Source organism: Mobula birostris, chromosome 22, assembly GCF_030028105.1.
Source record: "Mobula birostris isolate sMobBir1 chromosome 22, sMobBir1.hap1, whole genome shotgun sequence".
Lineage (NCBI taxonomy): Eukaryota > Metazoa > Chordata > Chondrichthyes > Myliobatiformes > Myliobatidae > Mobula > Mobula birostris.
Genome location: NC_092391.1, coordinates 47443542 through 47697006, shown reverse-complemented (window position 1 = coordinate 47697006; position 253465 = coordinate 47443542). Strand labels below are relative to the sequence as shown.

The 253465-nt window shown below is 42.8% G+C and overlaps 1 protein-coding gene across 13 annotated transcripts; it reads right to left on the bottom strand.

Annotated features, from left to right (window-relative positions):
• Positions 1 to 85982: 85982 nt before the first annotated feature.
• Positions 85983 to 237594, bottom strand: tncb (tenascin Cb). Of its 13 annotated transcripts, none has more exons than XM_072240651.1 (31): positions 237258 to 237594; positions 196019 to 196591; positions 194236 to 195645; positions 185482 to 185745; positions 182068 to 182183; positions 178291 to 178444; positions 163169 to 163432; positions 160084 to 160269; positions 158030 to 158119; positions 154061 to 154324; positions 149017 to 149283; positions 146429 to 146797; positions 145032 to 145418; positions 135343 to 135651; positions 132815 to 133078; positions 129135 to 129404; positions 123711 to 123983; positions 118200 to 118472; positions 114226 to 114498; positions 112163 to 112435; positions 109519 to 109641; positions 109241 to 109384; positions 107981 to 108100; positions 105308 to 105451; positions 104008 to 104138; positions 95520 to 95655; positions 94817 to 94968; positions 93098 to 93194; positions 89114 to 89275; positions 88830 to 88993; positions 85983 to 87171 (listed from the first exon to the last, which is right to left on the bottom strand). In XM_072240651.1, exons 2-31 carry the CDS (start codon positions 196485 to 196487, stop codon positions 87052 to 87054), a joined length of 7668 nt encoding a protein of 2555 aa, XP_072096752.1. In that variant the 5' UTR covers positions 196488 to 196591; positions 237258 to 237594; the 3' UTR covers positions 85983 to 87051. The 13 variants fall into 13 exon arrangements, with proteins under 13 accessions (XP_072096752.1, XP_072096753.1, XP_072096754.1 ...); XM_072240652.1 differs by having other exon boundaries at positions 112163 to 112327; XM_072240653.1 differs by lacking the exon at positions 149017 to 149283 and having other exon boundaries at positions 237258 to 237593.
• Between the last annotated feature and the right edge of the window lie 15871 nt (positions 237595 to 253465).

The window sequence follows — 253465 nt, the reverse complement described above, 5'->3', positions numbered from 1 at the left end:
AGAGAGACAGCTATCTGCATCTTCTCTGCCTTCTTCTGCAAAGCCAATGCTGAATCCAATTTACTACTTCATCTTAAATGACAAATGACTTAACTATCTGGACCAGCCTCTCATGCGTGACTTTGTCAAAAGCCTTGCTAAATTCCACATAGACAACGTCCACTGCCTTCCCTTCATCATTAGTAATCTGCGAAAAGTCTATTGGTTAGATATGAGCTACCATACACAAAGGCATGTTGATTATCCCTAATCAGGCCCCCTCTATCCAAATACATATATATACATTCACTTGGAACACCTTTCAATAATTTAACCACAACTGACGTCAGGCTCACTGGCCTGTAATTTCCTGGTTTAATCATAGCCATAGACGGCAATGGAGCCCAAGTCATTGTGTATCCTTAAAGCAGAGGTTGGTAGACTGGGCATCAAAGGTTATGGGGAGAAGGCAGGAGATTGGGGGTTGAGAAGGTTAATAAATCAGGCATGATGGCTGAGCAGACTCGATGGGCTGAATGGCCTAGTTCTGTTCCTATAACTCAGGTCCTAACCAATTCAATCTTTCCCTATAACTCAGGTCCTCAAGTCCCAGCAAAGTTCTTGTGAACTTTCTCTGTGCTCTTTCAATATCTTGTCAATATTTTCACGAACAACAGAAGAACATAATGAAGTAGATGGTGAGGTCATTAGGAAGACATTTAATAGTCTTACAATATTTTAAGACTGCAAATAAAAATATATTTAGAATTTTTAACAGATATTTAAATCATATTGCCTTTATCAAGGATTGAAATTGGAGGCAGTGTATGCAAAAACATTAGCGTTTTCTGGACAGCATTGTCACAGCAGGTGCGGTAGGGTGATACACTCTGGGAAATGTTGAATTTCCAGAATGATTCAAAACTAGCCCAGAAGTTGTGTTCATATTGCAAAGCACTGAAAGAAAGAGTAAGGTGATTGCATTCCAACATGACCACCTTGCTTTAACTCTCTCTCCAAAGGTCCCACTTCAACAGCAGCCTGTTGTCACTTGTGATACTCCTGAGAAAGAAGACAAACTTATCAGGAGGATAAGTTAGAGCATGGTGATTTTATTTGTAGATTGTTTTTACTCAGTGACCCAAGCGTGCATGCGGAGTCACATTGATGTTTCTGCTTGACTTCCGCTCTCAGTTTTCGGTTTCTTCTACGTTCTGGCAGATTTTACAAATAATCAACTTTATCTTACATCTCAATCCGCTCGACGCTTCTTTTGCCACAGAGGTGTGGTTTTGATCCTCAGCTTCCAAAACACAAAATGAAATTGTGCTCCTTCAGCATTTGTGGAGTCATACTTTGACATCTCTGTTCTTTCAAAGCTGCACTGATGGCGGAGACCCACTGTCACACAAGGATAAATGTAATCAGGGAACGGCATTTGATAAATGATTAGAGCACGACTGTTAATGCCTTTTCTTTCTGATAAACAAATTAAGTAGATGTTAAGTCCGCACATTGTTTTGTATAATTGAGCAGTATTTTGGGAAGATCAGCATCACATATCTAAGACAGAAGTGTGTGGTTATTGCCGAAGTGCGGAGGGGGAAATCCTGAAATAGATGAACAGTTCACTGACTTTTAGTAAGAACTGTGCAGAATTGAAGGAAATACTATTAACGCTTGACCAATAAGGTCATTAACTAAAGCTCTCAAACTGAAAGCTAACACTGACTTGATGGCTCAGAATCAGTAAAGTAATACTAAATAAATACTGCTGTCTTACAGTGTCAATCTGAATAGTAGTCTTCTTTCCCAGAAGAAGGATAAATTTAGCAAGTAGTGTTGACTTTTCTGTGCTTTTGCTGAGGATTTGACAAGACTGAAATGAGAATCACAATGGCACACCAGTTGGCTGGAACATGCTTCCTCAAGAGCATGGTTGCTGACTCCGTTCCACAACCCACCTGCGAGGGTGCTCAGACTCTGGGGCAGAGCCTGTGATTGTGGTGGGCCCTGACCCCCCTCGCCCCAGACCCAACTCCTGAGGCACCAGAGACCTGTGGCCACTGGAAGTCCTGGCTGAGAGACTCGTTCAGGATATCATGGGTTGGAACCCAAGAATGTTCCTCAGGGCCATATCCAACCTAATCCATGAGGTACTGGGCCCTGCCCCACACCGGGCAAGATGCCAGGGGATGCTGCACAGAATAGACCAGGGACACATTCATCGTGGGGTGGTAATTGGAGCCAGGGAGGAGGAAGTCAGCCACTTCAGCTGGGAAACATGGAACACTGGATGTATCTTCATCGATGATGATGATATAGTGCAGTCTATATTAGACTCTGTCGACAGTCTTCTCCACTACGAAGGGTATCATGTTAGCGCCTGGCCAACTTGTGGCTCTCAACCTTCAAAGGAAGATCTCTAGATGCCAGCCGGACTTTCTTCCTTGGCTTGGAAGGCTTCGTATTTTGGCAGAGCCAAACAGCGTGCCGGGCATATTGCCTCTGAGCGCACAGCAGAGAAGCCCTGGCCCATCTCCACATGGGCTTGTAGTGTAGAACCAACTGTTCAGCAGAAGGCACTCCCTCATCAGTCTCCTGGTCAGGGAAGAGTGGTGGCTGGAATCCCTTCTGGCATTGAAAGGGGGAGGATGACTGGACGTTATTGTGAGCAGTTGCTGCCCAAACCAACTGTGAGCTCCAGGTCATGGAGTTGGAAGAGACAGCTGGAACACCAGGCAGGCCTACACTAGCAGTTGCAACAAGAGGGGATACCCTGAGGGGCTTGAGCTGGACCCAGACATGCCGATCCCCTCTCAAATTGTTGGAAGGACGGGGCTGCAGGAAAACCTTGTTCTTGTAGAGCGTATAACAGGCTGAACGGGAGCCCATCTAAGAAATTTACCATGTAAGCATGTCATCAGTGAACTGACCAGGCTGGGCTTGGAAAGTCAGCTCACACTGCGTAATGAAGTTCCTGACCCATCGGGGTCACCAGAGCATCTGCCTGGTGAAGGGATACTCTGTTCTGATCTAGAAATTGCTGTGGGAATTGGGGCATTAGAGACTGAGGCTGATGAGACTGTTACGGAGGAGGATATGGGAGATGCTGGCAGTGGGACTATCTGGGCTGAAGACCGCTGTTACTGAACAGCGACAGCGAGAACAGTAATGGCTGCCACCAGATTCTGGCTGTCTGTGGTGAGTTGCTGAGCCCTCACTGTGAGTGCTGACTCTCTTCCTTTGTGTTTGAACTGGGCGTGATGCTCCGAAAGTAATCCTTGCACCGTGTGAGCCATTTCTGCCGACCCAGACTCCACTGACTTTAACTTCTCCTCCTTCTCATCCCTAAGCTTCTAACCCTGACACGGAAGCAGTGAATTAATACTGAATAAATGCCGGTCCTTTACGATCTAAATGGTGGTCTTCTTTCCCAGAACAATAGCCAAGGTAAGTAGGGAGAGTTGACATTGTTGCGCTTTTGGTGAAGATTCAGCAGGACTGAAATGAGAGGAAGGGAGTTGTTACCTAAAATCACAATGACAGACTAATTGGCTGGAACACGTAGACTCATGAGTACGTTTGTCGACCCCGTTCTACAGCCCACCTTACGAGGGCACCCAGACTCTGCGGCAGAGTCCGTGGTTGTGACAATCTAAAGGGTGTAAACTCACACTGGAGCTTTAGCACAGGAGTGAGATACAACCTTTTCAACGGGATCATTTCAATCTCATCGAGGTGCTCTCAAGACTGAAACATCCCAGAAGATGACCTCGCTAAAAATGATTAGAATTAAAATACGAGAGTGATTTCTGGTGTCTGGACAAACATAACTTCACTCAAAAGAGATTGTACCAATTTTTGCCAACATTCTGCCATTTAAACTGCCCCTTGCCTTGGTATCCATGTGTTATGTGGGAATCAATGACAAGGCCCAGTCTTGCTGGAATTCCACAAAGTACACTGGGGAATTCATCATATAGTCTTGCTAGAGACAGGGCCTTTTGAATGCTGGGCTCATAGGGAGTACAGAGGTCTGAGGATCCCTGATTGAGGCAACACAGGTAGACAAGGTGGTGAGGAAAACATCGTGACAGTTTTCATTACCTGGGGCACAGAATGCAAGAGTGGGGAGGATAAGGTACTACGTTATAAAACTTTGTTTACACCACAGCTAGAGTGCTACATGCAGTTCTGGTCAGCACTGTGGGATTTCACAGGGGAGGGTGCAAAGGTAACTCACCAAAACATTACCTGGGATCAACACAACACAATGTAAAAATACTTCATGTCATTAAGCAGCTGTTCTATGGGTAACTTATACGTGGTTTCAGTATGAAACTTGCTAGAAGCTACCTCTGCAGAATAGATTCATCATAGTGAAAGGCTACTATCTGTAAACATAAAGTCAAAGAAAAGCACAGAAGCAGGCCATTCAGCCCATCTAGCCTATTTAAACTGCCTACTCCCATTGACTGCACCAGGACAATAGCCCTCCATACCCCTACCATCCATGTACCTATCCAAACCTCTTAAATATTGAAATAGAGCTTTCATGCACCACTTGCACTGGCAGCTTAGTCCACACTCTCATGATCTTCTGAGTGAAGAAATTGCCTCTCATGTTCCCCTTAAACATTTTACCTTTTACCTTTAACCCATGACTTCTGATTGTAGTCTCACCTAACCTCAATGGAAAAAGCCTGCTTCCATTTGCACTTATACCTCTCATAATGTTGTATACCTTGTTACGTACCCCGTAACTGCGTTGCCAAACCAGCAGAAATGGATCACTCAGTTGGAGTCTGGATTACTAGAACTAAGAAAGTTTTATTAAAGAATCAAGCAACACAGTACTCTAATCAAAAGGATAATGAATGCAACAGTTCAGCAATGATAAACATACATGTACACAGAATTAAGATAACAGGATCAATCAAGCTCTATCATTGTCTACGGGTAAATGACCAGTTTCAAAGTGACGCAAAGTTCAGTTCAATTTAGTTCAGTTCAGTTCGCAGTAATCGCTGCCGTGGCGATGGACAGTGGGGAGGAGGAGGGAGAGAGCAAAATGAATGAATATTCAAGGTTTCCACACAGACCTTCGCAGTCAGCTTTCGGGTGAGTCCTTTGTGATGTCATCTGAGGTCACCGACCTTGACCCCTCCGTTTCCAGATACGATTGTTTCCCTGCGCTGAACCTGGCACCCAGGCAAGGGTGGACACACACCAGGTTCCCGCCGATCGTGCCTTTCCACCCTGTGCGTCTATGGCCCGGTACTTCCCACCGATTTGTGAGAGACGCACCGCTTCCAGGGTCTTGTTACCTCGAGTGTCGTGTGTGTCCTGCCTTAGCGAACCTGTCCCTTTTTATCCCCCTGCTGGGGTATCGCCTGTCCATCACTTCAAACAGTGTTCAAAGTTCAAAGGGGGAGCCGCTCTTGACAGCTCTCCTTCCTTCATTAACATCTCCACATGCTGCTCTATTGTTTTCCTTATCTCTCTCTCTCCTGAAGACAGGTGGCAGACCAACTGCTGATCCCACTGGTGCCAGCACAGGACAGCTACATCTTAATCTATGTGTATTCTTGTCACAACCTCTATCAAATCTCATCTCAGTCTTCTGCACTCCAAGGAATAAAATGCTAACCCATTCAATCTTTCCTTATAACTCAGGTCCTCCAGTCCCAGCAACATCCTTGTAAATTTTCTCTGTACTTTTTCAACCTTATTTATATCTTTCCAGTAGGTAGGTGACCAAAACTGCAAAAAACTGCTCCAAATTAGGCCTCACCAAATTTTATACAACTTGAACATAACATCCCATCTCCTGTACTCAATACATTGATTTATGAAGATCAATGTGCCAAAAGCTTTCTTTATGACCCTATCTACCTGTGATGCCACTTTCAGGGAATTATGATCCTGTATTTCCAGATCCCTTTGTTCTTCTGCACTTCTCAACTTCCTACAGTTCACTGTGTAAGACCTACCTTGGTTGGTCCTTCCAAAATGCAACACCTCACACTTGTCTACATTAAATTCTGTCTGTCATTTTTCGGCCAATTTCACCAGCTGTTCCAGGTCCTGCTACAAGCTTTCATAGTCTCCCTTGCTGTCCATTACACCCCCAAAGTCAGTGTCATCTGCAAATTTTCAATACACAATACTCCAAACTGGGCCTTACCAACGCCTTGTACAACTTCAGCATAATACAATTTCAACATAACATCCAGTCTCCTGTATTCTATATTTTGATTTATGAAGTCCAAGGTGTCAAAAGCATTTTTATGACTCTATCTACCTGTGATACCACTTCCAATGAATCATGGACCTATATCCCCAGATCCCTTTTTTCCATAGCACTCCTCAGTGCTCTACCATCCCACTTGTCTGCATTACATTCCATCTGCCTTTTCGCAGTCCATTTTTTCAGCTGGTCCAGATCCTGCTGCAAGCACTGAGGGTCTTCATCGCTGTTCATTACACACTCATTCTTGGTGCCACCTGCAAGTTTGCTGATCCAGTTAACCACATTATCATCCAGATCAAACAACAATGGAGCCAGCACCTGTCCCTGTGGCACAGCACTAGTCACAGGCCTCCAGTTAAAGAGGCAACTATCCACTACTACTCTCTGACTTCGCTCGCAAGGACAATATCTAATCCAGTTTACCACCTCATCTTGAATACTGAGCAACTGAACCTTCTTGACCAACCTCCTATGTGGGTCCTTGTCAAATGCCTTGCTAAAGTCCATGTAGACAATATCCACTGCCTTCCCTTCATCAATGCTCCGGGTGACTTCCTCAAAAAACTGTATAAGTTTGGTTAAACATGATCTACCGTGCACGAAGCAATGCTGTCTACCTCTAATCAGTCCATGTCTATCCAATTACTCATATATCTGGTCCCTTAGAGTACCCTCCAATTTCTGTTTAATAAAGCACCAACAGACCTTTGTTTGTGGTTTAATAACATCTGGCAGAGGAAGGGGTCAAAGCAGATAGAATAACGACACTTAAAAGACACCTGGACAGGGGCAGGGTCAGGAATAGGAAAGAGATGGGCCAGATGCAGGCAAATTGGATGAGATCAGACGGGCATCTCTGTCAGCATGGAACTGTGAACTGAAGGACGGGTATTGCTCTTTGACTCTAATAACTGGGTACTAGCCAGTACCTTAGAGAGTGCATCTTGAATCCTGTTACTTGGATCCTGCTCAGGGATACAAATTTTCATGAGAAGCCTTCACATTTTTTAATGGATAAATACGGATATGAGACTCTGCTTCAAATGGTACTTCAGGAACGTTCCTTGGGCAATGTGATGCAGTAGCACAGAGTCCATTGATTGGAAAAGGGAAGAGCGCTGTGTGTGAGAAGAACATGTTTAATATGCCTTGCATTTTAATATTAATTATATTAGCTTTATTACTTTAATTATTTAAAAGGCCTTCATGAGATTGATTTTTAAGTGGCTGATTATCTCAATTGAGTTTTGTAACTGTCAGAAACACTGAGAAACTTTACAAACCCTTGACAACTGACACAGCTGGCGGTGTGGCGTGCTGTCTATCAATGTGTCTCCCATGGTTATGTGGCGTGAGAGGGGAATTATTCTCTCCCAGATCATGTACAGATCCATGTCACGCACAGGTTTTGTTTCTGGATATTATTCGCAGCAGGCTGACCCAATGGATCTGGGAAACTGAAGTATCGAACTTGTCCATGTGACAGGAATGAGACAGCCAGGCCAACACTGTCAGCAGATTCTGGCCCATCACCACAAGCTGCATAATGCCACACGCAGAGGTTGCCATGGAGCTGTGGGTCAGGAGCATTCAGCCCACTGACGCTGAGGATTCCAGTGGCAAGTCTGTGGGAGAGCTGTACAGTCAGGAATGCCTCCTTGACGTGAATCTTCACACAGTACTGACCACAGATTTTCCAGGCAGCTGGGCTGCAGGGTGTATGCAGTTGTCTGTCATGTCCTACCCAATATTCAGCTTCCCATCAGTATCACCAAAACAGATATTTGATCACTCTACTCAGACCCCAGACCACAATGGTGGTTATGCTTCCAGAACAGTTTAATGGCTGTGCAACTGCAAATATATCCTGAGATTTAAAATGTATTATCTAAATGTAACATACGAAGTTGTGTTTTTTTGCATCAGTTGAGGAGTGTTGGGAGATGGTTTATCATGGACCATCTGGGATGAAAGGCCACTCTGTGAAAGAGTGTTGGGAGATGGTTAATAATGGACCATCTGGGATGTTAGCCACTCTGCTGAGGAATGTTGGGAGAAGGTGTCATAGGGGCAGCTGGGAGCAGACCCAAATGCAAGACACAGATACTGAAGTACTAGGAACAGGACAGGACTAGAGTTAGGGATGTGACTGGATGCAGACTAGGAGCTGGGAGAAGAACACAGACTTGGGCTAGGAATGCAAACAACAGGAATTCTGCAGATGCTGGAAATTCAAGCAACACACATAAAAGTTGCTGGTGAATGCAGCAGGCCAGGCAGCATCTCTAGGAAGAGGTGCAGTCGACGTTTCAGGCCGAGACCCTTTGTCAGGACCAACTGAAGGAAGAGTGAGTAAGGGATCTGAAAGTTGGAGGGGGAGGGGGAGATCCAAAATGAGCCTAACTGAAGGAAGAGTGAGTAAGGAGGGGGAGATCCAACATGGATTCAAATCCCTTACTCACTCTTCCTTCAGTTAGTCCTTGGGCTAGGACATTGGTTAGGCAAGCGGGACCAGGACTAGGAACAGGGAACTAGGAGCCTGGGCTTGGTCTCTGAGCTGGAGACTGGACAAGGACCCAGAACCTGGGTCTTGACTCGGGCTCAGACCCCGGAACTAGGCAAGGACATGACGTGGCTACAGGACTGGACATGGCTTGGGTACCTCGAGGCTTGGGTTCAAACTCCGAGCCAGGGACTGGACAAGGACCCAGAACCTGGATCTTGACTCGGACTCGGACTCCGGAACTAGGCGAGGACATGATGTGGTCTTGAGAGACAGGACTAGGCGAGGCTACAGGACAGGACATGGGAACTCCTGGACAGGATGAGAACATGAAGCCTTGACTTGGTACTCAGGAACAGCCAAGCCTTGGGCTTGGGATGACAGGAACCTCAGAACCTTGGACTTGGGACGACAGGAACGCAGAACACAGAGCCTTGGGGAGGACAAGAACACAGAGCCTTGGTCTCGATCACAGGAACACAGAGCCTTGGACTTGAGAGATAGGAACATGGAACACAGAACCAGGACCTCTCCTTGGGAACAGGACATAGGGCTGGGACTCATACACAGAATGCTGAACACAACGAGACCGTTCCCAACACTAGGTAGCAGCAAACAGCCGAACCTACCTGGCAAAGGCATGGACACAGAGACAGTTCCAACTCAAGAATAGACAGCTCCTTATCTAGACACAGCAAGGCTCTGGTCTCACTCCAGTGGTTGAACTTGACAAGGTTGCAAGCAAGGCTCCAGACACAGGTTGCAGGCAAGGCTTCAGAAGGAAGGGGAAGGGAACAGTCCAGCTTCAGGGTAACAGCAAAGACAGCATGGCTCACCTAACAGAGGCAAGGACAGGAAGGGACAGATCCAACCACAGGGTAATGGCAAAGGCAGCCTGACTTACCCCACAGAGGCAAGGATGGGATATTGACAAGACAAACCAGCATCCACACTGGAACCCAGAGTCACTTATATTCCCAGCCCCGAGACGAGCATCAGGCGCCTATGATTAAGCCCAACTGAAACAAGGGACAGCCAGAAGACCTGGAGTCCGGAGTCCACGGACCGGACCATGAATCGGACCACGGACTTCATGGACCGGACCAGGACAGAAGGTTATTAATAGACCACCTGGGATGTTAGCCACTCTGTTGAAGAGTATTGGGAGATGGTTAATAATGTACCATCTGGGATGAAAGGCCACTCTGATGAAAAGTGTGGGGAGAGAAGGTTTATTATAGACCATCTGGGATGAAAGGCCACTCTGATGAAAAGTGTGGGGAGAAGGTTTATTATAGACCATATGGGATGAAAAGCCCTCTGTGCTGAAAAATGTTAGGAAAAGACTTATAATGGACCATCTGGGATGAAAGGCTGTGGAAGAGTGTTGGGAGATGTTTAATAATAGACCATCTGGGATGTTAGCCACTCTGTGGAAGAGTGTTGGGAGATGGTTAATAATGGACCATCTGGGATGAAAGGCCACTCTGTGGAAGAGTGTTGGGAGAAGGTGTATCATGGACCACTCTGTTGAACAGTGTTAGGAAAAGACTTATAATGGACAAATGGGATGAAAGGCTGGAAGAGTGTTGGGAGAGGGTTAATAATGGTCCACCTGGGATGAAAGGCCACTCTGTGGAAGAGTGTTGGGAGATGGTTAATAATGGACCATCTGGGATGAAAGGCCACCCTATTGATGAGTGTTGGGAGAAGGTGTATCATGGAGTATCTGAGATGAAAGGCCCACTCTGTTGAACAGTGTTGGGAGAAGGTTAATAATTGACCACCACGGATGAAAGCTCCACTGTTGCTGGGCTTTCCATGTCCATTGAGAACCTGTGGGACTGTCCTGGGGAGAAGGGAAGGATGAAGTAGCTAAGAAACTCAGTGAGAACAGGCACACACGGCAGCTGAGTAAGTGGGTGAGGTGGAAACAGGAGGGATGTTACCCAGATGGTAGGAAGGAATGAGGTGAGGCATAAGATGAGGATGAAACCCCACCAGCTGAACACCCTGGTTCTCCCTGTAGCCATAACACTTCCTTCTGGTTCCCAGCATCTGAGAACTTCCAGGCACGGTGACCATTGGTACCTTCAGCAGCACTGAAAATAGTCACCTGCGTTAGGCAGAACATATATTATTCCTGATCTAATTGCTTTTTTCAGCTTTTATTTTTATCAAACAGAGTATAATCACTGTCATTAACATTCATGAAAATAAGACTTCAAAGATTCACTGTTTTAGTACCCTCCAAATTTATATGAATAGACTATAAAAACTGAAGAAAATAATAGTTTAAAAGATGTCTTTCAATGAATGTATTATGTTAATCATAGCCTAATTTATTTATAAAATGCATATGAGCCTTGTTAAACACAGCAGCCGGGTAAGTGATCAAAGGCTCTCTGAGGGCCCTATCCTTTCAATGATTTTGCTTCTGATTATGAACATAAAATGTTCATGTGAAGGTGCGACTGAAGTGTTAAACACAACTAGATTCAGTGCTAGAGATTCACAAGGACACTGCCCGGACCTGAGGGACTGAGTTATGGAGAGAGGCTGATCAGGTTGGAACTTTTCATCATTGTGGTGGTGAAGAATGAGGGGTGAACTTCAAGGTGAATAAAATCACAAGGGGTTTAGAAAGCATGGATGTGCAGTCTTTCCCAGGGTTGGAGAATCAAGAACTAGAGGGCATAGGTTTAAGGTGAGAAGGGAGAGATTTAATTGGGACCTGAGGGGCCACTTTTGCATCCAGATGGTGGCCAGTGTATGGCATGAGCTGCTAGATAAAGTGCCTGAGGCAGGTTCAGAAACATCTAGAAGGTACTTGGATGGCTAGAGGGATTGCAAAGGGGTACAGGATGTGGGGCAAAAGTCGTCAAATAGGACTAGCTTAGATGGGAATCTTGGTTAGTGTGGACCAGTTGGGTTGAAGGGCCTTTTTACATGTTATATGACTCTATGAAAATGAAAAAGAGCCCTTCTACACTTGCCTGGATGTGGCATTGTGGAGCATCCGAAAGGAGGATAAAGTAATTCTCTTGGGGGACTTCAAAGCCAGGATCGGTTGGAAAGTCAACCATTGGAAGGGTACCATGGGAAAGTAAGCCATTGGCAGCATCTAGTCAATTGGAATACAGGTTTTCCCCGCCATCTGAAGGTAGAGCGTTCCTATGAAATGTTTCATAAGTTGGAACGTTGTAAAATGAAGAAGCAATTACCATTTATTTATATGGGAAACATTTGTGAGCATTCGCAGACCCAAAAAAAACCTAGCAAATCATGCCAAGTAACACATAAAACCTAAAATAATAGTAAAATATACAAAGTAGTAAAAACAGGAATGATATGATAAATACACAGTCTACGTAAAGTAGAAATACTTTTCTACAATCATTGCCGCACTGTTCTTCGTAGCGAAAATCTCATGCAAGCGCTCTCGGCAGAAACACTTGGCATAAGTACTCTTGGCAGAAACACTCTCTCCAATAACGCTTAAGCTATGAAGCTGCCAAATCATACCAAATAACGCATAAAAATACACAGCCTATATAAAGTAGAAATAATGTATGTACAGTGTAGTATCACTTACTGGAATGGGGAAGACAGCGCCGAGCACACTGATGATGGTGTGTTAGGCTGAGTCGTCGGAAGTTGGGGTGGTGTAGTGGACCTCCAGGCCACCGACCGATACCAATCCACGAAGCATGCAGGGGTCCAGGTCAGAGGCAACGCAATCAGCAAACACCTCTGATCTGGACTGACATTTACGTGCTGGGCAGCACCTAATTAATTTGCTTGTTTATTTCGGCTTTTTTCTTAAAGATGTGCTGGGTGTGTCCCGGCTACCGCTGCATGCTTCACAGCAATGTATCGGTCCGCGGCCCGGAGGTTGGGACCACTGGGGTGGTGGGACACTGGGGTGTTGTCTCATCGTTGTCTGTTTCCAGCAGGGCAGGCAGGTCATCTTCTTCTAAGTCTGTCTGCCTCGATGTCGAAGGTCAAGGTTTGTCGTCTGCTGTGGCTGATGTGGAAGGTTTGAAAAACAACAGTATGCTTGTCTGCTTAGCCTCACGCATTTTTCTATCATACAGTTCTTTGTAAGCACTCAAACCATCTTGCAAATATTCCCTAAACTGACGTACCCTTTCAAAATTAAAGCCGTACTTTTCTGCAATTATTGCAGTGAAAATCTCATGCAGTTGCTGCATGTTCAGTTCCTGGACGACTTCACTTTCGGTCCGTTAGCTACTGCATTCGGTTTCGATTGTTATCCTTTCCTCTTCTAATTGTATCAGCTCTTCATCGATCAGTTCTTGGTCATGGGATGCCAAAACCTCTTCAATGTCATCTTTGTCAGCTTCCACAAGCCAAACTTACTTTGTCCTTACTTCATTCACCACGATCGAAACGCTTAATTATGTCTAGTTTTACGCTAAGTGTAACACCCTTACATGCTCTTTTAGGCTTTTCAGATACCTTAGAACTCATCTTGCTAACGGCTGCTCACTGGCACGTGTTTAAGCAATGCCAGCTAGAATGCAGTTCTGAGGAAGAGCTTGGATGCTCGGGGCGCAAACTGCCTTTTATCGCGCACTGCCTTTTTTCGTATCAGTGAAAACACCTTCTGTTAGCGAAAACAGGTAACTAATGTAGGTCTTTCGTAACAGTGAGGTTTTGTAAAGCGAATTTTCGAAAAGCGGGGGACACCTGTACTACTTCTCACTATACTTTTACCGCTGTACCATTGAGAGAACACTCATCAACTGTATCTCAGTGTGGTATGGCAATTGTCTCGTATCGGACTGCAAAGCACTCCAGCGTGTGGTGAAAACTGCCCAGTGGATTATGGGCACTCAATTGCCCACCATTGAGAACATCTACCATAAACGCTGCCTGGGCAGGGCGAAAAGCATTATCAGGGATGCATCTCACTCTAACCATGGACTTTTTACTCTCCTCCCATCCGGTAGGCGCTACAGGAGCCTCCGCTCCCGCACCAGCAGGCACAGGAAGAGCTTCTTCCCTGAGGCTGTGACACTGCTGAACTTCACATCACAGCACTAAGCAGTATTGCATCCGTATTGTACTGTCTCAGTACTTTTATGTTTGTGTGCTGTAGCACTTTTTTTATTCGCAGTTATTTTGTAAGTAACACTATTCTTTGCATTTCTGGTCAGATGCTAAATGCATTTCATTGGCTTTGTACCTGTACTCGGAACAATGACAATAAAGTTGAATCTAATCTAATTTATGCTGAGCATAATCTTATCATCATGAACACACTCAGCCATTTGAAAACAAGAAAGCCACTGGTCCTGTCAGGAAACCAGTGGAGATACTAAAGGAAGATGAACCTGCGATCCGGCACCACATACACACACTCCTCCCGAAGGTCTGGGGAAAGAAACAACTGCCCTCGGAGCTCTAATAGTGATTGTATTCAAGAAGGGAGGTGAGGCAGATTGTGGCAATTACAGAGGCATCTCCCGCCTGTCAACAACAGGCAGAGGGCTTGCACATATTCTTGTCAACCAACTCCTTCCACTATCTGAATAAGTGCTCCCTAAATCGCAGAGTAGTTTCTGCCTGACTAGAAGTACTGCAGACGTGATTGTCACAGCATGCCAATTACAAGAAAAATGCTGTGAACAAAGGTAACCCTTGTACTTGGCTTTCTTAGGTTTGACGAAGACATTTGATATAGTAGACCACCAAGCTCTCTGGTATATACTATCAAAACATGGCTGCTCTGACAAGTACTACTAATACTGAGGCTATTGCATAATGGCAGGTCAGCAAGAGTGGTGCTGAATCAGAACCCTTCACTGTGAAGACAGGAGTCAGACAGGTCTGTATCATTGCACCCACCCTATTTGCCATCTTTATTGCTGTCATCCTTCACCTCATTGGCCAAGACCTGTCACAGGGAATCCCAATTGTGTACAGAATGGACAGCAGGCTTTTCATCCTCAACCGGTTCAAGGCCGAGAACCACCACCACTAACATAGAGCATCAGTATGTAGATGACAATGCCTTTGCAGTGCACTCTGAAGAACTCCGATGTATCCTGAAGGTCTTTGCCAAGGGATGTAGGGCCCTGGATCTTCCTTAAATTATAAAATAGACACAGATCTTATTTCAGCCACCGTCCAACCACTATTTATCCAGCCCTCCGTAAAAGTTGACAGTATCACTCTTGAAAATGTCAACCACTTTCCCTACCTTTGGGGCATTGTCTCTTGAAAAGCAGACACTGATTCAGAGCTCAGCCACTGCCTGAGTAGTGTTAGTGGAGCTTAAGCAAGATTATGGAAAAGAGTCTTTGAAGAGCACAGCCTACAGGATCAAACAAAGCTTTTGGTCTATAGAGCGGTTGTCCTTCCCATGTCATTGTATGGAGCTAAATCATGGACCACCTACTGCAGACACCTGAAGGCCTTGGAGCAATACCAGCAAAGAACCTTACGATCGATTTTGAGGATCATCCAGAAGGACATACACAGTAACACAAGCGTACTGGAACAGGCCATTGTGAACAGCATCTCCACCATGATAAATCAACACCAGCTCCGAAGGATAGGTCATGACATTCGGATAGCTAGCTCACGTCTCTCCAAACAGATCCTTTACTTCGAGTTGATGGAAGGTTGGTGAGCCCCTGGGGTGCAAAGGAAATGCTTCAAAGTCAGCATCAAAATCAGTCTGAAGAAATTCAACATTACATCTAAAAGCTGGGAAGGCATTGCACTCAATAGGTACACACGGAGGAAATCTGTTCATGAGGGAGCCGTGCTACATCACAGCAGTCTGCAGTGCCCCAGAGAACAAGCAGTAGGTGCGAAAGGAGAGACCGAACACCCAAAAGACCCAACCGCGAACCACAGCCGCCACTTCCTCGTGCCTACACTGCACCACCATATATGGATCCCAGAATGGTCTCTACGCCACCAGTAGACACCCTCTTAGGAGAACACCTTAGCTGACTCAAGCGATCTCGCTCCTATGATTCAGTGATTCTAATAACAGTCAGCAAGATAAACAGTGCACATTAATTAAAAGTACACCACCAGTTATTTTATTCATGATAAAGCTGCCAGTGCCAAGCCAAATCACCGCAACTGTGAAGAGCTTCAGTGCCTAGTGATACAGTGGTAGGGATCTCCAGAGACCCAGGCTCAATCCTGACCTCCAGTGATGTCCATGTGGTTCCACGTGGGGTCCCCCAGGTGCTCCAGTTCCCCTACCCACCTTTCAGGTTGGTAGGTTAATTGCGCCTTCTGTGTGGTTAAGTGGTTGAAGCTGGGGAGAATTGATGGAAAGGTGGGGAGAATAAAATGGGTCAGGGTATGATTAGTGTAAACATTGGCACTTGATAGTTTACATAGACCAGTGGTGTGAAGAGCCTGTTTCTATGGCTCTAAACAATCAGTCTTCTAAGTGAAAAGACAAGGAACAGAAATTCTCAAACAACAGGAATTCTGCAGATGCTGGAAATTCAAGCAACACACATAAAAGTTGCTGGTGAACGCAGCAGGCCAGGCAGCAATTCCAAATGCCTTACTCACTCTTCCTTCAGTTAGTCCTGACGAAGGGTCTCGGCCTGAAACGTCGACTGCACCTCTTCCTAGAGATGCTGCCTGGCCTGCTGCGTTCACCAGCAACTTTTATGTGTGAACAGAAATTCTCAACAGGAGAGGCAGCATCTGCAGAGACAGGAACTATTTTCATCATTCAGCTTGATGATCTTTCATCACATTGAGGGAAAGTTAAAAATCTAACGTGTTTTAAGTTGCAAAGAAGAGGGAAGGTCAGAGGATACAGAGGGCAGAGAGCCAAGGAGAAGGAATATTGCACGTAGTGGTGGCGCTGGCTGAGAGAGGGTGGGGAAAGCTTGTTCACCACTCTGCGAGCGGAGGCCATTCACCAGAATTAAAGAGGTTCTGAGCAGGATGGAAGACAGCTACTGCAAATGGGATGAGGGATAAACCCCCATTGTTAGTTCTATCAGGTACTGGGAAGATGCATACATCAGGATGCTCTTCATTGACTACAGAACAGCATGCAGAGTTATCATCCCCTCAAAACTAATCCATAAGCTTCAAGATTTTGGCCTCAACACCTCCTTGTGCAACTTGATCCTCAAATTCCTCACTTGTCGACCCAGTCTGTTCAGATTGGCAACAACATCTTCCTCACAAGCAAGATTTTGGTGAGTGATGTTTGCCACTTGATTGTGCCTGATTAAGTAATCCGATTGAGTTAAACTGCTACAAGATCCTGTACTGTATTGGATTGCTTCTGGTTTTTCTCAGCATTTTCTACATTTATCATCTTGAAATTTTGGTCTTTTATTATATATTTTTGATAATTGTTTTTTGTGTTAACCACCTGGGCCTGTATTGCCACAAGGAATCCTTCTGTTTCGGGGAAGAGGACCCCAACTATGAGCCAGGCATTTGACATCTAGTCTGCTCAGGTCATGGGGATGTCATCCATGGAGGGTCATGCTCTTCCACTGGTTAACTTTTTCTTCAACAGTGACAATGCCTTTATTTTTATTGGGTTGTGTGTTCTCATTTAAGTTTAGTGGTGTATTCTTCTTATCGGAATTGCATATGCTTGTGTGGAGTACTGATTCCTGTTTTCATTAATGAAAGTATATCCTTACAGGTTTTATCTGACTCGTTGTGCAGATTTTTAATATATGTTATTCCTCTGCCCCCTTCGGTCCTAGGTGGTGTTAACCTAAGTACATTTGAATATGTTATGACATGCAACCATTGCGCCAGCTTCTGAAGTTTAGGCGCTCTAATTCCCTGGAGTATGGATAGCTGGTGAGGCTCCTTTAAAGATTCAGAACAGTCCTGCTAATTGGCAATCATGTTTTGGCCGCCAAGGATTGAACACTTAAAGATCACCCAAACTGAGGTTTGATGTTCAATCGTAATCTTACTTGTGATTTCATCCAGTGTTTGATTTGTGCTCAGATTTTTAATCCTTGCTGCAAGTTCTCCAGAATTTGGGTCCAAGCCATTCTTGTCAAGGACTCTCATCACAGTACGATTGAGACTGTATAGACCCAGCAAGGTATTAGAGTCTTTTGTCTGATGTGACCAGCCACAGCGAAGACATTTCCCAACAGAGCCTGGAGATACATGACCTTCAGGTAACTATGGGTCAACTTTTGTAAGGAGGAGGCCAGAGCTGCCTGGGAGAACCAGTGAGTCCTGCTCTGAGGCCAATACATCTTCCAACTGCGGAGAGAGTCGATTGTGATGTGAGTTCTTGCTGGGGCTTCCTTTTCCGGTGCTTATTAGTGGTTGAACTCCAGCCATCCTGGTTAGATAACCTTCATTATCTCTCTTCTGACTGGGAGAGCCCTGTCCTGGGCCACCGTGCACTAGGAATGCAGGTTGGAGGTTCGTTTGGACTCAGAGGAATTCATGGCCACCATGAGGGAAGCGTTTCATCACCCCACTGGAGCCTGCCGAGCCTCAGACCGCCTGATGAAGGTTTGACAGAGGGGTGGTCAGTGGCCGACTATGCTATCGAATTTCGGACTGTGGATCAGGAGAGTGGTTTGAATGGTAAGACCTTGGCCACACTATACCACCATGGACTCCAAGAGCTAGCAGAGAACTTAGAGGGTCTCAGCGACCTGTCCATCTGTCTCAATAATCGTCTGGCAGAGTATAAGTGGGACTACATCATGAGGTCAAGGAGGGCTAACCTGAGCCTGGACTCAACACATCGCTGTTCCACTCCTCAACCTCAGACCATGACCAGCCCGTCTCCTGCTCAAGATCCAGCTGAGCCCATGCAGATCAGTTGTACAAGACTCTCTGCCAATGAGAGGTCCCAGCGCCGGAGTCAAGATTGCTGATTTTGCTGCAGGGAAAGGACAAATGTCTGAAGCTGCAGCCACCTGGGGAACTGCTAAGACCATCCAGTGTTGGGAGGACTGTGACAGTAGCAGCCATTATGTCCAGCCCCATGGTCTCTGGTTTCATGCTGAAGGCAGAGTTTACCTGCGTAAGAACCTGAGGCAGATAAAGGGGCTTTTGTGGACTCGGGGGCAGCGGGTAATTTTCTGGATTTAGAAACTGCCCATCTGCCGTGATAGTTGAGTCAGTTTTTAGCTGTAACTGTCTTGGACAGCCGCCCACTAATTTCTGGCAGATCCAGCAACAGACTGTGGTGTTGCAAATGAGGTTAGGGAATCATGCGGAAGGCATTAATTTTTGCATCATTGACTCTCCACTCCACCCTGATTCTTGGATACCCTTGTCTATCTCAGCATAACCCATCGGTGGACTGGAAGGAGGAGAGAATTACTGCTTGGTCCAGCCTTTGTATGAGGGTTTATTTTCAGCTTGGTGTTCCGACCCCCAGACTCTCCCGAGACCAGGAGCCAATGAAGGGACAGACTTGCTCAGGGTAACCTGGAGCATTCAGAAACCGAATCCTACCTTCAGGGGAAGACAAGTCAGCTCCAGCCAGTAGAGCCATGCGAGTCCTGATCCAGTCCAGTCAGGGCTGTGCTGGATGAGATCCCTAGTTCACTGGCAAACCAAGGAGTTGCCCGAGCAGTATGAAACTCTAGCAGCTAAGCCAAGGGGCTCCAGTTGCCTGGTCCCACCTAAGGGTAAGGCTCTATGGAGGTTTTTGGAACCTAGTCCCTGGAGCACAAGGACAATTTGTCGCACCTTGCTGCCAATATCTGAGAAGACAGAGGAGAATTTGGACTGTGATTTGGCTTCTATTACCACGAAAAACTCTTGTAAACTTGTGGAGGAAACCCTGGGGTGTGCCAAATCACCCTGCTACCTAAGGAGCCTCAGGAGTCATCCTCTGAGGAAGGTTTGGAAGACATTGCAGCACCCAAGCCAGTAGAAGTTCCTTCCATTTACAAGGATTTGGAAGAGATCTTCAGTAAGGGAAAGGGCTCAAGTCTTTCACCATATCAACTGTATGACTGTGCAATAGGTCTACTGCCAGGTACACATCCTCTGTGGGGTCGATTATACGTGCTCTCGGGCCCAGAGAGAAGCGCTGCGGAGGAGTATATTAAGGAGACTCTTGCCCTGGGATTTTTTCAGCCCTCCACCTCACCAGCCAGAGCTGGTTTCTTCTTCGTACAGAAGAAGGACGGGAGTCTGCGGCCTTGCATTGATTAATGAGGCTGAATCGCATAATGATCAAGAATTGTTACCATCTTCCACTCAAGAACACTGCTTCTGAGATTCTCCAAGGGGCAAGAGTATTCTCGAAGCTGGACTTGCGGAGTGCATACAGTCTGATTCACATAAAGGAGGGTGACGAGTGGAAAATGGCATTCAAGACACTGACAGAGCACTGAGTACCTGGTCATGCCCTTTGGCCTTGTGAATGCACCAGCTCTTTTCCAGGCCTTTATAAATGACGTGCTCCCAGATGCTCTCCATAAGTATGCCTTTGTCTACTTGGATGACATCCTAATTTTCTTGAAGTCCATGGAGGAGCGCGATGCTCATGTCAGAGATATCCTAAAGCGGCTTCTTGATCATGGACTTTACGTCAAGCTGGAGAAATCCAAATTTCTTGTAACCACCACCATTTCATTTTTGAGCTCCACCATCACTTATGGCATTCTCAAGATGGACCCTAGTAAGATGCAGGCAGTAGGAGATTGGCCACCACCATCCAGGGTGAAACAGGTCCAATGATTCCTGGTCTCCTCAAGGGCTATGTGGTAGGGAAATTCTAGGCAGTTTCTAGAGTAGGTTACATGGTCGGCACAACATTGTGGGCTGAAGGGCCTGTAATGTGCTGTAGATTTCTATGTTTTTTTTTTTCCCTGGGATTTTCCAACTTTTATTGAAAGTTTATCAGAAACTTCAGCTCTGGGGCAGATGGCACTAACCAAGAGATTCATGGGTCTTTAGTTTGGACTACCAAGGCGGACGCTGCTTTCACAGGGCTCATGCATGGCTCACGGCAGCTCTAATTTTGATCGCACCCAACATGGAAATGGACATCGGAGTGGGTGCAGTGTTGTCTCAACAGGCACCTTCAGACAAGGTGACTATTCCTGGCAGAGGTGAATTATGGCATTGGGAATAGAGGGCTGCTCACAGTGAAGTTGGACCTGGAGGAATGGCTTCATTGGCTCAAGGAAGCCAAAAACCATTTTATCATATGGAAAGACCACAAGAACCTGACATATATTCAGGAGGCCATGAGACTGAATTCCAGGCAGGCCAGCTGGTCTCTTTTCTTTAACCTTCTTAATTTCATCCTGATCTATCGACCAGGATCTAAGGACCAGAAGCCAGATGCCTTGTCCTGTCAGTTCAATGACTCCGAACGAGAAAAGCAGCCAACTACCATTTTGCCCCGAGCCGAGGTGATAACGCCAATGCGTATGAGGAATCGACTCACTCGCTTGCAAGGCCCAAGTGAAAGGGGAGATTCCTCAGAATGGTCCTCCGGGTCGGCTGTTTGTTCCTAGTCCTGTCCAGTTCCTTCAATGAGGACACACGCTGAGAATGACCGCTCACCCAGGGATTGCCAAGACCCTCGAGTTCATTAGCAGAAGATATTGGTGGCCTGGAATGGCGAGAGAGGTCTGTCAATATGTACAGACATGCGAGGTATGTGTTCAGAACAAGGAGCCCCATGCCTAACCTCAAAGGCTCCTTCAACCTCTGCCTGTTCTGGAAGACCATGGGCTCATATCCCTTTGGATTTTGTCACGGGTCCTCCTCTTTCCAAGAGGAAGACTGTTATCATGGCAATTGTTGATATCTTTTCGAAGGCTTGCAAATTCATCACCTTGCTCAGACTTCCATCTGTGGTGGAGACAGCCAAGATTGCCCCACAGCTGGCCTTCAGTATCCATGGTTTTCCAGTGGGCATTGTGTCAGATCGCGGTCCGCAATTTGCATCACGATTCTGGAGGGTGCTGTGCAAACTGATTGAGGCAACACAGAGTCTTTCCTCTGGATTTCATCCACAGTCCAACAGCCAGACGGAGTGGGTGAACCAGGATATGGGATGTACCCTAAGAGGCCTGGCCTCTGAAAGACCCAATGAATGGAGCAACTGTCTGACTTTGGCAGAGGTCGCCTACCACATTTTATGGCATTCAGCGCATGGGATATCTCCTTTAGAATGCTAATTTGGGTATTATCTGCCACTTTTCCCTGAGCAGGAGGCAGAAGTTGGGGTTCCTACAGCTGAGAGATGGACGAGGGCAAGGGAGATTTTTGTTAGCTTCTACCCAGAAGGCTGAAGTAAAGACTAACTGCAAGAAAAGACAGGGACCAGTTTTGCAGCCTGGGCAACAGGTCTGGCTGTCAAATCAGGACTTACCTCTGTGAGTGGAGTCTTGGGAAGCTAAACCTGGTGGCCTATACCTTGCCGCTCCCTAAGACCAGCAAGATCAACCCCACTTTCCACGTTTCCAAGTTAAAGCCTCTGAACACCAACCTGTCAGCCCCGCCACCACCAGCCCCACCAGGTTTGTTGACGGGAAGCAGGTCTTCACCATGAGAAGAATTTTGGGCTCGCATACTGTTTGAGGTTTGAAGGGTTTTATAGGTACAATTTAATGTCAGAGAAATGTATACAGTATACATCCTGAAATACTTTTTCTTCACAACCATCCACAAAAACAGAGGAGTGCCCCCAAAGAATGAACAATAGTCAAATGTTAGGACCTCAAGTTCCCCCTCAGCTCCTGCCACCCACGTGTAAGCGGCAGCAAGCAACGATCCCCCCCGCCCCCCCACCAGCAAAAAAACCGTATCGGCACCCGCCACCGAGCACTCAAGTGTGAGCAAAGCAACAGTAAAGACACAGATTTGCAGTTACCCCAAAGACTATGTTTTTCACTCTGCATTCGACATACCACAGGTTCTCTCTCTTCCTAATCAGGGAGAAAGATGAGTCTCTGTTTTCACTGCAAGTGGGGAGACATAACAACCAACTTGCTGGTTTACGATGTTAAAAGTCCGCCATGTCGCTCCTTTCGAGCTCTGTGCCCAAAGATCTGGGCACACAGCCATAGATATTCCAACTCCCCCGCCAACACATAGGTCTCCTGTCGTGATGCCAGCCCTGGATCCACCTGTCTCCAGAGGCCCGAGATCCTAGGCTTCCAAAGCAGAGCCGAATACTTAGGCCGAGCCCTCGGCACGCTGAACAACAGCCAGTACTGAAACCTCGAGAACGGGTTCCATTTCCGCAAAGAACTGTAGTCAGCCTGTAACTCTAGGTTAGGGTCTTTAAAAGAACCCTGAAAGGGAAAAATAAAGATGTTACAGATGGAAATAGAGCTGTTTCCGAAGTTGCAAGCAAATGAGTCGTCATTTAGCGCTATCATCACTCTGTTCCACCTTCTTACAATATGTTCGACAATATCTTGTGGACTGGAAGTATTCAGATCGGAGGAGAGACATTGTAGTCCAGCTCTCATCCGTGACTACAATCATCGTCTCTCTGCGAATCATAGCCAACACAGGAGTCAGCTGTAGGGGAGGGGGTCCCTGTTATGACATGCACCCATCTGTGTCAGCTTCCAAGGTTTAGATACTCTAACCCTGGAGTATGGATAGCTGGTGTGGCCCTTTTAAAGATTTAGGGCAGTCCTGCTAATTGGCAATCATGTTTTGGGCACCAAGGATTGAGCATTTAATGAGCACCTGAACTGAGGTCCGCTGTTCAATAGTCAGCCAACTCAACACTTCATCTAGTGTTTGTTTTGTGTTCTGATTCTTGATCCAGTTTGAAACCGTGTCTTGATCCTTGCTGTTGGTACTCCAGCATTTGGGTCCAAGTCGTTTTCATCCAGGACTCTCATCACAGAATGTACATAATGCTTTCTGAAATTTGTCATTTCAGTTCTTACTTTTCTTTGCAAATTTCTAGAACAGTTTTGGACCAAGATACATCTTGTCAAAAGAATACATTAATATGGATATAGCCAAAGTGTTTATTGCCTATGTTTTATTTTTTTTTTGTTGAGCTCTGTATGGCAGATTTTCTTAAGCCTTGAAATAAATTCGGTCAAAAGTTTTTCCTTTATCACACTATGATCTATTTTCTTTCCTCGTTGATATCCCATATACTTATATGTTTCATATTCATCCATCAGTTGTACTGTATCCTGCTGCTCTGCTTTGTATTCTACTAGCTCTGTGGCACCTTTCTATTTACTGAATGTTTTGCACTTATCTAGTCCAAAGTTCATGCTTATATCTTTTGAAAATAGTTCCTCTATTTGAATTCATTGCTTTAGTTTAACTGATGAAGGAGCATATAATTTCAGATCATCCATGTGTAGAAGGTGTGTTAAGGTATAGCTCATTTCGTTGTGTCTGATTGGATACCCAAATTTTATATTATTATTTCTATTTTCTCATTTTGGATCTGCATGGTTTGTTGTCTCTTGCACATCGGTTGTGTGTCCATCCTGTTGGGTGCGGTTTTCCGTTGATTCCGTTGTCTTTCTTGTATTTATCGTGAATGCCCACAAGAAAATGAATCTCAGGGTTGTATATGATGAGATATATATACTTTGATAGTAACTTTGAACTGATCTGCCTACAGCACATGTGAACCAAAGAAAATACATTGAACATCAAGAAGGGTTAAATGTTATGGGTATTTTCAATACTTCATGATTTTATTTTTGGATTCCAGGTTCTGTGCTTTTTTTTTTGCTTTTTGATCCTTTTAAACTGTCAGCATGATATGTCCTGACAGTCACTATTTATTTATTCAGGAAAATGTTTGGATTGAATTGTTCAGTTAACAGTCACCATAATGACGGGGACAAAAGTTAGAGGTGGTCCCTGTCTACAGATCTAAACTCCTTTCTATGTTGGCATGTCAGGGAGATTTACTCCCCATCTGCTCAGCTGAAACACCGAATGAATCTGATGCCAGCATCCTTGGCTGGAGTCGTAAGTGATTTTTTTGCAGAGGGTAACATTTCAAACAGTTCCCTTTGAGATTGGAAGTTGCAACCAGATTCTGAAATATCAGCTACAGCTGGAGGAACTCACTGTCAGGCAGCATCTATGCAGTGGAATAAACAGTCTATGTTTCGGGCCGAGACCTTGATCAGGACTCTCAGCCCGAAGCAAAAACTATTTACTTCCCTCCATAAACGCTACTTGACCTTTTGAGTTCCTCCACATTTTGTGTATGTTGTACAAGATTTCCTGCATCTGTAGAATCTCGCGTTTCTGAAATATCAGGGTGTTTATCAGTGTACGATGTGTTTTTTTTTTGACTTCCTATCTAAATGCATCAAATTCAATGGATCTAGTTGTAACCTATTGTTTCAAGGCGTAGCAATCTGTGTTTTATCTGATGATGCCTTCCTTGCATGGGACACAGTACAAAACTGGCCACATTTATCTGCCTGATCTGAAAATCCTGATATCAACATGTACGTTCTTGGAAAATATGACATGACTTTACCACAATGAAGGACTTGTGTAGCTAAACAAAATAAAAGATCCTAATCAGTTAGAACTGTAACACATTTTCAAAATGTTTCCCACACCCATTCCGTGCCCAATGGAAAACAGATCGAGCAGTAAACCACACTTTGTTTTCACTATTCAATATTAAAGTTGCAAGCAAAGTGTAACAAATATTAGTTGTATTTGACCTTTTTGAGTAAGAAGGTTAACATCCCAAAGCCAGACCTAGTCTGGGCACAGCCTTTAGGCAGTGCTGATAAAGTTTGTATACTTCAGAAAAAATGCTGCATTTATTGAGACTAGGTCTGCTTCTTTGAGTAATGTTCAAGGCAGTAAATAAAGAAATTGTCCAATATTAAACTGGGAGAGTTGTAGAGTTATACAACATAGAAAAAGGACCTTTGGCCCAACTTGCCCATGTCAACCAAACTGCCCACTTCAGCTAATTGTGTTTCGCTCATCCCTCCAAATCCTTCCTATCCATGAACCTGTCCGGAAAGTTTTTTAAATGTTGTAATTGTACCTTCCTCTGCAACTTTTTCTGACAATTCATTTCATGTACTCCCCACTATCTGTGTAAAAACCTTTCCCAGAAGTCTCCTTTAAACCTTACGTCCACCCACACTACCCCTCAATGAGGCTGTAAGGTCCAGCTGAGGCCAGAGTAGTCCCCTTGATACCTGTGCAGTCCTATTGATGCTGTAAGGCCTAATCGAGGCTGCGGGGCCCCATCGAGGCTGGGAGGCCGTTTTGAGGTTGCTGGGCCTCATTGAGGCTGTAGAGTCCCATCAAGGCCCATGTGCACAATTTTCTGTTGTCTCATTGAATGCTGGGAAGGAGGTCAGACCTTGCTCCTTATCAGGCACAGACCTGCAATAGAAAAGACTGCCATGGAGATGAGGGAATTTTGGGGGTGTCAAGTGGCAAAAACACCCGGGCTAATGAGATGTAAAGACTGGTCAGTCTGACTGATATTGCTGTATTGGGTGCTGAACTAATCACACTGAGATGGGCTCAGTGGCAATTTTAACACTTAATGTGGCAGCAACTCAATTCCTTAAAGCATGCAGACACAGTCAAGATTCCAGTTATTGTTCAGACCAAACATCAGATTGGGGAAGAAATGTGATCTAAATGACTTTGACTGTGGAACGATAGTTGGTGCCAGACAGGGTGGTTTGAGATCTCCTAGGGTTCTCATGCACAACAGTCTCTAGAGTTTACAAAGAGTGGTGTGAAAAACAATAAAAAAATCTAGTGAGTGACATTTCTGTTGGGGAAAATGATTTATTACTGAAATATGTAAGTCAGAGTAAAATGACCAGACTGGTTCAAGCTGACAGAAAGAGGACAGTAACTATGTGTTACAACAGTTCTGTGCAGAAGAGCATCACTGAACGCACATCACATTGAACATTGAAGTGGATGGATTACAGCAGCAGAAGACTACGGACATACACGCAGTGGCCATTTTATTAGGCACTGGAGGCAGCTGATAAAGTGGCCATTGGGTGTGATGCGATTATTGGGGAAGAGTACAGTGAAGCCCATGCTTGTGATTGAATGGCAGTCTGACTCCAGTGGTAGAGCTGTTGTCCCGCAGCCGTAGTGACCTCATCTTGGTTGCTGTCCATGTGGAGTCTGCACGTTCTCCTTGTCACTCCGTAGGCTTCGTCTAGGATGCTCCGGTTTCCTCCCACATCCCAGCAATGAGTCGGGTGGCTGGGTTACTTAGCCCCTGTAAAGTGTTCAGGCGAGTGATCGAATCTGGGGCAGGGCGCGGGGGAAAGGTGAGTGGAGAACGGGATTGCTGTGTGAGATGGCATCCACTGATGGGCTGAGATGATTTAAAGATTGAGCTTGGCAGAGGTGTTCAGGGGGACGGGGATGCCATATCGGGTTGTCCTTATCTGCTGTAGGGTATCTTGTGGCGAATAATTGAAGAATTTGGTTTTCTAATTGCAGAAATAGTTACAATTAGCTGTGTGACAGATACCCGCCCAAATCCCAGCTGTGCTGGACCATGCCTGGAATGCCCAGACCAAGTTCCTAATGGATGATGACAGCCAGAAATAATTGTCCGCTAAATGTCCTCAGTGAAAGGCTAATAGGGTGCCTGTTGAGATAGGGATGGAGTCAACCCAATGCAAATATCTGCGTTACTTGCAAAGGACAAGAAACTGAACAAGAATAAAAAGAAGCGCCCATTGCTGGGATTCTAACCCAACCAAAAGAAGTTCTGAGATTCCATTAGACCAGTGGTCCCCAACATCCGGGCTGCGGACCGATACCGATCTGCAAAGCATGCAGGGGTGCAGTGGTAGCCAGAACGCACCCAGAACATCTTTACAAAAAATGCCGAAATAAACAAGCTAATTAATTAGGTGCCGCCCGGCACGTAAATATCGGCCCAGATCAAAGGCGATGCAATCGGCAATCCCCTCTGATCTGGGCCGACATTTGCCGGGCAGCACCTAATTAATTAGCTTGTTTATTTCGGCTTTTTTCTTGAAGTTGTGCTGGGCGCGCTCCGGATACCGCTGCACCGCTGCATGCTTCGCGGATCAGTATTGGTCCGCGGTCCGGAGTTTGGGGACCACTGCAGGGATCCTAAACCACTAATGAAGATTCTGACCAAAAAAAAATCATCAACCTGAAGCATGAATTCTGATGCTCTCCCCACAGATGCTGCCTGAGCTGCTGAGTGTTTCCAGCATTTTCTGTTTTTATTTCAGATTTCCAGCATCTTCGGTACATTTTTTTCTACCGCAGATCATTGGTTTGGGCCTCACGCTTCCCAGCAGTCTGAATATTTATGGATGGGACAATGGCTGAATCAAGTTTGCTGCTGGCATCTTTTCATTTTGTGTTTACTTTCATTCTAAGGAGGAAAACGTATGAACAAGGATTGATTTAATTCTGTACCTACAGTGTGGCCCGATGTTTATTCTAAAAATATAAATACAATGAGAACAATTTCTTCCACTCCGCCAGCAGTGATCTGAACGGTCCATGAACCCATGAACACTACCTCACTATTTGTTTTATTTTGCATAATTATTTATTTTTGTAACTTATTGTCATTTAAATGTCTTGCAGTAAAGCAACAAATTTCACGACTTATCGGTGGTAATAAATCTGATTCTGGTTCTGACTGGAAAATCAATTTCAAAGAAAGAATACTTAAAAACTAAAGCTTCGAACTCAGCTTCTGCTGAGCATTCCCAATGTCACTTTGAACAGTCAGACATGGAGTGAACGTTCTTCCTTGCTGCAGTTTATGTCAACTTGTTCTCTATTTGCCCCCTGAATGATAGATGATATGACCTATAAATATCTAGAGGAAGCAAGCCAATGAGGAAGTCTCAATAACACCCAACGAGACCAAAAGTGATTTGTTTGCCATTCAAGTTAGCAAAAGGCTAAGTTCTTAAGTGCTCTTATTAGCTCTTTTTGTGTAGGAAGTGCCTCATAGACATACAGAAGCTAAACATTTGATAGGCTACTTGTGATAAATCATATTCCTCTTCCTGTGCTTGCATATTGAATTGTAGACCCTACCATGAATTGATATTGAACTTGTTTTCCCAAATAGGAACTGCAGTTCAAATTCCAGACATTAAGGTTTAAATTTAATGCTATCTTTATACTGACACTAATGAGCTGAGCACTATGGATTAATATCTTTGATTTTATGTTCGATTAGCAGTACAAATGAGATATTATCTTACACATATCAATCTAGACATATTGACCCCTAGTGCATCTACTATTTAATCTACCTTTACGTTTCCAACATCGGGGTTTTGGCTGAACAGAACCTTTCTGCCTTCACTTCCTGTATCTCAGGAGTACATTGAGGGACACTTGTAGGATATGCTAGAAATTCTTCCTGCTCTGCATCTCTTTCAGAAGTTACGCTTGCTGAGAGCAGCTTTGGATTTCTTTGTGGGTTGACAAGGGTCAAGGGCTAAAACCTGTAAAGGTCGTGGACCACTTGAGAAACAGCAGCTGCCCAGGGGTATTCAGCTGCGTGAGAAACAATCTCTAGTCGAGCACGAGATCGAAGAGTGGCTGGAAACTGACCTGATTTCCGAGCAGAATAGGAAGCCCCAAAGGTGTGGTTTTCCAAACTTGGTTATAGTAATGGGTCTTGCCCAAAGCCCCAGTAAAATTCTCTATACATCTCAATTCTCCACACCCTTGGGGAGATCCAGACTGACAGCTGGAGCCAAATGTGGGTTTAGATCCAATGGTCAAGCAAGTACCTCAACCAACCATTTGAGATCCTGTCTCTGAAGACAAATATTGGGTATTTTCTGAAGTAAGCTGTGGGCCTCATCATTAGGGAATGTGTTAGGCTGTTGAGGTATGTTCCTCTGGTGAGTACACCATAGTTAGAGGAAAGAGTGAAAGTGGAAAGGTGTATCTCTGTGTAATGCTTCGTCATAGAAGCCTTTTCCAACACTGATGTGTGATTGTGTGCATCATCCAGCCTCCAGGGGGCAGCACCAATCTGATGGAACAACTAAGCAAAACCAAGTCTGTTATACTTCAGTACTTCATTTTATGCAGATTCCACATAACAGCTCTCTACCATTATGTGGGGTAGCCAATATCTTCTTAACATAGAACATAGAACAGTACAGTGCAGAAACAGGCCCTGTAGCACACAGTATCTGTGCAAACCATGATGCTAATTTAAACTGTACATCTGTCTACACTGGTCTGAATCCCTCCATTCCCTGCCTGCCCATCTCCCTGTGTAAACTGCCTCATAAACAAAGCTAAATTAACTGTTTCCACCACCTCCCTTGGCTGTACTTTCCAGGCACCTATTATTCTGTGTAAAAAAAAATGTCATGTAAATCTCTTTTGAACTTACCCTCCCTGTCACATTAAAATCTATGTCCTCCAGTAACTGCATCTCTACCCCAGGAAAAAGACTCCAACCAACTACCCTATCTATAATGCTCATAATTTCCTAAACTCCTATCAGTTCTCTCGTAGGCCTCTAACACTCCAGACAAAACAATCCAAGTTTGTCCTACTCCTCCTTATAACTAATACTCTTCAATCTGGGCAACAACCTGGTGAACCTCCTCTGCAGCCTCTCCAAAGTCTCCACATCCATTCCTAACATGAGGAGCGGAGACAGGCTAGCCCCTATTGACATCAATGGGACTGTAGTTGTGAAGGTGAGTAGTTTCAAGTTCCTCGGTGTACACTTCACTGAGGATCTCACCTGGATCTCACCGAGGATCTCACATATTGGCTGTGTGGTTTAAAAAAAGCACCACAACGCCTCTTTCAGCTCAGACAGTTAAGGAAGCTCGGCATGAGTCCCCAGATCCTCAGGACTTTCTACAGGGGCACCATCGAGAGCATCCTGATTGGTTGTGTCACCGCCTGGTACGGGAACTGCACTACTGAATCGCAGGGCACCACAGGGTGTGGTGCAGACAGCTCAGTACATCTGTGGATGGGTACTTTCTTCTATTTAAGACATTTACAGTAGCAGGTGTGTAAAAAGGGCCAGGAGATCATCAGGGACTCCAACCACCCCAACTACAAACTGTTTCAGCTGCTACCATCTGACAAGCAGTACTGCAGCATTAAGGCCTGGACTAACAGGCTCCAGGACAGCTTCTTTCACCAGGCCATCTGATTTACCAATACACATTGATCTGATTGCATATCTGACTATACATACATGTATACAAAACAATTATACATGCAATCTTAGTATTTGGGCAATGTCTTCCCACATTTCCTCTCTTTATTGCTTGTACATAGCAACGGAGACGCAACATGAAGATTTTTATACCCTTGGATGTAAGAAATAAAATTATCTTATCTGTAATACAACAACTGTACAGAAAACTCCAAATGTGGCTTGTACTCCAAACGTCATGTACAACTGCAACATGACATCCCAATTTTTAAAATTAACAGTGTGACCAATGAAAGTGAACTTGTCAGTGGATTACGACTTACTTTTGCTTCTGTAGGTAACTAATACAAGAGAGAATCATTTGTGTATCCATTGGGTTTGTGTTGCGTGATGACAGAAGGAAGGGAATGTCAATTTAACTCTCCTTGAATCCTGCTCTCTGTCCACCTGGGTCTCCCCCCATGACAGTATGATTGTGTCAGGAAGCTGTTGTCAAGCATGCTGCTGAAGGAAGGTTGCCAAACATGGCTGACCAGGGCCCCCGTACTGGGAACGCTGGACTGGGAGAGGATGTCGCAGCCATTTTTCATGCTGTTCAGGGGAATTTGGAGGATTTGACTGAGGCAGTGTTGATGGTACTCTTCTGATAGATGAGACTGGATATAGGACCGCTAGAAAATGATGTTGGAGAAATAATAACGGGGGCCAAGGAAATGGCTGAGGAACTAAATGAGTATTTTACATCAATCTTCACTGTGGAAGACACTAGCAGTGTGCCAGGTGTTGAAGGGTGTGAGGGAAGAGATATGAGTGCAGATTCTAATAAAGGGGAGAAGGTGATCAAAAATCTGAAAGATATAAAGATGTATAAGTCACCGGACCAGATGAACTGGACCCTAGGGTTCTAAAAGAGGTAGTGGTGGAGATTGTAGAAGCATTAGTAATGATCCTTCAAGAATCATTGGACTCTGGCATGGTTTCAGAGGATTGGAAAAGTGCAAATGTCACTCAGAAAGCAGGGAGGCAGCAGAAAGTAAATTATAGACCAGCTAGCCTGACCTCAGTGGTTGAGAAGGTGTTAGAGTCAATTGTTAAGGGTAAGGTTCTGGAGTACTTGGTGACACAGGACAAGATAGGACAAGGTCAGCATGGCTTCCTTAAGGGAAAATCATACCTGAAAAACCTGTTGGAATTCTTTGAGGAGATTGCAAGTAGGATAGATAAAGGGGATGTAGTGGATGTTGTATATTTGGATTTTCAGAAGGCCTTTGACAAGGTGCAACACATGAGGCTGCTTACCAAGTTAAGAGCCCATATTACAGGAAAGTTAGAGAACTGGCTGATTGGTAGTTGGCAGTGAGTGGGAATAAAAGGATCCTTTTTGGTTGGCTGCCAGTGACTAATGGTATTCCACAGGAGTCAGTGTTGAGACTGCTTCTTTTTGCGCTGTATATCAATGATTTAGATCATGGAATAGATAGCTTTGTTGTCAAGCTTGCAGTTGATATAAAGATTGGCAGAGAGACAGTTAGTGTTGAGGAAACAGGTAGGCTGCAGAAGGACTTAGGCAGATTAGGAGAATGGGCAAGAGAGTGGCAAATGAAATACAATGTTGGAAAATGTCTTGGTCATGCACTTTAGTAGAAGAAATAAAGTCCAGACTGTTTTCTAAACAGGGAGAAAATCCAAAAATCTGAGATGCAAAGGAACTTGGGAGTCATTGTGCAGAACACCTTAAATGTTAACTTGCAGGTTAATTTGGTGGTGAAGGAAAGCAAATACAATGTTAGCATTCATTTCAAGAGGTCTAGAATATCAGAGCAGGGATGTAATGCTGAGGATTTGTAAGGCACCGGTGAAGCCTCACCTTGAGCATTGTGAACAGTTTTGGGCTCTTATCTACGAAAAGATGTGCTGGCATTGGAGAGGGTTCAGAGGATTTTCACAAGGATAATTCTGGGAATGAAAGGGTTATCATATGAGGAATGATTGATAGCTCTGGGCCTGTGCTCGCCCGAATTTAGAAGGAAGAGGGGGGATCTCATTGAACCTTTCAAATGTTGAAAGACTGAGACAGAGTAGATGTGAAGATGACGGGGAAGTCTCGGACAAGAGGGTACAGTCTCAGAATAGAGGGGCATTCATTTAAAGCAGAAATGCGGAGAAATTTCTTTAGCTAGAGCAGTGGTCCCCAAACACCGGGCCGCAAAACATGCGCTACCGGGCCATGAGGAAGCGATATGATTTGGCGATAGGAGTCAGCTGCACCTTTCCTCATTCGTTGTCACGCCCACTGTTGAGCCATTACGCATGCGAGGTCATTCCTCGCGCGTCATCCATGTCAGCACGGGAAGGAGATCAGCTCCTCGAGCTTGCAAATGATGGCGGGCTGAAAAGTATGTTTGACATAACATCTCTGCCGGCATTCTGGATCAAAGTCAAGGTTAAATATCCTGAGATAGCCACGAAGGCACTGAAAACGTTGCTTCCATTTCCAACATATCTCTGCAATGAATGCAACGAAAACTAAATTGCGGAATAGACTGGACATAAGGAACCCCCTTCGAGTATCGCTGTCTCTCATCACCCCTCGATGGCACCGTCTTGTTGCAGGAAAACAAGCCCAGGGCTCCCACTGATTCAGCGATATTGGTGTATTGCAATGATTTTATATGTTCATACGGCGAAAATATGCGCTGCGTGTTTAATATCCAAATGTTACTTAAAATATTACGATGCTATTGACTTATATAACCACTTAACAATTACAGCATGGAAACAGGCCATCTTGGCCCTTCTAGTCCATGCCGAACGCTACTCTCACGTAGTCCCACCGACCTGCACTCAGCCCATAACCCTCCATTTCTTTCCTGTCCATATAGCTATCTAATTTTTCTTTAAATGATAATATCGAATGGCCTCTACCACTTCTACTGGAAGTTCGTTCAAAACTTACTTCAAGCTCCCCTGACAATTGACTTATCACTATATTCATGCGAGGAAAATATGCGGTGTGTTTAATATTAAATTCGTTAGATAAACCCTTTTGGAAAGGAAATTGAGTGTATTAGCCACTTATCACCGAAATTCCGGTCGTGATTAAGACCCCCCCTCCCCACCCGATCAGAATCGCCAAAAACGATTTGTAGAAAAAAACCGTACACGCATGCGCGCTGGTGCCCACGCAAGGCTTCATGGTCATTGTAGTCTTTCTCGGGGTAAACCCAGAGTATTTGACTGCTACTCTCGTCTGTTGGCAATCCTACCCCCCCCACCCCACCCTCCGGTCGGCCGGTCCGCAAGAATATTGTCAATATGAAACCGGTCCGCAGTGCGAGAAAGGTTGGGGACCCGTGAGCTAGAGGGTGGTGAATTTGTACAATTTGTTACCACAGGCAGCTGTGGAGGCCAGGTTATTGGGTATATTTAAGGTGGCGACTGATAGGTTCTTGATTGGCCACAGCATCAAAGGTTATAGGGAAATGGCGGAGCAGACTTGATGGGCCAAATGGCGGAATTCTGCTCCTTTGTCTTTTGGTCTTACAGTCTTATGATAATTGGCTATAGAGCATCTGCTTTGGGTGTCTGAAATCCACCAGTTTTATAACCTGTCTGCTCCAACGAAGTTATGTTTTCGGGATGATGGCTACAATACTGGTAGTCTTTGCCCTATTGAGGAATTCCAGGTTTGTGATACGGTCATGCCAGTGGATACCCATAATGGATCTCACGTGGAAGTGCTCCAGCAGTTTGAGTTGCTTTTGTATACGGTCCACGTTTCACAACCACACAGGAGGCTGGTGAGGAGAACAGCCTTGTACAAGTGGATCTTCTTGGACATCTGGATATTATGCTGCTTAGCACACGTGATATCAGGCAGTCCAGGCTCTGACCAGCCTTGCAAATCCTGGCATTGATTTCTTTATCCAAGGAACCATCACTGGAAGTGACACTGCCGAGGCGTTTAAATTCCTTTACTGCCCTCAGTGTTTTGCCTTCGATAGTGATGGAAGGCAGCACAGCACTGCATCCAGGAGCAGGCTGAAATAAGGCCTCTGTTTTGTCCAGACTGACGGTGAGGCCAAACAGACGTGAGGCTTCTGCAGACCTGTCAATGACCAGTTGTGGATCAGACTCCATGTGGGACATTGGAACACAGCTGTCCACATCGAATGCTTCAAGGATGGCCCTTTTAATTGTCTTAGATTTGGATTTTAGGTGACACAGATGAAACAATGATCCAACTAGTCCTGACGAAGGGTCTCGGCCTGAAACGTCGACTGCACCTCTTTCTAGAGATGCTGCCTGGCCTGCTGCGTTCACCAGCAACTTTGATGTGTGTTGATCCAACAAGTCTGTACAGTCAATACACCCCGCATTCAAGGTCCCTGACTATGTGGTTGAGTACCCATGTTGAAAAGGGGTTTAACAGCACAGGGGCCAGCACACACCCTTGCTTCACACCATTTGGGATATTGAACAGCTCTGAGGCCTCCCCATTTAGAAACATAGAAACATAGAAAATAGGTGCAGGAGTAGGCCATTCGGCCCTTCGAGCCTGCACCGCCATTCAGTATGATCATGGCTGATCATCCAACTCAGAACCCTGTTCCTGCCTTCCCTCCATATCCCCTGATCCCTTTAGCCACAAGGGCCATATCTAACTCCCTCTTCAATATAGCCAATGAACTGGCCTCAACTGTTTCCTGTGGCAGAGAATTCCACAGATTCACCACTCTCTGTGTGAAGAAGTTTTTCCTAATCTCAGTCCTAAAAGGCTTCCCCTTTATCCTCAAACTGTGACCCCTCGTTCTGGACTTCCCCAACATCGGGAACGATCTTCCTGCATCTAGCCTGTCCAATCCCTTTAGGATTTTATTTGAGAGGACAAGGCCAGTCATATCATCGTGGAAGAGCTGAGTAAGACTGATGAACTTGCGTGACCATCCCAACTTTGACAAGATTGTCCAGAGCAGTTCTCTGTTAACTGTATCAAAAGCTTCAGTCAGATCGATGAGGAGAATGTACAGATCTAGGTTCCGCTCGATACATTTTTCTTGAACCTGATGGATGGCGAACATCATATCGATGGTGTTTCTTCCAGGATGGAACCCACACTGTATCTTTGGCAGGTTCTTCTCTGATATGGTGGTGATTAGGCGCTTGAGAGTGACAGGGGTTAGAAATAACGATCGACAGTATGAGTTTCCACTGTAGTTACCAGAGTCAGCTTTGCTGCCTTTGTTCTTGAAAAGTGGTACAATCAAAGCATCCCTGAATTCATTGGACATGTCTTTATCTTCCCGGATACTCATCAGAATGTCATGGGAGACCCTTAGTGCAATTGCACCCATGGACGTGAAGATCTTGGCAGGGATTCTGTCCTTCCCAGAGGCTTTTCCGGAATTTAAGTGAGCAATGGCAATGGCCTTCTGCTCCGGAGATTCCGGTTATCACACAGTAGCAGCGGCAGCGAAGCGGGCATTTTGGAAGTTTTCCAGATGTTCCTCCGTACTCTCACGTCTGTCTCCATCAAATCAGAACTGTGCACGGTCCCCTACTTGACAGATAACAGACATCACCAGCGAAGTGGCCGCGTGTGCTGCCGTCACGTCGCCATCTTCTCCTCCCTTGATACGTTTGTATGGATTTATTCTTATTTTGCTTTTTGAAAACGTTTTGGTAACCTTGGAAAAATAAGAATTAATGTCTGGTTTGGGTTGTTATTCAGTGGAATAGCATGAGACTATAGTATTCTATGTTAGGTTCCACAGGCTGTATCTATTATTATGATGTACTTTATACAGGAACAAATACCTGGACACAACCTCCACTCTGTGCACTGTTAATACTTTCTAATCAGCTTCTGAAACTAAGTTGTATTCAATTCAATGGAACTGATGTTTAGATTCAGATTCACAATCATTTATCAGATGTACATGGAAACATGCAGGGAAATGCATTGTGTGTGTTCATAACCAACTCCAAGGGTGTGCTGCAAACAGCGTGCAAGTGTTGCTGCACATTCTGCTGCCAACATTTTGCTGTTCAACACGGCAAAAACACACACAGCACAGAACGACACAACCAGCAACAATGACAGCAGCAGAACAGGACAACAGCAAGCCCCTTTCCTTCCCTCCCTCCCACCTTCTCACCCACACAGGTCTCCAACCCCAGTACAGGCCTCAGTCCTTGGCCGCAGGCTCTCAGACTCGCAGATCTTGGGTCTCCAATCATCATTCTCTGGCTCAGACCTCAGACTTGCAGACATTGACCCTCCAATCTCCATTCTCTAGCTCAGACCCCCAGACTTTCAGACATTGGCCCTCCAACCTCCATTCTCTGTCCAGATTCCCAGACTTGTAGACATTGGCCCTCCAACCTCCTGTCTCCGACCCAGACTTGCCCCTTACCTCCATTCTCACCAAGCTCTGGACTTCAACCTTTGGCCCTGCCCTCTGGACTTCACCGATCTCTGACTGTCAACCCCAAAACTCACCAATCACAGGCTTTACCTTCGGGCCTGGTCCCAAGGACTTGCCAATCATGGGTTTTACCTTCAGATCTTGACCAAACCGACCACCAGAATCATTGACCTTCGAGTGCAGAGTGTCTCGGGCCTTGACGTCTGGACTCGCACGGATTTCTGATTCCAGTGGCCTGGGGGGCAGGGGAGATGCTCTATGGCCCTTGTGACTCCCACTTGTACGGACCTCCGACTCGGGAGTCAGTGATCTGGGAATGCAATATTTGCGCTCAATCCACATAGAACCATCTGCAGCATTGTCAGGGATATCATATAATATTGCTCTGAGATACACTCATTGTTAAGTGTTCCCTGAACCAGTTTTTAATAAAGTCCTAACTATTTATAAGGGTCTCCTTGAGCAGGGCCGGTTCAATGCTGGGAACCCAACTTCCAGCTTAGTTGCGTGAAGTGAGATGCGGAAAGTTTAAGGGAAATCTATTAGACATTTTCACGCTTTGCACAGAGAATGATAGCGCCTGGATCTAGCTGCCAAGAGTGGTGGTCAAGGTAGGTATGCTAGCAATCTTTACGTGGTACTTAGGCAGACACATGAACAGGCGAGGAATGGTAGGACATCGGCCATGTGTAGGCAGAGGGGTTTGGTTTTGATTGGTATCATGGCTGGCATAGACCTGGCGAGCCAAAATGCCTGATCCTGTGCTGAACTCTTCTATGTCCCATGTGCAACTCTTCCTGTTTGATCCCGCAGCCTTCACCCAAACCCCCACATGAAAGACGGCAATACTTGGCTTATAATCCCCACCACTGATCACTGGCAAAGATTGCCTTATTTTTCGCATGTACATCAAAACATGCAGTGAAATGCATCATTTGTGTTAACGACCAACATCGCGTGCTGTGGGCAGCCGCAAGTACCACCATGCTTCTGGCACCAACATAGCACGCCCACAACTTACTATTTATTGTCAGAATGGAGGAGTGTTATGTTTTGGAATTCCAGAAACTAATTGAAAGAAAATTCATGGGAGCTTGGGATTAATGTGTGTCTATTTCGTTTTACTTTAATAAAGTGCACAGCTATGACATGGTGGTGTGCGTAATGACGTATGTGGTTCACGTACTTCTTACTTTTTTTTATAGGTATCCGTTAGTCTTGTGAGACCATGGATTTGCACCTTGGAAGGTTTCCAGGGCGCAGGTGTGGGCAAGGTTGTATGGAAGACTGGCAGTTACCCATGCTGCAAGTCTCCCCTCTCCACACCGCCGATGTTGTCCAAGGAAAGGGCATTAAGACCCATACAGCTTGGCACCAGTGTCGTCGCAGAGCAATGTGTGGTTAAGTGCCTTGCTCAAGGACACAACACGCTGCCTCAGCCAAGGCTCGAACTAGCGACCTTCAGATCACTAGACGAACGCCTTAACCACTTGGCCATGCGCCAATGCTTCTTACATATAACTAGTAATGAGTTATGTAAACAAACAAAGAATGCTTAATCAAAGAATATACTTACAATATTATTCAAATATTACTGAAATATTTAATCCACAACAGAGAGTGAACTGGAGCACCTGAAGGAAACCAGGCAGTCCCAGGGAGAATATTCAAAGTCATTACAGGCAGTGGTGGCAATTGAAATCTGATCTTTGAATTGATTGCTGGGGCTGTAAAGTGTTACGTTAAATGCTATGCTACAGTCCACCCTAGTTGGACCTATGACTGGTCTTCTACATTGCATGCCATGGTTTGACCTGACCCATCCATCTCGGACTTGATTGGACATCCAACACTGGATCTCCAGCCTGTCTCATCTGCACCAACTTGGATTTAGCTACGACTCCTCTATCTGAGCTCGGAATGGCAGAGTAAAGAAAGGTAGGTGTAAAAGGCCCTCATAGCAAAACTGCCACTGAATTCTGCTGCACCCATAACAACAGTGCATCAACCCTCTCCCAGGGTGACAATCTTGCCCTAAGCAATGAATAAATGGGAATCATTTACATTTTAAACGTATTTTTTCCCATTTGCAGAAAAGTCAATACCACTGTTGAGATTATGAATCTGAAATATCATCTCTTCCGTCCTCCACAGACATTAGGAAGGCAGAAGAGACCATGAAATATCCTTGCAACACACATAAAAGTTGCTGGTGAATGCAGCAGGCCAGGCAGCATCTCTAGGAAGAGGTGCAGTCGACGTTTCAGGCCGAGACCCTTCGTCAGGACTAACTGAAGGAAGAGTGAGTAAGGGATATTGTTTGCGTTATGAAATATCCTTGGCAGTAAGATTAGACCATAAGACTGTAAGACATAGGAACAGAATTAGGCCATTCAGCCCATCGAGTCTGCTCTGCCATTCAACCATGGCTGATTTATTTTCCCTTTCGGCCCCATTTGCCTGCTTTATCCCCATAACCTGATCAAAAACCTATGAGCTTCAACTTAATATTTACTGCCATTTCTTCCTTACTGTTTTAAAGATTAATCCCAAAATATTTAATATATTTTGGGGCAAGACAGTGTCGTGAGAATGAGTTGATTCCACTAAGTATCAAAGGGGTAATTTATGTGCACAGGTGAGTGATGTGGATGAGGTTCTACATGATCAATCCTCATCTGTGCTCACCAAGAAGAAGGACATGGAAGATCAAGGGTTCAAAGGTTCAAATGTTCATTTATTATCAAAGCATGTACTCGTATACAACTCTGAAATTCGTCTTCTCCAGATAGCCACGAAACAAAGAAAGAATATGAAAGTCATTCAGAGAGAAACGTCAAACCCCGCCTCCACCCGTACAGAAAAGAATGCTATCCCGATAATGAACCCCTCTTTCCACACACAACATGGAACAGGAACATTGACCCCCAAAGAGCAAACCCCCTCACTGCACAAAAAACTCACAGAACATCAACGCCAAACATCCTCCCCTCTAACAACAAAATGGAAAAGGAACGGGTGATAAAAAGGAACAGAGTATAAAAACCATAAGTCTGTAAAAGTCCACACTCTATAAATGCAATAGTCCAATCCATAAAAATAGAACTGCAATACCATCCTACGATATCAAAGGTTTCAAAGGTACGTTTAATGTCAGAGAAATGTATACAATATACATTCTGAAATGCTTTTCTCCTTGCAAACATCCACGAAAACTGAGGAACGCCCCCAAAAGAATGAATGACATTTAAATGTTAGAACACCAATGTCTCCCCAGATCCCCTCCCTCCCGTGTGTAAGTGGCAGCAAGCAACAATCCCCCCTCCTCCCACTAGCAAAAAAAAGCATTGGCACCCACTACCGAGTACTCAAGTGTGCAGCAAAGATACAGACTTGCAGTACCCCAAAGTACCCCTTACTCGTTCACCCGGTATTCGACATACCACAGGCTCTCTCTCTCCCTAAAAAGGGAGAAAGGGATGTCTCCGTTTCACAGCGAGAAGAGAGACATAACAAAAAACTCACTGGTTTATGGTGTTAAAAGTCCGTTGCTTCATCTTTTCCGAGCTCCATGCCCAAAAGATCTCATGTCTCTGGGCACGCAACCATAGATCTTCCGACTCCCACGATAAACTGATCTCCTGCCGTGACACCGACCTTCGATCCGCCTGTCTCCACAGCCATGAAATCTCGGACTTCCGAAGGCAAGCAAAGCTCTTAGGCTGTGCCCTTGGCATGTTGAATAAAAACCAGTCGTGAAACCCTGAGAGTGGGTCCCATTCCCGCAAAGAACCGTAGTCAGCGTGTAACGCTAGGTCAGGGTCTTCAAAAGAACCCTGAAAGGGAAAAATAGAGATATTAAAGATGGAAATAGAGCTGTTTCCGAAGATCCAAGCAAAGGAGTCACCGTTAGCTGCTGTTGACTCTCCTAAGCTCCTCTCCTCAGTTCATCGAAAGAGAGGGAAAGCATGTGAGGCACAGAGGCCTACCCACCTGCCACAGTGAGCCACACAGAGATAGGCTGCTCTCAGAATCCTTCTCCAGCAGTAATCAAAGGGAGGGCAGTCAGCACAGAAATTCTCACATGCCTTCTGCGTTCGCTTTGATGTCTCAATCTTCCTCGATGCTTTAATTAGCAATTAATGGACTCTTTAAGAGGTGAAACGGAGTCGAAGATTGGCTTGCACGCCGTTTCGAAGTTCTTTCACATCAAGACCGTCCGGGTACACACTCGCTTCCCGAAATTTTCTCGGAGCCAGCAAAGCACTGGATCACCCAAATGATCTCCAATCTGTAAAATCGCAGGCTCTAACAGTCCAGGGACACAGTTAAGGTGAGAAACAGATGTAAAAGAAGTGAAAAGGCTATTTTTGTGAGCTATCTGGAAGATGTTGACCGAGGGTGTGTTGCAGGCTGGTGCCATCTTGACCGAAGGTACAGAGTTAAGGGAAGGAAACATGGATAATCTAGGGTAGATCAGTATTAAGAAGAAACATGTGTTAGACGTCAGGCGATGTGTAAGGGTTGATAAATCCCAGGACCATGTGAGATCTGTCCCGAGGAAACCAAGGAAGAAGTAGCTGGAACTCTGAGCGGGAATTTTGTATCTTCCTTGGTCACAGGGGAGGTACCAGAAGGCTGAGAGATAGCTAGTGTTTTTCCTTTATTTAAGAGGAGATGCGATGATAAACCTGGTAACTACAGGCCAGTGTGTGTTGCATTATTGGTAGGGGAATGAATGAAGAAAATCCTAATCCTTAAGTTTTGGATTTCTCTGTATTTGGAAAAGCAGAGACTGATCAGGGATAATCAGCATGCTTTCAGGCAGTGGTAGTCCTGCCTCATTAGTTTTCTTGATCTTTTTTTCACTTGGGGCAACTATAAAGATTGATGAAGACAGCTTGGTAGATGTTGTTTATGGACTTGAGTAAGGAATTTGACAAGGTCCCGCATGTTAGGCTGACCCAGAAGGTTAAGGCACATGGGATTCAAGGCAAGCTGGCTAATTTAATCCAAAATTGACTTGGTGACAGGAGGCAGAGTGTAATGGATGATGAAAGCCTTTCTGATTAGAAGTCTGTTACCAGCGATGTACCACAGGGATTGGTGCTGGGTCATTTGCTATTTGTTAATGACCTGGACATGAACATAAGATAAATGATAGGTTTGCAGATGCATCCGAAACTGTTTGTGCTGTAGAGAGAGAGAGGAAGGTTGCTCAAGGCTGCAGCAGCATATTGATCAGATGGAAATTTGGTTGGATGTTAATCCCTACAAGTACAAGGTGGTGCATTCTGGAGGCAAATAGGGATAGGGCATTTACAGTAAATGGTAGGTCACTAAGGAATGTGACAAACAGAGAGCCCACGGACTTTAAGTCTATAGTTCAAAGGTCAAAGAGTACATTTATCATCGAAGTATACGTACATTATAAGGATTTACATTGTACATTTATATATACATTGTAAGGATTTGTCTCTTTACAAGCAGCCACAGAACAAGAAACCTAAAAGAACCCATGAAAAAAAAGACCAACAAACACCCGATGACCAGAGAGAGAGAGAGAAATAAAAAACAAATTGTGCAAACAATAACAATAAGCAAGTAGCATTTAGAATGACAACGAGTCTGTAGACAGGAAGCCTGGAGCAGGACGAGCAGGACACACCCTCAGTGCAGCGCAGAGTGAAGTAATCATCACGGAGCAGCAAGCAGAACTGGCCCAACGCCCTGCCGTTTCAATCCAGCTGGACCGGCGTTTAAATCATCCTAACTTTGTGTTGTTCCTCACTCTAGAACCCAACCCTGTCGCTTTGATACACTCTGGGCGTGGACCCTGCCGCCATATTTCCACCCATACCTGGCCTTTCTGAATCGGCCTGGCGTTCAGGTTGATCAAACGTTGCTCTTGGTTTCGGTGGATCTTCCTCTCCTCTGCTCCCACTTTGCTCCACTCGCCCTGACTTCGTTTCGTACCTGCATGCTCCAAACCTCAACTCAGCCTCGCCTTCACTTGTTTCTTCATTGTTTGCCGTGATCACTTACCATGACGTTTTACAAAAAGAGGTGTTATTACTGAAGCACTTAGTTGTAGTTCTTGCTTTGTTAACCGTCAATAAGCTGTTGCCTTCCTTCAGCAGTGACATCTTAAACTGGGGGGAAAAAACCATATGCAGTAGTTCCCTAAAAGTTGCAAGGTAGGTTGATAGAGAGATGAGGGAGGAATATGGCTGCTGAAATCAGTCACAATCACAATATTTACGACACTGACAGGGAAGGCAATGAAGGATGTAGATCTACCCTTGGTAAAAAGGATTAGTACACGTTGGTACGGACATGGTGGCCTGTTTCTGTGCTGTACAACTCTGCAATTCTACTGCATAACCAACGTCTAAGACCCCACTGACCCCGGGCACTCTCTCTTCTCCCACCTCCCACTGGGCAGAAGGTACAGAAACCTGAGGCAAGCACTGGCAGGATTAATGACAGCTCCTCCTACACTGTTATAAGACAACTGAGGTGCTCCCTAGTACGAGAAGATAGACTCTTGACATCACCATGTACCTCGTTGTGATCTTGTACCTTGTTGTCTGCCTGTACAGTGCTTTCACAGAAGCTGTTGCACTTTATTCTGCGTCTGTTATTGTTTTTCCTTCTTCTGCCTCAGTGCACTGTGTAATGATTTGATGTGCATCAAACAGTGTGCAGGGCAAGTTTTTCACTGCACCTTGGTACAGGTGACAATAATAAACAGATTCCAGTTCCAGTATTTGCCATCCATGTCTTGATCATAAAATCAAAGTCGAATTTGTTGTCATCTGCACAAGAACGTGTATGTGGAGGAGCAATGAAAAACTTTCTGTGTATACAGCAATATCATAGGCACATCGCAATGTATAGCCAACGTTCACAAAAAAAACATCAAATAAGCATAAATTGTGTCCATGTGCCGGGCCCAGGACAGAACATGCAAAATGTCAATGATATGTTAATACTGCAACAGGTCTGCAGCAGATATGATCTAACTGGGTCTCCACTCTGCTCTGGAGCACAGAGACAAGAGCAAAATATACTTCAGGTTGCTGTTTATCAATTACTGCTTTGCATTTAACACCATCATTCCCTCAGTAATAATCAACGTTTCAAAACCTGTACCTCTGTACCTCTCTCTGCAGCTAGATCCTTGACTTCCTTGTTGGGAGACCACAGTGAGCACAAATTGAAAATAATAGCTCATCCTGGCTGAGTATCAACACGAGTGCACCTTAAGACCAACTCTATATCTCTACTCCTTCTATACTCATGACTGCGTGACTAAGCACAGTTCAAACACCAACTATAAATTCACCGATGGCGCCACTGTTGGTAGAATCTCAGATGGCGATGAGGAGGCATACAGGAGTGAAATACAGTCGACCAGCTGTTGGAGTGGTGCTGCAACAACAACCTTGCAATCAATGTCAGCAAGACCAAGGAACTGATTATGGACTTCAGGGAGGGGAAGGCAGGAGAACACAAAATCCTCACATGAGCCATCTGTTGTCGGCCCCTAACCAACACATATTCCACTCTCCCCTCCTACCCCTCCTCACAGTCCCCCACCCTGCTCTCATGACTATACCCCTTCCCCACACGAAACCACCACGGTGGCCTTCACAGCTGAACAGGTGAGAAGACAGCTGAAACGTCTCAACCCAAGCAAGACTGCAGGACCGGATGGTGTCAGTACCAAGGTGCTCAAAGCCTGTGCCCCTCAGCTATGTGGAGTACTTCGCCATGTCTTCAACCTGAGCCTGAGGCTCCAGAGGGTTCCTGTACTGTGGAAGACTTCCTGCCTCGTCCCTGTGCCGAAGACGCCGTGCCCCAGCGGCCTCAATGACTACAGACTGGTGGCATTGACCCCCCCCCCCCCCCACATCATGAAGACCCTGGAGAGACTTGTTCTGGAGCTGCTCCGGCCTATGGTCAGGCCACACTTAGATACCCTCCAGTTCGCCTACCAGCCCCGACTAGGAGTTAAGGATGTCATCGTCTTCCTGCTGAACCGTGTCTACGTCCACCTGGACAAGCCAGCGAGCACTGTGAGGGTCATGTTTTTTGACTTCTCCAGTGTGTTCAACACCATCCACCCTGCTCTGCTGGGGGAGAAGCTGACAGCGATGCAGGTGGATGCTTCCCTGGTGTCATGGATTCTTGATTACCTGACTGGCAGACCGCAGTACATGTGCTTGCAACACTGTGTCTGACAGTGTGATCAGCAGCACTGGGGCTCCACAGGGGACTGTCTTGTCTCCCTTTCTCTTCACCATTTACACCTCGGACTTCAACTACAGCACAGGGTCTTGTCATCTTCAGAAGTTTTCAGATGACTCTGCCATAGTTGGATGCATCAGCAAGGGAGATGAGGCTGAGTACAGGGCTACGGTAGGAAACTTTGTCACATGGTGTAAGCAGAATTATCTGCAGCTTAATGTGAAAAAGACTAAGGAGCTGGTGGTAGACCTGAGGAGAGCTAAGGTACCGGTGACCCCTGTTTCCATCCAGGGGGTCAGCGTGGACATAGTGGAGGATTACAAATACCTGGGGATATGAATTGACAATAAACTGGACTGGTCAAAGAACACTGCGGCTGTCTACAAGAAGAGTCAGAGACGTCTCTATTTCCTGAGGAGACTGAGGTCCTTTAACATCTGCCAGACGATGCTGAGGATGCTCTACGAGTCTGTGGTGGCCAGTGCTATCATGTTTGCTGTTGTGTGCTGGGGCAACAGGCTGAGGGTGACAAACACCAACAGTATCAGCAAACTCATTCGTAAGGCCAGTGATGTTGTGGGGATGGAATTGGACTCTCTGACAGTGGTGTCTGAAAAGAGGATGCTGTCTAAGTTGCATGCCATCTTGGTCAATGTCTCCCATCCACTACATAATGTACTGGGTGGGCACAGGAGTACATTCAGCCAGAGACTCATCCCACCGAGATGCAGCACTGAGCATCATAGGAAGTCATTCCTGCCTGTGGCCATCAAACTTTACAACTCCTCCCTTGGAGGGCCAGACATCCTGAGCCAATAGGCTGGTCCTGGACTTATTTCATAATTTACTAGCATAATTTACATATTACTATTTAACTATTTATGGTACTATTACTATTTATTATTTATGGAGCAACTGTAACGAAAACCAGTTTCCCCCGGGATTAATAAAGTATGACTATGACTATGATGGAAAGCATGAGCAGCTTTAGGTTCTTGGCTATCAGCATCTCAGAGGATCTCTCCTGGGCCCAACACATTGATGCAATCACAAAGAAGGCATGCCAGCAGCTCTACTTCAGTAGGAGCCTGAGGAGATTGGGTGTGTCACTAAACTTCTACAGATGTGTGGTGTAGAGCCTCCTGACTGCTTGCATCATAAGTGGGTATGGAGCCTCCAATGCACAGGAACGCATAAGGCTGCAGAGGGTTGTGGACTTGACCAACTCAGGCTTCCCTGTCATCAAGGATATCTTCAAGAGGTGGGGCCTCAGGAAAGTGTTATCTTTTATTAAGGACCCTCACCATCGGGACATGCCCTCTTTATGTTACTGCAATCGGGGAGGGAGTACAGAAACTCCAAGGTCCCATTGTAAATGCTTCAGGAACAGCTCCTTCCCTCCTGTCATCAGATTTCTGAATGGTTCATGGCCCCAGGAACACTACCTCATTATTTATTTTTTGCATTTTTTAAATTTTGTAACTTATATTTATGTCTTGCACTCAATTGCTGCTGCAAAAGAACACATTTCATGACGCATGTCGGTAATATAAACCTGATTCTGAACCTGACATACCACAAGAGATAGTCAGTATGAATTCTGTGTTGGGTAACTCACGTCCTAATTCCCCAAGGCCTGTTTGCCATCTGTACAGCTCCAGTCAGGAGTGTGGTGGAATCCTCTCTGCTTGCCTGGATGGCAAACGCTGCAGCTTCAACAACATGTAAGAAGCTCAACATTATCCTGGACATAGCAACCCACCCTCCTGTCACCCTTCCCACAACCATTCATTCACTGCACCATTGACACACAGTAGCAGCAGTTTGTACTGTCTACAGAATGGACTGCAAGAACTCACCAAGACTCCTCAGACAGCACCTTCCAAACCCACCACATCTCCCAGCTAGAAAGACAAGGTAAAGCATTGAAGACCACCACATGAAGTTGCCCTCCAAGCCACACACAATCATACCAGTGCTCAAGAAACCAGAGTAAGCTGTCTTAATGACTTTCACTAGGTTGCGCTCATATGTATGATGATGAAATGCTTTGAGAGGTTGGTCATAGCTAGAATCAACGTCTGTCTCAGCAAGGGCCTGGATCCACTGCAGTTCCCCTATTGTCACAATAGGTCTACAACAGATGCAATCTCATTGGCTCTTCATGTGGCCTTAGGTCCCTGGAGAATACTAATACTGGTGTCTATTGACTACAGCTCAGCGTTTAACACAATCATTCTGACAGGTTGATCAAAAAGCATCAGAACCTGGGCCTCTGTACCTCCCTCTGCAATTGGATCCTTGGCTTCCTCACCATAAGACCACAGTCTGAGCGGATTGGAAATAACATCTCTGCTTTGCCGATAATCAACACTGGCACACCTCAAGGATGTGTGCTTCGCCCACTGCCTCACTCTCTCTACACCCATGACTGTGTGGCTAGCCACAGTTCAAAGGTCATCTATAAATTTGCTGTTGACACAAATATTGTTGGCAGAATTTCAGATGGTGATGAGAGGCGTACAGGAGCAAGATAGATCAGCTGGTTGAGTGGTGTTGCAACAACAACCCTGCACTCAACGTAGTAACCCCAAAGATATGATTGTAGACTTCAGAAATGGTAAGACGAAGGAACACGCACCAGTCCTCATAAATAAATCAAAAGTGAAAAGAGTGAGCAAAATCAAATTCCAGGGTGTCAATATATTATATCTGAGGATCAATCCTGGGCCCAACAGGGCTCAGCTATGTTTCATTAGGTGCTTGAGGAGATTTGGTATGTCACCAAAGACACTCACAAATTTCTACAGATGTACTGTGGAGAGCATTCTAAATGGCTGCATCACTGCTCTGGTATGGTGGGGGGCAGAGCATTGCACAGGACTGGAATAAGCTGCAGAAAATTGTGAACTCAGTCAGCTCCATCATGGGCACTAGCCTCCCCAGCATCCAGGACATCTTCAAGGAGCGATGCCTCAAAAAGGCGGCATCCATCATTAAGGATGCCCATCACCCAGGACATGCCCTTTTCTCATTGCTACCGTCAGGGAAGAGGTACAGGAGCCTAAAGGCACACGCTCAGTGATTCAGGAATAGCTTCTTCCCCTCTGCCGTCAGATCTGTGAATGGACATTAAACCCATGAACACTACCTCACTACTTTTCTTTAACCATGTCATTATCTCCAGATTTGTATGTTTCCCCCCAGCTGCCAGTCTGTGGTTTTGTATTGCCATGTGCTCCTGTCCCCGTTCCTGCTCTACTCCGGCCCCTGTAATACTGAGTACTCCGTCTCTCACCTGTTTCTCATTATTACCTGTGTCTCACTGTGCTCCACCTATCATCTGCCTCTCTGTTTATTGCTCAGTGTATTTCAGTCCTGTGTTTTCACCTGTTCGTTGCCAGATTGTGCTAGTGAATTTTCCTGAGCCTTTCCAGCATTTGTATCTGTACTCTGTCCGTCTGAATATTGACTCTGCCTGTTTCCCGATTCTGGTTTTTGGATTTCTCTAGATATTTTAATCTCTGTTTGAACTTTGATGCCAACTTTGTTGCCCCCCCCCCGACCCCGGGGATTTGCTACTCAGTAAATATCACAGTGTGCATAGTACTTAGTCTGCAATTGGGTCCCTGATTCACCGTCCTGACAAACTATTATTTTTATATATATACTGCATAACATTAAGCTTCACAACATATGCTGGTGATATTAAACTAGATTCTGATTTGGATTCTAGTGTGTAGGTGAGTGGTAGAATGAGAACGTTGATTGTAATTAGAGAGAATGAAAAATGAGATTAATGTAGGGTTAGTGTAAGTGAATCAGTGTGGACTTGATGGACTGAGCAGTCTCTTTCTGTGTGGTATGTCTTTGTGACTTGATGACCCTACGACAAAACTGCAACTGGTCTAGAGTCCTAGCTGATGAGGGTACCAAGAGCCAGTGAATAAATCTTCACCTCTTCCTGCTCTGGCCTCCTTGGAGAAGGCTTTGTGCTCTCTGTCTGGTAGAGGGCAGTTCAACATGATACTCTGATGATATTCCGTCCATCTGCACACTTTTAAGCTCCTTTGTATTTAAACTCAAAATGTATTTGAATATCTAAGAAAAACAACCTCAGGAGCAGATTGTGAGATTTTCCTTGATCCAAAAATACAGGCGTTTTGAAGGCCTCTGTACCTTGTGTTGTTACAAGGATTAGCTCTGTGAGCAGTGATATGCTGTGTCCTACAATTAATTTTGATGTTATCACCTCAGGTAGTCAGCATTTATTTGAAGCTGGTTGAATTGACACCAACTGGAACCAAACCAAGTTATTAATAACCACATGCTGTGCTGAAAGGAAAGATCTGTTCTTGCAGAAACTAACTACACCTCTCCGAGCTCCCATCAAAATGCAGCAGCACAGTTTGGCCTTTGAATCAGTTCCCTGCGGTGATGTTGACATTACTTTACCTAAATCGTCAGAAAAAGCAATCACTGACTTCACAGGTTCCCAGCCTCACTCTCGCTGAGGGGTTGACTGTTTCCTTTCAGCTTGTTGAGACTATTGCAAAGTCAGTTTGTCTCTGACCTGGGCTCTTTCAGCAGTCTTGAGTTAAAGTATTATTAGTATGTCTCGGTGCAGTATTTGACTTAAAACTTGGCTTTTGACTCAATACTTTTCCCCATCAACAAGCTCAGTTCTTCCACCAATATGCATCTGAAAGCCTCACCCATGCCCTTTATCACCAAGTTCCCTGCCAGCCTATCAGAACATAGAGGCTGTCATATTATTGAGTTCATTGTTATATGTAGAATGAGGGTTGTTTTATCCGGAAAGTATACCTGATGGAAGTTTATAAAATTATGGGAAACATTGACAGAGCGTTCTACTGTGAATGCCGTAAGCAAATGAATCTTATGGTGACATATACAATACATAAGGCCGGCTGGTGTCGCAGTGACATCAGCGCTGGACTCCGGAGCGAAGGTTCCTGAGTTCGAACCCAGTCGGGCCACTCCCAGGTGCGCTTTCCATCCGTGCCAGTTTCAGCGTTGAGCTCGCAGCTAGTCCTCGTTTTTTAAAAAAAAAACGTGCTGTGAGAAGGATGTGGGGAACCACTCAGAGAATCTTTCCTCCAAGACAACCACTTGAAAAAGTGGACACCAAGGCTCTGTCAGAGTATGGCACACAAAAAAAAATACATAATGTAATGCCCTTGACAAGATTTCCATTGCAATGCTCTAGGAATTTCATTTTAACAGTGTGAACTGCTGGTGGAATGTTTTGGTTTCAGCTGAAGATAAGAAGCCCAGCTGTTCAACTTAGGAAGGTTGTGTCAGCCGATCAGGATGGTGGAATCGGGAAAGAGCAGGGCGAAGAGAGATTTGTGATGGACAGAGTTGGGTTTGAGGCTTTTGGCGGGAATTGTGGAGAAGGGAAGATGCCACTGAATGCCGTTGGAAGGCAAGTCCCCATTGCATGAAGTGCTTCGTACAGATGAAGGGCTCTAAGGAGGAAGGGTCAATACGCCTGAGAGAGAGCCCGTTTGTTCGAGATGGATTTTGAGCAAAGTTTGGAATGTGATGTGTGTCTAGCATGTGAATAAAGACAATGCCAGGGTAACCTCCAACTTTATGTGCACTTTGGACTGGTCTAACTGTAATGGGTCCTTTTATTTTATTTCTCTTTTCTCTCTCCTATTTACTGTTTGATAAAGCTGAAATTTGTAAATATGCTTTCTTTATAATTTTATGCGGTGTACGATTTTAAGCCGAAGGACAATTGTGTATGGGCAGAATTTAGGCAGTGTTCATTCAGATTGAAGTTTCTTTAATGGGAGCTTCTCAGCAATTCCATTTGGTGACGCCCCAAATCATACTGACCCTAGACATATATTGTTTATGAAAGGTGCCTTCTCACTGCGGAGTCCCATGGCTGTGAGCAGAGTCGGCTAATGGGCCAAGTTTGCATATGAGCCCGGTGACGGGGTTACATACCTTGATAACAATTTACTTTGAACTTCAGATAGAGTAGGCAGCCTATATCTTTTTCCAAGGGTTGAATGGTGTAATGCTAGAGAGCTTGCTTTTAATGTGAGAGTGGTTAAGTTCAGAGGAGGTGTGTGGGGTAGAGATATTACATAGAGAGTAGTGAGTGCCTCGAATATGTTGCCGGGGCAGTAGGTGGAGGCAGATATTATAGAGGTGTTTAAGAACTCTTAGACCGACACATGAATATGCAGAGAATGGAGTGATAGGGACGTTGTGTAGGTAGAAGGGATTATTGAATTGGTTTGACTTTATTTCTTACATCTTTCACATACGTGAGGAGTAACAATCAAGTTATGTCCCTGTCTAAATGTGCAATGTGCAATCATAGTAATTTATAATAAATAGAACAGTCAATGTAACATAGAAATACACTCAAATCAGCATGGGTTAATCAGTCTGATGTCCTGGTGGAAGAAGCTGTCCCGGCGCCTTTAGGTCCTGGTTTTTATGCAGTGGTACCATTTTCCAGATGGTAGCAGCTGGAATCGATTGTGGTTAGGGTGACTCGGGTCCCCAGTGATCCTTCGGGCCCTTTTTTCACACATGGCTTTGTAAACGTCCTGAATCATGGGAAGTTCACAACTACAGATGTGTGGGGTTGTCCACACCACTCTCTACAGAGTCCTGCGATTAAGGGAGGTACAGTTCCCATATCAGGCAGTGACGCAGCCAGTCAGGATACTCTCAGTTGTGCCCCTGTAGAAAGTTCTTAGGATTTGGAGCCCATACCAAACTTCCTCAACTGCTGAGGTGAAAGAGGCACTGTTGTGCTTCTTTCACCACACAGCTAGTGTGTATAGACCACGTGAGGTCTGCAGTGATGCGGATGCCAAAGAACTGTTTACCCTCTCAACCCCAGATCCATTGAGGCCAATAGGGATTAGCCCATCTCTATTCCTTCTGTAATCCACAACCAGCTCCTTTGTTTTTGCGACATTGAGGGAGAGGTTGTTTTCTTGACACCAGTGTATCAGAGAGATGACTTCTTTCCTGTAGGCCACCTCATTATTGTTTCAGATTAGGTCAATCAATGTAGTGTCATCGGCAAATTTAAGTAGCAGATTGGAGCTGTGGGTGGCAACACAGTCATGAGTATACAGGGAGTAAAGGAGGTCATTATCTGAATTTGTGTAGCACTACATCAAAGGCTGGTGGGCCTGTTTCTATGCGGTTCTGTTCGATGTTCTCACACTATAAATGCAGGAATGCATTTCCTCTCTAACTGTAACACTATATTCTGCAGGGAAATATACTCAAAATGCTGGAGGAACTCAGCAGGTCTGCAGCATCTATGGAAAAGTATAAACGTTCTCTGTTTCTGGCCAAGACAAAGGTCAATACTTACCCCATCACCAAGGTCAGTTCTTCCACCAAAATGCATCTGAAAGCCTTGCCCATACCCTTTATCACCAAGTTCCCAGCCAGCCTACCTCAACCTGGAAGTTGTCTTATTGTTACATACACATACTTGTGCAGCTAGGGTTGCTCCCTCTGGAGACAAGGATCTTGGCCAGAAATGTCGACTGTTTACTCTTTTCCATAGATGCTGCCTGACCTGCTGAGCTCCTCCAGTATTTTGTGTGTGTTGCTCTGGATTTCCAGCATCAGCAGAATTCCTTGTGTTTACTATATCCTGCATTCAGTTATGACTTTTCTCTTATATTTCCTCAATGTAACAATGCAAAAATAAGTTTTTCACCTCTTCCTGGTACCTGTGACAGTAAAAAACTAATTCCAGTGTCAATTCCAAAAACATCCATCTCAGCTACACCCTACCCCTTTGCCAACTGAGTTTTTTCAAGCCATCATCAGTTCCCTCCATGATCTCTCTTCTCTCTACCCCTAATTTTTTTACCACTTGTGAACTCCCTCCCTTCCTCGGACATTGATGTTTTCCAATCGCTTTATTATCAAGGGCAATGTCTTCTGCCTCTGGGGTCTCAAGCTTTTCTCCCTCCTCTTACCTCTTTCTTAATATTCTCTCTGGGCTCCGTGGAAATTTGTGCTTGGATGTTCATATTATTGGAATTTACAGAGTTTCTACCGATAGAAATTGCTAACTTTATTATTCACCCATTGCGGGTGACCATATCAAGTTTGAGCTTAATATTCAAGGATACACATTGTATCGCAAGGACAGAGGTAGGCAAAGAGGGAGGGGTGGCTCTGTTAGTGAAAATGAAATTGAATCCTTTGAAAGAGGTGACATAGATTTGAAAGACATAAATTCCTTGTGGGTAGAGTTAAGAAACTACAAGGGTAAAAAGATCCTGATGTGAGTTGCATACAGGACTCTGAACAGTTGCTGGGATGTGGGCTACAAATTACAATGGTAGATTCAAAAGGCATAGAAAAAGGGGAATGCTGTGGGAATCATGGAGGATTTCAATATGCAGGTAAATTGGGAAAATCAGGCTAGTTCTAGATCTCAAGAAAGGGAATTGGCAGAATGCCTATGAGATGGCTTTTTAGAGCAGCTTGTAATTAAGCCCACTAAGGGCACAGCAGTTCTGCATCGGGTATGATATAATGACCCAGATTTGATTAGGGAGCTCAACGTAAAGGAACCCTTGGGAGACAGTGATCATATGATAAAATTCACCCTGCAGTTTGAGAGGGAGAAGCTAAAATCAGATGCATCAGTATTGCAATGAAGTAAATTACAGAGGAATAATAGAAGAGCTGGCCATAGCTGACTGGAAGAGGAAACTGTCAGTGATGATGACAGAACAGCAATGGCTGGTGCTTCTGGGGGAAATTCAAAAAGTGCAGGAAAGATACATCCCAAAGATGAAGAAATATACTAAAGGGAAGATGAGACAACCATGGCTGACAAAGAAAGTGAAAGACAGTGTAAAAGCAAAAGAGAGGGTATATCGTTTAGAAAAATTAATGGGAAATTAGAGGATTGAGAAGTTTTTAAGAACAAACAGAAGGCAACAAAAAAGCCATAAAGAGAGAAAAGATAAAATATGAAGGTATGTAAAGTGAAAGAGAGATGAGGATAGACATTGGACTGCTGGAGAGGTGTAATAGGGTACAAAAAATGGTGAACAAACTTAATGAGTATTTATGTCAGTCTTCACTGTGGAAGACACTAGCAGAACGCCAGAAATGCGAGAGTGTCAGAGGGCAGAAGTGTTATTATTAAGGAAAACATGCTTGGGAAGCTGTAAGGACTAAAGGTAGATGAGTCATCTGGACCAGATGGGCTATACTCCAGGGTTATGAAAGATGTAACTGAAGAAATTGTAGTGGCATTATTAATGATATTTCAAGAATCACTAGATTCTGGAATGGTTCTGGAGGACTGGAAAATTGTAAATGTCACTCCATTCATTAAAAAGGGAGGGAGGCAGAAGAAAGGAAATTGTAGGTCAGTTAGCCTGACTTCAGGGTTGGGAAAATGTTGGAGTCTACTATTAAGGATAAAGTTTTGGGTGTACTCGAAGGCACATGATAAAATAAGCCAAAATCAGCATGTTTCCTAATGGAAAGATCTTGCCTGACAAAACTGCTAAGAACTTGTTGAGGAAATAGCAGGCTGGATAGCTAAAGGAGAGTCAGTGGATGTTGCTTATGTGGATTTTCAGAAGGCTTTTGACACAGTGGTGCCCATGAGGCTGCTAAACAAGATAAAAACCCATGATATTACAGGAAAGGTACTAGCATAGATATAAGATTGGCTGACTGGCAGGAAGCAAAGAGTAGGAATAAAGAGGGCCTCTTGTGCTTGGCTGCCAGTGACTGGTGGTGTTCTGCAGGGGTCAGTATTGGGACAGCTTCTTTTCATGTTATGTGTCAATGATTTGGATGAAGAAATTGATGGCTTTATGGCCAAGTATGCGGACGATACAAAGATAGATGGAGGGGTAGGTAGTGTCGAGGAAACAGGGTGCCTGCAGAAGGATTGAGACAGATTGAGTTTCCTCCATGTGCTCCTGTTTCTTCCCACTGTCCAAAGATATACTGGTTGGTGGGTTAATTGGTCATAGTAAATTGTCCCATGATTAGGTTCAGGTTAAAATTGGCCAAGTATGTGGTATGACTCGAAAGGCTGGAAAGGCCTATTCCATGTTGTATCTCAGTACATAAATAAATAAGCAAATACTGTTACTGTATTCTTCTGCCTTCTCTCCATAAGCTTTCACATCTTCACTAATCAGGAACCTATCAACCTCCACCTTCAGCATACCCAGTGACTGGCTTTCACAGCCATCTGTGGCAAAGAAGTTCCAGATTTACCATCCTCCAGTAAAGAAATTCCTCTTCATCCCTATTCTAAATGGATGTCCCTCTATTCTGAAGGCTGTGTCCTCTGGTCCTAAAGTCCCCCACCAAAGGAAACATCATCTTCACAGCCACTGTGTCTAGGCCTCATGAACCTGTTCTGCACCGTCACCAATGTCACCACATTCTTTCCTAAATATGTGGCCCAAAACTGCTCGCAATAGTCCAAGTGAGGCCTCATCAGTTCCTTATACAGTCTCAGCATTACATTCTTACTTTTAAGTTGTGGCCCTCTTGAAATGAATGCTAATATTACATTTGCGTCCTTCACCACCAATTCAACCCACAAATGAATCTTCATTAATTCCTCAATCGCTTTTCACCTCAAATTTTTGAATTTTCTCCCCGTTTAGAAAATATGCTATGTTTTTGTTCCTTCTACCAACACTGTATTCCATTTGCCACTTCTTTGTCCATTCTCCGAGTCTTTCTGTAGCCTCTCTACTTCCTCAACACTACCTGCCCCTTCACTGTTCTTCATAGCATCTGCAAGCTTGGCTACAAAGCCATCAATTTCATCATCCAAATCGCTGACACATAATGTAAAAAGAATCGGTCCCAACACAGGCCCCTGTGGAACACCGCTAGTCACCGGCAACTAATCCGAAAAGGACCCCTTTATTCCCACTCTTTGCCTCCTGCCGATCAGCCAATGTTCTATCCATGCTATTACCTTTCTTGTAATACCATGCTGGCTTTGGCCCATTTCATCATGTGCCTCCCAGTACCCCAAAATCACGTCCTTAACAATCGACTCCAACATCCTCCCAATGCTGAGGTCAGATGAACTGGCCTATAATTTATTTTCTTCTGCCTCCCTCCCTTCTTGAAGAGTGGAGTGATATGTGCTATTTTCCAGTCCCCTGGACCCGCGCAAGACTCTACTAATTCTTGAATGATCATCACTGATGCCTCTACAATCTCTTCAGCCACCTCTTTCAGAACTCTGGGGAGTATTTCATCATCAGGTCCAGGTGACTTATCTACATTCAGACCTTTCAATTTCTCAAGCACCGTCTTCCTAGTAATAGCAACCGCCATTTCCGCCCCTGTTGCTGATCCCCTCGTGGGCTCAACCACAAGCTACTCTGTAACGCTAACTCAGAGATATTCCACAACTTTTCTCACTTGGGATCCAGCATTAACTTGATTTTCCCAATTTAACTGCATATTGGAATCCCCCAAACTATCTTTTAGCCAGAGGGTGGGGAATCTATGGAATTCATTGCCACAGACGGCTATGCAGGTCGAGTCACTGGGTATATTTAAGATGGATTTTGATAGGCTCTTGTTAATCAGGGCATCAAAGGTTACAGGGAGTTAGCAGGAGAATGGGGTTGAGAGGGATAATAAATCAGCTATGGTGGAATGCTGGAGCAGATTTGATGGGATGATTGGTCTAATTCTGCTCCTATGTCTTATGGTCTCTTGGTAAAGTCACCTAGTGATGTTCATGTACCTGTACATCACTGAGGCTAATCCCAAGGTCCTCAGCTCCCTCTGGTGGCAACCGCCGGTTTTGTCTTTAGCAACATTCATTTTCAGTCTCCTACATCTGCATAGGTTCTCTGTCTTTGCTTGCCCTCAATCCAACAAGTGAACAATCATGTTCAATTTTAGATCTAATAATGATGAAGCACATAGTGTGTGGCCCCAATTAACTGAATATTGTAGAAAAAATGTTAACATAAAATGTAAGCATTAAAAATCATGAATTACTCAAGTCTTAAGCCTTTGGGAGATAGCAGGAATCTTTATTTTATTCAGAACAGGACCTTCTGGATCACCCAGCAACCCTTCTATTTAACCCTAGCCTAGCCTATTCGCAGAACAATCTACATTGGCCAATTATTTCCCAACCGGTAAGCACCCAGAGGAAACCCATGCGTTCACGGGGAGAACGTACAAACTTTTTACTGGCGGCACCAAAATTGAACTCTGAACCCCGATGCCCTGAGCTGCAATAGGGTTGTGCTAACCGCTACGGTACCGTGGCAACCCGATCTTGCTGAAAATAAACACGTAGTGAAGATCCCTCAGCTGTTTAGCGAAAAGCTTTGATGATGCAGTTCCAAAGGCAGAGATCAATGAAAGAAACACAAAATACTCTGCAGACGCTGGGGTCAAAGCAACACTCACAACACGCTGGAGGAACTCAGCAGGTCGGGCAGCATCCGTGGAAACGATCAGTCAACATTTCGGGCCGGAACCCTTCGTCAGGACTGAAGAGGGAAGGGGCAGAGGCCCAATAAAGAAGGTTTTATTCACCTGGAACCTACCAGCCTTCTCCTTCCCACCCTCCCCCCACCTTCTTTATAGGGTCTGTGCCCCTTCCCTCTTCAGTCCTGATGATGGGTTCTGGTCCGAAACGTTGACTGATCGTTTCCACGGATGCTGCCCAACCTGCAGAGTTCCTCCAGCGTGTTGTGAGTGATCAATGAAAGAAATGGGCATTTTTATTGACGCACAATAGACGGCAGCCTATTCAAGATGCACCACAGTTAGATGTTGATAAGGTAACTGTGCTGCCCGAGACCACGAGAACCTGCAGAGAATTGTGGACAGAGCCCAGCACTGGGATGTCCACTCCCCTCCATGGACTCTCCCTACACTTCTCCTTGCCTTTGCAAAGCATCCAGTATAATCAAAAACCCCACCCACCCTGGACGTTCTATTGTCTCCACTCTCTCATCGGGCAGAAGACACAAAAGCCTGAAAGCACACATCCCTAGTTTTAAGGACAGCTTCTACCCCACTGTTATAAGACTTTTGAATAGTTCCCTCGTATGATAGGATGGACTTGACCTCATTGTGATCTTGCTCCTTACATCTAACTGCAGTGCACTCTCTCCGTACTGTTAAGACTTTATTCTGCACACGGTGCTTGTTTTCCCTTGTACTATTTCTTAGCTGTACCTCGATACGTGTGACAATAATAAACTGATTTACCACTTGAATTTACTTGAGCCAAGACTTTTTGCTTACTGTAAGACTTAGGTCTTGCTTACATGATAAATTGAGGTGTGGTGTCACAGTTGGTTGTGCCGCAGCCTTGGGATCTAGGTTCCATCCTGACCTCAGCTGTTGTCTGTGTGGAGTTTCCATATTCTCCCTGTTACCTCATGAGTTTCTACCGGATGCCCTGGTTTCCTGCCTCATCCCACAGACGTGCTAGTTGACCGGTGACTCTTAATTACCGCTTAGAGCACAAAAATTAATGGGAAGTTGATGGGCACGTGTGTGGGGATGAAGCTGCAGGAAATGAGAGGAGAATGTGACTCTTCGTGTCTCTCTACTGAAAGCTAGTATTGGCTTGAATGGCCTCCTGTGTCATAGTAAGCAAGATCAAACATGCAGGGAAAACTTTTGCATTAAATAAGAATTGTGGGCTACTTGTCATGTGCTGTTGAACTTGATATTCTGGATAGATGCAAATATATTTTAAAACTTCCAGAGGCATAGATGGGTTAGACAGTGAAGGTCTGCTTCCCAGGGTGATAAACAGAGCGGTATGTCTATGCATGAGAAACATGCTGCCAGGTGAGCTGGTGGAAGTCAATATAATAGCAACGGTTAAAGTCCAAAGTAAATGTAGGTCACCATATGTCATGATGAGATTCCTTTTCTTGCAGGCATTCACAGTAGAACAAACAAACAGAATAGAATCAATGTAAAACTACACACAAAGATGGACAAACAACCAATTGTGCAAAGGAAGACAAACTGAGCAAATAATAGTAACAGTAAATAAACAATACTAAGTCCATGATTTGTAGTGAGTCCACAAGTCTATCTTAAGTAAATCCATAGTTCGGAGTTGAGGAGAGTGAAGTTATCCTCACTGGTTCAGAAGCCCAGTGGTTGAAAGGTAATAACTGTTCCTGAACCTGCTTTCTTGTGTCAGTGTTCCTTGTAGATGTGCTAAATGTTGGGGAGGACTTTGCTGGTGATGGACTGACCTGATTCCATCACTTTTTGTAGCCCTTTCCATTCCTGGGCATTGGTGTGTCCATACCAGGCCATGATGCAACCAGTCAGGATGCTCTCTACTATGCATCTATAGAAGTTTCTCAAGTTTTAGTTGATGTGCTGAATCTGCACGAACATCGAAGAAGGTGGAGGCACTGCCATGCCTTCGTTATTATGGTGCCTGCTTGCTGGTCCCAGGACAGATCCTCAGAAATGATAACGCCAAGGAATTTAAAGTTACTGACTCTCTCCAGCTCCTATGCCCTGATGAGGACTGGCTCATGGACCTCCAGTTTCTTCCTCCTGTAGTCCATAACCAATTCTTTGGCTTTGCTCTTTGAGTGAGAAGTTGTTGCCTTGGCACTATTCAACCGGATTTTCAATTTGTCATCATCTCTGACTCAGCCAGCGACAGTGGTGTCATCAGCACACTTAAATATGGCATTGGAGCTGTAATTAGCCCCACAGTCATAGGTTTAAAGTCAGCAGAGCAGGGAGCGAAGCACACAGCCTTTTGGTGCACCTCTGGTGACGGAGGTTGTGGAGACTTTCAGATAGCACATGAATATGCAGGGAGTAGAGGGATGCAGACCATGTGCTGGCAGCTGAGGTCATTTAGAATGGCATCCTGTTTGGCACTACAATTACAAAGTTTAAAAGACATTTAGACAGGAGAATGGACAGGAAAGGTTCAGAGGGGTGTAGACCAAACGTGGGCAAAGTGGGTCCAGCTCAAGTAGGTGCATGGGTGAGTTGGGGCTGAAGGTCCTGTTTATGTTCTGTATAAATCTACAATTCTTTTACTCTATTACTCAACATGTCTATTGATTATTTGATTTACATTGAAACTTCTGGCATAGTTTTTGTTGTGAACTAGATAATTCTTTGGATTACAGATTTACAATACTACATTTCTTGTTCACTCAACTGAATTACTTCTTTTGTCCTCAAATGCTGCCTCTTCTTAGGTCTTCCTGCACCAAACTCCCTGCAAAAATATCATCTCCACCATTTATGGAGTTGTATGTCACTTAAACAAGAAGTTAGCCAAACCTTGATTCTTTGTGAAGCTGGAGTAATATTGGGGCATTTGTGTCTTTGAAGAGTCTCTAAGTATTTGTACAGGTTTTTCTGGATGCAGAGAAATTAGTAAGCTTGAATCTGTTATAAACTATAAATATATGAAATAGCTGTGAAACAAATTATGGCTGCCCATTATCCAATCTAGCAGTGTTTCATACACCCTGTATAGGGCTTTCCTTGCAGTTAGCAAAGATCCATTACAATTCTAAAAGTTCATTCCACTTTTACGTCTGACTTGGTGCTGAACATAAAGATATGCCACAAATCAGGAGGGATCTGTCAAAAGGGTCAAGTTGGCCATTGCATGGTTCTAGTAGTGTCCTGGGTGAAATCGCTCTTGCCTTCCTGAGAAATTGTGAGCATGGAATCAATTTTTTCTCATTTGTTTTAATGTTTTGCTTAATACACAAATCTCCAGGCAACAGCTTTCGCATTGACAATTCCACTGCATTTGGAAAGCAGTCATTTCTTTCCAGGGAGTGGTTGTAGTGATTTCTTGTCCTTGTGAGAACTTAAACCTGCTATTACAGACTGTTAATTAACCTTCATTTGAACATATTGGTTCATTCTGTCAAAGCCCATTCATCGAGGGCTACACTTTGCTGTGTCACCCAGGTAAAATCAATGGATGTCACCAGTTTAAAAATTGCAGCGCAAAGATCAAACTTTCCCTTCAAGACGGGATGTGTGGAGCCTGGGAAGAACATGAGTTGAAGTTGTAAACATCTGCTTAGTCCCTAGGAGGGAAACAGGTTCTTCTGCGCAAAAAGGCTGCAAAAACCTTCAACCACTCATTTGCACTCATTCCATTTTATTCCCTGCCGATCTGCATTACTGTTGGAATTGGAATTGATTTATTACTATTGCATGTACCGAGATACAGTGAAAAGATTGATTGCATACTGTTCATACAGATCAGACTATTACACAGTGCATTCAGGCAGTACAAGGTAAAGTAATAACAATGCAGAATGAACAACAACTACCGAGAAGTCGCTGGGCAGGTAGACAATAAGGTGTAACGAGGTAGGTAGATTGTGAGGTCAGGAGTTCAATTTATCATATTAAGGAACCATATTGTAGTCCTACAGCAGGGTAGCAGCTGTCCCTGAGCCTGATGCTACAAGCTTTCATGCTTTTGTATCTTCTGCCTGATGGAAGGGGGTGGTGGAGAGCTACTCTTTCTGCATTCCTTGGTGCCTTGGTAAAGGAGACAATGTAATCAAAGATCTAAGACAACCTAGACATTCTCTCTTCTACACCCTACCACTCTGCAGAAGGTAAAAATGTCTGAAAGCACCAGGCCCAAGGATAGCTTCTGTACCACCATTATAAGCCAATGTATGATGAAATGGACTCTTGGCCTCACAGTCTACCTTGTTTTGGCCCAAGCATGAGAGATTCTGCAGATGCTGCAAATCCAGAGTAACAAACACAAAGTGCTGGGGGAACTCAGCAGGTCAGGCATCACCTATGGAAAGGAATAAAGAGTGGACGTTTCAGGCAAAGACCCTGGTGTCACCTGAACTGCAGGTTTCCGTCAGCATTTTGTGTGTATTATTTTGGACTTTCTCTGTAATCATAATATTTTATTCTGCACTCTGTTATTGTTTTACCTTGCACTACCTCAGGGCATTGATGGAGGAAATGACATGTATGGACGGATTGCAAAACAACCTTTTTCTCTGCGCCTCAGTACATGTGACAATAATAAATTAATTTACCTGCTTTATATTCTGTTTCTCACCAAAAATAGGAAGACATTCCAAATACTTTTGCAATCACATTATAGGCCTGTTCTTCTACTTTCAAAAAATCATGGGCACTTGTCCCAAAGTTCTGCAGTTTCTTCTCAAATTCTTCCCCTTACATGGTTATATACAAATACAGCATCATAATAAACCATGGCACGTAAGTCAGAGATTTGGAAAGCATAAGCACCATTATATAAGACTTTATCAAAGTTTCCCCCTGCCTATTGCCCCATATTGCCACTGGTTATCAATGATCTCAGTCCGGGATAAGTCAGCCTCTCCATTTCGTGTGTCCACTCACTACATCACTTGTGCAACATGGTTGCAAGGCTTTCCATTTGCAAAATGCACTCTGATAAGTGACTAGCCAAAGCCAGAATGTCTAACTCCTGGAATTTTGATGGGGAAGCAAACCTGCAGGTTCCTTCTCAGATCAGGAACTATCCTAGCTTGAGACTCGTAATCCATATCCCGACATTGTTGCCAGGCGTAAATCCTGGAACCTCCTAAGTGAGCCACACTGTGGTAGTCACTTCACCACATCACCTGCAACTGGCCAAGAAGATAACGGACGATCAGCTTTGCAGAGCCATTTGAGAATGATCAATCAAGGTTTGTCTTGCTTGTTATGTCTATGAAACCAGGTGACCGTCAAATATCATCTTTTATTGTTAAAGTGCACTTATGTGTTCACCCTGGTAATGCTAAAATAGCTGCCTGTGCTTTTAAGAGAAAACGGTGATGTCATTGTTCACACGCAGAATAGAAAGTAGAGTTGCAAGGTTCAAGAAAGGGTGTTGCATGCTAGTAGTATGGTAAAGAAAGGTATTTAATAATAATCATGTAAATTTGTTTACACTTGTTGTAAATCTAGAATATGGGTAATTTGACATGTTTTACCTGTGGATACTTTAGATTTTTGCAAGTAAGGTATCGGTGCTGGATAGCGAGGTTGTGCAAAGTTCTTTATTGGCTTAGTAGGTTAGTCTTTTTAGCAATTTAAACTCCAAGGCAATATATTGTAAAAGTTTATTTTTGTCTTTCTTTATTGTTTCATGACTGAATGTGAATGTAACAAAGTAATGTGAATGTGTTAATCTCTGTGCAGTGTGAGCGAGGAGAACTCGTTTCAGGGTCGAGCCTATAAAAGCATGTGTGTGTCAGAAGTTAAGATGAGATGTATTTATTCATATTTTTAATGTGATTCTAATATTGTTGCTATTGTTTTTTTCTAGAATTGCCACTACTATATTGGTTTTGTATATTTTGTTTTATTTATTTTCATACTGCATACGTAACAAGGGTGTGGACTGAAATTAAGCTGAAATCGTAACTGCAGGAATTGTGTTTTTTTAAGCAACACACATCAAAGTTGCTGGTGAATGCAGCAGGCCAGGCAACATCTCTAGGAAGAGGTACAGTCGACGTTTCGGGCCGAGACCCTTTGTCAGGAACCCTGCTGCGTTCACCAGCAATTTTGATGTGTATTGCTTGAATTTCCAGCTTCCTTGTGTTGTGTTTTTTTAAAATTCATTTTGTCGTTTTTATTTTGATGCTCTCTTCTCCACTAAAACATCTGGAACAGATAAAGGAATTAAAGACCTGAAAAGGTATTTTGTTGTCCTATGTGTGTATTTTTCCCCAGGCTACACATATATCAGAGTCACAGAGTTACACCATATGGAAATAGGCCATTCGGCCCAGCATGGTCATACTGACCTCTGTTTACCCATCAACACATCCACTGTAAGCACCTTGTCCCTTTATGCAAAATAGCAAACCTTTTCCTAGTGGGAAGCTTTGCTGGTGATTCACGGGATGGGGGTGGGGGGTGCGGGTGGTTGGTGGTTTGAACTAGAGTTGCAGGGGTATGGGAACTAGAGTGCCAGAACAGATAGTGGAGAGGCTGTGGAGACAGATTTTATTAAGGCCAAGTGCAAAGTCAGGAATCGAAAGGTCGAGCACAGTAGGACTAATGTTCTGAGCTGCATATATTTCAATGCAGTGAGTATTGTAGTAAAGGTGGATGAGCTCAGAGCATGGATCAGGATGTGGAATCGTAGACACTGGTGAGACCTAAGGCTGATTTATACTTGTGCATACGGGCTACGCTGTGGGCCTGATTTATACTTTTGCGTAGCTCTACGCCATAGTGAGCATGCGTAGTTGTGTCTGCGTCGCTCTGCAGTTCACTGCCAAAACGCTAGTTGGAGGTGTGGTTTCAATGCCACTGTGTTGAGTTTCTTCGTGACAGACATGGACGAGGAAATGCACTTCAAATATTGTCGGATGTCGGCAGGTAGATTTGACGATTTGGTTCATTGTCTCCAACCATTTATTTCGCATCAGTGTACAGACATGGCGGAGAAAAGCAACCGGAAATGCGTAGGAGGAAATGCGATGCTACCAAGCGGACCAATCACAGTTGCGGTCTGCGTCGCTGTGACGTGCGAGTTACATTTTTGGGGAGGTGCACGTCACCCTACGGCATAGGGTGCATGGTACCTACAGCGTACATTTGACGCACAAGTATAAATCAGCCTTTAGTTGCAGAAGGGGCAGGACTGGCAGCTCAGTGTTCCAGGATTCCATTGCTTTAGATGTGATAAAACAGTAGAGATTAAAGGGGGTGTGGCATTACTAGTCAGGGGGAATGTTATGGGCAGTGCTCAGTCTGGACTGAGTGCAGAGTTTGTCCAGTGAGAACTGAGGAACAAGAAAGGTATGACCTTGTTATTGGGATTATATTACAGACCAGCCAACAGTTCATGGGATTTAAAGGAGCAAATTTGTTGAGAGATTGCAGACTGTCGCAAGAAACATAAGGTTATTATAGTAGGTGATTTTAACTTTCCACATATTGACTGGGACTCTCATAGGAAGGGCTGAATAGGAAAGAGTTTGTCAAATGTGTACAGGAATGTTTCCTTCATCAGTCCATAGGAGTCCCAATGAGAGAATGCTATACTAAATCTCCTATTAGGGAATGTGACAGGACAGGTGACAGACGTTTGAGTAGGAGAACATTTTGCATCTAGTGACCACACTGCATTAGTTTCAAGGTAATTATTGAAAAGGGTAAATCTGGTCCTTGGGTTGAAGTTCTAAATTGGAGAAAGGCCAATTTTTATTGTATCAGGAAGGATCTGGCAAGTGTGGATTGGGACAGGCTGTTGGGATAGTCATGTCCTAATGACTTTGGAACTTATTAAACCATTATTAATGGCACAGTATTCAAATGAATCTTGTGATTTCGGGTCCCCCAATCCATTCATAAATGGTGTTAAATCTATATACTACTAAAACCCTCATGCTCTGTCTGTCTGTTTGTCTGTTCGTGACCTCCAATTAGCGCAAACGGTGCATTACAGCGGCACTTTTATTGGCTAAATCGGATTAAAATGCTCTAACTTACAGAATGTAGGCAAAATTCAGGGTTATATATTCGTATAAAATTGCTCATTCGCCAAAAATCAACAGGCTGGCTTTCACCCGAGACCCGATCGGCCATCATGGAAATCGGGACGCGACAGCCCGACCCATGCGCATGGCCAGCCTCAGCAGCGACACCTACTGGAGCAAAAGGGCAGGGCAGCTCTATTTCGAGGGGTCACGTTCTGCTAATCACCATCAGCATGTGCAGGATTGGGACGTATCTAACTGCCACCCATCAATAAGAGATAATTAAATCTTATTGTAATGACATACTTCGAGACACCCATAAAACCCTTTGCTGTAGTCAAAGGACAGCGGTGACTATATCACGTCCATTTAGGAGAGTGCCAACCACATCATCAAGAATAATCAGCATCCTTTGGTGTTAGTGCTTCGTATCTTCTATCCAGCATTAGGTTTAAAAAAAATGGTCAGCCTAATTATGCCGTGTGGAAAGGGAAGGGGGACATTATGGTCAAGAGATGACGCCAAACGTCGCCGGGAAGCCACAAGGAGAAGAAGAGAACAAGAATCGGATGAGGCCAAGGCCGCATTACTCCAGGATCAAAGAATCAGGACAAAAAAAGATGAGAGAAGAAGAGACAGAGGAGGAGAGGCACGCATATCTCCAGGATTAGAGACAAACAACAAACAGCAAAAGAGATGAAGAAACAGGGGATGAAAGGGCTGCACATCTCCAGAATGACAACGAGAGGCACGAGGATGGCAGATAAACCAGAAATGATCCATCACAAGTGTCCTTCGTTAAATGAGGAGCAGCTATATTTGCTTTGCTATGTGTCGTTCTTCTTTAATAAACTGAGGTTTACTACTTCAGTTTCCAAAGCAAAGCGACACCAATAGCATTCAGGAAAATTTAATGTTCATTCTGGTCACATCAGACTGCACTACCCTTCTCTCAAAAGGTGCCCCAACGGGTCACCCCGTTGGCTAGTATCTCATTATTGGGATGGACGGAACACTCTGTTTCCCCAATGCATCGTATGCCAGCCTGTCTAGGGGTATCTTGACTCTCTGAGACTTTCTTATCTCATCATCAGCTCCTTCAGCCTCAGATACATCTTGTGAATCTTCCTGTTTACTAGAGGACGCCTCCTCCATCACTCACTCATACCTCCTGGTGGCTCTGGTCCTCCATGACTGAACTTAGCTTCCTTCAATTTTAGCAGGTGCTGCCGAACATCTTCAAACTCTGCCAGTGCTAACTGGCAATTTCTCTCTGAAAGACATGTCCTTTGTCGCTAATAGTGTGGCAAGTACTCTTGGAGCCACCACAGTCAAACTTGCTAGTAGAAAACGAATCTTCACATTCCAACATCTTCTTAGTTAATCTTCTTTTCCATTCCTTGGGTATCAGTGAGTAACCAAAGTTGAATGACTTCAATGTCAGCTTCCTCGAATCAGGAGACTGTTTCACTTCTGTTTACCCTGGAAAATTAGACACTACTGCACAGGAAAAAGATGGGCAATCAGCTTTCCACGTCTGCGGGTAACATCTCTTCCTGAGTAGACCTGGTTGAAATAGTCTCAGTTACTCCAACATCTGCTTCTGAAAACTCCAGTTTCAATGACAAGTAACCATTGTACTCATCCGTACTAAATCTCATGGGCACTGAGTGGTGTCAATTGTAAATGCATCCAGCACTGGTTATAAAAGGACCTATAAAGCAAAGTAACTTGAGAACCTGTGTCAAGTATGGCTCTAGCATAACCACCTTCAATCTGTATGGATACATCAGAGCTTGGTCCCACTAAACCTTCAGGAATAGTGTTTTTCCCTTGATGCACTGACTTGAACATATCCTCTCCGAGACACCAGCCCGTTCCTTTACTGGGTCCCTCCATAGTTTTACTCTTTTCTTCTGTTTGATTAACTGCTGACTTACGTTTTGAAGATTTTCCTGCCGCTCGCAGTCTCACTTGAAATGTCCACCTTCTCCACGTTTGTAACAGAAAATATCCGCCGCCTCTCTAGGCAGGAGATCCTTTTCAGCAGCGCTCCTCTGTGTTGTGAGTCCTACAGCTGGGTTGGGTTTCCCAACGGACGTGTCAAGTTGAGCTGAAACATTAACAGACATCCACTGAGGCAGCTCAGGTCTGCAGGTTTAGCTCTGTGGTACTCATCTCATCACATGGGTGAGTGAGACTGGGATTATTCTTGTTTAATTACTTTACTAGCGACTGTGTTGAAGTGGCTTTTAGGAAAATGTAAGCAGGGCACTTGTACAAGTAAGTAATTGAAGATTTCACAATCGCACTCTAACAGAGTTTGACTTTGGTTTTGTTTTCCCTCAGACATACCCCCACCCCACAATACTGCCATTGACCTCCCAGTGATGTCCACTATATTAAAGGAGAAACTCTTTATTAAAAATAATCAAAGTTAGCCTTCACCAGGAGAAAATTCATGCATCTGGCAAGAGTTTGTTTTACATTATGGATTATGGATTTATATTATATTATGGCAGAGGGAGTTCAACCTGGAGAAGTGTGACGTGATTCACTTTGGAAGGTCAAATTTGAAGGCAGAATACAGGGTTAATGACATGATTATTAGCAATGTGGGGGAACAAAGCGATCCCTCGAAGTTGCCACACAAGTTGATAGAGTGGTTAATAATGTGTGCTGGCCTTCATAAGTCAGGGGATTAAGTTCAAGAGCCACGAGGTAACGTTGCGGCTTTATAAAACGCTGTTGAGATCACACTTAGAGTACTGTGTTTGGTTCTGGTGGCTTCATTATAGGAAGAATGTGGAAGATTTAGAGAGGGTGCAGAGGAGATTCACCAGGATGCTGTCTGGGTTACACGGCATGTCTTAGAGAGAGAGAGATAGGTTGAGCTTTTCTCGAGAGAGGGATATAGCTAGTGCTTTTCTCCTTAGAGTGAAGGAGGATGAGCGGTGACTTGATAGAAGTGTACAAGATGATAAGGGGCATAGATAGAGTGGATAGCCAGATTATTTCGCAGGATAGAAATGGATAGAGTAAGAGGGCATAATTTTAAGGTGATTGGGGGAGAGGATAGGGGCTGTCAGAGGTAAGTTATTTTTTAACAGGGTATGGTGAGTGTTCGGAGCGTCCTGCCAGGGGTGGTTGGTGGTCGAGGCAGATACATTAAAGACATTTAAGAAACTCTTAATTAGGCACATAGATGATAGAAAAATGGAGGTCTATGTGGAAGGAAAAGGTTAGATTGATTTTAGAGAAGGTTAAAAAGTCGGCACAACATCATGGGTCGAAGAGCCTGTATTGTGCTGTAGGATTCTGTCTCGACTTGAATTGTCGACTGTTTATTCCTCTCCATAGATGCTGCCTGACCTGTTGAGTTCCTCCAATATTTTGTGTGTTGCTCTGGATTTCCTGCACCTGCAGAATCTCCTGTGTTTATTGTTTACTTAGTACTCAGTTGGTCATGGTCTAATCAGATAAATGGAACATTCAGACCTGTTATTTAATGTAATTGTTGATTTGTTCAAAGTTTAAAATTGAAAGTAAAATTTATTATCCAATTCGGTATATGATACCATATACTACCTTGAGTTTCATTTCCTTGCAGGCATTTATATGAAAAAGAAATACAATAGAATTTTATGGAAAACTCTGCATAAACAAAGACTGATAAACTGCCGATGTATAAAAGGCAAACTGTGCAAATAAAATAGTACTGAGAACATAAGTTGTAAAGAGTCCTTGAAGTCTGTGGGTCATAGAACCAGTTCAGAGTAGTGGTAAGTGAAGTTATTTACACTGGTTTAGAGCCTGCTAATTGTAGGGGAATAATTGTTCCTGGACCTGTTATTGAGGTACCTAAGGTCTCTGTCCCTCATGCTCAATGGCAGTAGTGAGATTAGAGCATGGCCTGGATGGTGTGGGTCAATGATGATGGAAGAGAGCATGGCCTGGATGGTGTGGGTCATTGATGATGGTTGAGAGCATGGCCTGGATGGTGTGGGTCATTGATGATGGTTGAAAGCATGGCCTGGATGGTGTGGGTCATTGATGATGGTTGAGAGCATGGCCTGGATGGTGTGGGTCATTGATGATGGTTGAGAGCATGGCCTGGATGGTGTGGGTCATTGATGATGGTTGAGAGCATGGCCTGGATGGTGTGGGTCATTGATGATGGTTGAGAGCATGGCCTGGATGGTGTGGGACATTGATGATGGTTGAGAGCATGGCCCGGATAGTGTGAGTCATTGATGATGGTTGAGAGCATGGCCCGGATGGTGGTGAGTCATTGATGATGGTTGAGAGCATGGCCTGGATGGTGTGGGTCATTGATGATGGTTGAGAGCATGGCCTGGATGGTGTGGGACATTGATGATGGTTGAGAGCATGGCCTGGATGGTGTGGGACATTGATGATGGTTGAGAGCATGGCCCGGGTAGTGTGAGTCATTGATGATGGTTGAGAGCATGGCCCGGATAGTGTGGGTCATTGATGATGGTTGAGAGCATGGCCCGGATGGTGGTGGGTCATTGATGATGGTTGCTGCTTTCTTGTGCAGCACTCAGTTTAAAAGTCCTCAGTGGTGTGGGGGGTCTTGCTTATGAAGAGCTGGCTATAACCAACATTTTCTGTAGCCTCTTCCATTCCTGGCTGTTGGTGTTTCCATACCAAAGCATGATACAAGTTAGGATTCATTGTCAGTTGGTTGTTGTTCAGTCTCTAGTGTTAACTTCTCAAACATAACGTTCAAGGGGGAACAGGATTTTATGTCATTGAGTTTACCGTAGGTGGGAGTACTGGGATTTTCTGATACAAGCCCAGGGAATTCCCACTGCTGCACTACTTGTCCTTCATGAGGAGGTTCATCCAGACCAACACCTTTGACCACAAGTCCATCAGACAGTGGTCAGCATGGAATGTCCTGCAGGCACAGTGTGATGATTCCCTGAACAGACTGTGCAGGTCATCTAGCAGATTGCCTCATCACCAGATCTCACCAACAGACACCAAGACCTTGCCTGGCTGGCGGTGAGAGGGGTACTCCCAGTCAACTCCTTACTGTACGCCTAGGACATCACTGCCACTATATGCTGCCTGTGAGATGAAAATAGTAGGGATGAGACTCTACACACCTCTTTGCAGACTGTAACTTTGTGAAGGGGGTGTGGAGAAAGATGCAAGGACCTGTATTAGATTAGATTAGAATTTGAGGACTGAGGACACGCAGTCCTCTTTTATTGTCATTTAGTAATGCATGCATTAAGAAATGATACAATATTCCTCCGGTGTGATATCACAGAAACACAGGACAGACCAAGACTGAAAAACTAACAAAAACCACATAATTATAACATATAGTTACAACAGTGCAACATACCATAACTTGATTAAGAAGAGACCATACACAGTAAAAAAGTTCAAAGTCTCTCAAAAGTCCCACATCTCACGCAGACGGGAGAAGGAAGAAAACTCTCCCTGCCATGCCCGACCACAGTCCGACTCTGAGTCGCCCGAAAACTTCAAGTTCTGATCAGCCCTCCAACACCAAGTACCAAGCACCATCTCTGCCGAACGTTTCGACCTCAGCCTCGGTCGCCAGCAGCAGGCAAAGCCAGGGATTTTGGGGCCTTCCCTCTGGAGATTCTCGATCACACAGTAGCAGCGGCAGCAAACTGGGCATTTCAGAAATTTCTCCAGACGTTCCTCTGCTTCTCACGTCTGTCTTCATCAAATCAGAATTGTGCACGGCGTCCTACTTACAAATACGATATCATTTCACTGGAGAGGCTACGCACGCTGCGTCGCGTCGCCGTCTTCTCCTCCCATCCTGAGCTGCCGCGCGACAGAGCTCTGATCTACGAGGGACGTAGTGATGGACGTCAAGTGCTGCTGGAAGATAACCAACTCTGTGAAAAGTGCCCTTTGGTCTGTCTGAAAGCTGTTGGTCTGCCAACACATCGATACATGCGCAGTGAAATACGGCTGACTCCCTCAATCCAGGCTACAGGAGTAGGTGCTGAGGGACACACTGAAAATTGGTGCAGCCACAGCAAGGGCTCAGTGAGGGATGACGGCATAGGGTTTTTCCGCTACTGGACAGGGAGAGGCCGGGTCGGGTGAGGAAGCCCCCCAGTTATAATAGTAGTGCACTACACTAGTAGTGTAGAATAGTAGTGTACCAAGGGTCCACATGGCAACAGTGCAACAATCTAATTTAACACTAAATGCATGGTCTACAAATGTAAGAATGAAAAGGCATGGCACATTTATTATTGTAAATATTATTTTATTATGAATGAAGTTTATTTTGGTTTAAAAAAATTGGAGCTATGCTGCTGCCACTTATGTGGCCTGCAGCAAACTTTTTAATCATGTGCTCATTGACCCAAAGCTGCCTCTGTTCGATGCCATCTTCAGTCCAGTGCCTGCTTCACGAGCATCTGTCCTTGGCTGCTGATCCTCGCTGTGGATCCTGGTGCTCATCTGCCTCCATTTGACCTGCAAGGATGTCCTCATTTGACAAAGCTTTCGTACCAAAACTTAAAGCTGTTGCAATCCCTTGTACTAATTTACTAATTGGCTTTGGAAACTGCTTGTACATCATTCCTGAGAAGGTACTAAACTGTAAGAGCACAAGACATAGGAGAAGATTTAGGCCATGTGCTCCGTTGAGTCTGCTCCACCATTCATTTACGGCTAATTTATTTTCCCTCTCAACAATATTATCCTGTCTTCTCCCTGTAACTTCTATCACCCTGACTAATCAAGAATCTTAAATGTACACAATGACTTTGCTTCCACAGCTTCCTGTGGCAATGAATTTCACAGATTCACCCACCTCTAGCAAAAAAAATCCTCTTTATCTTTGTTCTAAAGGAATGTCCTCTATTCTGAGCCTGTGCTCTCTAGTCCTAGATTGTCCCATCTCTGGAAACATCCTCTCCACATCCACTCTGTCTAGGCCTTTCAATATTCAGTAGGATTCAACGAGATTCTTCTTCATTCTTCAACACTAACAGTCTTCGAGTCATCAAATGCTCCTCATATTCTTTAATTCCCTGAATCATTCTTGTAAACCTCTGGACCCTCTCCAAGACCAGCACATCCTTTCTTTGATACGGGGCTCAAAATAATTTGCTAAGATTCTAAATAATGCCACTAAATGTAGTTGTAAAATATTACTAGTGAGAGGTTACATCACCTCAAATATTTCATTAAACTTTAATAATTTAATCATTTACTGCTTAAACAAAAACAATGAATTGTTATGAAGTCAACATTCTGAAGCTTTCCTTCACTAATAATTCTGCAATTTGTTTAGCAACATCCACAAAATGCTGATAAAAATCAGCAATTCAGGCAGCATCTATGGAGGAGAATAAATCTTTGATGTTTTGGGCCCAAACCCTTCATCAGGACTGGAAAGGAAGGGGGCAGAATCCAGAATAAGGTGAGGGGAGTGGAACGAGTACAAACTGGCAGGTGATAGGTGAAGCCAGGGGAGGGTGGAGGTGGGTGGATGAATGAGGGTGGATGAAGTAAGAAGCTGGGAGGTGAGAGGTGGAAGAGGTAAAGGACTGAAGAAGAAGGAATCTGATATGACTCGGTCCAAAACTTTGACTGTTTATTCCGTCCATTGATGCTGCCTGACTTGCTGAGTTCACCCAGTATTCAAAGATTTCAAAGTACATTTATTATCAAAGAATTTGTAAATTATACACCTTGAGATTTGTTTGCTTATAGGCAGCCACAAAGAAAGAAACCTGAAAGAAGCCAATTAATAAAAAAAAGACCAACACTTTATGTGCAGAGAAAGGGAAATAAAAACACAAATCATGTAAAAAATGGAAGCCAACAACAACATTCTGAACCAAAAAGAATCCTTAGATCTGAAACGCGAAGCAGCCCAGAGTAGGCCCAAAGACTCGGTCTCAGTTAATCAAATTAGCAGGCACGAAGCACAGCAGCCGGGGCGGTTTTCATAGCCTCAGCGCCATCGAAAGAGGAGTGAACATCATAGGAGAGTGAACGAAATCGGTTCTCGCTGTTTGTGATGCCTGTCTTTCCAGTATATAATTTAAATTATCCAAACAGCGTATGGTACCTTCACCAGGACCTGGGCTCCTCTGCAGTGAAAGGTTCCGGGCCTACAGCACGCCACCCAGCAATACGCTCTGTGCCCAGATTTTCACCGCCCAGCTCAAAGCTGCTCTCAATCTCTTCAAATCAGTTCATCACTCAGCGCAATCTAGCCTCAGACCTGGGCCGGTTGTATGGATATTGGAACTCCTCTGCCTTGACCTCTCCTCTCCGAATGGCTCGCTCCATCTGAGTTGATTCTGCAACATACCAGCACGACACATCTCTTGAATTTGCTTCACCTTCGCTCGCCTCCTTATTGTTTCTGGTGATAATTTACTATAATTTACTTCAGAAAAGGTGTTATTAGCAATGTTTTGAGTTCCTTCCTTTTGAGCAACCAGTGAGCCATTACACGCATTCAGTAGCACCCATCTTAAACCGGAAGTAGGATTGTGTGTGCAGTATTTTATGTGTTACCAAAGATTTCTAGCTTCTACAGTTTATTGGGGATGCCAAAAAATAAAATAAAATTCATAGAGTGGTGAAAAATTGCATAGTATTTACAGCAATAGGCCCTCTTATGTCAGCAGTCAAGGGGCTTTTGCAGCTTTGTTTCAGGTGGTCCAGGCATGGATACCATTACAGAGCCCTTTCCATGAATTGTTCCTTTCAGCAAATATTTGTGACACTTGTTTGCAGGAGTTGGTGTGCCTATAAGCATTGAAAGCCTGGTTGGTTGAGACTTCGCTCTTTGGATGCTGAGAAGTTGTTTTCCCACCTGAATGCTTGCTGAGGATTTGCCTGCAGCTTGTCTGGTATCTGCAAGAGTTGCTCAGTATGTCCTGGAAGAAGTGCTCAGCAGGTCCAGTCACCTCTGTAGGGAGAGAACGAGAGCCGATGTTTCAGGTTAACAAACTATCTACTGCAGTGACTCAGCGAGATGAGCATCATCTGTGTGTGTGTGTGTGTGTGTGTTGGGATAGAAAATATAAACATTGAGGAGTGTTTACGACCCGAGATATCGACAATTCCTTCCACAGATGCTGCTTGACTCGCTGACCTCCTCCAGCAATTGGTTTATTGACCCATATTCCAGCATCTGCAGTTACTGAGTCTCGATGTTGCAGGTCTCTGACCCTTCATTAATGAGGAGTATGTTGTTCTTTTGTTTTCTATCTCTATCTGCTGTTTTTTTTTAAAGTATTTGTTACCTTGACAACCTTAGTGTGTGCCCCATCGCAAACTCTGAAAGTACCCTTTGCCTTGTGGTCTGGTGTGGTAACTCGATTGTACAGGAACGTAAGAAGCTGTAGAAAGTGGTGGACTCTGCCCAATACATCACGGGCACTTCCCTCCCCACATCGCTGGTATCCACAGGAAGCCGTGTGTAACCCAGGCTTACGGTCCAGTATGCTATAAAAGAGAAATTAAACTTTAATGAGAATAAAATATATCTTAATGATACAAAAGTAAAGTTTTCTAATAATGCAGTCACATGATAACTGATAAAGTAACGAGAATAGCACTGCAGATATAAAATGACTAATTAAACACCAAGATATAATATTAGAGAGCTCCACCTAGTGGAGGGATGAAAACAAGACCTAGAGAATTTCAAAAAAAGAACTTGTGAGAATGAGATGTAATGCCAGAGAAGAAAGGACATAAAATCTGGCAAGAAACACAGCAAGCTATCATCATCATCATCATCAGGTGCCGTGCCCAGTTTGAGCTTTGACTGCCATGGCCCACACGCTCCTGTTTCGGGTCAAGTGGATCAATTCACTGGTATTCATTTCCAATTCTCTGGCTGCTGTCTCCATCATCATTTGTCTTTGTCTTTCTCTTGCTTTCTTCCTTCCAATCTTTCCCATAATTACTGTGTATTCTAACTCCTCTTTCCTAATCATATGTCCAATGAAGTTATCAACAAGAATTCTGCAGATGCTGGAAATTCAAGCAACACACTTAAAAGCTGCTGGTGAACGCAGCAGGCCAGGCAGCATCTCTAGGAAGAGGTACAGTCGATGTTTCAGGCTGAGACCCTTCATCAGGACTAACTGAAGGAAGAGTTAGTAAGAGATTTGAAAGTGGGAGGGGGAGGGGGAGACCCACAATGATAGGAGAAGACAGGAGGGGGAGGGATGGAGCCAAGAGATGGACAGGTGATTGGCAAAGGGGATATGAGAGGATCATGGGACAGGAGGCCCAGGGAGAAAGACAAGGCGGGTGGGAACCCAGAGGATGGGCAAGGGGTATAGTCAGAGGGACAGAGGGAGAAAAAGGAGAGTGAGAGAAAGAATGTGTGTATAAAAATAAATAACGGATGGGGTACGAGGGGGAGGTTGGGCATTAGCGGAAGTTAGAGAAATCAATGTTCATGCCATCAAGTTGGAGGCTACCCTAATGGAATATAAGGTGTTGTTCCTCCAACCTGAGTGTGGCTTCACCTTTACAGTAGAGGAGGCCATGGATAGACATGTCAGAATGGGAATGGGACGTGGAATTAAAATGTGCGGCCACTGGGAGATCCTGCTTTTTCTGGCGGACAGAGCGTAGGTGTTCAGCAAAGTGGTCTCCCAGTCTGCGTTGGGTCTCGCCAATGTATAGAAGGCCACATCAGGAGCACCGGACGCAGTATATCACCCCAGCCGACTCACAGATGAAGTGTTGCCTCACCAGGAAGGACTGTTTGGGGCCCTGAAGGGTGGTATGGGAGGAAGTGTAAGGGCATGTGTAGCACTTGTTCCGCTTACAAGGATAAGTGCCAGGAGGGAGATCAGTGGGGAGGGATGGGGGGGGGACACAAATGGTCAAGGGAGTCGCATAGGGAGCGATCCCTGTGGAAAGCGGGGGGGGGGGAGGGAAAGATGTGCTTAGTGGTGGGATCTCGTTGGATGTGGCGGAAGTTACGGAGAATAATATGTTGGACCCGGAGGCTGGTGGGATGGTAGGTGAGGACCAGGGGAACCCTATTCCTAGTGGGGTGGCGGGAGGATGGAGTGAGTGCAGATGTGCATGAAACGGGGGAGATGCGTTTGAGAGCAGAGTTGATGGTAGTGGAAGGGAAGCCCCTTTCTTTAAAAAAGGAGGACATCTCCCCCGTCCTGGAATGAAAAGCCTCATCCTGAGAGCAGATGCGGCGGAGACGGAGGAATTGCGAGAAGGGGATGGCATTTTTGTAAGAGATAGGGTGAGAAGAGGAATAGTCCAGATAGCTGTGAGAGTCAGTAGGCTTATAGTAGACATCAGTGGATAAGCTGTCTCCAGAGATAGAGACAGAAAGATCTAGAAAGGGGAGGGAGGTGTCGGAAATGGACCAGGTAAACTTGAGGCCACTTTTCCTTCGCTACATCGACGACTGCATTGGCGTTGCTTCCTGCACGCATGCTGAGCTCCTTGACTTTATTAACTTTGCCTCCAACTTTCACCCTGCCATCAGTTATTTATTTTTATACACACATTCTTTCTCTTACTCTCCTTTTTCTCCCTCTGTCCCTCTGACTATACCCCTTGCCCACCCTCTGGGTTCCCCCCGCCTTGTCTTTCTCCCCGGGCCTCCTGTCCCATGATCCTCTCATATCTCCTTTTCCAATCACCTGTCCAGCTCTTGGCTCCATCCTTCCCCCTCCTGTCTTCTCCTATCATTTTGGATTTGGATCTCCCCCTCCCCCTCCCACTTTCAAATCTCTTACTAATTCTTCCTTCAGTTAGTCCTGACAAAGGGTCTCGGCCTGAAACGTTGACTGTACCTCTTCCTAGAGATGCTGCCTGGCCTGCTGCGTTCACCAACAACTTTGATGTGTGTTGTTCCAATGAAGTTATGTTGCCTTTTCATGATCTCATACGTTATTTCTCTTTTTGTGTTTGCTCTGTTCATGCCATCCTCGTTGGATATTCATTTTGTCCATGATATTCTTTGCATCCTCCTCAAAAACCACATCTCTGCTGCTACAATTTGTTTCCTCATGTTACTAGATGTTGTCCAACATTCTGAGCTGTATAACATAACTGGATAAACATAACATTTCAGTACTCTGACGCGGGTTGTCATGCCTAGTTTAGTACTGGTCAGTATACTTTTCATTCTTGCAAAGGTGTCTTTTGCCATCCCTATTCTTCTTTTGATGTCCATGTCACACCTGCCATCTGATGTCACCCAGCTTCCTAAGTAGCAGAAGTTCTGTACTTGTTTTATGTCTTCCCCATTTATTCTCAGCCTGCAGATAGGATTCTCCTTCTTTTTGGATATCACCATACAGTCTGTCTTTTTGCGATTGATAGATAGACCCATTTTTGCACTTTCTTCAACAATTATATCAATTAAATTTTGTCGTTCTTCCTCTGTACTTGCAATTAACACAGTGTCATCTGCATATCTGAAATTATTGATGTTTTCACCACCAACTTTGATTCCCAAGATGTCTCTTATTTTTTGTAATATAGTTTCACTGTACTCGTTAAATAAATCAGGGGAGAAAACACACCCTTGTCTAACACCTCTCTTGATTTTCGTAAACTGACTCACTTCTCCATCTATTCTTACAGCGGCAGTTTGTTCCCAGTACAGATTTCTGATTAGGTGGAGATCTTTTGAATCTAGATCTGGAGATTTCTGTAATATTTCAAATAGCTTATTGTGCTTCACTTTATCAAATGCTTTTGTGTAGTCGATAAAACAAACAAACAAATCTTTTTGCACTTGAATAGCTCGTTCTGATAGTATCCTTAACATAAATATTGCGTTTCTTGTACCTTTGTCTTTCACAAAACCACATTGATTTTCACCTATTTCAGCTTGTATCTTACTTTTAGCTCTTGTCATCAAAATTCTAAATTATAGGAACTAGTAAAAGATATAAACTGTTAAAGATGCAATTAGTAGTTGGTATGTTTGCCCTACTTGCTGGTATTCCTCAGGGTGAAACCCAAGAAGAGAGACTATATCGATAAAAGAGTTATTGAAGCTATGGATTTATCACCAGTTATAACGAGACAATATCGGCAGAGATGGAAGTCCAACACCTCTACCATGTAACCACAAATCAGTTTTGTTTAATCATACCAAGGGATCTGGTCAGCTTTTTTTGTGTATGCATTATCTGAATTGACTTTCCGTAGATGACCCACCATTTCATCCAACGAACCAAGAAACAAGATGGTGAGCCACCCAAGACGAAACAACCAGTGTGGGAGCAGACTGTCTCACAACATGGAGGATTTAACATGGTTGGATGCATAATTTTATTTCTCATTCAAAGGATTTGAATTCGAATATCTGGAAGAACTGATTATTTTTGCAAGGATTCTGATAAGTGACTGAATGAGGTTTCCTTTGTATAAACGCGTGATGTTGGAGAACTTGTTGTGAAAGAAGTTAGGCTTTTTTTTGGGGGGGGGGGTTGTATTTGAACTTGTAGACCTACTTATCTGAAATGGAAACTGAAGTTAACCAAAATACTTAAAAATAGGAATTAACCATCATAATTAGACTTAATACTTAAAAAAAGAAGAATTCAATTAACTTCCTTACTAAGTAGGGATAAATTAAAAGGCTAATGTTAAACTGTAAAACTTAAAATAGGGAATAAAACTAGATCTAATAAGTTAAAGAAATTAGAGTAATAAAAGTAATTTTAATAAATCCCACTGATTCTAACTAAAAAGGAATTTCATTTTCTTTTGATATCTGAGATTTGGAAACTTAGCAGAATGTTGAATTTTGAATTATCCTTACTCATGTAAATATTTAGTTCATAGTTCCACTTTCTCTTGTCCTATAAGCAAAACACCTTCAGAAATGTGTGTGTTTTCTATTCGCTGCCTCCTTCTGATACCTAAAGCTTTTGGTGGCCCACTAGCACCTGGTGGAGTACTATGTAATTTGATTTTCTCATAAAGAGTGCGGCGACCTGTCACACAAGATCAGATCAGCACTACACAGGGTTACATCTGCCTGAAGAGGGGGATATTTATAAGACCATAAGACATAGGAGCAGAATTAGGCCATTTGGCCCTTTGAGTTATCTGCGCCATTCTATTATGGCTGATTTATTACCCTATTCTCTGGCTTCCTCCTCTTAACCTTTGACGATCTAATCAAGCGGTGCAAACACTAATCCCCATGGCACACCACTAGTCACTCTTTGCTTCTTTCCAGTCAGCCAACTTTCTGTCCATGCTAGTATCTTTCCTGTTATACCATGGGCCCTTATCTTGTTAAGCAGCCTCATGTGTAGCACCTTGTCAAAGGCCTTCTGAAAATCCAAATAAACAACACTCACTGACTCTCCTTTGTCTATCCTACCTGTTATTTCTCCAAAGAATTCCAACAGATTTGTCAGGCAAGATTCTCCCTTTAGAAATCCATGCTGACTTTGGCTGATTTTATCATGACCCTCCATGCACTCCAAAACCTCATTCTTCATAATAGACTCCAACATCCTTCCAACTGCTGAGGACAGGCTAACTGGCCTATAATTTCCTTTCTTCTGCCTCCCTCCCATCTTAAAGAGTGGAGTGACATTTGCAATTTACCAGTCCTCAGGAATCATTCTAGACTCTAGTGATTCTTGAAAGATCATTACTAATGCCTCCACGATCTCTTCAGCCACCTCTTTCAGAACCCTGGGGTTTAGACTATCTGGTCTAGAGTGGTAAAGAGAGAGTAGTGAATCAGAGGAATGCTCGGCTACAGAGAGCAGTGGAGGCCAAGTCTGTGCATATTTTTAAGGTGGAAATTGATCATTTCCTGATTGGTCAGGGCATCAAAGAATATGGCGAGAAGGCAGGTGTATGGGGTTGAGTGGGATCCGGGATCAGCCTTGATGTCTATGGAGCAGACTTGATGGGCTGAATGGCCTAATTCTGCTCCAATGTCATATGGTCTCATGGCCTTATGGTCCAGGTAACTTAGCTACCTTCAGACCTTTCCATTTCCCAAGCACTTCCTTTGCAATAGCAAATTCACTCACTTCTACCCCCGACACTCTTGCATTTCTGTCATATTGCTAGAGCCTTCCACAGTGAAGACTGACACAAAATACTTATTAAGTTCATCCATATTTTCTTGCTCCTTATTACTTCCTCTCCAGCATCATTTTCCAGCATTCCAATATCCACTCTCATCTCTCCTCTACTCTTAAATATATCTGAAAAAAACATTTGGTATCCTCTTTTATATATTGTCTAGCTTACCTTCATATTTCATCTTTTCTCTCTTCATGACTTTTTCATTGCCTTCTGTTTGTTTTTAAAAACTTGCCAATCCTCTACCTCCTCACTAATTTGTGTTTTATTATATGCCCTCTCTTTTGCTTTTATGCTGTCTTTGACTTCTCGTGTCAGCCACAGTTGCCTCATCCTCCTGACAGAATACTTCTTCTTCTTTGGGATGTATTTATCTTGCACCTTCCGAATTTCCCCCAGGAACATTAGCCATTGCTGTTCTGCCATCATCCCTGCTAGTGTCCCTTCCCATCAAATAATCATCGAAGATCCCCACCATCTGGGCCATAGCATCTTCTTGCTGTTGCCATTGGGCAGAAGTGTAAAGTTCCGCCACAACTGATTCACACCAGCTGCTTCATTCAACCAGTTAGTTCTTGAAATACTTGGCAAAACCATAATTACTTTAATCTTCAACTTACTTGACCACTTAACACTAAAATGGACATTGTCTTCTTTGTTATAATTTTGCTTTCCTGTTTAAAAAAGCATATAATTTATGTTTAGTTCATGTTGATTTTGTGAAAGCTGCTTATATGATGCCATGTCCCTGAGAAGCTGCTGCAAATATGTTTGTTGTTGCACCTGTGCTTAGATGTGTAATGCCCCAGTTAAGATTTGTACTGCTATGCTGAAGGTATTTCATTTTAGTAGTTTTGTTAGAGCAGTCTTTGCTGCCTTCAGCTTGCTTGGGTTTGAGCTAAGATAAGGGGCTTTGTTGTTCAACTTACGAATGTGGTGTCAGCCAATCAGGATGGTGGAATTGGGAGAAGGTTCGAGAGAACGCTGGTCAGAGAGGTTCCTGTGACGGACACTGGTATGGGTTGAGGTCTTTTAGGCAGGAGCTGGGAGAAGACAGGAGGGAAGATGGCTGAGGACCCCATCCCTGTTGCACAAGGTGCTTTGTGCAGATGAATGTCTTCAAGGAGGAAGGACCAATACTCCCTTGGGGAGAACATTTGTTCCAGATGGATTTCGAACAACGTTCTTCCACGCAGTGTGTGCTTTCACGCAGACTGTGGGTTCAGCCTGTGAGTTAAAGACAATGTCAAGATGAGCTCCATCTTGTGTGCACATTTGATTGTTTAATTATAATGGGCCCTTCTTGTTTTGTCTTTCTTTTCCTTAATAACGATTTGGTTTAGCTAACATTCATAAATATGCTTTCTTTATAATTGTATGCAGTGAAAGATCTTTTATTTCTTACCAATGGATGATTGCAGGGCGCAGTAAATCACACAGCATTCACACAACTGGGGTTCAGGTGGGTGAGGCATCCAAACCTCATGGGTTTGGTGGGACCAAAGTTGTATAAACTCTAGATATACAGAGCCTGAGAAAGGTGGGTTTCTTGCCGCGGAGTCCAGTGGCTGTTAGCGAGGGGCTAACAAGCTGCATTTCCAGGGACACCCAGTAAAAAGGGGTTTCATATAACATTGTACGTTTGGCAATAAACTTGAGTTTGTACTATGTTCTCTCTCTTCCTCCCACTCCTAGACCTCATCACTGCAATATCTCTGTTTCCTTGTTATTCCAGTACTGACGTAGGACCTTTGACCCAAAGCATCACCTCTGTTTCTCTCCACCCCAATGTCACATAGAACATAGAACAGTACAGCACAGTAACAGGCCCTTCGGCCCACAATGTTGTCCCCTCTGCCTACACAATGTCCATATCCTTTCATTTCCCTCACTTTCATTTGTCTATATAAGGTATCTAATATATCTGCCACCACCCCAGGCAGCATATTCCAGACACCCATCACTCCCTGTGTAAAAAAACTTGCCCCCCACACCTCCATTAAAGGTACCCCCCTCACCTTAAATACATGACCTTTGGTATTAGACATTTCAACCCTTGCAGAAAGCTATTGTCTATCTCTGCCTCTCATAATCTTATAAACCTCCATCAGATCTCCCCTCAGTCTCCACCGCTCCAGAGAAAACAACCCAAGTTTGCCCAACCTCTCGTTACAGCATCTGCCCTCTAATCCAAGCAATGTCCTGGTAAACCTCTTCTTCGCCCGCTCCAATGCCTCGACATCCTTCCTATGATGGGGCGACCAGTACTATATGTAATACTCCAAACGCAGCCTAACATGGGTTTTATAAAGCTGCAACATAACTTACTGACTTTTCAACTCAATGCCTCGACTAATAAAGGCAAGTATACATCTGCCTTCTTAACTATCCTATCAACTCGTGTAGCCACTTTCAACGAGCTATGAACTTGGACCCCAAGATCCCTCTGCTCCTCATCACTGTTAAGGATTTTGCATTTAACAGTGTACTGTCTCTTTGCATTTGACCTACTAAGGTGCAACACTTCATATTTGGTCAGGTTAAGTTCCATTTGCCATTTCTCCAATCATATCTGCAATTGATCTATATCCTGTTGTATTCTTCGCCAGTCTTCTAAGCTATGCACAACACCGCTAATCTTCATATCATCTGCAAACTTAGTAACCCACCCATCTACATTTACATCCAAGTCAAATGCATCACAGACAGCAGAGGTCCCAGTACAGATCCCTGCAGAATACCACTAGAAAATGCCCCTTTGATTACACTCTCTATCTTCTGTGGGCAAGCCAGTTCTGAATTCAAACGGCCAATTCACCATCGATCCCATGCATCTTAATTTTCTGGATGAGCCTCTCATGAGGGAGCTTGTCAAACACCTTATTAAAATCAATGTAACAACATGCACAGTTCTACCTTCATCAATCACCCTCATCACCACTTGAAGAAACTCAATCAAGTTAGAAGGACACGACTTGCCCAGCACAAAGCCATGCTGGTTCTCCCTAATTAGGCCATAGTTTTCCAAATGCTCATAAATCACATCCCTAAGAATTCACTCCAGTGACTTCGTTACCACTGACATACTTACTGTTCTATAGTTTCCAGGACTATCCCTGGTTCCCTTTTTGAATAATGGAACAACATTAGCTGCTTGCCAGTTCTTTGGACCTCGCCTGTGGCTAGAGAGGACATGAAGATATTGGTCAAGGCCCCAGCAATCTCTCAGTAACCTGGGGAATATCCCATCAGGCCCTGGGGACTTATCCACCCTAATGTTTCTTTAAGAGATCCAGCACTACCTTCTCCTTTACGTTGAATTGCCCTAGCATAACAGTATGCTCAGCACAGATCTCCCCATTTACTGAGTGGTGTTGTTCACTCTACCCAAAGCAGATTTTCACTCATGTAATGCAGAAACTAGTAGCCTGATGTACTCTACAAATATTAGTCTACCAGCAATGGTAAATAGTATCTCAAATCTAAGTGTAATATTAAGGCGATTAGTGTGACCAACTGCCTCTTAAAGTACCACCCAACATCCCTATTGTGAGAGGTGGAAACAGGTAAGGCTGGCCAACAGGGCTGTAGTGAAGCTGTAAAAGCTAATCCCCTGAACAGAGGATACAATGGATTACAGAAACATTGATGAATCCCAACCATACCAACGACTTTGGCAGAGCAGGCGACAAAGGAGAAGGGAGGTCATCGATGGCCTATGCATCACTGGGAGCTAAGGGCCCAACAAGAAGAAGTGGTATAAGACTCTTGATCAATATGATAGAATCTTGACCTCACAATCCAGATAGTCATGGTCTTATGCCTGCATTGAACTTCTCTGTAACTACGTATAACACTTTATTTTGAATTCTGTTACTGTTTATCCCTTGTACTACCTCAAAGCACTGATGTGATGAAATGATCCGTATGGAAGGCATGTAGAACAACATTTTTACATTGCACCTTGGTCCATGAGGCAATAATAGACTAATTGCCAATTACCAATGTTAGTTGCTGTTTTCACATGGCCAGTCAGTGATTGATTTACCACAGGCAAAATTACGTTCTTCAACAAGAATTTAAAATTGATCTGTGTAATCATTGGTCTGATTTGTGGTCTCATTCTTCATGTTGCCTGGTGGAATCAGTTGGGGTTGTGAAACATTTCCAGCACTTAAGTGGGATCTTCCTGAGGAAACTGTGGGAAGAGCTGATTTAGAGCCACATTTCATTCTCCCTTGGTTGCCCTGACTCAGACACATAATATGATAATACTGTTTTCCCTTGCCTTGTAAATAATCCTTGAAAGATGGAGAGTATCACCAGATTATTCATCGATGAATTGAATTGGCCTGTGAAGAATCTCCACAGTTGAAATGATGTACTAGCTCTCAGTGATGGAAGTTCATATTTCCTTTTAATGCAGGAGTCCATTTGGGCATATTGTCCATGCTGGCTTACTGAATGGATGATGCTCTGCCGGATCTCACCTATTTTCTTCGGCCAAGAAGTCTTGGCACGTGTTGCTAATCAATTCTGACACAAAAGCATAAGTAACAGCTGCTGAAGTTGGCCAACTATCTCCTTGACATGCTTTCACAATGAGTAAGATCAAAGCTGGTCTGATCTTAGCAAAGGTAAAAACCTGAAGAAGAATGGAGAATAGTGGCCTAATTTCTCTCAGGAAACTGCAAGTGATGACAGTCTATTTGGTATTTGGCTCTCTCTTTCCCTTAAAGGTACTGAAATACAAGTATCATTCATTAAAACACCATTACTTTATTTTAATTAAGGGTACACAAAAACAGACATTGCAATTATCCCTGTGAAAAACAATTGTTATTTTACAAATGTATACCATGGTCATGTATTGTGTAACCTGGGTTTAGTGATCATGTCTCTCCACAGTTAGGGCTGCCTATAATCAGGAGAAAAGGAAATGCTTTGTTTTGGTTGTGAATACTTGAAAGAGTAAAAATATCACATTTTACATTTGTTTTGAAAATAGAATTTCCTGAAAAGTATGTCACTATTTTTCCCTTTTCCTTTCAGCACAGTAGCCATGGTATTTAAATAAATGGAAGATGATTATTTAAACAATCCAAATGTAATCTTTGAGGAGATTGCATTTAAAGTTGCATTTAATTCTTTGTGTGTGATTCACAGGCAATTTGCTGAGATTTGTTTCTATTCAAAAGGGACAATTTATAAGAGGAAGGGCTCCTAACTTTCCTTTGTATTTACATGACTGTGTTCTATTCTAAACAGAACCAACATGTGGTTGACTTTTAAAATACAACACCCTGAAATTGCTAATCAATGACAAAAAAAAACAATTAATGCTTTCTCAAGTTACACCTCCCTTTCTGTAAAAGGTCACAAACGTCAAGCTCCATGTTCCCAAAGTAAAACTTCCACACTCACATTGAGACATTCAGCTTATACATCTGATAGTTAAACATGAAGCTTCTGTACATTAAACCTTTAAGGACAACTGGTCCGTTTGCTGCCATGGCAACACATCTCCAACATGATGAACGGAATATAGACAATACACTCTGATGACTGTGCAGGCGTAATGATGTACATACAAGGCCACCCCTGCCCTCTGAGCAATATATATAAAGCTATGACCCTAAAAGCAATAGCAACCTATGTTAATTATTGTCAAAATTATCTTTGGTGTTTAAACTGAGTGGAGCTAAACCCATGTAAGGTGAGACAGCTTTTCTAGCGAGGCTCATACAGCCCATTAACTCGAATGCGAGCTAAATTATTGGTGTTTCTGTACACTATGAACCTTTAATGTTTTCGGCTAGTTTGGTTATTTAGTGTTGTCGCTGTGCTCTCTTCTTTCTCTGAAGGCCTCTGAAGGTATGTGGTCTCAGTTTCATTTCAACAAATTCAATTGAATACTCATGTCCCTTCCAGTGGTACCAGTTGACACCCTGTTGAAAAACGAATATGAAATTTAGTGCCAAAGTAACACATCTTTAATATAACAACCAATCCAACATGTAGGCAAATATTTCACAATTAGGATAGGAAATATTGATAAAGTTAGGCCTAGGTTCGATTAATTCTCCCTTTTTTATATTGGTGGCCATGAAGAAGGCAAGTGGAATGTTGACCTTCATTGCTAGAGGGATTGAATTTAAGAGCAGGGAGGTTATCCTGCAACTGTACAGGGTTCTGGTGAGGCCACACTTGGAGTACTGTGTGCTGTACTGGTCTCCTTACTTGAGGAAGGATATACTGGCCTTGGAGGTGGTGCAGAGGAGGTTCGCCAGGTTGATTCCAGCGATGAGGGGGTTAGACTATGAAGGAGGGATTGAGTCGCCTGGGACTGTACTCGCTGGAATTCAGAAGACTGAGAGGAGATCTTATAGAAACATATAAAATTATGAAAGGGATAGACAAGATAGAGGCAAGATAGGTAAGATAAGGTAGGTGGGACTAGAACTAGGGGACATAGCCCCAAGATTCGGGGGAGTTTTAGGATGAAGATGAGGAGGAACTGCTTTTCCCAGAGGTTGGTGAATCTGTGAAGTTCTCTGCCCAATGAAGGCTATCTCAGTAAATATATTAAGACAAGGTTGGATAGATTTTTGCACAGTAGGGGAATTAAGGGTTATGGGGAAAAGGCAGGTAGGTGGAGATAAGTCCATCAGGTAAGCCATGATCTTATTGAATAGCAGAGCAGGCTCGGCAGGCCAGATGACCTACTCCTGCTCCTATTGTTTATATTCTTATGAAGTACTGAAGAAGGGTTTCAGCCCAAAACGTTGACTATCTATTCATCTTTATAGATGCAGCCTGACCTGCTGAGGTCCTTCAGATTTGGATTTCCAGCATCTGCAGATGTTTGCATGTTTATTATTCAGTAAAATGATAGTTGTGCTGTGGACTGATGACACCAATCAATTAGATTAAAATTGGACTTGGCTTGGGAGAGCTTTGGGAATTGCAGCCTAGAAAGTCATCTCCTGTGGTTTTACTTTTCCTCTGAAATCCATTCCATTGAAACTAATGCTGGTGCTAACATACAGCATATATCTTACTCGCCACCTTTAAAGTTTACCTGCTGTTCCTCTGTACGCTCTAAGAGAATTTGTCATAGGTTGCACTAGCAGTGTCCCCCTTGACCCTGGAGATCTACACAGACTGTTACCAACGGGCAATGGTGGTGGGGATGCCTCACTTGTGCAGAGTAGAAGGGGGAGCTGATGCCTCCTGGGTGAAGTGCAACAGGAGGCTTCTGATTCAATTCTGCAGCAGGAGGCAAGTCCTCAAAATCATGTTCAGGTTGATTTTTGAAAGGTCTACATACAAAAAAAAACTGATGGAAAGCTCTTCTTTCTGCATTAGCCAATTTTTAGGCTTTGGTATCAAAGAGTGAAAGAGAGGTGCCCAAACGGTACACTGTTCTAGCTTGGCTCTGTATCTCACATCTGCTTTGGCTTTGACCTGGTAAGGAGCTGGATCAAATTGTAGCTACCCTTGATTTCACAGTTATCAGTGCCCTGTTACTAGGCTCCGTAATGACTCTGGGAATGACAGCATCAGCCCATGCACACTCACTTGCCCATAATTAACTCATATGTACCTGGCTGTGGTTTGCAACTCCATATTTCCCATTCAGGTTTACCCTGTGGCAGTTCTTGTACCACCAGGCTCCCTTGTAGGACAGAGCACAGTTGGTCACAGCTACGTCATTGTCTCTATCCCTCGTAGAGAATGGCCGACCTTGGTGGTAGGACAGAGAGTCACCTGAGCAGCAAAATGGAGAAACAGTCATTGAATGTGCATGGATTACTCGTTCTTGACCAAAATGAACACTGATACTCATTTAGTTCAATATCTATCTTCTTCACCACCTTTAAAGTTTACCTGCTGTTCCTCTGTATTCTCCAATATGCAACTTGTATCGACTTTTAGCGTCTGATATAGAGAATTTGTCATAGGTTGCATAAGCAGTGTCCCCTTGATCCTGGAGATCTACCCGGAGCTCATAATATCCTTCTGATGTAATCTTGTGAAGGTTCTCAAGGCCTGGGAAACAGAAATTACATCTATTTTATATTTAACCAAGATAAATTTCATTCCTCTGTCCACCAAAAGCTAATGGGATGGTTGTCAATGAAATTCTATGATTTATCAGAACTGTAACACCTGATAGTTGTCCAGTTTACTTTTCTTGCCATGACCCACTGTTTGATCACAGGAGTCATGTGAGGGAGGCTCTCTGTTTTGTGGCCAGAAGTGAACAACGCACTGGTTAGAATTCAAACCATTTACAAAAGGGTTTAATATTCAGAAGGAGGCTATTCAGCCCACTAAGTCTGTTCCAGTTCTCAGAACAAACCGACTAATCCTATTAATCACAGTATTTTGTTACATCCTCTTCTTTCATACAATATACCTACCCAGACCCTGCCCTCCCATGCATTGGGCTCAATTTATACTGGCTAATTAATCTACCATCCTCAATATCTTTGGGAATTGGGAGTAATCCAGACCGACTGGAGGAAGTCCATGCTGTCACAGGGGAGAAGATACAAATTCCATGCAACACAGGATCCAAGGTCAAAATGGACCTGGGCTACTGGTGCTGTGACTGGCAACACATGCATCTGTGCAAACATGCTGCCCAAGAGGTGGACCTAACCTCTGGAGATAAAGTGTGTAAGCAGTCTGACATCCATCATAACAGAAACATTGGCAGCTGGGAAGAAAGGGAGAAGCCAAATGCCCAAAGGATAGTAGCCGGTCATTTTTTTGACAGCTGGAGCAGATCGTGGGGCTGGTTACTGAATAATTTGCCATTCAGTAAGATCATGACTATTCTGATGTTTGTCTAATCCCTTTATTCCCTTGGAGTCTAAAAATATTCCATCTCATGCTTGACTCAATCTCTCAACTTCTTCTGACAGAGAGTTTGAACAGCTCCCAATCCCCTGGAGAAAAAAGTTCTTCCTCATTGGCCTCTTATTTAGGTGATCTGTTATTCTGAAAGTAGGTCCCCTAACTCTAGACTTGCCAATTAGGAGAAACCTTCCTAAGGGCATCTGCCTTTGTGAACCCCCTTAGAATCACTGAATCGTGGAGTTATACAGCAGTGAAACAGGCCTTTCTGCCCAGCGTTCCCTGCCATCCAAGGAGCCTATCTATGCTAATACATACATTTGGCCTGTATCCCTCCTTTATGCTTTAATAAGGTTTCTCATTCTGCTCTGCATAAACCTCCATAAATGCCAGTAGATGCATTTTTATCATGTTATTCTATTTCATGTTATTCTATTTCATGTTCTCCTGCTCTTTCCCGGTTAATTTTTTTTTTGTTATATGCTAACAAGAGGATAATCAGACACATTGAAGAAGAGTCTTTGGTTGCTCGTACCATATGCTAATATGGAAACCAGCGTTTGGAGGCTGTGCATAACAGCGGCCATTTGGCCCTCTCCCACTTGGCATCAACAATCAAATGCAGAATTCTCCTCCAGTAATCTGAAGCGGTGCCCATATCCTATCAACAGTCCGAACAGTATGAGCTGGAAGGCTGGGTTGTTCAGTGATCTGCACATGGTATTAACTTCTTTCAAAGAGGAATACAATAGCAATGTGTTAGGTCTCCTGCGTTTAATTTACTTGTACTGGTCTTTTCAATGCCAGCCTCACTAATATCTTAACTTCACTTCTGGAAGGTCACAATGGTCAGGCAAAAGGCCTCCCAGGCCCTCAATCTCCAGCATCAGCACCACTATGCCCCAATGCAGACCTCTCTTACCCTTCTCCTTCTCTTCCCAGGCCTGATCCAGTCCTTAGGCATCTCCTCCTGATAACAGAGAAGATCTGTACTGGATGTGCTGTTTTCATTTGGTGTGGAGCAATAGTTTCACAATGGGCTTTACCCATGTGGAAGTCCCAGTCAGATGCTCCCAAACCCTTTAACCTTCAGTGTTACCGAATTTCCCAGCAGCAGTCCATGGCAATTTGCCATCCCCCGTTCATGCGAATAAATCTTTCCGGGCATGTTTTTGCCAAGGGGCTTGGAGACTGCAAAGGTTTCCCCACATATTCCTGTTATTACTTTATTAAAGAAAACATGTGATCTAGTGCTGTGTTTGATAGAATTTTGGTTTTCTGTCCAGCAGCTTGTTTAAAAAATACACAGAAACTTTGGGACTGGGTTATCATAAACTAACTCACAACATTGGAATCACTTAACTTTTAGGGGATTAGTGGGTTTATAACAGGCTGTCCCATTTGTATGAAGTGACCTCGCAGTCTCACTAAAGTCAGGCTGGTCTCTCACCTCCTGAATTTTCACAACAATGAAAAGGCAAAGGTGTGATGTATTGAGTTTAAGATGTATGAAGGCTTATTTAATGGGAAATAGTAAATTGGTTTAATGTTATCACATGTACTGAGATATAATAAAAGAACTTTGTTTTCCATACCTTCTATGCAGGTAATTTCATCACATCATTGCTTTGAGATAGTACAAGGGAAAACAATAACAGAATGCAGAATGAAGTGTTACACTTACAGAGAAAATGCAGGACAAGGAGGCAAAAATGTACAAGGTCACAATGAGGTAGAGTGGGAGGTCATGAGTTCATTTCATCATGCTAGAAGGCATCGACTATGGGAATACAGATCCATAGTTCATTCAAAGTGGCATCAAAGGGTTGTAAAGCAAGCTTTGGGCACATTGGCCTTCATGAATCGAAGTATTGAGTACAGGGGTATTGTGTGCAGTTTTGGTCACCTTCTTAAGGGAAAGATGTCAATAAGATTGAAAGAGTGCAGAGCAAATTTACAAGGACGTTGCCAGGACTTGACGACCTGAGTAATAGGGAAAGGTTGAATAGGTTAAGACTTTTTTCTGTAGAACGTAGAAGATAGTATAGATAGGGTTGATGCAGGCAGGCTTTTTTCCACGAAGGTTGGGTGAGATTAGATCGAGGTCATTGGGGGAAACGTTGACTCAGACCAGATAGGAAGTCTGTGTGGGGCGCCACTCCTCGCACAGACTAGAGCAATGTGTGGTTAAGTGCCTTGGTCAAGAGCACAAACATGCTGCCACAGCTGAGGCTCGAACTAGCGACCTTGAGATAACTAGACGAACGCCCTAACCACTTGGCCACGTGTTAAGGTCATGGGTTAAGGTTTTAAGGGGAACATGAGGGGGAGCTTCTGCACTTGGAGTGTGATGAGGGTGTGGAATGAGCTGCCAGTGGATGCAGGTTCTATTTCTAGATTTAAGAGAAATTTGGTAGGTACGTGGATGGGAGGGGTATGGAGGGGTATGGTCTGGGTGTAGGTCGATGGGTCGATGGGTCGATGGGTCGACGGGACATCAGGATTGGATGGGCTGAAGGACCTGTTTCACTGCTGTGGTGTCCTTTGATTCGGACCATTCAATTGTTTCATAATGGTGGATAGAAACTGCCCTTCAAAAAAACCGGTGAGGGAACATGCTAAATTTCTTCTGCCTCCTGAGGAAGTAGAAGCACTGGTGAGCTTTCATGGGCACGGTATCTGCATGGTTGGATCAGGGTGATGTTCACTCCAAGAAACTTGAAGCTCTGAACCCTGTTGACCTCAGCACCGTGAATATAGACAAGTCAGTGCGTACTGCACCCTCTCTGATTTTAATGGTCAGTGCTTTTGTTTTGCTGATCTTGAGGGAAAGGTTGTTGTCATGACACCATGTCACTAGGCCTTCTGTCTCCTTCCTAAGAAAGCAGGGTTTTTCTGTAGTTTTGATGTAAAATATACTACCTTCTACCATTGGTGAAGAAAGTAACATCAGTAAATTGTCCTCTTTAAAACAATGGTACAACAATCTGATAATTTATGCACACTTACCCAACCAGAACTCGCCTGAAGGATCACCAAATCCAGCGGCGTAATCCTTCCACTTTCTGAAGAAATCCACTTCGCCATTCTCACGCCTCTGAAACACCTGGAATTAATTTATTACTCAGTCAGTCTCAGTTTTTGATCAATTAATAATTGTTACTTTGGAAGCTGTAAAACAGAAAGGCTGTGTTGGTAATGTTACAGAAAGGCTGTCAGTATATGCAATACATGTTCATTGTTTGTAAATCAGAATAGAATCAAAATCACAATCAGAATCAGGTTTATTATCTCCATCACATATGATGTGAAATTTGTTGTTTTGTGGCATCACTGCAAAGACATAAAATAATTATAATATACAAAATAAATTGGTAGTGCAGAAGAAGGGAATAATGGGGTAGGTTTCATGAGTTCACAAGTCTGATAATTGACAGGAAGAAGCTGTCCCTGCTCTTGTACCTCCTCCCCGATGGTAATAACAATAAAAGAGAATGTGAAAGGATGGATAGTGAGGGTCCTGAGCAATGGATGACACTTTCTCGAGGAATCACCTCTTGAAGATGTCCTCAGTGGTGAGAGGGTTGCGTTAACTCTTCCAAATTCCAGGTTAAAGTGCGAGGTTTGGAATATTTGGGATGCTAATGTCATGTGACTTCACTCTGTCAGAATGCATGTTGTCCATTGCACTGGGACAGATCTCAACGACCTGGCATCACCCACATGCTCTCTGTGCTCTCCCCTGCTGCACCAGTCCTCCCTCCCTTCCACCCATATTCCAGAATCATCATCTGCTGTCTATCCCTCCCATCCTCCATTTTGTGGCCTGAGCAGTGACTGTACCTGAGATCCAAATGCCAAGTGCTCCTGGCAGTCAGCAAGGCCACACAGGAGAAGGCCATGGGACAAGTTTACCGGCTGCATAGGCTGTAATGAGTTTCAATCACTTTCACAACCAATGATCTCACTTTAAGGACTCTTCATCTCATTACCTCATGTTCTCTTTATTTATTGCTATTTATTTATATTTGCATTTGCACATTTTGTTGTCTTCTGTACTCTGGTTGATCTTTCATTGATCCTGTTATAGTGACTATAATATAAATTTGCTGAGAATACCCACAAGAAAATGGATCTCAGGATTGTATATGGTGACATACATGTGCTTTGACAATAAAATTTACTTTGCGTTACTTTGACACATTTATACCTGATGGGTAGGTTAACTGGACACTGTAAATTGCCCCTAGTGTGTAGAGGAGTAGTGGAGGGTGCAGTAGTTGCAGACTCATTGAGGAATACAACATAGAAACAGGCCCTTTGGCTCAACTAGTCTGTGCTGACCACAGCATCTGCACTGCTAGTCCCAGTTGCCTACATTTGGGCCCATAACCTTCAAAGCCCCTCCCCTCCCAGTATCCATCCAAATACCTCTTAAATGTTGCAACTGTACCCGTCTCAGTCACTTCCTCTGGCAGCTCACACCAAGTACTCACTACCCTCTGTGTAAAGAAGCTGTTGGGAGTGAAAGGAGTATAAACTGGCCGGTCTACATGGGCCGTGCAGAATTAGTGGTCTGAAGGGCCTGTTTCTGTGGAAGGAGAGACAACTGCTCTTTCAGATCCAATAAAGAGAGTTGAGCAGGTTAGTGGGGGAGGACTTTAGTGGGACAAAGATGATTTCTGTGAATGACATTTTACCTCCAGGGTTTTCTGTGGCAGCACTTACCATCCAGCCCCCTCCATCTGTTGTCATGTCACAGTACACCTGAAGTGGCTGAGAGCGATTGCCATTCAAGAAAATGGTCTGGAGCCCATTGCTGGTCTCCCCATTCAGCAAGGTCTGAGAGCAATCCTTGGGGAATGGATACAGGTACCCAACTACAAAAAGAAGGGGAGACAGAGTGTAGAGTCAGTAATCCCAGAATACTATTAAACAGGAAATAAAAGTCATATGATAAGGTCAAGACATAGTTGCAACATATTGGTCTTTCGATTAATTATTGTGTGTGTACATGTGTTTGAGTACACATTGTTGATAAAATTCAATGGTATGATTTAATGTCAGAGAAAGGATACAGTACACAATCTGAAATCCTTACTCTTCACAGACATCCACGAAACAGAGGAAAAAACCCCAAAGGATGAATGACAGAAAAACGTTAGAACCCCAAAGATCCCCTCCCCTCCCAGCAGCAAAGCATTAACCCTCCGCCCTCCCCCTCCCCAACTTGTTCCAGCAAAGAGCATCAGCCCCACCCCATCACCCACCATGCAAGTAATAGCAAGCCCCCAAAGACCATGATATATAGACATTTTATTGTGAAATACATTGGAGAGCTTGAACTAAAATAAGAAAGGTCATTTGCCACTACCTCCTATGGTAAATATCCAGACATTAACTGGGGTACTTGATCATGCTCTCCTCTTACCTGTTATGAAGTTGATCTCTATGACACTGCTCCTTTCTGAGCCTGTGTAGGCCTGTAGCTTCACATTGTAGCTTGTCGATGGATCCAGTTGCAACAGGCTGTATGACCTTTCTGTAGCTCCAAAATACTCCACTTTCTGTTGAAGTAAAGAGCTCAGTAAAAGCAAGGAATTCTTGTAAATGTAGAGGAGAATTGTGTGACATTTATAATTTAGCTGAGGTGCAACAACAATGGATCCAACAAACCCTCCCATTTGCCATCAGTTCTAAAGGGAGGATAGCTGGAACCTCTGTTAAACCAAAGCCTCACAGGCTCTCAGCTTCCTGGTGACCACAGCCACCGCAATGAAATCATGTCTGCTCCTTCGCTCTGGTAGTTGTCCCACTAGACTGCATGGGACCATCTTTCACAGTTGAATCCTCAATCAGCTGTAAGGACACAGATGCCTCCACTGGCAGACCCTCTCCAAGTCACTCAAGCAGCCTGCTTTGGAAGTAGAATGCCAGTTCTTCATTGTTGAAATGCTGGAACAGTCCTCTGGGAACACCACCATCAGAATGACTACAAGCAGTCCCTTCTCAAGGATTTTAGGGATGGGCCGTTAACACTGGCTGAACCAGTAACGAGCCATTCCCAGAAACTAATGACTAAATAAACACAATTTACCATTGGCTCAGGAAACAAAATCATACAAAGGAAAACTTGGAAGGACCATTTATGTTAGTACAAAAAAGATTCAAAGTGATTAAGGTCAGCGTTAATTTTATTGCTGTGAAGTCAAGTTCAGCAGTTAAGAACTAGAACGACAGAAAAAGAATAAATGGGGTAATTTGGATCAAGAGTCAGCTCACGTGAAGGGTTAACGTAGCCAGGGTGGGAAGGTGGCTAATTTCAGAATTTCTATTTTTTTTTACATTTGGACACTGAGACCCTGATGATGACAATTCTGCTTAATCGCTTCACTGTTCCAGCTACAATGTTGTGCATTTTGACAGTTTGTGAAAGATTGAGTGAGCTAGGGATTTTCTCTTTGGAGCAATGGAGCATGACAGGAGACTTTTTTTTATTGAGAAACAGAGCGGAATGGACCCTTCCAGCTCTTCGAGCCATGCTGCCTAGAAATCCCCCGATTTTTAAATCCTAGTCTAATCACTGGGCAATTTACAATGACTAATTAACCTACCAACCAGTATATCTTTGGACTGAGAGGGAAATCAGCACTTGGAGGAAACTCATGCAGTCACAGGGAGAATGTATAAACTCCTTAAACTCCTTATAGGCAGCAGCGGGAAGATAGGAGTGTATACGATTATAAGATGCATTGACAGAGCGGACAGCTAGCACCTTTTCTCTCGGGCAGCAATGGCCAGGAGAGGAAAGAGAGCAGTGCGCCGCGCATGCACAGCCCTCCGGTGAAAAATGATATCGTATCCGTTAAATAGTGGCCGTGGAGAATTCTGATTTGATGGAGACGAACATGAAAGCACGCACAGAGAAACATCTGGAGAAATTTCTGAAACGTTCGTTCACTGCTGTCGTTACTGCACGGTCAAGAATCTTCCAGAGGGAAGGCCTCAAAATCCCCGGCCTTGCCTGCTGTTGGCGACCGAGATTGAGGTCGAATCATTTGGACAGAGATGGCGCTCAGTACTCAGTGTCGGAGAGCTGATTCGGAGGCTCGAAGTTTTCGGATGACTCAGAGACGGATTGTGGTCGGGCATGGCAGGGAGAGTTTTTCTTCCTTCTCCCGTCTGCATGAGATGTGGGACATTTGAGAGACTTTGAACTTTTTACTGTGCTCATGGACTTAATCAAGTTATGGTATTGTTGCAATGTTGTAACTATATGTTATAATTATGTGGTTTTTTCAGTTTTTTCAGTCTTGGTCTATCCTGTGTTTTGTGATATCACACCGGAGGAAATATTGTATCGTTTCTTAATGCATGCATTTCTAAATGACAATAAAAGAGGACTGCGTGTCTTCATAATCATAATACAAGAGAATATCCATTTCAGGTAAATGAAGGAAAGTATAAAGGAGATGTCAAATATGGGTTTTTCACACTGAGAGTGGTGTGTGCATGGAATAGACTGCTGGGGGTAGTGGTACAGACTGATGCAACAGGGACATTTAAGAGCCTCTTAAATAGATGAATTGTTGCATGAAAAATGGAGGGTTATGGGCTGTGTAGGAGGGAAGGGTTAGATTGATTATGGAGTAAGTTTATATAGGTCAGCGCAACCTATGTTCTATATTATAATGATATGGATGCAAATGTATATAGACAGCCCAATTAGTAAGTCAGGGAATGCCACAAAAGCTGGTGAGGTTGTGGACAATGTGGAAGGTTGTCCCTCAAAACTAACCAATAAGCTTCAAGACTTTGGTCTCAGTACTTCCCTGTGCAACTGGATCCTTGATTTCCTCACTTGCAGACCCCAGTCAGTTTGGATTGATGGTAACATCTCCTCCACAATCTCCATCAATCAGCACAGTTGCACCACAAAGCTGTGTGCTTAGTCCCCTGCTCTATTTGCTCTACATTTCTGTCTGTGAGGCTAAGCACAGCTCCAATGCCATTTTTAAGTTTACTGATGACACCACTGTCATAGGTTGAATCAGAGGTGGTTACAAATCAGCTTTATGAGGGAAGTCAAAGTCAGCTTTAAAGCAAAAGAGAGAGCATATAATACAGCAAAACTTACTGAGAAGTTTGAAGGTTGGGATGCTTTTAAAAAACAACTGAAAGTAACTAATAAAAGATGAAATATGAAGGTAAGCTAGGCAAAAATATCAAGTGGATACAAAAAGTGTTTTCAAATGTATTGCATAAGGAGTAAAAGAGGGATGAGAGTTGATATTGAACTCCTGGAAAATGATGCTGGAGAAGTATGTAGCAATGGGGGACAAACATATGGCAGACTAACTTAATATGTATTTTGCATCAGTCTTCAGTGTGTAAGACTCTAGCAGTATGCCAGAAATTAGAGTGTCAGGGGCTGAAGTGAATGTCGTTACTTTGACGAAGGAGAAGGTGTTTGGGAAGCTGAAAGGTCTGAAGGTAGGTAAGTTACTTGGACCAAATTGATTACACCCCAAGGTTCTGAAAGAAGTGGCTGAAGAGATTGTGGAGGCATTAGTAATGATCTTTTACTAGATTCTGGATTGGTTCTAGAGGACTGGAAATTTGCGGACGTCACTCCACTCTTTAAGAAGGGAGGGAGGCAGAAGAAAGGAAATTGTAGGCCAGTTAGCCTGACTTCAGTGGTTGGGAGGATGTTGGAATCTAATATTAAGGATGAGGTTTCGGGGTACTTGGAGGCACATGATAAAGTAGGCTGCCGGTGGCTAGTGATGTCCTGCAGAGGTCAGTATTGGGACCACTTCTTTACACGTTATAAGTCAAAATTTGGATGATGGAGTTGATACTTTGTCCCCAAAACTCAGAAATCCGTGATGCAAAGGGACTTGGGAGATCTTGTGCAGATTCCCTAAAGGTTACCTTATGAATTGTGTTGGTAAGGCCCGGTAAAGTGTCACTTGGAGTATCGTGAAGAGATTTGGGCCCCTTATCTAAGAAAAGATGTGCTGGCATTCAAGAGGGTTCAGAGGAGGTTCATGAGAATGATTCCAGGAATGAAAGGGTTAATGTAAGAGGAGTATTTGATGGTTGGGACTGTGCTCGCTGGAGCCGAGAAGAATAAGACCGTAAGGTAACTCCCTCATCATTCCTGTGAACCTCCTCCAAAACCTTTCCAATGTCAGCACACCATTTCTTTGATAAGGGGGCTCAAAACTGTTAATACTCCAAGTGAGGCCTTACCAGTGCTTTATAAAGCCTTATGACTGAATCCCTGCTTTTATATTTTAGTCCTCTTGAAATGAATGATAACATTGCATTTGCCTGCCTCACCATTGACTCAACCTGCAAATTAACCTTTAAGGGAATTCTGCACGAAGACTCCCAAGTCCCTTTGCACCTTGGAGTTTTGAATTTTCTTCTCCATTTAGAAAATAGTCTACGCTTTTATTTATTTTACCAAAGTGCATGACCATACACTTCCTAACGCTGTATTCCATTTGCCAATACTTTGCCCATTCTCCTAATCCGTAGCCTCCTTGCTTCCTCAAAACTACTTGTGATATGATCTTCATATCATCTGCAAACTTGGCCACAAAGTCATCAATCCCATCATCCAAATCAGTGACACTTAACACAAAAAAAAGTGGTCCCAACAAAGAACCCTGTGGAACACCACTTGTCTAGACCAGCAGCCTACCAGAAAAGGCTCCCTTTATTCCCATTCTTTTCCTCCCGCTGATCAGACAATGCTCTATCCATGCTAGTATCTTTCCTATAATGCCATGGGCTCTTAACTTGTTAAGCAGCCTCACATGTGGCACCTTGTCAAGGCTTTCTGAAAAGCCGAGTACACAACATCCACCGATTCTCCTTTGCCTATCCTGTTTGTTATTCCTTGAAAGAATTCCAACAGATTTGTCAGGCAAGACTTTCCTTAAGAAAACCATGCAGACTATGGCCTATTTTACCACGTGCCTCCAAGTTCCCCGAAACCACATCCTTAACAAATCAACTCCAACATCTTCCCAACCACTGAGGTCAGATTAGCTGGCCTATAATTTCCTTTCTTCTGCTTCTCTCCCTCCTTGAAAAGTGAAATGGTATTTGCAATTTTCCAGTCACTTGAACCATGTTAGATTCTTTTGATTCCTGAAAGATCATTACTAATACCTCCACAATCTCTTCAGCCATCCCTTTCAGAGCCCTGGGCTGTCGGGAATGTAGCCACTGATCTGAACGCGGGGAGGCTTCCATGAAATGAGGGCATCATTCATTGTAATGCCACTCACTGTTAAATCTCTGCTGACACAACTGTATTACAGCTGACACAACTGTATTTCTATGCTATAATGACTGTCCTGTTGTACAGACCATTTATTACAAATGACTATAAATTCCACATCGCACATTTAGACAGAGATGTAACATAAAGATTTTTACTCCTTGTGTAAATGAAGGATGTAGGAAATAAAGTCAATTCAATTCAAATCCGGTTCCCATCCCCTGTCATATTAGTTTAAACCCTCTGAAACAGCTCTGGCAAACCTGCCTTAAGGACATTGGTCCTCCGCGGGTTGGCGTGTAACCATCCCCTTTGTGCAGGTTTACCTTCCCCAGAAGGGATCTCAATATCCAGAAATCCGAACTCCTGCCCCCTGCACCAGCTCCTGAGCCTCACAGTTAGCTGCTAAATGCCTTTGCTCTTACCCTCACTGGCATGTGGCACAGGCAGCAATCCAGAAATCCAGAGGTAATTACCCTGGAGATCCTGCTTTTCAGCTTTCTACCTAGCTCCCTAAACCTCCCTTTAGCATCTCCTTGCCTCTCCTACCTATGTCATTGGTATCAATATTTACCAAGACTTCTGACTGCTCAACCTCTTCCTTAAGAATGCAGTCCAAGACATCCCTAACCTTGGCAGCTGAGAGGCAAAATACCACCCGGGTGTCTGCGTCACATCCACAGAATCTCGTCTCTATTTCTCGAACTATGGACTCATCTATCACTCTGCAGTCCCCTTCACCCCTCTTCTCTTCTGACCCACAGCGCCAGAGACCCGATCACTGCAGCTCCGGTCTATCATTTCCTCAGTCTGCTGTAAAAGCCGAAGGTCACCGAGCTGCAGCTCCAGCCCTTTAATGCTGTCTGAGAAGCTGCAGCTCTGTGCACTCTGTGCTGGTGTGGTCATCTGGGAAGATGCACTGGAAGTCTCGCAGAATTCCCACATCTTACACAAAGAAGTTACCTGCCCCAGGAGTTATTCTCTCTGCTCTCACTATGCCCAGACAGATGAGGAATGAGGAATGGAGAAGAAACATCAGATACTTACCTTGCCCAACCTTGATACAGCCAGATCCAGAGCCTCCCCACTCTAACACTGCCCACTCACACATTAGCTGCTCTGCTTGCCCTGTCTTATTTTTATTCGCCCTTACCAATGAATCCCTTCACTGATTGGCCACAGCTCAATCTCCAAAAACGGCTGCAAAGTACTGCTTTTTTTAATCTGTGTGATGTTGCCTCTTCTCATGCTCCTGTTCACTGATAGGCTGTAGGTCAAGCTCAGAAAAATGCCGTGAAATTCTGATTTTTTAAAATCTTTAATTGGCAAAGGGGGTGGAGGGGGGATCTCATTGAAACTTATCGAATTTTGAAAGGTCTAGGCAAAGTGGATGTGGAGAGGATGTTTCTTGTGGTAGGACCAGAGGGTACGGCCTCAGAATAGAGGAGTGTCCGATAGAACAGAGATGAGAAGGAATTTCTTCAGCCAGGGGGTGATGAGTCTGTGGAATTCATTGCCATGGATGGCTATGGAGGCCAAGCCATTGAGTATACTTAACTCAGAGGCTGATAGGTTCTTGATTAGTCAGAGCATTGAAGGTTATGGGGAGAAGGCAGGGGAATGTGGTTAAGGAATAATAAATAAGCCATGATGGAGCAAACTTGATGGGCTGAGTGGCCTAGTTATTAAGCAGATTATTGACTTCAGGAGCAGGTATCTGGAGACCCATGAGTCAGTCCTCATTGGGGGGATTAGAGGTGGAGAGGGTCAGTGACTTAAAATTCCACTATGTTTTCATTTCAGGGGATCTGTCCTGGGCCCAGCACATAAATGTCATTGCAAAGAAAGTACAGCAGCACCTCTACTTTTGTAGAAGCTTGTGAAGATTCAGCATGTCATCTAAAACTTGATCCTGTTTGACCCCATCTATTGCGTCCGGTGCTTCCGATGCGGCCTCCTCCACATTGGTGAAACCCGATGCAGATCGGGGGACCGCTTCGTTGAGCACCTCCGCTCCGCCGCCAAAACAGATAAGATCTCCCAGTAGCCACCCACTTCTACTCTGCTTCCCACTCCCATTCGGATATGTCCATACATGGCCTCCTCTACTGCCATGATGAGGCTAAACTCAGGTTGGAGGAGCAACAGCTCACATACCGTCTGGGTAGTCTCCAGCCCCTTGGTATGAACATAGAATTCTCCAAATTCCGGTAATTCCCTGCACCTCCCTGCCCCTAACTCTATTTCACTCTGCTCCCTCCCCCAGCTGCCTATCACCTCCCTCATGGTTCCACCTCCTTCTACTACTCATTGTGTTTTCCCCTGTTCGTTCTTCACCTTTCCTGCCTATCACCTCCCTGTCTCCCCTCCCCCACCCCTTTATCTTTTCCCTTACTGGTTTTTCACCTGGAACCTACCAGTCTTCTCCTTCCCACCCTCCTCCCACCTTCTTTATAGGGCCTCTGCCCATTCCCTCTTCAGTCCTGACAAATGGTTCTGGCCCGAAACGTTGACTGATCGTTTCGACGGATGCTGCCCGACCTGCTGAGTTCCTCCAGCGTGTTGTGAGTGTTGCTTTGAGTCTATTGTGTTTCTTGTATTTTACTGTGAATGTCCACTGGAAAATGAATCTCAGGATCGTATATGGTGACATACATATTTTTTTGATAAATTTACTTTGAACCCTGAACTATGAGGTTGTCAAAAAATGCAGCAGGGAATACAACATTTAGAAATAAAGGGGATAGATTTTAACACAGACAAGTGTGTAGTTATGCATTTTGTAGGAAGTTAAGCATTCAAAGGAAAGTTTACAGTAAATGGCAGGATCTTTAGTAGCATTGATGTACAGAGGAATCTTGGGGTGCAAATCTATAGCTCCCTGACAGTGGCCACATAAGTAGATAGGATGGTATGGAAAGCATATGGCCTGCCTGCTTTCATCAGCTGAGACACTGAATATTGGGATGTCATGTGGCAGCTGCATTAAACTTTGTTTTGGCCACATTTGCAGTATTGAGTACAGTTTTAGTTGTCCCATTATAGGAAGGATGTGGAGGCTTTGGAGAGAGTGCAGAAGAGGTTCACCAAGATGTTGCCTACACTGGAGAGTGTTAGTTACAAGGAGAGGTTGGACAAATGTGAATAGTTTTCTCTGGAGTATCAGAGGCTGAGGGAAGATCTGAGAGAATGAGAGTCAAAGCCTTTACCCTCGGGTAGAAATGTCAAATACTAGAGGGCATAGGTTGAATGAGAAAGGGAGAGTTTAAGAGAGATTTGCGAATAAGATTTATACATGTGATTGGTAGGTATCTGGAATGTGCTGCTAGGAGAGGTGGTAGATAGCAGTGTTGAAGAGGGATTTATACAGACTCAGGAACGAGCAGGGAATAGAGGTTATGTGGGCAGATAGGATTAGTTAGATCGGCAACATGGTCAGCACGAATATGATGGGCCAGAGTGCTTGTTCCTGTGCTGTGCTGTTCCATGTTCGAAAGTCACCCCTTTGCCTATCAGAGTTCAGTTAGGTTCAGTTCATATCTGCATGCAGTCAAGAGTTCTGAAGGATGGGAATGTCACTGCCAATATTCCACTTGGTTGTTTCTCGCCACAAGGGACTTACCTGTGTTTTGCCATCTTCGGCTTCGATCGTCAGAATGTAGCCACTGATCTGAACGCGGGGAGGCTTCCATGAAATGAGGGCATCATTCATTGTAATGCCACTCACTGTTAAATCTCTGGGTGAATCAATGGCTTCAGGGAAAGAATAAAAACAGATGACCATCAATTAGAACAGTTGCTTGCACTTAATCCTTTTTTAACAGAAAATGATCCTTTTAAAATAACAATAAAAAAGTGTCTAAGTAATTGAAATCTTTTATGTCCAAGAAAGCTTTTAGTACACTGTTTAACACTGTTTAAACTACTGACATCAAAGTTTCCCTAAGTAGTCATCTATGTCTTCGGTGTGTTTCCTCCAGTTATGTTTATTAGGGATCTTATTTGTCATAACTTTCTGGTGTTCTTGGATGTATTGTAATTTTATTTTGAGTCTCCTGCACACTCTCCAGATGACTTTACTGTTTGATGAGAAATGCTCTGCAGTGCACTGTGTAAGGACTGCATTTCATAATAGTGAATGAAAAAAATGGTAAGAGAAGCTGGTGCCATCTACCTGATGAGCAAGGCGAATGGATATATCTGTGGCAGAACAAGGTCAATGAGAGGTGTACTCTACAGCCCAGCCAGTTCACTGAAGTCCTTCAGGGAATGGAAGGTGCTCCTGCCCCTGGTCTGGCCAGCATCTGGTTTTTGTATTTAATTATATTCTGACTCTCAATTAGTGCATTCAGGAGAACTTGGGATGGACCCCAAATACAGATTTGCCAGTGCTACCCTCACCAAACACAGACCACCTTGTGCTTCTCTCACTAAATACAAACCTCCCAGTGGCTCCCTCATCAAATATAGACATTTTAGTCTCTCCTTCACTAAATACACACCGCCTGTGTCTCCCTCACCAAATACAGATCACCCAGTGTCTCCCTTACCAAATACAGACCACTTTGAGACTTTTCCCTACCAAATCCAGACCACTCAATTATTCCCCCACCAAATGCAGATCTTCCAGAGCTCTCTACACCAAATAAAGACCTCACAGTGCACGCGTCACCAGTTAAAGCCCACCCCGCCCCAGTGCCTCCCTCGTCAAATATAGGCAGCCCAGAGCTTCTCGCTACAAAGGTGCAAATGGAAAGAAGGGATGACGTGAGGCAAGCTGGTGACTTTTCCTCATGCAACAGCGAGTATGCTTGGTCATTCTAACTGTGAATGGTTCTCTGTATCACCATTGACCAGTTCACATTTAGTTTCATGGACACCACGTGAAGATCTGCACTTTGGAGAAACGGAGAAGGACCTACCAGTGGTGAAGGAGGTTTCAGAGGTAGAACTTCTGAGAGAGTCTTTCATGGCATAGATCAACACTCTGTAGCGGGTCCCCGGAAACAGATGGCTGAGTTCCGACTGGATCAAATTTCCTGAAACCCTCTTTGTTACTGGTGATCCTGATGAGAAAGGATGAAAATCCTGCTTCAGGTGCAATTCAAAGCAGAGTCCATGGCCAATTTCTAAACAGATTGTTTAAACAATTCTTTCTAGTTGTATAATAATAATTAAGTGAAATGCACATGCTGCATTTTAATTTGCTTTGGCTCACCCCTCTTCATGCTGGAATAAGATATTAATGAAGGTTTTTCAGGATAAGGAATGCCCCATTTTCATTGGTTGCACTTTCTAAATGGGAATTTGCAGGTCCGAAATTTTCTTGAGAAGGTTGCCCTGGTTTGATCTTTCCATCAGACCGAACAGCAATAGCAAATAACCTGATTGCTCCACCATTCTCTCAAACTTCTTGCTGCTTTGACTGTTACTGAACACTCCACAAACTTTTACAGATGTGCTGTTGGAAGTGTCGTGGCTGGTTGCATCGTGGTCTAGTTCAGCAACTTGGCAATTCGAATGTGCGGGAATGTAAGAAGCTTCAGAGAGCCATGGACCCATTCCAGTACATCATGCCACATCCCCCCCACCCCTCACCTACATGAGGCACTGCCTCAAGAAGGTAACATCTGAGATCTCAGATCCCCGTCAGCCAGGTCACGCCATGTCAGTGATACTACCGGGCAGGAGATACAGAAGCTTGAAGTCCCACATCCGCAGGTCCAAGACAGTTACTTCCCTTTAAACATTTTGTTTATTTATTATTTTTGTTTATGAAGATACAGCATGGAAAAAGCCCTTCCGGCCTTTCGAGCTGAGCCATCCAGCAACCCCATGGTTTAACCCGAACACAGGACAACTGTCCTAATCACAGGACAATTTAGGATGCCCAATTAGCCTTCCAACAGGAAACCAAAGCACCCAGAGCAATCCCACATGGTGACGGGGAGAACGTACGAACTCCTTACAGGCAGTGGCGGCAATTAAACCCCAGTCACCGGTATGTAAAGCACCGCGCTAACCGCTACGTCACCATGCTGCCCTTGAACCAACCTTCACAAGCTCAATCACGAACCCAGCATCATTTTGCTCCAGAATATACTTTGCTTTGTCTCATTCTAATTGTGTTCTTTCTTCTTTAATTTTGTATCATTTATGTTTAATCTATAATTTCCTTGTGAACTTAATTTTACATGCCTGTAATGCTGCTGTAAGCAAGTTTTTCCTAGCCTCCCTGCACACATGTACAAATGCAAATGACAATAAATTCAGCTTTGATCTTGGCATTAATTTTGACTCGATCACGCCTACATCTTTTAACCCTCCTTTTACCACCTCACTGATCACTATATTAAAAAAAGCAGCTGTTTTATGAAGAAATACAGACCATGGGACATGTTAATTGTCTCCTACAATTCTTCATTATTCTTTTTCCATCCTTGCTAAATTAAAGCTTTGACCAGGAGTACAGTTTCCACCTTTTATCCTTACAAGTGCTGACCAACCCTATGCATTTTTCTAGTTTCTTCAATTTTTACTTCAAAACTAAATCTGAATGCACAAAACTTTTAAACAATATCCATGCCATTGATCGTTGAGGTAATCTATAAAGCTAGAATGGTTTGCAAATGTTCAGGATGAAAGTACTTAGTAGGCTGTGAAACACTATCAGGTGGATTGAAGCTAAGATAGGCGCTATATAAATATAAGTCCTTCAGTCAGTTTTCAATGAAGGAGCCAGGAAATCAGATTAAAGAGCAAACACCATTGAGGTAATGCATGCCACTGTTAGATTATTCCTGTCGAAGGTAGCCACTGGGTAGCATATCCAGCAGCCCCTGGTAGCGTAGTGGTTAGCACAACGCTTTACAGTACCAATGACCTGGGTTCCATCCCTACTGCTGCCTGTAAGGATGTTCTCTCCGTGACTACATGGGTTTCCTGTGGGTATTTCTGTCTCCTCCCACAGCCCAAAGACATACTGGCTGGTAGATTAATCGGTCATTGTAAATTGCCCTGTGATTAGGTTAGGGTTAAGTTGGGGTTGCTGGGCAACACGGCTGGGAGGGCCTACTCCATGCTGTATCTCAATAAATAAATACCCCTTGAAATCATGGATAATTTGTCGGAGAAATCCTCAGGAAGGCAATTTGGATAATACCACAGACTATTTTAGGGGATTTATTGCATGAACCATTGTAAGTCAAAACAGGAATATCAGCATTTTTCCTTATAAGTTATCACTGCATCAGCCTCCATGCCAGGGGTACCAGAAGCAGAGAATGCAGGTCAGGCATCATCTGTGGGATGAAAATCAGAATTAATGCTTCAGGACAAAGACTGTTCACCTTCAACCTAAAGCAATAACTCTGTTTTTCTATCAACAGATGCTTGACATACTTCGTGTTTCCAGTGTGCTCTGCTTCTGTTCCAGGTTTCCAGTATCAAATTCACATGCCAATTTGTAAAGACCCATCCTAAAGATGACTTACAGATAAACATGAACTAATATTGCTTCTTAATTACCTGTCCTGTGATTTGATTGATGTTTAATCACATTGTTTCTCTACAACAAGTGAGAGATTTGCACTTACCATCGTCAGCGCTGTAGGTGATGACATATTCATCAACTGCTACAATACTGGGCTTCCACGCCAGCAGGGCTCCAGACTCCGTTGCATTCAGAACTCTCAAGTCAAATGGACTGTCCAAGGCTGTTAGGGGAAAATTATGCCCAATATCACAAGATATTACTTTCAGATCCACTTTATCTACACTTTTGAAAGCAAAACTGGCTCTCACTCCTGCCTTTAAGGTCTGTTTTAACTTTAATCATATACTTTTTAAATACCTACAGCCAAATTTGCTGCATGCCCTACCAACGCTTCTCAAGTCTTTTAAATAGTTATTCATCACTTTATATTCCAGAATTTAAAAAATGTTCATATTGCATTCTTTTTCATATCATCAGGATTTTTCACCGAAGAATATTTAGGTAGAGCATGATAATGGATTCTTATTCTACATTGGAAAGTCAGCCTCACCAGTTGTCACACACCCATTCTTCACCCCTGGGCTCTCATCCATCACTTTACGATTTTAAAGGTACAACAAAGGACACTTGACCTCATTTCAATTCAGTGAAGCTCAACTCACTGTCTCCACACTGGTTGAGAACCTCAATTACCAGCGTATTTTCAATCCAGGATATTATCACGGTAATGAGGATGCAGTCATTGTTTGGTTGTTTCTAAATTTTGATGAGCAAGGATACCTTCTTACACGGCTCTCACTTTGATATTCAACAGGGAGCTAGTCTCCATTGCTTGCTCCTTCGAAGATCAATGAGGAAAATAAACCAGCCTGATTTTTTCCACATTCAGACATCGAAACAGTCTCCCTGTACCTACCAAGGGCCAACAGCTTCATGAGTCAATGATAGTATGTTCTACAACTAGTAGTACAGCCAAAAGTAATGGAAAGAGATTGACCTTTCACTTCCCAGGATTGTTGTGGTATAAAAAATATTTTGAAGATTATTGACACAACACAATCAGAAAATACAGGGGATTCATTGGATTCTGGACTTAAAATACATTGTCAGAGATTCTCTGTCTGATGGACCACAGTTTTCTTGTCATTTTTTTCAGATGGGTATATAACTAAGGAAATTGCTTTTTTTTTTGTCAAACATTCCAATACCTCCACTTGTTTTATGCACATCAATCTATAAAGCCGTTGAGCAGAAAACACTACACAAGCACAAGACACAGTACGAAAGTCAGACTCTTGCTAATCCATAAATATTCTGAAAACATGCTGTCTGTTTGACAGTGCTGCATTGTTTGTTTTACCTGTCCTCACTGTGCCTGATGTTGGTTCACTGTCCTGAAACTCTTTCACAGAGACGACTCTGATTTGATACTGAGTGGCTGGAGTCAGGTTGCGCAGTACAGTTTGAGACCTGCTGCCTTCAACAGTCACAATGGTGCTTTCACCTGTGAAAATCAGCCCGGAAGGCGAAAATTACTCAGCATGGAGCTAACTTTAAAGGAGGTAATATTGCAAAGACTGGTGAAAACGATTGGACATGTGCACGCTACTCTTGACGGAGAGTGAGTTGTCAGCTTACCTCCATCAGTGGGCTCATAAATGACCTTGAAATTGTCGACGTGGGCTCTGGGAAGTTCCCACCTGACTAGCACCGTGGTGTCAGTGACGTCTGAAAACTCTAGATGTTTAGGAGATCCCACTCCTGTGTGAGAAAGTTGGAAAAGGCAGACACGTTTTAATTCCATTCTTTAGCAAACGTAGGGGAACGGCTGCCACACTCCCAATACATGTTGAAGAGAGACACTAAAAGAGTGGGTATGAGGTCAACTGTTCAAATTCAAGGCAATAATCCTGTGATGCAACCTTTTATCAGAATGACGACTGGCTGAAACACTAATTTTCTCTACAGCTGCAGTCTGGGCCTTTTGAGCAAATCAATCGTTTTCTGTTTTATTTTAGATGTCAGAACTGCACTGCCTGCATTTACTTTCATGTCAATTCAGAAAATTGATTTTCAGCTGTAACATTGGATGAGTCAGAAAAACAGATATGGAGTAGATACGTGGGCAGCAATTCTCGGAACAATTCCTGAAAAAAAGTCATGCACACCAATTGAGGTAGACTGACAACAGACAGACAGCATTGCCAATTGAGGTAGTCCTGACAACATACAGACAAAATGTCAATTGAGGTAGACCTGATAACAGATAGACAACATTGTCAATTGAGGTAGACCGTCAACAGACAGACAACATTGTCAATTGAGGTAGACCGACTACAGACAGACAGCATTGTCAATTGCTTTAGCCTTGCTTCTGAACCATTCTGCTTTATTCTTAAAATCATCTCTTCACTTATATGGAAATGTTGGCTGACATTTTTTGTCCAAACATGAAATGTTAAAATGCAATTCTGCTTGTTAGCACTGTGAGAATATGATGTATATTACTCGGCTGTCCACCACTGCACAAATCAAAAATGTTTACTGGCACACTGCTTGCAGGTGATTATCTGTAAGTAACTTTGCTGGGAAATTCATGTCCAGTTGGCTGCTGTAGAAATGTTATATAGTCATATTTGCTTAAGACTGATGCTTTGGGCACTTGACCTGGAATGAAATTCTATTTTCATTATTTTTAGTTTGTTTTTATTGCTCAGCTTTGTTGTTGCACAGAGATGTACAATTTCATTCTTGGATGCCACATGTATGTTTAATTTCCCAGTTGTTCACTATACAAAGAGCAGGATATCACTGATAGAGGCTCGGTACAGAGCTGAAGTGCATGACAATGCTTTTCTAAATGAAACAAGATGGAAGATGCTTTCTGATTAAAGGTCATTGATGAGAAATATTAGCTCTTTCCCACTACCTGGATGCTGCCTGGCCTTCTGATGATTTCCGACATTTTCTGCTTTAATTTCCAAAACGCTCTAAAACTAGAAAAAAATATGGAACCACTTGTCAAATGGGCATCTACCTGGTAGCCTTACCATTGGTCCTCCTACACTTACAGACACCACTGCAATTCCTCTGAAAACTCATACATGACATAACACCAAGGGATGAAATTAAGATGTTAACAACACCATCCCCATCATAAATCTGTTCAGCAGAGTCTGCTTAAATGCCATATTAAACAAGACTAACAAACCTGACATCTCTGCTTAGTAGAGTGCAGGGATAATTATCAGAACATTTGTAGTCAATTACCAAAAACTAACAACAGTAAATGGGGAAAATGCAGAGGTTTTTGACCGAAAGCCAACAGGTCAGATATTGTAAAGTCCTTTCTATTTGGTGCTGTACTGAGGACCTGAGAAGAGCCACCATGATTCTTGGAGCTTGAGACTAGGTGGAAAGCTCCAGCGTGTTTGTCTGACCTGTACTTCTACTCAAACATAGCTTGCTATTCCCTCACCACATCATCGCTTCTATCTTCAGTTTCTCCCAAACAACAAATGAATGTTGGTTTAAAACTGCCAATCCTATAGTCCAATAGTTATCAGTCTTTAATTAAAGAGAAAGGGTGGAAATTCACCATCTGTTCTCTGTGTGATACAGTTCACTTCAGTGGAACTGAACATCAAAGCAAAGTTTAATACTGGTATTGCTACTTCAAGGATTAGCTTCATACCACAGCATCCAAAGAGTTGGAATGCTAACTGAGGACCTCTGCAACATAATTTGTCTCTTCTGATTCTAGCCACAAGACAACGCAAATACACTCATGTTTGTGGTTGTTCCAGAGGCAGAGTGCAGCAGGGTGAGGAAGGACTAAGCTGATCATTGGTTAACACCAACATTTCCGATCCAAATCCCCTTCACCATAGAAATACTGGATAGAAATTAATGTCCTTTCTCTCATTATCTGCGTTTCCTGCTCCAGACAGAGTCTGTGTGCGTGTCCACCATAACTGCTCACCCCTCTGCCATGCACAGCAGAAACAATTCTGCTACAAGACACTTCTATTTCAAAGAGACACTGCCTAGTCTGCCCCTGCCTTCTAGGTTGAGAGTGAAACCGATCCTAAAGAGTTGAGAACAGAAGTGGAGATGTCTGTATGCAAAGTTTTGAAAATAGCTCACTGGAGGCCGGATGTGGTCTGCGTTAATTTATTGCCTTCAGAAGGAAATTTGTCTCATCCTGGGGGGAAAAAAATCATTGGTGAATCAGGTGCAAAAGAGAAAATAAAGGCAGAGATTCTCAAGAAAACAGCAATACCTGTAATTGCAACGGTAATTATCGGCTGCGATTGTCGTTCCTCTGTAACACCAACTAAGGAAATATTATACTTAGTACCATCTTGCAGCCCTTGGATGTCAGTGGTTCGTAGGTCACCTGATAGTCTGTAGTCCAGAGGAGGAAATTCATCTTTGGAATCGCTGACTGTAACATTAAAGTAATCAAAGGGATTGTCATCTGTTGTCCAAGAAAGTTTGAAGCCATTTGAGGTAACTTCAGAAACGTTTAGGTGATCCACCTCAGGCTCGGCCTCTGAGAGAGAAATAAGTCTTGTAAGTTCTTGTCCTTCCTTTTAGGTCTAAATAATAATTCTTGTTAATGGTTCATTGCTAAAGAAGTCAAAGTTGGTTTGGTAAAAGAGAGTGAGGCTAATTAAAAATCTAAGGATGAAGTTTTCCAGTGTGAATAACAATTCAGAGAAGTATTAGGGTAATTTCTATAAATAAATGGGAATATCTGGCGACTTGGTAAACATTCTGAAATAAAAGAAAACGGCCATAAACCTAAAAGGGAAATCAGATAGCAATTGTTCAGGCAGCAGAAGTATGTCTCTAGGACTTCGAGAGATTTAGAAAATATGAACTCCCTATTCCATTTCCCCACTGAGAATGGACCTGCATTGATCTGGCTCCACACAAACCTATTGGTGTGCACAAAGCATCTCAGATCAATTCCCTGTGCAGGTCTTAAGTAGTTACATGTAGAAAACTAATCAATCCAAATGACAGGGCAGAGTGATGAGAAATAGACAAAGCAATTAGGAATGACAAAAGGCACAGATCTTGTAAAAACACAGTTTGAACACCATTGCAGGTTTGGTAAATGCAGCCAACATCAAGCCTGAAGGAAGCATCAAGTTGTACTTCAGACACACAAAGGCAATATTTTGATTGTTAACAACAAAAGGAATTGTAAAGGGATATCAGAGTGTAATCATGAGCAGTTACAATACAAACATGAAGATCAGAAGTCATAACAATTAGCATATCAATGATTAGATCAGGTTTCATTGACTAAAAATTTCTGAACACAGCACATTAAACACAAACAGCAGTTAACACTTTCAGTGTGAGTTCCGTGTTATGGGGATCGACGATCAATACATTCTGAGGAGACTGGTGAACAGGTTAGACATAATCTGACAACAGTTAAAATCATCCTTCTAACTTAACACAGATTTTCACGAGAACACTGAAGCTAGTGTCAAAATATTCACAACAGCCATGCACAAATACAATAGAACACTACATTTTTGACAGGAATTCAATCTGGTTCTTAGACAAGGTCCCTCACCCAGATACCAAGCTATCCCTGAATGTTACTTTTGTCTATTACAGGAGATCTTATTGGTAAGTAGTTTTTCTTATCAAGCAAAATATCCCTGGGAATTAAGTATGTTTATATCATTGGTCCTTATTAGCTTCAAACATGCTCAGACAGATAAAATTCTCAAAGGCTGAGTAAAACTACCCCTATTGTGATCCAAGCCACTCTTATTTGCAGAATGTAAATGCGTTACTTCTACATTGCTATCCTAAGGCCACACATACGCGTGTTTAGGGATGGTCAATATGGCAATTGGACTGATAATTCCAGCTTTCACATGTCAATTGTGCTTTATGTATGGAATTCTGTTCCTGCCCCGGTGGAATGAACAAAGTGAAGTTTAAGTAGAATTTGATTGAAGCAATATGAATTGAAATCTACCTCAAATACAGTTTGAAGAACAATTTTTTATAAAGCCAACTTCTAAAATACTTTATATTACGCTTTTAAATTAAATTCCAATGTCATTTTACTTGTTAATTGACATAATCCAAAACGACTTTCATCCATGGGCCCTTTCCTTAAGATTAATTTAAATTCTTTATTTCTGGAAAAAACACAGCACAATCATTAATGTGAAGACATTGCTGGATGTTCTCAACCTGAATAAAGCTTTCAGAGTGTTAATGTGTTATATAATACAGGATACAAAAACCTTGAGAACAAAGGCATACATAAACAAGTGACAGAGCCCTGAGTGATAGATAAAAAAATACCTGTTGCAGTCCTAGTAAAGAGAGGCTTAGAGTGCTGCCCCTTGGCTACACCATATATATTAATATCATAATCAATTCCGGTGATCAGGCCTGTGATGGTAATGGAACGTTGATTGCCTGACACTCTGTGTTCCATTGGCTCCAATAACCTGCCAGAATCTCTAACCACTATTATAAAACTTTCATAGGCCCCGTCCGTGGCATTCCAAGAGACTTTGAATCCATAAGAGTTTATGTTTGAAACCACTAGGTTTTCCATTTTTGATTTTTCCTCTGGAGAAACAGGGAATTATTTTAGGAAGAGCATTAATTTTAAATGTCACAATCACAGTTTGCTTTTTTAATCAAACATCATTTCACAACTATGGCCATCATTCGCAATTTGCAAGTTAAAAGTTCAAATCTGTGTCTATGTACTAAACATTGTAGAGCAAGAAGTAATTAGGTGCAAGGTTAACAGTTGGAAAATAAAGTTGTATTAGCAGGGAGAACATCTCTGGAGCAAATTTTTGAGAAAGAATCAAGTTAGTTGCATGAAATGTGAGCATTTGGAGCAAAACTGACGTGTACAGATTCCTGAGGCCATCAGAAGGCTGAATTAAGCCAGACGGACCAGTGAATAATACAACTGATCTCACTCTTCAGAAAGCAAGAGAGAAATCAAATTAAACATCTGGAGCTCTCAGTTTATATCCAAAGCATGTGAACTCGTGTGAATTTCAGGAAATATCAAACATGTGTGTTGGCTTCCATGGTTAATGAGCCAGCAGCACTTGGGTGCACGCCTGGTGCCTGGCCAAGTTCAAAGACCCAAGGGACCACATGTCAACACAAGTCACTTAATTTAGGAGAGGTGAGGTTGAGAAGCATAAATAAAGGTCATAGCTCTTGACCGTGCAAGAAATGGCATCCAAATGTCTAGGAAACAAGCCCACTGAAAGTACCAGATGTATGATGGCTTACTGATAGATACAGCCCGAGTGCCGTACAAAGCTAGTGACAATCTCATGATGCGGCATGCCGCTGTGACAAGTTAAACCTGAATTCAGAAAAAGCAAACTGTTGAAAACCGGCGGTACGGTCTGAAAGACGAGTATACAATTCTGTGCACCAATTAACCTCAAAATATCAACTGGAAGTTTAGCTTGAACATGAACACAAAGCAATTCCAATTGATTATCACCGCCAATAGAAGGCCATCATTGAGTAATCCATGCAGGACGTAATTACAATGTTATTGAAGACACACATAAGGTGGGGTCATAAAACAACTTGTGTAACTTAAAATGCTTCATCAGCATGCAAAATCATATCAGAACAGTAAGTATTGCATGCTTTCCTCTTCCTCTGTTGCAGGTATCTAAGGAGACATCTAAAAGAAGTTCAGCATGTCTTTTATTCCCCTTCCCTATATGGCTTCTTACAGGTCTTTGCAATGCCTTTGCTGTAAGATTTGTTGACAGATAACTTATTTGTCCATCACTACACTTGGGACCCTCAATAAATTCAAACTTTTTATGTATAATGAACCTATTGGCCAAAAGAGCGAAGGCAGCTTAAATCAGTACATGTCATTTCACCGTTCAGGTTCAACCTCCCTTGGTATATGTAGTATATTTAAGGTATCTAAATCTATTTAGATACGTTTTTAAAGACCATAATTTATTTTTCTGCTATGCAGACTTGATGTGCCAAATGACCTAATTCTACTGCTCAGCCTTATAGCACTATAAGACCATAAGATATAAGAGCAGAATTAGGCCAATTGGCTCACCAAATGGCAGAGCAAACTTGGTGGGCCAAATGGTTTAATTCTGCTCCTGTATCTTATGGTCTTATAAGACTTAGGAGCAGAATTAGTCCATTCAGCAAATCGTGTCTAAACAGCAAAAAATAAGTTAAATAATCTGTCAGGTGACAAGCAAAGCACTTTGTTTAGTCTACAAGGATAACAGAGAAAAAATCTGGAATGCTCAGCAATATCCATTTATGAACAAAAATTGTTGAAATAAATCACCTTTCATGTGCAAGTTCAAATATAATTGATTGAATTGAGCAGATTTCCCTCTGAGTATGGAAGGCCAAATTTATGGAAAGCCACAAGAGCAGATTTTTGAATTTTGTATCTTCCAGGGATCACTACTGGATTCCGGAAGACTGGAAAATCGCAAATGTCACTCCACTCTGTTAGAAGGGATGGGAGACAAAAGACAGGGAATTATCAGCCAGTCAGCCTGATGTCAGTGGTTGGGAAGATGTTCGAGTCCATTATCAAGGATGAGTTTTCAGGATATCTGGAGACATATAGTGAAATAGGCTGTAGTTAGCATGGTTTTCTTAAGGGGAAATCTTGCCTAACAAATCTGTTGGAATTCTTTGAGGAAGTAACAGGCAGGATAGACAAAGGAGAGTTAATGAATGTTGCTTACTTGGATTTTCAGAAGGTCTTTGACAAGGCGCCGCACGCGAGGCTACTAAACAAGATAAGAGACCATGGCATTACAGGAAAGGTATGAGCACGGATAAGATTGGTTGATTGGCAGGAGGCAAAGAGTGGGAATAAAGTTAGCCATTTCTGGTTGGCTGCCGGTGACTAGTGATGTTCCTCAGGGATTGGTGTTGGGTCCGCTACTTTCATGTTATATATCAATGATCTGGATGACAGAATTGATGGCTTTGTGGCCAGTTTGCAGTTGAATGAATGATAGGTGGAGGGGCAGGCAGTGTTGAGGAAACATGGAGTCTGCAGAAGGACTTGCATTGATAAAGAGAATGGGCAAAAATTTGCTGATGGAATTCAGTGTAAGGAAGTATATGGTCATGCACTTCGGTAGAAGAAATAAAAGCATAGATTTTTTTCTAATTGGGGAGCAAATTCAGAAATTGGAGTTACAAAGGAACTTCGTAGTGCAGGTGCAGGATTCCCTAAAGGCTAACTTGCAAGTCGAGTCGGTAGTAAAGAGGCAAATGCAATATTAGCATTCATTTCAAGTGGACTAGGAAAAGAAAGCAAGGATGTAATGCTGAGACTTTATAAGGCATTGGATAGACTACATCTGAAGTACTGTGAGTAGTTTTGAGCTCTATATCTGAGAAAGTGAGTGCCGCTGTTGAGCGGGTCCAGAGGAGGTTCACGACAATGATCGCAGGAATGAAAGGGTTGATATATGAGGTGCATTTGATGATTCTAGAAATGTACTTACTGGAGTTTCAAAGAATGAGAGTGGATCTCATTGGAACCTACTGAATATTGAAAGGTCTAGATAGAGTGAATATGTAGAAAATGTTTCCTATAGAGGGGAGAATAAGACCAGAGGGCACATCCTTAGTATACAATAATGTCCCTTTAAAACAGAGACGAGGAGGAATTTGGTGGTGCCTTCAAAAATGGACTGGGAGGAAAGTCACCATCCTTTACTGATATCACTAGTGAGAGCTTTGCTTTAATCTGGGCGTACACCTGGACAGAGTTTGCCTTATTACTGATAGTAATAAACCTATTATATTATTAAAGCAGTAGATGGGAAGATCTTTTGACCTTCAGTCAAAAATGCTTGTGCACAGATACAAACACAATTTGACATTAATTCTACCAATCTGAAACCTGCTTCCGAGAATATATCTCACCCTGACATATTTGGCTTCTCTGGAGATGGTCGCTGTCTCTGTATGTTATACGCTCCTTGTGTCCCGTAACTGTATTAAGCCCAATCTGCCCCACATCTCTGAGCTGAAGATGTTTTCAGTATGTTAGTCAGGACACCTGAGAATGAGGAGAAACAGGAATAGAAAGAAGGAAAGCATGCAAAGGTAAGCGTGTGAGATTTTTCCAGGCGTATTGGGAGCCGTTAATGTGGTTGCTAATGACAGTAATGCAGCAAGCAACAGTGACATTTTAAAAAGGGAGAATTATTCTTACAGCAAGTCTAAATAAACCATGAAACTGGGAGCCTGCGTTGCACCTGATGATATACCTGTAGCAGTGACCGCAGTGAGTGGTTGCGTGCGCCAGCCTTCAGTTACACCAGTAATGTTAATCTGGTATCCAGTGCCTTCTACTAGGCCTGAGATGTCAGTAGTTCGTGTTTTCCCTGATAAAACATGCTGTATTGGGTCAAACGAGTTTTCAGAATCTTTAACATCTATGATAAAATATTCAAATGCCCCGTCTTCAGCTGTCCAAGAGAGTGTGAATCCTTCTGAGGTAATCTCTGAAACAACTAGGCTGTCAAGTTCAGGTTCTTCTTCTGAGGGAAGGAAGATTTATGGAAATATTTATTTTAGTCACACTCTTTGATGCAAAATACCATTTTAGAGCAAATGTTCCTGAATTCTAATTTCAAAATGAAGGCTGTGATAGCTCAGTACAAAACTCATGCACACAAACCAACAAGAGATAGTAACAGCTGTGAGTAAAAAATGCCAGGACTTAAGCTGGCCCCTCCCACAAAACATCTGTAATTGTCACCGGTCAAAATAAAACTTTAAGACACGGTATTTGTAAACCATTTGTTTTGGCCTATAAAGATGCTAAACTGAATGACAGTAACAAAGACAAGTTCTCTCTTTGCTGTTTAGAAATTCAGCCTTGGTTAGCAGCGCTCAACACAGTGTATAGTAGTGGCTGCACGTTCTGGACTGCTTCTCAAACTTTTGGAACCACATTTCGGGAGTAGCGATGAATTGCCAGCCAGCGCTACATAATGAGTGTTGTGCTGCTGACTGTGGGTCAATTTCTAGACACATGGTTTTAGCCGCAAGCAGAAGGAAATGGTTAAGATGGAAAGAAAATTGCAAGTGCAAGTTTGAAAGGAATGAGTGAGCTTGCCCATGAGTCATGTTCTATAACAATGATGCTTGGCTTGCTAAGGCAATAATATTGAATTAGTTGTTTGGCAGAAGGTGGGAAACTCTCATTAGATGACAGGTCTGTCATTTTTACCAGACACAGTTAACTTGCTTCCACGTTTCTTAAATAATCCACAACTAACAGAAAGGTGGCTTAATATTTCACAACCGTAAGTGCTCCACGATGGTTTAAAGAAAATTCTGGAACAAGATTTTGACTCTTAATTTCCAGTTATTTTCTATTTCAGTCACATCAACATCAATTCTGAACTCCAGTCCAAAAGGTCAATGTTTTTATTTGTATTTCTATTTATTGAGATACGATAGGCCTTTTTGGCTCCTTCGAGCCACGCTGCCCGGCAACCCCCGATTCAGGATTGAAGGGCGCCCTTTCAGAGCAGAAATGCGAAAAAATTTTTTTAGTCAGAGGGTGGTGAATCTATGGAATTTGTTGCCACGGGCAGCAGTGGAGGCCAAGTCATTGGGTGTATTTAAGGCAGAGATTGATAGGTATCTGAGTAGCCAGGGCATCAAAGGTTATGGTGAGAAGGCGGGACAGTGGGACTAAATAGGATAAAATGGATCAGCTCATGATAAAATGGCGGAGCAGACAATGGGCCGAATGACCTACTTCTGCTCCTTTGTCTTATGGTCTTATGGTCTTATGGTCTAATCCTAGCCTAATCATGGGACAATTTACAATGACCAGTTAACCTACCAACCAGTATGTCTTTGGAAACTAGAGTACCCGCAGGAAACACACGTGGTCACTGGGAAAATGTGAAACTCCTTACAGGCAGCAGCGGGAATAGAACTCAGGTCACCAGCTTTGTAAGGCATTGTGCTAACCACTACACTACTGTGCTGTCCCATGTTACTGGGGAAGAATTCTTTTTCAAATTGCATATTGAAATAAATATATCTTAGGTTCTAATATAAACTCTGTCCAAAAGAATACAAATGCAGCCTCAATAAATTTTACCATAATTAGAGGTTTAAGTACATAGATTAGATCTTTGCAGCTTGGTTTTAAGTACGTTTGTACCTCAAGCGTGAGCCAGTTCTGCTTCAGTTACTAATGAGTTGTAAATGGGCACATACAGTCAGAATTGTAGATTATTCTTCTCTCATCTGGGCACAACTGATTTGAAAATGCTGTTGTTGGTTCAGGGTCATTAACACGTTTATTGCAGCACAGTAGACAGTGATTCAGCCTTTCCTGCAGCAGAATAGTCGCATCAGTATCATTCTCCTTGTCTTAGCTCCCTGACTATGTAATTCATTCTCACCATCTTCTCCTTTCGATGATTTTATCACTTACCTGAACTAATGGGCAGCCTACAGTAGGCAATTAACTGACCCACCTGCCTTAGAGATGTGGAAGGAAACATGGACACCTGAAAGAAGCTCAGAGTGGCCCAAGCCGTGAGGAAATGGCACTACCTGCTGCAACCTTGTGCCTCGCCTGATGCAGTGGCACAGTCTGGTGGAGAATGAGGCTCGAAACATTAAGCCAGCTTTCGCTGTCAGATGCTGGACCACTTGTCTGGGTTTGCATGTATTTGTTCTTCCAATTTCTGCTATTTGTTGTTTTCCTTTTCATTTTCTTAAGAGTTGAATTTGCTTCACTCAGATTGACAAAGGGCCAGAAGATTTAATTAAAAATCGATTTTGGCAACTAACTATGACAGTAGTTGTTACAAAGCTAATTACAATGTGTTGCCCTCAGCCAATACATCACATTTAAATAAAGCATAGCAATACAGTAAAACACAGAGACACTTCTGCCGGTAGAAACTAGAGACTGTTGGAAGCAACATCCCAACTCTCCTTCAAGATGCATGGCATTCTAAATCTCCGCCCTTGAATCACAGCTACTCATCACTGTGTGGAAGCAACATTCACAAAAAAGCAGATTCTGTGCTGCCAGTCAGAATTGGCATCCTTTTGTTGGATGAATCTTTGCAGTCATTTGGATTACATGCGTGCTTTGAGCAAATCCGATTTTCTACCTGTTTAATGCCAACACTATTAAATCACTCGGCTTCAGAAACTGCTGTAAATTTGGTGACAATTGAAACCTAAAGTAATTGTAATCTGGAAGTAATGAGATTTTGAGAAATCACTACTTAATTTGATTTCTCAATATCTACTTGCTTGTAGGATTTATTAAGAAGCAGTTACTCAGTTTTAGCCCACATCGCTTGGAATTTGCTTTCACTTCTGTGTAACTTCCATCATCATCTTGAGCTGGAAAGTTGCTGTGAGACAATAGTGTTGGCCAAGCAGAGTTAGTCATTCACAGGGAGTGTCTTTTTTTATGTTGTGAAGTACCTGAGCACTCTATAATTGATACATGCTCCATTTAAGAGAAAGGACCCCGAATCTGAATTTCAGATGTTCTGCAAAGCATGCACTGCCTCATTAGTAAAATAAGACTCCAGCCAATAGGTGTTGTGGCAAAGCTGAAGATAATGGACCAGAATTTGCTGGGAAAATTGTAGTGACTTAAATACTTTTGCTGATGGTAGACCATAAATTATTCAGCAAAATGTGTTGGGGAAGCTGTACCCCCACGAGGAGTGAAGGACTGACAAATTGTCAGACTCAAAGGTGTCAAAGGGACAGCGTTGCCTCTGTGTATCAATACTGATTAGTACTGATGGAAGAAAGGAGAAGAGAGAACGTCTGGGAAAGGTGCAGTTTTGATTACGCTGGCTGCTTCATCTTCCCCTCTAAGGACTCTGTCTACATGATATTTATTTATTTAGATACACAGCTTGGAACAGCCCCTTCCAGCCTAACAATGCACACTGCCTAGCAACCCGCCAATTGAACCCTAGTCCAATCATAGGACAATTTACAATGATCAATTTACCTACTAACTGGTATGTCCTTGGACTGTTGGGAGGGAACTGGAGCACCCGACGAAAACCCACACGGAATTGAACTCCAAACTCCAGAGTGACCCAAGCTGTAAGAGTGCTGTGCTAACCGCTACTCTGTCACGTTATCCATTCTTGCTGCTTCACGCAAAGACCTGAAAGCACGTAGCGCCAGGATCAAGGACAGACTCTAACCTGTTGTTAGGACGAGCTGGACTTCTGACCTCACAACCTACATCGTTACGATCTTGCATCTTACTGTTTACCTGCACTACATTTTCTGGGCAGCTATTAGATTTCATTCTGCATTGATTTGACTTTATCTTTTCGACCTCAATACACAGTGTAATGATTTGATCTTTATGAACAGATTGCCAGACAAGCTTTTCACTACTATCTCGGTGCATAAGAACATAAACCATACGACATAGGAGCAGAATTAGGCCATTCAGCCCATTGAGTCTGCTCCACCTTTCCAACATGGCTGATCCCACTCAACCCCATACACTTGCCTTCTTGCCATATCCCTTGATGCCCTGATCGATCAGGAAACGATCAACTTCCACTTTAAATATACCCATGGACTTGGCCTCCCCCATAGTTCTAAAAGTTCACAAGCTGCTCTAAAAAGCCATCTCGTAGGCATTCAACAAATTCCCTCTTTTGTGATCCTACACCAACCTGGTTTTCCAAATCCCCTTGCATTTTGAAATCCCGCATTTCAAGTGTGACATTCCTCTTATTACATGCCCTTTCAAGCTCCTTTTGCAATCTGAACCCCACATCTTGGCTACTATTTGGAGACCTATATATGATTCTTATAATGGTTTTTTTACCCTTGCAGTTTCTTAACTCCACCCAGAAAGATTCAACATTCTCTGACCCTATGTCACCTCTTTCTAGAGATGTAATTCCATCTCTTACCAACAGTGCCACACCACCATCTATGCCCTTCTACCTGTCCTTTCGAGACTAAGTATATCCTTTGATGTTAAACTCCCAACTATGACCTTCTTTCACTCATGACTCAGTGATGCCCACAACGTCATACCAACCAATCTTTAACTGAGCCACAAGTGCGTCCACCTTATTCCCCGAATGCTACATGCATTTCAGTACAGCACCTTCAGTCCTGCATTCTTTGCCCTTTTGAAATTTGCCTCTGTGGTACAATTTAATGCGACAATAACAACCCAACACCAATTCTAAATCAATTTGCTGACACCAGGACTATATGACGTGTAATTATTTCATTCATCTTTTCCTTGGGCCTACCTTATATTCTCTTGATCAAATCAATCTTCCCTTCCATTTACTTCCTAATCTCTTCCCTATTTCTTTCTATTTTCTACTCTGATGATCAATGCATGGATTAATTGACTTGGGGAACAACATTATTCATAATTATCAGAAATTTGCAGCAAAATTATTTTTCAGTTGAAAGGTGGTGGTACTTGGGGGTAGTATTGAGGATGAGGGAACAGCCTACCTAATGGAGCACCCAGCATATTCTGAGGCATTATATTAAGACACAAATCACCAGAAAAAAGTATCTAAAGTGTTAAGCTATTACTGACATTGAGCACAAACACATTAAGAGATTCCCTTTGTTAGAGTCACAAAGAGCATTTCAGTCGATGGAAAGAAATCCCATACATCAAAGGGGGCCAGATTCTGTGGAAACATTTGCTTGATGATATTTAGAGAAAACAGAGAGAGAGTAAAAATGATTTTGCGATGAAGTATCGATACCTGTCAATGCAACAGTGGTCACAGGGTTTGTGCGTCGGCCATTAGCAATGCCATATAAATAAACCACATAATTAGTACCAGCAATGAGATTGGAGAGCTCAGTGTTTCGCATGCTTCCTGGTACCGTGTACTCCAGTGGATCTGAGAATCGGTCAGAATCTATAAGTTCTATAACAAAGCTTTCAAATGCCTCATCCTTTCCCGTCCAAGAGAGGCTGAAGCTGTTTGCAGTAATGTCTGAAACCACTAGGTTGCTGACTTCGGGGTCTGCTTCTATAGGGATTGTTTTGGAAATAAAACTTCAGCACTTTTAAAGCAATATAACAAAAGAATACAGATTAGCTTAATATCAGATAACACAGTCTAACATTCAAGTTGATGCTTACTACAATTACGAACAGATAATTCTAGATTATTCTGCTATTGTCTGGTGAGATGCTAGAATCTGTGATCTCAGTGGAATTTCAGTTTAGCAGCTATTATTGATCAGGATGTTCAAAATAACCAACATTTTTGTATAGCTGCACCTGATTTATTTTATGATCCTGAAATGCCTTTAGTGCATTACATTAACGTATCAAGTTTCCCCTTGTGGCATTATTTCTGCAAGTTGTAATCTTAAGCAAAGTATTAGCTGTGATTTCTTGTTTACAAATTCTGTACGAATTTAGGGCTACACTGATTCGATATGATGTATGCAACCACCTTTGTTGCTGCTAATTGGACCTGTGGAGGAACAGAGGGATCTTGAAGTCCACATACATCCCTCAAAGTAGTGTAATGCCCTGGTTCATATTTTTTTTACTGTTATGCTATTTTGTGTTTGATTTTTTTGCTGTTTTCTGCAGGCTGCTTGTTTAGGTTACTGTTGAAGATAAGAGATAGGAGAATAGTGTGCCATGCAATTAGGATGGCTGGACTAAGGGGAGGCTTTTGTTAAGGAGATGAAAAGAGAAGAGGTCGTAGGTTCAAATTGGAGTGGGGCAGTGACTTGACAAAGCCTGGGGTGAGATCGAAGGATGATAGGCAAAGGGGAAACCGTGAGCTCCAACTTGTGCACATTAGACTGTTCCATTAAAGTGGGCCCTTTTCTTTTTTTGTTCTTTCTTTGCTATCTCTTTAGTCAAATTAAGAATTATAAAGCTAAAGCTTTTAATTGTATGCGATATACTGCCTGTAATTTTGTGGCACTTATTTGTAGCAGGGTAACAAATCACACAGCATCCACACAAACGGGGGGGTTTGGGGTGGGCTCGCTCTTCAATCTCACAAGTTTGCTGGGGCTGGAGATTGTCTTCCCTAGACTTAGGCAGCCGAGGAAACCAGAGTGTTTCAGTTGTCATGCAGGTTGATAGGTGGTTAAAAAGGTGCACAACGTGTTGGCCTTCATTAATCAGCAGATTGCGTTCAAGAGCCAAGAGGTAATGTTGCAACTACATACGTCTCTGGTCAGACCACACTTGGAGTACCATGTCGGGTTCAGGTCGTCTCATTATAAGAAGGATGCGGAAGCTTTGGAGAGGATGCTGCAAGGATTAATGAACGTGCTTCATGTGGAAAGGTTGAGTGAGCTAAAGCTTCTTGTTTTGGAGCGAAGGAGGATGAGAGGCAGCTTGATAGGGTGGCAATAATTAATACTGGGGGACATCCTTTCAAGGGGAGTGGAGGAACGTTTAGAGGAGGTGTCAGGGATAGGGTATTTCCATGGAAAGTGGTTATTGTCTGGGCTTGGTGGTTGAGGCTGATACATTAGGTGCATTCAAAAGACTCCTAGGAAGGTGGATGGGTGAAACAAAAATGGAGGGTTACGGGCTGTGTAGGAGAGAGGGATTAGTTTGATCATGGAGTAGGTTTATATTGGTTGACACAACAATGTGAGCTGAATGGTTCTCACTGAGCTATATTATTATATATTCTATACTCTATGAGCTATGGAGCTATGATGTTGTGGCCATTACAGAGACTTGGATGGCTCAGGGGCAGGAATAGTTACTTCAAGTGCCAGGCTTTAGATGTTTCAGAAAGGACAGGAAGGGAGGCAAAAGAGGTGGGGGCGTGGCACTGTTGATCAGAGATAGTGTCACGGCTGTAGAAAAGGAGGAAAACATGGAGGGATTGTCTACGGAGTCTCTGTGAGCGGAAGTGAGGAACAGGAAGGGGTCAATAACTGTACTGGGTGTTTTTTATAGACCACCCAATAGTAACAGGGACATCAAGGAGCTGATAGGGAGACAGATTCCGGAAAGGTGTAATAATAACAGGGTTAACACGAGGAAATCTGCAGATGCTGGAATTTCAAGCAACACACGTAAAAGTTGCTGGTGAATGCAGCAGGCCAGGCAGCATCTTTAGGAAGAGGTACAGTCGACGTTTTGGGCCGAGACCCTTCGTCAGTACTAACTGAAAGAAGAGCTAGTAAGAGATTGTTGTTGTGGTGGGAGATTTTAATTTCCCAAATATCGATTGGCATGTCCCTTGCGTGAGGGGTTTAGAATGGGGTGGAGTTTGGTAAGTGTATTCAAGAAAGTTTCTTGACACAATATGTAGATAAGCCTAGAAGAGGAGAGGCTGTACTTGAAGTGGTATTGGGAAATGAACCTGGTCAGGTGTCAGATCTCTCAATGGAAGAGCATTTTGGAGATAGTGATCACTATTCTATCTCCTTTACCATAGCATTGGAGAGGGATAGGAACAGATAAGTTAGGAAAACGTTTAATTAGAGTAAGGGAAAATATGAGGCTATCAGGCAAGAACTTAAAAGCATAAATTCGGAACAGATGTTCTCTGGGAAATGTGGCAAATGTTCAGCAGATATTTGCGTGGCGTTCTGCATAGGTACGTTTCAATGAGACAGGAAAAGGATGGTGTACAAAGGCTGTTGTAAATCTAGTCAAGAAGAAAAGAAGAGTTTCCGGAAGGTTCAAAAATCTAGGTAATGATAAAGATTTAGAAGATTATAAGGTTAATAGGAAGGAGCTTAAGAAAGAAATTAGGAGAGCCAGAAGGAGCCATGAGAAGGCCTTGGTGGACAGTGATAGAGATTTAGAAGATTATAAGGCTAGTAGGAAGAAGCTTATGAAAGAAATTAGGAGAGCCAGAAGGAGCTGTGAGAAAGCCTTGGTGGACAGGATTAAGGAAAACCCCAAGGCATTCTATACGTATGTGAAGAGCAAGACATACGATGTAAGAGAATAGGACCAATCAAGTGTGACAGTGGAAAAGTGTGTATGGAACCAGGGGAGATAGCAGATGTACTTAATGAGTACATTGCATCAGTATTCACTACAGAAAAGGATCTTGGCGATTGTAGGGATGACTTGCAGTGGACTTGAGCATTTAGATATTAAGAAAGAGGATATGCTGGAGCTTTTGGAAAGCATCAAGTTGGATAAGTCACCGGAACCAGATGAGATGTACCCCAGGCTACTGTGGGAGGTGAGGGAGGAGATTACTGAGCCTCTGTCAATGATCTTTGCATCATCAATGGGGATGGGAGAGGTTCCAGAGGATTAGAGGGTTGCAGATGTTGTTTCATTATTCAAGTAAGGGAGTAGAGATAGCCCAGGAAGTTATAGACCAGTGAGTCTTACTTCAGTGGTTGGTAAGTTGATGGAGAAGATTCTGAGAAGCAGGATTTATGAACATTTGGAGAGGCATAATATGATTAGGAATAGTCAGCATGGCTTTGTGAAAGGCAGGTCATGCCTTACGAGCCTGATTGAATTTTTTGAGAATGTGACTAAACACATTGATGAAGGTAGAGCAGTAGGTGTAGTGTATATGGATTTCAGCAAGACATTTGACAAGGTACCCCATGCAAGGCTTATTGAGAAAGTAAGGATGCATGGGATCCATGGGGATCTTGCTTTGTGGATCCAGAACTTTCTTGCACACAGAAGGCAAAGAGTAGTTGTAGACGGGTCGTATTCTGCATGGAGGTCAGTGACCAGTGGTGTACCTCAGGGATCTGTTCTGGAACCCCTACTCTTCATGATTTTTAAATGACCTAGATGAGGAAGTGGAGGGATGGGTTAGTAAATTTGCTGATGAGACAAAGGTTGGGCGTGTTGTGGATAGTGCGAAGGGCTGTCAGAGGTTACAGTGGGACATTGATAGGATGCAAAACTGGGCTGACAGGTGGCAGATGGAGTTCAACCCAGATAAGTGTGAGGTGGTTCATTTTGGTAGGTCAAACATGATGTCAGAATATAATATTAATGGTAAGATTCTTGGCAGTGTGGAGGATCAGAGCGATCTTGGGGTCCCGAGTCCACAGGACACTCAAAGCTGCTGCGCAGGTTGACTCTGTGGTTAAGAAGGCATACGGTGCATTGGCCTTCATCAATTGTAGGATTGAGTTTAGGAGCCGAGAAGTAATGTTGCAACTATATAGGATCCTGGTCAGACCCCACTTGGAGTACTGTGCTCAGTTCTGGTCACCTCACTAGAGGAAGGATGTGGAAACCACAGAAAGGGTGCAGAGGAGATTTACAAGGATGTTGCCTGGATTGGGGAGCATGCCTTATGGGAATAGGTTGAGTGAAATCGGCCTTTTTTCCATGAAGCGACGGAGGATGACAGGTGACCTGATAGAGGTGTACAAGATGATGAGAGACATTGGTCATGTGGATAGTCAGAGGCTTTTCCCCAGGGTTGAAATGACTAGCACGAGAGCGTATAGTTTTAAGGTGCTTGGAGGTAGGTGCAGAGGAGATGTCAGGGGTAAGTTTTTTACGCAGAGAGTGGTGAGTGCGTGGAATGGGCTGCCGGCGATGGTGGTGGAGGCAGATACAATGGGGTCTTTCAAGAGACTCCTGGACAGGTATATGGAGCTCAGAAAATTAGAGGGTATGGGTAACCCTATGTAATTTCTAAGGTAAGGACTTGTTCGGCACAGCTTTGTGGGCCAAAAGGCCTGTATTGTGCTGTAGGTTTTCTGTGTTTCCATGTTTCTGTGTTTCTAAGAAAATGTGATTGAGTCTAATTGAAAAGAGCATCAGGATTTGTAAATAACATGTTTGTCAAAAATATACATATGAACCTTTAACAAACACTGAATATATAACACATGTTCATCTAACAGCTATAATCTGGTGTAAATGTATGCATAAATTATTTATAGCACACTGTTTTCTTAGTCTGTTAACTTGGAATACCAAACCCTTTCAATAATTCTTCCAAAATGCAAGGTTGATTTTGAAACTTTGAAAAGTCACCCATGGTGTTTAGAACACAAGGAAGAACAGCTGACAATCCTGAATCACGGCTGAGATTAATCGGAAGAAGTCCGGGTGACAGTTTAAATACTTACTAATTTCAATATGGTTAAATAAGCATATATGCTATCAAAAATTGGCTACTTGAAGAAAATTAAAGATGTAGAATGAAATGACAGCCAGAAATCTCCAGCAGCAACATAAATACCTGTTGTAGCAACAGCACTAAACGTGTGCATATGCTGTCCTTGATAAAGGCCAGTGAGGTAAATGACATAGTCAGTGCTGGCTGAGAGCTTTGTGATGTCAATAGAGCGCAGGTTCCCTGAGACATTGTGCTCCGAGGTCTCAAAGATCCTGTCAGGATCCGTGACGTCAACTACAAAGCTTTCAAAGGCGCCATTTGCTGTCCAAGAGACAGTGAAACCATCTGAGGTAAGATTGGTAATCATTAAGTTGCTAATTTCGGGTTTACTTGCTGAGGAAAGGAAATAATTGATTGGAAAAAATAATCAGTGCACAAGCAAATAACAACTCTTCCCCACATGCAAGATTGTGTCATTAACTTCATCATCTGAGCCTAAATCACCAAAGAATCAAGATCTGTAAAATCTCATGAGTTTCTGAACTACATCAACCATCATTGGTAAATACAAGCAGAATAGAAATGAGTTCATTGAAAGTGGTTCCATTGTGCTGATGATTCTCATAACTTTTGATATATTTATACATATCAGTTCATTACCACCTTCTTGAGGGCAACTAGGGATGGGCTGGCCTAGCTGGCAATGGCCACATCCCGTAAATGAAAAAATAAGTAATTATACAGTATATATAAAAACATATGTTCTTCTTTCTATATTTTAAAAGGTGAATCATATACAAAAAAAAGATTAATTCAGAAAGGATTTTGTTATTTATAAAGTCAAAATTGCGGCCTTTTAAAAAAGATTTATGCTGCAAGCTTAATCGGTATGATATATTCTGAATTTCAGCATTTGGTCGTGTGGATAGCCAGAGGCTTTTTCTCAGGGCTGAAATGGCTAACACGAGGGGGCATAGTTTTAAAGTGCTTGGAAGTAGGTACAGAGGGGATGTCAGGGGTAAGTTTTTCACACAGAGAGTGGTGGGTGCGTGGAAATGCACTGCTGGCGAAGGTGGTGGAAGTGTATACAATAGGCTCTTTTAAGAGACTCTTAGATAGGTATATGGAACTTAGCAAAATAGAGGGAAATTCTAGGCAGTTTCTGGAGTAGGTTACGTGGTCGGCACAACCCTATGGGCTGAAGGGCCTGTAATGTGCTGTCGATTTCTATGTTCTATTTGATAGACTGCGGTTATGGATAAACTACTTGTATGACTCACTCCTGGTCCTATGTGTTGTTAGGTCTGCATGGGTTCTGTCAGTTCTGGCAGTGAGCAGCTCCGTCATGCAGACCAGAGTGCATCTGGGGTTTAGTCCTGATCACTGTTTTTGGGATGAGTTGACTTCACGGGGAGTCAAGCAAAGAGAACCCCGCATCCTGAGACTTGGAGTACACTGGATTATGATTCCTGCTCTTCCTTGCTGACCCAGTGACCCATTCTGGAACAGCAGCAGCAGAAGCAGGGCAGCTTCATGTGCTTGGCTGTGACGTCTCAGTGACAGAACAGCCTAGAGGCATTTTCAGAGTGTCACGATGAGGAGCTACAAGGTGGCTAAAATCTGTGGAACTATAACTTACTGGGCAATGGCAGAAGAGCTTTAAACCTGCTAAGTGTCAGGTAATGCATTTGGGGGTGTGTGATAAGGGTAGGACATAACCATGAATGGTAGGGTCCCTAGGGAAGATTTAAGAACAAACAGGATTGTCCAAAGGGCTTTGAAGGTTGTGGTAGATGGTGACAAAGGCAAAGAAGATACTTATATTCATTATCGTGTACCCTCATGTGCCAAGTTCCAGAGGGTCCTGGCACAGCATTATAGTACATTGGTTAGGCCACAGATGAAGCACTGTGTTCAGTTTTAGTTGTCACACTATAGGAAAGATATGACCGCATTGGTGAGAGTACTGAAGAGATTCACCAGATTGGTTCCTGGTTTGGAATGTGCTGGTTATGTCAAAATAACTGGTTGGCCTGTGCATCACCTCCTTGAATTAGTTAAGGTAGAAAGTGGGAGACTTTATGCCATGGAAGAAGGCCAGATGACATAGGCTTAAAGTGAGGAGTAAGAAATTTAGAGAGGATCTCAGGAAAAATGTTTTCATTTGGAGGGTGGTTGGAATCTGGAATCCAATGCCTGAGGGGGTAGTTCTGGTAGAAACTTCATAGCTAAGTGGCATCTGAACAAACACTTGAATTGCGAAGGTAAGGTGAGTGTTGGGGTCAAATGCTGGTACATGGCAGCAGTATAGATTGATTTCTGATATTAGCATAGACACGATGGGTCAAAGGGTCAGCTTCAATTTTGTGCGACTCTATGACGTCACTACTCCACTAAAAGAGGCACGGAGAAGAAATCTCCAAAGCAGAACCTATCAGCTGGTCGTCTGAAATGGCTACTGATATAGTCCTTAAAGGTTTCAAATGGGTAACGTTAGCACAATTAAGTCTTTTAGATGAGGAATCAAACAGACCTGAAACTTAACATTGTACTTTTTTTTGCATTACAGTCAATACTATTCAGTCAAATTACTTTATTTTATAAAAGCCATTTTTCCTAATATTGTGCAAACATGATGCTTGTGAAGCGTCATTTATAAATGTAACTGCTTTGTTTAATCCTTGTTTGAACCACAAAACTGTTCGCATATTTAGGCGACCCTCACTTGATGAGGATTGAATGTAATTATATTGTAGCATAAGACGCTTTTGATGTTAATTGATAACACGCACACACACACACATTAAAGCAGATATTATAATCCATTGCTCCATTGCAGCAATGGTTTCGCACATCCCATGCAACCATGCGGCTTTGCAGTTTGCTTTACAGGCTTGCAAACTGACTCACTTCTTATTTTTGTACGTATATTTTACTTCCATAACATAGGAAATGATAAATTCCTATATGAATTAGTGTTTTGGACAATGCCAAAGCTCTTGTTCCACAATGAACAGTTAGTAGGTATCCAAGGAACTGAATGTCACAACCACAACACTAACATTGATATGCTAATCATTAGAAGTAGAACATTGATGGTTAAGTAGTTACAACGATCTTCATCACCGGTAGGTTTGCCACTCTTCAAGTTTATTGACTGAGCTTCTCTAAAATTTTGACTGCAAAATAGCAGGACCAGTGTGTGAGTTTGAAAATAAATCCACTTTTGCACTTTGTAAATTAATCCGATTTTCAGCGTTTTTCTGACGAACGAATAGCGGGAACCACAGTCAAATTCCACTCAACAAAAAGTGGCAGTCCTACAATTGACAGAGGTTGTGAGTGTCCACGGACGGAAAGGGAAAGCAATGGCAAACAAGTCATGTCCTAGAAAAAAAATGTTTTGCCACTTTAATACAGGCAGAGAGGCACACTAAAGATCTGTCTAGGTGTCAAACCTTCAGGGGGAGAAAAGTCAACATTGTTAGTACGGTACGGTGTTGCCACTGATGCAGAGTTTCTGATGCAGCTCCTGCTGTACAGAAATAGAAGAGCAAAACAACACTTAAAATCATGCAGTTTTAGGATGGTTGAGATGCATTCCAACATTTGAGCAGCCACTCAGCACAGACTAGTTTCTAAAAATCCCTATGAAATTAGTGAATGATTTGAGGGAGGCGAGCGACATTCAGAACCTGCAATGAAAATAAACCCAGAAAGGCTGAAATGAAAAAGAAAGTTAACAGAACCACTGCTTCATCTTTGTGTGAAGAATAAGAATTGAGAAATAAATATTGAAGTACCTGTGTGAGCTTCAGTGTAAAGTGGCTTTGTTGGCTGACCATGGATTATACCATGGAGGGAAATCTCATAGTCAGTAGCAGCAGGCAGGTCTGGGATATCTAGGGACTGCTGATCACCCGGCAGTGTGTATACTTGTGGATTGAACAACCCATCAGAGTCTTTAATTTCTACAACAAGGTTTTCATACGGGCCACCAGCTGTCCAGGAGAGTCTGAGACTGCCAGAGGTAACATCTGACACTGTTAAGTTGTCAAGTTCAGAGTCTGGCAAAATAATGAATTATATAAAATATTATTATCAGCTGCAAAAGAAAAATACTAAGAGAAGCAAGTTACCAATCACTAACACACCAATGGAGAATAGTGAGAGATGGACGGAATGTCAATATTAGTGAAGGAAAAAAATAAGACAGTAATTTATAATTGAAGTTACATATTTATAAATCGCAAGAAGCAGACACAATAGAATTAATCTGAAAATTATCCAAATAATGAGGTAGGTCTGTAACAGTGGGTTAGTATAACATAGAATGATGTGTGAGAAGGCAGCAGATTCCATTCAGTATCACTGTGATCAGAAATAGAAAATTAGTTAATTCATCTGTAAATTAATAAATATGAATAAGTTTATGTACATTTGATATTATTACACATTCATACTAACTGTGCCCTTCTCCACCAAGATGTAGTACTGCTGTCAATAGAAATGTCCAAAATAAGCATGCAGCAAGGAAGTGATCTGTTATTCTGTGTTTGCAACGGACTCCATCTATTTAAGACAATTTGTCGATGTTGTACCTTTATTCTAAAACATAAAATGGGTAACTTTACATCGCATTTCTCAAATATTCCCAAACTAAGTTTACTCAGAGTGCATGATTATTAATATAAAGAAGAGCTTCATTGAAAAGCAGATGGGGACAAGATTCTGGTGGGTCATCTTCTAGTGTAGAAATGAACTGAAGTGTTCGGGTGAGTGTCCCAGGGAGATCAGAATGCACTGACGTACTAGCGAGAACTAGAGTGGAAAGAAATTCTGCTGCTCAGCCTCCTTCATGCACAGGGTGTGTTCACTGCTGATCGCTCTTGGACTTGTCTCTGATTGTGTCTTCCTTTTGCGCTGTCTTGTTTTCACAGTCTTTTCTTTTTCTCTCTCTTCTGGATCTTGTATAATTTGTGTATAAATTATATTCTGAGTGTGTCTGTACCTACGTATCTGCACTACTGTTTTTTCACTTTGTCTGCACCTCACCACTAATTGTGCACATAGCAATGAACTAACTCAGCTTGACTTGGAAGTGACCATGATATCTGCTCTGCAGGGAATTAGACCTCAGCTCTCCTAGGATGGGCAAAGAGGGATAATTATCCAAGTAATTGATTTGGATGGAATGCTATCGAACTGCCTGGTGGACAGGACCTTGAATTTGGAAGTGTGCACACAAGTTTCTGGCAGAGCAGGTTCCCCCACTGGAGGTCAGTGTTACCAATGCAATCTGACCAGTTTGTGCTTTCAGAATGGGAGGGAACAAGAGGAAAAACTTCACACAACAGCAGGTACTTTGCGCAGTGAGTGACAGCGGTCTCTCTTAGCTTTGTCGTGTGAAGCATGAAGACTATTTTCCATGGGATGAAGACAGGAAGGGTGCTTTTAGTGACGCTCTCTCCCATGCCTTGTTAAATAGTCACAGACCAGCTCTCCTTGGTCTGCTAGTGATTCCAGTTTCATGAGGGGATATGGTAAAAGTGCATTTTTTCATATTTATCTTGTCAGCAATCAAATAATACTGGGAGATTTTTCTTTATGTCTAAATGAACAATGTTTAGACAACTGCACAAATTTCCATTGAACCGGTGTTGTTAACTTCACTCACCTCAACACCGACCTATTCTACAACCTATGGACTCAACTTTCAAGGACTCTGCAACTCACGTTGTCAGTATTATTTATTTATTGCTTTGTAGTAATTGCACAGTTTTTTGTCTTGTGGACGTAGGTTGTTTGTCCATCTCAGTCTGTGTGTAGCTTTTCAGTGGTTCTATTGTATTTCTGTGTTCTGTGAATGCTCGCAAGAAAATCATTCTCAGGGGTATATGGTGACATTCAGGACACTGACTTTGATAATAAATTTCCTCCGAATTTGAACTCAAGTTTGATCCTAGAACTACATTCTAAATAATAATGCTATTGGAACTAACACTACATTGGATGTGTCTTGTGAATAGATCAAACATCAGAGTTACCCTGCTTGAAACAAAGGAATCTATGCTATAGACTATTCATCCAGACAACATGCATCAACCAATGACTGATACACTGGGACGGCTGGAAATGTGTCCTTGTTAGTTGCAGTTTCTTTGCTTCAACAACAGGACATGTTACTGCTCAGTGGTAGGGAATGACTAATCTAATGAGTGAACGTTAAGTTTGCTGAAGGCAGTCATGGACGTGGTGGGGTACATAGGGGGCAATTCTTCCTCCCTGTCACAAGGCATCATGGAAAGTAGTGAAGAGTTGTGAGGAATACCTGTTCTTGCAATCTCAGTCAGTGGTTGTGACAGATGACCTTGAACAACTCCATATAGATCAACCGTGTAATCAGTACCAGGTACCAGCCCTTGGATATCAGCTGTATGTTGACCAGGCAGGCGGGAAATCTTCAAAGGCCTGCCCGATCCTTTAACATCCTTTACTATCAATAGAAAACTATCAAAGGCTCCAATGTGGGCGGCCCAGGATAGCCGGAAGCTGGTGGAGGTCACATTTGTTACCACAAGGTTTTCTGGTTTGGCGATGTCTGTGCTTGGAGAATGTGCAGTGGTGTTGTCAAGGGGTTCTGTAATAGATGTCTTTAGATTAGAATCAAGCAGTTAATCAGTTGGGATAACTTCCTTCACAAGATGACTACAGGATGTCAGTACATCCTCAGGTATTGCCTCCACCCAGGGTTACCATGTGTGGGTACATGCAAGGGGAATTATTTTTCTTGAACTGCTTCTGACCACACCTCCTTGCCAACAACCTCACACAAAAAAGTCACATTCAAGTTTGCAAGCAACACACACAAAATGCTGGTAGAACACAGCAGGCCGGGCAGCGCCTACAGGGAGAGGTACAGTTATTGTTTTTCTAATTTTTTGATCTTATGTTTTTGGAGCCAAGGGACATATTTTTGATTAAATAACCCTCTACAAAATTAACTAATGGTTGACTTTACTGAAGGAATATACCTTTGCATTTAATGTGTTAATCTCACCCACTTTTGCCTCTGAAAATTATAATATTGTACATCCATCTTAAGTTTTTGGAACCTAGGAACACATTTTTTTTCTAACTAACTCTCTAAATCACGGGTTCCCAACCTTTTTTAAAGCCATGGACCCCTACCGTTAACTGATGGGTCTGTGAACCCTAGAATGGGAACCACGGTCCACGGCATTTGTTAATACGTTGACTTTTCTGAGGGAACATATCTTTACACTTATTACAAAGATTTAATACAAACTCACTAAGAGAGCACAGTAGGACTGTGGTTACATTACTGAGTGATTACTTCAATACCTGGACTAGAGATCTGGAGATTTGAGTTCAGAACCCACCAGAGCAGCCAGAGTAATAAAATACAGCCATGAAGCACTGCTTTCGTTCTTTAAATTTTGTCTGGGACACTAATATCCTTCAAGGAAAGAAATCCACTGAATCCTTTGTTACTCCATGCCATAGTAACAATGATGATCAGCACTCTGGCAGGGCCTATCAGGCCCTCAGTTCTGGGTTGGTTATGGATGGCCCTGCTGTTGTTAGAAGAAAGTCTGCACTTGGGATTCCACTCTCCTGCACAAGGATTTCTTATTTTTTTTTTAAAACCATCCCCCCTCCACCTCCTCCCAACTCTCCAGCCACCCCTGAATACATCTCCACAAAGAAATCTCTGTTGTTTACTTTTCTGTGCATCAGACTGCGGCCAAGTCCTGCTGGCCTGCAGTCTGGCCACAGAAGCATGTCACTACTTGAAGTGGTGCGGCCCAGTCATACTTTCCGCTGGACTTCACTGAAGAACAATCAAACGCGGGAAGCCTTGCTGATGTCCCGTCCCCCTCAATATCACACCACTGTAGCCAGCTACAGCACTTGCCTGTCACCCAGATTGTGATGTAACCGGATACAAATTGAACTGGCTTTCTCTGGGATTAACCAGGACATTGTATGGTCATAAACAACCAGTGCATTGTAACTGCTGGCCAATAATTAATGTGTTCATCTACTGAAAAGGCAGAATACAAATTAACCTTAGAACAATACAGCACAGAAACGAGCCCTTCAGCTCACGATATCTGTGCTGGCCACAGTGCTAACTCTAGAGAATCCCATCTGGCTGCATAGGTTCTATGTTGCAACATCAGATCCCTCAGTCCTACTACATTGATTAACTTGTTGCTTGTTCTCCTGATACTTTTGTTTGACAACTATTCAATTAAGGTCAAAAATTTCAATCCAGTCTACAGCTGCTTTGCCCTTCAGCTCTCTCGTTCACTCTCTGAACTTCCCTGTCTCCTTGTCTCCTTAAAAGCATCGATCGCCTGGTCTCCCTTTGTAGTAGCCTATGTGTTAAAAGGAATTAAGGGATTGGACACGCTGGAGGCAGGAAGCATGTTCCCGCTGATGGGTGAGTCCAGAACCAGAGGCCACAGTTTAAGAATAAGGGGTAGGCCATTTAGAACGGAGTTGAGGAAAAACTTTTTCACCCAGAGAGTGGAGGATATATGGAATGCTCTGCCCCAGAAGGCTGTGGAGGCCAATTCTCTGGATTCTTTCAAGAAAGAGTTAGATAGAGCTCTTAAAGGTAGCGCAGTGAAGGGATATGGGGAGAAGGCAGGAAAAGGGTACTGATTGTGGATGATCAGCCATGATCACGGTGAATGGCGATGCTGGCTCGAAGGGCTGAATGGCCTACTCCTGCACCTATTGTCTATTGGCTATTGTCTAAAAGCTTGTTCATTTGCACTTCCAGCAAAGGTGCCAAATGCTGTTGTTAAAGGAGATGCACATTTTAACTGACTTCTGCGGTAGATTGATATTGTTGCACGTTTAGACCAAAGTTTTATGATAATACCGACTTATTGCAGCTCTTCTTACCAGATGAAATACTTTCTCTTTACCCAAAGAACTCCAAGCCATTGATAAGATCACCCTTCAGTCAGTGAAATAAAAGCTGACTTCATGCATCTTTTCACCATTTAAATCCTGACATCATTCTGGCACAGCAGCATTGAATCTCCTCCAAAGCCAATATATCTTGCCTGAGCTTCAGAGAGCATAGTGCTCCAGATGGCAAGTGACCAAGGCTTTGTACAATTGCAACACTACCTCTTTCTGGCTTATTCTAACCCCTTGAGATCAAGACCAGCACTTCATTAGACTCCTAAATCAGCGTGTGTAGTTATGCACAAGTGTTAAGGAGCAGTGTGCAGAGATTTGTCCATACAAGAACATAAAAAGTAGGAGAGGGCTGGAATACTCAACCTTCCAAGCTTGCTGCACCAGTCAATATGATCATGGCCAATGAGACCTAGACCCCAACTCCTCCTCTGAGACAGTTCCTCTTTCCCCTCCATTCTCCAGTCATTTCAATATGTATCAATCCCCCCACCACCCATGATCTATCTCTGCAATCCTCCGTGATTGGGAATTCCAGAAATTCACCACCCTCTTGAGTAGTAGCTCCTACACACCTCAGTTGTCGATGACAACTCTCTGATCTTGTAACTGTCCCTTGCTTGAGATCCTCCCACTAGTGAAAATATCTCAATGTTTACCCTGTTATGTCCCTTCAGATTACACACACAATGCTGGAGGAACTTTGCAGGCAGGCATCTATGAAGGAAGATGAACAGCTGACGTTTCAGAAGGGTCTCTGCTTAAAACTTCGACAGTTCATTTCCCTCCATAGATGCTGCCTGACCTGCTGAGTTCCTCCAGTATTTTTTATTTGTGCCCAGAGCCTGAAGAATAGCTTGTGTACCCTCAGAATCATTTATGTTTCAATAAGGGCAAGGTCACCTCTCATTTTTCTCATCTCCAAAGAATATAGACAGAGCTTCTGTAGATGTTGGGACAACCCTTTAAATCCAGGAATTAGCCAGGGGTCTTTTTGACCACTTCTAACGTCACTATATCCTTTCTTAAATAGTGGGACCAAAGATGAGCTCCATCTGTGACCTCACTAACAGCCCACAGAACTGGAACAAAACCTTCTTATTTCTAAACTTCATCTCTCTTGCAATGAAGGTCAATGTACCATTTCCTTTCCTAAGCTTTTGGTGCACAAGAACACTTGCATCCCTCTGTCCATCACGATCTTTCTCCACTTAGTTAACCGACTGCCTTTAGCTTCCTCTTCCCTAAGTGCATGGCCCTGATACTTTCTGCCTTGAAAGGCTAATGTTCATATTACAGTAGCAGAGTAACATGGATTAAATAGACTCAAAACGATGAAAGTACCGGGTTATCAGAAAAATTCTGCTTGTTCTCCGAATCTCTTTAAAGGAGTATAGTCCCCTGTCCCAACCCAGTCCTGCTATATGTGACTACAATCCACAGCATTGTGAATGAATCTTCAGTGTACTTAATTCGAGGGCAAGGTAGTACAGCTTCACCCTCTTTTCGCTAAATGAAGTAATTTTGCCTCTCTTGGATCTGACGCATATAATCTCACATTCATCCTGGCATTGCCTATTGGGCTGAATCATGGTGGACCAGACCCATTTCAGGCTGCAGCCCCACCCTACCCCTGCTCTTGCTGGCTCATTGCCCATTGCTGGCTCCAGTCCTGCATGTCTCACCACCACGGCCACCCAGCGACGTGGAGTGATCAGTGGGCCGGGACTGGTGACCAGAACACAGGTAGTGGAAGCAAGGCCCTGATTGGTGAGGTGACTGTACTCAAACGCTCCTCCTTAACGATCACTGATCATCAGAGGCATTTAGGGCTAGTCAAATACAACATCTAACAATTAAAGAAACATTAATTGCAAATTTAAAAGTAAAAAAAAACATCTGTTTGAAAGAGATTTATATTAATGAATCAACATATCAACATTGAGGCAAAACAGAACAAAACGCTAATCTTCTGATTGAAGTGGAAAAGGATCTAGTGCTTTCCTGGTGTATATGATGAATTAACTCTTCTCGGGTATCGATTATAACCGATGTTTCGATGCATCATCCCTGATGAAGATGCCAGAGTCTGTCATCGAGACGTCGGTTCTAATTGATACCTGTACCCAGCTGGAAGCCAGTCTGAGTGAAGGTTTGCAGCCTTATGAAGCTGAGGGGCCAGATGTGAAGAATATCCATCCCTTTAGCTCATTACATTACAGATCATTATTATCCAGCATTATCACCATCTGGGACATGCCTTCTTCGCATTATCACCATCTGGGACATGCCTTCTTCGCATTATCACCATCAAGGAGGAGGTAAAGGAGCATCACTTCCCACACTCACTTTTTGACCAGCTTCCTCTGCTCCACCAACAGATTTCTGAATGGTCCAAGAACCCATGAACACCACCTCATGGTGACTCTTCTGCAATATTTACGTATTTACTTTTGTATCTTATGGTAATTTCTTTTATGCTTTGCATTTACTGCTGCTGCAAAACAACAAATTTCACAACACATGTCGGTGGTAGTAAAGCTGATTGTGACTCCAATTCTGATTAGCCCAGATACAGCACTGTGTCCATGGGTGGAGATGGTGCAGATGCAGGGGCACACATTACAGTGTCACCAGCCACTACTTTTCTAAGGAGCTGTCAGCTAGACATCAACACACACTAATTCGATAAGTCCAACTGTATCCCTCTGGAATCTTCTTTTCCCTACAGTGCAACTAATTGCATTCCCCAACTTGTCATCTATAAATCTGGATAAATATAACTCTCCTCCCTGAAATGCAGAGTAAAAATCTAAGACCCCAACAGAGCTCCACAGGGGGTCACTACTTGTCATATTCTGCCACTTAAACCTTGTCCAATCATTCCTTCCCTACCTCACAAACCATTTCACAGATACACAGACTTTCTTTGTTGCTAATAACTTCTTGTGTGGCATTTGGCCAAAAGTAATGCATTTTAAACTATTAACAGCCACAACTTGAAGTATAAAATTAAAAGTAATATATTTGGTACTGATCATCTGAAGACTGGGAATGATTACTGTCAAAGCTCATTGCCTTATAGCTATTATGTGCAATAAATGCCAGATGATGAATTATATTTTAATGTATTTTTATTAGCATGGACTGTCATTTTCCCCTCATAGTTAGAATTTCCACTTATGAATTCACAGCAATAAGGCGGCAATTTGTAAAAGTATGAAACTTTAATCCTTGAATAAAAGGAATATTAAATATTTTAACATTTAGTGACTAACATTCCAATTAGCACTAAGAACCAATTCAGCATCTTTACCCTCCAATGACTGTTGTGTGGCAGTGTATATTTATCTCATATATGAATTCTACAGCAATGTCATTTCAAATACAACAATTTAAAATCCTTCAAGAAGCCTTCATGAATTTGATTTTTTACTAACACCAACCTCAATAAATACTAAATGTTGCTTTGGATGCTGACTGCTAAAGCACCATGACAAGAATGCAATCCTGCAAATATGCTGTGCAACATTCCGTAACTTGGTCGAGAATCTCCTAACCAAAGAGCCTCTGCTACCTACAAGAACCCTCTCCATTCAGAAACTGACTGACATTCATATTTGCCAAAGTTCGCTGTCAGTTTCTCCTTTTATTGGAGCTATGGTAAGGTACTTAAATAGATAATGAGAGCAGAAATAATTGGGAATTTATAATGGAATAGCCAAAGTGGAAGGCAGAATTGCACCGTAAAATCTTGTGTTGTGCTTCAGCAACAAAAACATTATTGAATGATGACTGAGGTACTGGGTTGGAAATATATTGCATGCAATAAGAATTATATCAATGGATTATATTAAGTCATCCTATCTCCCTGGAGTCTTGGAATATTGGTTCATTGGCAACCAACCAAACTTTATCCACAAGGAAATAAAATTCCATGGAAGAGTCTCTTAGCTCAACTTGCTTTCCTTAAAAACCCTGTTACTAATTCAGTGTGGTCCATTCAACGTTTCTTAGTTATTGTCTTCCTCCCTTAAGCAGGATCATCTAATGGAAAGTGTATGGATGTCTTTCCAAATGACTATTTGTGGGACATGAACTGGCTATCATATTTCCTTTGCATAACACCATCATAATACAATAAAAAGTAATTCGCATGAACTACCTCAAGATGTTTTGACGAATAAATGTTTGCAAATAAATACTGCTTGTCAAAACATTTGGGCGCCTTCCTAAAAAGTTAAAGGAATGACATATTTTAGAGTGAAAGATACACTTTGTCCTTTAGATTTAGAAGCTGCAGGGTAAAATTGCATGCCCAGATGTTAAATCTGTAAGTACCGCGGCTGGTCATTGGGGAGCGCTTTGGTAAATGACTAAGCTATTCCAATTGGAAAGCTTTGGGCTGATCGCCTCTGTGTCTTGAATGCTTGCATGAATTCAGCGCACATGCTCAGTGGCCATTTTGTCAGGTGTCTCCTGTACTTAAAAAAGCGGACACTGAGTATATGTTCATGGTCTTCCGCTGCTGTAGCCCATCCATTTCAAGGTTCAGCGTGTTGTGAATTTAGAGATGCCATTCTGCACACCCCTGTTGTGATGTGTGGTTATTTGAGTTACTGTCACCTTCCTGTCATCTTGAATCAGTCTGGGCATTCTCCTCTGACCTCTCATTAACAAACTGTTCCACCCGCAGAACTGCTGCTCACTGGATTTCTTTGTTTCTCGCACCATTCTCTGTTAGCTCCACAGGCTGCAGTGTGTGAAAATCCCAGGAGATCAACAGTTTCTGAGATACCCAGACCACCCCGTCTGGCACCAACAATCATTCCATAGTCAAAGTCCCTTAGGTCACATTTTATCTCCATTCTGATGTATGGTCTGAACATCAACAGAACCTCTTGACCATGCCTGCATGCTCTCACTTCTACAGTCAGAAGTTCCCACCCGCTTTATAAAGGCAACATTTATACCAGTGCCCAAGAAGACAAGCGTGAGCTGCTTTAATGACTATTGTCCAGTGGTATTCACATCTACGGTGATGACATGCTTTGAGAGGTTGGTCATGGTAGAATGAACTCCTGTCTCAGCAAGAGCCTGGACCCACTGTAATTTGCCTATCGCCACAATAGGTCTACGGCAGATGCAATCTCAGTGGCTCTTCACGTGGCGTTAGATCACCTGGACAATACGAACACAATATCTGGATGCTCTTTGTTGACTAAACCTCAGTGTTTTAACACCATCATTCCTACAGTGCTGATCGATAAGCTGCAGAACTTGGGCCTCTGTGCCTCCCACTGCAGTTGGATCCTCAACTTCCTAAGTGGAAGACCATAATCTGTGCGGTTTGGTGATAATATCTCCTCCTCTCTGACGATCAACACTGGCGCACCTCAGGGGTGTGTGCTTAGCCCACTGCTCTACTCTCTCTATCCCTATGACTAGTTGTGGCTAGTTATAGCCCAAATGTCATCTATAAATCTGCTGTTTATACAACCGTTGTTGGTAGAATCTCAGATGGAGATGAGAGGGTGTACAGGAGTGAGGTATACCAACTAGCTGAGTGGTGTCGCAGCAACAATCTTGCACTCATTGTCAATAAGACGAAATAGCTGATTATGGACTTCAGGAAGGGTAAGATGAGGGAACACAAACCAATCCTTATAGAAGGATCAGAAGTGGAGAGAGTGAGTAATTTCAAGTTCTGGGTGTCAAGATCTCTGAGGACCTAACCTGGTCCCAACATATCGATGCAGCTATAAAGAAGGCAAGACAGTGGCTATATTTCATTAGGAGTCTGAAGCGATTTGGTTTGTCACCTAAAACACGTGAAAACGTCTATAGTTGTACCATGGAGAGCATTCTGACAGGCTGTTTCACTGTCTGATATTGGGGAGGAGGTGGGAGGGGGCTGCTGCACAGGACTGAAAGAAGCTTCATAAAGTTGCAAGATTAGTCAGCTCCATCTTGAGTACTAGCCTCAAGACATCTTCAAGGAGCGGTGCCTCAGAACGATGGGGTCCATTATTAAGGACCCCCACCAACCACCACATGCCCTCTTCTCATTGTTACCTTCAGGAAGGAGGTACAGAAGCCTGAAGGCACACACTCAGCAACTCAGGAACAACTTCTTTCCCTCTGCCATCCAATTCCTAAATGGACATTGAACCCATGTACACTAGCTCACCTTTTATATATATATATAATTTCTGTTTTGCACAATTTTTAATCTAACTATTTAATATTCATATATATATACTTACTGTAATTGATTTACAATTCTACTTTTTCTTCTATGTTATTATATATTGCATTGAACTGATGCTGCTAAGTTAGCAAATTTCACGAGAAATCCAGTGATAATAATCCTGATTCTGCTACATTGAGCTATTAGGAACTTGGCCAATGCACTCCAGACACAACAACCAACGGAGCAAGGCCTGGAAGTCAAAGGTGAGATCTTCCTGATTGTCAGACTCAACTAGTTGCTGGAATCTGGCCGGATAACTGAAAATATCAAGGAATGCCAAAAATGCCAGTTCAATATTCAGGTCGATTTGAATCTATCCTTAGCCTGTGTATTGGAATAAGATCAGTTTCTACTGGAGATGTAATTTCTCTACTTTTCTATATGGTATGTCATGTAAAATATTTCCTGGCCATTGGTCCTTAAAGTCAGCGCCAATGATTACACATTGTGAGGCTGTTGCAGTTCCAGGTGCCAGGCTATTCATGTTTGTCTATGATTTTGTGTTTTCCTGGATTACCTTCGCAAGAATTGGCTTCACCCACATACAAAGCAAAGCAGGGGATTCAGAGGACTCACACTTCAGAAGCAGTTCTGTACCTTTGGCCGCTATACCACACAATACCGGGGAGGAATTTCTTCCCCCTCCGCTCTCTCTCATTACTTGCAACCTCAGGTCTAAAATTACGATTCATAAGTAAGGGCATGCTCTGAGTAACGGCGTTGTTAAAAAAAGGGAGTTGCATTCACATTCAGAATGAGAGGAAGAAGAAAAAAAAAGAGGGAAGTATTGTGAATAAAACCAATACCTGTTGTGGCTTCTGCACTCAAAGGATCTGAACGCCAATTTCCCACAAATCCGTATAAATATACCTTATATTGTGTACTATCCAAGAGACCAGTTACATCGGTGCTACGTACATCACCATAAAGGGACATTTCCAGTGGTCCGTGCAACCCAGTGTAATCTGTAGCCACTATCAAAAAGGCATCAAAAGATCCATTTTGCAAAGTCCATGAAAGCTTAATACTTTCGGAGGTAGTGTTTATCACAGTAAGGTTTCCCAGTCTACTATGCAACACCCCTTTCTCTGAACCAACTGTGGGCTCAGGGTTAAAACCTCCATCTTTGTGTAGCCGAGAATTGTGGACTGTTGTCTGATTTATTTGGCCATCAACTGCGTTGTTTAAGTCAGCTAAAAACAATTTGGAAGGAATAATGTTTCAAAATACAGTGTCAGGAAGAGAGCAAGAACAATCAACATGCTTCCAGTTACACACACCACTGTCAGTGCTTTGTCAACGATTTATTTGGTAATTTATTGTTGGGTTAAAAAATATAATTTACCTTACCAGTTCACTTTAGCAAGTGTGTTTGATGTACTTAAGGGATTAACTTGGTATGCAAGTGAATGGCGACCAATGTTGCAATTAAATCACGATCAGTTAATTGTAACTGGAAACAATCTCACAATCTGCTTTAAGATAAAACTGTAACTACAACACACAACCGTCAAGCACAGCAGCTAGTGACTCCAGGAACAGGCACCTGTTATGAATGTCAGCACACAACTCATTATTAAGACAAATGATACTGGGAGAAATTAGAATTGGAAGAGATGATTGATTAATCAAGTTCAAAATCTTCACCGTTTAGGACTAGACCAGATTTACAAAACCAACACAATATTAATAACATGGTTACGTCTCAAACCAGCATGCTTTTGTCTGCTTCCAACCTCAAAAATTTCTTCTAAGTCAAAAGACCAGAAGGCAGTCAGCGCTCCTACAAGTAAGCACAAGCAGGACAAAGGAATATCATTCCTTCAGTTTCATGCGGTTTTTAGTCCATTAGCTTACAGTGTACACTCTGTGGACGAAACCTGAAACATTTTTGACCATTCAGTGCACTAAATAGGGCTGCAACACGGGGCAAAAACTGCCCACAGGCCAGTTCTCACAACAATTAACAAGCCATGCAGGCTCAGGTCTTTTATTCACAAGGAGCATGCTTTTCAAACCTCAAGCTGGAGCCAGTTCGCAGGAAGAATCTTCCAGCGGATCTGGCGAGCACGTTACTGCTCAGTCATGCGGGCAAGAGCACAACGGTGGCAGGGATTCTCTACACACCACGAGCTTTAGTAGAGTTTTAGCAACACGACAAAACGCAAGCCAGTTTGGAGGCAAAAATCAAAAGTCTAAATACCTGTGGTGGCTAAAATATTCAGCGGTTCTGAGCGTTGACCACCGGCAATTCCGTAAAGAGTTACTTTATAAGGAGTGGAAGGCATTAGGCCTTTTAGTTCGAAAGTTAGCACATCACCAGGAGTGGAGATCTCTGTCACATCACTGGTTCCAAATGCACTCCTATACTTTATGACAAAATTGTCATAGGATCCTGTTTCTGTCATCCAGGAAAGATGGATACCATCTGAGGTCACTTTAGAAACAGTTAGGTTGCTGATTTGACTGTCACCAGTCCCAGAAAACTCGGGCACAGAAGCTTCTAATATCACGGAAACTGAGACTGTGGAGCTTCCATACGGAGGAGAAGTGACAGCCTCCTCTGACATCACTACAAAAAGGCAGTTCAAACATTTATTTAGTACAATTCTGTGCAGAGTACTGCTGGAGGAAAGACTGCTAAAGCTGTGAATGAATGATTCAAAGTAGGCTGTGAGCGGCTGGATCTAAAATCTCAGTTACATTGCAGTTCTTAAAAGAACTGAGTTGCCTGAAAAAGATGCCATTGAATGAATTAGCTTTCATGTTGTTTCCTGCAAGTGACCTGATTAGATAGAAATAAGAGAGAGAAAATCATGTTAGAAACAATCACTTTCTTTTGCTAACAGTCTGGAAATGCACTCTAAAGGTGAACGTATCTGGGAAGTTGATGGGCATGCAGTGAAATTGACTCTGCTGGAACCATCTTAATCAAAGGGATGAGATGACCATCTTTTGACTTATTAATCAACCCTGAGGCCCTACACACGCTGTCTCAAACACATGAGCCCTTAATGAGCTCAGGACCCTGAACTGTTGGCGGTGGCTCAGAAAGTCAGATTTCCTTTAAAGTTTGAAGCTTATTTGCAAAATCAGGATTAAAATGGAGGTTTCTTGCCGAAGCTTAAGTGTTTGGAGGTTCAGCGTACAGCTGAAAACCTTGTATGCCTCTTCCATCAAGGCTTGATCCTCGCAAAGGATGAGGTAATTCCATCTGGCTCCCCCAACCTGTGTCAATATTTAACAGGTCAAATTCATCTCAAGTGCAAAGCACTGGATGAGCGGGGGTAGGTCAGATAAACCTCTCTATGCCTTATTGGGAATGTCGTTGACTACAGGATGTAATCTCCTGAGTTAGTGACATTAGGTACGATAATCACACTGGTTATCTTGCCTCAAAGATTTTTTTGAAAATCTATCTCCCTTTTGAGCAGTTGCTCTTGATTAAATATTTTTCATGATTCATTGAGAGCAACCATTAAACACTGGGGTATATTGTTTGGAATGAATTTGGAAGAACAAAGTATTGTCAAACAAAATGGGGATTAGTGTAAAATCATGGGAACATTGTTACCTGTAATAAAACTATTTTGGAACTTCTTTCCAATATTTTTTGTTCTTGAGTCACTTATTTTTTTAATGGGACAGGCACATGGAAGATGAATGTTAAATATAGCATCTTTTAGGAGAATTACTCTGCTGACGTTTAATATCAAAGGTATCCAACAAATAGATTTCTTATTTCTAATATAGTTACATAAAAGTGGGTGGTCATTAAAAATGGAGCATCTCACAGCGGGTGGTGAATCTCTGGAATTCTCTGGCCTGGAAGACCTTGGAAAGTAGTCGAAGAGGAATAAGAGGAAGATCAGAGAATTGAGAAAGAGGGGAAACTTGCACAGAAGAGGAAGCCCTGGGGTAGAGCAGTCATATTGAATACTGGGGCAGGCTCAAAGGGCTGACTGACTTCCTCCTGCTCCGGAGCTCGTGCAGGTTTCGTTACCATACCAACCTGAAATGAAGTTAATTTCTGTGTGTCACGTGACGTTTTTACACGAAAGCTTTGTGTGTCAGGTTTGCAAAATCACAGACCAGACTTCTATCACAGACTCGTGAAAATTTCAGTATCATTCAGAATTCCCTTTCCTGGCAACAAATAAATTATTAAACAAAATTCCATAAACACTTTACAATGCACAGTTTGTTCTGCTGTTACGTACGTGCGTGGATGCAGAAACAGTTATTGATACACGGCATTAGTTAGTTAGTAGAGATGGATAAAGTACTGATATAAAATAATGCCAGCAGAACTTTTTCATGATGGTAGGACTTGAATGTTCCTACAAGCCAATATTTATGCTGGATAAAGCAACAATCTTTTTGCACATGTCATTGTATGCTAAACAGCGTTTGGAATCCAAGTGCTGAAAGAGGTATACCTGGAGTGTAAGCAGTAGCATCCAAGACCTGGAAACAGATTAACAGCAATATTGACTCACTGTTGCTCTTTCATTTAGTGAGCAAGGCTCCAGCTGAAATATTTTCGGGTGTTACCATGAAGAACTGGGATGAGTGAGGAACGTTAGTATTGTAACATCTACACCCAGCAGGAGCAGATGGAAGGAGCTAACTGCAGGAAAGCTCACATATTTTAGTGAATCCTAGGTCCCTCAAGGATTCCTGAAATATGCTGCAGCACATGACCTGCCTTTTCATGTATGACAGCAGCAAGCAGATGACTGGACTATCAGTGAACAATGCTAAGATGTAGCTACGGTATCTGGCGAGTACCTGTAGTGACAGATCCAACCAAGGGCTCTGTTCTTGCTGTGCCTCGAAGAGCCATAAGCGTCACCACATACTCAGTGCCGGGCTTCAGATCAGTGAGCGCGACTGCATTTTGATCTCCCTTCACAATGACCTGCTGCGTTTCTCCATGTGTTTTAGGATTATAATTCACAACAAACATGTCAATAGGAGCTAAGGGTGCTTCCCAAGTCACCGAGGCGCTTCTGGGAGTTACCTCAGAAAATTTAAGACCTCGCAGTGGTTCAAGGCCTGTGGAATTTATTTTTCAAAAGAATAAAGAATTGCATGTGAATTTTATAACACTTCCATGTTATATACTCTTCAGAAAGAGGAGCATAAACTAAAAATATACATCGTAAAGGTAGTTTCTTAATTCATCCCATATTAGCTTGGCAAACAGTTAACCTTTATTTCCATTCCCTGTGAGGTAAACCTGAGCAGTTTAACACATTTTGGAAATACATTATCTCAAAGTGGGCTTTGTTTCAGACTCACTGATGGTCACCGTTGGTGTAACTCTCAAAATCACATCAACAGTGATCAGCAGTGAGACGGAAACTCCAAAAGGAAACCTGAGAAGATTATTTTGCCTCTCAGCTTGCAGGGATCCCCATGAAATGTTATTGTAAAACACTTTTTGCAGATTTTAAAACATTAATTACATTATAGGAAAATGAAAAAGAACTTTTAAGATAATTAGTTTGTGTTTAGGATTTTAAAATCATGTCAAATTATTGTGGTCTAAAATAAGCCAATAGTTATTTTCAAATTCTTACATAATTCTTTGGTGTGATTCTATCTTGGATTGAGTGTTTTTTTTCTATAAAGATATACTTCATAGGACTTGCCTAAATGTGACTGTGTGGTTAACACTAAAGAAGCATTTCCATTTGGTTTATAACTGAACGCATCTATCCAGGAATTTGGATGGGGTCTGACGTCACAAATAAAATAGAGGTTTCTTTAAATAGGAGTCCATTATATTGGTAAACAGAGAAAATGTAGGTTTACAGTTTCAGAGAAAATTCTTCCTTGTTTTTTTATTTGCTAAAGAGGCTGCCATCTGAGCAACAATTCAACTTTGATCTTTCTATATATGATAGGAATTATTGTGTTTCTGACATTTTATTGCATGCCTGCTTTATGTGGGATCACATCCACCCTCAATTTTACCAACATTGGAGAAACATATTTATTCATGATATTTATCTTTTACTGTCTGACCCTGAAGATTATATTTGGGTGTACAACTTAACCTGTGGCGAATTTCTGTTGGGATGTTGGTCTATTGAGTTAAGACCATAGCATTCACTAGGCCTGGTATTGTTAATAACAAGGCTTCAGTTAAATACCTAGAATGCTCAGAGCAAAGCATCAGAGTGGGTGTGTTCAGCATAGCTAGGGATGGTGACTGGTGTCCAGAAGAACAGTAAGAAGAAATTTCAGAGTCTAGAGGAGGAGCCTGGAAAATCAGTGCTGGAGACATCACGACATCACATAGAGTCAGTTTAGGGGACAATTTAGAGGGTGCAGAATATCCTGAAGATGAAGCAGTATTCCAAAGGGAGGATGAGGCAACTGTGGATGACAGAGGAAGTCAAAGAAGGCATAATAACAAAAGAGAGGGCATGTAGTATAGTAAAAACTAGTGGGAAGTTGAAGATTGGGAAGCTTTTAAAAACCAACAGAAGGCAACTAAAGAAAGCCATAAGGAGAGGAGACATAAAATACGAATGTAAGCTAGCCAATAATATAAAAGAGGTTACCAAAAGATTTTTTTCAGATGTATAAAGATGTAAAAGAGAGGTGGGAATGGATATTAGACCATGGGAAAATGATATTGAAGAGGTAGTAATGGGGGGGTCAAAGAGATAGCAGACAAACTTAATAAGTATTTTCTGTCAGTCTTCACTGTGGAAGACACTAGCAGTATGCCAGAAATTCAAGAGTGTTTGGGGGCAGAAGTGACTGTAATTACTATTACTAAGGAGAAGGCGCTTGGGAAACTGAGAGGTCTAAAGAAAGATAACTTGGACCAGATGGATTACACCGAAGGATTCTGAAAGTTGTAGCTAAAGCAATTGTGGACGCATTAGTAATCTTTCAAAATTCTGGAATGTTTCTAGTGAACTGGAAAATTGGAAATATCACTCCATTCTTCAAGAAGAAAGGAAATTATAGGCCAGTTAGCCTGTCTTCAGTGGTTGGGAATTTGTTAGAGTCCATTATTAAGAGTGATTTTTGGGGTACTTGGAGGCACATGATAAAGTAGGCCAAAATGCGTATGGTTTCCTTAAGGTATGGTTGTCTTGCCTGACAAATCTGTTGGAATTCTTTGAGAAAATAACAGGGAGGATAAATCAAGTGGAATTAGTGGATGTTGTGTACTTGAATTTTCAGAGGGCCTTTGATAAGTTGCCACATGAGACTGCTTAACAGGAGCCCATGGTATTACAGGAAAGAAACTAGCATGGATAGAAAATTGGCAGGATGCAAAGAGTGGGAATAAAGGGAACTTTTTCTGGTTGGCTGCTGGTGATTAGTGGCGGTCCATAGGGGTTGCTGTTGGGACTGCTTTTTTCTCATTATATGTCAATGATTTGGATGACTGAATTGATTGCTTTGTGGCCAAGTTTGTAAACTTTACGAAGATAGGTGGTGGGGCAAGTAGTGCTGAGGAAGTAGGTGTCTGCAGAAGGACTTATGGAGATCGGGAGAATGGGCAAAGAAGGGCAAAGAAGTGGCAAATGGAATATAGAGAAGGGAAGTGTACAGTCATGCATTTTGGTAGAAGGAATAAACTATTTTCCATAAATTCATAAGTCAGACGTGCAGAAGGACTTGAGAATCCCTACGGTTTAACTTGCAGGTTGAGTCTGTGGTAAGGAAGGCCAATGCAATGTTAGCATTCACTTAAAGAGGACTAAAATATAACAGCAAGACTGTTATGTTCAGGCTTTATAAGGCATTGGTCAGAATGCACTTGCAGTATTATGAGCAGTTTTGGGCTACTTATCTAAGAAAGGCAGTGTTGACATTGGAGACGGTCCGGAGGAGGTTCATGAGAATGACTCTGGGAATGAAAGGGTTAGCGTATGAGGAGCATTTGATGGCTCTGTGCCTGTACCCACTGTAGTTTAGAATAATGAGGGGGGAGCTCATTGGAAACGTATCAAATACTAAAAGGCTTCAATTGCATGGATGTGGAGAGGATGTTTCCTATAGTGGTCGAGTCTAGGCCCAGAGGGTACAGTCTCAGAATAGAGGGATATCCATTTAGAACAGAGATGAGAAGAAATTTAATCAGCAAGATGGTGGTGATTCTGTGGAATTCATTGCCACGGATGGCTGTGGAGGTGAAGTCGTTGAGTATGTTTAAAGTGGAGTTTGATAGGTTCTTAATTAGTCATGGCAGTAAAGGTTACAGGCAGAAGGCAGGAGAAGGAGTTGAGAAGGATAATAAATCAGTCATGATGGGATGGTGGGGCAGACTTGAAAGGCCAAATGGCCTAATTCTGCACCTATGTCTTATGTGGAAGGATGGAAGACAATGTCAGAAAACAAAACCCCATCCACTTTTACAGATATCAGAAATTCCTCCATGCTCCAATCTCCTCTAACAGCAGCATACAAATTCTCAGCGACTCCATTCGCCGGATTTTTCAGTAATGTGTAATGAATGAACTCAAAGGTCAAGAAAGCATTGCTTCCAATGAGAGAGCTGATGCTGTTTAAATTCTGTCAGTGGAAGCTTTCTGTGAACTCTCTCTAAAGGGAAACAGTTGCAGACCGAGCGTCTGGCACTCCAAAGATTTCCAGCTAGGAATAATAATCTCTTAATATTTTAAATAATTTCCATCTTCCACTTTCTGCCATATTCAACAGCCTTAAAAGTTCGAGATGAGTGGAATAAGGGAGCTGCTCTTATCCTTAAGTAAACATTGAATTTGCTCCCTGCCACACAGACATGAACAAATACGTAAGTCTGGCTATTTTGCTTGGCACGTCATCTGCGGCTCTCACACCATGTGGTAGATTTGGCACATGTAACAAATAAATCTTCGGCTTTCTGCTAGTTTATACAGCACTCATAACACAGTGTAGTGGCTAGTCTGGCTTCTTTCTGCTCCTTTCATTTAACAATAGAACCGCTCTATCCATGAATCATTTTCAACCACAATCTTACATAAACATTAAAATAAAATTTGAGTGTGGATACCCAGAATGTTCATATCTACGTGATGAATAATTGCTGAATGTTGTACGAACTGTTTTTGCTTGATGACATTGCAAGCTAACCTATCATTTGGTTCCAATATCAAACCCAGTGGTGCGTTCTATGCATTATCAGATATTAAATTTAGTACTGTCTAAATTTCAGAATTCAAAGTGAAAATTAGTAAGTCTATATCTAACATATTTGCAAATACTTAGTGAGTTAATTCTACAAAGGCAAGCTATTGGCAGGATTACTTGCATTGGCAAATCTGCAATCATCTGAAACGCACTCTGTCCTGACAAGAGTTTAGTAAGATTTGATTACTGTAAGATTGTATATTCAGCCAGCTGAATGATTTGCTGCCAGTTTTCAAGGACTGGCCTTGTAAACCATGGATACCCATCACACTGTAGGAGAAGTAATCATGACCTCCCCCCACCCCAGAAAAGATGAGCTAATGTAAGTTAAATTTGAAGTCTTTCAGAGTAAATAGTTGGAGCATCATTGGACAGCTCGTCAGGAAGGTGATGGCTTTTAGTGGAGCAACCTGTTTGAAGATAAGATCCCGCCTTGTATTAGTCTCCATTGCTTTCAATGGTCAGCAAAATCAGGAGTAGCTCCCACCCTAATTTCACAGTTTAGGAATGAACAGTCTTGGTGAAGGAGACTCTGTGGAGATAACACATTGATGAAGTATTTGGCTCAGGAGCAGGTAACAGAAGTTAGGCAGTTAATACGGTAATGACAGCGGGCAATTAAGAAGCAAACAACAAAGGGTCTAAGCACTGCTGGAGTGTGTATTCGTACCTGTGGAGGCGCTGGTGGTGGAGGCACTGCTCTTCAGTTTACCTCTCTGTGCTATGAGGATAATAGTGTACTCCGCCGCAGGTTGGAGGCCAGACAGGATGTACGACACAGCTTCGGCAGGCACCATTTCTTCATTCCTCTCACCAGACGATGAGATATAGATGATGTAGTATCGGTCAATTACTGCCAGGGGCCGTTTCCACTCCACAGTAATGGTATTCTCTGTCGTCTTGGTCACTGTCAGGTCTTTTGGACTATCCAAGTCTGCGGTGACAGGAAGTAAGAACTGTGTGAGTGACCCCATTTCCTTGATGCCTAAACTGGGGGGGGGGGGAATTTACCACCCAATATGGTAGTGGGCCACATGGGCCAGAAGTTCACACCAGCTCCATGGTTCTGTGTGGAAATAGTGGATCTTGCTGAAGGACAATGGTAACACTGCAGAGTGCAAATTCTGTTCACGGTGACACCGTCCTGGCCAGGAAGTATGCCCCAACTCTGCTGGGCCAAACCTGGGAGCACCTGACCAAATGGCACCACTACACTGTATTGTAAACTGCAGCAACTCAGGATGGAAGCTTGCCACCAGCTCCTTCAGTGCAGGTAGGACTGGGGCATAAAGGATCGTATCAATGAATAGAACGAAACTTAGAGTTGGCTTTGGTAACTCCGAATAATAAAGAAAGATATACAAGATTGGTGCTTGTCCTTGGAAGGCTTAAGACTCACTAACCTGTAACACCACCCTGAAGACCTATGATTTAGATGAGGTACCTGTGAACTAACTAGCATTAATGACATTTAAGCAAACAAGACCACAAGGCAAAGAGATTGTCATAGTCATAGTCATACTTTATTGATCCCAGGGGAAATTGGAGCAGAATAAGGCAATTTGGCCCATCAAATCTGCTCTGACTTTTTCCCCAACCCCATTCTCCCACTTTCTCCCCTTACCAATCCACTGCTATAAAACTTTTGAATAACTGGGTTCTCATACTAAAATAAACTTTTGGCATTGCAGAATTTCAATCACAAATCAATTGTAAAATTATTTTGGTGTTATGCAATGAAAACAGATTTTCTTTAAATTTTCTGGAGTAAAATATAGTGATTTACACACTATTTTGCATAGAAAGCTGAACAGTGGTTTCAGGCATGTATGACCTGTGTTTCCTTGTGTCCTTCTGAGCCATATGCCCTTGTGAATGTGTACCCCAAGACAACATCCAGTTGCGTAAAACCCTTTCTGACCTTTGATTTTTCGGGCTATTCCAACTCCACCCTTCTGTACCTGCTGATGCATTCTTTCAGTTCTCAGATCCTATTCTGACTCCTTTTTTGGATCTGTTAGGAGCCATACACGACTCCATTCATTTACCCCATCCACCACCACCATGCCAACTCCCCATCATTTATTTAATTGCTGGTCCTAAATGCAGTGTGATTTTTGGCCAACCACCTCTTCCCCCCAACCTTAGTAAACCCCCTGCCCCCCATCTCAAGACTTGGTCCCTCATTCTCTTCACTATCACCCCACCCACTTCTCTTTGAGCTTTGTCCCACACCGCTTCAGTTCAAGGTACTGATCCCAATCCTTTCTCGCCTCTCCCACCTCTGACAAAGCTTGTGATCCCAGATCCTGGTCTGAGCTGACCAATTTCCTCTCTACAACATCCTGGCCCAAAGCAATAGGCTTGTGGTTGCCCTCCGTCCAGCCACTGCAACCTGGCCTGTGGGTCTAGAACTGGGGTAGTAAGCAGGTGGGTAATGGCTGTTCATTAATGCACTAGGCAACATCAATGCCCAGCTGTAATACCACTTTGCAAAAGCAAATGGATCCAATTGAACTTCCAGGCTGGCAATTCCTTCATGGTATTTATTACACTGAACAGAGTTCACTGCAAAAGGGGAATGGACCTATTTCTCCCTCAGACACAATAAATCTCAAGTGACAATAGTAGGAATCTTGATAGGGATCTTCCTCCCAAGTGGAATTAGATTCATTCCAAAGTTGCTTTGCAATGCCTTACACTCATAAAAGTATTAAACATCTGTTTCCTCTTTTAAAACTATTCAAAACATTTTTTTATTCTTTAAGACAGTAGAAAATAGAAGTTCCATTTGATAGTTTCCATTGACATCATAGAACAGTATAGGATCAGGCCCTTCATCCCATCACATTTATGCTGACCATTGTGCTAAACTAACTAATCCCATCTGCCTGCATGTTTTCCATGTCCCCTTGTTCCTTGTCTGTTCATGTACCTGTATAAACGCCTGGGTTATTGTATCTGCTTCCACCACCTCGCCTGCCTGCATGTTAGTGGGCAACAGACTCTGACTGTCTGCCCTATCTATGCCTCTCACAGGTTTATAGACTTTTACATTCATCCCTTGGAGCAATTCTGAAAGCTCAGACAGAAAGAAGAACCTTGAAAAGTTACAGCACAGTACAGGTCCTTCAGCGGATAATGTTGTGCCAATCTTTCCAATCTAACCCTTCTCTCCTACACAGCCCTCCATTTTTCTATTATCCATGTGTCTATCTAAGAGCTTCCTAAATATCCCCAATGTATCTGCCTCTACCTCCAACCCTGACAGCAAGTTCCACACACTCAGCATTCTCTGTGTAAAACATTTTCTTCTGAAATTCCCCCTATACTTTCCTCCAATCACCTCAAAATTATGCCTCCTTGTATTAGCCATTTCTGCTCTGGGAAGAAGTCTCTAGATCTATAGTCTACTCAATCTATGCCTCTTATTATCTTGTACATCTCTATCAGGTCACCTCTCATCTTCCTTTGCTCCAAAGAGGAAAGCCCTAGCTCACTCAATCTATCCTCATAAGGCACACTCACCAATCCAGGCACCATCCTGTAAGTATCTTCTGCAATGTCTCTAAAATCTTCCACACCCTTCCTGGAATTGGGCGACCAGAAATAAACACAATATTCCAAGAGCGGCTTAACCAGAGCTTTATTGAGCTGCAACGTTACCTCGCAGCCTTTGAACTCAGTCCCCCAACTAGTGAAGGCCAATACACCATACACCTTCTTAACAACACAATCAAGTTCCATGACAACTTTAAGGGATTTATGGATGTGGATCCCACACTGCAAAGATTCCTACCATTAACCCTGTATTCTGCCTTCAAATTTGACCTTCCAAAGTGAATCAGTTCACACTTTCCCACATTGAACTCCATCATGTAAGTCATGTCTATCAACAGTTTGCAGCAGCTAGTGACCGGAGGAGATGGTCTCTTGACCCTTGATTCTGATCCTGCTTTGAGCAGTGATTTATGTCTGTTGTAGCCAGATTCCCTTGAGGAAGATGAGGATAAGATTTGGTAATGTCTGTGAAGAATGTTATAACCCCCAGAAGGTACAAAAGTGATTTAGGAGCCTTGAGAATCTACTTTGTGAAAGAAAATTAAAGAGATTGGGATCATTTATTTAGAAGAAGTTTTAATAGAAGCAGTAAGTAATATAACCTATTTGAGGGGGATTAATAAAGATACTAGGGAGCTTACTGTAATATTTAAAAGTCTGTACTTTGGTTATTCAGCATAGCAGGAACAGTGAGATCGATAAAAAGAAATTATTTTACCTGCCTTTCTGTCCAGTTCTTTTTTTGTTTGAACTGTGCTGTGTTTATGTTTCAGCCACAAAGTTGAGAAAGAGGAAAGCTAACACACAATCTGTTTGCTCAGAGCCTGTAATGATAAATGTGCAGGGCTAACAACCGTTGAAGTTCCCTCCTTACAAGGTTTGATCCCGATGAGCGTCTCTTGTATTGAGGTGATGTCAGCAACTTGAAATGAATTTCAGGAACCTTAGTGCGTGGGACAAGTTTATAAAACTTGCCAGTATCAACGTTTGCCCAGATTATCCACTCCAACCACATAATCTGTGTTACTGTACAATGTTCAGTCAGCTCAGTTTACAGCATTGGAGACCAGAGTCTTACCAGTCGCCACGTTGATAGTAGCAGGGGCACTCTCTCTGTTGTCCTTAATGGCACTAACTCCAAATCCATATTCTGTACCCGGCAGAAGATCTGAATAATAAAATGGTTTGCATTTAATCAGTCATTATGCATAACAATAATACTGGAGAAGATTTCTCTTGTTTAAGTTCTAATGATGAAATACAACAGAATTCAAATGGAGGGGAGTCCTGGGATGGTCAAACTGGAATGAATGTTTCAGCACCTATTGTATTTCTATTCACGTTTTAGTTTCTGCTAAATTTTATCTTAATTTTGATACCTTCAGGATAAAATAATTGATATAACAGTGGTTGCGGCATGTTTCCCTGCTTTATATTTTTCATTATCACATTGAAGGAAGCCATTGATCTATTCAGTCTGCCATTTTCCAGAGCAATCCAGTTCTCATGACTTCTTTCTAACTTGTTCTCTCTCCCATGCCCAATAAATTCTGCCCGATTCCACTGACACCGGAGGCAACTTTCAGAAATCCAAGAGCCTACCAAGCTGCATGTCTTAGCGATGTGGGAGGATCTGGAGGAAACCAGAGGATTTGCAGAAAGCTAGTTTGTCAGAGGGAGAACAGACATCCTCCACACAGGCAGCACCAGGGGACAGGATTGAACCGAGGTTACTGGAGATGAGGGGCAGCAGCTCCACCCGCTGAATTTAAATTAGAGCTTGGGAACGCTGCTTCATTTAGGCTCCATTAAGTTTGGAGAAACATCTATGAATCCCTCAAGTGGCTGATGCAAACTGATTCAGTTGATTAAATTCTAAGAACATCCACGCACCAGTGAGGGTAAGAATAGGTTGATTTGGCAGAAGAACTCATGGCTGAGGAACTGCTACAGGGGGCAGGGTTTCAGATTTGTGGAAGAAATAAAAGTGTATATTAACTCCTAACTGGGGAGAAAATTCTAAACTCTGAAGTGCAAGGGGTCCTGGTAGACCTCGTACAGGATTTCATAAAGGTTACTTGCAAGTTGAGTTGGTGGTGAGCAAGGCAATTGTGATATTAGCATTCATTTTGAGAGGATTAGAATATAAGAGTAAAGATGTTAAGTTGAGGCTTTATAAAGCACTGGTAAGGCCTCACTTGGAGTATTGTGAGCAGTTTTGGGCCCCTAATCTAAGAAATGATATGCTGGCATTGGAAAAAGTTCAAAGGAGTTCACGAAAATGATTTCAAGATTGAAAGACCTATCATATGAGAAATGTTTGATGGCTCTGGGCCTGGGCACACTGAAATTCAGAAAAAAGAAGGGTGACCTCATTGAAACCTATCAAACGTTGAAAGGCCTTGATAGAGCGGATGTGGAGAGGATGCTTCCTATGTTGGGGGGAGTTTAAGACCAGAGTACACAGCCTCAGAATAGAGGGACTTCCTTTTAGAATGAAGATGAGAGGATTTTTTCTAGCCGGAGGATGGTGAATCTCTGGAATTCATTTCCACGGGTGGCTGTGGAGGCTAAGTCTTTGAGTATATTTAAGGCAGAGGTTGATAGATTCTCAACTATTCAGGTCCTGAAGGAATATGGGGAGAAGGCAGGACATTGGGGCTGAGAAGGAAAATGGGTCAGCCATAAGGAAGTAGCAGACATTATTGGATAGGCTCAACAGCCTAATTCTGCTCCTACATCATATGGTCTAATGGTCTTATCTGACAGAGAATTAGTAGGAGGAACTTGCCCAACAGAATGGAGATAAAAATCAGTTTCAAAGTAGATCTGCCTTCAGTTCACATTGTGATATAAGGAAAAGCTTATTTTATCCCAAAGTATTCCAGAAACAACTCATTCCAAACCACCAGCCCTGTAAAGATGGAAGGCAAGTACCAAAAAAGCAATACAATTATTTTTCTGGAAGAAAAGGTTAAATGAAGGCCGGGTTGTGAGTTTATTTCCCTGGTGCAACGGAGTGAATTTTACCTCTGGGAAGGCTAACCCTGGTTTTTCTGTTTAATGCAAGCCAGCAGATATTAAAGTGCTGAATTTTACACCAGTTTTATATAGTGCGAAGAATATTATTACCGGAAATCTTAATGGTGGTGGCTCGTTGAGTACTTCTCTGGACAGTGGTTTCCATATGTTCTCCTCCTGCCAGTGGAGAAAACTTCACTTTGTAATCTGTGGCTCCTGCTCTGCTGTTCTTCCACTGCAAGGTGATGCTGTCCTCTGTCTGAGACACATTTTGGAGGTTCCTTGGAGGGTCAAGGTCTAGATATAAAAAGGACAGGGAAGGAAGAAGATTTGAAGGAGTTCTGAAGGAAGCTGAGATACACTTAAATGCCTTTACTCATATGCTGTTCCCCAGCGATCTAGTCATAGTTGGTTGAACTAAGCACTGTGGGAAGTAGTGACAGCACATTCTACTCTGCTGCTACCGTTCAACTGCTCTGTCCCTAATGGAACCAGATTTTGGATGTGGAGTATCATACAGTGCCATGACATCTCAGTGTGGGTGGTGCTACCCATGGGGTGGAGGTTCATGGCCACATACATTACTGCGTTTACATCCAACCCAAGGTAAATCCAGGGATCTTAATTTCTGGCTTTGCTCTAATCTAAGAAAATAGTTACTTCTTTAAGACAACATCAATGGAAACACATAAGAGGTTCCTTTTAATCCACTTACCTTTCACCTGTTCCCTGGATAATATTATCTCACGTGCTCCTTTTTGTGTTGAAGCAATTGCACAATTAAGCCATGTTTCCTGCATTATCTGAATTATATTTTGCTTTGAGAGTTGACATTCACAGACATAGAACATCGGATTTAATAACACAGTACAGTGTGGGGCTTCTGGCCCACAACATCGTGCCAACCTGTATACAGTTAACTTGCTCCATGATCATTCTAACATTTCCCTCCTGCACAGCCATAACCCTCCATTTTTTTTCATCTATGTGCCTATTTAAAAGTTTTTTAAATGCTCCCGATGTACTGGCCTCAACCATCACTCTTGACGGTGTGCTTCAGGCAGTTACTACTCTCCGAGTGAAACTTTCCTCCATTCACCTTAAATGGATGCCCTCTGGTATTGGTTATTGCTGGCTGTCCTTTCATCTATACCTCTCATAATCTTATAGACCTCTATCGAGTTGCCTCTTATCCTCCATCGCTCCAAAACGAAAAGCCCCAGCTCACTCAGCCTTTCCTCATGACTGAGTGTGCCAGAGTCCTCAGCACATACGGTACATGTAGCTATGGTGTCTCAGACTTTTGCATACTATTGTATTCTGGGGGTTGACTCAGCAGAGGAAAGTCGCAGTGGTTGGGTCTTTGGAACCGAGTCTGGCTCTGTGACACAGAGGGGAAGGGGGGAGAGAAGGCACACTGTGGTGATAGGGGATTTGTTAGTTAGAGGAATGGACGGAAAATACCATAACAACCCCATTTCAGACCCAGCCTGGCAAACACCCCTGCTACAGCTAGACTGAGCCATTCATGGACCCAGTAGAATTTGAGCATCTCCAATCACTGCTTGCCAGCCAGGAAGTCACAATGGGTAGATGTGAGTACATGCGCAGATCTGGACCATCCTATCATCATCGGCACTCATCAAGACCATGCAGCTGAACGTGCAAATCCCTGCTCTTGAGTCTCCAGCCAACATAGAGGTGTCACCTGCTTGTCCTTTTCCGGTTCCCCATGATTCCCATGGTGGCATCCTGAATCAACTGGTGCTGAGCGATTTGGTGGCAACCCAGGGACGTGTAGAGGGTTTCTTACCCAATGTTCACTGGCTTTTGGACTGCAATCCACCAAGCTCCCCTCTGTAAAATAGCCTATGTAATTTCTCTCCTCTCTGGCAAAGCTCTTGTCTGGACTACCGCACTCTGGGAAAAGAACTCTCCTGGTTGTGCAGGTGTAACCGTCTTCAGCAGGGAGGTGAAGAGAGTCTGACTACCCAGTCAGAGGACGAGAGCTGGCCAGCCGACTCCTCCACCTTCGTCAGGGTAGGCATAGCATGGCTGATTACACAATCAAGTTCTGCACCCTGGCAGTCATAACACGTTCCACACTAGGTTATCAGGTGAAACTGAAGATGAATAGGCAGCCAGAGGCCGAGTTGAAGGTCTTGAGAACCTTAATGATATCTCCATCTGGGTTGACAATCCTTTAGAACACAGCTGCCCAATCTGGGGTCCATGGACCCCTTGCTCATTGTAATTGGTCCATGGCATAAGAAAGGTTGGGATGGGAATCCCTGGTTTAGAATTTTCCCTATAACGTGCCTACCACTGTCATCAGGCTCACTGGCTGTAGTTAACTAGTTTACCCTGGTACCCTACTTAAACAAAAGAACAATGTTCAGTATCCTCCAGCCTCGATGGATAACAAAGGTGCATATTTTCCTTTAGGGTCTCAGTAATCTCCTCACTTGCTTTCCATAGTACCCTTGGATAGATCTCATTCAGTCCTAAAATCTATCTACTCTGCGTTCCAAAATATCTAGCACCCCCACCCTCTTCATATTGACATGATGTACCCCTCTTTGAACTCATAATCTTCCACATCCTTTTCTTTGGTGAATACAGTATTCATTATGTCCTCACCCACACCCCCTGGCTTTGCATACAGATTACCCCTTTGGACCCTCAGGAAACTCTTTCCCTGGCAGCCTTATTGCTCCTGATACACTTAATCCCTTAATCTGATTTGCTATGGCTCCCTCTTGTCTTCCTAATCTCTTTCTTAAATTCTCTGCTTTGCTCTCTATATTCCCATTGCCTATACGTGTCATATATTTTCTCTTTTTTTCTGATCAAACATTCAATAATATTTGTCAACCAAGGCTGCTTAATCTTGCCATCTTTGCTTTTCACCTTGACTGGAAAATACTACCCATGTACTTTCAACTTTCTTTTAAAAGAGAAAGTCTTGTCAGATGTTGATTTTACCACATACATCTTCTCCCAATCTACTTCCACCAGGTCCTCTCTCATGCTTTTGAACTTGGCTTTCCCAGAATTTAGGACCTTTACTTGAGAACCTACCTTAATCCTTTCTTGTATAACTTTGAAACTTACAGAATTATGGTTATTTACTAGAAGAAAAATGCTATGAACAATTGCAACAAATAACCTCATTATTTTGAAAATATGGACTTGCCTGTTGTGAATATGTTGGTGGCTGGAACACTCTTCATATCCCCACGTTTGGAAACCAACGACACTTCATATTCGGTGTCTGGTTGAAGCTCAGCAATGGAATAGGTTGTCTCAATGTCAGGAAGGTCGACCACTGCCTTCTCGCCGCCTATAGTCCCATAGAACAGGCTGATTCCCTCAATGTGTGCCGCTGGGTTGCGCCAGGTGATGTGAGCAGTGGTGTCTGTGACCTTGTTCACTTCCACTTGGCTTGGTGCATCAATCACTGTGTAAAATGGATAATTTACCATGTTAGGCACTGGACATTATCACTGGAGCTGAACGAATGGCTTTTCACAAATGAGTGTCTCTTGCTTCACACCAGGGTCCAAATGCAATAATGCTGGACCCATTTTAGAGACAAAAACCAATGTAATTTCAATAATATTTCACTTATTACTTAATTTAAATATGGAACCAGATTATCATCAAGAGGGCTATTGCCTTAACTTGAATTTGTTTTGTTGGAAATATTGAAAACAGAAGTTCTACACTCATTTCACACTTGAGTCCTGGTTTTATTGGCTTGCTTAGATTATGGAATACTAAGACCCTTTCGGATAGTGAACTTCATAATCAGGGCTCCTTAAAGCAGCTAATAGATCCTGTTCAAAAAAGAATAGAATGGAATTGAATTGAATTGACTTTATTACTTACATCCTTCATATACATGAGGAGTAAAAATCTTTACGTTACATCTCTGTCTAAATGTGCAATGTGCAATTTATAGTAACGTATAACAAATAGTATGTACAACAGGACAGTCAATATAACATAGAAATACAGTTGTGTCAGCATGAATTAATCAGTCTGATGACCTGGTGGAAGAAGCTGTCCCAGAGCCAGTTGGTCCTGGCTTTTATGCTGAGGTACTGTTTCCCGGATGGTAGCAGCTGGAACAGTTTGTGGTTCGGGTGACTTGGATCCACAATGATCCTTCAGGCCCTTTTTACACACCTGCCTTTGTAATTGTCCTGAATAGTGGAAAGTTCACATCTACAGATGCGCTGGGCTGTCCGCACCACTCTCTGCAGAGTCCTGCCATTGAAAGAAGTACAGTTCCCATACCAGGCCTGATGCAGCCAGTCAGGATGCTCTGGCTATTTTCTAACAGACACCACATTAGTGTGTTCTAGAGTTTGAGGGATCCACCCATGGCTTTACTGCCATAGGTGGTGTCTCTTACCTCCAAACTATATCTACCCTCTGCTGATGACTCCAGCCTCCAGGATTGATTGCCTGGGTCAAACTGCTGAAAAGCACTACTGATGACCATTGTCAAGGTACAGTACCTTATTGGTCTGTCTACCCAGCCTGACTCACTCAGTTCAGATCCTTCTGCCTCTACACCCCTCTACCCAATGGCATTTCCTGGGCCTGATGTTTGAGCTGAAGTTGAAGCAAAGGTACTGAGGAGCCTGGGAGCATGGGCACCAATAAATGGGGGAGGAACTGAGGAAGAAGGTGAGTTAGTGTGCGTTAATTCAACATCAAGATCTTCAAAATTCAATAATTGTGTTTTTTTTAAAGATTCTCCAACAGCATTTCTCCAAGTATAAATTACATAATCTAGGGAAGATTCCCAGTTATTATCAATGAGCACATTATTAAGAGGGCATTTGCACTAATAGTTACAGGACTTGAGTGTTTGTTGCAAGTTTGATGACCATTTTATGTGCAAGTTCTTCAAAGTAGTGGTGAAGTGTACAATAGAGTGACAAATATTTGTGAAGATTAAATTCATGGCATCTCATTTAATGTCCTGAACTTGGCATTTAGCTTGTAATTCAGTCCCACGTTGTAAAATTGCAGCTCATTGTGTTCCTCTGCTGACTTATTCATTGTCTTTTCATAAATTGTGTACTTGCTGCATGTACATGAATGCCATGTGTTGCATTTATACATATGTAAGTTACCGGTGTTTGCTGTATTTTAACCCCTTTAGAATTGGGGTAAGATTTTCTTCTACAGTGATCACAGGACAATTTTAAATCATCCCCCCAAAGAGTTTAAAATTGACAACAACCTGAGTGGGAGATTCAAAATAAAATATTAGTCCCTCATTCCCCTGTCATTCATATTTTTTATATTCTGTACATTTTCTTCCACCTTAAAATTCAGCTTTGAATGAGTATCTTATGTGCTCAGATAGAACTCAGTGAGCAGTTTCAAATTGCAATGCAGAAGACTTTTCTGGAATATAATAATTTCTATGGTAGTATTCAGAGGTCCTAATTTCGGGGGAATTATTACTTTTTACAGTGGAAAATTAATAATAAAGTTACTGGACTAGTAACCCTGAGATTTGTCCACCTGTGGGCAGCCACAAAACAAAGAAACACCATGGAACCCATTTAAAGAAAACATCAAGTGCCAAATTTACGAAAAAAGAACAAATCACGCAATCAGCAAAACATGAGCAAATAACACACAGGTTATTAAACATCAAACCATGGAGTTTTCCCTTAACGGACCAGGAGCCACAGCCACTGAGTTAGTTCAGTTTAGCGCTGTGTTGCTGGAGAGACAGTTCTGCACCAAATCACCTTGATCAAATCCCGCAAATAGTAAAGAAGTTAAACCCAAGGACAATGGAACATGAGCCTCAAAGCAAGTCCACAGCCGCGGAGTGCATTTAGCATTCAGGAAGTTAAACATCAAGCCGCAGCGTCCCCCGAGTAAGAGCTCCACAACCACGAGTGATGCTGCCAATGCGAGCAAAGCTTGCAGCATGGGAGACAAGACTCCTGCACCTTCCTCTGGCAGCAGTGAGAGGGAGACAGGCAGGACGGTGCTAAACACCCACCCGCTCGTCTTCCACTCTCATCCTTGTCAATTTCAATCTTGCTCAACATTTTAATCGGCGCGGAGTAAGCCAGCCACGGCGTTGAGAAAGGACAGACGCACACTCTGCTCCCAACCTTGCTGAATTCCCCAAGGGATTGCAAAAATGTCAGATCATTCAGCGGTCCCAAAGATACATCCTCAAAATGGAAGTTACATGCTGTAAGTGTAATGATCTCTTTTTGCTGCTGCCATCAGGAAGGAGGTACAGGAGACTTAGATCCTTGAGGAACAGTTACCACCCTTCAACCATCAGGCTTTGAACCAGTGTGGATAACTTCACTCACCTCAACACTGAACTAACTCCACGACCTATGGACTCACTTTCAAGAAGTCTACAACTCACGTTGTCAAAATGATTGAGTGATCTATTTATTAACCCATTTATTTATTGATGAATCTATTAATCTACTTATATTTATGTATTTTTATATTTGCTCTATTTGCCCTCTTTTGCACATTGATTGTTTGTCAGTCTCTGTAGTTTTTCATTGATTCTATTGAATTTCTTTGTGCTACTGTGAATGTTTTTAAGAAAATTGATTCCAGGGTAGTATATGGTAGCATATGTATATTTTGACAATAAATTTACTTTGAACTTTGAACTGGTGTGTGAGTGTGAGTGTGTGAGTGTGTGAGTGTGTGTGTGTGAGTGTGTGTGTGTGTGTGTGTGTGTGTGTGTGTGTGTGTGTGTGTGTGTGTGTGTGTGTGAGAGAGAGAGAGTGTGTGCGTGTGTGTGTGTGTGTATGTACATTTAAGGCCCAGAGCCATCACATCTGCATTTTAGTGTTACTTGATTTAATAAAAAGTATGTCTGTTTGAAATATGTTTTTGGCATTTTCTGCCTTAGAAAACAAACACAGTTTAAATATTCATGAAGACTTCTTTCACTTAATTACAACATGGCAAGCATACTGATCCACAAAAGATGCTTCACAAGCTAAAGTTTCTATGTTAAAAATTGTGAACGAGTGAATCTATGGGTTAATTTTCATTGACAGACACGCAATGCCTGTTTCTTTTCAATTTTATTTGCAAGAGCAAAAGATAATCACAGGGTTGACAGCTATTCAGTCATAAGTGTGAGGCACTGCAAGGACCATTTACTTGTATCATTTTAGAGCTTTGTAATTTCTTCCGCTGGGTGATCTCTCTTTGCTTGAAGGACCTACATTTGGAGTACCAAATGTACTTTTTACCCTAACCCCTTGTCACATGCTACAAATATAACCAAGAGCCAACTTTATCTATCCTTACCATAAATATCCGATTTATAAAAACATTAGAAATATTAGCAGAAAGGACCCAACCAGCCCCTGTGTAATTGCTCTGCCAGGCACTAAGACTCTTTAAACAAAGCACCACTTTCTCAAATACCCTACCTCTCTCAATCTCTAAAAAAAACTGTTGTTCTTGGTCTTGAATACATTTAGTGGATGAACCTCCACAATCCTCTGCAGTCAACATTTCCAAATATTCACTGAGATCGCCTCTCATCCTTCTAAGATTAAGAGAGCACAGACCTGCTCGTCTTCATCCCTGGTCATACAACAAACTCACAATCCTGACCATCAGTCTGGTGAAACTTTGTGATGATCTCTCTATTGCACTCTATACCCAGCTACCTAATACTTCAGCAACACACACACACACACACGCACACACACACACACTCACACACACACACACACACACACACACACACACACTGGAGGAGCTCAGCAGGTTAGGCTGCAACTATGGATATTTGATGCCTTGGGCTGAGACCCTTCGTCAGGGTTTCCAGCATCTGCAGAATCTCTTCTATACCCAATAGAATTTTTTCTATACCCAATTAAAATTAATTGCAGCTTAATGTGAAAAAGACTAAGGAGCTGGTGGTAGACTTGAGGAGAGCTAAGGTACCGGTGACCCCTGTTTCCATCCAGGGGGTCAGTGTGGACATGGTGGAGGATTACAAATACCTGAGGATACGAATTGACAGTAAACTGGACTGGTCAAAGAACACTGAGGCTGTCTACAAGAAGGATCAGAGCCATCTCTATTTCCTGAGGAGCTTGAGGTCCTTTAACATCTTCTGGACGATGCTGAGGATGTTCTACGAGTCTGTGGTGGCCAGTGCTATCATGTTTGCTGTTGTGTGCTGGGGCAGCAGGCTGAGGATAGCAGACACCAACAGAATCAACAAACTCATTCGGAAGGCCAGTGATGTTGTGGCGATGGAACTGGACTCTCTCACGGTGGCGTCTGAAAAGAGGATGCTGTCTAAGTTGCATGCCGTCTTGGTCAATGTCTCCCATCCACTACATAATGTACTGGGTGGACACAGGAGTACATTCAGCCAGAGACTCATTCCACCGAGATGCAACACAGATCGTCATAGGAAGTCATTCCTGCCTGTGGCCATCAAACTTTACAACTCCTCCCTTGGAGGGTCAGACACCCTGAGCCAATAGGCTGGTCCTTGACTTGCTTCATAATTTACATATTACTATTTAACTATTTATGGTTCTATTACTATTTATTATTTATGGTGCAACTGTAACGAAAACCAATTTCCCCCAGGATCAGTAAAGTATGACTATGACTATGACTATATTTCAGGAAGGGTCTTACTAATGATCTAAATAAATGGAGCACGATGTCTCAACTCATCTTGCAATACAGTTTGCTTTTCCAATTGAATGTTGAAGCTGTATATCAAAAATCCCAGCCTTTTTTATGTCATAGACCAATACCATTAGGCAAAGTGTCCACAGACCCCAGGCTGGGAACCCCTGCTGTATATTAACACTTAGTTATTTGTACACAAGGAAATCCAGGTTTTTTTTCCCCAATGGCAAAGATGTTTCTTTTCCTCAATGGCAACAAATTTTGTACATTCTCCATTTAAAAATTATTCTATTTCTCTATCAAGGTGGACCATAAAATTTTTTCCACATAAGTAGTAATATTCTCTTTGGGTTAACTTCATCCACATTTTGCCTAACCATAGCCATCTGAAGTCTGTCACAATGCTCACTGTCATGAGAGACAAACCAAGGTGAAATATACTGTGCTTTGTCCACTCCTCTAAACCAGCGAATGAGACTGAGAACAGCTAGCACCTTGCCACAGATCCCTATACCACTCCATCTGTCCCAACTCCCACGTGATTTATTTCTTCTCTCTGTGTTCTTTCCATTAATAAACATCGTGCCAGTATTTTAGCACTAGTTGTTATCTAATTGAAGATATGGGGGATGGGAATAGAAGAGGAATTGAGGCCAGCATCAGCCATGGTCACAGTGAATACCGGGACAGACTTAAAGTGCCTGGTGGTCTACACCTGCTCCTAGTTTCTGTTGTTCTCATCCTGAAAGTCTGAATATACCACAATTGATTTATCCTTGTTTACTTCAACAATTTCAAGTTTCAGTGAATTGTCAAACATGATTTTTTTTCATAGATTCAGGCTGACTCTGCTCAATTCTATAATTATTTTCCATGTTTTTTGTTTCCACTTCCTCAATTATAGATTCCAACATTTCCATAACACTCATGTCAGGTTAACTGGTTTATTATTTTTAGCTGTAAACACCAGAGATTCTGTAGAGAAAAATACATGCAGTGTTGGAGGAAATTTGATATTACCCTGATATCAGGTAGAGGGAAGAAGCTAGAATAAGAAGGGATGAATTGAGAAGCTGGGAGGCAGGTTTTCCTGGTGGCCACCCATTTTAATTCTACTTCCCATTCCCATTCTGACATATCAGTCCATGGCCTCCTCTTCAGCCATGATGAGACTGCTCTCTGGTTGGAGGAGCAACACCTCATTTTCCATCTGGGTCTCCTCTAACTTGACGACATGAACATCAATTTTTCTAACTTCCAGTAATTTCTCCTCACTTCTCCCTTCTTCCATTCCCCATTCTGGCTCCCCCTCTTACCCCTTATTTTCTCCTTTATCTTCCCTTCACCTCTCTCTGGTGCCCCACCCCTCCCCATCACCTGATTTCATCTATCACCTGTTAACCTCTGCTCCTTCCCTTCCCCCTACCTTCTGGCTTCTTTGTCCATCACTTCCACCCTCTTGGAGGGTCTTGACTCAAAATGTCGACTGTTCATTCATTTCCATTGATGCTATCTGACATGTTGAGATCCTCCAGCATTTTGTGTGGGTTGTTATTATTCCCAGTTTTCCTTTTCTCTCTCTCTCCCTTGTGTTACTTTAATTCGGAGGAAACCAGGCTAAAATCAATGAAAATTTGAGAGGTGAAAAGCAGAGAGTCCATTGTCACTGTGGCCATTGCCTTCAAACTCCAAGGATACAGGTTTCATAGAACATAGAACAGTACAATCCAGTGCAGGCCCTTTGGCATACGATGTTGTGCTCAATTTTTAACCTATTCTAAGATCAACTTAACCCTTTTCTCCCATAAGCCTCCATTTTTCATTCATCCATGTCCCTATCTAAGAGTCTCTTCAATGTCCCCAATGTCCTTACAAGCATTCCATGCATTTATATTCTAAAGGGAGGATGAGGTAACTGCAGCTATCCAGAGCCATCAAAGACAGCAGAAAAGCAAAAGAGACAGCATACAATATAGCAAAATTTACTGAGAAGCTGGAGAATTGGGATGCTTTTAAAACCAACAGAAGACAAATAAAAAAACAGTAAGGAGAAAAATGAAGATGAAATATAAAGGTACAGATCCATCTGTTCCTGTACCTTGTACTCTACCTCCAATATGACCGTGTAAAGAGCATCACTTCACACTTTTCTGGATTGAACTCCATCTGCCATTTTCAGCCCAAATCTGCATCCTGTCTATGTTCCATTGCAACCTACAGCAACCTTCTACACCATTCTCAACACCCACCATCCTTCATGCTATCTTCACATTTACTAATCCGCCCTCCACTGTCATTTATAAAAATCACAAAGAGCAGGGGTTCCCAGAACAGATCCCTGCAAAACACTGCTAGTGAGAGACCTCCAGGTAGAATACATTCCATCTACTACCACCCTCTGTGTGCGGTGGGCAAGCCAATTCCAAATCGATGCAGCCTATTCTCCTTGGTTTCCAGGCCTCCTGACTTTCTACCATGCCTACCATGAGGAACCTAGTCAATTCCCTTTCCAAAATCCATATACACCACATCCACCACACTTCCTTCATCAATTTGTTCTGTCACTTCCTTCAAAAAGCGAATCAGGGTCATAAGGCTTGTCCAGCCCCTCTCAAATCCATGCTCATTATTCTTAATCAGATTATACTTCTCCAAATGTTCAGAAGTCCTGCCTCCAAGAATCATCCGCTATAGTCTACCTCTCACTGATGTAAGACTCACTGGATTATAATTCCCAGGGTTTCCCCATTACCTTTCTTGAACAAAAGAATAACATTTGCCATCCTCCAATTTTCTGGCACTACTCCTGTGGCCAGTGAGGTCACAAAAATCATCACCAAAGCCGCAGCAATCACTTCCCTCACTTCCTATAGTAGCTGGGGTATATTCCATCTGTCTCCAGAGACTTTTAAATCCTAAAGTTTATCAAAAGTTCCGGTCCATCCTCTTTCTTAGTGTTGATATGTTCCAGCATATCAGCCTGTTCTACGCTGACCTCGCATTTGTCAAAGTCCCTCTGACTGTCAAATACTGAAACAAAATATTCATTAAGGACCTCCCCAACCTCCTCCAGCTCCAGGCATGTTTCCTCTTCCATCCCTGATCGCCCCTGCCCTCGATCCAGTTATACACCTGTTCTTCATGTGTGTAGAACACCTTGGGATTTTCCTTAATCCTACTGGGGCCTTCTCATGACCCCTTCAACTTTCCTCAGTCCCTTCTGAACCTCCTTCCTGGCAAACTTGTAACTCTCTAAAGCCTTGTCTGATCTTTGCTTTCTAAACCTGAAGTATGCATATTTCTGCTTGAATAAATATTCCACCTGTCTTGTCAAACATGGTCCTTCACCTTACCATCCTTTCCTTGCCTTAACGGGACTAGCCTTTCCAGAACTTCATGCAAATGCTCCCTAAACAACCTCCACAGTTCCATTGTACATATGCCTGAGAACATCTGTTCCCAATCTAAGCTCCCAATTTCCTGCTCAATGGCACTATCATTAGATTAAATTAGATTCAACTTTATTGTCATTGTACTGAGTACAGATACAAAGCCAATGAAATGCATTTAGCATCTGACCAGAAATGCAAAGAATAGTGTTATTTACAAAATAACTGTGAATAAAAAAGTGCTACAGCACACAAATATAAAAGTACTGAGACAGTACAATACGGATGCAATACTGCTTAGCGCTGTGATGTGAGGTTCAGCAGGGTCACAGCCTCAGGGAAGAAGCTCTTCCTGTGCCTGCTGGTGTGGGAGCGGAGGCTCCTGTAGCACCTACCGGATGAGAGGAAAGTAAAAAGGTCATGGTTAGGGTGAGATGCATCCTTGATAATGCTTTTTGCCCTGCCCAGGTAGCGTTTATTGTAGATGTTCTCAATGGTGGACAATTGGGTGCCGAATATCCACTGGGCAGCTTTCACCACACACTGGAGTGCTTTGCGGTCCGATACGGGACAATTGCCATACCACACTGAGATACAGTTAGTGAGTATGTTCTCAATGGTACAGCGGTAAAAGCCCGTCAGTATCCTAAGACAGAGGTGAGCTTTCTTCATGCTCCGCAGGAAACAAAGGCGCTGTTGCGCCTTTTTGATCAGGATGGAGGAGCTCAGGGACCAGGTGAGATCCTCGGAAATGTGGACATCAAGGAATTTGAAGCTTGATACACGTTCCACTACAGTTCTGTTGATGTGGATGGAGATGTGAGTGTGACTCCTGGCATGCCTGAAGTCCACAATGATCTCCTTGGTCTTCTGGGTGTTAAGGGCTAGGTTGTTGTCGGCACATCACGTGGTCAGGTGCTGGACCTCGTCCCTATAGGCCATCTCATCGTCCCCTCTGATCAGACCAACCACCATGGTGTCGTCTGCGAACTTGATTATGGAGTTAGAACCATGTACAGGAACGCAGTCATAGGTGAAAAGGGAGTACAGAAGAGGGCTCAGCACACAGCCTTGAGGCACGCCGGTGTTCAGGGTGAGAGTGGAGGAGGAGAGGTTGTCGAACTTAACTGATTGGGGTCTGTTAGTCAGAAAGTCCAAGGTTCAATTGCAGAGGGATGAGCTGATACCCTGATCAGCTTGGAGGGGATCACAGTACTGAATGCTAATTTTTACTATTTTTAATATTTTTAGTATTTAAGATTTGTAATCCAGGGAGCGGGAAGCACAGAATCAAATATCGCTGTGATGATTGTACATTCTAGTATCAATTGTCTGGCGACAATAAAGTATAAAATATAAGTATAACTAAAGTCAATGAACAGCATTCTGACGTAAGAGTTGGGGCTGTCCAGGTGGGTCAGGGCAGAGTGAAGTGCCGTGGAGATGGCATCCTCTGTTGACCTGTTGGTGCGATAGGCAAATTGATAAGTAGCCCAGGGTAGTGGGCAGACAGGATTTCAGATGTAATAGAACCAGTCTTTCAAAGCACTTTGCAATGATGGGGGTGAGTGCATTAGCCCTCCCCCAATTAAATATTGTCCCATACTGTCACGGCTAAATGTTAGGGCTAAATGTCTCTGATGTTTATCAGTTCAAAAGACCTTTCAGTCCTAATAGTTGCTCCAATACTGTCTGTACTAATCCCATTTCCTCCATATTTGTCCCTCCCTAATTTATAGGAGTCTTTCTGTCCCCTTCTCCAGAACAGTCCACCATCCATGACTTGTTTATTTCCCAGATCTCCTTGTCTTTCCAACACGAAAGCGGACTGAGCAGCACTAAAACAAGACATCTGTGTTAAACATGTCATGTGCACCTTCTACTACATTTCAGACTACTGGCTCCATTGATGTCAGTGGGCACTATTTTGGACAAGGAGTTGAGCGCATATTGTAACAAGTTTAATTTACATCAATAATCTCAGCTCCCAATTAATCTCTCCAGTTGTGGCTCACTGACTTCATCCTCATGAAACAAACAGCATCAATCTGACAGTTACAAAAAGGAAAAAAATATTTACATGATTTAGTGTTTTGTAATGATATCCATTTTTAAAAAAAGGCCAGTGTTTATTTTTGCAAAGATTTGTTATTAGTATTTGTTGCTGAGTTCTGTTTCTCTATCCTAAATGTTACCATAAAATTGACACGAATATTTTAAACTTGACTCCACTTGATGGAATTAATAAGATTATTCAGTAAAACCGTGATTATACAGTACCCTGGGACCTTGTTGACGCCAAACTGGTACATTTTCAGACAGCTGGATGCTATTCCCAGTAATCCCCCAACACACTTTAATCACTCTAACATGTAAATAAAAGTTAGACCCAAGTAAATAAATAGTGTGACCAGTTTCCCAGTGAACTTTTAGGGTTTAAAGGGAATGGGAATAAAACCCAATGAAGTTTAGCTTGCCTTGACATTCTAGACCAAGTTCCTGGCACACTCCCAGTGACACTCCAAAACTCCATCTCACACTCCGAGCCTCCATCTCACACTCCGGACAAACACGTGAACCAAGTGCTGAACCATTGGAATTCCAAGCAGACCGATGCGGAATTATCAGGGTTTTATTGTATTTGTGACGCCATGCACACTATCGTAGATAGTCATGGCGAGAAAGGGAAGAGCTGGAAAATGATTGAAAATGCAGTTCAGCAAATGTAGGGACGATGGGTGAACTGGGCTGTTTGTGAGACAGGGTGTGGTGGCAGAACTTTGGATTAATTATGGAAGGTAGAGTTGGCTGGAGTTAACAAAGCCAAGGATGAAGGTTTCTGTGCTCAGTAAGCTGAAAGAGGGAAAGGTTCAGACGGTGCTCTAGAGAGAAGGAGAGGGTCTTCATAATGTGACACATCAGAATCAAAACTTGAACATAGGTTCAAAGGCACAAGAGAGACTTCAGTTACTGTGACACTGGAACAACACACACAAAATGTTGGAGGAACTTTTGCAGGTCAGGCAGCACCTATGGAGGGAAATGGACAGCTGACATTACGGTTTGAGACCCTTCACCTGGACTGGAAAGTAAGGTGGTGGAATTCAGAATAAACACTAGGGGAGGGGAGGAGCAAGAGTGAGCAGGTTGTAGGTAAGTCCAGGTGAGAGGTCTGGAAAGGAAGCGGTCAGACGGTCTAGGCATATGAAATGGGCTCATGTCAAAGTGCCACTGTACTTATGACTGAAGAGCAATGTGCTGGGAAGAAATAAGAGGAAGCTAAATGTGGAAATGTGGATCTTTGGAGACCACAGAGATAACTCTGTGAGAATAGGACATGTACTGTATCTACAGTATTAGAATCTGGTATGCTTTTGAAGTGGTTTTGCAGTCTGAAACCTTAATATTTTAAGTTGTTCCAATCCAAGTATTGAGTTGAAACACTAGGCTAGGCAGATACAATAGAGACCACTTGAACCTTCACCCATTATCACCAGTTTATTGATGGTCAATCACTCACTCTTTCCCAGTTAAACCTAATATTCTGCACCATTTCTACACAGCACAGGGAAGATGCATTTGGTGTGGTTTTGCCTGTGCTCGAGATTTACTGCTCTAAAAAGGATCGCATTTCAAAGATTCTGTGCATGCAGCCACGTTGAGAGAGTCCTAGTTCAGGCAAAATACAGAGTTCAGTTTTGGGACACCCCAGAAGGGAATTAAATATCCATCCCTGGACATTTCCCAGATCCAATCTTGTCAGCTATGCCTGGTATTTAATTTCTGCAGCAAATATATTAAACATATTAGAAATTTACCTGAATCATCAGGATCCACTATTTCTGGAGCCAGGACTTTATGAGGTATGAAATTATAGATTTGCTCATCTGAAATGGCTCCAGGCTAATACACTGGCCGAACATAACTGCATTAATTGGAGTTTCATTTATGGCTAGATGCAAAACTAAATTTATTATCCTCAGCCAGTTGCTTGCAAGATTTTCAATAATATTTCTGTCAGCAGTAGAGTTTTAAACCAGATAATGCTGATCATGTGTTTTCTTAAGATTGACTTATTATTTGTGAACATTGGGTCTCACAGATGTCTTCAATGTGTTAAGAAAAAGACTACGATACAAAGGTGTTTCCAGTTAAATTGTGCCAGAAACAGACTAGCTTTACAAAATGTGTGTATTTTGTTACCTGTCGCAGTATAGAACAACACCCAGATTAATTTACCAATGCAACACTCCCTGTTCTCAGAGCATTACCCCTGGTCTCTAAGTTTGGCTTTCAACATCCCCCCCCCCCAAAACTCTGGCACATCGGGATGTTTTGGGGGTCATACTTTGGCACCTGACTTCTTCAGTGTGAATCCTCTGTGCTCATGGGTGAATCTGTATCATCACTGTGAGCACAGGAAAAGTTTCTAGATTAACACTTTGTTAAGGCCATCAGCCTCCTGCGACACATTCTCCAACCAACTGCACTTGGAATGGGGACCTGATTCTGTGCCATATAAACTGGTCCACAAGTTAAAGTGCTCATAGATTGATAGAGTAATGCAGCAGAGAAACAGGCCTTTTGACCCAACTCCATGCTGACAAGGTGCCTTCCTGAGCTAGAGAATTTTCCTACAATTAGCCTAGATCCCTCTAAACCCTTCCTATCCATGTACCTGCCCAAATGTCTCAAATTGTACCTGGCTTTACCAGTTTCTCTGGTTAGTCATTCCATGTACTCACTGCTTTCTCAGATCACCTGAAAATCTTTTTTCCTTTACCAATGTCCTCTAGTTGTAGACTCCTCTACCCTGGGTTTAAAATGAGAGGGGAAAGATTTGAGAGACAGTTTTTTTACGCAGCAGCTGGTGGACATTTGGAATGAGCTGCGAAAGAAAATGGTAGAGCCAGGTATCATGTTTAAAAGACATTTGGACAGGTACTTGGATAGGAAAGGTTCAGAGGGAAATGGGCCTAAGGCGGGCAAACGGGATTAGGGTAGGAAGGCATCTTGGATAGCATGGGCGAGTTGGGCTGATGGGTCTGCTCTCTGCTGCTTAACTCCATGAATCTATGAACACGACCTGATTTAATGCTTCCTCACCTACTAGGTTCTCTTTCCAAGATACGTAGTGGTGCTTGGAGCTAGGTTGCCTGCTTGGTTGCAGACTTTGACCATTCGTCTGAGCATTCTTTATTAGTCGATAGTGCAGTTGCTCCAGTTTGCACTTCCCCAGGGCTGACAGCCCAGCACTCATTGTAGTGGGTCGGAGCACAAGGAATGCTTCATTGAAACTGCAATCAAATATGCTATTCATAAAGTGGATACACTAAGCATACCTGAATACATTGAGTAACTTGAATTAGTGAAGGTAATGAAGAGGAGCGGGAACAGAGAAGAAATAGCCAACAAAGCCGTGATTTAAATTCACCGTGAAAGACAGCGGGAAGTAGAAGAACTTGAGGGAGGAGATGCTGATTGACATCTACAGAGTGATGAACTAGTTAGGGAGTTTCAGTGCAACGTTTCAGTGAAAGACAACGTTTAAGCTGTAGAGCAGCATGTGATCTTTGACCCTCAACTGAGGCAGACAATTCACTCTTTATCTCTCAGGATGTTAAGGATTATTGCACTAGAATTGTCAGAATCAAGATCTCTTATCAATAGTTAGAAGAAGCTTTTTCTCAATCAATAATAAGTACCTTCTATTCACTGGACATGGTTGAAGGAAAACTGAAGTGCAGTTTAGATCTAAGAGTTCAGACATTTAACAGAGTGCTGAGATTAAAATATCCAAACAAAAGCAAAAACTGAAGTCTCATAACATTTCTAAAAATTACAGAGCAAGCAGTTTATAAACTATTTCTTTTACTCAGAGAAACACAATCCATGAATGAAAAGATAATTGTTTCAGGACTGGAGATTCTGCTCACCAGGAATTAAAGCTCAGGGCATCATTAAAAGATAACACTTTCAGAGATTTTCTGGAGAAATCTGCAATACAGCACACCTTACAGCACACACGGGCTTGTTTCCATGACAACAGGAAAGATGTGCTCTTAGGTTTCTAATGGTGCACTGTGATAAACTATGGGAAAGGTCTTTTGAACTATAATTCAGATTTATCCCACTTTAATTACCTCTGGGAATAGAAGGTATTTTATTCTTACACTGATCCAGACAGACAGCTGAACAGGTTTGAAGGTAATCAGGCGGAGGGTGAAGCTTTACTCACTTGTGGTCAATTTCCGTTTAGCTGCTGGCCCGCGGGTATTATTTTTCACTACATGAAGGCTGACTTCATACTCCTCCCCTGGAGCCAGGCCGGTCTGCACAAATGAGACTTCTGACCACTCCAGACTGTTCAGAATCTCACCGTTATCTTCCTTCTGTAACCAAGAGAACATTTATTGAATCTGAAAAGTGCAAACAAGGTGTCAGAAGCAGTCGTTGAGAAACGCTTAGCTGAGCTATTTTATCGTAGCAGGGTTTGGCAACGGTGATCGTGGACTTCTATAAAGCAGGTGAGTTTGGTATTGCAGATGGAAAGGCAATAAGATGCCTGCAAAATGTTGATGGCAAAGTTATGTATCTTTCAATATGGCTGACAGTTAATTAGATCCGAGAATATTATAGTGCAGAAGCAAAGCTGAGCATCCTGATTTACATCTTTTAAAGACCATTCATGTTTTAATATAATCTATGATAAAGGAGGCCATTCAGTCCATCGTCTATGCTGGCTCTCTCCCATACTTTCTGTCATTTCCTTTAACCTCTTCTGTATCTCTTTTTTTTTGGCGTGTGCCTGCATGCGTGCGTGTCTGTGATAATGTCTTTTTCATGGCTTTTTACAAGGTGCGGAGCGAAAGAGAGACTGTGTGGCGCGCCACTCCTCACACAGATATTTTTGCAGTATTTTTCCCTTTTTATTTTAAGAGGTCGAGTTGCGATCTCGACACTCAACCCGGCATGGATGGAAAGTGTACTCAGGAGCGGACTCGACTGGCTTCGAACCCGGGAACCTCCGCTCCCGGGTCCGGCACCGATGTCATTGCGCCACCAGCCGGCCCTACCTCTTCTCTACCACAAGCCTGCCTACCTCCCCTCTGATTCCCCTTTGACTCTCCCGCCAGCCACTACACTTGGGGTGACAGCCCACCTACCTCCCCGCTGCCTCCCTTCTGAGTCCCCTCTGACCCTCCCGCCACCCACTACACTCAAGGTGACAGCCTACCTACCTCCCCTCTGACTCTCCTGCCGCCACCTCCTACACTCAGGGCGACTCACAGCAGCCAGTTATCCTATCGGCATGTGTTTGGTATGTGGGGGGGGGGTAACTAAATTATCCAGGGAAAGCCAACGGCAGGGAAAACGTGCAAGATCCGTGCCGACTGCACCGGAGGTTAAGGCCGAACCTGGAGTTGTGCACCAGCTGCAACACTGCACAATCCATTTCTTTGTGTTGTCCTTGGGTTGGACCAAGGGAGCCTGTAGAGGGCTACAGACTCAGCCAGATCCACCCTGGGCACAACACTCCCCACCATCAAGGACAACTTCAAAAGGCGATGTCTCAGGAAGGCAGCATGCATCATTAAGGACCCCCACCGTCTGGGGCAGGCCCAATTATCATTACTACGACTGGGGAGGAGGTACAGGAACTTGAAAACCCATAATCAATGATCAGTATCTTCCCCTCTGCCTTCAGGTTTCCCAACAGTCCATGAACCCTACCTCGCCATCCCTCGTTTGTACTATTAATTTATTTTTTCTGTAATTTATCGAAGTTTTTATGTCTTTGCACTATGCTGCTGCCACAAAACTAATATTATGATGTAAGTCATGTGATCATAAATCTGATTCTGATTCCAGCAATTTTTTTCCTCTGCAGGTGTTTATCCTTCAAAAGGCTGCTATTGAACATTTTCACTTTTTTTACAATAATAATCTTTATTCCTTATAAAAAACACAAAGGAAGAAACAGTGCAAAACTTTCTACATCCGTGGTCATTATTTTCAGTAACGTTCAGTTGCTTTTTAAACCACCTCACCATTGCCACCCATTTGTCACATGGACCCTCCCCTGGGGCGATGCACCATTTCAATGCTTGAGGGATCTCCCCCCGTCTCACTCAGCACCCCCACCGCCACATGCAGCAGCTGAAGGACCTTGCTCTGCGGTCCTTCCAAACAGAACCTCTGCGTTTGCTGCTCCAGGCTTCAGTGCATCCCCCAGCAGGTACTGGGGTGGGCCAGATGACAGCATTGCCTGTACTGGAAACCAACAAGTGTCAGGCATCTCCCACGAACTTGATGCCCTTCCAGCAGGACTTGGCATGTGTCTCTGGGAACAGCCTGTCGACCAGGAAGTCCTCCGTCCGTCTGCCTATTTAGGTAGCGCCGAACCATTTGTTATGCTCACTCCAACTTTACATGTCATCTCCAGTCGACATGCTAACCACTTTACACTGGTGCCTCCAGGCATGACGTTTCAACTGGTTTCTCTTATTGGATCTGAATATCACATTCTATTTTCGGGCAAATTATCGAGTTAGCTGAGGCTCATTGGATTGGTGCCATTCATCTGTTGCAGTATGTAACACTAGGAAATGAGAGTTTTGGTCATGTCTGTTTTTGGTACAAGTATTTCGCAGCTGCCCGTGTTCCATTTGACTAAGTATATATGATAGTGTCTGGCGGGAGTTTTGTGAAAGAAAATGATATCGTGTTACTTGTTCTTAAGGGAGGGAACTAGCTGGGTGGCCGAGGATGGAAGATGTTTGCATTGACTCACTGCTTAGCGTACATGCTGGAAAGTCTGACTGCCAGCGGAGACTCAGTAGGCTCAATGGGCTCCTGTTCGGTCGCAGGGAAAATGAGACATCTTCTCTGCAGCGTCGGAGGCCAAGGGGCAGCATTGTAGAAGTACAGGAAGTTGTAAGAGGCATAGATAGGGGAGGCAGTGAGAATCTCTTACCCAGGTTGTAAATGTGAAATAGTAGAGGGTGTAGCTTTGAACTGAGGGGAAAATTTGACGCATTTCCCCATCCCACTGCAGTCTCCAGTGCAGTCTGCATAGAACTTGCACGTTTTCCCTGCCATTGGCTTTCCCTGGATAATTTAATTGCCCCCCCACATACCAAACACATGCTGATAGGATAACTGGCTGCTGGGTGTAGCAGGTGGCGGCAGGAGAGTCAGAGGGGAGGTAGGTAGGCTGCCACCTCGAGTGTAGTAGGTGGCGGGAGAGTCTGAGGGGAGGTAGGTGGGCTGTCACACGGAGTGTAGTGGGTGGCGGGGGAATCAGAGGGCAAGTTTTACTACACCTGGGTGGTCTGGAATGTGCTGCCAAAGGAAGTGGTGGAAGCAGAATATGGCAGCAACCTTTAAGGGGCACTTAAAGAGACACATAAACACAATGCAGAGATGCAGATGGATTAGTTGGATTGGCAGCATGGTCAGCACAGACCTGGTGGGCTGGAAGGCCTGTTTCTGTTCTAAGAGAAAAGGCACCATTATATAAGGCTTTAGCAGACAGAGCTGTGTGCTGGTCTGTATCACTGACTTCATTAAAGAGTGGGGAGCAGTTCAGGAGTAAGAGCGGGATCTGCAAACATAACACTATATGTCAAAGCTATTAATGAATAACGTACCTCATGTTGTCATTTGCTTTCGAAATCAGTATTACAAAGAAACTAACTTTTTTGAGTTCCCTTCTTTACTGAGGAAGAAATATATGATTTACAATCCCTGACAATTTGTCCTCGGGCACCTATGCTAAATGTGGAGTAGACTGGGATTTCGTTATACTCCACTTCTGAAACTCTGATAATGCACAGCACAGTATGCATAATATTATGTATATTTAGTGCTTATGATAAGGACGACTTTTCTCATGTGGAATAAATAAAAGGTTTGAAATTCAAAAACATGGTTATCAGCGGGTGATAAGAACATGACTCAATTATATAACTCGATATATTTTGTGAGCATGGTATTTTAACATTTGACTTACAGGGGCTTTGAAAATCATCTCCCAGCCATCAAACCCAATTTCTATAGGGTCCCACTCCACCTCGACAGAGGTCTCGCGAATGGACTTGAACTTCAATCCGTCTGGTGTGGGTAGATCTGCAGGCAGGAAATATTTATAGAAATTTTACACAAAGCACTGTCCATTAAAAAAATTATACATTGAGAGAGTTAACGTCAAACAAATGTAAAGTCACCACACAAGTTGTAAAGGGACCTTCACTGCTGAGATCTCCTTGATGCATTCCGTGAAGTCAGTGATGTGGCTTCACCAGGAAAATTAATACAGATGATGATCAAATCATTCACCAATAATTAAATTGATACAAACTGCAGCAGCATTTGCAAAATACTTTATGAATTCCTTTAAATATAAACCTTGTTAAGGAATCCAGTTAGAGAAAATTACAGCTAATATTAAACCACAGATGTAAATACATGAAGAAACAAATACAGAAAGTATCGGAAGCACCAGGTAGCCCAGACAACATTGCAGAGAGAGAATTACAGTCAATGATTTCCTCTCCATGGACGCGGTTTGACCTGCTGAGCACTTCCTGGCATTTTTCTGGTTTTGCTTTGATTTGCAGGGATAGATTTTTTTGCATCAAGTATTTGAAGAAATATGAGAACTGAATTATTTAAACAACTGGAGCTTAGAAATCATTCCTCACTTGAAATATTTACTGTAAATTGTTGACTCATTGCAATTTTGTTTGACTTGGATTACTCAGTAGTTATGCCAATTATTTTCAAAAGTAATGTTTCTATATTACAGCTTGGATTACTTTTACTGCCTGAAATCACAGAAGAGTTTGATTAGAAAAGAATTCAAGGCAAAGCATTTCATGTGGTTTATAAACAGTCTATAGTAGGGGAGATCAGTAAAAAAAAATCAACCAAGGGTTGCATATTGGCTCCAAATATTTTCAATGAAAAATTTGAAGTCATTATAATTTTCATTAGTCACGATGCACCTTTGGTAAAGTTGTTGATCAGATTTCTTATTGTAAAACTCAGATATACTTAAACTAATTTAATAACAAAGATAGTAATTATTTTGTGCAGTGTCCTTTGTGGCATGTCAAGGTGTTTGAGTGAATGATGGAACAGAACTAGTTAGAGAATACAAGAGAGGGTATAATGAGTTTTACATCAGAGAGATTTCTACTAACCTATTACCTGTGAGATTGGTATCTTAGACCATCCATGTAGCTTCGACAGAGTTGAACTCATTCTCATTTAATAGCACATTAAGTAAGAACACACATTGAAAATTAAGAAGATTCTGCTGGTTCTACTGTAATATATAAGTGAAAAACAAGAAAACAATGTAGGCTCCAAGAAGTGGGTTAATCACGAAGTAAGCTTCCCACTTTTCTCACAAATGCCAACTTTCTGTAAAATCACTCCTACACCAGGCATATTTTGAGACGTACTTTCCTCCTGAATTTTCACAGAAACTAATTTCCATATCCTTGGATGCAAAACCTGACATGAACCAATGCAATCAGTTGAGCTTTAAGAAAAAATGTTTTAAAAAGAGTTCTACTGTAATTAATCCTTCAAACATCTGAAAATAATTTGATCAAGACAGAAAAAATATTGATATACAACAAATTGTAATCTTCTCCATTTATGGTGGCATCCTTCATCATAAGAAATCTGATCTTAAATAAATTAAATTCCCTTTTTAAAAATGTTTAACCTAATTTCTAGTTAATCTGATGTATACTATCCATTTCTTTGCAAACTTAAAGCAACTTTACATTTAGAATATATTTTTGTGTCCGCACACTCAAAGGAACCAGCTCAGTTTTTGACATCTTATAAGGTTACCAAAGAGAAAGGTTGGAAGAAATTCTGAATGGTGATAATTCACACTAGGATCAAGAACAATGAGAGATCAGGTCCTGTGTAACTGTGTGATATAAAACAGGATTTCCGAGTGTTTCCAGAATTTTCTGTTTTTATTTTAGATTTCTGTCATCTGCAGTTTTTGTTTTTGATTTTCATCTGCATCTACTGTGACATTTTCAACGTTAGATCATGGAAACTCAGGTTGTGTTGAGAAACAGATTATGCTCAGAATTCCACAATGGTTTACATTAAACTGCAAACCAAAACAAAATGGCATTCTTGAGTAGAAACTCAAGGATAATTTGTATGAACCTGAGTCTTAGGATTTTTTTTTTACGTTATTCTCCCTCTTTTCCACTTGATAATTTGTGCCCATTTTTAGGTCATACTTTTTAATATTCAGATACAAGTCTTCAGCATTGCCAAATGATGACAAATATAATTCAAAATCTTTACAAAAATAATCTGTCAGTGTAATAAATAACCCAATAATTTGGCAGTAAAAGGCTATTCTGGGTTGTTTTCAGATTCTCAGCAAACACCAGTTTATGAAGTTGTCCTGCCTGTCACCTCTCTGATCAAAAGTGTCATTAGAGCATAATTTTTCTGATCACCATATTATGTTATTTACGTAAGTGCACAACATGGCTGAAATAGTTTGCACTTAACTCTTTTGTAACAAATCTTCTATATTTGTGATCAAATTGAATCAATCTGCACACTTCAAGTCTAATACATTGTTTTCCTTTGTATTTTGTCAGTGGTATACTATCTGTTAATATTAATTGACAACTTTAAATGGCTTAAAGTCTATTTATTAAACAATATGTTAAGTTATTGTATTAAATAAAATAAACTCAACTGGAAGTGTTAAAGCCTAGATGTAAGTGTCAGGAATGAGTAACATTTAGTACACTAAAAATAATTACAGAAATGCCAATCATCTCCTTGCTGAAATTGAATTTTTATAATGTTCATCAGAAGTAAGCTAATGTTTTCTTATAGTTGTAGAGTCAAGAATTGAATGCATACCTAACTGCTTGCATTGTAACATTGCCAATAATAGCTTTTAGTATTAGTTTTTCCAATTAGAAGCACAAGGCTACTTGAGGCAATAAGCAGCAGTAACGTTTTCCTGTCTATACTTAAATTGCCCATAATTTTGCAGTCAAAGCAGTTTGTCAGCTAAACTTGGATTAACTTTTAAAACTATTATTATGGGTAAAGATAACAATCTGGTCCTAATTTTTGCATATCTTCAATTTCAACCCGTGCTCTCTCTGCACTCCACTGCTGTCAGGAAGTTGTAATATTTCAACTGGAAAAATATTGTTTTCTGATCTGTAGCTCCCAGTCAGAGCAATTACTTTAAATAGACATCTGTCCAAGGATATAAATTTATTTCTCTCAATGAACAACTTGATACGTTCATTGTTATCATGTTAAATGAGGCTTATAGAACTTTTCCTTTGTACCAACGCTGTTAACAAGTCACAGAACTTGAAAATTCATAGCCCAGCTAACTGGTGGCACTCACGTGTTGCAACCCTGGCACTGACGGGAATGCTTCTCTCATTATTAAGGATAGCATAAACGTTGATTAGGTATTCAATCCCCGGCTCTAATTCCCGGATGGTAGATGACATCTGGTCACCAGGCACTCGGAGTTCCAGCTGCAGACCCCCTGGAGAGGTGGGGACATAGGTGATGAGGTACTCGTTGACTCTAACCTCATTCTGCCACTCCACATCCACCGTCTGGGGAGTCACCTCAGTTACCTGCAGGTTTTTGGGTGGCGAAACTGTAGGAAGAAAGAAAATACATTGTAATGTTATTGATGCAACAAGTTCTGATGTGAAAATCTGACATAATTTTCTAAACTTAGAGGTTCACACAAAAGACCAGCACGTTATCTAATGTTGTTGTTGAACAGGGTGAGTAAGACATGATAGAAATGATGATTATACATTAGGCAGAGTAAGGAGAAAACCATGAATTATGGAATGATCTGTGCAACCTATTTCAGTAATATCAACAGCCAAGCACGCATCCTTGAGGTGCGTCAGTGTTGATTGTCAGTGAGAAGGAGGTGTTATTTCCCATCCGCATAGATTGTGGTCTCTCGGTGAATCGATTTGCAGATGAAGGTACAGAGGCCCAGGTTTTGGCAGCTTTTTGATTAGCTCTGAGGGGTTGATTGTGTTGAATGCTGAGCTATAGTCAATAAACAGCAGCCTGATGTAAGTATTCCTATTGTCCAGGTGATTCGGGTCGAGTGGGAGAGCCAGTGAGATTGAATGCACTGTAGACTTATAATGATGATAAGCACATTGCAGCTGGCCCAGGTCCTTGCTGAGACAGGAGTAAATTCTGGCCATGATCAGCCTCTCAAAGCACTTCATCACAGTATATGTGGGTGCAACAGAGCGATAGTCATTGAGGCAGCTCACCCTGCTCTTCTTGGGAACTGGCATAATGGTTGCCCTCTTGAAGCGGGTAGGAATCTCCAACTGCAGCTGTGAGAGATTGAAAATGTCCTTTAACACTCCCTCCAGCTGGTTGGCATAAGTTTCCTGAGCCCCACCAGGTACGCCGTCAGGGCCTGACGCCTTGCAAAGGTTCACCCACTTGCAAGATGTCCTGAGATTGGCCTCCGAGACGGTGATCACAGGGTCACTGGATGCCGCAGGTAGTTCTATTTGCCCTTTCAAAGTGCGTATAAAAAGCGTTGAGCTCATCTGGGAGTGAAACGTCACGGCCACTCGTAATGTTAGGTTTTGCTTTGTAGGAAGTGATGGCCTGCAAACCCTGCCAGATCTGACGTGCATCCGATTCTATCTCTAGCCTCAATCAGAATTTTCTTTTCCACTTTAGGCTAGATTATGCTCAGTCAAGGATTGATCGATGGGAAGGTCCTCCTTATGTTTAAAGTATTTCCCAGAAGTGCGAATCTTTATACATGATAAGGCATGTGTTCTCTAGTACTTTTGTCAGATGATATTACTAAGCAGTAAGAAACACAGATGGTGCCATTCATGGTTTTAAAATTCTGCAGTGTACTAGTTAAGCTTAAATATCCCAGACAGAAACTGGATCTGGAAACGACAGGACAATATAAGATGAAGTCAGTTATGTTTTTTTGTAAAGACAAGAGCAGTTACAAATATGAAACAGTGCACTGAAATCCCTGCCATGGATTGCTAGTAATTCTTCCATTATCATCTTTATTATGGTAACTTCTGCCTTATTTCAGATCGTCTGCACCCAGATTTATTTCTAGATAAATAAAACATCACTTGTGATTTTCTTCAAACTTTGAGCACTTAGGGAGCAGGTTTGACTGTGAAGTACGTTCTCATATTTCAGTTGCTGCTACAGAAAGGATAAAATGGATACCGAAGTAAATGTGGGTTTCAAATTTGTTTAATACTTCATTTAAAGATTTGTTACCCAAGTTGTCTTGAAGCAGCATTCTCCATTAAAGTTTAACTAGCCTGGTTTGCTAAAGGAGCCTCTGATGAAATCAGGTCACCAGCAGTGTACAATAAATTAACACCTTGTATCGGTTATCAGTAAGACTGTAATCACGAAGTCACGGCTCAGGTGTCTCTTTGGCTATCATACCCCTTCTGGCACTCTGAAAGAGCAATTTTGGCTCCCTGCTCTCCTGTTCTTTCAGGTACTTATCCAACTCTGTTTTTATGTCTGCGGCAAGATGAGACAGAATTAGCTTTTTCCCTGTTGCAATAGCTATCAATTGGTTGAACTTGTTGACTAGATGTCAAACTTAAGTTTTGTTTTATCCTCGGGCAAGCCTGTCTAAAGGGATTTACTGGAAATCATTTGGCCGTTTCTAATGAATCGCACATGAGGAGTCTTGCGTTATATGGAGTTGTTAATCACTGGTAGGGGAGATAAGGCAGACCCTGAGCAGGTGCAATAGTAAGGTTTCTACAAGCGATTTCTAGAGCCCCTCCATGGCTGGATCGTGACATGTCCCTGGTGAGCTTGATACCCCTTGTTGCCTCGTCAGAATTTTGGGGTTAGTGCGGAACACACAAGCAGAGCTGCTTATTGTTAATTGCTAATAAACATTACTATGAATTACACAAAACACTGAGCTTGGTTTATTACTGGAGAATCAAATAGAGAAATCCCGAGTTTTGCTCTTTTAATGGAATTAGACTAGATTTGTAGCTGTAGTTAAAAGTTGAATTAGATCTGTAGATAAAGAGTTAAGCAACTTACTCATATTACTAATTTCTTTGTTATTTTAGTTAAGAATCAAATAAAGTTACTATTTGTCAAACTATTTGTGGAGCTATGTGCTTCACTGTTGATTTGGTCGCTTTAGGGTAAGCAAAAGAAAGCAGAGCTCTGTTTTAAGAAACATCTACTGTTGAAATTGCTTCCACTGTTCTATCAGCCAATGCTTTACAGACCATAGTGACTTAATCTATGTAGCTAAAACGTACTGGTGGAAATGTAAATGAACAGCCTCTTACAATGAACAAAGAGTCTTTCATAATGAAGACGCTCTTTGACCTCAGACGATGTGAATTAACAGCTTAGGCAAAGTCTTGATGAAGCACTTGAGTGCTTCTCATACCAGAGATCCTCTTTCCTCAGAACAAATGATTTAAGGTAGAAGAAACAATCCAGGTGTGGATAGAAAGGTATAAACTTTATGGAACAGAAGAATGTGATGCTCTGCAGGAGAGGGAGATCACAGAGTGTGTTGGAGCCAGTCTTTGTGGACCTTGTGTGCCCGGTTTATAAAAACAACTGGGGCCTGTCAGGAAGCAGAAAATTGCTTGCGTTATTGGGTTATTGCTTCACCAATATATAGAAGTGAACTGTAAGTGGAGCAGCCATTGTGGGAGTGGCCCTTGTTGCAGCGGGCCAGCGTTAAATTGGTCAGGCTTTGGCTCAACAGGCTTGGATGAGAACAGGTACAGGCTAGAACTTAAAGTTAGATGTTAGAAGCATAACAAGTGTAGGTAGGGTGGGCGTTCAGGCAGAGGAATGCTGTTGTGAGATGTGGGATTTTAGGGTACCTGGCAGTCTTCCTGATGACTACTGCTGCAGGAATTGTATCCAATGGCAACTCCTGACTGAAAAGGTCAAGGAACTGGAGCTGGAGCTGGATGTACTCAGGATAACCCAGAGGGTGAAAACCTCAGAAATGAGGCTTTTACTGTGGTGGTCACACCCAGAGTTCTGGCTTCAGATGGTAGAGGAGTGACCACCAGGCGATGTAAGGGGGGTAGGAAGTCAATGCAGAGTTCCCCTGTGGCCATTCCCCTCAAAAACAAGAATATCCCTTTGGAAACTGCTGGGGGTGGGGGGTGGGGGATGACCTATCAGGGTACAGCAGCCGCAGCAAGGGCCAGTGGCACTGTGGCCAGCTCTGAGTCTCAACAGGGCAGGGTATAGTCAGGTAGAGAGATAGCGATTGAAGACTCAATAGTTAGGGGGATGGACAGCAGATTCCGTGGCCACGAAGGAGAAACCGGGGTGGTGTGTTCCTAGGGTCCAGGACGTCTCAGAGCAGCTGCAGATGATTCTCTAGAGGGAGGGTGAGTAACCAGAGGTCACGGTACACATTGGCACCAATGACATAGGTAGAAAGAGGGAAGAGGCCCTGTTCAGTGAGTGTAGTGAGATAGGGAAGAGGCTGAAGAACAGGACCTCCAGGGTTATAATCTCAGAATTACTCCCAGTACCACGTGCTGGTCAGGGCAAGAATAGGTCGACAGTGTGGCTGAGGAACTGGTGCAGGAGGCAGAGTTTCAGATTTGAATTGAATTGATTTTATTTCTTATATCCTTCACATATACGAGGAGTAAAAACCTTTATGTTACGCCTCCATCTAAATGTGCAATGTGCAATCATAGTAATTTATAATATTTTATAATAAATAGAACAGTCAATGTAATATAGAGTACACTCAAGTCAGCTTGGGTTCATCGGTCTGATGGCCTGGTGGAAGAAGCCGGCCTGGGGCCTGTTGGTCTTGGCTTTTATGCTGCGGTACCATTTCCCAGATGATTGCAGCTGGGACGGCTTGGGTTCCCAATGATCCTACAGGCCCTTTTTACACACCTGTCCTTGTAAATGTCCTGAATCGTGGGAAGTTCACAACTACAGATGCGCTGGGCTGTCCGCACCACTCTCTGCAGAGTCCTGCGATAAAGGGAGGTATAATTCCCATACCAGGCAGTGATGCAGCCAGTCAGGATGCTATGGCTGTTTTCTAACAGCCACCACATTCGTGTGTTCTGGAGTCTGAGGGATCTACCCATGACTTTAGTGCCATAAGCCTGTAGATAGTATCAATTGTAGAAAGCCCCTGTAGAAAGTTCTTCAGATTTGGGGGCCCATAGCAAACTTCCTCAACCATCTGAGGTGAAAGAGGTGCTGTTGTGCTTTTTTCACCACACAGCTGGTGTGCACAGATCATGTGAGGTCCTCGGTGATGTGGATCATTGGGATCTCTTCTGGGAAAGGTATGTCTTGCACAAAAAGGATGGGTTAGTATCCATGCGGACAGGTTTGCTAGAGCTGTTGGGGAGGGTTTAAGCTAATTTGGAAGTGGGGTGAGAACCATTGATAGTGCTGAGTATGGGGCAATGGGTATGCAAGTCAATGCAGTGTGTAGTGAGACTGTGAGGAAGGACAGGCAGACGATAGGGCAAAATTACAGTTAGTAGGATGAGTTGCAGTGTATCAATGGGACAAAGTTGAAAAGGATGATGAGCACTGGACTAAAGGTGTTATGTTTGTCTGCACACAGTATAGGAATAAAGTAGATGACCTTGTCGTGCATTTAGACATTGGCAGGTATGATGTTATGGGCATCATTGAGTCGTGGATTATAGCTACACGTTGTATTGAAATGAAGGCAGCTAGGCAGAGGGGGGTGGGGTGGCTTTGTTGGTAAAAATTATAATCAAATTAAATTAAATTTTTAGGAATAGGATCGGAAGGTGCAAAATCATTATGGATAGAGGTAAGAAACTGCAAGGGCAAAAAGACCATGATGGGAGCCACATGAAGACTTCCGAACGGTAGTCAGGATGTGGGACATAAATTACAACAGGAGATAGAAAAGGCATGTAATAAGAGCATTGTTACAATAGTCATGGGGGTTGGGGTTTCAGTATACAGGTAGATTGGGAAAATCACCCTAGCAGTTTGAGAGGGAGAAGATAAAGTCAAATGTACCAGTATTAAAGTGAAGTAAAGGGAATTTACAGAGGCTTGAGAGAGGAGCTGGCCAAGGTTGATTGGAAGGTGACACGCTCAGGGATGACGGCAGGATAGCAATGGCTTGAGTTTCTGCAGGCAGTTTGGAAGGTGCAGGATAGACACATCCCAAAGATGACGAAGTATTCTAAAGGATGGATGAGGCAACCGTGGCTGACAAGGAAAGGCAAAAGCAGCATAAAAGCAAAAGAGAGAGCATGCAATATAGCAAAAAATAGTAGGAAGTTAGAGGATTTTTCAGATATATAGGGAGTAAAAGAGAGGCAAGAGTGGATTTCGAACCACTGGAACATGACACCAGAGAGGGGAACAAAGAAATGGTGGATGAGCTAATAAGTATTTTGTGTCAACCTTCACTATGGAAGACACCAGCAGTATGCCAGAAACTTGAGAGTCAGGGGGCAGAAGTGAGTGTAGTTGCTATTACTAAGAAGAAGGTGCTTGGGAAGCTGAAAGGTCTGAAGGTAGTTATGTCTCCTGGGCAGATGGAATACACCCCATTTTCTGAAATAGCTGAAGAGATTGTGGAGACATTAGTAATTATCTTTCAAGAATCACTATATTCTAGAATGGTTCCAGAGAACTGGAAACTTACAGATGTCACTCCACTCTTTAACAAGGGAGAGAGGCAGAAGAAAGGAAATTAGAGGCTAGTTATGCTGATTTCAGTGGTTGGGAAGATGTTGGAGTCCATTATTAAGGATGAGGTTTTGGGGCACTTGGAGACACATGATAAAGCAGGCCAAAGCCAGCATGGCTTCCTTCACAGGAAGTCTAACTCGACAAATCTGTTTGAATTCTTTAAGGAAATAACAGGCTGGATAGACAGAGGAGAGCCAGTGGGTGATATTTTCTTGGATTTTCAGAGAGCCTTTGTAAGGTGCAACACATGAGTCTGCCTATAAGAGTCCATTTATAACAAAGGATTGCATTGAAACCAACTGAATATTGAAAGACCTAGATAGAGTAGGTGTAGAGAGGATGTTTCCTATAGTGGGTGAGTCTAGAACCGGAGGGCAAACCTCAAAGTAGAAGGACATTCCTTTGGAACAGAGATGAAGAGGAAATGGCTTTAGCCAGAGTGTGGTAAATCTGTGGAATTCATTGCCACGAACTGCTGTGGAGGTCAAATCATTGATTATATTTAATGTGGAGGTTGATGAGTTCTTGTTTATTCCGGGCATCAAAGTTTACAGGGTGAAGGAAGGAACGTAGGATTGAGAGGGATAATAAAAATCTGCCGCGGCGGAATGGTGGAGCAGACTCAATGGGTCGAATGGCCTAATTCTACTGCTAGCCTTATGGTCTCATGGTCTAATATGTCAAACTGTTCCTTGTATTGGCTCTATGCTAAATATGATCATGCACATTACCAGTAGATTCTTGTATTCCACAATTATTTAATGTCCAAAGACCTGTGGTTGTCAGCCTTGAATTCACTCAATAACTAACCGTCCACAGTCACCTTGGACAGAAAGTTTCAGATTCACAAAGCTCTGTAAAAGACACTTTGTCACACCCCAGATATCAGAGGTCAGCCAGTGGTCATGAATCCATGCCCCAATATCTAGACCCTCCAGTAGAGTACGTACCCAGTCAATGCCTCTTGTTTGTGGATATCCTTCTTAAATTGGAATGCAAACATATAACTGAGAGTGGGAGGGCGCGGGAAGGGAAGGAAGAGGGTATAGGGAAGGTCTTGCAAAGATAGAAAAAATAATTTGAATAGACATCAGGAAAGTTAATTTTCCCACCATGATAAATGGGTGCAACAGATTCAGAGTAAGATCCACGTCAACTAATTTGTTCCAAACAAATCTAATATAAGTTTGGTTAAGGCAAGGATTACAGGTCCCAGGATACAAACTATGATCAAGTCTTCAGGAAGGAAACACAAATTCATCATGTATTGTTTATCTTAAATCCAGAACCATAGGAGATGCTGAAACAAAGAGACAGAATAGAACAAAGAGTGCTACCATTTTGTCATTGTTGGCTATTCTGGAAAATTATTGGAAGATAGCAAAGTAGGATTGGCCTTGTGTTTCATTGGATTGTGTATAAGTTGTATTTATGAAGTGCAGAGACTTTGGCATGGTCTACTATACAGAAGGAAATTCTTCTCGGATGTACATGAAAGTTTTTTCTGCACATTTCTAAAACGGACAGAGGCCAATTCAATGGCTCCCCTAAATTTTTTTTCTCTTTTATTTAAATATATATACTTCCTGCATTTTGAACACTGAAAAGTCTTAGTTCGAATGGAATGAGATGCATAAGACCAAGGCAGCAAGGGTGTTTCAGATTTTAAGAAAGAGTTTATAGACAACCCACAGCAGTTTTACCCTATGACCACAGTGTAACGTGTACTGCAGTTACACAGTAGAAGGCACTATGTCACTCCCCAACAATTCTTTTGTTTGTGTGAGGCAATTAAAGGTAATAAGGAAAATTGATCCCGAAGGAAATAGGTATTTGTCTAAAAAATCTATCTTGTGGAACCAAATCTTTCTGGATACATATTGGCTAGGTATGGCAACTACTCTGGCTGTGAATGCAAGAAACTACGGAAAGTTGTGCACACAGCTCAGTACATCGCAGAAACCTCCCTCCACTCCATGGACTCTCTATACTTCTCACTGTCTCAGTGAAACAGCCAGCATAATCAAGGTCTCTACCACCCCTCTCCCATCAGGCAGAAGACACAAAAGCTTGAAACCATGTACATTAGGCTCAAGGACAGACCCTGGAATGGATCTCTTGTACAATGAGATATACTCTTGATCTCACAGTCCATCTTGTTACGATAAACTGGACTCCTCACAATCTACCTCATTGTGATCTTACATTTTATTGCCTACCTGCACTGCACTTTCTCTGTAGCTGTCACACTTTACTCTGCTTTATCTTGTTCTGTCGCAGTGCACTGTGTAATGATTTGTTCTGTATGAACGTTATGCAAGACAAACTTTTCATTGTATCTTGGTACATGTGTCAATAATTCACCAATACCAATCCTTACCAGCAGAGCAATCTTCATTGACGTAACCTTCATTACAGATGCATTGACCTTCAACACAACGACCTCGTTCATTGCAGTTATTGGGACAGGCACGTTCTCCGCAGTCTATTCCTCTGTAATCAGAATTGCAGACACACTGTCCATTGACGCAACGGCCGCGGTTGTTGCAGTTGTTCGGACAGACCAGTTCGCCACAGTCCTCACCGGTGAAGCCGTGATTGCAGACACACTGACCATTGATGCAGACGCCGTTGTTACTACAGTCATTTGGGCAGGACAGTTGCCCGCAGTCTTCTCCGGCGAAACCTTCGTCACAGACGCAGCGGCCATTGACACATCGCCCGCGATCGTAGCACTCATTGGGACAAGTCAGTTCACCACAATCTTCTCCTTTGTAGCCCTCCTTGCAGATACACTGGCCACTGACACAGCTGCCACGGTTGTTGCAGTTGTTCGGACAGACCAGTTCGCTACAGTCCTCGCCGGTGAAGCTGTGATCGCAGACACACTGACCATTGACGCAGATGCCATGGTTACTACAGTCATTTGGGCAGGACAGTTGCCCGCAGTCTTCGCCGGCGAAACCTTCGTCACAGATGCAGCGCCCATTAACACATCGGCCGCGGTCGTGGCAACTGTTTGGACAAGCCAGTTCCCCGCAGTCTTCACTGGTGAAGCCTTCGTGGCAGATGCACTCTCCGTCGACACAGACGCCTTGGTTGTTGCAGTTGTTCAGACAGGCCAACTCGCTACAGTCCTCTCCCGTGTAGCCCTCATTGCACACACATTGACCGTTGACGCAAAGGCCGCTGTTGCTGCAGTTGTTCAGGCAGACAAGTTCTCCACAATCTTCACCCGTAAATCCCTCATCACAGTAACATACACCTTCGATACATCGTCCGCGGTCGTAGCAGTCTTTGGGGCAAATAATTTCTGAGCAGTCAACGTCAGTGAAGCCTTCATCGCAGATGCACTCACCATCCACACAGCGGCCACGGTTATAGCAGTTATTGAGACAGGCCAGATCCTTGCAGTCTTCTCCTGTTAAACCTTCATCACACACACATTTTCCATCAACGCAGATGCCTTGACCGCTGCAGTTGTTCGGGCACAGCTCCTGGCTACAGTCTTCTCCAGCATAACCTTCAAAGCAATGACAAGCTCCGTTTATGCATCGTCCTTGATCACTGCAGTCATTAGGGCAAGAGTCGACAATGCCACAGTCATCCCCGGTGAAGCCTGAGTCACACACACACTTGCCATCAATGCATGTGCCTCTGTCATTGCAGTTTGCTGGGCAATCAGGTTCACTGCAGTTTTCTCCCTTCCAGCCAGGGTTACATAAACAGCCACAGCTGTGTGTACTGTAGTTCCCATGTGCCCCACAGAAAGGCTTTACATCGACACGTCCTGAACAAAGACAAGAGCATGGTGTGACATGATTTTCATCGTTTGTAATTGCAGTTAAAGAACTATTAACATTTAATTAATGATCTATTTAATGAATAAAATATACAATTAATAACAAATTAGAATAGGTTGAAATTAAATATCTACCAGTTTTAGCACGTGCACAGTTGCATATGTATTTTAGCATTTGTGAAATTAAATATACATGCGTAGTTTTTAGCATTTGTAAAATTAAATATTTATCAGTAGTTTTAAACACATATGCATTTTAGTATTTGTGAAAATAAACATATTCTAGTAGTGTTAAGCATTGTTCACAGATGTATATGCTTCATAATTATTCAATGGTAACACTTGCTTGCCATTCTCTTACCCTTTCCTTGCTGTGCGCCATTCTCACAGCAACCTCCATTCGCACATTGTTGCCGTAGTGATGACACATGACCTTCCAATGCCTCCAGCCTGCTGAGCAGGTCGCGGATGTCCGGCCCCGCCGCGCAGCCGCAGGCCTGCCGTGGGATGTTGATCCGGTGAGTGAAGACGATCTGATTTTCGCCGTCAGCTGTGTGCTCGATGTGTTGCTCGCTGGAGTCGGCTTTGGGTCTTGCAATGCCATCGGGGGACTCCAGGTCTACTGAACAAAGAGAGCCAAGGGGGACGTTGATGTTGTAGACGTGGTTGAAGTTAATGGGTTGTGTTCCAAATGGTAATGTGGCATTCTCTTCTTTTGGTGGTGGAATGTCTCTCTTCTGCCTAATTATTTTCTTAATAAGTCCACCATGGGTTTGTTCCAGCAAAATAGTTGTTATGACGCAAACTAAGGCATGCCACCGAAGCCCCATTCTGGTGGTTTGGAATCTTCTTTTTGTGCACAGTCTGTTTGTTCTCCAATATTAAACACAGAGATAAAATATGTAAGCTTCAATTCCTGCTTGATGCAACTTGCCTGCAAAAACATCAGAAAGAGGAGAGTGAAAGAACATTCCAGACAAATGCAACTCTTCCTTGACACATCTGAGAAAGTTTTTAGATATGATTATATTTGCAACCTTTTTGAGGCATTGAAATGAAGCAAAGAAATCCTTTCAATAAAGGTCAAACAAGCAAACAAGTCTCCATTTAAATTATGCTAACTGGGAGGGAAATTGATTTAAAGTATTGATGAAGCTACAGCAATGGCAGTTCCAATCTCCCCGTGACTAAAACTTTCTGTGACCTCAATGTTATGGATCTGCAGTCCCAAATTAATTGCGAATAGAGAAACCACAGGTGTGACAGAGATGCATTAATGTGTCACAGCAAAGCAGAGCGAAAATAAATAATGTGACAAGCATTGAGAAATCGCTCTCCCCTCTCTGCCCTTAATCTGGTTGGCATGATGAATGGGTTATAAATTGAAAGAGCATCTGACATGGTTTTATTAGTAACTAAACAATGTGATTTGCCAACTTGGAGGTCTGAGGAAGGTTTATCTTAAATTGCCGGTAAGACGGTGCTGTACTGTTCCGTGTTCTATGGTTTTATTGGTTTTATATGTTGTTACATAAATTAACACTTGAGGCCCATAATCACAGGAGAAGCGGTTAGTCATTTAGGACTAAGTTAAGAATAACTTGTCCTGGGGATTGTGAATGCATGAAATTGTCTCCCCTAGACCCCGAGTCAGCTGAGGATACTCAGAGCTCAGTCACTGATGACGATGAAGGTGCAGATTGATGCAATTTCAATCAAAGGACAGGGAAGTTGAAATTGGAGATCAATTGTGATTTTCATTGAATGGGAGGGGAGGTTTCAGCAACTAAATAACTCTTCCCTGCTCCCAGTTATTGTGTTTTTATGATAGGGCTTTGATGTTTATTGCACTTTTAATAAATCGTTACAACATGCAGAAGTTAACTTTGATCTCCATTAGAATCTAGAGATGCATTGAGATAAAGGAATTGATGTGAGACACCCCTTCCCCACACCGCTGTGGCTTCACATGTTCTGAAGTACAGCTGCAACCCATAACCTCGATGCGAACCTTTTAATCCTCTCTCTGGATCTGTAAGCATTAGTGACATGCTATTAGCTGATCCAGGAGTCAGACGATGACAGGGCATGAAGCAGGCTCGTCAGCCCATTGATGCCGCACTGACCATCAACCACCTACTTGTACTAATTCCCTATGAATCCCACTTTTGGTCTCCCTACACCCCCATCCACTCCCCCAGATTCTACCACTCACCGGACACTAGGGGTAAGCACAAGTGTTTAAGGCAAATGAAGATCAGTATTGTAAGGCTGTATCACTGAGGGCTCTGAGAAGTAGGCACAGAAGAGAAGTCAGGGCCAGTATAGACCATCCGTGGAGCCAGCCAGAGAGTCCCTCTGGTTCCTACTTCCTCATGTCCGTCTGCAGTCTCGGAGGGAGCTACTGAGGTAGAAACGCCTCCAAGTCGATTTCTACTCAGCGAGCTCCCCACAAGTGGAAAAGTGATCCTGTTTGGATGGAAAGCACAGCAAGGGGTGCGGGAGACCAGTGGTGCTGACGAACCCTGTCCTCAGCTACACAGGCTGACGAAGCTCTCACACTGAACGTTCCTTAGAACCAATACACACTTGTGCACACTACAAAAACTGTAAAAAAAAAACCTAAAATGAGCTTTATCCAACAAAAGCACGCTCAGTGGGCCCAAAAACACGAGATCAAAATGTAAATTACAGGTTTCAATCGCACGCAGATTAGTAGCAGAAGTATGCTGAAGAGAAAAACGCAGTTTCGTGAACAGTCTGCAGGGCGTCGCTGTTAGTCACATTGATTGTTGGCGCCATCTTGCTCGAGGTCACTATCACTAAACACAGTGTCACTAAACCTCAATAGTGTGTGTCCTGGATCACTACACTTACAACCAGACATTATACTGAGCATGACTACACCTAGACGGTGTGTGTACTTAACTCCGAAATGGGCTCAGCTGCTGACAGATCTAGGCAGGTCCCAGTGGAAGGTCATCCCCAACCTGTATTAGTAGTGTTGACTGAGGCAGCTACATGAACACTGGAATATCTCACCTGTACCTTTTTCCTGAGGTACTCAGAGAGCGGAGACCACAGTTTAATATTTCATCCAAAAGGGTACAACCCTGATGCAGAACCTCAGTTCCACACTGGATTAAAATCAAATATAATTTCTATGGTCACTTTGCTTGACTGGAAACTATTACTAAGGAATATAGACATGAGCCAGTTGTAGAACTGGTAAGGAATTCTGTTCACTGATCAAAGGGCATAGCTTAAGAATAAAGGGTCACATGATAAAGACAAAGGTGACGTGAAATTATTCCTTTCAGATGTCTTGAGCCTCTGTAGGTCTTTTCCTCATAATGTTTTATGAATATATTTAAAGGTCTATAACATGGTATCTATCTATCTGGAGGTTCAAAGTAAATTTATTTGCAAAGTACTATATACTACCCTGTGATTTATTTTCTTGTGGGCATTCACAGGAGATCAGAGAAATATAAGAGAATTAATCAAAAACTGCACACAAAGACTGTCAAAAATCACTGGGGAAAAGGAGACAAGATTTGCACACAAACAAACAAACAAATAAATAAATAAATAATACAGAAAACATGAGCTGTTGAGTCCTTGAAAATGAGTCTTTAGGTTGTAGAATCAGTTCAGAGCTGAGGTGAATGAAGCTCTTCATATTTGCCCAGGTTAAAGGGTAATAACTGTTCCTGAACCTGATGGTGTGGGACCTGAAGTTCCTGTACTTCATTTCAATGACAGAAGAGAGCATAGCCTGGATGGTTGGGGTGGGGGTGTTTGGTGATGGGTGCTATTTTCTTGTGGCAAGCCCTTTGTAAACGTGCTCAATGGTGGGGAGGGTTTGCTGGTGATGTGTCCATGACTTTTTGCAGACTTTTCCGTTCTTGGGCATTGGTGTTTCCATACCAGGTTGTGATGCAGCCAGTCACTATGCTGGGCATCTATAGAAGTCTATCGAAGTTTTAGATGGCATGCTGAAGCTGTGCTGGTTTCTATGAAGGCAGAGGCTTTTTGTACTCACTTATATGCTGACCCCAGGAAACATCCTCTAATATGATGTACACCAAGGAATTTAATGCTACTGACCCTTTCCACCTCTGGTTCCATGGAGCTCCAGTTTACTTCTCCTGTAGTCAATAATCAGCTCTTTGGTTTTGCTGACAATGAGTGAAAGGTTGTTGCTATGGTACCACTCAACTCGATTTTCAATCTCCCTCCTATGTGCCAATTTGCTACTACTATTGATTCAGCCAACAGCAGTGGTATGATCAGCAAACTGAAATACGGTATTGGAGCTGTACTTAGCTACACAGTCGTAAGTATACTGTAAAACAAGTAGAACGAGGGCTAAGCACACAGCCATGTGATGCTCCTGTGCTGATGGTGAATGTGGAGGAGATTGACTGGGGTCTGCAAGTGAGAAAATTGAGGATCCAGTTGCACAAGGAGGTATCAAGGCCTAGGTTGTGGAGCTCTTTGATTAGTTTTGAGGGGATGACAGTGTTGAATGCTGACCTCTAGTCAATAAAGAGTGTCCAGATCATGATCTAGGTGTCCCAGAGCTGAGTGAAGAGCCAATGGAATGGCATCTGCTGTTGACCTGCTGTGATGGCAGCCAAATTAAAGTGGATCCAAGTCACTGCCCAGGCAGGAGAAGATATGCTTCATGATCAGCCTCTCAAAGCCCTTCATCACAATGGATGTGAGTGCTAGTCATTGAGGCAGGTTACCACACTCTGCTTGGGCAGAGTTGGAATGATCCTTGGCTAGCAAGGGGTCAGAGGTTACCAGGGTTAGGTATAAATATAGCGTGGAGCTTACAGTCAGCTGTGATCTTATGGTGGTGGGGTTTCGAGATAGCTCCTCCAACTCTGAGTTTGCATATTTCTCTGATTGGTCTTATACCAAAAAAGTGATATTATCCCATAAGAACAGAGAGCCTTTTAAAGAAACAACCCATTAAAGTACTATATACAATAAAGAAAGGTCATTACAACATTTAACTGAGCAATTTAAATACATTACTTGCCAATTAATAATTTTCCGATTGCATTGAATTTCTCACCTGCAAACTTTCATGCAAGTTTTGATTCAATGAACCATTGCATAGACTTTCAGCCCTGTTTCCAAAACGCACCTAACAGGCACATAAACTGACAGCAATCTTAAAATGGCTGCATCAATGGCCATTCCTGAAATAACCTTGACAAAATTTATGAGAGAATTTTATGGGAAAATTCCGAATGCAAATATTATGATTAAATCTTCCTAAAACACGAAAAGTCAGTAAATTTGTCATAAAAGTCTGAACAGTTGAACCTTGAAGTTCCTTCCTCCACAATGTCCCCTTTTCACAACTGTTTAATTATTAATGTGCAATAAATGATTCTGGGTATGTACTTGTCTGCAAATTTGGCAGCAGGTGGCTAAATTTTACACATGTGCAAAAGACAGAAGAATTTTAATTGGAAACAGAATTACTTATTGCCCAAGCTAATATTGTACTTGAGGTGTTGCAAGAGTGAAGTGAAATTCATTCCTTAAAACAGTTTTGCACAGTGAACAAGGTTTGAATTGTAAAGAAATAGTGTGAGCTTGTCTGCTGTTTTATGGTGACATGGAATATATGTCCACATTATCTATTCTAACCCTACAACCACAACACAGTAAGTTCTCCAGACACAAGTGTTGGTGTAGAGTCAGACACAAGTGGTGGTGTAGAGTCAGACACTTTCTGGGGTAGGGTTAGACACAAGTAGTGGTGTAGGGTCAGACTCAAGTGATGGTGTAGAGAGTCAGACACAAGTGGTGTTGTAGGGTCAGACACAAGTGATGGTGCAGAGTCAGACACAATCTCTGGTGGTGAGGAAACTGCTTAGAATCAAGCACAAGGAGTGGTGAGGAATGAGGCACAAACTCTACTTTATTAAGCAAAACCTATCAGTCATTTGCGTACGGACATTGAAAATTAAGTTTGTACAAATGAAAGTAGGTACATCTTTCCTCAATCTACAGTAGTCCCTAACCCAAGGTAAACACTTAATCCTCTCACTTTTTAAAATTTAGCTTATTTGTTGGTTTCTGTTATTTTTAAAAAAGTTGGTGATTTTTTTCAGGAGACGAGACAGATGCACTTCCTGCCAGCTTTGTCCTTTCATTTAAATACAAACAAGATAAACAAATACCTTGGGCACGTACCAAAAGGCTGCATTGGAGTAGTCATCCAATTACAGATCCAGATCTTTACAGTGCTACAAGATACAGTAATACATTTATGTCATACCATTGTTGGTTGCTGTTTTAACTACTGTCCCCATCCCCATCACACCCCACACTTTGCTCTGTTTTCACTGGTTGGGTTATGCAGCATTTCATTGGATTTAGAACATTTACAGTTACATGTTCTGATTATCTTTACTTAGCCCAGACTCCTTCCGTATTCATTTGGATGATTTTCATCTTTCACTCAAATGTACGGAGACACGAGCACAACTTCCAGGCTAAAACTGTACAACAATGTGTTGCTCAAGTGCTGTGCTATTGAAGATTGCATTTTATTGGTGAGGTGAAATTATACCTACTTTATAGAGGACACAATCTCAAACAGCAGAGAAGTTTTCACAATGTCCCTGTCAATAATAATCTCTCAACCATCCAGTCATTAATTCCTGGATATCTGTAGGTCATTGCTGTGTACAGATTGGCTGGACAGTTTCTTGCTAATTGGGTCTCTTGTTCATTTCCTCCATAGATGTTGCCTGGCTTACTAAGTTCCAAAAGCATTACATATTTGTTGCTCAAGACCTCTACCATCTATAGAATCTCTTGTGTTTTACATTTTCTAAATGTTGGCACACTTTGAGCACCATGGTTAGCACAATGGTATTACAGCTTGGGTTGGTGGAGTTTGGAGCTCAATCCTGCCATTCTCCCGAAGGTATTTTTACCTCCTCCCTGTGTAATGTGTGGGTTTTCTCCAGGAGTTCCAGTTTCCTCCCACAGTCCAAAGTCATACTGGTTAGTAGGTTGACTGGTCATTGTAAATTGTCCTATGATTAGGCTGGGGTTAAATCGGGGGCTGCTGGGTGGTGTTGCTTATAATGGCATGTTCTGCACTAGCTCTAAACAAAATAACCTGTTGCAAAGCATCATGAGATGCCCTCCTGATGTGAAAGGCAGCTGCTGAAAGACTTTTCTGTTTCAGGAGTGTTGGCTCAAGCCTTTTGACTGCCTTTTTCTGATAATAGACAATCTGAACTTTGCCGTCGCCAGTTAATGTACTGGGGCAATGGAGCATATATCTTAAATAGAATGAATCTGATGTTTTCTGGCTCCTCACTTACATCAGAGATTGAGATGCTGAATTTATGTAGAGGCTCAACAAACAGTGAGTTCTTCATACAGATCTGATAGTTTGCCAGAACTGAACAAAGTCTAGCTGACTAGATCATTTGGTTCTTTCTCTGAGCACAATTATAAAACAACATAACTGGCTAGATGACTAAGATAACATTTCAGGATGATAACAATTCTTCAATACTCTCTGAGCTGAAACATTAACTCTGTTTCCCTTTCCGTGTCTAACCTCCTGTGTGTTACCAGCGTTTCCAGTTTTTATTTCAGATTTCAAGCATCCGCAAGGTTTTCTGCTAGTTTTGCACCTGATCTGCACATAAGTGTCAGAATTCCAGGGTTTCCATCACGTTTTAGATACTGCATCGTGAGAACGCTGTATCTATATTGAGTGGATCATGATTTTACTCAAGAGTGCACATCCACTTGTCTGCTCAGTTGGAACTGATTATCACTCTCAGTTAGTAGATTGTTACACAAGAACAGCTAAGGCGGAAATTGATTGAACATGTTCAAAATCTACAGCTCTGAGTTGACTTCTGCTCTACGAGCTGAGGATTTGTGTTCATATCAAGCTTCTAACTCCTTATTCACCTTTATTTGATTAAGTCAGAATCAGATTTATTACCACGGACGTATGTTGTGCAATTTGTTGTTTTCTGCCACAAGTACCAGACATAAAATTTACAAAATAAGTAAGTTACAAATGGATTAAATAGTGCAAAAGATGAATAATGAGGTAGTGTTCATGGGTTCATAGACTGTTTGGAAATCTGATGGTGGAGAGGCAAAAGTTGTTGCTGAAACACTGAGTGTGGTCTTCGGGCTCCTGTACCTCCTCCCCAACAGCAGTAATGAGAAGAGGGGAGGGTGAAGATCCTCAGTGACGGATGTCACCTTCTTGAGGCACCACTTCTTGAAAACGTTCTCAATGGCAGGGAGGGTTGAATCCATGATGAAACTGGCTGAACCTACAGCCTTTTGCAGCCTAATGCTTATTTTAATATCTAGAATTAAATTAGGATGAAGTTGATCTGCTTTGAAGATAATGCAGTATTGATTGGAAATACTCTCCTTCCAATTTTTCAATATGGTGGGACATATGCAGCCTCTGTGCCAACAATACAATTTATGGAAAGTCATAGGGTCATAGAACAGTACAGCACAGAGAAAAGTCTTTTGGCCCATTTAGTCTGTGTCGAACCATTAATCTGCCTAGATTCATCAACCAGCACCCAGAACATAGACCTCCATACCCTTTCCATCCATGTACCTATCCAAATCTCTCTTAAATGTTGAAATCAACCCCACATTCACCAGCTTGTTCCACACTCTGAGTGAAGACGTTCCCCCTCATGTTCCCCTTAACATTTCACCATTCACCCTTAACACATGACCTCTTGTTGTAGTTTCACCCAACCTCAGTGGAACAGGCCTGAACGCCTTTACCCTATCTATACACCTCTTAATCTTGTATACCTCTATCAAATCTCCCCTACACTTTTTGCATTCTAGGAAATAAAATCTGAACCTATTTAACCTTTTCCCTATAACTGATGTCCTCGAATGCTGAAGTTTAAAACATGTTAGTCGCATCTCGCAAAGTTACCTTTTAGGCATGGAATCTTCAGATTGTTAGCTCACAGAATTTCAGAGTTGTAAAAAATTGAATGAGAATGTGGAGAAGAATAATACCATTTACATAGCTTTCATTATGTTGACACATCAGAGTGATATCAAATTAACTCTTTAAACAAGCAATATTGCTATTCAGATTGATTAGCACAAAATATATAAATGTTTTATTTTTCAGTTATGGGGACTGAATAATGAAAATCTACATTGGATGTTATAAGATGCATTAGAGTTATGAGCTTGGATTTATGTTCAAGGGCAAAAGAAGCTCGGGTCCCTGAACATTAGTGCATTGGTTATGTGAGTAAAATTACAGAGGAGAAGAGGAAAATGATGAATTGTAACTCCCTTTAATTATAAATAGAAGCTCAAAGTCAGAAATTGTAAAGCCACCTTTGAAGCCTACTAATTAATGTCGATGGGTCCTCGGGCAACGCCAACGGTGACTTACTTCAAAGACATTGACAATTGCCTTTGCTGTTTTGAATTAAACAGATCAAGGAGTAATTTAGCAATTAGACAATTTATTCAAGACAGATAAAACATTACATCAACCAAGCAGCTGATATATGAAAGTTTTTTTACTTGGAGCATTCTCATTTCAGCTTGTCCTAACACGTGCAAGTGTTAGAGCCTATGGCCAGATATCTCCTGTTGCTGGAGCTGATTTACTGCCCTCCTCTTGCATGTCATTTTGTTCCCCATTTCTCCATGGAAATCGTGCAGAGTTCTCATCTCGCCCCACCTACTCTCCCTGTGACCTCTGTTTGAGCTTAGAAGAGCTTCTTTTCCATGGCTAGTTACAGCACGGTTGCTGTGCGAATGCCCTGCAGTTCGAAAGGAAACTGGGACAACTACAATGATAGAGGTGGCAATGCAGCCAGGAGAAGATATGCCATTCAAATATCATTCATTCTTTGAAGAAAGAATGTATTATATTACAGTTATTGTTGTTATGTAGCCATAATGAAATTGTCACTGCCCTTTAACTGTTCTGACATTTTCTGACTGGTAACATCTCGTATTTTCAATCTCCTGTACTTTACCTCAAGTATTCACTTCTGCTATTTATTAGCTGTGTATGAGTATTAGAGCATTTCAAAATTTCATCACTGAGGAGGGATTTCTTTACCCAGAGAGTGGTGAATCTGTGGAATTCATTGCCACAGGCAGCTGTGGAGGCCACGTCATTAGGTATATTTAAAGCAGAGTTTGACAGTTTCTTGATAAGTAAGAAACATAGAAACATAGAAAATAGATGCAGGAGTAGGCCATTCGGCCCTTTGAGCCTGCACCGCCATTTATTATGATCATGGCTGATCATCCAACTCAGAACCCCGCCCCAACCTTCCCTCCATACCCCCTGATCCCCGTAGCCACAAGGGCCATATCTAACTCCCTCTTAAATATAGCCAATGTACTGGCCTCAACTGTTTCCTGTGGCAGAGAATTCCACAGATTCACCACGCTCTGAGTGAAGAAGTTTTTCCTAATCTCGGTCCTAAAAGGCTTCCCCTTTATCCTCAAACTGTGACCCCTTGTTCTGGACCAAAGGGTATGGGGAGAAGGCAGGAGAATGTGGTTGAGAGGGAAAGTAAATCAGCTATGATTGAATTGCGGAGCAGGCTCAATGGACCAAATAGCCTAATTCTGCTCCTATGTCCTGTGGCCTTAATATCTTACCATTCTCTGCATCCAATACCTATCCCTGATATTTCCACCACCCTATACTTTCCTTCAATCAACTTAAAATTATGGGCTTGCATATTAGTCATGAACGACCTGGGAAAAAAATGTGCTGGCTGTCCTCTCTGTCTATGCCCCTTATGACCTTATACACATCCATCAAGTTGTCTCTCATCCTCCTTTGAGAGGAGAAGAGAATGTAGAGGTTGAAAGGTTCTTGATTAGTCAGGGCTTCAAATGTTATGGGGAGAAAGCAGAAGAATGGGTTGAGAGGAATAATAAATCAGCCATGATGGAATGGCACAACAGACTTGATAGGCTGAATGGCCTAATTCTGCTCCTATGTCTTATGGTCTTACGTAACCGCTGACTTAGACACTAAAGTAGCTTCCTGTGCTCCATCAGAGAAAGCATGTGGGAAATGCAGGAAATGATCAGTGTAACTCTATTCATAATTCTGTAGCCATTTACTGTGATGTGATTGCAAACACATCTTTGCCAATATCCACTTTATTATTAACCAGGTTTTTTCACTCTGTAAAATTCTCCTCTATTTATTATTAAGCCATTGGGAATATGACCATGAGGAGCTCATTGCCAGCCAGGCATCTTTTGTTTGTGATATTCCCATTCATCTATTATTAAACTATTGAGGAAAGCTTAGAGTTTCATGGGATTAAATTGCACACTAACTTTATAAGCATTTAGAACATCGGTGAAATTCGAATTACATTAATGAAATTCCCTGCTCTGGCATGTTAGAAGAGCTAAGTCTTTGTTAAAATATTGACAAATGGATCGGAATCTGAATGAGTCCTTAATGTACAAAGGTTGGGGCTTATTTTGTCGCAAAGCTACTGATCAGCTTCCCAGAAGACATTTGAGGCAGTGGGGAGCATTTTTCAAGTCTTCAGAGGTTTCTAAAAAAATGGTTTGTGTTCCAAGAAGTAATACCAATATTTGGAAATAAAATTATCATGGAATATTACCAGGCAGGAAGTTATTTAAAGATTTAAGTACATTTATTATCAAAATACATTTATGTTACCATATACTACCTTGAGATTCATTTTCTTGTGGGCATTTACTGGAAAAGAGATACAATAGAATTTAGAAAGAACTATACTTAGACAAAGGCTGACAACTAATGTGTAAAATAAGACAAACTGTAGAAATAAAGCAAAATACTGAGAACATGAGTTGTAAAGAGTCTACTCAGCCTTCTAAGAGTGTTGATTGAGAGAGCTATCCAATTGCTCCCATTCAAGACTTATTTACTTACTGCCCGTTATGCTGCTGGTGTTTAGGACAACTATGAAGGTCCTCCACCTCTATCTGTCCATGGTCCTGGTCTCGATGGTGTTCAAGGCTTCCTTCATTGTGCCAGTAGCTTCCTCTCAGTTTTCACCACTGTCAGCCGTACAAGTCCTGGGTGGAGACTCAGGAATACTGTTGCACCCAGTAGTAGTCAGATACTTCTGTAACCCTCTCACCATGGCTTGTAACAAACTTGGCTTGTTAGCTGACTCTGGTTACGTGACTCAACGTTGCATGGGTTACAGGCAGAAGACCACCCTCAACAAGCAACACATGTCTCAGATCGGTATAATTTGGATTCAACTAGACAGAAAAGTTAGGTTATTCGATCATGGAACGAAAATCATGGTGAATGCAAATTTATCATTCACCAGGAAATAACAGACCTCATACCAGCATAAAATTAAAGCGGGAGTATATTCACCAATATTTCGACTTTAACAGTCAGTTAATAGAAAAAGAAAAGGGGCCTATTACAGTTAAACCATTCTAAACGTGCACATGAACGTTGGAAGCTCGTTTCTGAAGTAGTTGGGTGTATCGCTTTACTCACGGTGCTGAACCCATGTTACCAGTTTGAACTTCCCTCGAAGAATGTTACAAACAAACTGGCTAACTTGAAACTACTGGCACGTCCTCCTTAGAACCATTCGGCTGCACAAAGCACTCCTTGTAATAGTGCCCCCCCTTCAGGTGGGATCCTTCAAGTGTACTCTTCTCCACACTTCCTTCTCTTCCACCCCCTCCCAACCAAAGAGACAAACCCAGACCACTGCCCCTCAGAAATCTGATCCCGCCCAGCTCTCTCGAATGTTGCATGGCATCCCATTGGACAGAATGTTACCAAAACAAACCAGACTGGCTGACACAACATTTCCAAGTTGAGCAAGTGGCTCCTTATCTTAGCTGAAGTCAAAACACTAGTCTACGAAGCCTAACTAACAGAACACATTGTGTTTTCAGAAAAACACTGCTAAAATAAAATACCTAACAGCATAGCAGCAGAAATACAATAAAACATGTCTTTACCCGGCGCATTACACGTCATTGCAGTTTCTGTAACAGTTTTGTTTGACCAATCAGGGTTGTTAACCCTGAGCTGAACCCCTGAACGGGGAGTCTGGCCTCTAACCCGTTGACCTGTTTGGTGTGGGTGACCTTACCCTGACTCCAGAGAGCATAGCTCTCCAGGTCATTGAACCACTCTGGCCTCCAAACCACAACAAGGTTGTGGTCCTCTTGGAGGTTCCATTCTAGAGCTTAATGTCAAAACAAGCCTTCATTTTTGCAGCAATTAAAAGACGGAGAAAGTTAGAAAATCAAAATGGTGAAAGTTCTTTGAAAGAAAATGATATGGATTGCATTATGATTCAGGAGCTGTGGTCATTCAGAGTAGATTTATTCAAGCCTAGTTCATTTCCCTTCTAAGGTTACTTTTAATCTTAAATAAATGCGGTAATCTGTACATGCAAATCCCCACATTTTGCTGATTAATCCCATTTTCTTTATTTTCAGGGTTATGACAATATGGTGGCCAAAATTTTGAACCTGGCTATGAAGGCCCAACAGGTCATCTAATCCTGCAGCTCATTAGCAGAATGGAAGCAGTAAACCAATGAGAGTGTTAGCAAGGACTAAGCCCGAAGCTGCAGCGTTGCCTGTTTACAGCCACACAGGAGAAGGACTTTGGAGTCACCCCACTGGAGTGCCGGAGTGGTGGGGTGTTGCAACCAAACTGGGGTTTGTGCTGCCCCCCAGTGTTCACTCAGCAAAAAAACAAGACTGCAGACTCCTGCAATATTCATGCTTGCCGAATGAGATTTGACTGATTTTACTCGAGTACTGTGGTATAATTACTGCTGAACAATATCCCTGTTCTTAAGAAATCATTTTATATATGTGTTGTCATTTTATCAGATTAAGATTTTGATAGTTTAAAACTAATGAAAACAAATCTCTATAGAGAGTTTACATACTATTATTCATATCCATATACATAGCTGTTTCTTTTAAAATTTTGAAAAAGTTAAAGAAACTAAGTTCTGCTTGTTTTCTAATTTGATGCATGTTTGAATTCTTCAACATGACTTACAATGTGGATTGTAGACTTCTGGAGGAGGAAATCAGAGGTCCATGAGCCAGTACTTGTCAGAGGAGTAGAAGTGGAGAAGATCAGGAACTTTAAATGCCTGGGTATCACTATCTCAGAGGACTTGATCTAGACCCATCATATGAACGTAATTGCAAAGAAAGCACAACGACACCTCTACTTCCTTAGGAGTCTGTGGAGACTCAGCATGTCATCAAAAACTGTGCAAATGTCTATAGGCGTGTGGTGGAAAATGTATTGACTGGCTGTATCACAGCCTGGTATGGGAACACCAATAGCGGAAAATCCTACAAAATGTAGTAGAATTAGCCCCAGTACATCATGGGTAAATCCCTCCCAACCATTGAGCTCATCTACATGAAATGTTGTCATAGAAAAGCAGAATTCATGATCAAACCCTCTCACCACCCAGGCCATGATCTTTTCTCGCTGCTGCCATCAGGTAGAAGGTACAGGTGCCTCAGGACTCACACCACCTGGTTCAAGAACAGTTACTACCCTCAACTATCAGGCTCTTAAACAAAAGGGGATAACTACACTCATCTGATTTCTTGTGTTCCCACAACCGATGATCTCATGTTAATGACTCTTTATCTTATTTTTTCATGCTCTCGTTGTTTATTGCTACGCACTAATATTTTCATTTGGACTGTTTGTTATTCATTGATCCTGTTTACAGTTACCGTTCTCTGGATTTGCTGAGTATGCCCACAGGAAAAACAATCTCAAAGGCTGTGTGTGGTGACACGTATGTACTCTGATAATAAATTTTACTTTGAACCATGAACTTTTGGTTAAATCACAGGTTCCCCCACCCCCACACCTGAGGCAAGTGCCTTGTGGCTTGGAATATCACAAATGGAAAAGACTACACTATGCCACTTTTCTCTGAAGTCAGTGACATCTACCATCCCTGGTACTGCTGACTGACTAGAAATATTTAAATACCAGACCTTTGTCATGCAGACAGATAAAGTTTAGACTGGAATGTTGAGCACTGTTTGCTATTAAAGTATTTTAGAATATAAACAAGTCATTGGTGTAGCACTGGTGTCTGTGCATACGGTCAATGGGTAGCTCTTCATTTTGTTCCACCTTACTTTGTAAACTCCATGTTAACTATACAAAAATCTTCCCTCTTACAGAGCCCAGACATTCCTCCTTCTATCCAGGCTTATGTTTAGATTATTAAATTTGTAAGAGGAAAGAATTGCCTGAAGTGATAAATGTTCGACAGGACAATAAGTCGAGATGGCTGAAATGTCCCACTCATCAGCTTATCCTTCTGGGGTGACAGAGAGATGCGTATACGTGATGCATTATCTGTTCTTCAAACCACTACATCAGACTTTATTAAAGCATCGTTTCGTTATCTGAAGCAAGAAAACCAAATCTAATAAACAGAGTTTATGGAGCAGGAGGAAAAGGTGTCTATTTCAAACAATTAAAAATAAAAGTTTAATAGTTCAATGAAAACTATCTAGTGGTGACATTTGCTGCCTATGAATAAAATTGTTGTTAAAATCTACAGTTTGTCATGCATTTGTTTCCATGGATAATCCGAACATGGTTTCATGCAGTGCTAACTTTACTTAATATTATATTTTCCACTACTCTTCTCCACCCCCACTGCATTTAATGCATCAACTTTCCATGAGTGTGATCTGCAAACAGCAGATCACCCAAGGACAACTCTTCTTTCCCACTGTGCTATGGCCAGACTGCTTACTGATATGTGAGGATACACTGATAGGAACTCATCCTGCACCTTTGCAGAAGCTTTTCTTTGCTGCTCCAGTATGCCTTCTGCTGAACATTTATTTGAAAAAGAAATGAGCAAAACAAGACATGCTCGTCCTTCTGAGGCTCCAGCCACACCTTGGATAGAATGAATCACAATGGTAAACGCCTTAGCATGGGGAGTAGTTCAGCCCATAAGAACTGAAATAGAAGTGCCTAGCCTGAGAAAGTAGGGGAATGAAAGATCACACAGATTTCCATTGAATCATTCTCTGGAAACTATCAAAGGTTGGAAATGATATTTATCACATCTGTTAACCTGCTACTGTGACACTATATTTTCCTTTGGGATCAAGGAAGTATCTATCTATCACACTTCTGAGTCAATCACCTCTTTCACATCCCATTCCCTGTGGTATTGCCATGTTCTCGAACCCTAATCTTTTATCTCCTGTATTGTCATTACAGCATGTCTTTCTGAACTACTTAATTTTCACTGTTATCATTTGCACCATTCTGTTACTTTTGCACTCATCACTGTGTTTGCTCTTGTGTTTTTTATTGCGTGTATGTTAAGTTTTTTTAACTCCAAAACTAATCAAAAGAAAAACATGGAGCCGGGGATAATGTGTCTAACTTCATTCTTACTTTAAGTAAGGAAACCTCATAGGACATGGTGGCGTAATGACGTATGTCATTCATGTTCTTTTACATATAACCCGTTATGAATTATGTAAACAACAAAGAAACCTTAATCAAATGTTTACAATATTACTCAAATATTACTGACATATTAAATACATAAGACTCCTCCACATACACAGTATACTATACAGTACAACTACAATATAGACATTCACAGCATAGTAAATTTTAAATTGTCCCATTCAGGACTAAAGATTTAATCACTGAGGAGGATTTCTTACTCTTGTGGAATAACATCTTTCATGACAAGTTGGGGGGTGGGGGGGTTCACTCTGTTGGCAGGTGAGACTTGTGGTTGTGAAACAATCTCAGGTTCCAGGGCTTCCTCCATGGTGGTTGTAGAAGTTGACTCTGGGACTGCAGAAAGTGACCCTGAAAGCTCTCGACACCTTTCTTCTCTAACAATTGATTCTGATCTTCTCAACTGATCGATGTGTTGCCTGCAGATGATATCAGATGGCAGGACAACACACCAGGAGTGAAACATCGAACTTCCTTTTTTGAGAAACCTTCAATTTGTCTCAGCTGTTTGTCCTGCCTACTACTTCTGAGACTGGGTTAGAGGAGATCCAAACGTGAAAGCAAAGGACAACCCTGGAACAGCATAGTTGGTGATTTGTTGGGCTCCACTCAACCTTGGAAAAAATTCCTTCAGACTCTGTGCAACCTAGCTCACTGGTTACTTTATCATGGATGGTATAAGGAACCAGATGAGCTTTGTAAAACGCAAACCACAGGGATTCTGCAGATGCTGGAAATTCAAGCAACACACATCAAAGTTGCTGGTGAACGCAGCAGGCCAGGCAGCATCTCTAGGAAGAGGTACAATCGACGTTTCAGGCCGAGACCCTTCATCAGGAATAACTGAAGGAAGAGATAGTAAGAGATTTGAAAGTGGGAGGGGGAGGGGGGGATCCAAAATGATAGGAGAAGACAGGAGGGGGAGGGATGGAGCCAAGAGCTGGACAGGTGATTGGCAAAAGGGATATGAGAGGATCATGGGACAGGAGGCCCAGGGAGAAAGGCAGGGGGTGGGGGGAACTCAGAGGATGGGCAAGGTGTATAGTCAGAGGGACAGAGTGAGAAAAGGAGAGTGAGAGAAAGTTGTGAACAATCTATGTTCTGTACCTATTCTGGTAGAACAATCTATATTCCGTAACTATTCTGGTATCTGTCCCCCACTTTTCCTTCGCTACATCGATGACTGCATTGGCACTGCTTCCTGCACGCATGCTGAGCTCGTTGACTTTATTAACTTTGCCTCCAACTTTCACCCTGCCCTCAAGTTTACCTGGTCCATTTCCAACACCTCCCTCCCCTTTCCAGATCTTTCTGTCTCTATCTCTGGAGACAGCTTATCTACTGATATCTACTATAAGCCTACTGACTCTCACAGCTATCTGGACTATTCCTCTTCTCACCCTGTCTCTTGCAAAAATGCCATCCCCTTCTCGCAATTCCTCCGTCTCCGCCGCATCTGCTCTCAGGATGAGGCTTTTCATTCCAGGACGAGGGAGATGTCCTCCTTTTTTAAAGAAAGGGGCTTCCCTTCCTCCACCATCAACTCTGCTCTCAAACGCATCTCCCCCATTTCATGCACATCTGCTCTCACTCCATCCTCCCGCCACCCCACTAGGAATAGGGTTCCCCTGGTCCTCACCTACCACCCCACCAGCCTCCGGGTCCAACATATTATTCTCCGTAACTTCCGCCACATCCAACGGGATCCCACCACTAAGCACATCTTTCCCTCCCCCCTTCTCTCTGCTTTCCGCAGGGATCGCTCCCTAAGTGACTCCCTCGTCCATTCATCCCCCCCATCGCTCCCCACTGATCTCCCTCCTGGCACTTATCCTTGTAAGCGGAACAAGTGCTACACATGCCCTTACACTTCCTCCCTTACCAACATTCAGGGCCCCAAACAGTCCTTCCTAGTGAGGCGACACTTCACCTGTGAGTCGGCTGGAGTGATATACTGCGTCCGGTGCTCCCGATGTGACCTTCCATATATTTGCGAGACCCGACGCAGACTGGGAGACCGCTTTGCTGAACACCTACACTCTGTCCGCCAGAGAAAGCAGGATCTCCCAGTGGCCACACATTTTAATTCCACATCCCATTCCCATTCTGACATGTCTATCCACGGCCTCCTCCACTGTAAAGATGAAGCCACACTCAGGTTGGAGGAACAACACCTTATATCCCGTCTGGGTAGCCTCCAACCTGATGGCATGAACATCGACTTCTCTAACTTCCGCTAATGCCCCACCTCCCCCTCGTACCCCATCCATTATTTATTTTTATACACACATTCTTTCTCTCACTCTCCTTTTTCTCCCTCTGTCCCTCTGACTATACCCCTTGCCCATCCACTGGGTTCCCCGCCTCCCTTGTCTTTCTCCCTGGGCCTCCTGTCCCATGATCCTCTCATATCCCCTTTGCCTATCACCTGTCCAGCTCTTGGCTCCATCCCTCCCCCTCCTGTCTTCTCCTATCATTTTGGATCCCCCTCCCACGTTCAAATCTCTTACTAACTCTTCCTTCAGTTAGTCCTGACGAAGGGTCTCAACCTGAAACGTCGACTGTGCCTCTTCCTAGAGATGCTGCCTGGCCTGCTGCGTTCACCAGCAACTTTGATGTGTGGAGGTTTGTAAAACTTGCGTTTCGTTTAACATTAATTAACCCTTGATATGTTTAAATTTTCTAATGCCATCCTTGAACACTGCTGTGGAATCATCCAGTACCTTTCTTAATTTGCTTTCAGTTGACTCTGTCGCAGGGAATGTGGCATGCAAATGGTGGATGGATTGCCAGTCAAGCTCACAATTTCCACAGGAATTATCTTTTCTCCAATATAAGTTCTTAGTTGGATACCTGTGGGCTTCACTTTAGTATCTTTGAATTACCACTCAAACACATTTTGTGCAATGAGCAAAACAGCCAAACCGGTGTCCAATTCCAATTTAATTAATTTGCTTTTTCACTTCTGGTGTAAGCTATATTGCTTGTCTATTGTTAGTTTTCACAATGTAAATCTCAAGGCTACTCAGTCCTGTGTCACTCTCATCATTATCAGACTTTTCCTGAAGATTAGTGCTCTTTTTGAAACTGCAACTTTACTTTTTAATTTTTTTCTCTTCCCTACGCAGTCCATTTATTTTTGTCTGCCTGGTGTGGTCTTTGTACTGGTCCTACTTCATTGCATTTGCTTCTCCGCAGGTTTTGCCTTTAAACCTGCGTTGGTCTGGTGTATATGAGCCTTTGCCACAACAGTAACACAATTTCTTTTGCCAGACAGGTTTCTGCTTAGACATTGCAATTCTGCTCATGCCTATTTTCATTTCTGACTGCAGCTTAATTGTATCCCTGTTTGCCTTTTCCATTGATACAGCAGTTTCAACTGCTCTTTTAAATGTGAGTTGTGCTTCACTTAGGAGCCATTTTTAATGCTTTCTTGTAAGATTGTACAAACTAAATGATCTCTCGGTGTATCACTAATCCCATCACTGAAGTGACAATGCTCCAACAACGTCTTTACTTCAGCCACATAGACTGACATGGATTTCAATTTGATTCTGCAGTCTAAGGTGTTTTGCAATCAACAATGGTTTTGGTTCTAAATGTTCCTGCATTACTCTTATGATATCAGCAAAGCTGATTTCAGCCAGTTTGGTTGGAGCAGACAAACTTCTAAGCATACTGTATGCTCTTCTACTCAATGCACTCAGCAAAACAGGCACTCATTTCTCATTGGCTATTTCATTTGCTTCAAAATTTTGCTCAGTTCACTCAATATACATCAGTCAGTTATCTTTTGTGCAATTGAACATCTCTATCTTTCTGATGTAGCCATCCATTTCTGCTTTTTATTATTATTATTATTATTATTATCATCATCATCATTATCTTTATCATCCTCATCATCATATCTGGTACTCACTGTTTATGAATCCATGAATTCTGTCCATTTTCTGCTTTAATAAAAAAGACCATCTCTCTCCTCTCGCAAAGAACACGTGCTGTGCTTTTTTTAAAACTCAAACGTCTCGCTGCACCTCACCAGGTAGGTATGTCTTGAATTTGTTTTAAAACTTACCCATTGCCACTGTTAGATTTTTGTAACTTCAAAATTAATCAAAAGGAAAGCACATATTACTGATATATATTAACTAAACAACAATGTACATTGTTTACCTTTTGAGCTTCACATGAGCAAAGAATTTGATCACACCCTGGTGTATGTGACAATGAACTAATCTGAACCTGGATCTGATGGACAACACATAGGAAGGATATTGAGGTAGATGCTATGCAGGTGGCTACAGGGCGATTCAGAATCAGAATCGGAATTAGATTTAATATCACTGACATCTACTGTAATTTTTTGGTTTTGTAGCAGCAATACAGAGCAAGACATAAAATTACAATAAGTTACAGAGGTAAGTAAATAGTGCAAAAGATGCATAAAGAAGTAGTGTTCATGGGAAGTGCATCAAGTAGAAAGTTAAAGTTTTCAAAGCTAATAAAAAGTTTCTAAGCAATACCTTCTCCAAACAGATAGACGCCTCAAAGTATTGCAGACTCTGCTGACTACATCGTTACATTGGAAATCAGATGCGATCACAACATTTCCAAGAAAACTTTCACCCTGCAGCAATATTTAACCAAGCAATCCTAAACTCAGAAATTGCTGTGTCCATTTGCTGCTCACATTAACATTCATCATGGTCAACACACATTTTATTAACCACAATAAACAGCAGGTTGTCTCCAGAATGTTTGTTCTGTTTTAAATTGCAACATATTTTTGGTTTATGGATCAACTATCAACCTAAATGAATGGTTGGCAACTGCTTCCTTGACAATGGCAATCTGTGCCTGGTTGTACAGTATGGAGATGAAAGAGGGACAGTCGATGATAACAAATTCTTTAAACTTCATTCTTTGCCCAAAGCTACAGAGATGTGAACCAGAAGATCCAGCCAGATGCTTATGCATCACAGTAAATATCAGGACAGTTACTCATTAGATAGGGCCAGCCCGAACATAAAAAAGTACAGCACAAGACCAGGTTCTTTGGCCCACAATGTTCTGCTGAACTAATTAAACTGTTATTTAAACACCTAACTAAACTAATTCCTTCTGCCAAAAAAAAGTCCCTATCCCTCCAGTCTCTGCACATTTGCATGTCTGTTTAAGAACCTCCTAAATGCCTCTGTTGCATTTGCCTATGCTACCACCCCGACAGCTCATTCCATACACCCACCACTCTCTGTGTAAAGATTGCTAACTATTGTTGCTAACTAACTTGCCAGCTAGCAATTGTGTGTGTTAATAATTTAAAAGAAGGGAAATGTTGAAAAAAAAGAATTCGAGCTATTCTCAGTCTTTATCATTCTCTCAATAACTTCATACAACTTGATTTCACTAGGATCTCAGTGAAGCCTTTCTGTTTGAATGTTAGAGTCTTCTCTTCTTGCAGCAGATGTATGATAAGAATCCTAAGACGTTGCTCAGTCCACAACATTCTTAAAGTTGGGTGTAGGGAGGACATTTTCCCCCTGAGGAGTCTAAACCTAAGGAGGCATTGTTTGAGAGTAAGGGGGAGGCCATTCAGGACTGGCATGAGGAGAAATATCTTCAGATAAAGTCTTAGAATTAAAGAGTCACACAGTATGGAGACAGACCCTCTAAACTACCTTGTCCATACTGACCAAGCTGTCTATTTATTCTATTCCAATTGCCCACATTTGGCCCCATATATCTCTAAACCTTACCTATCCACATGCCTGTCCAACTCTCTTTTAAATTTTGTTATTGCACTTCATTCCATACAGTCACTACCTTTTGCAGGACCAAAAGGTCAATCTTCTACACTCCAATAAAAAAAAGTCCAGCCTCTTCCTAGAACACAGGCCCTTAAGTCCTGGCAATGTTCTCATAACTTTCAGACATGAAGGCTTGAAAGTTTTAGACAGAGTGGATGTGCACAGGGTTTTTCCAATAGTAGAGAGTCCAGGGCCTGAGGACACAGCCTTAGAATAGAAGGATATCCCTTTAGAACAGAGATGAGGAGGATTGTTTTTAGCCCGAGGTGGTGAATCTGTGGAATTCCTTGCCACAGATGGTCATGTCATTTAGTATATTTAAAGTGGAGGTTGATATGTATTTAATTAGTAATGGCATCAAAGGTTATGGTGGAAAGGCAGGAGAATGGGGTTCAAATGGAAAAAAAAATCAGCCATGATCTAATGTTGAAGCAGACCTGATGGGCCGAATAGCCAAATTCCATTCCTTTGTTTTGTGTTCGTCACACATTTCTCTTCCTACAAATGATCAAGCTAGGGTTTCTCACGAGTTGCAGGTGTGGTAATTGACTCCCTGGCACTGTTCATTGGTTTCCTGAGCACTCTTAAAACCCTTTGACCTTAAACTTCATTTCTTCATTCTTACTCAGTCTTTGTGACAGTTTGTAACCAAGCTAATGGTTTAGCAAAGCTAGACAGGATTAGAGTTCTGTGTGCAAGCCCAGTTCCAGGAATTTGCCCATTACAGGTCAGGACGCTAAACAGATCCTTCTCACAATTTATTCAACTTCCATTCAGGGACCTCAGAGAGAAACGTGTGCCCATGATTTCCAAGTAGGAGCTTTGACAGGCAAGGCTCCAATTCAAAATGTTCCAGCCAGGCAAGAGCAACATATTGAAAACACTGAGGTGTGCAGAAACTAACATTATCAGCTTTCAAGTATGCCAATGTACAAATGTTTGTACTTCACAGGAGAATTATCACTCAGCTACCACATAAAGAGAAGTTGGAGCAGAACATGGAGTCACAGAGAGAAACAGCGTGTCAATACTTATCATCAAGTCCCATCTAATCCCATTCACCGGAATTTAGTCCATTGTCTGCTATTTTAAAAATGCAAACAACAGGAATTCTGCAGATGCTGGAAATACAAGCAACACACATCAAAGTTGCTGGTGAACGCAGCAGGCCAGGCAGCATCTCTAGGAAGAGGTACAGTCGACGTTTCAGGCCGAGACCCATCGTCAGGACTAACTGAAGGAAGAGCTAGTAAGAGATTTGAAAGTGGGAGGGGGAGGAGGAGATCCAAAATGATAGGAGAAGACAGGAGGGGGAGGGATGGAGCCAAGAGCTGGACAGGTGATTGGCAAAAGGGATATGAGAGGATCATGGGACAGGAGGCCTAGGAAGAAAGAAAAGGGGGAGGGGGGAACCCAGAGGATGGGCAAGGGGTATAGTCAGAGGGACAGAGGGAGAAAAAGGAGAGAGAGAGAGAAAGAATGTGTGTATAAAAATAAATAACGGATGGGGTACGAGGGGGAGATGGGGCATTAGCGGAAGGTAGAGAAGTCGATGTTCATGCCATCAGTTTGGAGGCTACCCAGACGGAATATAAGGTGTTGTTCCTCCAACCTGTGTGTGGCTTCATCTTTATAGTAGAGGAGGCCGTGGATAGACATGTCAGAATGGGAATGGGATGTGGAATTAAAATGTGTGGCCACTGGGAGATCCTGCTTTCTCTGACGGACAGAGCGTAGGTGTTCAGCAAAACGATCTCACAGTCTGCGTCGGGTCTCGCCAATATATAGAAGGCCACATCGGGAGCACCGGACTCAGTATATCACCCCAGCCGACTCACAGGTGAAGTGTCGCCTCACCTGGAAGGACTGTCTGGGGCCCTGAATGGTGGTAAGGGAGGAAGTGTAAGGGCATGTGTAGCATTTGTTCCGCTTACAAGGATAAGTGCCAGGAGGGAGATCAGTGGGGAGGGATGGGGGGGACGAATGGACAAGGGAGTTGCATAGGGAGCGATCCTTGCAGAAAGCAGAGGTGGGGAGGGAAAGATGTGCTTAGTGGTGGGATCCTGTTGGAGGTGGCGAAAGTTATGGAGAATTATATGTTGGACCCAGAGGCTGGTGGGGTGGTAGGTGAGGACCACGGGAACCCTATTCCTAGTGGGGTGGCGGGAGGATGGAGTGAGAGCAGATGTGCGTGAAACGGGGGAGATGCGTTTGAGAGCAGAGTTGATGATGGAGAAAGGGAAGCCCCTTTCTTTAAAAAAGGAGGACATCTCCCTCGTCCTGGAATGAAAAGCTTCATCCTGAGAGCAGATGTGGCGGAGATGGAGGAATTGCGAGAAGGGGATGGCATTTTTGCAAGAGATAGGGTGAGAAGAGGAATAGTCCAGATAGCTGTGAGAGTCAGTAGGCTTATAGTAGACATCAGTAGATAAGCTGTCTCCAGAGATAGAGACAGAAAGATCTAGAAAGGGGAGGGTGCTATGTCTTGGCAATTCAATTAATTATCCAGGTGAGGGCCTTTTCCCCCACCACCCACTTAGGCAGTGTGTTCCAGATTATATTTCTTCCTCAGATCCCCTGTCAACCCCTCACCCCTCAACTTCATCCTAAACTCTCTGTTCTTGGACACCTCTGCCATGGGGAAAAGTTCTTAGTATGTATTCTATCTATGTTGCTCATAATTCTGTACACCTCTACTCTCCCTCAGTCCCTCTGCTCCAAGGAAAACAGACCTCGTTTCTCTCCAAAACTGAAACACTCTATCCCAGGCAACATCTTGGTGAACCTCCCCTGCACTCTCTCCATTGCAGTCATATCCTTCCTACGGTGCAATGACCAGAACTCCACACCAAGGTCAAGTACAAGTATAACTGATTGTCTTTCAACTATAGACACGTATACTGCCAAATGAAACAATGATCCTCTGGACCGAGGTGCACAACACAGTAGGTATACCTCACACACAACACAGGTGCACAATACACGACATAGCATTTACACAGATAACACATAAAGTAATATTACCACAAATAAAGTAACAAAAATAAGTTTCATTTATGATACAAGTTAAAAAGTAAAGAGTATAATGTTTCTAGTGCTTCATGTGTGATGAGACCTGGGTGATGGCAGAGAGTTCAGTTGTCTTATGGCCTGGGGGAAGAAGCTGTTTCCCTTCCTAACAATTCTTGTCATAATGATTTGGTACCTCCTGATGGTAAGGGTGGAGGGGGTGTTCAAAGACATTATTGTTGGATGGATGGGAGGGATCATTAAGGGCACTGTGTACACAGCACTCCAGATAAATATCTCTGATATTTAGAAGAGAGATCCCAATGATCCTCTCAGCAGTTTTTGCAATCCTTTGTAGGGACTTGTGCTTAGATACCTTGCAGTTCCTATACCAGACAGTGAAGTAGCTGGTCAGGACATTCTCGATGGCACTCCCGTAAAATGGGGTGGGGCCTTGCTCACCTCAATCTCCTCAGGAAGTGGAGACGCTGCTGTGCTTTCTTGACCAAAGAGGTGATGAGGTGAGGGACCAGGTGAGATTGTCTGCAATGGCATTCCGAGAAACTTTGTGCTCCTAATTCCCTCCATGGAAGAGCTGTTTATGTGCAGTGAAGCTGGGAAGGGGGAAAGATGCCCCCTTCCTTACCGGTCCTGAATAAGGGTCTCAGCCTGAAACGTCAACTGACCTGCTGAGTTCCTCCAGCATTTTGTGTGTGTTGCTCTGTATTTCCAGCATCTGCGGAATGACTTGTGTTTATGAAATAGTATAATATTTAACTCACAGAAAGTGAGGCCATGTGGAGCGCAATGAAATAGCATAAAATTTAACAGACAGGCAATTACGTCTACAGCCAGGGAAGTGAATTTTGAATTCTAACATGGTGCCCAACTAAAAAGTGAATTAGGTACATTTATTCAGGTGTAATTAGTCCACTCATCCTCACTCCGCACTGAATCTCTCTGCAGAAGTTGGGAAGGATTTGGAGGGCACAGGCTGTTTTCTTATGGATCCAGGAAGTAAATGAACAATCAAGTGGCCAGGTAAAGTCAGGCACCAAGAAATCAAATCCAACTGGCCAAAAGTCACCCCGAGTGCAAAGGGAACCTGATGTGTGACCTCCGCCAGTGTATATCTTCTGAATAAGGACTGTGTGTTGATTTTACCAAGAATTTTTATTTTACTGAGATACAGCATGGAATAGGTCAATCCAGCCCTTCTGCTGCAATCCAGTCCCCCAGTTTAATCCTGGCCTAATCACAGGACAATTTACAATGACCAATTGACCTACCAACCGGAGGAAACCCACGCGGTCACAGGGAGAGCGTACAAACTCCTTACAGACAGCGGCAGGAATTGAACCCGGGTCACTGGTACTGTAAAGTGTTGTCCTAACCCCTACGCTACCGTGCCACCCAGCTCTGCAAGTAAAAGTGTTATGAAGCTAATTAAAGGTAATTTGTAATTTACCACATATTGTGGCTCTGTTTCTTAACCCTAAAAACTGTAAGATAAGTGAGGCTGGTGATTTATAACCCGCTTTATTTTACTGAAGTGCCTGCCATTGTATTCTATGGGTGATTGGAGAAGCCAGTCTAGTGTAGACAGCAGAAGGTGTTTATCCTCAGGTGAAACTAGTAACACTGAACTCAAGATGCAGACTTGAAGTTTGGACAATTACTTACAACCCAATCCTTTCTGATGCTGTTTAAGGAAATTCCCTCTTGCTGCCTTACGTAGCTTTTAACCTTGTTATGTAACATTTCTCTGTCGCACAGACTAGCCTGTCACCATTTTGTTGGAATAAGTATTGTCTCTATATCATGATTGCCATAAAATTCAATTTGCATTTATTTATACAAGTTATCTCATCTTAAAAATGATTCTATTTATTTCTTGACTTGATTTTACCATCAAACTAATCATTAAAAATTCCAGAAGGTCTTTGCTGGCAGGTACTTTACATTACTTAGGAAATCACTTATGAAGTTTTTGACTTTTCCATCCTACCTCACAAGCACAAAATTATCAGCTGAGTACATATAGAAATTGTTATCTCGGTGTGAGCTATTCAAGGCAGACAGCTGCTTCTACTTAGAGCTCTTCAATTAGTTATACATCACTGTCTAATTAACTCCTGCAAAATATACACTGAGATATCAATTATGTCAAATCTAATGGGCTTCTCCAACATCGTTAATTTCAATATGTATCCGGAAACTAAAATCTGCTCAATTTTACCTTTTCTGGGTAAGAATATATGACGATGCAGAGATGGAATTGTCAAGCCAATTATCTTCATAGCTGGATTTCAGGCATGTGTTCTTTCAATCGTAAACTATTCATTTTAAAATGGTGCCCCTCCTTTCAGGAAGGATTCTAGACTCATGTGAATATAGCAAATATTAATTCAAACAAGAACCAGTCTTCAGTTCTGAATGTGGATTGTAAATTGCAAGGAGTAAATTGAAGTTAAATGCACATGCTTGCACTTCCTATGGAGCACAGGGTGTCCACAAACTAAAACTTAGTGGTAGGGATCCCTGGCATTAAAAAAATGGTTGGGAACTCCTGGACTAAAAGACATGGTTTGCAAAATAGTGACCAGGAGACGTTTACATATCCATCAGCCAAACTTTAAGGCAATGGGATTGTGTTAATTGGCTTACATCAAACCAGACAACGTGGCTAAGTTACTTGTCCTATTGTGACTTGAGTTCAAGCTGGTAGATTGGTTTAAGTCTATCACTTAGCATATTAAACATGGTCATAATCAATATCTGATCTATTGTGCACTCAGAGAGTTACCTTGCACAGACAATACTCTTTTAGACATCTAGCTCTCTCCCTTGAAAGACTTTTAGAATATCTATGTCAATTAGTTTGCCCCAGCAGGGGTGTCAACCCAAAATATTGAAGTAAACGATGTCATTGTAACTATTGAAGTTGTATTCAATCACTTGCTGTTACCCTTGAACGTAAAGGTATAAAATGTGATGTACCTTTGAGTTTGTGAGACTCTGCTGAGAGTATCTCCACAAGAATTAGTGCTTGCTGTGATGAATAAAGACTTCTGTATCACCAGCTTCTATGTCACTCCATTGACTTTGCTTACAGTCACAACATTTTAGACTGGTTCTTCTTTGAATTAATACTTGTTATATCCACATAATACAGAATGCTCCCTAAAACACCCCATCAGCAACACTTTTGTACAAGATGAACACTTCTGGTGATATATCAGAAGCAGCAAAAAACTCTGCCCTGTGTTGCAGGGTAACTATCAAAACAGAATGCATCAAGTTCTGTGAATAATGCCCTGATCCTAGTTAAAATTTGCAAAAACCTTCAAACTATTATGCAGAGAAATTCTTTCACATTTTAAAGATATAATTAAAGATAATTGCAGTGTGTAAGACATTACCTTTGCTTCAAGCAAATAGCACAGTTTAGTCACTGACTCATGGGGGCTCATAAAATAATCCAAAACAGATGTCCACCTCTTCATCTGTAGACAACTAATGAAAACCAAAAGAAATCTTCTACAAAGCGTCAGCATGACTATTAACCTACATACAAAAATTTACACCTCAAAAGACATGGCTTATTGTCTGCCAAATGTTCATTGATGGAAAAGGGGTTACTCTCAATTTATAGGCTTAAAATTTTAATTTATTGATAACCAACAGGCTGGCATGAATATGGAAAGATGTTGACAGTCACCACTTTCTACAGTGAGTTGACCTCTTTTCAATATTTCTACTGAAAGATTAGAACCACATGTGTTCTTAAGTACCTGGAATTGTATACAGTATTGGTATTCATTTATACAGTCAATGGAGGGGAGGCTGGTTTGTGTGATGGACTTGGCCACACACAACTCTCTCCTCTTGGGTAGAGCACTTGCTACATACAAAGCTGGAAAGGGTGCTTTCTATGGTGCAACTTTGCGTCAGGGTTTGAGAGCAACATTACTTTCAGCTTTTAATGTGTTTTTATTCCCCCAAGTCAGTGGTTCCTCAATTAATGTATCTTCTCAACTCATTGGTCCTACTTGTACCTCTGGGACAGATGTAAAGCTCTTTCTTACATTATTTAGTAAAGAGTAGAAGAGTTCTCCTTATTGTTATTAATATTAATTGAGTGGTAAATATCTTGATATGTCCTGAATATTTCAGTAGGGTCAGTTTGATATAGGCCTTTATTTAAAATTAAGCACCATGATATTTATTGTGACGTGACAGGAGATTGAATTAATTGCTAACATGGCATTATATAGTGAGCATCGTGTTGTTAATGCTACTTGAGACCTTAAACTAGACTATTGAATCAAGCCATCAAACTGTTATTTTTATAAAGAAACATCAGTTAGCACAACACTGTTTATGAATGAATACTCTGTCTAACCAGATTACAATGCACATTCCTGTTTTAACTACAGACATATTGGCTTCCTGTTTTAAATTCAGACTGACGGTGCTTCCACTGGTTTCTCTGAAGTTAACTTTAATTGACTTTATTTCTTGCCAACTGCCCTCTTTCATCTGGTGTTAAAAAGTCAGTGTAATGTTGTAGTTGCCAATTATTAAGCTAAATCTTTTGAAGGTGAAAGCTGGCCTGAAGGATTGCTCGAAGATGATGTGAGGTGCACCTGCTTCCTTTGCACTGTCAATTTTCCTTTTGGTTTCTTAATTTCTCCAAAGCTGTCGTATCAAATATCAGCTAAGACAGCGAAGTATTACAGCACAGATTCAGGTCATCCATCCTGACAAGTCCATGCAGGAATTCATCCTTCAGATGGGCCTTCTCCCGCCTCTCTTCAACAAAACACACTGGGACAGAACCTGCTGGGAATCACCGACAGTTCTTCACTGGGTTGCCAGCATTTAACCCCACACTAAGAGACAAGATGTCAGGGATTCCTGAACAATTGCCAAAGTTTCAAACTTGCCAGTTGTACACAGCAATATTCAGCTGTCTTCCAGCAATGCTTTCTCCAAAGAACACAGATCTACTGCAGTTCCTCCCTAATCCACTGTGGTTATGTCGAGGAATGTGCCCGTTAAACCACTGCAGGGACATTCTCTTTAACTGGAAATGATTGACTGCAATTGAGAACAGAAGTATATAGTAAAATACAGTTACTTTGTATTAAATTGAGTTTGCTTTTGTTTTCAATTGCTTACAGGTACATTAAACAACTTTAAAAATATTTAATAACATTTAACCCTTGTACTTATAGACTCAGAATCACACAGCATAGAAACAGGTCCTTTGGGTCAATTGGTCCATGCCAATCAACAGTCCCACCTATGCTAGACTGATTTGCCCACATTTGGCCAACATTCCTCTAAACCAGGGGTTCTCAACTTTTTTTATGCTATGGACCAATACCATTAAGCAAGAGGTCCATGGACTCCAGGTTGGGAACTTCTGCTCTAAACCTTCCCTATCCATGTACCTATCCACGGTCTATTAAATATTGTTAATCTACCTGCCTTTAACTACTTCCTCTCATATTTTATTCCATATACTTACCACCCCCTGAGTGAAAAGGTTGCCCCTCAGGCTCCTATTAAAACTCTCTGCTCTCACCCTAAACCTGTACCTTTTGGTTCTTGATTCCCCAACAATGGGGAAAAGACTGTGTGCATTCACCCAATGTCACCCATGATTTTATAAACTTCCATAAGATCACATCTCAGTATCCTACATTCAAAGTTCCAGTCTGTTGAGCCTCTCTCTATAACTCAGTCCCTCCTAGTTTAATTATTTTTTAATACTTAGTGGATATTGCTGGATGACAGGAACACTGAAATCCTTGAGAAGGTTAACAGCTTGCAAAACTTTGGGCCATGGGTGTGTTGCCCTTCAAAACTGCTTCCTGTTACTTTGTTGTGAGGGTGATGTGTGTTCGTTCTGGTTTACTCAGGTGACAGCGTCACTTTCTGCCTTTGGTCCTGCTACCCCTTTAGAGTCAATGATGTTTACCTACAAGCCAACATTGGCAGAGGTGTAAATGGCAAATCAATAGCTCAGGTGTGTGCCAGCTGCTATCCTAGTCAGTTCACTACTGGCAGCAAGCTCTGGCCCAAAAACTTAATACTTCTCTTACTTCTTGTTTCATCAGCTCGATTAGATTCCTTTTTCAGCATCTAAACCTTTTCTCAGTTACCCTGTGTTTGTAAATTCCTCATTCTAGCCATTTCCTGGGTGAAGTGGCTTCTCCTAAATCCCCCTAACATACTCACTAATGATCATCATATGTTTAAGACTCCAAGTCTGACCTCACTTGTAAGTGCCTTCAGTATGAGCACACTGTCAAATATTTTTTGACCATCCCTCAGACCCTTCTAGAGGTTTCTTTCATAGCTGTAAAACTTCTTTGACTTTTCATCAGAAAACTCGGAACACAGTTTTGAGCATGTGGGGCAAAGAGTGGTCTAACCAGGGTCTTGTAAAGTTTAGTTTAACATCGCTGTTCTGTAGTGATGTCTTTAAGGAAACAAGCTCACATGCTTTGCTTGTTCTGTTTACGTGCGCATCAGTCTTTATTACATCGGGGAAAGTGTATTATGGCCCTGGTTTCTTTCTGACCTGATGTTATCAACATTATCCCCCAAGTAAAATGATACCATTATGCCCAGTGGTACATTTGATGGTGATCTTGTGATTTTTCTACCCAATCACCTCTGGGCTGTACCCTCCAGATATCTGGTCCTGCCTCTCAGTTTTTTTGCACTACCTTACTTTCCATTTTCTACTTTCTATTTATGATTTATAATTTAAATTTTTAATATTTACTATCGATTTGTACTCCGGGAGTGGGAAGTGCAGAATCAAATATTGCTGTGATGATTGTACGTTCTAGTATCAATTGTTTGGCGACAATAAAGTATAAAGTATAAAGTATGTCCTCTGTCCCATCTGGACTAAGTGACCTTATTTTTCCTATTAAAGTCAAAGTGTTGTAGAGTACTACAACTCTACAGGCCCTTCATCCTGTCTAGTCCATTTCCACCTGATCTTCTGCCTAGTCCTATTTACTTGCACCTGGACTATATCCCTCCTACCCATGTACCGATCAAAACTTCTCTTAAACTTTACCACACTCACACCACTCACTGAGTGAAGTTTCCCCTTAAATATCTTACATTTCACCCTAGACCTATGGCCCCTAGTTCTAGTCTACATGCATTCATTATATCTGTACCCCTCTTAATTTGTATGCCTCTATAAAATTTCACTTCATTCTCCTGCACGCCAGGAAATAAAGTCCTGAGCTATTCAACCTTTCCTCATATCCCAGGTCCTCAAGTCCCAGCAACATCCTTGTAAATTTTCTCTGCATTCTTTCAGTTATGTTGATATCTTTCCTGTAGGTGGATGACCAGAACTGCACCCCATAATCCGAATTATTTTTCTGATTTGATGGAGATAGACGTGAAAGCACAGAGGAACATCTGGAGAAATTTCTGAAATGCCCGTACGCTGCTGTCGTTACTGTGTGGCCGGGAATCTTGCGGAAGGTAGGCCTCAAAATCCCCGGCCTCGCCTGCTTTTGGCGACTGAGAAAGAGGTCGAATCGCTCGGACAGAGATGGCGCTCAGTACACGGTGTCGGAGAGCTGATCAGAGCTCGAAGCTTTCGGATGACTCAGAGTTGGATTGTGGTCAGCATGGCAGGGAGAGTCTTTCTTCCCTCTCCCATCTGGGTGAGATGTGGAACATTTGAGAAACTTTGAACTTTACTGTGCTCACGAACTTTCTTCGTCAAGTTATGGTATTGTGCACTGTTGTAACTATAAGTATAATTATGTGGTTTTGTCAGTTATTTTCAGTCTTGGTCTGTCCTGTGTTTTTGTGATATCACACCGGAGGAAATAATGCATCATTTCTTAATGCATGCATTAGTAAATAGCAATAAAAGGGGACTACGTGACTAGAATCTAAATTAGTCCCTACCAATGTCCTACACAACTTCAAAATAACGTTCCAACTCCTCTACTCAGTACTTCGATTTACGAAGGCCAATGTGCTAAAGCTGTCCTTATGGTCCTATCTACCTGTGACGTGACACCACTTTCAAGGAATTATGGATCTGTAATCCAGATTCCTCTGTTCTGCCACACTCCTCATTGCCCTGCTGTTCACTGTGGAAGCCCCACCCTGGTTTGTTCTCCCAAAGTGGAACACCTCACACCAACCTTGTGATTTATTTTGAACTTCATTTTTCATTTATTGCCCATTCCAAAGTTCTTGTTGCCATCAGCTTTTTTTGTTTGTGAACGAAATCCCCACATTCAGGGTCAGAGGCAAATGGTGTGATTTTGCTTGATCAGAAGCAGAGGCAAAGGAGCGATGCTGGGAGCTGCAAGATTATATAACTTAGCTGTATATTGGTTAAATTTGCTAAACCACCCGAGAGCCCATGACTTTGTTCCGTTAGAAATCTAACAGAAGTGGAAAAAGAAAAACAGCTTAGTGCACAACCACGTCAGCTCTGTTTAGTTGGACGTTGCAGGTATTAAATACAAACAGATGGCAAAAAGGACGTTCTCCTATGGCTACATTTTAAATATTTAATGGGAATCCAGGGTCAAATTTCCTTTCATGCAGATCTTGGAATAAATTCTTCGCTGCTACAATAGCTGCACTGATTCTTCAGTGGGAGTTCAATGGGTTTGAAGATGCTGAAATTAAAAGTAATGTTTGACAGAACTAAACCATTTTTTCCTTCACCAGAGATGGTTTATTCAGTGATTTATAGTGTTGCAGGAAAAGAGTATTTCATAAAACACACTGTTTATGGTTTCAAATGATGACATGATCACCTCTCTCAAGAATGCTCTCAAGCCATGGTCACAGAAATTCCTCACTGTAATCATAGATATCATGTGCTCTTTCTCCATGGACACACGGACACAGGTGTAAGCCTGGAAGGGAGTCGGGCAACCAGCTCGAGCAGAACTCTTGACTGCCCACTTCCTGGATCCATGAATGGGCACCTTGGCCAGGCCCAGGAACGAGCCAAACAGGAGATTCCTCCCTGCCCCCTCACAATTGATGACCAAGGTTTAGGATCTTGTGGAGATGCAGCCAGAACTTGAGGGCCTTCAGATACACAGAAAAAGGCTGCAACCTCTCACACTCCATTTATACATGGTACACTGTCTCCTCCCAGCCACACAAGCAACAGTTGTTTGGGAAGTCCATGACTGATCTAATAATCTGTTGCACCGTAGCGCTTTCCATCCCAGGTCCCAAATATAAAGGAGGGAGAGAACAGAACTGTACTGCACACTTCTTACCAAAGTCACATAAATCAGAATTACTATTCTAATCAGAAAGCTGCCAAGGGATCAGTTGCAAGTAACACTGCCATCAATGTCTGAGTCAGGCATCTATCTGGCTGAAATAAAGGTGCCATACACCAGCGGCAGCTCAGTGGTTCCTGACGGATTTCCTCCTCTTAATTTGAGCCTGACCTCTAATATCTGATTGGTATCGTTTAATCATTCTGCTTTGTTCTTACAATTACTTGTGTGATATATTGGACAAATAATCAATTCTTTCTTACAGTTTCTAAAATAGTCTAGGGTTTATTTGGCATAAGGTAACCTCCACCCTGTTTCATACTTCCACGCAAAAGCAGTAAATGGACTAACGCTTCAAATTTCCATTTGCTTTGCAATTAATCGGTTGATTCCATCTTGGTGGGTGGTATAAATGACACAGCTATACAGACATGGCTGTGAAGGGATCACTGTACGTTCCTCAGGGAGGGAGCCCACCCTTCATTCGACCACTATCTATTACAGAACCTTACTAGGTCAAAGGTGATGGGCAGTACACACAGTTTGCTGTCGAGAGAGTAATTAGAAACCAGATTTCTTTTTCAGACGGACTCACGGAACAGATTTTTTTCCAAGTTAGAAATGCCAAAAAGTCTTTGATACAAGTCTGAGCTGTTCACTAAATCTTGAAAACAGTTGAATCTGCATACAATCTACTTGACCATAAGGAAAATATGGGATCGTTGTACCTGTCTTGTGTGTGGCGGGAGGGGAGGTGTGGAACAAGGGGCTGAGAGGCAAATTACTTTTAGTGTGAGCTGTTGGAGGCCTGATTCTACTGGTTAACCTCTCCTTGTGCTATTCTCTGTTTCACTATCTCAGGACAACTCTTGGGGTCAGTGTGAAAGTTCATTTAACTCACTGATACAGCAAGTCAGCAAAAAAAATTCTAATTATTGGAAAACAGAAATTCCTCTGGCTTGATCCAACTCTTTGCTTCCATGAAAGTGATTTTTCTTCTGTTGCTTTTCTTCCCATTTTAATTTAATTTCTGTATAATCTAACTTTTGTCAGAAAAAAAATCTGTGCTTGTAGCCCACTGAGTACTGCTTTAATTCAGCAACAGTTCCCCTTAGCAATTGGAGGAAACAAAGCGTGAGCAATGAACAAAATGCTGGAGACAAAATACCTGGTTATTTGACCATCACATTTGCCCTATTCTTCAAAGCTTCCAGAACATCAGAATGTTTATTGTGGAAAGTTCACTTCTCAGGTGAGAAATAAGGTTGATGCTCATTCCATGCCACTACGTTGATGAGAGGATGTTGATGTAGGCTTTTGGGTGATGGCCAAGAAAAACTGTTGTTCTCCTTCTCTGTCAATAGCCTTCACCTGAGTTGACCACATTGGAGAGTTGGAGTGCTAACAGCCATGAATTTCTATTTTCTCAGTTATCCAAAGGTAAATGGGAAGACTAGGTGTCTTCCTTGCCAAAGGAACAGGAGTAGAGGTATAGAAAAGAGGCAGGAAGCGTATGTTAGGAAATATGAATACATTGTAGCTTCGGACAGAGCACTCAACATATCTAGCATAAGCAGTAAATCACTTGTATATTCTGCTCCAACAAGGAAGCTCTATTTAATTGATTAGGTCTAATGCTAAGACAGGCTGCTTCATTCAAAGCTTTTCATGTATTAACGTGTCCTTTCCGTTCTCAAACTAGTCCTCCCATGAACATTTCATCCAAAGTGTCCAGCCTTTTGTAATACAGACTTTGAAACTCATCTGAATCAGATGGGACCACAAAGTGTGAGAGGGCACACATCAGCCTTTTAAAAACCCTGCAAAAGAAAAGGTGAGCTTCCTTTCTGGTGACAGACCCTCACAATGCATACTTGCAGACATCTAAATAGGAGTAAATTGTTCCAAGAATGAAACTGATATATTAATATTTCACCATTTCCTGGCATTTTGGGCTGTGGACAGTAGACTTCCAGACAAATGGAAAAAAATGGAATTCTGACCATTTTGGTACAGGGGATTAAAGGCATGCATGAGATCTTGAATTAAGTCAGGCTCCCAGTCAAAGCTGCCAAGTAAGATCTACTCAGAATTCTGGCTTGAGCTCATACTTTCCTACAACTGTGGAACAAGCAATCTCTCTGTCCTTGGTACTGTATGCAATGAATGCAGCCATTTCTTTTATAATGCTTTACTTAAAATGGCCCCTTTTTTATTGTTGCAATTAAGTCCTTTGGTTTTTTATGTCCCCTCTGATTATTACACATTAATGTTAATTTATGACGATTGCAAGTTTACATCTCCCATCAATTATTTGTTTCCTGATGAGCTCACGCTACATTAATTGAACAAATTCTAAAGCTAATACAGCTGGCAGCATAGATATAACATTCATCAGGACTGGTGTTATGAATTGCATTCATGAATCTTAATGCTGATCTTGCTGACAGTCTGTGGAGAAAAGCATCTGAAAAAGCAGACCCTCTTCTACCCAGACAAATAACGAACAGGAAGTCCACAACTTGCATGGTCTCCTAGATTTGGCAAACCGTCCAGATCTGGAAATGCCTCACTGGTTCTTCATCATAACTGGGTCTAAACCTTCGAACATCGGACGAAATTACTGTGGGTGTACCTTCATGAAAAGGACTCATTCGGTTCGCAGACCCATCTCAACACCACCTTCTCTGGGACAGACAGAGACTTCAATACATGTCAGATCCTGAAAAGTAATTACTAAACTAGACACAGTAGATACCAATGATTTGACGTCTTTGCTGAGATATAGATAGTATTTGTCTCCATTTTTACTTATTGCTCCTTATGTTAGGTATCCTTTACGACTTAACTCAATAATCCTGCAATGCTTGTGCCAAGACCATGTTTCCTTAAACAACAGACTTTCTTAGTGATTTTCACCGGCAGTAAAATAGAAGGACGAGGAGTGTGAGCACATACCACCATTGAGTCTTGGGTTGAGACCATTGCTCTATCAGCTGGCATGCTGTTAGATTTAATTTCTTCCTGGTTACTACTCCTTCCCAGCTCTGTAACCTGTTTCTGCTTTGCAACTGTGCAAGAACTTAGTGCTACCCCCTACCCCCCCAGCTTTGACACCCCTCAGAACCCCTGCCGTTGGCCGTACTTTCATCTGCCAAGACCTGAGGACCTGGAATGTTGGTCCTATGTCTTGCAAGTCTTTTTCTTTCTTAATGGAGATCTATTGCAAAGGTTTCTCAGAATCAGAATCCAGATCAGGTTTATCATCACCAATAGAACAATGACATGAAATTTGTTGCTTTGTGGAAGCAAAACTGTGCAAAGACATAAAATTGGTATAAAGTACAAAATAAATGTTTCCATAAAGGGAGTGGTGTGGCAGTGCTCACAGGTGTCATCACAACATCTCATTACATTAAATGCAAGTTGGTTTGGTTGAAGTAAATCGAGTTTCCCAGCAGTTGCCATATCAGGCTTGCTTCTCTCTCCTTCACCACAGGGGTCATGTTAAAACCCTTGCATGCTGATAACAGAATGGAATATCATGAATGAGGGCACACACGCCACCGCCCTCTTCCACCACATCACTTCTGCAACGATTAATGTGAATAACTAGAAGCTACAATGTAATGGAGATTCTCAGCAGGTCGGGTAGCTCCTGTGCACAGAAACGGAGACGACACGAGAAACTGCAGGTACTGAATCTCCAGCAACATTCAGAGGGAGGAATACTGTGGATCATGGCATATCAGTTTTGACGCAGGGTTTGGGCGTGAAACGATGGTGGTTACTTGCCCCTCCACAGATGCTGTTCGAGTCACTGAGTTGCTCCAGCACACCCGTTTGTTGAAACAGACATAATGTTTAACAGCTAGTTCCCCCAAAGCATCCTCTTCCCTCCCTTAGCTGGCTGTGAGTCTTGCTCAGCACCACACAATGCTGGAGGTTCTCAGCAGGCCAGGCAGCATCTATGGAAAAGAGTACAGTTGACGTTTCGGGCCAAGACCCTTCATCGGGACAGACACATGAAATGCTGGACCGATGAAGGTTCTTGGCCCGAAACGTCAACTGTACTCTTTTCCATAGATGCTGCCTGGCCTGCTGAGTACCTCCAGCATTTTGTGTGCGTTGCTTCTACTTCCAGCACCAGCAGATTTTCCCTTGTTAGTGGGTGTTGGTCAGCTGGTCTGTATTGGTCTCCTCTCTCTCACAGGCATTCCCTCTGTTCTATTCACCCCTCCTCTCTGCAAAGAAAGCATCCCTCTTTCCTATTGACTCTCTCTTCCTGTTCTGAGCAGTGATGGGCCTGAGATATTTATACTATTTCTTCACCTTACCCCCTCAGACACTGCCTGCCCCGCTGAGTATTTCCAGTACTTTCAATTTTTATTTCAGATTTCCAACATCTGCAGCTTTTTATGTGGGGTGGGAGTCTGTATGTAATTCTACTCATTGGGATAGAATGAGCTCACTCCCTCTGGACACTTGAAACGGGGGTGGGGGTGGTGTTGGTGGAGGGGATTATTACTAAAATTCAAACACGGTGAGGAAGGTTAGAGTGGGTGAACAAAACCAAGCAGACCGGCCAGAGATGAACGCGTCGCTGGAGGCGCAGGCACCGATTCTAAATTGCCCACCGCATATCCGATACACGTGCCTGCCATGTTGATAGAGGATGTAGACAAGGCGCCGCGTTCATGCCATTGTCAAGATATAATCCGAACACCGGTCACACAGCAACACTCCAACTATACAATTGAATCAATCGGACAAGGGGAAATAGGGGCAATTCAGTCACAGCCTACCCCGTTGCGTTGGCACCCCAAGCGAAAATCAGGAATGTTGTATGCCCGGGAAGTATGTGCTCTTCAGCGCTCCTCTCACGGGATAACTTACCGGGCTACCGCAGTTCAGGGAACCATTATCAGTCAATTTGAAAAAGTTGGGCTGTGATAAACTCCTTTGGCTATGCAGGGTTTTTAAAAAATCAAAATAACCCAAAGTATCAGGCTTATCAGGCTTTAAAATTAGATCAAACCAGGGAGCAAGCAGCGTATTTTCCCACAGGCATGCTAACACCATAAACAGCGCAAAAGGATGCAAATCAAACAAAGCCGGGCGGGTTGTCTGCGCCGAGGGCTGGATTCTGACATCTGTTACCCTTTCAAAGGGTCCTTTAAAATCTGGTTGCGAGGCAGGCTTTTCGCACTCCCAATTCGAAAAGAAGGCTTGCTTCTAATGTGAAAGTTCAAGATTTAAGTAAAAATCCGCGCAATTTAGTGCACCGGGAAGGATGCACTGTAGTTTCAAAGCAGCAGACACTGTAAAGGGTTTACACACACAAAATGCTGGAGGAACCTGGCAGGTCAGGCTATGGAAATGAATAAACAGTCGACGTTTCGGACAGAGAATATTGGTGCAGTATTTCCCCCCTTTCTCTCTCGGCTGGGCTTCATCACCTTCAGATCATTGAAAGAGGCAGGTGAGCAGAGTTGTCTGACGAATGGGGAGGGGGTCAACCGCCCCACCCTGCCTCTTGTATTGCGGCTTTCTCGCCGGTGCCCCTGGACTGACACGACCACAGGTTCCCTGTGAAACAGGGGGTTCCGCGGACACCTTGCTCAATGGTATTGGTCCCTGGCATAAAAAAAACATTGGGAACCCGAGCAAAAGCAACCGGCTTGGCAGGGATCCGACGGCTCCGGGGCGTGAAACAGAAAGCGAGAGAGCAAACCTGTCCAGCAGCGGGGCAGGAATCATTGCGGAGGGGCGGGCGCAGGCAGGACAATTAGAAAAACCAAATTAAAGTAAAATAAAGCGATGAAATGATATCTGGTGGTCTGGTGGTTTGGTCTCTCCCGGCTAAACTCACACAGATCAGTCGCTCAAGGCATCAGTCTCGTCGCGCAGAGAGGCAGACGCTGTAGGAGAGCGACTGTGTGTGAGAATGAGTGCGTGAGAGAGGGGTGTGAGTGAGAATGTGTGTGTGTGTGAATGTGTGTGTGTGTGTGAAAGGATCAGAGCCAATGGGTGCCTGCCACCTCGGCCTCAGTAAAGGGAACGTGAACAAAATCTGAAGAGACAGAATTGATCCCCAATCCCGGGATGTGCCCTCTGGCAGGGAGAAGGTCGGGGAGAAGGTCATGAAACTAGTGAACTGTCAGCCTGAGCACTTCAGGCTTCGGTGGAAAGAGTCGGAACAGAGTTCAGTGCCGGACTCCTCGCAGAGGGCAGCCAGGTTGGCGTTTCTGTCTCAGCATCCCCGGCCAGCCGTGCAGCAGGGAGCCAATGATCCAGTGCTGTGGCTGTTTCCACAGCAGTGGTCCGAAAGCCGGGTCCCTCCTGACGCGGGCTCACTGCCGTGCAATAAATCGGTCCGCCCGCCGGCCAGCCAAGCAGGCGAGAAAGAGAAGCAATCCACTTCAGCAGGGTGAGTCGCCTGGTAGTAGCAACTGTTTCAGCACAGCAGCTTTCTAAACTGTCAGATCGAGTCACTCATTTGAGGAGGCTCGGCTGTAGCCACAAAGTCTTCATGTGCTGAAGGCAATACCGAGCGAAATACGCAGGTGCCTTGCATAAACTCTCCCCGTTTTGTATTAATGGAAAGATTCCTCATAAATTCTGCGTGCTCCACCCTCCATCTCCACAATGACCACACCAGAGGAAAGACTTACAATTCAATACGAGGGGGGAGAAAAGACAAAAAATTTCCTCTTCAGCAATTCCTGCACCGTCAGCATTACTCCGGGTCTCTCACCAGGGACTGCGCGCGTTTAAAGCAAGGTACCACGCTGATTAAAATCAGAGATTTCAAATCACAATTAAATAACCAGCACAGATACTGAACTTCGGAGCAGTTTAAGAGAAATTCTTCCTTACCTTAAGTTGTGCTGGGTGCAAGTCATTCAGCCTCTACAGCGAGCAGACTTAAATAATTCAATCCCTTTGCCTTTTAAAAACTTGTCCTTCTCGCTCTGAGCTGCAGACTTGTGCTTGCATTGAAGATAGAACTTGCACCGCCGGGACGCGTGTAGGTGCTCAGCAACAAAGCTGCAACCCCCACCTTTCTAATATAGAAACTGCGGAGTGTGGATAGTCAGCCAAGCCAGCACCCTCTCCGTTTATATAGTATCTCTGAAAGCAATGAACTTTGGCATCTTCTCAGTAATAAGATGCCTTTAGGCTGACTGTAGAAGTGATGAATTAAAGCTGCAGCCACACAGTTTTTTTGGAAGATTGTTTTAACATACCATTTATGGTGAACCACAAAGGTTCCTACTGCTACATCCCTCCCCTCTTCCCAGCCTCCTCCCCACCGCCCCCTTCCCAGGCACACCGCCCGACCCACCAGTGACTCAGCTCAAAGGAAGAATTCTCATTCCTCCTGAAAGTTCCAAGACCAATCGATTCCGAGGTGGTCGGCTATCTGATCACAAAAGGGACTCTCAACTCAGGAACGGTTTTAATAGGAGCCGGCTCCTGCAGCACATGGCTAACTTCACGTTTCTTTTTGTTAAAGCTGTTATTACTGAGTATTGGGTATACCGTCAGCAAGGTGTTCAGGCAGGAGACAAGAGGGAAAGTGAGTGACCTGGCAACCCTTACCGCTTGCCCTCGAATGAACTATCGAATGACTGCCCAAGGGCTTTAACACCTTGGTGACCATTGCTGGGGCTCGCTGCGCTCTCACGCTGCACACCTTACGTACAAAGGTGACAGACTGCAAACGTTCAGCATTACATTTGATACTCAGTTAAAGCAGTATTTTTAACAGCCAGTTGTTGTTATGGGGAGACACACCGCGTGGAAACTCCTCGGCACATTGAATACCTGGGTAACTGGGTTTAAACCAAATAACAGCGACAACGTTTGTTTGGCGCACCACCCTTACGCATCTTTTCATGAGAACAGTGCGCAGACACAGTAGAATGGAAAACGATAACAGAATGCGAAAAGAATGTGACACTTACAGAGAAAGTACAGTGCCGGCAGGCAGCAAGATGCAAGGTCATAACGAAGTAGATTATGAGGTTAAATGTCCTTTTTATTGTACTAAGCGATCATTCAATAGTCCATAACAGCGAGATAGTCTCCTTGAGTCTGGTGGTATGCGCTCTCAGGCGTTTGTATCTTCTGTCTCATGGTGGGGTGGGGGGACAAGGGTGGGTGTTATTTTTTATTATGTTCGCCGCTTTACTGAGACAGTGACAACTATAGCCAGAATCCATTGAGGGGAGGATGCTTTCCGTGATGTGCGGGGCTGTGTCCGCAACTCTACAGTTTCTTGCAGTCACGGACAGAGCAATTCCCGTACCAAGCTGTGATGTATACCGATAGGATCCTTTCTATGGTGCATCGATTTAAAAAAAAACTATTGATGGTCGAAAGGGGCGTGCTGAATTTCTTTAGCCTCCTGAGGAGCAACCATTTACAATAACCTATTTTGTGCTCTCCCCCTCAAGGCTCACCAACTCTCCTCGATTCTCTCACTCACCTACATACTGAGGGCTTTGCAATGACCACCTAACGTGCCAAATGCAAGCCTTTGTGATCTGGGAGAAGCCAGGACAGGCACAAACGCCACAGGGAGCAGGTACGAATAGCACCTGAGGTCAGGGCTGAAATCCAGCGCTGCCAGACAGCTGCTTTACTGACTATGCCAATCTGCCGTTTTAGCACATGGTTGGTCAGCAGCTAAAGGGCACCATTCTTTGTATGGCATAGGTTAAGAGAGGTTAAGACAAATCTCTAATGCAAATAAAAATGACACATATTCTCAGTTTTTTGACACTATGGAAACTTTCTTCAGAGCAAGTTAATATCCCGGCGGTGATTCTCGCAGATTCCAATGCGCTGAGGCTTTTATCTATTCAAACATTTTTACAATGACGACTAAGTAAAGCTTTTGCAATACTCCGCTTCAAAAATGTTCTAATTATTGCAGGTCGACGATTTGGGGGTGTTTATTTTAGAAACTGCAACCGTTGCTATGTGAAAAACAGTTAAGCATTCCAGATGTTTCTGTGCGAGCTGTTGACAACTGATCCCAGTTATGATCGAGATAATGAAACTGAACTGAGAAGTTGAGTATTTTAGGTGAGATATCGGTGAGCGTGTGTTCTCAGCTTCATTAATGCAAGAGGAAGCATTCCCTTGGTCAGTACGCACTACTGGCAACAGTATTCCAGGGAATTTCCTAGTGATTTCAATGGCAGGCACATCAATGTCATCGACCTAGAAGGAGAACTTCCTCTGGGAAGTCTGCACCAAAAATAAAGATATATTAGCAAATATATTTCAAAACTTGAGTTAATTCTGTTGACAGCTGGTTTCCTTGGGTATTGACAAACTTTTGAAATTCTTTTGTGCTTTCTGTTTTTACAAAGATCAAAGTTCACAAAGTTTACTATTAATGTATGTACAGTATACCACAGGCAGCCTCAAAACAAAGGCAGGCAGCCTCAAAACAAAGAAACAAAATAGAACCCACAAGAAAAAGAACACACAACAAAGAGCAACAAAGAGCACTCATTCTTGCAGGCAGCCTCAAAACAAAGAAACAAAATAGAACCCACAAGAAAAAGAACACACAACAAAGAGCAACAAAGAGCACTCATTCTTGCAGGCAGCCTCAAAACAAAGAAACAAAATAGAACCCACAAGAAAAAGAACACACAACAAAGAGCACCAAACACCCAATGTGCTTAAAAAAAAAGAACAAACCGTGCAAAAAAAGAAAGTGAACAAATAACACACAGAAGCTGAACTGCAACATACTATCTGGGTGTCTCATTCACATTCACAGAATCTCATGTCTACTCCTCTAACTATGGAATCCCCTATCACTACTGCAATTCTCTTCTCCACCTTTCCTTTTGAGCCACAGCAACAGACTCAGTGCCAGAGACCTGGTGGCTGTGGCTCCACCACCACCCCCCAACCCCGATTGTTCATCCCCCCCCCTCAATAATATCCATATACCTATTATTGAGGGGAATGACCACAGAGGTACTCTGCACTGGCTGGCCATTTCCTTTCTCTCTCCTGTCACCCGGACCTGTCCTGCAACTTAGGCATAACTACTTCCACGCAGCTCCTATCTATCACCTCCTCAGCTTCCCATATGAGCTGAAAGTTATTGATCGGCTGCTCCAGTTCCTTAACACATTCTCTGAGGAACTACAGCTCGGTGCACCTGGGGCAGGTGTGGTCATCTAGGATGCTGGAGGTCTCCCAGAATTACTACGCCTTTCACAGAGAACGCAACGCAGTCCCTGGAGCCATTCTCACTGCACTCAATAATGAAGAATGCAAAAAGGGAAACCTACCTCACCCAAGCCTTATGAGCCAAAGCCTCTTCACTCTAACACTGTTCACTCCAGCAATGGCCACTCTGGTTGTCCCAACCTTATTTGTATTTGCCTTTGCAAATGAGTTGCAATTCAGTTGGGCTGTTGGAAAAAGCTGAAAGCCTGTGAACACTTCTTTTTAAATCACTCACCCTGACCTATGTGCAGCTTCCTCTTACAAGTTTAATAGATTAACAGGATAGATTGCTGACAGCACTGATGTACAGAGGGATCTTATCCATGTCTATAGCTCACCAAAAGTGATCATGTACATAGACAGGACAGTGAAGAAAGCCAGTGGTATGCTTGCCTTTATACATCTGGGCATTAAGCATAAGAGAAAGGAAGTCACTTTGCAGCTGTATAAAACTTCAGTTAATCCACACTTGGAGTATTGTTTTCTTTCTTTATTCAGTTATACAACATGGAATGGCCCTTCCAGCCCTTTGAGCTGATATCTGCAGCCCCAGTTTATCCCTAAGTTAACCATAGGACAATCTACAATGACTAATTAACCTACCTAGTATGTCTTTGGACTGTGGGAGGAAACCAGAGTGCCCGAGGAAAACACACACATTCCACGGGGAGGACTATACAGTCTCCTTATCGATGATGCCTGAATTGAACTTGGACTTTGGACTGAACTATAATAATGTCACGTTAATGGCTGTGTTAACCATGGTTGCCTCATTACAGGAGGAATGTGGAGGCTTTGGAGAGCATGCAGAACAGATTACCAGGATGCTCCCCTCTTTGTCAATTCCCCACTCTGTTCCACTTCTTACATCTTCTCCTCACCTGCCTATCACCTCCTTGGTGCCCCACCTCCTTCCCTTTCTCACATGATCCACTCTCCTCTCCTACTGGATTCCTTCTTCTCCAGCTCTTTACCTTTTCCACCTATCACCTCCCAGCTTGTTACTTCATCCCCCACTTCCCCAACCACCTGGCTTCACCTATCACCTGCTAGCTTGTTCTCATTCTCCTCTCCCCCTGCCTTCTTATTCTGACATCTTCCCCCTTCCTTTGCAGTCCTGGCCTTTATTCATTTCCATGGACGCTACCTCGCCTGCTGAGTTTGTGTGTGTTGCTCTGGATGTCCATCATCTGCCGAATCCCTAGTGTGCTGTCTGGAATAGTAAGTATGAGCTATAGATGGAGATTGGACAAACGTGAGCTGTTTTATCTGGAGTACTGGAGGCCAAGTGTAGATCTGCTAAAGATAGATTATGAGAGGTATAGACAGGGAAGACAGGCAGGACCTATTTTTCAGGGCTGATATATCAAATACTAGAGGATTTTTTGTAAATGAAAGGTGATGTGTGGGGTAAGTTTGTTACACAGCACATATTAGGTGCCCGGAATGGGCTTCCAGAAGACGTGGTGGAAGTGGATGTGATAGTGGTGTTTAAGAGGCTGTTAGCTAGACACAAGAATGTGCGGTTAAGAGTACTGCATGGTTAAGTGCCTTGCTCAAGGACACAACATGCTGCCTCGGCTGGGGCTCGAACTGACAACCTTCAGGTCGCTAGTCGAGTACCTTAGCCACTTGGCCACATGCCCACATATATGAGCAGAAGAGAATTAGTTTGATTTAGTATTGTGTTCAGTACAGGCAGTGTGGGCTGAACGGCCTGTTCCTGTGTTAACAGAGCCATTTTACAGGTAGTTCAAAGTCTTTGACAGTGACTGGCTATCAAGCGTTCCTGTAGGTGGGGCAACAGGGTGCTCTGCTTGAAGGAGGCCTGCTCTGTCTAGTGTGCTTCCCCAGTGAAGGATCAGTTCAATCAACCCTTGCATCCAGGAAGGCAGGGACAATGGACAGAGAACACTAGCCATGAAACACATTCTGTTTAATTTAGATCATTATGAAATAAATATCAATTCTCTAATTTTTTTTTCTGTCTCTTTCAATCTCTTTAGGGGCGGCACGGCAGCATGGTGGTTCGCACAGTGCTTTACAGTACTATCGACCCAGTATCAATTCCCGCTACTGTCTGTAAGGAGTTTGTACGATCTCCCCCGTAACTGCGTGGGTTTCCTCTGGGTGCTCTGGTTTCCTCCCCACAGTCCAAAGATGTACCAGGTGGTAGGTTAATTGGTCGTTGTAAATTGTCCGGTGAGTTAAGTTCGGTGATCGCTGGGCGGTGCGGTTCAAATGGCTGGAAGGGCCTATTCCGTGCTGTATCTCAACGAATAAATAAACAATCAGTTTTCTTTTGCTCTCTACTTGCTGGCTTATATATATGCTTCGGCTGAGAATTAATTCACACATCCTGCTCCAGGCTGTGTGTGCCTCAGTGAAGATTTTTCAGCAGTTGATACGCAGTTTCTTGCCCTGTTTACATGAGGTGCCAAATCCCGTGTGTAGGATGCCTAGCTGAGATGGCTTTCAGCAAGCAGAAAGTCTGTGGGCAAGCGTAAGAGTGAAGTTGGAACTGTTTGTTCACTGACGAGACCATATGTTCCACTTTCACGTGTCAAGAATTTCAACAAGGATGCATGGTAACCTGCCTCAGTACTATCACAGTAGAAGCACGCACAACAAAACTGTTCTGCTCACCCAGCCTGTTCCAGCTCTTTGAGTGATTAGCCTCAAATCCCTGTCCTTTCTCCAGAGCCTGCAGACCTGTCCTTGTCCAATTCTCCACTGAAGTTCTTGCTACTTTGATGTTCTGATGGACTGGTCAGAGTACCATCAAGTGGGCAAGTTTACCCAGACTGAGTAGCTGTGGTCGCCATAGCGAAATCAGATTCAGGTTTATGATCGCTGATATACTCTTACACCATGAAATTTGCAACAGCAGTACAGTGCAAGATAAAAAAAAACTCTAAGTTCCAATAAAAATAAGTCAACCAATCAATCAATAAATAAATAAATAGTGTGAAAGAGATTATTCATTGATTCATGGGCTGTTCAGAAATCTGACAGCAGAGGGGAGACAACAATCTGTAGGAGTCTGTGGTGTATACCCTATGTCCAATGTGAAGTGAAGTTATTGACTGGAATTAATGGCATTTTAGTGTTTTGGAAATCTAAGTGATTCAGAGATTCAGTCATGCTTCAAGAAGTAATAATTGTTTAAAACTTATTTTAAAACAAAGTAAATGTTTTGGTCAAAATAAAAGTTCGGCAAATAAACTCTCTCTTGATGAAAAACCCATTAGATGAAGCACATAAGTTGGTGCAAGGTACATAATTGACGCTGCAGGCAACAGGTATAAACGTGAATTTTATTTTTGTTACTACGTTACTCTCCCATAACTATATTTTGAAATCAGTGGAACTATGCATCCTTCACCAGTCCCTAATTTGCATCGCTCTGACTTGGTTAATTAGAGCATGTGGGTTGAATTGGCAAAGGCTTTGAACAAGGCATTGGAAGTGAATGAAACTTGGAGTTGAATACATTCAACCTCATCTCGTTAGTTGTTTCCTGTAACTACATGTAGAACTTGTATTTTTAATTAGTTGTTTCATATAAACTCTCAAAGCTCAGAGCACTCCATGTAAAATTAATTGCTTCTGCAGAACTGGTGTGGAAATCTCTTGGTGCTTGTTTTATAAGTGCAAAATAGGCATCTAATTATCCAACATGATCGTTGTTACATTTAACAATCATTATGGCCTTGACTTTTAATAGTCTCCCTTCTCACTAACAGCCAGGACATAAACTTCTCGAATGGAGAAGGTTCAAAGGTCACAATGGCAGATGGTGGCTGATCTTCTGCAGTGAAGAGTGACAGTGACCTGCTTCTGAGGGCACAGAGACAGAGATGGTATTGGTGTTGGTATAGCAACTGGTACTGGAATTGTGATTAGTTTATTAATAACACATGTACCAAGATACAGTGAAAAGGTTGTCTTGCCTACCATTCATTCATATAGATCAAATCATGACAAAATACATTGAGCCTGCTAGATTAGGTTAAAACAACAACAATGTAAAAAGTACCGGAGAAGTGCAGAGCAGGTAGTGAAAGATCGTAACAAGATCAGTTGGCTCCTCATCCTTCTTTGCTCCCTAGAACTAAAGTCCTCCAGTCCAGGCAGCATCCCAATGAAGCACCTCTGAACTCTCTCCCAATACAATCACATCCTTCATATGTTGTGATGACCAGACCTACAAGCAAAACTTCAAGTGTGGCTTAACTAGTGTTTAATAAAGTTGAAACTTACTATCACAACTCATATTTTGTGCTCTGACTTGTAAAGGCACAAAGCCTTCTTCATCACTCTAGGCTTAGGCTACCACATTCAAGAAACTATGGACTTCAACCCCAAGCCTTTAAATGCCCAACCATTTACTGAATATGTTCCACCCCCATTTGACATCCCAGAATATGTCAGGAGTGTGTTTCATTTGCCTTTGCTCTGTCCAGTTTTCCATCTGATTTGTATCTCTTGCTGTAGACTTAAATAAGCTTCCTCATTTTCATAACAACATCTACTTTTGTGTCATTTAGAGAAGAGGTATAACATGATCAAGAAGTCTGCAAACAGCAACTAGGATATAAGGGGTGAAGCAGTTGTTGTGGTGAGATCAGGTAGTGGCATAGTACCACAGTTTCCGAAGATGACAGCGTGCTTGGACACAGCGGCTTCTATGGGGGTCAGCCAAAGGAGTGATTATCTTTTTTAAACATATTTTTTATGATTGCAAGCCCCAGCTGTACATTAAGAACTTAAAGTATTGTAGTTTACCCCATCAACGAGTTGCTTGTTGGTGGCGAAACTGAAGGAGCTGAACTTGGTTTGGATCGTGATGCTGCCTGTGACGGAGAGGCATCGGTGTGTGAGGGAGGTGTGCAGTCTAACAGAGAGCGATTGTCTTTGTCGCTTTACTTGTGACTGCAAGATGCTGTTGGGCTTTGGTGATGTTGAGTGCTGCAAGTCCAATTCATTGGTTTATTGGCAGCCGGTGGGGGAGGACGGCAGGGAACTGCATGGCCTTGCTTATAGCAAGGACTAGGCCTCAAGCCGCGGTGTTGCCTGTTTTCAGCCACCTGAGGAAGCATTGGAGTTGCTCCACCAGAGTGCCAGAGGTGGCACAGCATCCATGCTGGAGTTGGTACTGCCCTCCAGTGTTCGCTTGGCAGAAGACAAGCTGTATTGTGATTGACTGCAGACTGCTGCAACATTCATGGGCTCAGGGACTTGGACTATATTTTTTTGTGTTGCTGTATCTTACTGCTGCCTTTTATGTACTTACTATCTGATATGTGCCTTACGATTGTTGGTACTATGTTTTGCACCCTGGCTCCAGAGTAATGCTGTTGCATTTAGCTGTATTCATAAGTATGGTTGAATGATAATTAAATTTGAAATTGAACAGCTTGTTCCAAAAACCCAGGTTCAGACCTGAGCTTGGGTGCCGTCCGTGTAGAATTTGTAGGTTCGTCTTTTAAATGTGGCTGTTTCCCCCATGTGTACGATCTCCATTAACATTGAGAGGTTAATTGACCACTGTGAATTGCCCAAGAGTTGAGGTGAACGGCAGAGTTTACTAGGGAGATAATGAGAATGTGGGACAAACAATTGGGCTTAGTGTAAATGGGTGGTCAATGGTCAGCCCAGAGTTGATGGGCTGAAATGGCTTTTTAGGTGTTGTGTCTTTCTGTGACCATGACCAGTACAATGGGGAGGAGGTGGGATGAAGTACACAGCAATGATGGCAGCAGTGTAGAAGAAGCAGTGGAGGTAATTATTGTGATGAGTAATGCAGGTGATGGTGGGTATTGTGGCTGGCATGGACTGATTGGGCTGAAGGGCCTAGATCTGGACCATATTGCTCTATGACTCTATGATAGAAATATATGCAGAGAACAAAGAACACTGTCCTTTCATTGACAGGCTTGACGAGGTCACTACAGATATGCCCATGGCAAGATACCCGGCTAAGTCTCCCCATTAGCAACAAAACTATTGCCGAGAGTGATTTCCACTCTTATTCCCTCTGGACCATCTGGACCAAGAGTTTTAATTGTTTTTTAGAGAATCTGGACCTGTGGGTGAACCTCTTCCAGCCACTTCCTCAGCTCAGGAAGGTCCCTGGCATGCGTATGCTCCCACCCCCTGCAAAGTGGACTTTGGGAGGAATGATGAAATGGCTAAAGGGAAATTCTGTGGTTGCCTAAGATATTGCAGGCTTTCAGGAGAAAAGGAGAGCAAGACATATCAATATTCTGTCAGTGTTGACTGCTGAACAGGACATAGGTAGAGCACTCAGCTCTTCTTTGCTAACAACGCCTCGGATTATTAATATCTATTAATCCGACTGAACAGGATCCTGGTTTAAGGTTGCATCTGAAAGATGGTATGTTGAATAATGAAGCAAGCCTTCAGTTCTGCACCGGAGCATCAGCTGGAGTCGTGTGTTCAAATCCTGGTGCGGGACCTACCTAACACAAAACTTCATCCGACTGCAAAGGTGAAATGCTAATGTGTTATAAAACAAAATTAATTCTTCCACATTATTGCAGAAGAATTCTGTATTGTATGCTCTTTAATGTTCAGAATTTGCATGTATCTTTTATATTTTTTCCTCTCCTATTCTCAATTTTGCTGGTGCATCGTGCATGGTTTCTTGTAATAAAGCTATCACAGTCGTGAATATATTGGACAGTCAAATCATGTAACTCATTGGTATTTTTTTTGTAAAGGTAATTGATTGAAACTGAACCATCTGACCAAATAAATGTCAATTCTTCTGAGAGTGAGTGAGGTGTTGTTGCCTGCAGCTGATTTGTAGGTGTCTGAGGGAAGCAGATTTGCTGCAAATGACTAATTCTGTATTCATCAAATTAGTACAAAGTTTCTCAGATGTGAAGCTAGGTTTTTGTTTGTACTGGTGGAAGGGGTCTGCATTCATCTCAGCTACTTGTCTTGGCATATCAGAGATAAATCACGTGAGTTTATTAGTCTACTACAGAGAGGGAAAACAATGAATTTGTTACTGAATGAAATTAAATGTCAGACTTGCATTCATATTACACATTTCATGCTTTCATGGTGTCCCAGAATGTACTTTAAAATCAAGTGATGGAAGGAAATACTACGGTTGCTTCCTACAAAGAAGTTCTCGAGTAATTGTCTGTTAATGACCAGGTAATCAAACAGAATAAACTAAAATTGAAACAGGTATTGCAACAAACAATAATACCCCAGTACTGTAAAATAGGAAAATGATTTGGCGATTGATTTTTTTTCTTGCCTTGTAGCTTAGATATAGCATCATTTCATTTCATTATTTGAGCTTGAGCTCCCTTTATATTTTTACCTTGCCTGTGCATTATGCAGAAGTGCTTAGAAATCTAATAAGGTACTGAGAGAAACCCCTTGACCCCTGGAGACTTCTGAGATTTCTTTCAGCTTGCTTAAGGCTCCAGGGAACATAGCATGAAATCCTAAGCCATAATACGTAGAGTAGTGATTGAATAAAAGCTGACTCTGTCGTCTTGTTATGGAGAGGCACCAAATGGCTCACAGACAAATTCTTACAAGTGTAGTCTGAGGGGTCCTCATTATATTCTGTAATCACTAGAGTTTCCTATGAAGCAATAAAGGTAATGCTGGAGGCTCTAAGGAAAACAGATTCTGCTGTATTTATTTTAATTACAAAGATTTGATTGCAGAGATATAGGCTTGACCCTCCAGTGAAGAACCAAGAAAATCTGTACTGTCAGATTTCTTGACTTTCAGATGAAATGTGAAGCCGGGCTCTCCTTGCCAGATGAATATCTAAGATTACAACTCCAAGATCCACCTGATCAGTATTTTTTCCTCCCTTCTTATGTAGTCCCTCAGGATCAAGGGTGCCTCTGGTTTGTGTAGGTTCTGAGGTTTTATGGTGGGTAATGAGGCCAGTGTGGGAACTGCAGACCTTCCCATAGATGGGGCAGTGAAAGGTAGTATCTGCTGGGGTGGATGGCCCCTGATGGGACAGGTGATACCGACTGGACAGGTGTTACCTGGTAGGCGAATGTTACTTGAGAGGGCGGGTGGCACCTGATGGGGCAGATGTAATCGGATGGACTGAGTGGTTTCTGATGGGACAGGTGGTATCTGTTAGAATGGATGGAATCTGAAGGGGACAGGCAGAATCCGATGGAGCAGATGGTATCTGTTGAAGTGAGTAATGGGGTAGAAAAGTATCTGAATGGCAAGCTGATACCTGGTAGAGTTATGTGGTGCCTAGTAGGGGCCAGTAGTATCTGATGGGATGGAGGGGGGTGACTGGAGGACAATTGGATTGCAGTCCATGAGGTAGTGGTTTCTTTCGGCTGCCTACTCGGGCTTCTGTCTGCTCCCGGTGCATCTTCCGGACATTTTTCCCATCACTTCTCCTGGGTGAAAGGTTTCCAAGAGTTAGTGTGGGCTGCACATTTCCTCAGGGACACTTTGTGGACATCCTTGACTATTTCCATCTGCCTTTCCTCTCTCCCTATGACACAGCTTATAATAGGTAACTATTTTGAGAGACCAGTGCCAAGCTTATTACTTGATGCGGTCTGCCTAACACAATTAACTGTGTGTATCCAAGGATTCAATGCTGGGAACGTTGGACTGGGAGAGGATACTGTTACTGCTTCTCTTCTCTTCCCAGTAGGATTCCACAAGACATAGGAGCAGAATCAGGCCATTTGGGCCAACAAGTCTGCTCTGCCATTCCCTCATGACTGATTTATTGTTCCTCTCAACCCCATTCTCCCCATAACCTTTGATGACAGAACTAATCAATAACTTAACAACTTAAACTTTATTTATGTCCAATGAGTTGGCCTCCACACCCTGTGGCAACAAACTTCACATATCACCATTCTCTGGCTAAAGGAACTTCTCCTTATCTCTGTTCTAAAGGGAAGTCCTTGTATTCTGACTCTCTCACAATAGGAAATATCCTCTCCATATCCACTCTATCTGGGCCTTCAGTATTCGACAGATTTCAATGAGATCCCCCTCATTCTTCAAACCCTAGCAAGTACAAGCCCAGATGGGAAGATGGCGGCGCGACGCAGCTCGCAGCGGCCACTCCAGTGGTGATGTCTGTTATCTGTCAAGTAGGGTGCCGTGCACAATCCTGATTTGATGGAGACGGATGTGAGAGCACGGAGGAACATCTGGTGAAACTTCTGAAATGCCCGCTTCACTGCTGCTGCTACTGTGTGGTCCAGAATCTCCAGAGGGGAAGGCCCCGAGTCCTCGGCTTTGCTTGTCGCTCGGTGGCCGGGGTGGGGTCGAAGCGCTCGGCAGAGGATGGTGCTCGGAGAGGCTGTGTCAGAGGGGCTGGTCGGAAGCTCAAAGTTTTTGGACGGACTCAAAGTCAGCTGCGGTCGGGTGCTTCCAATGGTGCTGCAGCGGCGAGTTGGTGGTGATTGGAGGTTCGTGGCGGGGAGAGTTCCTCCCTTCTGCCGGCTGTGTGGGATGACGAGTCTATCGAGACTTTGAGACTTTTTTTTACCGTGCCCATGGTCTGCTCTTTATTGAATTACGGTATTGCTTTGCACTGTTGTAACTATATGTTATAATTATGTGGTTTTGTCAGTTTTAGTCTTGGTTTATTCTGTGTTTTTTTGTGATATCATTCTGGAGGAACGTTGTATCATTTTTAATGCATGCATTTCTAAATGACAATAAACGAAACTGAACTGAACTGAACCATCAAATGCTCCTCATATATTAGCCCTGTCATTGCTGGGATCATTCTTGTAAACCTCTTCTGGACCCGATTCAATGCTAGCACATCCTTTCTTAGATAATGGACCCAGAACTGCTCACAGTACTCCAAGTGTGGTCTGACACTGCCTTATAAAGCCTCGGGGGCTCTATAAGTCATTGGTTAGAGTGCACTGGAGAGGACTTCCAAGGGCACACTGTGGTATTTTCTGGTGTTGTTTGTGGGAACTTGTTGTGGGCAAGCTGGCTGTCTGATCTGCTACATGGCAGTGACGATGCATCAATCGATTTTAAATTTCAGAACTAGAAAGATGTCTGTCGCTCTCAATATATTGCGTGTTTAACACAAGTGTATTAATTGCTGCCCCAGTACATACAATATCCCTGAGCTAGTTTATGTGTTTAAGACTGTTAACTGGCCCTTCATTTCAGTACACCATGAACTAAAATTGGTAGTTGGTTTATTACTGACACACATTTCTTGCAAGATAACAGCATCCATCATCAAAAAGCCTCACCTTGTTGTCTTCTCACTGCTGCCATTGGGAAGGAAGTGCAGAAGCTTTAGGTCCCACACCACCAGATTCAGGATCAGTTTATTACCCTTCAACCATCGGGCTCCTGAACCAGTGTGGATAACTTCACTCACCTCACCACTGACCGTGGAATAGGTCCTTCCGCCCTTTGAGCCCCAATGCCCAGTAACTCCCAACTTAACCCTAGCCTAATCACGAGACAATTTACAATGATCAATTAACCTGCCAACCGGTACGTCTTTGGACTGCTGTGTGGAAGGAAACCGGAGCACCTGGAGGAAACACATGGGGTCAGGGGTCACAGGGAGAACATAGAATCTCCTTCTAGGCAGTGGCAGGAATTGAACCTAGGTCACTGGTACTGTAAAGCATTGTGCTAACCACTACACTACCGTGCTGCTCTACCTCTGGACTCACCTTCAGAGACTCTACAACACTGTCCTCTTTTTGTTAGTTAGTTATTTAGTTATCTTTTGCACATAGGTTGCTTGTCTATCTTTGTGTAGTTTTTCAATGATTCTATTACTCTTTGTTCTACTGTGAATGCCTGCAGAAAAAGAATTTCAGGAGAGTGCATGGTGACATATATGTACTTTGATAATAAATTTACTTTGAACCTTGATGTACAGAGACACAGCAAAATGATTTTGTTTGCAAGCCACAGAGACAGATCATATCACCATAATTACATTGAGGTAGGAAAACAGAACACAGAATCCAGAGCAACACACACAAAATGCAGGTCAGGCAGAGACTATGGAAACGATAAACAGCCAACGCTTCAGGCCGAGACCCTTCAACAAGACTGGAAAAGAAGGGAGATGATGCCAAAATAAGAAGGTGGAGGGAGGAGAAGGATGAGCTAGAAGGTCCTGAGGAAAGGGCTCGACCCAAAACATTGACTGCTTACTCATTTCCGTTGATGCTGCCTGACCTGCTAAGTTCCTCCAGTATGTTGTGTGTGTTGCAAGCTAGAAGGTGAAAGGTGAAGCCAGGTGGGCGAGGAAGGGTGGGGCGAAGTAAGAAGCTGAGAGGTGATAGGTGGAAAAGGCAAAGGACTGGAGAAGAAGGAATCTGATAGGAGAGGAGAGTGGAGCACGGGAGAAAGGGAAGGAGGAGGGAAACCGGGGGAAGACAGAAAGTGCAAAGGTCGCAATGAGGTATCCTGTGAGATCAAGAGATCTCGGAGCGACGTCTGAGCTAAATCTAAAATTTCACAGAGTTTAAAGACCTTTCCTGCTTTTAATTTACTCATAAGGTTTGCATGTAATGTATACTTTTCAAAGCTGTATTTTGCATGGCTGGGGCAGCATTCATGTGATGACTTCACCGCAGAGCATTTCCCAAGTGAATTAATTGTAAAAGCCTTCAATTAGTTCTTTAATTTTTGCACAGAAATCCTCCCACATGGTTCTGAGGGTCAAAGAACAAACCCACGATCCTCAGACGGAAACTTTGACCAGTTGTGAGTGAAAGCACACAGTGCTGAGCAAGAATGACCATACAATAAAACAAACTTGCAGGGCCGTTTTTAACTGCATTAGTGTTGATGTACAGAACATGAGGTAGCTGAGACGTGCTGGCATTTCTTTGGAATGAATACAAAAACAGTAGCCTTCTCCACAAGTAGTTTCAGCACAGAACTCTTCCTTACTGATGCATAAAAGTGAATTCTTCCTTTCAGCAATACATTCTGTTCTCAATTTTAAAAAGAAAACCCTCGTTGTGAACACCCTCCCCAAAAAAAGGACACATTTTTTAAGTCCTACTTAAAAATACTGTGTTCATTTTCTTGAGCAGATATAAAAGAAATGCCGGAAATGACTTGTATTTGTGGTACCATTTCTGCCAAGTCTCAGAGACTGTGGAAATGGGAATTGCAGCTTTTGAGTTCCTTCACTAAAATTGAATAGGTATAAGTGGGAAACAAGAAATCAGATTAACTATGTTGCTCTTTCCTCCCATACGTGATCCTGAAATGAATAGACCACAATCCGTTTCTGACTCTCTCCTCAGCCTCAGTTTCTACTAATACGCTATTAATCGGCATTAAGAAAGTTACAGGTTGGCGTTTTCCCAAACACGAACAGTAAGTCAATAATGTGTATTAAAAGAGGTCAGCGCAAAACCACAGATCAATACAAGCGTTTGCATCAATAGCACAATGTTATATTGACAACAGAATGCCTCAGAGATCCCTGAAGATAGACTAAATACTTTAACTATATGGCTACATTACGCAGTGATTGATGAGACAGACCACACACAACAATTGAAAGGATCGAGCAGATAGCATATGAAGAAGTCAGTCATTGTCCTTCTGCAACAATAGAAGCATTTATCCATTAATCTTGCAGGACCTGCTTGGAAAGCAGAGGCCATGTGTTAAATAGATTGGCACACTTCGCAAAAAACAAAGAAAAAAAAAAGAAAATGCAGCAAATATATTCATAGCTGTAAATAATAGGCTTGCAAATCTAATTCATAACTGTGCCAGATTAGAGACTGTGACCCAAGAACAAAGCC

Excerpts from the sequence above, each read along its gene's own strand:
- tncb (XM_072240651.1), bottom strand. The coding sequence starts at position 196,487 with ATGGGGCTTCGGTGGCATGCCTTAGTTTGCGTCATAACAACTATTTTG. Across the intron at positions 112,436-114,225 it reads CTTTACTAGGACTGCAACAG|AGGCCGAGCCTGAGGTGGAT; the intron begins GTATTTTTTTAT and ends TTTCTCTCTCAG. Across the intron at positions 104,139-105,307 it reads TGAAACCTCCTTCACCACTG|CCATTGATTCACCCAGAGAT; the intron begins GTAGGTCCTTCT and ends CTTTCCCTGAAG.